General features: G+C 39.6%; 1 protein-coding gene and 2 pseudogenes across 1 annotated transcript; 2 read left to right on the forward strand and 1 right to left on the reverse strand.

Annotated features, from left to right (window-relative positions):
- The first annotated feature begins 45,825 nt into the window (after positions 1-45,825).
- Positions 45,826-46,212, forward strand: LOC149119413 (vesicle transport protein GOT1B pseudogene; annotated as a pseudogene).
- An 8,734-nt stretch (positions 46,213-54,946) lies between these two features.
- LOC149119414 (uncharacterized) lies at positions 54,947-223,070 on the forward strand. Its single transcript, XM_089325106.1, is given in 9 exon segments — positions 54,947-55,013; positions 93,393-93,677; positions 115,654-115,926; positions 185,168-185,324; positions 214,795-215,149; positions 221,787-221,991; positions 221,994-222,039; positions 222,041-222,255; positions 222,258-223,070. Coding segments are annotated over 9 exon segments (1,953 nt in total). The 3' UTR covers positions 222,608-223,070.
- Positions 223,071-267,606: 44,536 nt separating this feature from the next.
- On the reverse strand, positions 267,607-268,523 carry LOC149119415 (putative vomeronasal receptor-like protein 4; annotated as a pseudogene).
- Positions 268,524-288,358: the final 19,835 nt, after the last annotated feature.

A 288,358-nucleotide genomic window follows, 5' to 3' on the forward strand; every position in this document is an offset into this window, starting at 1 on the left:
TTTCTCCATTCCAATTTTGTGGCCTTTCTTTCTCCTCCCTATTTGATCCTCTTTATATTTCTAATATCATACAGAATAACAGTGTTGAAACTAATAACAGTGTTGAAACTAATAATGTTTTGTTCCAGACCTGAGAGGAAATGATTTCAGCATTTGATATGAATTTCTTTAACAATTTTCTCTGTGGTTCAAGTTATTAAACTAAAGCTACTCTATTTTCCAAATGTGTTCCAACAGAAATCCTTCATAACTTCTATCATGATATCTTATTAAAGAATAAAGTTATTCTCTTTAAAAAATCTGCTCTAAGTAGATTTTTCCCCTGTTTTTTTAAATTAAGGATCCCAGCAGTGGTATTCTGAAATATTATCTAGAATTTGTGCATTTAAATTTTATTGCCGTGATATAGATGAATTCCACTATTGGTATCCTTAAATTTTATTTCTACTCACCAAGGTTAATCATGATTGTCTGTATCTTTTTATAGTAATAATCACTTTTGAATTGTTTTCAGATATGCAGTTTCAGGTGTAATCATCAGGGCTGGTTAGTCAGGCATTCCAGATAGTGGTTCTTTTCGGAATCTTTTTTAAAGGGTTGGTTAACTATCACAGTAGCAGAAGATTTAACTATACCCTGGCTGTACTGTACATAGAAAAATCTTTGTAGATAAAAGCAAGGCTTGTTAAATATGATATGAGGGTAAGATTTTAATATACCAAATGTAGCATTCTTAGTTGCCTTTAGTTTCAGAGGCTTGTAAGACTTCCTCATGACCATGATAACAGGCCTTGCTTTTGTCATATTTTGTGGCTGAAAAAGCAGCCTTGCTTCTTCATACATTGTAGTTATTTGGATGTATAATAGTTTAGCAATATGTTACTTTTTTAAGACATCAGATGTTCAAAAAAAGTCCATCCAAACTTGTACTAAATACTGCAGTGTCCCTTTATAAAAAGTCAGACTAAAACTGACAATTGTACAGCAAAGCCTGACATTTGGATATTTTGAAGTTTTTTCATAAATCATAGAAATTAGTATATGGCTGTAGTTTAGCTTTTTAGGTAAAAGGTATGTTTCATTAGTGCATTTCTTACTGCTGCTCACTGTAAAAATGTGAATCAGCTTTCCATTTCCTATGCAGGTCATGGTAACTTGTAGAGTAGAGTACAATCATTTGTGCTATTTTTTTTAATTTTCTAAAGCACCTTGATGACAGTGAGTATTCAGTGGTGAAGCATCCTCTATTGAATCACCCTCAAAAATTTTTTTGCCAAGTCCTAAGTTGATAGCTTAAAGTCAAAAGTAAAATTATAGTTTAATTAGGACTTTGTGTAAATAAATCCCTTCTCCCCTTCCCGAAAGGGATACTGCAGTTATATCACACAAACCCAATAGGCACCATGATGAAGATCAGAGCTTATACTTAATTAAGGTTTCATACACACCAGTTCCCCAGTAAATGCAAATTTAACAAGAAAATTAGACATGTCATATGTTCAAAATGCTCATGGCAAACAAGCATTTTGCATTCCTGCAAATAAAATTGTTTTATACTGTAAGCTGGAGGCGAGTGTAACTTATTTTTGTAATAAAGTTTTTATTTTTTATGTGTATTAATATAAATGTGTGTTAGTGTAGAAATCTTCTGGTTTAAAAATTTAGAATTGCACACATTTCAGTATGTTTATTTGTACTTACATAATTTTAGAATAGTGGTTGCCAATAGCCTGTATGTTTTACATTAATTGTTTTTTGTTATCTTAATAAACCATTTTGGTATGTTGTATGTCAGTTACTGGGATAGCTGGGACATAGAGTGTAATTTAAAAATTTGTCAATAAGTATTCATTGGAATATATGTAAATGTGCCTTGCCGGTTGTTGAAACTTACCTACAAAATGAGTATGGGGTGACAAAATTAGTTCTTGGTGCTTAATGAAACTTTCTGCCACTGATTTTATATATTATTACCCCGTGCTTTTTAAAAGTACATCTCTCTTAAATCTTAGTGTGAGATTGAGGGCTACACAAAACATTTACATTTCATTCTACCATAATGAATATGCTAGGTTGTGGAAAGTGGGTAAACTAAATGTAGCCTTCAGTAAAATTGAATCTCAGTGTAATCCTTGGTACTGGTATTTTCCAGTTCCAAGGAGTTAAATGATCCCATCCAAGAGGTCATTGCCATGCCTATGGGCACTTTACTGTCGTACCATTTTTAAGGGACACTGTCAAGGTGTTTAAGTTAATTCTCAGATTTATTTGTTGGGATTTTAGAACAGGATTGTTTGACAAACTAAAAACTGCATTTTCAAAGTTGAAAGATGAACACTTTTGTGAGTTCACAAATGTGTTCTTTAAGAAAACATTAAAATACGAAGCTGTGGACTTCCAAGACTATTTGGCATTCTCAGTTTGGGGACTTGGGAAAGAAAACTGATGTAAAGAAATTGTGAAGAATTGATGGTTATACGTAAAGAAGGGTAATGTAAACATTGATGATGAAATATGTATACACTCAAGTGAAATTACTTGACAGTATTCATTTGAATAACTTTGAATTCAAGCCATTATAATTACTTTTAAAATTAAATATCATTTGCACTGTTCTGATAATGGGTGCAGTTTTTGAGCAATATAATCAGGGCTAAATATGCTTGTAGTGATTAGTGATGTGAACAATTAAGTTCTGACAAGAAATACTAACAGATATTTTCAACCTTAAATTTGTGTAGTAAAATGAGTATCAAACTGTTAACAGACATCAAGGAAAATAGGCAATGCATATAAACATACTTTTGAATGTTGTGTGGCCTATAAAGCAATAATGCAATTTTTATGGAATGTCATGGGATATAAGAAATGGAAATGCAAAATAATCCTTTAGTAAAAATGTCAACATGTTAAAGGGGGGATGTTAATTAATGTAGGTTATTGCTATTTGTGATTTGTTTATGGGTTCTTGGCTTTGACAGCTTCAAAGAATGGACACATGGCAAGTTAAAGAAATTTTGTACATATTGTCAAGGAAAGGGTCCTAAATCCAAGAGTCAGGTCCCTTTCTTGGGATCTAAAATGTTTCCTTAAAACATTCTGATTGTTAAAAAGAAAACTTGAGTTACCTAACCCAAACATACACAAGATTTTGTTTCTGCAGACTACTTGCAATCAAAAGTGTTCATAAATTTAGTTTTATCAGTTTTCAGAAAGTTACTTTGTGAGAAAACTGTGTTGTCTCTATTCTTCCAAGCATGCTTTTTGTGAAAGATTTTCAGCCTTTGCAACTTAATCAGATGTTTAAAAAGAAGGGAGAATTCACAAACAAGAGCTGTTGCACTCTCATGGTAACATGTGTAACATGACAAACTTTTCTGCTGATAACAAATCTTAACAAAAAACATAAAACATCTTCCTCATAAAATAGGAACAACATAGAAATGGATTAATGGGGTAATCTGGGGCATTCCGTTGTATAAGATATTTGAAAAGAATTAGGTTGAACTTCATGCTAGATGAGCAAAATTGACAAATCCATTACAAGTTTTTTCACGTAGCCAAAAGTTAATCAAAAATGTGGCAAAAGATCACCATGACATGTAGCCTTTATTTTAAGGGGAGAAACAGAAAAGTAGAACGGCTTCATGCATTTAGGAGAGGGAGCGAATCCTACAATAAATGATTGTTCCAGTCTCTAGAACTTTGAACAGTACCCACCATGACAGTTTTTTGTGCATACCATAAAATTTTTACCTGGCCATAGGAACTCAGTGGTGGGTATGAAGTTAATGAATAAGTAGCAATACATAAAAGAAACAGACTGGGATGGTGTTTAAGGTGTAGTTATTACTTACTAACCATACCACTCAATAGGGCATGCCACTAAATATGCTAGTTATAACCAATTCTTGCATTTTTTACCTGGGCAAATTAGTAGACTGACTTTAGAGTCTGTCACTTTAAAAAAAAAATACTTGAGACTTAAATTCTGTTAGCACCACAGTCTGCCTTCAGTGATATTAAAATATCTTTGAGGACCAGAAGCATTCAGTTGGAAAAACAATCTTTTTGCAAATGCAAATCAGTATTACTAACACTCTGGGTCAAAGATTAGGTTTTTAATGATATTAACAGTAGTCTGGTAAACATTTAGAGTCTGACATTGAGAAACAAAAGCTTGTTACCTGACTAGTATTTTTGTTTAAAAATATTAGTTCCGTTAGCTTATTTAAATTGTCTGACATTTATCCATAGAATTTATATTTATTTCATTCCTTTCATCTCACTGAAAACTGTCTGCAGGCTCTTTGATTTGGATTAGATGTGTGAAGTACTGTCTTTTGCCAAAAACCTCAAATTAACTGTTCTTTTAAACGTAGTGGATTTGTGTTTGTTTGGAGATCAGTTCAAAACTATCTGTACTATCTGTACTGCCTCTGATGTTAAGATTTTATGTATAGCATAAGGAAGCTAGCTCTGACTATTTTCCTAAGAATAAATACCTATATTTGTAGCATGTCTTAGGATCTCCAGGAGTCCAAGAATTTTTGTGAGTGTCCTCCATTTCATTTTTCACTTAATAGCTTTTAAATAGACATTTGGGAGTCATTAGAGACCTGTCTTGCTTTTGGATTATCTTATACATTCAAAGAATCTAGTCATTGGTAAAAAAAAAAAAAAAAATCCCCAAAATATCCTCAATTGCAAGCACATGAATGGGAGGTGTATAGAATAAATATTGGTCTGGTCTTCACTTAATTTTAATTGTTGATGGAAATATCCTGTGGTCATGTACATGTCTTTGTATTTGAAGTTAATGGTAATTTAATTTTGGTTTTCTGGGAACATGGCCCACTGTGCAGTGTTCTTTTCTACCACTGGCAAATGAAATTTCTCTGAAGATTTGGAAAGAAACAAAAAAAAGAGTGTCCATTGTTAAATAAACAACAGCAGTCACCGTGCACTTACTCCCCATGTAGGATATCTGTCCCTCATGTGTTGTAGAAAAAAATACACTAGAGAAAGAGAATTATAGATAAATATTCCAGATGGACATAGATACAAAAATCCCCATCCAAATATTAGCCAATCTAATCCAAAACACATCAGAAAGATCACTCACCTAGACAAATTGGGATTTATCCCTGGTATGCAAGGATGAATCAACATTCTCAAGTAAAGAAATGTGATATATCACATTAACAAACTGATGAACAAAATAAACAAAGATGATCTTAATAGATGCAGAGAAAGCATTTTATAAAATACAACATTATTTTATGAAGAAAGCCTTATGCAAATTGTGTATAGAAAGAATATTCCTATATAAGAATGTTGTTCATATATTGATTGTGATTACATTGAATCTCTAGAATTATTTTGGTTGTATAGAATTTTGATAATATTGAATCTTCTAATCTTGAAAGATTTTCCCATTTTGTATATTCTTACTCTTTGTTTAGCATTTTGTAATTTTCTTAGAGATTTTTGGAATCCTTAGTTAAATTCAATCCAAGAATTTATTTTTTGTGTCTATCATGCATGAGATTAATCTTATGAGTAGTTTCTCATCCCTGGTATTGTGTTTATATTTTTAAGAAATGTTATCTTACTAACCACAAACATTATTTTTTAAGATTTATTTATTTTGCTTGAAAGTCACAGTTGCAGAGAGAGGAGAGGCAGGGAGAGAGAGAGAGAGAGGTCTTGCATCCACTGGTTCACTCCCCAGATGGCCACAATGGCCAGAGTTGCCTTGATCCAAAGGAAGGAGCCAGGAGCTTCTTCCAGGTATCCCACATGGGTGCAGGTCCCAAGGACTTGGACCATCTTCTACTGCTTTTTCAGGCCATATCAGAGAGCTGGATCAGAAATGGAACAGCAGGGTCTCAACTGGTGCCAATATGGGATGCCGGCACTGCAGAAAGTGGCTTTACCCGCTTTGCCACAGTACTGGCCCTAGTATTGTGGTTGAATGCAAAGGTTATTGAATTTTGTGTGTTGATTTTATATCCTGCCACTCTACCAAACTCTCAGTGAAGTCTTTTGGATCCTCTATATATAGAACCATGTCATCAAATAGGGGTAGTTTGGATTCCTCTTTGCTAATTTGTTTCAATTTGGTTTCTTTTTATTGCCTAGTGGCTGTGGCTAAAACTAGCAGGACTATGTTAAATAGCAATGGTGAGAGAGGGGATCACTGTATGGAGGAGAAAAAAAATTATTCTCCTCAAATCAGCTAATTTGGCCCCTTCTAAACAAGAACTAAAAGGTCGAGAACATGCAAGTCTTCTGGATTTAAATCATTTCAATTTAAATTTAGATAATTTAGATGATCGTACAAAGACCCAAGGAACCGCATTGTTTGGAAATATCATGAACATTAGCTATCACTTCGATGGAGCAAAACCAGAACATTTTCCTGAAGCCATATGGTTGTGGTTCAGTATGTTTTTTGAATGACCCAGTTATCTTATTATTAAGGGTCAAACTGATAGTTTTGAGACACAAACACAAAAGCTCTTGTAATTAAAGTGTGACAGTGAGAGAACACTCAATTATTAAGAAGGATTGGATAGGATAAGGTTGTATTTTTGAAAGTTTAACATTGATATCAAGAAACCAGAGTACTGATCTTTTTGAGGGTGGCCAATCCATTTGATGTAAACATGAAGAACTTCTAAAGTAAAACTTCTTGCACCTTTCATTAAGTGCATAAATTGGAAATAAGTCTGGGAAAGCTCTCCAGAAATACATAGGAGTCCCCTATCAGGAGGATGAGTGCCCTGCCAATAGTGTAAGAAAAATTCTGCCCTCATTAAGAAATTTTCTGATACTATATGTAACTTTATTGTTTTTAGTAGAATTAGTGTAAAACAGTGGCATGACTTTGTAGTACTAAGTAATTTTTGGGTTTGGCATTTGTAAAATTCAGGCTTTTTATGTATGATGTATCATAATAGAGCTAATTTATCCACTTGCTGATCTTTGCATGATCAAAATACCAGCTTTTTGCTGCTTTGAAATTAGAAGATTTTTTTAAATGTAACTATTGATATTGGCATTTGTGTATGAAAAGACTCCTTAATAGATCTTGTTTCTAAAAATTCAAATACAACTACAATAAATTCTAGTTAGTCAAGTGTTACTGCATAAATATTCTGTAATATGTGTATAAAAGTGATGCTTTTGACTTCATATGAAACACTCCATTTGACTTATTCATTGATGACTACTTAAATTAATAAACATCACATTAAATTTTCATAAAGGGTGAAGCTCTTTGGGAAACATTTGAGTGAACTTATAAGAGTACTAGAGACTCAACCAATTTTCTAGTTAACCATTATTATACATTGCATGCTCACTATCCAGACATTCAGGTAAGTGCCAGCTATATGGTGATTAATAATAATTATTATTAATAATAGCACAAAACTACATTAAATGTACTGGTGGCAGTTATATGACAATTGAATGTAAGATATTTATATAGGCAATAACAATAAGAAAATAATTATTATTCAGCTTTTGTATATTTTAAGAGAAGGTATGGAATATAATTCAAGCATCATTTCCAAGTAGTTCTACATTGAATTATTGTTTTTATTTATCATACTTAGATTAAAGGTGCACTGAATTAGCAGAATTCTCAGTCAGGTAATCATCTCATTCATACATTTCTTGACTTTTATATTCTCATGGATATTTCATTTCTCCATGTAGCATTTGAAGTAATTAAAAACACATGAAAAATCTTACGGACATTTCATTTTAAAGATGTTTATGTTGAGTGGCCCATGAGAGCGGGAGGAGGTGGCGGTGGCAGGAAGATTCTGCTCTTTGGCATAAATTGCAATCAATTAGGGATCATTTCTCAGAATTGAGTTAGAAGTGGAAGTTCAGAAAAGCGAGGCCACCATTGCTGCTTTGAGCACCTCAGAAGGGCAGAATGGATTTATCAGGAGTGAAAAAGAAGAGCTTGCTAGGAGTCAAAGGAAATAATAAAAAGACTGCTCTGATGAGAAGTCTAAGGACCGCTCTAAAGATAAAAGGGCCACCAAGGAGTCCAGTGAGAAGGACCCCAGCCAGGACCAGGCGCGAAAGCGGCGCAGCACTTCCAGCGGTAGCAACAGCACCAGGTCTCCTTCCAGCTGCAGCTCCAGCTTGGGCTCCAGCACCAGCAAGGCTCCAGCTCCTCCTCCTTGGCTTCAAGCCTCTCCTCAGCTCCAGCTCCAGCAGTTCCTCTGACTCCTGGAGTGCCTCCTGGTGCAGGCACAACAGAAGGCACTTGGGCTCCAAATCCAAACCACCTTAAAGAGATGGAAAGCAAAGGAAAAGATGGAACCCATCCCCTAAACCCACCAAAGTGCACATTGGGAGGCTCACCAGGAACATGACCAAGGACCACATCATGGAGATATTTTCCACCTACGGGAAGATTAAAATGATTGACATGCCTGTCATATATGTGATAACAAAGCAGTGGATGTAGAGAGTGTTCAAGTGATACAAAAGCAGTTGTGGATGGCCCATGTTCTTGAGCCCCTGTGCACACGAGAGACCTGGAAGAAGCTCCTGGCTCCTGGCTTCAGATCAGTGCAGCTCCAATCCGTTATAGCCAATTGGGGAATGGATCAGTGGATGGAAGACCTCGCTCTCCCTCTCTGCCTCCCCTCTCCTTGTATCTCTGATTTTCAAATAAATAAATAAGTCTTTTAAAAAAGATGTCACAATGATGTAGCTCCAATAGAACACTGTATTGTTTTCCTTTCAGATCATTTCAGTCATTCCATCAGCAAAACAAATAGCTACTCTGAAAATTCTAGAATCTGAGGAGAAAAGGAGAAATCTAAGTGGGATTACATAGGGGAGTCATTACTTGTTAATATATTATCAAAATAACATTTTTAAATGAAAAAATATCCTTTGTCATTAGACTTTGTGATGCTTCAGATTAATCCCTGCTAAGGATACTTTGGGAAATAGATGTTGACAGTGTAAGTGAAGAGAACTTAGTCCCCACTGTTGTAAGTGTGCCTGGCAGAACACATGTCTGTCACCTAGCAAGAGGGCAGGATAAAAGGCCATCATCACGGTATAGCAGGTTAAACCACCATCCATAATGCCAACATCATGAGTGCCAGTTTGACTTCTAGCTGCCCCGGCAGCATTTCCTTAAAGGGCCAGGTGTCTGTGCCCCTGTTGAGGCTGAGCAGAGCCGGCTGCGGGGCTGTGGTCATGGGGGGCCGCCATCCAGAGCATCCTGAGCCAAGGAGAGAGAGGCCAGCTGCTGGGCCCTGGCCACATCGGCTCCAGCCCCATGCCCGCCTGAGTGCCAAGGAAGCCAATCCCTGCACAACACCACTGGCGCTGCCCTCCCCCGAGAAGCCCTCAGCTGGAGGCTGGGTGGGGAGGAACCCCCTGCTCCCGCTCACTGCCCACCTGCCCCCGCCCCGCCCCTGCCCAGTCCTGTCCAGCCGTGGTCACCCCCGACCTCCCTTCAGGCTCCCGGTCTGGGTGGGGCCCTGGTTGGGAGGGAGCTGGGGTCCCGGGACAGCCCCCTCCCCCCACTAAGTGCACCCCACGGCCTCTCCACTTCCCCCAGAAGTTTCTCTCCGGCCTCTGCTGTCCGCGTTTCCACGGCTTATGGAGTCTGTGGCTGGGAATTTTTGGCCATAATCTGACATTTTAAAGAGTTTTTTATTTATTTGACAGGCAGAGTGGACAGTGAGAGAGAGAGACAGAGAGAAAGGTCTTCCTTTGCCATTGGTTCACCCTCCAATGGCCGCTGCGGCCGGTGCGCTGTGGCCGGCACACCGCGCTGACATGATCTGACTTTTTAAAGAGTGATTGATTTGAAAGTGGGAATTGAGAGAAAGAGAGAAACAGAGACAGAGAGAGAGGTCTTCCACCCTCTGGGTCACTCCCCAGATGGCCGCGCAGATCAGGAGCCAGGAGCTCCATCCGGTCTCCCACGCAGGCATAGGGGCCCAAGGACCCGTGCCATCCTACACTACTCTCCCAGGCCACAGCAGAGCTGGATCGGAAATGGAGCGGCCGGGACTCGAACCCGCAACCACGTGGGATGCAGCCCAGCAGGCGTCCCAAGCCATTGCCTCTTTAATCAAACCTCCGCTCGCCCTGAGCTCTGCTCAGGGCCTGCGTTCGGTCCGGAGGCTGTTCAAACCCCGGTCCCTGAGTGAGGCCTGGAGGCTCCGCCCCTGGTTCATGGATTCTGCTCCTTGAGGGCTTCAGGCAGCTGAGTGGGGGGCCGCCCGCCTCCCCCGCCAGGAGACGCTCGCGGTCTCCCCGGCCACTGTGCAGCGCAGCGCCAGCGAGGCCCTGGGCCGGGGTCCTCGCCCTGCCCGGCCCTGCCACTGGGCCGCGGCCTCCACAGGAGGAAAACGTGCCAAGGGGGAGGTGGGCCGCAGCCTCCACCTTTCTCCCCTTCCTCTCCCACCCACCGCGTCCACTTCTCGCCCAGGCCCTGCCTCCCCTGGCCTTCAAAGCCCTGGGGTCATCATGCAGCGACAATGAGGCTCAGAGGCAAATGATGGCGAGGGGCCGGGCCTCCTCAATGGGTCCCGCACGCGCCGCGTCCTGCTGTCGCAGCCACCAGCGCCACGCCCACAGCTTTACTTCAGGGGCCAGGTACAGGGCCAGGTGCGGGGCTAGGTGCTGGCCAGGTGCCTCCTCCCTCTCCAGCCTCCGCTGCCTGCTGGGCCCCCGGGCGGGCTCTGGAGTCCCGGCCCGAGAGGGAGGAGGTGCCCGTCCTGGGGGAGACACCTCGCGGGGTGGGCATTGGAGCAGGGGGTGCCCTCCGGCCCCTAGCCCCACCCCAAGCCTCGTGGTCCCCCCAGAGCCTCCGGGGTCCCCCGAGGTCCTGCCCTGCAGGCTGGGCGCACCCTTGGCGCCCCATGCATGCACAGCCATCCCAGCGCCCGCAGCCCAGGACCCTTGGACCCACCTCCCTGCACGGAGGGCGCCCCCTCCCCCAGCCGCGGCCCCAGCCCTGGGGCTCCAGGAAGGGGCCCTGGGAGGTGGTGGGAGGGGTCCCGCTGCTCCGTGGGCCCTACGCGCCAGGCCTGGCACAGGAGCTGTGGAGTGGGCGGCGGGGCTGGGAGCAGCTGCTCCTCCCAGGGGCGGGCGCGGGGGGCTGCTCCCAATCAGAGCTGCAGCCGCCCCTGCAGCACAGTGCCATGGGTGGCCACTCGCCTGAGCTCCCATCACAGCTGCCCTTTCCATCTCTCTTCCTCTCCCCCTCCAGCTCCAATGGTCCCAGGCCATGGGAGTCACTTGAGCTGAGCCTGTGGTGGGGCGGGGGTAGGGTCAGCGGCGCCCCGCGCCAGCATGGAGGTGCCGGGCGCCCAGGTGCCCAGCAGGGCCGGCGAGGACACGGGCTCCGAAGCTTCCGGAGTGGCAGCTGGGCTAGGACAAGACAGCCAAGATGTGGATGGTGAGTGGGCGCCGGGCCCACGTGGGCCAGCGTCGTGGCCCCGGGGCTGTGTGGCCGGCTCGGCCGGGCCCCTGTGGCACGGGGGGGGCTGTGGGCAGGTGGCCCCGGGGGCTCCAGGCAGGGCCGGGGGTTGCCGCGTAGGGCGGGGCTGGGGCAGCTCCGCTAAGCTTCGGAGCCCTTCTGGAAGCTTCTAGGGGGCCAGGACGCAGCCCTTGGGGCTGTGACCCCTGCCTTGGGGGAGGGAGAGATTCCAGGCCTGACTTGGGGCCAGAAGCCTGGGCCTCTACCTGGGGATTCAGAGCCTGAAGCCCAGGGCCAGGTCTCCTCCCACTCTGGGAAGTGGCCTGGGTCTCATGGCCGTGGCACCAGGGCCCTGTCCCCTGCAGCTGCCGGGTGGGGGTGGTGGTCCCCAGTCTCTGGTGCCGAGTTCATGGTCAGCTTCAGCTCTCAGTCTCCCCTTGGCCAGCATTTATCATACACCTACTGTATCCTGGCCCCATCTCAGGTGCTCAAGAGAAGGGCAGGTGGTGGTGGCCTGGGTCAGGTGCCCGCGTGGGCCTGCGTAGCCTCAGAGTTGAGACCGGACAGTTGACAAAATGGGCAAAGAGAAAAGCGGGCTGAGGACAGGGCCTGGGTAAAGGCCCTGGGCCAGCACGGAGCCAGGAGGCCGGTGCGGCTGGAGCAGGGGGGTGGAGGGGTGCCCACAGTAGAGGCCCAGGCCTCCCATTCAGGGGGTTATGCCTCCCCCAGGGAGCCCAGGATGCACATTGTCAGCGGGGGGCATTTCCTGCAGAGGTGTGGCCTGGGGGCACCTGTGTGCCTGCCCCTCCCCAGCCCTCAGCAGGAGCCTGGAGCTGCATCACCCTGCCACCAGACGCCCAGCATAGTGTGGTCGGGTGGCCACCCTGGCACCTGGGAAGGACCCACATGCCCGCCAGGGCCGCGCTGGCCTCGCTGTGCAGGGCTGAGGTCCCTGTCTCCGGAAGCTTCGGAGCCCAGTGGGGCTGAGGCCTCTACAGGAGCAGTGTCTACACTGGGCTGGATGGGTCCAGGCGGGAAAACTGGAACTGCAGGCGGTGTGGCCATGAGAATCGCTTCCGTGGCTTTGTCTCTTCCGTGGGGGGGTGTCTCATGAAGGAGGTAAGAGCGAGGATGTGCGGGGCCAGGACAGGCGCCAGCCGCCGCCAGCCTCAGTCTCCCCTGCCCGCTGCCAGGCCACTGCCCAGGCCGGAACTGTGGACCGGGCACACGGGCAGCCATGTTCGGACCCCGGGAGGCTCTGCTGTGAACTGGCAGTCAGGTGGGGGGGCTCGTGGGCACCGGGCTGGCGCTGAGGAAGGGGTGCTGGCTGAGGGTCTGGGGTCCGGGGGACGAGGTCACGGCTATGCAAAGGCCCTGGGGCAGGATGGAGCTGTGGATGGGTGGGCGGGGCCCTAGGGAGCCACGGCGGGGTTTAGGCAGGCAGTCGCCCCCCATGCCCATCTGAGTGCCACCCACCACCTCCCCTGCTGTGTCCTGGCACTGGGGTGGGGGTCGGGGCACTCCATTTCCTGGCTCTCGGGCACTGCACACTGTGCCCACATCTGAGGCTCCAAGGAGCCGACCAGTCTGCTGCAAACTACAGAATGTGTCCCGGGGCCAGGCCGGACAGGGGCCACAGGGCCATGGGCACCTCCTCACCCCCGCCCTTACACTGCGCAGATGGGGGCTGGGCCCCTGGGGCGGGTGAGTGAGTGAGTGAGTGAATGAATGAATGAGTGGCCTGCCCAAGTGAGGCCCCTCCATCTCCCAGGTCAGTGGCCCAGTATCTGGCCGTCCCCCAGTGCTCAGAGAGGGGCAGGGGCTCCCGGGGGCTCTGAGCTCAGCCGGGCAGGCTTGGCCACCTGCACAGGGTGGACGTGACTTGGGACCAGGTGAGGCTGTGGCGGGGCTGTGACCAGGTGGGAGGAAGTGAGGGAGCCATGCGAGGCCGCAGATGCCGCAAAAATGAACACGAAAACACAAATTTTCGCCAGAATACAGAATAGCAGTATATCTTATTCATTACTGGTGAGAATGCATAGTGGGACAGAAATTTTACCAGACATCTTGATGTGTTATTAGAAATCCAACCACAGTATAACCATATCATACAGCACACTGGTTCCAATATATTTAAAACAAGAGTAGATAAAAAACTGATGTGAAATATATATAGCAATATATATTGGATATATTGGAGATATATATATATATATATATATATATATATATATATATATGGCTATATCTATATATGGATAGACCACGGGAGGAAAACAGGAGATGCATAAACAGGAGGTGCATAGGGTATGGGTATTGGGCATGGGGACGTAGAGAAACACCTGGTTGCAGTCAGAGGCATTCTAGAAACTTAAGTATGACAGTGGGTTCCAGCAAGAGCAGAGAGGTATATAAAGGTTGCCATGAGCTGGAAGCACAGACAGTGAAGTTACTGCAGGGTAGCAGAAAGATCACTCTGGGGAAGGGAAGCAGACAGTTGAGGGAAGATCTTGGCTTCATGTAAGAGGGGCTGGAGGACATGATGATTGACATGGTGCAGGGAGACACTCAGGAAAATGTGCTGGAGACACAAGGGATGGAGACTCATGCAGCTGGCATGTGCTGCAGGCACAAGGAATAGGGAATGTTGAAAGCTGACATGAATGTCAGAGATGTTATAAATGACAAAAAATCAAGGGTGAACAGGCATCACAGTTAAATGAGATAGACCCTGGAGAAAATACATGGGTTTCAGACATAGGAATGGAGAGACATGAAGCCTGATATGGCTGTGGGCACATGGGGATGGAGATACTGGGGCAGACAGGACCTGCACACACAGGGTTTGCAAACATGTAAGAAAATTAAGGGATTGCAGAAAAACCAGTGCTGAGAGAAAATCTGCATCCTTAAGTGAATATGTTAGGACAGCACAAACCAATCATCCCAGCTTCCTTCTTAAGAATTAAAAAAGAAAATGCATGAAAAATATTTAAATAAAGTCAGGAAAAGGGTAATAGCAAGCATCAATAAAATGCTGGTTTCACAAAAGTACTACAGATACATATAAGCAAGGAAGAACATTTTTTAAAATATTAGCAAAATTTATAAGCCAGTAGCCAAGTTTAAGAAATGAAAACAGTGCTATTCTTTTCAGGGCTCATAGAACTCTCCAAGATATTAAGGTTCTGTGAAATTCTTATGAATAAAAGTTTGACTCCAAAGAGGCAACTAACAGAATGGGAGAAAATATTCCCAAGCTATGTAACTGTTAAAGAAATGCAACAACAACAACAAAATAAGCAATCCACTTAAGAAATGGTTCAAGGCTGGCACCGTGCTCAATAGGCTAATCCTCCACCTGCGGCACCGGCACACCGGGTTCTAGTCCTGGTCAGGGTGCCAGATTCTGTCCCTGTCACTTCTCTTCCAGGCCAGCTCTTTGCTGTGGCCTGGGAGTACAGTGGAGGATGGCCCAAGTCCTTGGGCCCTGCACTCACATGGGAGACCAGAAGAAGCACCCGGCTCCTGGCTTCGGATCATCGCAGTGCACCGGCCGCAGCGGCCATTGGGGGGGTGAACCAACAATAAATGACAACCTTTCTATCTGTCTCCCTCTCTCTCACTGTCCACTCTGCCTGTCAAATAAATAAATAAATAGAAATGGTTCAAAGGACTCAAACAGATTTTTTATCAAAAGATGAAATTCAAATTGCCAACAAACACATGAAAAAGGATTATGTTCCCTAGCCATCAGGGAACTGAAAATAAATACCACACTGAGGTTTTTACCTCACCCCAGTTAGAACAGCTTCATAGAGCAACCAAAAAACAATAAATTCTGGTGGAGATTGTGGGGGGTGTACCCTAATACACTGTTTGTGGGAATGTAAACTAGGACAGCTGTTGTGGAAAACAGTATGGAGATTCCTCATACGACAGGAAGCAGGAGGGAGGATGGCAGCATGAGTGGGAGAGTAGGGTGGGAAGTAGCACTATGCTCCTAAATCTGTATTTATGAAATACATGAAATTATTTACCTTATATAACTAGAAAATTACTTAAAAATTGACTCCAGAGTTAAAATTCTGCTATATTTTTTTGAAGTCCAATTTTCAAAAACACAAATATAAGATGAAATAGGAAAATTCCTATATAATTTAATAAGTTGAACAAATTTTTGGAAATCCAAACCAACCGATCAAGAAAAATGTTCCACAAGGAAAAATCTGGGTCCAGACTTATGGAACATTATACAATTCTAAGAGAAAAATAAATAAATAAATAAATAAATAAATAAATAAATAAATAAATAAATAAATAAATAAATAAATAAAAAACCACTGAATTTCCCTGACTTGTTCCAAGTGGACATACACAGAAGGTATTTGAATCTGTTTTGGGAAGCTAGTGTTACACATATGATGCAAACGAGATCAGGGTATACAATGAAAATGAAATCAAAAAGCATGTCTTTCATAAACTGAGGTACATATATGTAAGCAAAATATGATTATATGAGTTCAGTCATCTAGGAAAGCATACCAGATCAAGAACAAATGAGCTACACTAAAAATTAAAGATTTTTAGCATTCTCAAATAAATCCTATCAATCATCCAGAAAGGTGAAAAATATGAGAAATTACATGACCACTTAAATACTAAAAAGCATTTAATAAAATTCAATATCTGACCAGAAAATGAATCTACTTGTAGCAGAACAGGAAAACACAGACTTCCTTAATGTGATCAAGATAGTCTAAAATGGAGTACAGCACACTACTTTTTTTTTTTTTCTGTATCACTCTTTTTTTTCTTTTCTTTTTTTTTTTAAACTTTTATTTAATGCATATAAATTTCCAAAGTACGACTTATGGATTACAATGGCTTCCCCCCCATACCGTCCCTCCCACCCACAACCCTCCCCTTTCCCACTCCCTCTCCCCTTCCATTCACATCAAGATTCATTTTCGATTATCTTAATATACAGAAGATCAGCTTAGTATATATCAAGTATGGATTTCAACAGTTTGCTCCCACACAGAAACATAAAGTGAAAAATAATAGATGATTTTTTTTAAATGATGATGAAATCAGAGCAGACCTATTGTCATGTTTAATCCCAGTGAGAGTCAAGTTGGGAATTGATAATTTCTTTTTCTTTTTTTTTTTTTTTTTTTTTTTTTACAGAGGATCAGTTTAGTATGCATTAAGTAAAGATTTCAACAGTTTGCACCCCCATAGAAACACAAAGTGAAATATATTGTTTGAGTACTCGTTATAGCATTAAATCTCAATGTCCAGCACATTAAGGATACAGATCCTACATGAGGAGTAAGTGCACAGTGACTCCTGTTGTTGACTTTACCAATTGACACTCCTGTCGATGGCATCAGTAATCTCCCTATGCTCCAGTCATGAGTTTCCAAGGCTATGGAAGCCCTCTGAGTTCTCCGACTCTTATCTTGTTTAGACAAGGTCATAGTCAAAGTGGAGGTTCTCTCCTCCCTTCAGAGAAAGGTACCTCCTTCTTTGAAGACCTGTTCTTTCCACTGGCATCTCACTCACAGAGATCTTTTGCCAGAGTGTCTTGGCTTTCCATGACTGAAATACTCTCATGGGCTTTTCACCCAGCTCCGAATGCCTTTAGGGCTGATTCTGAGGCCAGAGTGCTATTTAGGACATCTGCCATTCTATGAGTCTGCTGAGTATCTCACTTCCCATGTTGGATCACTCTCCCCTTTATTTACTCCATCGGTGAGCGTTAGCAGGTACTAGACTTGTCTATGTGCTCCCTTTGACTCCCAGTCCCTCCACCATGACCAACTGTGAGCTGAAACTGATCACCTGGAACAGTGAGATGGCATTGGTACATGCCACCTCGATGGGATTGAATTGGAATCCCCTGGTATGCTTCCAACTCCACCACTTGGGGCAAGTCAGCCTGAGCACGTCCCAAATTATACATCTCTTCCCTCTCCCATTCCCACCACCATGTTCAACAGGGATCACATTTCAGTTAATTTTCAACACTTAAGAATAACTGTGCATCAATTACAGATCTAAACCAGTCATATTAAGTAGAACAGATAAAAAAACTACTAAGAGGGATAATGTATTAAGTTGTTCATTAACAGTCAGGGCTATGCTGATCAAGCCACCATTTCCCATAGTGTCCACCTCATTCCAACAGGTTTCTCTCTTGGTGTTCAGTCAGTCATCACCGATCAGGGAGAACATATGGTATTTGTCCCTTTGGGACTGGCTTATTTCACTCAGCATGATGTGTTCCAGATTCCTCCATTTTGTTGAAAATGACTGGATTTCGTTGTTTCTTACTGCGGTATAGTATTCTAAAGAGTACATATCCCATAATTTCTTTATCCACTCTACCGTTGATGGGCATTTAGGTTGGTTCCAGGTCTTAGCTATTGTGAATTGAGCTGCAATAAACATTAGGGTGCAGACCTCTTTTTTGTTTGCCAATTTAAATTCCTTTGGGTAAATTCCAAGGAGTGGGATGGCTGGGTCGAATGGTAGGGTTATCTTCAGGTTTCTGAGGAATCTCCAGACTGACTTCCATAGTGGCTTGACCAGTTTGCATTCCCAACAGTGGGTTAGTGTCCCTTTTTCCCCACATCCTCGCCAGCATCTGTTGTTGGTAGATTTCTGCATGTGAGCCATTCTAACCGGGGTGAGGTGAAACCTCATTGTGCTTTTGATTTGCATTTCCCTGATTGCTAATGACCTTGAACATTTTTTCATGTGCCTGTTGGCCATTTGGATTTCCTCTTTTGAAAAATGTCTATTGAGGTCCTTGGCCCATCTCTTAAGTGGGTTGTTGGTTTTGTTTTTGTGGAGTTTCTTGATCTCTTTGTAGATTCTGGTTATTAACCCTTTGTCTGTTGCATAGTTTGCAAATATTTTTTCCCATTCTGTCGGTTGTCTTTTCACTCTCCTGACTGTTTCTTTTGCAGTACAGAAACTTCTCAATTTGATGCAATCCCAATAGTTGATTTTGGCTTTGACTGCCTGTGCCTCCCGGGTCTTTTCCAGAAATTCTTTGCCTGTGCCAATATCTTGAAGGGTTTCTCCAATGTTCTCTAGTAACTTGATGGTGTCAGGTCGTAGATTTAGGTCTTTAATCCATGTTGAGTGGATTTTTGTGTAAGGTGTAAGGTAGGGGTCTTGCTTCATGATTCTGCACGTGGAAATCCAATTTTCCCAGCACCATTTATTGAATAGACTGTCCTTGCTCCAGGAATTAGTTTTAGATCCTTGATCAAATATAAGTTGGCTGTAGATGTTTGGGTTGATTTCTGGTGTTTCAATTCTGTTCCATTGGTCTATCCATCTGTTTCTGTACCAGTACCATGCTGTTTTAATTACAACTGCCCTGTAGTATGTCCTGAAATCTGGTATTGTGATGCCTCCGGCTTTGTTTTTGTTGTACAAGATTGCTTTAGCTATTCGAGGTCTCTTGTGCCTCCATATAAATTTCAGCACCATTTTTTCCAGATCTGAGAAGAAGGTCTTCGGTATCTTGATTGGTATTGCATTGAATCTGAAAATTGCTTTTGGGAGAATGGACATTTTGATGATATTGATTCTTCCATTCCATGAGCATGGAAGATTTTTCCATTTCTTGGTATCCTCTTCTATTTCTTTCTTTAAGGTTTTGTAATTTTCATCGTAGAGATCTTTAACATCCTTGGTTAAGTTTATTCCAAGGTATTTGATTGTTTTTGTAGCTATTGTGAATGGGATTGATCTTAGAAGTTCTTCCTCAGCCATGGCATTGTCTGTGTATACAAAGGCTGTTGATTTTTGTGCATTGATTTTATACCCTGCTACTTTGCCAAACTCTTCTATGAGTTCCAATAGTCTCTTAGTAGAGTTCTTTGGGTCCCCTAAATAAAGAATCATGTCATCTGCAAAGAGGGATAGTTTGAGTTCTTCCTTCCCAATTTGTATCCCTTTAATTTCTTTTTCTTACCTAATAGCTCTGGCTAGAACCTCCAGAACTATATTGAATAGCAGTGGTGAGAGTGGGCATCCCTTTCTGGTTCCAGATCTCAGTGGAAATGCTTCCAACTTTTCCCCATTCAATAGGATGTTGGCTGTGGGTTTTTCATAGATTGCTTTGATTGTATTGAGGAATGTTCCTTCCAAACCCAGTTTGCTTAGAGTTTTCATCATGAACGGGTGTTGTATTTTTATCAAATGCTTTCTCGGCATCTATTGAGATAATCATATGGTTTTTCTTCTGCAGTCTGTTAATGTGGTGTATCACATTGATTGTCTTGCGCACATTAAACCATCCCTGCATACCAGGGATAAATCCCACTTGGTCTGAGTGGATGATCTTTCTGATGTGTTGTTGCATTGTATTGGCGAGAATTTTATTGAGGATTTTTGCATCTATGTGCATCAGGGATATTGGTCTCTAATTCTCTTTCAGTCCTGCATCTTTTTCCGGCCTAGGAATTAAGGTGATGCTGGCTTCATAGAAAGAATTTGGGAGGACTCCCTCTTCTTCGATTGTTCTGAATAGTTTGAGAAGAATTGGAGTTAGTTCTTCTTTAAACGTCTGGTAGAATTCATCAGTGAATCCATCTGGTCCTGGGCTTTTCTTTGTTGGGAGGGCCTTTATTACTGTTTCAATTTCTGTCTCAGTTATGGGTCTGTTTAGGTTTTTGATGTCTTCCTGGTTCAATTTAGGCAGGTTGCATGTGTCCAGGAATCTATCCATTTCTGATAGGTTTCCCTGTTTGCTGGCATACAAGTCCTTGTAGTAATTTCTGATGATTCTTTTTATTTCTGTGGTGTCTGTTGTTACATTTCCTTTTTCATCTCTGATTTTATTGATTTGGGTCTTTTCTCTTCTTTTTTTAGTTAGTTGGGCCAATGGGGTGTCAATTTTGTTTATTTTTTCAAAAAACCAGCTCTTCGTTTGGCTGATTTTTTGTAATGTTTTTCTTGATTCAATCCTGTTGATTTCTTCTCTGATTTTAATGATTTCTTTTCTCCTACTAGATTTGGGTCTGGTTTGCTGTAGGTTTTCTAGATCCTTGAGGTGAATTGAAAGCTCATCTATTTGGTGTCTTTCCAATTTTTTGATGTAGGCACCTATTGATATAAACTTTCCTCTTAACACTGCTTTTGCTGTGTCCCATAAGTTTTGGTATGTTGTGCTGTTATCCTCATTTACTTCCAGAAAGTTTTTGATTTCTCTTTTGATTTCTTCTATGACCCATTGTTCATTCAGGAGCATGTTGTTCAATCTCCATGTGTTTGCGTATGCTCTAGGGATTCCTGAGTTGCTAATTTCCAACTTCATTCCTTTATGGTCTGAGAAGCTGCATGGTATGATTCTAATTCTTTTGAATTTGCTGAGACTTGCTTTATGGCCTAGTATGTGGTCAATCCTAGAGAAGGTTCTATGTACTGCTGAGAAGAATGTAAAATCTTTAGCTGTAGGATTGAAAGTTCTGCATATATCTGTTAGATCCATTTGGGCTATAGTGTCGTTTAAATCTACTGTATCCTTGTTGATCTTCTGACCGGATGATCTGTCTATTTCTGAGAGTGGAGTATTGAAGTCCCCCAGTACTACTGTATTGGGGTCTAAGTCTCCCTTTAAGTCCGTTAATAAATCTTTTAGATAAACTGGTGCCCTGTAGTTAGGTGCATATACATTGATAATTGTTATATCTTCCTATTGAATTGATCCCTTAATCATGATATAGTGTCCCTCTTTGTCTCTCTTAACAGTTTTTGTGGTAAAGTTTATGTTGTCTGATATTAAGATGGCTACGCCCGCTCTTTTTTCATTTCTGTTGGCATGGTATATCTTTTTCCAGCCTTTCACTTTCAGTCTGTATGGATCTTTGTTGGAAAGATGTGTTTCTTGTAAGCAGCAAATAGATGGGTTTTGTTCCTTAACCCAATCAGCCAATCGGTGTCTTTTAACTGGACAATTCAGGCCATTCACGTTCAAAGTGACTAATGATAAGTGGTAACTTTGCCCTGCCATTTGCCAAAGATAAGTTCTAATATATGCTTTGAATTCCCTGTGATCTTTTCTGTGAGGTTTCCTTCCTTGGTTTCCTTCCTTTACCTTCTTTCATATTGATGACCCTGTTTCTGTGTTTCTGTGTTTAACACATCTTTAAGCATCTTTTGCAGGGCTGGACGAGTGGCAACAAATTCTTTCAATTTCTGTGTGCAATGAAAAGTCTTTATTTCACCTTCATTCACAAATGATAGCTTTGCAGGATATAATATTCTGGGCTGGCAGTTGTTCTTTCTTAGTACCTGGGCCCTCAGAGTGGGCTCAAATTCTCCTTCAGCCTCCCACTGGGTTGCCAAAGTTACGGAATTGTAGCGTCTCTGGAGAGTGCTCACGTGAATTCTGTGAGTTCTCTCCCCCACCGTCTCTTTTTTCACAATCTCAGTTCAGTAGCACCACAGATTTACTAGCTCCTAATCTCCTGTTAATTCGCCCCGCCCAGAGTCAGGTTTTTCTGCTAGGCTCAGGGCCGGTGCAGACCTGAGGTCGCTCTGCTTATGACGTATGTCCAAGATGGCGCCTGCTCTTTGTCTTGCTCGCCCTTGAGAGGTGAGCGGAGAGAGAGAAACCCGTGTCCGTACTAGTCACCCTTTTTTTTTTTCTTTCTCTCTCTCTCTCTCTTCCAGTTAGCCTTGTGAACTTCCCCCCCCCGGGGGTCGTTCCCTCTAGTCTCCTCTCTCCGCTTGCCTGCCGGTGTCTCGGGCTATTGAGGTTCGACTCACCTCGCGTTCCAGCGCTGGTGTGTTGAGTCTACTGCTGGTGTCCCGAACTGTGGGCTCCCACGCTCTCCACGCAGGTCCGCTGTGAGTCACGTGTTCCGGAAGAGTTTCTTCTGCTGTTTCCTCCCCTACTCTTCCTTGAACCTGCAGTATCTCCACTTTTATTAAACTATCTCTCCCCAGACTATCAGTGTGCTCCCTTCCTATTCCGCCATCTTGCCAGAAATCAGTACAGCACACTACTTAATACAGGGCCAGTGAAAGCTTTATCCTGGGAAGAGACACGGATGTGACTGTCTTCTCTCCCCATCCCTTCAACTCTGTACTGGAGGAGTGGTCATGAAATCAACAAAAAGAAACATAAACTTTAAATATCAACTTTTAAGCAATAAAACTCAATATACATGGATGACGCCATTATAAGAAGAGAGAATGCACTCTAACCCCAAGCCAAATACAACCAGTAAGTGAATTTAGCAAGACTACCAGGTAGACAATCATTATAAGTCACAGCAAGAAACAGAAAACATTAAAGGACAAAAGGCAAACTTGCAAACATGTATCTACAAGAGGAATTTAAATTATGTAATATCTTCAACATTATTCAAATGCATATTAAACACACATGCACACACACAAAGGACACAACAGAGAAATGACTCCACAACATGGAGAAAGCAAAGACCCAGATGTCAATGAAGTGCCAGTAGGTCAGGAAATTCTATCTCACCTGAGTATGGCTTCAGATCACCAGGGCTGTGCAGGAACATGGAGGTGACCCTGCCACTGGGGAATCTGGCAGTAGAGGAGGTGGCTTCAAACCCCAGCCCAGCTCCTAACTCCCCTCACCTGGCAACACTCCCCTACACCCCCTGTGCCAGGGAGCCTACTGATTGGCTACTGCTTTATGACATCATCCATGCCCACCCGCTTTGCAAACTGTCCAACCAGGCACCCCTTGGGGGAGAGGCAAACATGTACTCTCGTGAGATTGTCATGTCACAGTCTCTTCCAGGCTGCACTGGGCAAAGTGTCCCTGTGGTGGCTCAGCTTTCTCCCCTCTGCAAAGAGGGAGCTGGAGACTTGAGAAGCAGGAAATGTGGAGAGCTTAGGGCCCGGTGTCTGAGAAGGGGGAGGTGGAATGGGTGGATCCTGCTAGGACTGACTGTCCTGGTCCCTCAACATGGACTTGCCCATGGGGAGCTCCTGAATTCTGCAGACTCCACAAGGTGAGGGCTGGGCTGGCTCCAGAATATGGGTGACATACCCTATCCCTGCACAGTGACTTAATCCACCAGGGAGGCAACAGGTGATGGCACAAGTATGCGGGTTCCTATCACTCATGTGGGAGACCAGCATGGAGTTCCTACCCTCAACTTGGCTGAGCCCTGGCTTTGCAGACATTTGGGGAATGACCCAGTAAATGGACGATCTCTCCTTGTTCTCTGTCACTCTGCCTTTCAAATAAATAAATCTTTAAAAAGTTTAGGAAGAATTTTCTCACCAACCATCTCTTGTCCAATAGCAATGGCTGGAAGTATGTTCTGAAGTGAGACATTAACAGACAAATGGCCATCAAGGCCATGGGTACCTGGCGGGGCTGCTTGTAGCAGGCAGTTCTATAATGTTTTAGGAGGAATGCTCCCTCTGGACTAAACACTCAGAGATATGCTCTGCACCCTTCCCTCCCTGCCCTTTCAGTAACCTTCAGTAATGGCTAAATGTCCCTGCCCCAGGATACTGCTTTCAAAACTGTCTGTGGCCACAGAGAAGAGGTGGCCTGGACAGTGGTCACTGAGGAGAGAGGAAAGGCTGGGAACCTCAGGGACTCCCTTCCCTGGCCTGGAGTCCCTGCTCCTATGTCACAGGTCTGCAGCAGAGCATGCCTGTCACCTCCCTCAGCCTGCAGCACCTCTATTAACATTGCCCATGACTATGTTAGACTTGGGGAGCACAATGTACTGTCCACTATCTCAAGTCAAACTCCTAGGTTTGCTACAAAGTCATCTTCTCAGTGCATCCCTCCCAGGCCATGAGGTTGGGAAGAAATCTCCCAGCTGGTCAGAGGCTTCTGACCTGACCTGTGTTTGGTGGAGGGTGGCCTGTCCCCATCTGTGAGTGGGACCTGTTGTCTCAGCTGCAGCTCTACCGGCCCAATCCTTGGTGTCTAGAAGGATTCACCAATGAAGCCTCGGCAGTGTGTGTGTGGTGGGGAAGAGTGGTCAGGTGGCTGATGTCCCCATTAAAATGCAGTAGTGGAAACACTGTCCCCAGGCACTTCTGGGTGAGCTCTGTGCTTGCTCTGCCCTCTTCTCCAAGGACTCATCCAGGAGGTACCACTTCTCCATGGGCCCCTCCGACTTTTTCTTTTTTAAAAGATTTTAATCATTTTTTGAGAGATAGAGCCACAGACAGAGAGAGGGAGAGACAGAGAAGGAGATCTTCCATCTGCTGGTTCACTCTCCAGATGGCTGCAATGGCTGGAGCTGTGCCCATCCATAGCCAGGAACCAGGAGCTTCATCCAGGCCTCTCATGCGGGTGCTGGGGCCCAAGCACTTGGGCCATCTTCCACTGTTTTCCCAGGCTATAGCAGAGAGCCACATAGGAAGAGGGGCAGCTGGGACTTGGACTGGCACCCATATGCAATGCTGGTGCCACAGATGGAGAATTAGCCTGCTATGCCACAGTGCCAGCCCCCTGACTTTTTCTTTAAGGGGGGTGAGGGTATGGGTAGCATAAGGCTTCAGGCTCTGCCTGTGTGCTAAGGGAAGGTAACCATAGAGGGCCAAAGGAGCTGTACCCTAGAATCCCCAGGTTCTATGCCTGTTCCTATCTCTCTGCATCTTCTCAGGTAGTTTTCTTTTCTTTCTGGTTGTGAAACATGCGTCTGTCATCTAAAGATTGTGAGTCCTGCATTAGCTGCACACACACTTTTATCTAGGGCTGACTGGTTCTGGTGTTTTGCATTCTTCCCCTGCAGTCTCTTTGCTGCCTCAGGGAGTGCTGGCCTGTGGTCATTACAAATTTTGACTACTGGGGTCTCACCCACAGTATTAGATAAGTACATCTCTAAAGCCATTTAAAACAATTTCTGTGTTTGGAAATGAAGAAGTTGCCATTACTGATTTGACTACATGCCTGTTTAAATGACTAACTCTGGGGCCAGCGCTGTGCCGCAGTGTGTTAAAGCCCCAGCCTGCAGTGCTGGCATCCCACAGGGGTGTCAGTTCCAGTCTCAGCTGCTCCTCTTCTGATCCAGCTCTCTGCTATGTCCTGAGAAGGCAGTAGAAGATGGCCCAACTTCTTGGTCCCCTGCACCCACATGGGAGACCCAGAAGAAGCTCCTGGCTCCTGACTTCAGATGGCTGTTGCAGTCATTTGGGGAGTGAACCAGCAGAATGGAAGACTTCTCTCTCTCTCCCTCTCTCTGTAACTGTCTTTCAGCTAAGTAAAATAAATCCTTAAAAAAATTAACTCCACCTTGACTTAATTATTGATTTCCCAGTTGGAAGTTAATAGAGTGTTTAGAAAGCTTTTAATAAATATAAATTTCATAGGTACAACTTCTATAATTTAACAATTCTTACCCCCAATCCCACCTTCCCAATCCCAAACTGTCCCACCTCCTACTCCCTCTCCCATCCCATTCTTCATTAAGATTCATTTTTAATTATCTTTATATACAAAAGGTCAACTCTATACTAAGACTTCAACTGTTTGCACCTACATAAACACAGAGTATAAAGTACTGTTTGAAGACAAGTTTTACCGTTAATTAAAGTAGGTTAAGCATGTGATGTTGGCATTCCACATCAGAATACGGTTGGAGTCCCAGCTGCTCCACTTCTAATCCAACTTCCTGTTAGTGTACCTGAGAAGGCAGAGGAAGAAGTTTCAACTGCTAGAGCCATTACCACTCATGTGGGACACTCAGATGGAATTCTGATCCGCAGCTTCATCCTGACGACCTGGCTATTCTGGCCATTTTGGGAGTGAAACATTAAATGGAATATCTGTATCTTCTCCCTCCCAACCCTCAGTATAATTGCCATTCAAATAGACTTTAAAATTTTTTTTTATATTCATGTACCATTTTTGCATAATATGCATTTTCCATGAAGTTTTTGAAGACTGTTACATGTATGGATTTCAAAATTGGTTGCACAAAGAAAAGGTCTTTTAATTCAATTCTGCACAAGTTTTTGAAAACCTCTCATTTTTTTCTATTTTCTATAAATAATATATATTTGCATTTCTTGCAAAACACTGATTGTATTTCCTTCCTCATTTTGTCCCCAATGATATCATTCTAGTTTGATTTTCATTTTTTTATCTGCACAACTGTATTCTGTCTTGCAATTTCTTCTTATTTCAGTCTATCCTATGTGAAGTGATTAGATCAAACTTCTTGGAGAACAGTTTTTATGTTGTTACTCTCCTGTACAAAAGTGGTTAAGAAAACAAAAAGAAATATTCATATTTCATTAAGAATAAAATACAAAATCTTTAGTCAGATGATTATGGATATCATAAATCCAATGGCCTGTTAACTTATTTTTTTAAAAAAAGGCTTATTTATTTGAAAGGCAGAGTGACAGGGAGGGAGATAAAGAAAAGCAAGGAGGAAGGAAAGGAAGGGGAGGGGGAGAGGGAAGAAAAGGGAGAGAGAGAGTGCGCATGCAACCAGGGGTTGGGGGTGTTAATCTGATGATTCACTCACCAAATGCCCAGAACAGGTGGGGTTGGGCCAGGCTGAAGCAAGGAGCCAGGAATTCCATTCAGATCTCCCACAAGGGTGTTAGAGACCTAAGTACTTGGGCCATCATCTGGTGCCACCCATGCACATTAATAGGAAGCTGGGTCAGAAGCAGAAGCAGAGTTCAGTCCCAGGCATTCTGATATGTGTTGTAGGCATCCCAAGTGGGAGTTTAACCCACTGCACCATAATGCCATCACTTGAAGTTTATTTGACATTTTTTTGATATTTTATGTTTCTCTGGCATTTTGAATTGCTCTACCCACTGGTACTGTGATACAGCAGGTTACTCTCTCACCAGTGATGCTGGCATCCCATATGAGCACCCTCTTGAGTCTCGGGTGCTACATTTCCCATCCAGCTTCCTGCTAATGCATCTGGAAAGAAGCAGATGATCCAAGTCATTGAGTCCCTGCCATCCACATGGGAAACCTGGATGGAGTTCCAGCTCCTAGGTTTGGCCTGACCCAACCCCAGCCAATGTGACCATTTGGGGAATAAGCCAGCAGATGGGAGATGGATCTCTCTCCCTCACTCTGCATTTCAAATAAGTAAATCCTTAAAAAATAAATTTATTTTTCAATATGTTTCTCCTTAGCTTCTAGAATAGCATTCTCCCTTGGTGCTACTGCTATCTGTTGACTTGTCTTTCTCAGTCTCTTAATGGAGCACAACACATCTCCCAAATGTTGATATCCTGTCACAGATGTTTGGACTCTTCTGTTCTCTAAGTTACAGACTCTTGAGCACCTAAAAAACTCTCATGCATAACCTTGCCTATACATGCCTGAGGACTCCAAAATCTCAGATTTCAGGTCTGACTTAACTTTCATTTTCAAATGACTGATGAAAAAACATGTCTGGAAGACAGCATTTAGCCTTGTGGTTAAGATGCTTGTGTCACACACTGGAGTTAATGGGTGTGATTCCCAGTTCCAGCCTCTGGGAGGCAACAGTGTGATGGCTCAAATGATTGGATCCCCTGCTCCTCGACCACCTCTGGACATTTTGGGTATTTGAGCAGTGAACCAGAGGGTGAATACCCCTTCTCTTCCTGTCTTTTTACCTCTCAAATTAAAACACAAAACAAAACAAAAAACCCATGTCTATGTCTTCCAATAAAATGACTGACTTAATGGCTAAAAGCAGTTTCATTGTTAAATTCAGCAAAAATAATTCTTGGTTGTAAATGATATTTGAATAATGAATAATTGTAAATCAAACTTACATAATGGATTGGGAAGAGAGAAAGATGCGGACAATGATTTTTACATTTCACTTTGATACTTCTTTGTCACGCAACCTTAAAAAATCCATGTGAATTCATTGTGCCTAAGTTTGATGTCCTTAAAATTATAGGCTCATCTAGTTGAGGCAGTAGTATAAAGGGAAGTGGTCAGAATCTTAGAAATCATCTTATTTTTGCCCCCAAACAGTTAAGAGACATCGGCAAGTAATTTTATCTCTCTAATTCTTTCTCCCTTGTAACATAAGAAGGCCATCTTTCTATTTAAAGAATTTATTCTACACATTCCTATCTTAAGGTAAGGTTCACATGACTGTGACACATTTTCAATTCTACTGCATTGTTAGCAGTGTAATATCAAGCTGGCACTGAAGATGAAGTGCTAAACAACATAGGACTGCCAGGCTTATTAGGAGCTACAAAGAATCATTTGAGTTCATGAAAATGTTTAAATTTAAAAATAGAATCACTCTATTATTGTTCAGAATCAGTATAGCTACCAATTTTTTTGTTTATAATAATTGAGTGTCAGTAGCTTCATTTCTGATAGTATATCCCTGGTATTGTATATTGTAATATTGTACAAAAGTATATATTATATATTGTAGTTATACAATATTTATAGACTAACTAAAATTATAGGTAGCAATATTTATTGCTTTTTTTTCTTTTATTGGATTTTATCATAGCATATGTCAATAAACCTTTCTATTTTAAATTAATGACTAATGAGATTATCCACTGTTCAGCCTCCTGCCTTTGGGCTGGCCCACTCTGCAATGCTGTAGATATATGAGAAGTAAACCAGAGGATGAAAGATCTCTTCCTTCTCACTCTCTCTTGCTGTAACTCTGCCTTCGAATAAATAACTAAATTTGTAAAACAAAAATATTATCCACTGCAAATTGAACATAATCAGAAGGAGAAATTCAAATTGGAAAGTATAACAATTTGGTGAAAGATAAAGGCATTTGTTATATAGTAAAGAGATTATTATGCAACCCAGAATTCTCCTAAATTGTATGGAGGAAAAGGAGCACTGGTCACTGACTCTCACCCTTTGAGGTTTACTTGGCATCTCTATCTATTTTCTGGGGTTTAAGGTACCAATATAATTGTAAATCCAAGTTTATATCTTTAGTTATTTAAAAGGTGGTTAATCATCTTGCCACCCACCTCCAGTCACACACACACACACACACACACACACACACACACACACACAGTCTGGTTAGGAATGCAATCAATCCATTGAGAAGTTTAATCTCTCTGGGCAACTTAATTTGATACTACAGCTATCAATTTTATGTAGCTTTGCTAATGCTACAGCAAAGCAGGACTGTTTTAAAATTTTATCAGTTACAACAGTCATGGTTTGTACACATTACATTTATAATTTATCTAAATATTTTTGTATTTTCAAGTCTTTGTATTTAAAAGTTGTTTTATTTTCATTGAGCTCACAAATACTTTTATTTAAGCACTGATATTAATCTATCTGTCTTTTTTTATTTATTTATTTTTTGACAGGCAGAGTGGACAGTGAGAGAGAGAGACAAAGGTCTTCCTTTGCCGTTGGTTCACCCTCCAATGGCCGCCGCGGCCGGCACGCTGCGGCCGGCGCACCGCGCTGATCCGATGGCAGGAGCCAGGAGCCAGGTGCTTTTCCTGGTCTCCCATGGGGTGCAGGGCCCAAGCACCTGGGCCATCCTCCACTGCACTCCCTGGCCACAGCAGAGGGCTGGCCTGGAAGAGGGGCAACCGGGACAGAATCCGGCGCCCCGACCAGGACTAGAACCCGGTGTGCCAGCGCCGCTAGGCAGAGGATTAGCCTAGTGAGCCGCGGCGCCGGCCAATCTATCTGTCTTTAAACATTCTCTTTCCTTGTCTGTCTGGGTTGTGCAGACAGTATCACCTCTGAGACCTCAATCTCTTAGTTCCTCAGTGGTTCCTGAATCTTTGATGATGCATTACAGTGGGTTACTCATTCATTATTGTCATCAGCAGCCTCACTGACAGAATCAGCTATCTGATTCACTGTGGACCTTCTTTGCCACAGGCTGGAGGAAGACAAGTGCAGTTTTATCTTATATGACTGTCTATAGGCTATCCTGCAAGCCCTGCACTGAGAGGAGATATGGAATGTCTTTGTTCCAAGCTGGCATACCTGGTGCTATGAACTATTTCCCAATTCTTAGTTATTTCATTTCAATCTCTGGGTAATACTCATTTCATTATTTTAATTCTAATTAGTAACTAGTGAACACATAGGTAATTTTTTAAAAAAGTACTGTTAATTGTTTTCAGGAAGAGTTTGCTGTTGATGAGGGTTACATGGGTTAAAGATTGATGTGACTGATTAAGATTTCTGTCTTTTTTCTGTTTCTAAAATCAGTCATTGCAGGATGACTAAATCAATCTTGTTTTAGTATGCTACTATGCACACTGTTCCAGGATGTACTTCCTTGACTCAGGGTTGAGTTGAGAAGTGGAGCAGGGGAGTAGCATTGTTATTATTTGACTTGGAAGCCTCATGTCGTTCATTAGAGCAGTAGGGAGGTAGCAGCATGCATGTCATCTTTGCCAGCTAATGTGTGAAATGGGGAAAGTGTGCATACATTTTGTTGCCTAAGCTTAGGTTAGTATTCATGGATAAATTAGAAAAAATTGGTAATGAAAGCCAGGAAGTGATTAATAGTGTTTTAGTAATCCAAGAATATTTTCCTAATCAAAATAGAAATATGCAGATAATCTTTGGTAAGTCCTAATATATACCATTTCTCCATGGGTTAGATTCTACATTTGTTCATTTACAGAACTCTATTGGTCATCAAACTTGTGCTTCTTATTGTGCTTAACATTGGGCATGAAAAAAAATTAAGGTCAAGTTTATATTTGTTGAGGAATTCACAGCCTGTGAAAGTATAGATGTAAACTGGAATGTAACATGGCAGTGGGTGGATTTTTCCTTCCGCCTCACCACTTTATATCAAGGTGACAAAGACCCACATCCTTGTGGAGTGCAAGGCTTGCCTTCCTGGGCCATTGCAGAGATTTCTAGTGGAGCACATTGACCCAGAGCTATGCTGGACAACTGCAAGCCCATACACAAATGATGAGCTGAAGGGCTAACTTTCCTTCTCAATCAGAGTGATGGGTGGTATGTTCTGGAGTTGAAGGAAGGTCTGAGGACTGGGGTCCTCTGGGCAACAGCCTTGAATTGTGATGGACAGCTCCCATCCCTCTTAAAGGGATAACTCTGGGGGTCCAGCACTCCAGCATAGTGGGTTAAGGCATGGCCTGCTGTGCTGGCATTCCATAAGGGCACTGGTTTGAGTCTTGACTGCTCCACTGCCAATCCAACTTCCTGTTAATGAGCCTGGGAGGCAGCAGAGGATGGTGCCATTCCCTGAGTTCCTGCACTCATGTGGGAGACCTGGAAAAATCTCCTGGCCTCAGCCTAGCCTAGCCCTGGTCATTGCGGCCTTTTGGGGAGTGACCAAGTAGATGGAAGATCTCTCTTCTCTCTCTCTCCTATCTCTCTCTGTCTCCTTTTTTCTCTGTACTTATGCCTTCCCAATGAATAAATGAATCTTTACAAAAAGCCACCACCCTGTCTCTGGTTATAGTTTCCCTTCTCCAAGTTGCCTTGCTGAGGTTGGAAATTAGAAGAGCTAATGTGTGCTCTAAAGAAAGGGCTGAACCAATCATTTACTCTTGGATATAATTATGTGTTGCTTCCTTTGGATCTTCTTTAATTTTTTTTTCTCTTAGATAGTAGTCCTGAGCCATAGGCTACTATGACTATCTGATGATTCAGATACGCTGAAACACATAAACGAAAATGCAGGATTGAAAAAGAAACCAATTTGTTGAAATATGGTAATCAAAATATTAAAAAGAAAAAAAAATGGTAGAGAAGATGTTCACTTCCTTGGAGATAGAATACACACACTTTTCACTATTTCTTCCCTTTGAATATAACTAAAACGTTTGTACATTGTGGAGGAAACAAACATAGAAAGTCTGAAATGTAGGAGCCGGCATTGTGTTATAGTGGGTTAAGCTGTTGCCTGCAATGCCAGCATCCCATCTGGAAACTAGTTGGTGTTCCAGCTGCTTCTTATCCAGTTCCCTACCAATGTGCCTGGGAGAGCAGCAGAGGATGGCTAAAATGCTTGAGTCCCCACCACATACAAGGGAGACCTTGAAGATGCTTCCATCTCCTGGCTTCAGTCTGGCCCATCCCTGAGTGTTGTGGCCATTTGGAGAGTGACCGAATGGATGGAAGATCTCTCTCTTCCTCTTTCTGTAACCATTTTTCAAATTAAAAAATAAATCTTTAAAAAGAAAAAAAGATGAAATATAGAGAGATGTAGGACAAACAACTGGAGACTAGACCCAAGGAATGAGATGAGATGGTGGAAAGTTCTCTAGCTTGTCCTTTTGCCTAATATATGTCACACTTGGGCCCCAACAACTGGTAACCCAGAAATGCCAGGAGAAAGACAAAAAATGCCCCAACTAAAGCTCTATTTCCTAAACCAAATGATCAGGAAAGGAGCAGCCTCACAAGACAGATCTGTCTGGGGTTGTCTCTCCTTGTTGGGTTTCAACATAAGCCAGCACAGAACCTGGACTTACCTCCAATCTGAGAACAAAGCAGGACCACTTCTATAGAAAAAGCACATCCCAAACCAGCTGCAGCATGTTTGGCTAAATAGGATGTAGGTTCTCATCATAATTACTCACTCAGACTCAGAAAAGCACTTGTCATACCGAGAACCAGGCAAATCTCAACTTGCATGAACCCAATAAGTAGATACCAACAATGAGAAAGCAGAGATGTTAGAATTATCTGACAGGGTTTAAGATGACAATTATACATTCAGCTGCCTGTATTTGCAAAAGAAATGATTGTCTTCATAAAGCAAAACAAATTCAAGAATCAACAAAAATAAAATCCTGAAACCAATAAATCCATTGAGGTCTTAGAGTTCAAGATAAACAAGCAAATTCAGTAGTATTTGTATAAAATAGCAATGAATTACAGGCAACAAAATGAAAACTCTGATGCAACTGTAACCACTCAAATGAAGAAAAGGGGTCAACATTATGGCATAGTGGGTTAAGTTGCTGTGGATGGTACTGACATCTCATATGGTCAACGGTTTGGGTCCCAGCTGCTCTACTTCCAATCCACCTCCCTAATGTGTCTTGGAAAGCAGCAGAATATGGCCCAAGTCCCTGGGTCCTTGCACCCATGTGGGAGACCCAGATGAAGCTATTTTCTCCTAGTGTCCTTCAACCCAGCTCAGCCCTGGCAGATGTGACCATTTGGAATAAGGAAGAGGGAGATAGGGAAGAAAGGGAGGATGAGATGTATCACTATGTTCATAAGATTGTATATATGAAATACATCAAATCTGTTCCCATTACATATATAAATTCTAAAAAGTAAATAAACCAATGACTCCTAATTTTAAAATATCACATATTATATTTTGGTTATATTGTTTTTATAGGCAAAAATTGTTTTGGAACTAAGAGAAAGTTGTGACCTAGCTAAAATAACTTTCACATTTATCCTATTCAAAGAGGATTTGTTATTAAAAGGCAGAGCCTGTAGTTTATTCAGTCAATACAAATTCATGGAGCATATAGAATGTGCCTTCCCAGGCAATCAAGTCTCCCATTTGCCTCATCACTTAGTTTGTTTTTCTTGCAAGCATTTGTCATAATCTAGAACTACCTTGTTGCTTTATTTGGTAACTTGTTCTTGACATTTGAACCCACAAGATTGTACATTCCACATGGGTAGGAATTTCTTTTATTCCTCTGGGTGTCAGTAGGGCCTTGTTTGAGTAGGCAGTCGACGAGTATATTTTGCATGCGAGCTTAGGCCAGAGATTAATGAACTATTGTGCCTTAAGAAGATGAGCTGGATCTTGAAGAATGGATCAGATAAGGGAAGATTAAGGGAAAGGGGAACAATCCAGACAGAAGGTCATCAAGAGTAAAATCCCAATGGCTTTTATAGCAGTATTTGCTGCCCTCCCAATTAGAATAAACAGCAAAAACATTGAAGCTATGTTTTTATATTAGATACTTTTGGGGAAAAAATAAAGTTGTCAGGGTAGGGACAGACTTTAAGGAACATCCAAAGCCAGACAGGATTTTGGAGCTGGAAGTGTTTTTAGGGATCCAGCCAACTCCCTTAGAGTGAAGTAACTGAGGGGTGATGGTCACCTGGTTAACCAGAAAGTTAATTCTGTATCATCAGAATCTTATTCATTAACTTAAATCCAGTGCTCTAAGGTAATTCAGAAATATTTTAATAGAGAACAATATATGGTAAAATGGTGTTTATGGAAAGAAATCTGGGGCTGATGCTGGGGTGTAGTGGGGAAAGCTACCACCTGCAGTGCTGGAATCCCAAATGGGCACCAGTTTGAGTTCTAGTTGCTCCACTTCCAATACAGCTTTTTGCTATGGCCTGGGAAAGCAGTAGGAAATGGCTCAAGTGTTTGGGCCCCTGCACCTGTGTGTGAGACCTGGAAGAAGCTTCTGGCTCCTGGCTTCAGATAGGCTCAGCTCCAGCCATTGCAGCCAACTGGGGAGTGAACCAGCAGATGGAAGGCCTCTCTCTCTCTCTCTCCCTCTTTCTGCCTTTTTTCTCTGTGAACTCTGACCTTCAAATAAATAAATAAATCTTAAAAAAAAAGAAATCTGACTCCATATTTAAGGCATATTGGAAGAGAATCTAATTCAAGGGAATACACAAATACTAGGAAGTAAAACTGGCATGACACAAATGAAGCCTTGATGAGGTAGTGAATATATGAAGGGGAAAGAACAAATTCACATTGGAGCGTAAACAAGCAGAACAAAATCAATGCTACTGTTTCAATGGCTCTTCTGGAGAAAATAGCTTTTGGCCTGAGGATATTTTTGTTCAGTCCCACCTAGAATATTTACATGATTTGTTTTCAGTTACACATTTTTTAAAAGATTCATTTTGTTATATGAAAGGCAAAGTTACTGAGAGGCAGATTAAGAGAGACAGAGAACAATAAAGGACTTCTATCCAATGGTTCACTCCCAAAAATGGCCACAATGGCCAGAATTGGGCTGATCCAAATCCAGGAGCCAGGAGCTTCTTCCAGGTCTCCTTCCTTTGGAGCAGGGGCCCAAGGACTTGGGCCATCTTCTACTGCTTTCTCAGGCCATAGCAGAGAGCTGGATCAGAAGCAGAGCAGCTGGGTCTCAAACTGGTGCCCATATGGGATGCCAGCACTGCAGGTGGTGGCTTTTCTTGCTATGCCACAGCACCGGCAGTTACATTTTGAGAATACATTTTTTTTTCAGACAGGCAGAGTGGACAGTGAAAGAGAGAGAGACAGGGAGAAAGGTCTTCCTTTGCCATTGGTTCACCCTCCAATGGCCGCCATAGCCGGCGCGCTGTGGCTGGCGAACCACGCTGATCCAATGCAGGAGCCAGGTACTTACCCTGGTCTCCCATGGGGTGCAGGGCCCAAGCACTTAGGCCATCCTCCACTGCACTCCCTGGCCACAGCAGAGAGCTGGCCTGGAAGAGGAGCAACCGGGACAGAATCCGGCGTCCCGACCGGGACTAGAACCCGGTGTGCCGGTGCCGCAAAGTGGAGGATTAGCCTAGTGAGCTGCGGCAGCAGCCAGAGAATACATTTTTGATTGGATTATATATTTGAAATGCAGAAATACAGAGAGAGGAGAAAGAGAGACAGAAAGGGAGAGGGAGAGAGAGGTGTTCTATCTGCTGGTTCACTTCAAATAACCACACTGGCTGGGATTGGGCCAAGCCAAAGCCAGGAGCCAGAAGCTTCAAGGTTTCCTATGTGGGTGCAGGGGCCCAAGCACTTGGGTCATCCTCTACTGTTTTCCTAGGGATATTGGCAGGAAGCTAGATTGGAAGTGGGGTAGCGAGGACATGAACTTGTGCTCATATGGGATGCCAGTGCTGCAGGTGGTGGCTTAACCAGCTACTGCACAGTACTGGCCCCAAGGGCATGCAGTTTCAGTTAAGAGTTTTTGGGGGTTGGCACTGTGGCATAGCATGTAAAGCTGCCACCTGCAGTTCCAGCATCCAATATGTGCTCTGACTCCAGTCCCAGCTGTCCGCTTCCAATACATCTCTCTACTACAGTTACCTGGAAGAAACTCTAGGCTCTTGGTTTCAAATTGAGCCCAGCTCCAGCCATTGAGTGCACCAGCAGATGGAGGATCTCTCTCTGCCCCACCTCTGTATAACTCTTTCTTTCAAATAAATCTTAAAGAGTCCGTGCATCATTCAGCCAATCAATAAATTAATGATATCATCAGTGAGCAATGGGTCCTGACTATCTTGCAAGACATAATAATTATATTTTAATATTACATTATATAATTACATGTTATAAAAATAGTTCCATGAATTATTTTTGTAAACTTGCATTGAGATGGGTTATCTCCAAATATTGTCTGGTCTGGTCATGATGGATTATGAGCCAAAAATCAGACCTTTGCTTAATGCCATTTCCTCAGATTACAGTGCATTTCTTACTCCAGGTGATTCCTCTTTTTATCTGTAAGGCCAAGAAGAGGCTCTTTTGAGTTGTTACAGTCACCTTGAATGACTGCAAACTTCACCTTAACTAAGATGTTAAAAATCAGGTTAAATTTGTGTGGTTGGGCCAGCACTGCTGCACAGTGGATTAATTCTCTGCCTGTGGTGCCAACATCCCATATGGGCACAGCTTCTAGTCCTGGATGCTCCTCTTCCAATCCAGCTCACTGCTATGGCATGAGAGAGCAGTGGAATATGGACCAAGTGCTTGGGCCCTGCGAGACCCAGAAGATGCTCCTGGCTTCTGGCTTCTGGATTAGATCGGCTCAGCTCTGGCTGTTGTGGCCATTTAGAGAGTGAACCAGCAGATGGAGGACCTTTCTCTCTGGCTCTTCCTCTCACTGTCTGTAACTCTACCTCTTAAATAAATGGATAAAATCTTTTTTTAAAAAAAGGAAAAAAAATGTAGTCACCATGTAGTAAATTACTTTCTTATGCTGTCAAAATGCATCTAAGCCAGAATTGAGGAATCTGTACATGTCAAAGCTTACTGATTCAATGGCAGGGATGCTCTATAACATCAGGCTAACTCCTTTAGCTGCAATTTTGGGCTTACATTGGAAAACAAAGTTAGAAATACTGTGACACCTGGCACAGGGTAGGCACCTCCCTGTCCCACACCACCCAAATATATATTGTACACTTCCATCTATGATACCTGTCATGTCCCAGAAATTCACTACTGTTTCTCTTCTCTCCAACACAATGATAGAAATTTGAACCATGAATAGTAAAATATTGTGGTTGAATAACAGCACCTGTACAAGAGATATGCTCCAGTGAAAATTTTGGGGATTGTTTCAAGTGATGTCATGACAGACAACATAAACTGTTCTATTTGTATTTTCAGAGTGCCTGTATGAAATTACTCTATGTTAAAACATTTCTGTTTCAAACAGAGTGACAAAACATTACCAAAATGAAGAAATTGACAGGAACATTATGTAGTGTATACTTGCAGGGTTATGTGGTTTCTCATATTAAATCTATTTCAGCTTGTTCCATACTAGAGAACACTGGGAAATACTACGTGAGAAAATATGCTTTTAGCAGCCCTGAAAGTCCAAACTCTTGTTTCTGTTGTTATCATCTGACTTCTCATTCCATGAAAGCCCAGAAGTCATAATGTGACGAGCATGAGTGTTATTTTTTAACAAAAGGAAGATGTCTTGCAGATATTCTCAGACAATTGAGTCCATGGGGCTCTTAAAATCTTGTCCTTATTTCTCTGTGCATTAGTAGATATTGCTTGCTTGACCAAAGTCTGTCTGCAAGATCATTAAACACTCATACATTCAACAGTGATTTGCACTGCTTCCATTGTAGCAGGTACCATGCTCAGTGGTATGATGCAGCAGTGGGCAGGAAAAAGTACAAGTCCTGGCAGCCACAGTCTAGTGGGGACAGACATCAAATTATCAAATGATCATGGAAGTTAATGGGAACATGTGACTCCAGAGAACACGGTGCTGTGAGAACATCTGAAAGGGAATCTGTCTCAATAGATCAAGGATGCTGCCCCCGAGGGAGTGGCCACTGCAATGATTTGTGAGTGGTGAGAAAGAACTAAAACTGCACTGCATGCAGTGGAGCTAGCATATCAAGGGCCCTAAAGGTCAGTGAGCAGACAATGTCATGGCTGAGGAATAACTTTTAAGATCAATCCTATTTACAATGCTTACAAAAAAAATACCTTGGAATAAATTTAACCAAGGCAGTGAAAGCATTAATATGAAAATTACAAAACATTAAAGAAATAAGTAGAATAAGTAAAATGGAAAAGTCTTCCATTTTCATGGATTAGAAGAAAACATCATCAAAACACCTGTGCTACCAAAAGCAGTTCACAGATTCAATGCCATGCCAATCAAATTGCCAGTAAGATTCTTCTCAGCTCTAGAAAAAATGATTCCATAAAAATAAAAAAAAAAATGATTCCATAAAATAAAAAGTGATTCCATAAAAATAATTCCATAATAACACAGGAGACCTTGAATAGCTAAAGAGATATTATACAACAAAAACTAAGCTGGAGGCATCACAATACCTGATTTCAAGTCATGCTACAGGTCAGTTATAATCAAAACAGCCTGATATTGGCACAAAAACAGACGTGTAGACCAATGGAACAGAACATAAACTCCAAAAGTCAATCCACACACCTACAACCAACTTATCTTTGACAACAGAGCTACAATGAAAACCTAGAACAAAGACAGTCTCTTAAAAAATGTGCTGGATAATCTGGATCTCCACATGTAGAAGTATTAAAATAGACCCCTACTTTATACCTTACCCAAAAATCCACTCAAAATGGGTCAAAGACCTGAAGCTATGACCCAATACTGTCAAATTCTTAGAGAATATTGGGGAAACTCTGCTTGACATTGACACAGATAAAGATTCTTGGAAAGATCCCAGAAACACAGGCAATCAAATAAATATTGACAAGTGAGATTATATTAATCTGAGAAGCTTCCGCACTGCAAAAGAAACACTCAGCAAAGTGAAGGGGGCAACTGACAGAATGGGAAGAAATATGCAACTAATAAAGGGTTAATATCCAGAATCTATAAAGTGCTCAAGAAATTCAATAACAACAAAAAAATCCAGTTAAGAAATGAGCAAAGGACTTTTCAGGCATTTGTCCAGAGAGGAAATTCAAATGGTTCCAACAGACATTTGAAAACATGCTCAGGATCACTAACCATCAGGGAAATGCAAATCAAAACCACAGTGATATTTCACCTCAACAGGCTCTCATACAGAAATTAAACAACAAATGTTGGGAAGGATGTGGTGAGAAAGGTGCCCTATTCTACAGCTGGTGAGAATGTAAGCTGGTACAACCACTATGGAAGACAATATGGAGATACCTCAGAAATCTGAATATATACCAATCATATGATACACCATCCCACTTCTAGAATTTACCCAAACAAAAAGAAATCAGCCTATGAAAAACTTACCTGTTCTACCATGTTCACTGCAGCACAATTCATAAGAGCTAAGATATGGAATCAATCAAGTTCTCCATCAACTGGTGACTGGATAAAGAAATTATGGTATATATATATATATATATATATATATATATATATATATATATATATACACACTATGGATTACTAATAACCTGTAAAAAATATGTCTTTTGCAACAAAATGGATGCAACCAGAAACCATTATACTTAGTCAAATAAGTCAGTCTTAAAAACACAGATACTATGTTTTCCCTGATCTGAGGTAACTTATAGAGTACCTGAAATGTAATGCATTGGAGTGAAGTGAACATTTTGAGAATCAATAATTACTTACAGCATGTCTCTTTCATTGAGGAACAGTTTTTTTTTTTCCATACTATTTGTTGAACTCCTTTACTTAGTGTAGGATTAACTGAATGATCATTAAATAAACTGAAATTAGCTTTTTGTAAAAAATTAAGAAAGGGAATGGCGAAGGAAGAAGAATTGGAGAATGGGTGGGAGGGAGGATAGAGTGGGAAGTATCATGATGTTCCAAAACCTATACATATGAAATACATGAAAGTTACATAACTTACATAAAATTTTAACAAATCTTAAAGACAAAGATGCCAGTAGGCAAAATGCTTAAGTACAAAGACAAATACTTATGTTTGCTGTTGATGCAAAAAAAAAAAAAAAAAGTCCACAGGGGAATGACAAATTCTCTCAGAACTAAGCATCTTGTAAACATATGCAATGGAAAAGCAGACTCAAGCTCAACCAAGAACACAGCCACTGTGCTGTTTAAGGCTAATTTGTCTTCCCCACTTAGAGTCAATATGCTAAGAAATAAGGGGTTAAAAAGATGTTCTAGGCTCCTGTGACTGTTGAGTCTATTTCTCCTCTTGTGAGCTGCTCATTTGTTGTGGGGACACAACCTTTCTAGACTCTCGCAATATTTTCAGTAAATCAAATTCAAGGTTTACTCACATTTGCTGGCCTGCAGCTCCTCGAATCCTTCTGACCACAGCAGTGCTTCCTCTGGGGGAGGCCTGCAAGAGAAGTTCTGCAGTTAAGAGGGCACATATCAGGTCCCCTTTCCAGCTCAGCTGTTCAGGTTTGTGAGCACAGGATTCTCAATTTAATTAATGAAAGTTTATTGTTTGCTTTTCTTGCTGGTTTTGGGCTTCCCAGGAATGGAAGAATTTTTGCAAGAAATAACTCAATCATGTCTTCCAATCTTTTAATCTTAAAAAAAAAAATCACTAAGCAGACAGGTTTGAAAGCACAACTACAGCTGAATATATTTTTATCCAATAAAGCTGTCTAGTAGCTACAGACAAACCAAATGAGACAAAAACAAGTAGCAATCTTATCGACCTAATATTTAAGCTCAGCATTGAATTACTGAAGTTTCCTCAGTTCCTCAGACTGTAACTACTAATGTTAAGAGTAAAGGTCAGAACTACCTTAAAATCACAAAGATATCATTTTTTAAAGATGTATTTGTTTATTTGAAAGTCAGAAGTACACAGAGAGAGGAGAGGAAAAGAGAGAGGGAGAGATCTTCCATCCACTGGTTCACTCCCTATTGGCTGCAATAGGTGGAGCTGTGCTGATTCGAAGTAAGGAGCTTCTTCCAGGTTTCCTACATGGGTACAGGGACCCAAGGACTTGGGCCATCTACTACTGCTTTCCCAGGCCATAGCAGAGAGCTGGATTGGAAGAGGAGAAGCCAGGACTTGAACCCACACCATATGGGAATGCACCACTGCAGGCAGTGGCTTTACCTGTTACACCACAGCACCATCCCCATCACAAAGATATCTTAATATATTGTACAGTCCAAACAGCAGATGATGGGACCTGGCACCATGAATTAAGGCACCCACCCCATATTGGCAATGGTTTGAATCTAGGCTGCTCCACTTTCAATTCAGTTCCCTGCTAATGCAGCTGGGAAAGCAGTGGCGGATGCCCCAAGTCCTTGGACCCTTAAGCCCTAGTCCAAGATACAGAAGAAACTCCTGTCTCAGCCTCACCCAGCCCCTGGTCCTTGTGGCCATTTAGGGGAGTGAACCAGAGGTTGGAAGACTTCCCTTGTTCTGCCTCTCCCTCTCTGTAACTCTGACTTTCAAAAAACCTTAAAAAAAAAGATGCTATTTCTGGCCCACAAACAGTGGCAGTTTCTTTGCAAGGTTAATTGCTTTGCACCTTCAGTCCTGGATGCACCAGAGACCATGCATAGGGAGTGATGAGTGACGACTGGCCCCAGCCTCGCACCCCTCTGACCCACAACACTCCTTTGAGGAAGACACTGCAGAACTATGATTTGTTCCACAGTCATGACTGTGTGAGAACAGCTTTATCATGAAAAAGTGAGAAAGGACTCAAAAGGAAGTCTTCAGCCAGCAAAAGCACATCCCCTGATATGAGCAGGCATACAAGATTAAGTTAATCAGATTCATGAGCTGGAAAACTATGGCCCCAACCCCTATGTATTCCACCTGTATTCCCAACTTGCCAAGCAGACAACTAATCACGCCACTTTGGGGAGTGCATAGAAAGCATGGAGCCCTCTGGCCTGCCCTTGCCCTCACAAGCCTCCAGGCACACAGCTTTTTAGCAGCCCCTCCGCTGTCTGCCCACACCACGTGGTTTTGTGGTCATTCCCGCCTGCAGTTTTTCCTCTCCCCGTGGCTCTGGACTGTGAAGGCTTGTACATGGCCCTTGTTCACCCCACGTCTCTTGGTGTGGGGCCTTCTGGCTGCCTCTGGAGCCTCCTGGCTTGCCCCGCCACTGCTCTCCTGCCCACATGCTCTCTCTCCTTTGCAGCCTCTGGTCTACTCCCTGGAAAAGCCTGGTGTGCCACAGCCGCTTTCAATTTCTGACCCCCTTCCTCTTGGTAAATCCCTCACCTTCCTGTGTATTTCTCTCACACTCTAAATGCTAGACTGTACCATGTTTTCTCATTTACAGAAACCCAATATTTAGAATTCTTATCTAAATAGACAAGGACCCTCAATATATCAATCTTGATTTTAAAATAAACGATGTCCCGCCCACCCCTTCCCCCCAGCAGCAGCACAGGATGATTAAGAGCACAGCGTGGCCAGGGTTCCTGGGACGAAACGGTTCTCAGCCACACACAAGGCCACTCCACCTGCCTCCTTGCAAGCCCTCCCCGAGTGTCCACACTCACAAAGCGAGCACAGCCCTCGTAGATACAATTTCCCGGAGTAAATTCGTATTGTGCACTTGGCTTTTCTGCAGACGTTCAGGTTACAGGATATCCCAAAGTGCCGCGTGTGTAGCAAGCCGCATGTACTCACGAGGACCAGTTCATCTTCTCCAGCTTTTTCACACTCTTGGTGTCATGCGGTACCAGTCCCAGCACGCACACACAGACTACTAACCCGCAGCCCTCAGCGGGCCGCAGCCTTTACAGCCGGCTGGCATGGAGGCGGGTCTCTCGGGGCCAGCCCCGCCCTTCTAGAGCGATGATTGGCTGAAGGCCTACGGCAGGGGCAGAGCCTGAGCCGGTGCTGGGCACTGAAGCCCACTAACTGGCTGGAAGCCAGGGAGCTGTTGACGTCTGAGCTACTGCTTAGAGTGCCATCTGGCGAGATGCCACAACCTGCAGGCATGCAGAAGGCGATGAATTTTTCCAGGCCACAGAGCTATGGCGCAGGCTGGCTCAGGCCCTCCTTTCCCCCAGCCTGGGGAATCTCTGCCCCCTAGCTGAGCGGATTTCCAGAAAGCACAACTGTGCCTCTGCTTCCCTCCTTAGTGAGCGGGTGAACCAGGAACTCTGCAACACGGGGCCGGGTAGTCTTCAGCAGCAGGAGACAGTGACTGAAGGTAACACCTGAGGTGGGCCTGCTTTTGGGTGGGCTCTGGGTGGGCGTCTGTGCTCCTGGGCCTGTGGGGCTACTCATCGCCTCCTGGCAGCACTGGGAGCTGGCATCCTGGTGGCGAGGAAGGGTGAGTGAGGCGCAGTGAGCTCCGAACTTGGGCGCACCGAGGTCTTATGAGTCTAGCAGTGCAAAGAGACAAGCTCGCCTCCTGAGTCACTGCTGGCCAACTTAGAACTCACCAGAACCTTTAATTAACAAAAACAATGTATATAGTGGTGCGGTGGGGTGGGAGCACTTTACTTGAATGAGCTGCATTTGTGAATTTTTCAGAAACCACCACCCCCTCCCTACTCCTGAAGCCTTAAAATGATTGGTAAGTGGGGCATCACTGTGTCCTAGCGAGTAAAGCCGCTGCTTGCAGTGCTGACATCCCATTTGGGAACTGGTTCAAGTCCCGGTTGCTCCGCTTCCAATCCAGCACTCTGCTACAGCCTGGGGAAGCTGTAGAAGATGGCCCAAGTCCTTCAGCCCCTGCACCCGCATGGGAGGCCCAGAAGAAGATCCTGGCTCCTGGTTTCAGATGGGCACAGCTCCAGGCCTTGCAGCCATTTGGGAGTGAACTGGTGGCTAGAAGACCTTTCTGTCTGTCCCTCTCTCTATGTGTAACATTACTTTTCAAATAAATAAATCTTTTTTAAAAAGTTGTATCTAATGTTGTGAACTAACTGTGCATACACAATTAGTTAAGCAAGAAGAATAACAAAAAATAATAAGGAAGAGGAGAATGAGGAGGGGAACGCTGAGATAATGTGGTACAATAAGAGAATGAAAATGTTTCAGGGCTGGAGCCATGGGATATTGGCTAAAGCCACCTCCTGCAGTGCCAGCACCCCATATGGGCATCACTTCTAGTCCCGGCTGCTCTTCTTTCAATCAAGCTCCCTGTCATGTCCTGGGAAAGCAGTAGAAGGTGGCCCAGCTCCTAGGTCCCCTGCACCCGTGTGTGAGACCCAGAAGAAGCTCCTGGCTCCTGGCTTCAGATTTGCATAGCTCTGGGTGTTGTGGCCATTTGGGAAGTAAATCAGTGGATGGAAGATTCTCTCTGTCTCTGTCTCTGTCTCTGTCTCTGTCTCTGTCTCTGTCTCTGTCTCTGTCTCTCTCTCTCTCTCTCTCTCTCTCTGCCACTGCCTCTGCCTCTGCCTCTGCCTCTCTGTAACTCTGCCTTTCAGGTAAATAAAAAAAATCTTTAAAAAAAAGAAAAAGAAAGAAAATGGTCCAAGGAGAAGAAAGTAGCAAAACAGCTGAATGCTGTTGCGAGTTTAAGATAAAGGCAGGGAAGTGACATTGACTTAGACAAGATTGAAGTTGTTGGCGATATTGCTTAGCACAGCTTCTATGAAATGATGAGTATAAAGTCCAGTTAGAGCAGACTGATGAGAGGATAAAAAGTGAGGGAATGAAAGAATGACTGTAGAAAGCACTTTAGGGAAAGAAAGGAGAGAATTGAAGTTGTAACTCTAAAGGAGGTGTGATCAAGGAAACAGCTTTTTCTCTTCCCTCCCTCCTCCCCCTCTCCTTTTTCCTCCCTCCATTCCTCCCTTTTTTCCTTCTTTCCTTCCTTCTTTTCTGCATAAATACTTAATAGAGAGGGGAATTTTGTGCAGAAGTAGTTGAGGGTGTCATCCAAAACCCAAGTGAGAAGCCTATAGAATCAGGAACACATCATCTGTTGAAAGAGGAGAGAGAAGGTAGAATTTATATGTGGGGAAGGTGTCTTGCATGGTAGGAATATTAGAGTTCCCAACTCATTCATTATACTTGCTCAATGAAGTATAAGCCAGGTCATCAGTAGACATTAAGGGACAGTCAGGGGTGATACAAATTTGAGGAGGAAAAGGGTTTGGAAAAGTAACATGGATAGTGGAGAAACCAATGTCCTTGGGAAGTATAGTGTAATACTCACCAGTGTTGAGTGCCCATTTGAATCTGAGATTACAAATAATAATGGGTTCATTTCTCCTGACTCAGCTTCCTACCATTGGCATTCCGAGCTGCTGCCACTGCTGCCCTTACCACCACAGCCATGATCTCCTTAACAGACACCCAGAAAATTGGAATGGGATTACAGGATTTGGAGTGTTTTTCCTATTCTTTGGAATGGTTCTTTTTTGACAAAGTGTTACTTCCTATTGAAATGTTTTGTTTGTGGCTGGCTTGGCTTTTGTAATTGGTTTAGAAGGAACATTCAGATTCTTCTTTCAAACACATAAAATGAAAGCCACTGGATTTTTCCTGGGTTGACCTTTGGTAGGTGTGTTTTTCAAAACTTATGGATTCTTTCTCTTGTTCAGGGGCTTTTCCTGTGGTGGTTGGCTTTATTAGAAGAGTGCCAGTGCTTGGATACCTCTGAAATTTACCTGGAACTAGATAATTTGTAAACAAAGATGGAGAAAGCAACAATATGATATAACAAAAAGTGAATTTGAAGAATCATTTAAAATATTATTTATAAAATTCTTTGAAGAATATTCAGCACAAAATTAAATTTCATGAAGTAGCTTTTAATGTTCTTTACAGAAGTTTAAAATGTATAGCCTACAAAGTACCAGCAGCAGTTAGCAAAGGAGCAATGAAAAAACAGGCCTTCTAATCAAGTGACCGGAAGTCAGTAAGCAAACTGAGGGAGAGGAAATCATGTTGCAATGGGTATTGAGACTCCTGAAGGCTGTCTTCATTGTTTCCACCAAGTATGAAACACAGCCATCTTCGAGAACTGTGGTACCTGATTTTTTTTTTTTTCACAAGTTCAGAAGCACCCATAGGCATTTGGTTTGTAGAAATGTCCACTACAATGGCAAATATATTTCCAATGCAGTGTACCTTTGAAAGTGTTGCATGAGTTAGATTAGATTATGTCCTTTTGATGTATTAAAACCAAGGGAAACCCAGTTTTCATGTATGAATTGCTTTTTTTTTTTGTAAATATGTGGTTAAAATAAAACTTTTATGGTCTTTCTGAATCTTAGTTTTTTACAGCCAGATGTAAATCTGAACTTTGTAATAGTCTTTTTTTCTGGAATAGGCAGAGGTCTATTAGTTCTCTTGCTTCCTAAATTACAGCTGACTAAGCACTTTTCTGGTCAACCACACACTCTGGAAGTGTGGATGCTTCTTTGGAGTCTGGCCTCCTGAGTTTCTGTATCCTTCATTACATGTTAATATTTAATAGAAAGCATTTTTGACCATGAAGAGGTCTGTTATGAAACTTGTCTCATTAAATATTCTACTTAATGATACCAAATGATGCAAACCAAGTAGATTTTTCTACATCATGATGTGGTTTTTCTTCATTCTTTTATTTTTTTTTTAATTTTAGCAGTGGCTTTACTATTTTGTTTTTAATTAATTAAAATTTACTTTTAATAATGTTTATTTTAAGACATATAACATATTAAAATGTTAAACTTATAACTTATTAAAAGCAGTTCATTTAATCTGAATCTTCATTTATTTTCACCTTTTTCATAATGTACAAAAATGACTATATATGATGTATGCTTCATATGATCATTCTTTGGGTTAAGGAAATGGAAAAAATATTTTAAGTTCACATCCTAAGGTTATTTTATTAGAATTAAACTGGCCATGGTTACCTAAAAATATGACACTAAAAAAAAAAAGGTGAGAAGTTGCTGATTGACAGCAAGAAACAGCAGTTGTTTCTTTTATAATAGATGTGGAAACACATTTCAACAGGCACAGTACTATTTGTTTTATCATGAATGTTTGTGCTATTTATTTTTAAACACTTTCAAAGCTTTTTAACACATAAAATCCTAATTGAAATTTGTGGTATTATTTACAAACATGTCTACAAACTATATTACAACTTGTATTATCTTTAGTAAATCTTTTGATGCACGTAGAATTCCTAACCTTGTTCATCTAAAGAAAGAAAGACTTGGTACATAGTCTGATGGTTCAGTTTTGGAGATTTCTGTCTTTGGGGGAACTTTCATTTGACCTAAGATGTATCTGTGAAAATGGCGATATATGGAGACTCCTACCTCAATCGTTCATGGAATAAAAGACCTCAAGTTGTGTCTAATGTTCTTCAAAAATTAATATCCTCACTTGGGCAGTGTCAAATATATATACATTGAGTGTTGTCTTATATAGGTGCCCTGTAGGACTCTGTTAAACATATTTTTGACTGATTCATATCATTTACAGTGGGTCAATTATTTTCAGAGTAAGAAGAGTATCTGTTGATGTAAAGCACACCTATATTGTTTCAATTCTTTGTAGACATGTATTTCTTATAAAATGTTGCACTGTAACAGAGATACCTTTTCAACAAAAAAATAAGAATAGAAATAGTAGAGGGAGGAAGAAAGGTTGGAGTATGGGCAGGAGAGAGGATAGGGTGAAGGGAATCACTGTGCTCCCAAATTTGTATATATGAAATGTATGAAGTTTGTACACCCTAATTTTTTTTAAAGTAAGGAAAACACAATGAGCACCCATGCACTTTCACTAAGTTCAACACTTGCTACAGTTTTGTGGCTTTTTCTTCATCTATTTATGTGTACATTTTCTGTGAACCACTTCAGAGTTGCAGACATCATGACAGTGCATACTCAGAATGCCTGCCTCAGAAATAAAAGCCAACATTTATAGTCTCAATGATCACCATTTAGCCTCCTTGAAATGTGCCTGAGAAGTCAGCAGAAATTGCCCCAAATCGTTGGGTTGCTACTAACCACGTAGGAGACCAGAATAAAGTTCCTGGCTCCTGGCTTATGCTTGGCCCAGACCTAGTTATTTTGGGCATTTGGGCAGTGAACCAGCAGATGGAAGATATTTCCCTATCTCTCCTCTTTCCTCTTTTCTCTCTCTCTCTCGTGCTCTCACTCTCACTTTCTCTCCATGTGTGTTGCTATCCCTTTCAAATGAATGAATGAATAAATGAATGAATGAATATTTGAAAAGATACAGTTCAAAGAGTGGAAGACAAGTGCCATGTGAGGAAACAGTAGAGGAATTGTATTTAAAATTTATCAAAAACTTAATCAACAATAAGAAAATAAACTCTTCAATTTAAACAGTTGATAAAAATGTGAAAAGTCACTTTCTTTTAAAGATTTTATTTATTTATTTGAAAGGTAGAGTTACAGACAGTGAGAGGGAGAGTCAGAGAGAAAGGTCTTCCTTCCGTTGCTTCACTCCCAAATGGCCACAATGGCTGGAGCTGTGCCAATCTGAAGCCAGGATCCAGGTGCTTCTTCCTGGTCTCCCATGTGGGTGCAGGGGCCCAAGGACTTAGGTCATGTTCTGCTATCCCAGGCCATAGCAGAGAGCTGGATTGGTCACTTTCACATCAAATATACATATTAGAAATAAGTGAACAGATGCAGCGAACTGGAGCCACTCTTGAGCACTGATTTCCAGCTTTTTTTTTTTTTTTGACAGGCAGAGTGGACAGTGAGAGAGAGAGAGAGAGAGAGAGAGAGAGAGAGAAAGGTCTTCCTTTGCCATTGGTTCACCCTCCAATGGCCACCGCAGCTGGTGTGCTGCGGCCGGTGCACCACGCTGATCCGATGGCAGGAGCCAGGTACTTATCCTGGTTTCCCATGGGGTGCAGGGCCCAAGCACTTGGGCTATCCTTCACTGTACTCCCTGGCCACAGCAGAGAGCTGGCCTGGAAGAGGGGCAACCGGGACAGAATCCGGTGCCCTGACCAGGACTAGAACCTGGTCTGCCAGTGCTGCAAGGCAGAGAATTAGCCTAGTGAGCTGCAGTACTGGTCCTCCAGCTTTCTTATAGATTGTCCTCTAAGCATCTCATGAAGACAGAAGAAATGGACAGTCTCATTTGTCTCTACTTTGAACAAGGCTTATTCATACTTGCAGACCCTGGGAGGCAGTGGAAATGTCTCAAGTAAGTCTTATGCCTAAGTGTGAGACATGGATTGCATTCTTCACTTCTGGCTTCAGCCTGGTACAGTTCTGGAAATGCACACTTGACAGCAATCTCCTATTAGTTAAGATCCCCTCTGATAAATCTTGTCTAGCAGAATACCACCTAGCACTCCTAGAATACTAGCTTTTTTTTATAAAAAAATCTTCAGCAAATGTCCCAGAGAATATTCTGTTGAGACTGATTTTTATCACATGCTATAAATCCATTGTAAAATAATTGCTAAAGAAGTAAATGTTAATCATAACACATTTCAATCTTAAGCATAATGCTATTTTTAAAAATAATCTTTTCACTCTCATGTCCATCTGCAGATTACCTTTTCCAAAGTCTCATGTTATATGAAGTCAATTTTTTTCCAAAGAAACTTGAAAATTGTTTCTTTTTCAAATTGCTATCATTTTTTTTCTATGAGACTCAGGGGTTTAAAATTCTGCCTATGGGGTCCATTGATGTGTTGCAGTAAACTAAATCTCTGCCTGTGGTGCTGGTATCCTATATTGGTACAGGTTCATGTCCTGCCCCTCTTTTGATCCAGCTCTTTGCTATGGCAAAGAAAAGCAGTGGAAAGTGGCCCAAGTACTTGGGCCTCTGCACTTGTATGGGAAACCCCCAAAAAACTCCTGGCTCCTGGCTTCAGATCAGCCCAGCTCCAGCCATAGTGGCTGTTTGAGGAATGAACCAATGGATGGAAAACCTTTACCCCTGTGTCTTCCTATCTCTATCTGTAACTCTACCTCTCAAATAAATAAATAAAATCCTTAAAAATTCTTCATTTTGAAATATTGTGGTATCATAAGGAAGCCTTTTTGTTCTATGATAATAAATTCCAAGAAATTAAACAGCTCTGCCCCTTGAACACAAATAAAATACTTGAAATTCAACATATTTTAGGGTTAATTTCTAAATGTGACTCTTAATAATAGCGCAAAATACAGACTGCATACCATAAGAGGCAGTCAAAATTTATTTATCAAGTCACATTTAATACTGACTGTAGTTTGAATACTACAAATGTAAAAAATTGTGTATAACTTATAACCTCAAAGAAAAGTTACTCTGTTTTGATATAATCCATGTATTACCAAATTTATAAATGATCCAAAGCTCAGAACAACAATTGACAGGTAGATTAATTGTAGTGATAGAGCATAGGAGGACATGTCTATTGAAAAGGGAAGAGTCTCAGTACAAAGAGACTGCTGATGATCAGTGAGATGGTGAAGAAAGAACCAGGAAGATCAGCATGGCTTGGGACAATTACATAAAGAAATAAAGAGCTTGAACTAAAAGATTAAAAAGCCAGGGCGGGCACTGTGGTTTAGCAGGCAAAGCTGATGCTTGCAATGCCAGCATCCCATATGGGTGCTGGTTCAAATCCATCTGCCCATTTCTGATCCAGCTCTCTGGTGTGGCCTGGGAAAGCAGTAGAAGATGGCCCAAGTCCTTGGGCCCCTGCACCTGTGTGGGAGACCTGGAAGAAGTTCCTGGCTCCCTGCTTCAGATCCATGCAGCTCCAGCTGTTGTGGCCAATTAGGGAGTGAATCAGCAGATGGAAGACCTTTCTCTCTCTAACTCACTCTCTCTCTCTTTCTCTCTCTCTCTTCCTCTCCTTATCTCTCTGTGTGTAACTCTGACTTTCAAATAAATAAATAAATCCTTTTTTAAAAAAAGAGATTTAAAAGTCTATTTCAGAAGACTATCAAAGACCAAGACCTGGTGACAGAGAGGGAGTGCTGCAAAGAGCAAATTGCTAGAGGAGATCACAGAAATCAGCTCTACCCTCTTGGAATGAAAGGGCTGAAATTTTGTTGCATCATTCAAAAATGCTTTATATAAATCTCTGAAAGTCTTCTTCACAGGAGACTAGAGCTGAAAGTCCTTCCACTGAAAGAGGGAGAAGAGAGCAATTGCTATGTAATCTGCTATGCTAGCATTGGGAAACTTTGAAAGTATTGAAATGTCTGTTGTGCACATTACAGGGTAAAAGGGCACACAGGAATACATCCTATGTGAATAAACCCAATGCTAATCAAAATGGGGAAAAACTGTTCTGAGGTACAATCTCAAGGATGGATATAATCTGGTATAGAAAACTCTTGACATGGCAGATTCAGTACAAAAATTTAGCTGAATTTTGAAAGATTCTATATAATGTACAGTAACTTGTAATTTTGCTTTTCATGAGGTTGTGTGGCCCTCAGTGTGATGTTATAGCATAGATATGAGTCTACTACAGCTACTGAGTGAGGTGATCCCTGAATATTTATTTACATGTCACTGCAGTTTTGTGTTCTCTTCTCACATTAACAGTTTATAGAACTCCAGTGAAATGCTACAATACCATATTTCTCCATGAAAAATGAGTCTGTGAAGATTCATGATTCATTTGTCAGTGAAGATCCACTCAAAGTGTTAGTAGTTTTATCCATAAACTTACACTTGATAAATTAAAAATGGATTATCAAATTACACAGAGGCATGGAAATTTGAAGTTATCAAGTTCTATATGGAAACAATAAAAAGTGATTTGGGAACCCAACATAACAAATGTTCTAAATCACCTGAAATTTGCTCTTATTGTGAAAGATAAAACTTTAGCAAAATCTGAATAAAAGAAACAAATAAAATATGCTGACCATTAGGGAATTATAATGAGAAAGCATTAACTATACATTAAGTGAATGCAAGTTCACATATCAATAAAACAGTGGAAGTACACACCTATAAGGGTGTTAACAATATAAAACATCAATGACAATGACTATGGTTTACAAGTATACAAAACACCAGAAAGTCTTATTCATGGCAGGTGGGAATATATAGTGGTGCTTTACAAGATATCTTGACATGCTCTCATAAAGGCTACAATAGTATCAACATACCATGCAGCAACCATGTCCCTATTTATTTATCCAATTCTCATGAAAACAAACTTATGCCCACATATAACCATATTTACCATGACCTAACTTTTAAGACATAAAGATTCTTTCAGTAGGTTAACAGATAATCAAATTGTCACACTAGGTAAAGACTTGTGAGGCAGAAGATCCTTAATGTGCAGCCGCTTGGCATGGGGACCAATAGAAAAGGAAGAAACATAAAGTGGACACAGATAAATGGCACAGAGCAACCTGAAGGAATGCATGCCCTCTCAGACAAAGGACAGATGTCACCAAATGCTCATATGAGCTGAGACACAGGGAATGGAGAGACTGCAGGACAGAAACAAAGTCACCCTGTAGGTCAGAAAGGTTAGAGACACTGAAGTCCTGAAGTGGGCTATATGGACAAGGGAAGCAGTCATTCTTGTAAGTGGTAGACTCATTCAGCCAGCACATGCTGCAGGCACAATTGACAGTCTTCTAAGAGCTGGGCTGGAGACAAAGATTCTTCAATGACAAAAGCTAAAGGACTGACAGGGTTCACAGTCACATAAAATGGTATACTTCAGAGAATATACTGGTTTCAGGATCATGATTAGAGACACACAGAGTCTGGCATAGTTACAGGCACATGGGGTTGGGGCCATTGGGAGGCAGATGGGGTCTGCAGGTATAGGATGTAGAAGCAAAGGTAGGAGTACCTGGGATTCCATTTAAATCAGTTCTTGGAGAAAATTTATATGCTTCGGTGAATATGTTGGAATCAAAGGCAAAATCAATCATTTTGGGTTCATTCTTATAATTAAAATAAGAAACATAGAAAGAAACAGAGGGTAGACTGTGGCATAGCAGGTAAAGCCACTGCCTGTAGTGTCAGGATCCCATATGGGTGCCGGTTCAAGTCCTGGCTACTCTACTTCTGATCTAGATCTCTGTTATGTCCTGGGAAAACAGTAGAAGATGGCTGGGCTGAAGTGCTTGGGCTCCTGCACCCACATGGGAGACCTGGAGGAAGCTCCTGGCTCCTGGTTTCAGATCAGATCAGCAAAGCTCTGGCTGTTACTGCCATTTGGGGAGTGAACAAGCTGATGGAAGACCTCTCTCTCTCTGTCTTTCTCTCTCTCTCTTCTTCTCTCTCTCTGCATCTGCCTCTTTCTCTTTGTAACTCTGCCTTTCAAATAAATAAATAAATCTTTAGAAAAAGACTGTCTTGGGGCTGGCTCCGTGGCACAGTAGGTTAATCCTCTGTGGTGCCAGCATCCCATATGGGCACCAGTTCTAGTCCTGGCTACTCCTCTTCAAATCCAGCTCTCTGCGGTGGCCTAGAAAAGCAGTAGAAGATGGCCCAATTGCTTTCCCCTGCACCTGCATGGGAGACCAGGAAGAAGCACTTGGCTCCTGGCTTCAGATCAGTACAGTTCTGGCCATTGCAGCCACCTGGGGAGTGAACCAGTGGAAGGAAAGCCTTTCTCTCTCTCTCTCTCTAACTCTACCTGTAAGATAAATAAATAAAATCTTCTTTAAAACAAAAAACTAACAGCACAATAAACAAAGAACATTGAAACCTTTTCTATGGGCTAGAGCTCCTCTCACAGTCTCTCCTCAACAAATGTAGTGGAGATGTGGTCAGGAAAATAAAACATAAAGAAAATGTTAGATATAATGAAAAATTTTTAAGAAGTTAAATTGTCAATATATGAAGATGACACTATTATCTACAAAGATAATCCAAAATAGTCCAAACGTAAATCCAAACTGATAAGTGAATTAAGCAAAATTACTGGATTAGCAAGCAATATATGCAATCAAGTGGGTCATTATGTGCCAGCAAGAAACAAACAGGAAGCAATTGTAAGTGACCAAATACAGACCAGGAAAGAAATTCTTAAGGGAAATGAAACAAATGTAATATCTTTAAATATTCTTAATATATATTCAAGTGACCTAAGGGCAGAATAAAAGAAGACTATGAAGACAAAGAAAGGCCCTGGATCCAATAGACAGAAAGATCCAATAGGTCAGAAAGGTTAGAGACACTGAAGTCCAGAAGTTGCAACTCATGAGCACTTTGTTGTTGCAGTTTACATGACCCCCATGTGTGGGGTCACCAGGGAGGTGACCCAGCCCCCTGCTGTCTGCAGAGTAAGGCCATAGGAGGGTGAGATGGCTTCAAACTCTAGTCCAGGCTTCATCCCTCACTGTCCTCACTCTGCATGACCCCAGTGACTGCCCCCATGCCCAGGGCAATTCTGATTGGTTGCATCTCCTCTGATGTCATGTGCGCTTACTGGCTGTGAGAACTGTCTATTCAGCGCACCGGGACAACACTGCATAACCATGGTGATCTTCTTTGCTGGCTCGGTTATACTGGGCTTTCCAACTCTGCTGCTGAGAAAGGCCCCAGGTAGGTGAGGCTTGTCGTTCTGTGAACATCTCGCACAACTGCAGTCCTCCGAAATGCAGGGGGAGGCCTTGGAAGCCGGGCAGGGTGAGTGTGTGGGGCCATTCTACTTGACCTGCAGGCTGTGAGCTCAGCCTACAGCCTGGACACTGGCCATTTTGTCTCACTCGGCACTCAGAGACTTCAGCTCAGACCTAGAGCTCCTTCCATGCTGCTTGGGGTCCCCTCAATTTGTGTGGGGAGGACGGAACTGTCCTCAGGGAGAATTCAGAATGCATGTGTTGTGTTCCTGTGAGGAGAAACCATGATCTCTGGGATCCTCTGTCCCTTCTTTCTGAGGGACAGAGTTGGGGGAATCAGGATCTCAAGCCTTCAACCTGGTCCTCCCGGCATAGCTCTTCTAGGGATCTGGGCACACTTTCTGTTGCTAGTAACACAGTATCACAGACTGTGCAAGTTACAGAAAACAGTTTTATTTGTCTTACGGTTTTGGTCTAATTTGGAGGGGCAGCATCTGATGATGGCCTTCTTATTGACAGAGCCCTGAGGTGGCTCAGAGACCATGTGGCCAGTAGGGGAGAGGCCAATGTAAAAAGGTTTCTATAGCAGACACCCTGTTGAAAACCCATTAAACACTTTTTATAAAGTCCCACCTGGTACCACTCATTGATAGCTCATAATTGCATTTATTTTTCTGTGGGTTTCAGATGGGATAAACCATGTTAAGCCATACTGTAAAGCCTGGCAGTAAATCCCTAAATGTTCATCTCTCTTCCCCACCTTGCCAAATGCCAAGTTCCCTACTGAAATTTCAACACTACAAAATATTTTCCCCTTGTTATTTTTAATTAAGTTTAAGCTTCTGTATTTTAATTGATTTTTTCTATAGAATAATCAGTAAGTCTTTGAAAGGTTTATTTTCTGTTTGTATTTACTAGGAGAGAAAGTAGAAACTCCAGTGTAATATATATATATATATATAATATATATATATATATATATAATGTGTATAATGTGTATATTATACACATACATTATATTATGTATAATATGTATAATATGTATATTATGTATAATATGTATAATGTATGTATAATATGTATAATATATAATGTGTACATTATATATATATGTGTGTGTGTATATATATAGATATGTATATATATATGAAGTCCTGGAGTGGACATTTGAGCAGATGTTTGATTAAGAGGCTGCTTGGGATAGCCACATCCCATATCAGAGTGTCTGAGGTCTTCCCATGGTTCAAATCCAGTTTCCTGCTAATTCATTCTCTAACTGTAGGTGATGATGTCTCAAGTCCTTGGATCTTTGCTGCTTACAGGCAAACTGTAGATTTGGTTTTGGTTCCCTGTCTTCACTCTGGTCTAGTCTGGCCTTTTCAGGCATTTGGAGGAGTGAACCAGTAGATGGAAAATCTGTCTTTCTCTGCAATTCAAATTAAAATAAATAAATTTAAAAAAAAATCTGGGCACCTCTCCATTTCTCTGTCTATGTGCCGATGTCTTATCAGCATGACATAGAGTTGAGGCTTTCCTTGGAAAATTTAAAGTGATGTCTTCTCAATAAACCCTCTACTCTGCCATTGTCTGGGTTTTAAAACCATCTGTTGGTAATGACCCGAGATGCCCCCAATGATCAAAGCCCCTAGGAGTGTGGCGTGCATAGCAGCTTCTGTGTCAGTCTACTTGGAGAACAGCAGGAGGAAGAACTTGTCATGGGAGTAGCTGGGTCCCTGAGACTGGGGCCTCTGCTGTATACCCTCCACCTAGATAGCTTACACCTTGGGAAAGTAAAACTTTTTCCTCCTTACTGTGGTTCCTATTCCTCAGAGACACTGTCAGCTAATTTAAAGGCTCATATTCAAGAGACAAGATAGTAGTAATTCATGCACTCTGTATTCTCTCAGCTTTGTGAAGGGAAAAAATAAAACTGACAAAAGCAGAAGAAAACCATCATAGCTAAGTGATGTGAAACCTAGAAAGCAATGTGCTTTGGATGCACAGCAGTTTGATTTTACATTTACAGAGCTGATCTTATCAGAGCATGGTTTGTGTAAATGGAGAATAGGAAGATCAGATTCTGTTGGATGAGAAAAATTTGTGAATTTAAAGAGTTTATTTCAGTTCCTGGTATAATAAAATATTTGTTTGGACTTGCCTTAACTTTCTGGCACAGAGATCCAGATCCAGAGACACTGGAAATTTCCTGAGTGATAGGGGTGGCTTTTTTTTTAAAAAAATGTATTTACTTATTTGAAAGTCAGAGTTACACAAAGAGAGAAGGAATGGCAGAGAAATAGAGAGAGAGGTCTTCCATCCACTAATTCACCCCTCAGATGACCACAACAGCAGGTGGAGCTGTGCTCTGATCTGAAGGGGGTGGTTTTGATTCTGCATGACACATACTTTTAAGATAGTAGCTAAGTTTATGCTAATGAGGTGACTGGGCAGGATCCCTAGATAACATCACAATGGAGACCAGTAATCAGAAAAAGCAAACACTGGCTTTTCCACTGGCATCTGCGGGAGGACTGTTGTGGCACTGAGCACTTAGCCTTTGAGGCCTCTGCTGACTCTAGATGGTGGTACAACTGAATTGTTTGGCAATTAATAGGTATTGGAGAATTGGTTAGTGTTCAACAAACATCTCATGTTTGATGTTAAAACTAATGTCAAAGACACCCTGGGTCAGAACCTTAAACTCATTTTGGGTGAGTGTGTTGAGCTGCTACTCTAGTTTTGGATGATTCCACATTACTGAAAGTGTGCAGGCTCTGGTTGTTAATGTTTCATTCATTCTCCAGCTAGCATCACATCTCCACAGTCAGAGTGATTGTCAAGGCTTGGAAACCTGTTTAAGCTTCTGCATTTGGGTTCCTTTGTGAACTGTGGATTAAGCAGGCTGCTTCCCAGAGCTATTCTCCTTTATGTGCTTTGTAGAAGCTTGCTGCAATCTAATTATACTTTGCCCAATTATTTAGGAATTATGTACTGTCATTTGAGTGTTAGATTTTTATGTTCTTGCATGGAACCTGAGTTTATTCAATAAGGCATGAAAAGGGAAAGAGAATTTTTTAAAGATTTTTTTATGTATGTATTTATTTATTTATTTGAAATGCAAAGTTACAGAGAGAGAGGCAGAGATAGAGAAATCTCCCATCTACTTGGCTCATACCCCAATGGCTGGAAAGGCTAATGCTGTGTCAGTCCATAGCCAGGAGCCAGAAGCTTCTGGCCATCCCACATGGGAGCAGGGACCCAAGCATTTGGGCGATCTTATGCTGATTTCCAGGTGAATTAGAGAGCTGGATTGGAAATGGAGTGCCCATATGGGACACTAGTACTGCAGTAAGGGGTTTTACCTACTATGTCACAGCGCCAGCCCCAGGGAAAGAGAATGCTTGGCATCTTTCTTTTCTGCCAAGTTTCAAGAACATATAAACATCCATAGTGTTGTCCCCAGGATAAATGGGCCTTGGTCAGTTTAGGTGTCTTCCTGATCTTTTCTATTTCTCCCCCCAGAGATGATCAAATCTTGATTCTTTGGGATGTTCTTTGTAGCTTATTGTCAGTTTCTACCTTTTTTTAAAATATTTTTATTTATTTATTTGAAGGTCAGAGGTACACAGAGAGAGGAGAGGCAGAGAGAGAGAGAGAGAGGTCTTCCATTCACTGGTTCATTCCCCAGTTGGCTGCAATGTCTGGAGCTGAGCCAGTCCAAAGCCAAGAGCCAAGAGCTTCTTCTGGGTCTCCCACACAGGTGCAGGGGCCAAGACCTTGGGCCATCTTCTGCTTTCCCAGGCCATAGCAGAGAGCTGGATTGAAAGTGGAGCAGCCGGACTCAAACCAGTGCCCATATGGGATGCTGACACTGCATGTGGTGGCTTTACCTGCTATGCCATGACACCAGCTCCTCTGCCTTTTGTGAACTGTCCAATTTCATGTTAACCTATTGATACTAAAGTAATGCTGCTTCCCCCAAAATTTTTCACATGCAGCATGCTGCTGTTTGAGGCTGTGGTTCACCAAATTCTCTCATTGCTTCTGTATTTTATGGCATTTGGCTTGTTTTAAGTTTATATTTGATGATGACAGTGTTTGTTTTTTTTTTTTAATTCTTGAAGAACTAATGCATGGTAAAGCTTTGTACATAATGGGAAAATTTTGTTGTTTCATACATGGTGAATAAGTTCAAATTTAGTAGGAAGTGTTGATAGATTAATATATAACTTTTCATATATGCATTTATTTGTTTTGCAATTTGCCAAAACAGAGTGGACTTAATTATTGATTTTCCCATCTTGTGTTAACTAGCGTCTCTGAATGATTACACTAAATAATAGGAATCACTTGCTTGTTATGTGTACTGTTGTGTTTATACGTTTAACAATGTTGTGTCAATATTTTGCTTTGCAATTCTGTAAGTTTTTGCCTTAATTAGTATGATGCTCTGTTACATGTATAGTTATGAAGCATTGTAATTCCTTTTTAGACAACTGCCTGCTGTATCTTATGTAACCTTTGCAAATTTTTTCTGATCTAAATCCTGATTTGTCTGAAATGGATATAGATATTCCAAGTTCATTTGGACTGGTGTTATAATGCTCTATATTTCTGTATGTATTTAAATTTGTATCTTTATGCTTATATCTTTTTTAAAGATTGAGAGAGAGAGAGAGAGAGATTTTCCACATGCTGATTCACTCTCCAGATGGCTACAATGCCTGGGAATGGTTAGGCCCAAGACAGGAAATTCTTTGAGGTCTCCTATGCAGGTGGCATGGCCTAAGCACTTGGGCCATCCTCCTCTGCTTTTTCTAGTCCATTAGCAGAGAGCTGGATTGGAAGTGGAGTAGCTGGGACATGAACTAACACCCATATCATGATGCCACCATGCCAGCACCTATGCTTACCTTTTAAAATACATATTTATATAACTTAAGTTGACAAACATAAGTTTACCATATAAAATGAAGTTTGGAAATACTTATACATTGTAGAACAGATACATTAAGCTAATTATAATATGTATATTATCACATACTTATTTTTAAAGGTTTATTATTTATTTAAAAGGCAAAGTTACAGAGAGAGAAAGAAGCAGAGGAGGCAGAGAGAGAAATCTTTCTTCTGTTGGTTAACTCCCCAAAGGCCAAATGGGCAGGGCTGGACCAGGCCAAAGCCAGCAAACTGGAATTCCATCTGGGTCTCCCACGTGAGTGGCAGGGGTTCAGGGACTTGGGTCATCTTCGCTGCCTTCCCAGGTGAATTAGCAAGAAACCAGATCAGAAGCAGAGCAACTAGGACCTGAACCAGTCCTCATGGAATGTCAGTATGGCAGATGGTGGCTTAATCCACTATGTCAAAATGCTAGCCCCACATACCTATATTTCTTATGGTGAAAACACTTAAATTCTAATCTCTTAGTTAATTTCCATAATAGAGTATGTTGTTATTAATTATTGTCACTGTATTGTACATCAGATCTCTTGAACATATTCCTCTTACACAATGAAATTGATTCTCCTTGGACCAATGTGATCTCAAATTCCCTCTATATTTAATTTTTTTGTAGACAACATAATGTTGTACTTTTAATTTTCTTGTTACTTTTTTTAAGATTTATTTATTTTAAAGGTGGAGTTTACAGAGAGAGGCAAAGACAGAGAGAAAGAGATCTTCATCTGCTGGTCCACTCCTCAAATGGCCATAATGGCCAGGGCTGGGCCAGGATGAAACCAGGAGCCAGGAGCTTCCTCTCAGTCTCTCATTGTGGGTACAGGAAACACAAGTACCTGGTTTCATATTTTTCTGCTTTCCCAGGTGCATTAGCAGGGAACTGGATTGGAAGTAGAACAGCTGGACTTGAACCACTGCCCAAAGGGGATGTTGGCATTGACTTAACCACTGTGCCACAGTGCTGGCACCTGCTACTGTATTTTTTGATACATTTAGATAATATACATTTAAGGTTATTGATATAGTTGGATTAATATTTCCCATAATTATTTTTGTTCTAGTTCTTATTTTCCTAAAATCTTATTTTTTGTTTATATGAAAGACAGAGAAAGATCTTCCATATGCTATTTCACCCCCCATATCACTCCAACAGTCATGGCTAGGCCAGTAAAGTCAGGAGACAGGAACTCCATCTGGGTTCCTACCTGTATGGAATAACCCAAGTATTTGAGCCATTACCTGGTGCCTTCTAGGATGTGCATTAACAGGAAGTTGAATTAGAAACCATGTAACCAAACTCAATCCAGGAACTTCAATATAGGTTGTGATCATCACAAATGGGCATCTTAACATACCAAACACCCACTACAGTTTTTGTTTTAAAAAAAAATTCTGCCTTTATTTTTATTTTTAAAACACATTTCTGTTTCATTATTTATCATATTTGGAGCATAGAGAGATAGAGAGATGTACCATCTGCTGGGTCACTCCCCAAATGCCTGCAGTAGTTTGGGCTGGGCCTGGCCAATGCCTGGATCTTAGAGTAGACAGGGATCAAAGTATTTGAGCCATCTCTTGCTTCTCACAGAGTGTGTATTAGCAGGAAGCTGGAATTGGGAGTAGAACCTGGACTCAAACAGGCACTCTAATATGGGATGAGGGCATTTCAAGTAATTATGCTATGCCTACTCCTCTCTTCTCACTATTTTAAGGTTTATTTAATATATTTGAAAGGCAGAATTAGAGAGAGAAAGAGAGGCATTCCATTTGCTGGTTCACCCCCCAAATGACTGCAATGGCCGGGGGCTGGGCCAGGAGCTTCTTCTGGTTCCCCCATGTGGATGCAGGGGCCCAACCACTTGGCCTATCCTCTGTTGCTTTCCCAGGTCATTAGCAGAGAATAGGACCAGAAGTGGAACAGCCAAGAATTGGATTGATGCTCATGGGGTTATAAGATCTGGCATTGCAGGCAGGTAAAGCCACTGCCTGTGACACTGGCATCCCTTAGGGGCACCAGTTTGAGTCCCAGCTGCTCTGCTGCCAATCCAGTTCTCTGCTAATGTGCCTGGGAAAGAATTGAAATATGTCCCAAGTCCATGGGCCCGTACATCCACATGGGAGACCAGAAGAATTTCCTGGATCCTGGCATTTGACTGGCCCAGCTTTGACTGTTAAGGCCATTTGGAGAGTGAACCAGCAAATAGAAGATTTCTTTCTCCCTCTCTCTTTCTCTCTCTAAGTCTACCTTTCAAGTGAATGAATAAATCTTAAAAAAAACCTGCTTTATGTGATCTGACATCTAAGATTATGTTTCTCTTTTTCTGGAATTAATTCCTTTTCTGTTTATTTGTTTGAGAGACTTACAGAGACTTCCCATCCACAGAATTACTCCCCAGATGCTCACAACTGCCATGTTAGGGGAAAACAATACTGGGAGCTGGAAATTAAATCCATATTTTCCATGTGGGTTTCATGAGCTTAACCACTTGAGCCATCACCATGGCTTCTTAGGATCTGCATTAGGAGGAAGCTGGAATCATGGGCCATATCCGTATCCAGAAATTGAACCCAGGTACTCCAGTGAAGAACACAGGCTTCTGTACTGTTAGGCAAAATCCCACCCCCATTCTGTGTTTTAACTGTGAGCCACAGATGCAGAGTTGAACATCCTGCCAGTAATTTGACAACTGTATTAACAATGAGTTAAACAGTGTAAAGATCCTTCCATCTGGCTTAAAGGTTAGTTTTACATTACTGGCATTTTCAGACCACCTGACTACTTAGTTGTCAGTCATGTAAGGACTGATTAGAAAATCCAAGGGGGGAGCTGGCATTGTGGGATAGCAGGTCAGGCCACTACCTGCCATGCCAGTATTACATATTGTAATATCATACACCAGTTTGAATCCTGATTCTTCCACTCCTAATCCAGATCTTGCTAATATGCCTGAGAAAGCAGTAAAAGCAGTAGAAGATGGTCCAAGTACTTGGGATCTGGCTCTCATATGGAGACCCAGATGAAGCTGCTTGCTTTAACTTGGCCCAGCCCTTGCTGTTGCAGCCATCTGGGGGATGAACCAGTGGGTGGATGATCTCTCTCTTTTTCTGTCTCTACTTCTCTCTCTAGGGTAGCTTATTGCTTTAGTTTTAAATAATTTTCATCAATTTTAATAACATAAGGCCTGTCAAAGAAATAAGTGTATATTTCAAAAAAAAAAAAGAAAGAAAGAAAGAAACCACACATAAAATAAATGAGTGGCCTGCATTGTGGTACAGCAAGTTAAGCTACTGCTGAGACACTGGCATCCAATATGAGTTCTGGCTGTTCCACTTCCAATCTAGCTACTTCCAGTGTGCCTGGGAAAGCAAGAGAAGATGGCCTCAGTGCTTGGGCTCCTATACCCCACATGGAAGGACCAAGCCAGCCCCAGCTGTTGTGGCCATTTGAGAAATAAATGAGTGGATGGAAAGTATGCTTTCTCCCTCTTTCTGTAAGTCTGCCTTTCAAATAAGTAGATAAATCATTTAAAAAGAGAACATCTAAGGAGAAAGACCACCTTGACATTTTTGTTAAGATTGTATGTTTTATTAAGATTGTTAAGATTGTATGTTTTATTAATCCCTAAGAGTGCTGGAGGACACTGGCTCCTGTTTTTAATGATACTATATCTAGGATTGTTTCCTCATTTCTTTTTTAGATAGTTCATTGTTAGTGCATACAGATTTTTCCAATTTTTAACATTTTATTTAAATAATTTTTGATTATACATTACTGTAGTGTACAATGCATTTTTTAAGATTTTCTTTATTTGTTTGAAAGGCAGAGTTATACAAAGACAGGGAGAGACAGCAAGATAAATCTCTATCCACTGATTCACTCCCCAAATAGCCACAATGGACAGGCAGAAACCAAAACCCAGGAGCTCCATTTTGGTCTCCCACATGGACATCAGGGGCCAAAGAACTTGAGGCATCTTCTGTTGCTTTCTCAGGCACATTAGCATGAAGGTGAATCAGAAGTGGATCAGCCTGATCTTAAACTGGCACTCATATGGGATGCTGGTGTCACAGGCAGTTGTTTAACCCACAGTTAACAAGGCAATGCCTATTTTGGGATTTAAAATAAAAATTTTACATTATAATGGCATGGATAATAAACATCTGAATGGCCTTCAAAACACATAATTACATGAGTCATTTGTAAGAGACTCATATTCCATTGAATTTAATTCTTTTTAGCTAATTTGTCATTAATATGTGACAGTTGCCAACAGAATTAAGAATTCATGAAGCATACAAACATTAAAGTTGATTCCCAGAGAAAATTCAGAAATGACAGCGAGTAGTTGTATGTACCCTTATGTTATTAAAATTGATGAAAATTATTTAAAACCCAAACAAGAAACTTTCCTAGTAAAATCTCTGGAAATGTTCCAAAAGACATACTGAAGAGCCAAAGTGACTCCATTTTTAAACAATAAAAAAAGCAGCCTCCATTTCCCTTAGCAGACCCGAGTCCTTGTAAAGGCAGGCATTCAGGCATTCTGGAGACATCAAAGCTTGTCAGGGACAGCTAGCTCAGTAGACCAAGGAAAGCACAGTAGAGATTGCTGAACAAAGTAACTCCCTGTGCCCAAAGCTTCCATGCTGTAAGCCCCTGCTGTAACGCCCTGTACCCAAAGCTTCCATGCTGTATGTAACTCTTTTTTCCTGCTGATGTAGCCCTTTTTTCCTTTAAAAACTCTCCCAAACAAAGACTGGGGCCTCACTCCTTCCTCCTCTGTGCTGGTTGGTTGGATGGGGTCCCTGTCGCGGCTTGTACTCCCGAATAAACCTTGCTTTTGCAGTTCAGTGTGATCGACTCTCTGGGGGTCTCTGTGGGGATCTAACCATCTGGGCACAACATAAGACATACAATGAGTAAAGCAATACGTACTGAAGAAAATGCCTTGTATTGGGCATGAGAACACTTGGATCCTGTCTTCCATTACATGTGCTGTACACAGTAAGTACATCTATAGGAACAGCACATTTGTGTTGGCTTTGGTTTGGGAGAATTGAGGATAGGGAGGAGATAGAAAAAAAGTACTACATTTATTTTATTTGTTATTTATTTATTTGAGAAGCAAAAGGAGAAAGAGGAGAGAGCAAGAACGAGAGCAAGCCGGAGCTGCGGCTTACTAGGCTAATCCTCCCCCTGCGGTGCCGGCACACCAGGTTCTAGTCCCGGTCAGGGTGCCGGATTCTGTCCCGGTTGCCCCTCTTCCAGGCCAGCTCTCTGCTGTGGCCAGGGAGTGCAGTGGAGGATGGCCCAAGTCCTTGGGCCCTGAACCCCATGGGAGACCAGGAAAAAAACCTGGCTCCTGCCATTGGATCAGCGTGGTGTGCTGGCCGCAGCGTGCAGGCCATGGCAGCCATTGGAGGGTGAACCAATGGCAAAGGAAGACCTTTCTTTGTCTCTCTCTCTCTCACTGTCCACTCTGCCTGTCAAAAAAAAAAAAAAAAAAAAAAAACACGAGAGCAAGACCAAGTACTCCCATCTGCTGGTTCACTCATCAAACAGCTAAAACTGAACTATGTCAAAGCTGGGAGCATCAGGACAGTCATTGCAGTACAGCAAGTTAAACTATCAATTTGGATGGTCACATCCCCTTTCAGAGTGCTGAATCCGTTCCTGGATATTCCTTTTGATCCTTCTTCCTGCTGATACATATGGGAGGCAACAGATGATGACCCATGTACTTGGGTTCCTGCCCCTCACAGGGGAGAATCAGATGAATTTCTGGCTTTGGCCAGTCTGTTGCAGGCATTTGGATGAGTGAACTGGCAGATGAATGATCTCACTCACTATCTCTTTGTTTTTCAAATAAGTAAATTAATTAGTTAATTTTTTAAAGATCGATTTATTTATTTGAAAGGCAGAGTTACAGAGAGGCAGAGGCAGAGACAGAGACAGAGAGAGATCTTCCAACCACTGGTTCACTCCCCAAATGGCTGCAGTGTCTGAAGCTAGGCTGATCTGAAGCCAGGAACCAGGAGCTTCTTCCAGATCTCCCACGTGGGTGCAAGTGCAGGGGCCCAAGAACTTGGGCCATCCTCTACTGCTTTCTCAGGCCATAGCAGAGAGCTGGATTGGAAGTGAAGCAGCCGGGTCTCAAACTGGTGCCCAATATGTGATGCTGGCACTTCAGATGGCAGCTTTACCCACCACACCACAGCGCAGGCCCTGTAAATTCATTAATTTAAAAACAACTAAAATTAGCTCTATCCTGGTCTCCAGCATGGATCAAAGGCTCTCATCTACTTGAACTATTGCTTTCTGGGTGGTAGTCTCCCAGGGTGTGCATTAGCAGGGAACTGAAATTGAATCAGGCAGTCAAGCCCAGGCATTGTGAGATATGGGTGTCTCTAGCAGTATTTTAATAACTTAGCCAAACACGCACCCTCAACTCTTTTTAGGCTAATGAAAATGTCCTATAATTGAATGGTGGTGATGTTTACTTATAATTATAAAATAAGACTTGTATACTTTTAGTGGATGAATTAGGTTCATATCTCAATTACATTATTTGATTTCTGACATTTTTAAAAGAAATAATTCAATTTTTATAATATTTATAATTTTAGTGCTTCAAATTTAAATCCACATAAAATGCAAAACCCTTCTGTAGGCAACATAGCATCTTTATAAGTAGATATGGATAGAAATGCACGAGAAATTGATAACACTGTAGAAATGGGGTAATTAACATTGATTCAGGTTGGGATTCTTAGGAAAGGTGATGTTAATGTTACTTGTATATCCTTTATGAATATATTTATAAAATAAATTAATATAAACAAAACATAGTCGGACAGCATTGTAGCACAATAGTTTGGGTTGCCACCTGTGATGCCAGCATCCCATATGAGCACCAGTTTGAGTTCCAGCTGCTCCACTTCCAATGCAGCTTCTCATTAATGTGCCTGGGAAAACAGCAGAAGATGGCCCAAGTACTTGGAGTCCTACCACCCATGTTGGAGACCTGGATGGTGTTCCAGACTACTGACTTCAGCCTGGCCCAGCATCAACCATTGCAGCTATTTGAGGACTGAACCAGGAGATGGAGCATGTCTCTACCTATTTCCACCCCCTCCCACCAATTACTCTGCCTTTCAAATAAATAAATCTTAAAAAAATTACAAGCATGTTCAGATTCAACATGGACATGACTAATAATATTGTTAGTGATGAACCAGAAAAGAATGACCTCATGTCTTAGTGCTGCTTGGATCCTAAATTAGTCCCACTCTCTGTTTATTATTCCCTTTATCTTTACCACAGGGACAGTTAATTCTTCTGCATTCAGTACAACTTAAATATTAGAGGGACCAGAGCTGTGGTGTAGCTGGTTAATTTGTTGCCTGTGATGCCAGCATCCCATATGAGTGCTGATTTGAGTCTTGGCTGCTCCTATTCTGCTCCAAATCTGTGCTTATGTGACTGGGACAGTAGTGGAAAATGGCTCATGTACTTGGACCTCTGCAACCATGTGGGAGCTCCTAGCCCTGGCCATTGTGGCCATTTGGTGAGTGAACCAGCAGAGGGATGATATTAATTCTTTCTCTCTCTCTCTCTCTCTCTCTCTCTCTCTCTCTCTCTCTCTCTCCACATTTCTCTGTGACTTTGCCTTTCAAATAAATATTTTTTTAAAAAATCAAACATTAGAGGGGCTAGTGCTATGGGCTAAAGCCCTGGCCTGAAGTGCTGGCATCCCATATGAGCACAAGTTCTAGTCCCAGCTGCTCCTCTTCCAATCCAGCTCTCTGCTATGGCCTGGGATAGCAGTAGAAGATGGCCCAAGCCCTTGGGACCTTACACCTGCATGGGAGACCCAGAAGAAGCTCCTGGCTCCTGGCTTCAGATCAGCACAGCTCCAGCCATTGTGGCCATCTGGGGAGTGAGCCAGCAGATGGAAGACCTCTCTCTCTCTCTCTCTAGATCTACCTCTCTTTATAACTCTGTATTTCAAGTAAAGAAAATAAATTTTTAAAAAATCAAACATTAGAGTAACTTATGATCGCCAAGTATTACATGGAGCTAAGAGAGAAGTGGTTACTTAAAGTCAGCTAACCATAAGTGAGTATTGTGTTCCCACTTTTACAGCAATCCTCATGGAATCCACATCTCTAACCCTACTATGAACACCCCCTGCTAGTGGAAGTATGTGACCACCAGTATAGGAGCAATGACTCCTAAGAAAAAACAAAAGGATCAACTATTCCATGATGCCAAGCTAGTTCCTTAATCCCTGCACATTTATTTTCTATTTCAAGGAATGTGACTTTGAGACCTTTGTGTTCAGGATACAATTGTGTTCTGAGATGGAGGTACCTAGGCTTGAACGTTTGAGACTGGGATTCTTTGATTAGCAGAATAAACTCACTGAAGGACAATGTCAGGATCAGAGAAGACAGAGGAATTAGCACAGGGAAAATTGTATCTTAGACATAGAGAAAACTAGACATTGGTTGGGGCCCAATGCGTATCCCTATCACATCCCCACTCAAGCCCATACCAACACTGACCAATGCTTATCATTTGTAGAGGAGTAGTGATTGCAGTCATATCTCCATGAAACACTTGTGTTGACCTTGCTGGATTTGTGGCAAAAATCAACAAATGGAGGGAAAACTGAAGTCTAGCTTTCAGGACAATAAGTGAGGATTTGTTAGAAGTTTAAATGGACAGTCAATGGGTACACAAATGGATTTCAGGAGTTCCTAGGTAAGTAAATACCAGACATTGGAAGTTTTGCATTTGTACAATGAATTTAGGATGAACCCACATTAAGACTTGGTATGCCATTCCAATATATGCAGTAGAATATTTTCCCAATGGGGGAACAAGATCCATGCATGGTTCAGGCATTCTTTTAGTAGATGAGAGCAAGCATCTTATTAAAGGATTAGACATGAGTTGCTATAGCAATATTAGTTTTTTGTTTGAGGATATTAAAGTAAAATAGAGTCATTGTGGTTTTCCTCATGCTTTAAGCAAGCATCAGTAATAATTAGATGTGTGTTCTATATGTACAATATAATTATCAGAACTAAAAATGAAAATAAAACAGAATGACAGTTATCAACAAATACTCTACCTGTATTTGAATTTCTCAATTGCTTGTTTTGCTTGCTTGCTTGTTTCTTTTCCCTCTTCACCCACCCCCATTTCTTTTTTCTTTATTTTTACAGATGTATTTTTTTATTTGAAAGAGTTATAGAAAGAGCATTTTTAAAAGATTTACTTATTTGTTTGAAAGGCAGAGTTACAGAGAGGCAGAGGGAGAGAGAGTGAGAGGTCTTCCATCCGCTGGTTCACTCTCCAGATGGCCACAATGGCTGGAGCTGCATCAATCCATGCTAGGAGCCAGGAGGTTCTTCCAGGTCTCCCACATGGTTGCAGGGGTCCAAGGACTTGGGCCATCTTCTACTACTTTCCCAGGCTATAGCAGAGAGCTGGATCAAAAGTGGAGCAGCCGGGACTTAAACTGGGACTTAAACTGGGATGATGGCACTGCAAGTTGTGGCTTTACCTGCTACGCCACAGTGCCAGCCCCAGGAGATCTTTATCTGCTGGCTCAACCCCCAGATGGCAGCAATGGCAAGGGCTGGGCCAGGCTGAAGCCAGGTGCTTCATATGGGTCTCCAACATGGGTACAGAGGTTCAAACACTTGGGTCATCTTCTGTTTTTCCCAGACCATTAGCAGGGAGCTGGATTGAAAATGGGGCATCCAGGACTTGGAATGCCAGCATCAAACGCAGCAGCTTTACCTGCTATACCTCAACACTGACACCCCACCATTCCTTCAAATGTGAGTTTCACAAGCCAAGAATTAATCATCAGAATTCCTTATGGCTGGCACATGGATGAGGACCAACTCTGATGCATCATAGCTGGTCTCCAGGCAGCAGGGCTGAATACATGAGATATGCAAATCCTTCTACTTGTTTCCTAATGGAGAGGTACAGAAGCTTGTGTAGTTTCACCCTCCATGACATTTGTAGCACAGAACCATGGGAAGGGCCTTCTCTGATTGGATCTGAGCATGGACTGTTCTGCTTTCATCTCAGAAATTCTGGGCTCTTGTAGCTCTCCGATCCTGCTGCACAGGCTCTGAGTGGATTCTGTATCTTTGAAATTTGGTGTCAGGAAGAAAGATGGACCCAGCTGGCCATAGGGAGCCCTGCTGAGTGGAACATGTGTTCTCCACTTTTAGGGGTAGAAACAACAGTGTCTCAGGTGCGCAGTATTTGACATGGAGTTGTGATTCCCAGCCTGGGCCTTTGGGGGAAGTCAGTCTGTCATTGGATCCTCAGACCAGGAATGGGGCAGGGACACCATGTGCTGTACTTTCAGCAATTGCATTTTTTACAATTTTATTCTTATTTTTTCAGTGATTACATTTTAATAGGTGAGTATTCTGCCATAAGCTGATGTATTCTTTTAGAAATACCGAGCCTGGTTCCAGAAACTCCATAAATGGAGTGGTCAATCCAAGATGTCTTTTTATGGGACATATTATAGCCATACCATATTTCAAGTTCCATGTGTTTTTTGGCCTTTTCCAACCTATTGTTTAGCTTCAGTAGATTTTCATTTTAGTAACTATATTTTACACCTCTAGAATTTAATTATTTTTCTTTTTTGTTTACTTTTCTCCTAGTAAGCCCTATAATTTTTTCAAGTACTTTTATATAATCTTTTAAATACTAGAAGATATTTAGAGGCTTTTAACAATCTTGCCTGCTAATTGCAGCATTTGAATTAACTTGAGTTTTTCCTTTTAATAACTTTTCCCCTTGATCGTGACTGAGATTTTCTTTTTTCACATATATAGTGTTTCTGAATTTTGTCCTGGGTGTTGTAAATCATATGTTTGGGAACAGTGGATACTGTTGAACTCCTTAGAAAAATGATTTATATTTTACAAGGCAATTAATTAGCTGGATTCAGATTCCAAACTCTATTCCTTTCAGTGATCAATAAATGAACTTAGCTTCTGGTGGTTGTTTTTTATCCTTGCATCTGAAGTCTTCCATTATACATGTGCAGTGTAGTAGTCAACAATTTTGGTGAGTTTTTTTTTATGTCAATTTAAGCACTTATTTTGTTCTCTTTCTTGCAGGGCTTATCTTCCTCCATGCTTTTATCTTATCTTCTCTATGTTTTTAAAAACATATTTATTTATTTATTTATTTATTTATTTATTTATTTGAAAGAGTGACAGAGAGCAAGATCTTCCATTCAGTGGTTTCCTTTCCAAATAGGTAAGCCACACTGAAGACAGAAGCCAGGAACTTCATCAGATTCTCCCATGCAGGAGACAGTGGCCTGAATACAGTAGGCCATCTGCTGCTGCCTTCCCAGGCAGATCTGAAGGGAGCTGCTTTGGAAGCCAAGCAGTCAGAACCCAAACTGGCACTCTGCTAGGAGATGCCAGCACAGCTAGCAGCAGGTCAACCTGTTGCACCACAATGCCTGCCTTTCTTCCTCCATTGTTCACTTGTCTTCTTTGCCATAGACTTTCTGGTACAATATACCAAGTCATTAAAACTGCAGCTTTTCCTTTCTCATTTTCTATACAAGCAAATTTCCTGTGATAAAATGTCCCAAATATTTGACTTTTTTCCTTTTGTTTTGGTTCCTAGTCAAATCTCCATATAGCTGTGCATTAAATTTTGGTTGAATTGCATGTTTTTCTTTCTTTTCAAGGGTTCATCTTGTAAAATATGTTGTCATCAGCATGATAATTTTCAGGTGCTGATAATATAAAATCTGTCTTCTACAATCTAATCTCATAAGCCATTATTTCCACCCTGGATTATTGCTTTAGATATTGTCCTGTTTTATTTTTCTGTTCAAATCGTCTTCCTTGCATAATGACTTATACAAATAAATACACATGTCAGATTTCACTGAATTCATTTTTATACATGGACTATGTGCTCCTCTTTTGGTTTACTGATTGTAACATATTAAATAGTAGTTTTGTGTTTTTTAGTAGTCATTGTTTTTAATATTTATATGCGTATTTGAAAGGCAGTTAGTAAAAGGGACACACACATACACACAGATATCTGCTGTCTGCATGCTCACTCTCCAAATAGCCTAATGGCCAGTATTGGGCCAGGCTAAAACCAGGAACCAGGAACTCCATTTGGATCCCCTACATTGGTGACAGGGTCCCAAATACTTGGATCACCTCCACTGCCTTCCCTGGTACATTAGCAAGGAGCTGGATTGAAAGTGGAACAGCCAAGACTTGAACTGGTACCCATATGTTTTGTCAGCATCATACATAGTGGCTTAACCCACTGTGTCCCAATGCCAGCCCTGAGTCATCATCTTTTACTTGCAAATCATATTATACATCTTTGGGTATGGTATAATAACTGAATTACTATACATCCAGTTATCTTTGCCTGGTTTCTATATAATGCTTGTCCTACATTTTACCCCTACATGTTATAAGTCCTTCAATACTTTTTTTTGTCTTGCTTCAAAAGGTCAATGATTTCTTTTTTAATGGTTCATTTTATATATTTTAAAGGCAGGGTTACAGGGAGAGAGAGAGGAAGATAGAGAGAGATCTTTGATCTGATGGTTCACTCCCCCTGCAATGGGCAGGGCTGAGACAGACCAAAGCCAGGAGCCAGGAGCTCCTTCCAGTTCTCTCACGTTGGTGCAGGGGCCCAAGCACTTGGACCATCTTCCACTGCTTTCTCAGGCTATTAGATTGAATCAAAAGTGCAGCAGCCAGGACTTGAATCTGCACTGACATGGGATGCTGGCATTGCAGTTGGTGGCTTTACCTGCTACACCACAAGGCGAGCCCTGTCGATGAATTTTTAAAGAGTTTGAAAATAAAATGGAAATATATATATTTCTATGATTTGTATTTTATTTTTAATTAATTAATTTTAAGGGATACAAATTTCATAAGTACATCAGAAATGTAGTTATTCTTTCCACCACACCCGCCCTCCCTACCACACTCCCATCCCTCCCCCTCCTCCCTCTCCCATTCCCAGTTGCATTCTCCATTAAGATTCATTTCCAGTTTACTTTGTACATAGCATACCAACTCTGTACTAAGTAAAGATTTCAACAAGCACACACACACACAAAGCTGTTTGAGAACTGGTTTCACAGTTAACTCTCATAATACAACTCATTGAGGAGCGAGGTCTTGCCTCCTAGAAAAGGATTGAATGTGGGGAGAAGAGAGCTGACTCCTTAGAGAGAGAGGGATACCTAAGAAAGAGACATACACAGAGAGGCTACCTGAGAGACCTCTCCCTGACCACAGTGTAGGGTGAGAATCTGGGGGCACAGACAGAAAAGATCTGCTATGCCAAACTTCTCATCAGTGCCCAGCCCTATCAAGAGCCACATGTATTCACTGTGAAAAAAATATTCCAGGTGAGGTTAGCAGGACAAATGAAGAAGGAAAAGGAGGGAGATGTTTGGCCAAAGTTCAGTGTTTGACCCCAGGTTTGACTTACAGGGTGGCAACTAGGAACCTGGAGGGGCCTTAAAGCTCTCTTAACTCCAACTTAATTTGGATTTCATTCATTCCCTAACCAGGACCACACCTATTTTCCTTTGGTGGCCTGTTCTCTGATAGCCATAGCCCTTCTCACCCACTGCTGCACTAATGGCTGAGCCTGAGGATCCAAGAACCTCCATGGCCACTCAGACTGCTCTGCTGGCCCACTTACCACCCTCACGAGTGAAACTTGGGCTTTTGGCCTTAGCAACTCTGTCTTAGGCCTACCTCAGCCTCACTCTGCAACTCCTCCTACCCTGTGCCTAGACCTTCCCTGATCTATGTTACAAAGTCCAACTGTGAACTCAGCACAGCCCCTGCCTGTTGCCAGGGAAGGCAGACATGGACTTCCAGGCTAGTAACTCTCCACCTCTTTGTCTTTGCTCCTCCTTAGCCCCTCTCTCATCTTCTCCCTGTGCCTCAATGCAGTAGCCCCTGCATGGCCAGATTAATCCTGTGTCTTTCCTCCTAGCCCTCCCACAGATCCTCTTCCTGCCCAACCCCAGGAGGGCATAACCAGCTCCCAGCCATCTTTATGGGCTCCAGTCAGGAATCCCCCTGCCTTGAAGCCAAGGGGGACTAGAAGCTGGAATGGGGCACCCACAGGTCCACTGGTAGCAGCCACTGCATGGACTTGGCCACATTATGGGCCTGAGTATTTTGGCCCTGCCCAAAAGCTGAAAGATGTAGAGTACTGGGATTTCTGGTTTTCATCCCCTACCAGATGGCTGAGAGAATATGTGCTTATTGAGACTTTTGCCATAGAAGTTCTTAGAGAAACACAAAAGCCACTGGCTCTAATCCTCATCAACATGCTGGGCAACACAAACCTGATGTGGCACTCGAATTTCATACTCATAGCTTGACACTGGGCCAGGCCTGTGCTACTGTGCTCAGACCCTATGGAGCTCATTGCCTTTCTACCTGCCCTGTCAGCACCTTGTACCTTTTGGCTTCACACCTACTCCTACATTTTTTTTAAATTTTTGTTATCTTTTTTTATTTTTTTGACAGTCAGAGTGGACAGTGAGAGAGAGAGAGACAGAGAGAAAGATCTTCCTTTGCTGTTGGTTCACCCTCCAATGGCCACCGCGGCAGGCGTGCTGTGGCCAGCACACTGCGCTGATCCAATGGCAGGAGCCAGGTACTTATCCTGGTCTCCCATGGGGTGCAGGGCCCAAGCACTTGGGCCATCCTCCACTGCACTCCCTGGCCACAGCAGAGAGCTGGCCTGGAAGAGGGGCAACCGGGACAGAATCTGGCACCCTGACCAGGTCTAGAACCCTGTGTGCCGGCGCCACTAGGCAGAAGATTAGCATAGTGAGCCATGGTGCCAGTCACCTACTCCTACTTTTAATGTAGCAACTCTCTCTGCATGCATTGGCCACTCCCTGGAGTACCTGTTGTAGGAGTGCACTAATCTGGCTGTTCTGTGAAACTCATTGTGGTGAGCTGGCCACCTTTCCCACAAAGTTGGCCTTGCCAGCTCTTGTTCCCCCTTAGTCAGAGAACTTCACTCCCCTCTTTCTGAATCCCTCTGTACCCTGAAAGTGTCATTCTGTTTAGCCCAGGAAGTTGTTGCCCTCAGCATCTCTTCCCTGACTCCTTTTAGGTAATCAAGCATCTCAGCATGGGCAGTGAAGAAGGCTGGCCCTAGGTCTAGGGGTTGGTCTATGGTTACTCTGCTCCTGGAACTTGGAATTTACTATAGGAGTTGCTTTGATGCAGAAGAGCCATGTCTCTCTCTCTCTCTCTCTCTCTCTCTCTCTCTCTCTTTTACAATTTTATTTATTTTATTTGAGAGTTAAAGTTACAGTGAGAGAGAGAGAAACAGAGATAAAGGTCTTCTATCAGTTGTTCCACTCCCCAGATGGCTGCAAAGGCCAGAGCTGCACCGATCCAAAGCCAGAAGCCAGGAGCCAGGGATTTCTTCCTGGTCTCCCATGTGGGTGCAGGGGTCCAACGACTTGGGCCATCTTCCACTGCTTTACCAGGTCATAGCAGAGAGCTGGTCTGAAAGTGGAGCAGCCGGGACAAGAACCAGCGCCCACATGGAATGCTGATGCCACAGGCAGAGGACCAACCCCACTGTGCTACAGCACCAGCCCAAGCCATGCCTCTTGAAAGTGCTCATAGCCTCCCTTGCAGGTCAGTCATATCCCATTTACTTTTACTTCAATCTCATAAGAAACACCTGCCTATGAGATTGTGCCCTGGGCTTTCATGAGAGTGAAAGAGTTGGAGTGACAGACACCCAAGAGTGTCCAACTCCATGTGCTTGTGTGGAGGTTGGAGTTGGGGCATTGAGATATGGGTGTGAGCATTGACAAAAGAGACTAAGAATGGAGGTGTTCCTGCTAGCATGCTTACCTTGAAAGAGGGAAGTCATCCTGTCTGCATGCAAACTCCCTGATTTTAACCCAATGGGGCATTTAACCCTGGGGAAGAGCTGCTTACCACTCCCAAGGATGGCATTGACAATGAGCTGGAGCTTGGACATGCAGGAGGTTACATCCAGGGACTGACTGTTCACACAGGAGAAGGTCCAGTGAAGGACTTTAAGGCCCTGAGTGCAACAGTCATCAAAGACATTTACCTCTGTAGCAGCAGACCTCCATCTGTTTGTGGTGCAAGATGAGGTGGCTGGGCCTTGACTGTTAAGTCTCCTAGAGACAGACCCTACTAGTAAGCATGCAGGCATTGGACTTCGCTTGTTTCTTTAATCTGCTGGCTATGCTATTTATTTTATTTATTTATTATTTTTTTGACAGGCAGAGTTAGACAGAGAGAGAGACAGACAGAGATAAAGTTCTTCCTTTTCCATTGGTTCACCCCCCAAATGGCCGCTGTGGCCAGTGCACTGCAGCTGGCGCACTGTGCCATTCTGAAACCAGGAGCCAGGTGCTTCCTCTTGGTCTCCCATGCAGGTACAGGGCCCAAGCACTTGGGCCATCCTCCACTGCCTTCCCAGGCCACAGCAGAGAGCTGGACTGGAAGAGGAGCAACCAGGACAGAATCTGGTGCCCCGACTGGGACTAGAACCCAGGGTGTCTGCGCCACAGGCAGAGGATTAGCCTAGTGAGCCGTGGCCAGCTGGCTATGCTGTTTTGCACTATATTAGGCATGCTAAGAAAAAAACCTTTTGGAATTTGCAGTCTCTCTAAGAGTTTTACGTGTCCTGTGTTTTCCAGAGAAGAGTCTTGCAGGTCCCATGGGCCCAGAGCCCCCACAGGACTGAATGTGCAACAAACCAATGTCTGCCTGTGTGGATGACATGAATGTGCGGCACATGTGTGAGTGTGGGGAAGTATAGATGTGATTTAAAGGCCTATAGGAAGAACACTAAAGGAGGAGCCAGAGAAAGGCCCCTAAAGTTATCTCCTTTTCTGTGAAAGGCAGAGCTGACTCATCCCAGTCCTGGAAGGAGTTGCAGTGTGAGATCTCAGCTGGACTGGGCAAGAGACCTAACATTGACCCTGAGGTCCCAAAGACTCCTCTCTGCAGAGAAGACTCCATTTGTGGTGGGGATCTGAGTACAGATCCATAGCCAGGACGATCGTCACTCATCAACTGATTGGGCTTAGGGTAGCCGCTGGCTAATATGTTTTTGTGTACTGACAGCAGCAGCAAGTACACTAACCTCTAGACACCCTCCTTAAGCCCACAGCACCATAGACCCTAAACTTTCTAGTCCTCCAGATGGAATCAAAAATCCCACCCCAGGGACCTCTCATTTTGTTCCAGAAGCCTCAATAACTGTCTCTCCACAGCTGAACTTCCTGATACCATCTTGTAGCAACTTGTAGTTTCATATCTTTGGACCCAAGCTTTGATTCAAAAGTCCCCTGATTCTCTAGGGGCCCCTAGCCCAAGACCAAACCCCAGCCATAGCTATATCTATAGCCTAATGGAATGCTGCTTGTCCTAGCTGACTGTATTGGCTATGCTGTTAGGAAAGGATGCTATGGAATTACATATATGTCTGCTAAGGGGCTAAAAGCATCCTTGTCCTTGGGGCTTCAGGGGCTCCTAAAGTTGTCTCTCCCACCCCACTTCAGGACTTGTGAGTTTGTCCCCCAGCAGTACTAGGACTGTGCTAAATTTGCCCTGGGTCAGGAGCAACCTTATAACACTCCCTCCACCAGGGAGAGAGAACATCAGTCCACCTTTGTCCCCAAGTCCATGGGCAAGTGGTCCTCACTGTGGATACTGTAATCTTCAGAAGAACATGTCAGTTCACATCTCAATTTAAAAAGGGAAGTATAGCATATGGTGATGGCAGTTAATGTGCTGCTTGTGATGTAAGAATCCATATGGTTATGCCTGTTGGCTACTCTGCTTTAGATCCAGCTTCCTGATTGTGTGCTCCCTGGGAGGCTGCAGATAATGGCTGGAGTATTTGAGTAGCTGTCACCCATTTGTAAGATCTGGAGGGGTTCCAGGCTCCTGGCTTCATCCTGGCACAGCCCTTGCCATTGTGGTCATTTGTGGGAGCAAACCAGTGGGATTTGAGGTCATTCTCTATTTCTTTCTGATATCCAAATAAATAAAAGAAATGAGTCTATGAAATGTATTGAAAAATTAATCATTGGAATTTAATAAAGAACAGGACCATACTGCAGTGACTCTAAGGGAACATACAAATGTTTCACTATGAGTTAAGTTGGACTAAAATATGCTGTAGCAGCAAACATTTCCCACATCTTAGTGAATTCCAAAGGAACTTTCTGTTTGTGTACAATGCACATCTGGCACAAACAAGAAAGTAGCCACTCCATCTAGTCCCTCAGGCAAAAGTGGGCTCCATCACCTAGAAACCAGTTGCCTCAATAGTAACTAGTTTAGATTTTCATTGTCTTAACCTGGAAGGCATGAACATATTTTTGATTTCTTAAATGTCACAGATTTCATGGACTATTTTAGAATTTCAGATATAAGAAAAATAAAGCAAAATTTAAAAGTAGTCAACAAAGGGAGACTTAAAATTTTTTGAAAAGTACATGACTACAGGTAAATCTTAATATATACTAAATATGAATTAGGAAGTACATATTTAAACTCCTTGATGAAATAACAGCATGTAGAAATAAAAATGACACCTTTATAATTCAATAAGGTTTATCCAAAATTGTCAAGGAATATTGGGACATATGATAATACAATATTTGACTTTGAAAAGTCAGATAAAATAGTCAGATAAAATAGTTTACTAACCTGATTCTTGAATGGCCAAAATACATCTTACATTAGCCAAAATACATCTTACATTAGACAAAAACACAAGTAAATATCTTAGTGTGATAAAATATATTTACTAGAAACTACTTTTTTTTTTTTTTGATAGGCAGAGTTAGACAATGAGAGACAGAGAGAAAGGTCTTCCTTCCATTGGTTCATACTCCAAATGGCTGCTACAGCCGGAGCTATGCCAATCCAAAGCCAGGAGCCAGGTGCGGGGCCCAAGCACTTGGGCTATCCTCCACTGCCTTCCCAGGACACAGCAGAGAGCTGGACTGGAAGAGGAGCAACTGACACAGAATCTGGCACCCCAACCTGGATTAGAACCCAGGGTGCTGGCACCACAGGTGGAGGATTGGTCTAGTGAGCCATGGCACCTGCCTAGAAACTACTTTTCAATATTGTTATTAACAAATCAATGCATTCTATTTACATTATTATTGTATTTATTCACCTTTCACTAATTTATGAATGCTATGATTCTATTGGTGTTCTATTGTAGGTTAAAGTTTGTTTTCATCTCTAATAGCTACTGTTGTCATAGGTTTTTGCTTTATATTGGAGGGAGAAATATTAAAGTGCTTGAAGATGAAACCCAGTGATAGGAGAGAGTATACATTGGAAAAAGCAATCTCTAGAAGTGATAAGACAAGATATTAGATAATAAGAAATTGATAAAGTGTGCTTACAGCTGATATTTGGGAATAGATCAGGTCAAATTCAGATAACATTTTCAGAAAATAAATGAAAGAAACAATGACCTGTCAATTTGTAGTTTAGTGTTCATAAAAAAAAATCTGTGCCCAATGAAATTCTATTTGAAACAGAAGCATGGTCTCGATTTTGGAAACAAATAAGCAGGCAGAAAATGCCAAAATGCAATTTTCCAATATGAAAGAACAACTACAATGGAATAACTGAAAAAAATTCGTTCTAAAAAAACATCCCCAACCTTCCTCTTCAGAAGTAGGGTAACTGGACACTCAATCAGTAGTTGCAACTGGTTCCTTTACTTTTATAAAAGAACAGACATTTAGTCATTCACCCACATAAGTATATAAATTTTCTTTTATTAACATAGGACTGGACTAGAGACCATGGTGGTAAAATGTCTCATGTTCAACTTTTGTTAAAGTTCAGGCAGCAAGATATATCTATATATAACAGCTTACAAATTCTGAGTTACTCCATATCTGCTATTGTTTCCTTGAATTAGGCCAAATGATTAGAAACCTGGCTACCTTGGCTGCTTCATTTCTCTCTCTACACAACTGTCATAACACACCTATACTTTTGCACAATCATATTTTATAACATTGAAGGTTGTTGTAAAAGTGAAACAAAGAACTATCTTTTCACATCCTTAATTTTGTTTCAACTTTGAGCTCCATGTCTGAAATTTTTTTAACAAAGGCCCAGCAAATGATTTTTCTTCACTTCTGAGAAATTAGTGTATTTGGATCTATTAGTTAATGTGAATCCCACCTCTGAAAGTGAATCTATTTTGTTTCAGTAGAATCAGCAATTCATCTTTAACTCAGTAGGACTTTGGCTGATAAATCTAAATCTTCTGTTGCTCCTTCCTTTTGACTGTTTCTTCTCTTTGTATTTGTCATTTATTTTCTCCTACATTAGTTCATTCAAGACTCCTCATATCTTCTGTGAGGTCAGCTGGACTATAATTTAAAGAGATAAGGCAGAAAACTCTCCTAAATTCTTTCATATTTTCCTGGATTAAAGGTGAGTATGTAGATAAAATATTCAATGGGGAAATGTGAATAAACATTATAAAAATAACATTTCTAGTACCAAGGCTACTTTTGAGGGACCTGAGGTAATATTTAGGGTTCAATAATTACTTTGTGGAGTAGTCTTGAAATATCGTATACTTGTACATTAGGAAAGTGCCTTCTCCCAGATAGCTCAGTATTCAGCAATGTTTGTACAGAAAACTTTCCTTCCACTTGCAAGTTTTCACCATCCAGTCTCTTACAATTTGCATAATATGGAAAAGTATGTAACACGTGACAGCAAGAGTAAGCCTTAGGCTGTGAAATTTGCACCTCACTCACTAATATTCTTGCAGAACTCTCAGCCTGTATCAATATTTCAAAGTTATATCCAGGTGTCCACCTGCTACTTATGTCATACCTCAAAAATGTGATGACTCCTGAAATTCTGTAATTTCTTTGTATTGAAATATTTTCAGACATTGATTTACTTATTTTAAAAATAGGAAATAATGAGTTACATAGGTGTGCAGCAATATTTCTCTGGCTTGGAGCAAAATGGAGAAGAGATATTTATCAGGGTGATTTTGAAAATGAATTATTCCTGTTTAAGTGACAAGCCTACATTAGCTCCCCTAATTTGCACTGAAGTCACACATAAATAAATTTTAGCTGCTATTAATAAATGAACTTAATTCACTCTTTCTGTACATGACAGTTTGTTGTTTGTTTATTTGGAGTTTTACTGTTTTCAGGATTTTTAAAAATTTGTTTTCAAGGGTTCTTTGGGGAGGGGAATGTTTCTTTTATATTTTCAATTTAAATTTTTAATTAATTTTTAACAGATTCAATATAGTTTATAGATAAAATTATGAGAATAAAATGATATTCCCTTCTTCTCTCCCTGTCCACCTCCCTCCCCCTCTCCATCCCACCATCCTTCTCTCTCCCTTTCTTGCTTGCTTTCTCATTTTACACTTGGAGATAACATATTTTAAATTTACATAACAATAAAAGGCTTACTTATTCACCAAATGAGAAGCTTAACAAGTAAAAAGCAACCTAGTTTGGCAAGAATATAAGCAATGGCTATACACAGTAATTGAATGGAAAGAAGTGACCATTTCACTTATGTAAAGTGCATTTTAAAGCAATCACAGATCATGAAACTACAGTAGTATAATAGTCCTAACCACTGGTTTGGCAAAGCTAAAAAGCAACATTTTATAAAATTATATTTCCATCAATACTGATACACACAGGTATTTCTTGTTTTGTTTTTATTTTTTTGATGGGCTGATTTTTTTAGATAGAAACTTCTAGCAAATCCCTCCACCCCACTCCAATCAACCTTTTTGTTTCTGCTTTAAAACATAATGCAAAAAAATCCACAAACCCTGCTCTCTGTACCCAAGCCCTTCTATCAGGAAAGCTAGTCTACCTGTGAAGTCTCACACTGTCTTTGTAGTCAGATAACAGTAACAATGACAACAATAATAAATAGAACAAGACAACTGGAAAGTACTATTGGTGTTTACCAACTGATGTTTTTGTTTTGTGCAAGCTGCATGGAAAGGGCAGGAACCTGTGTATTTCAGGGCAGCACTTGAACCCCAGAACCCACTGTGGTCATGGAACCAGAGACACCTGGCCCCCCTTCAGAATTCCACTCCAGCCAAGACCTCCACTGCAGTTCACTGGCAATGCTGTGTCTCCTGGATGCTGCTGCCACATCTGTCACACCCACACTTCCCTGCCTCTCCAGACTCTCCTCCCTTAGTGCTCTGGAGTAGAGGAGGGGAGGCACCCCAGGCAGGATGGCTAAGAGTTGGGATATGGAAACTGTGGCCTCATTCTGGCCCCAGGAGCCTTGCCTCCTCATGATCCTGTGTAGGGGCAGGGTGAGCTGGTATTTGCCCTTCCTCTTTTCTTCATCTTTCTTTTGAAAGATGGGCTGTTGACCAGAATTGCTTGTCAATGCTTTCAATAGGATGGAAAAACTTGGTCTAGCCATGGAAGTGGAGGGAGACCAGCAACCAAACAGATGTGGTTTCTGCTCTTGTATATTATTTTTGAGTACTCACAAACTCCATGGTGGAGGCTGTCTCTTGCCAGAAAGTGCATGTTGGAGGCCCTCACCTGCCCTCACATTGAAGCCTCTGTGTCTCGGCCTCAAGACCCCCAGATTCCTTGTGTATTCATACTCGCTTCTCTGCCCTGCCTCATTGCTCCTTGTTTCATCGCCCCTTTCTGATCTGTGTTTACCATATTTTGTGAGCTGGCCTCTGCCTGAGAAAACACCCTGTGCATTGGAAAATACAGGGGAGAACAGAAAAACATATATTGCACTTCAATAAAATTAAAATTTTGTGTAACAAGTGATTCTATAAACAAACCAGAAACACAGTTCACAGAATGGAAGAGTACACAGGGATACTTAAGTTCATGGAGAGGATGTGTATTATAAGAATAATGTATGTGGATTTCAAAAAACATGTTTTGTACCAAAATAAATCCACCTTTTAATTCCATCTTCCACACATTTTAAAGTACTGTCTTACCTGGAAATTATATACTGATAAGGAATTAGTACCTAGTACATAAAAAGAACAATCACTACCCAACAACAACAAAAACCCTGAATTTAAAATGGAGAAAGGTTCAGAATAAACTTTTCTCCAAAAAACATTCACAGGTTGCAAACAAGTACTTGAAAAGATGCTCAGAATCATTCATCACAAGTCTACTTGTGAATTCACATCCATATAAATTACTATAATAAAAATTAAAAATCATTGGCAAAAATCATGGAGAAATCTGATGTTTGTATATTGCTGGTAGTAATGTACAATAGCACAGCCACTGTGGAAAATAATTTTTCAGATTGTTCTTCAAAATTCAAACACAGAATTAGATTGTTCTTCAAAATCCAAACAGAATTGTCATGCAATCATGTCATCCAACTCCTTAGTATATACTCAAAAGAATGACAAACATTTTTATATAGACATTCCTGGATGTGTGATTCTCAGGAGCCAAAAGTGGAAAACAAGCCAAATGTGAATCAGCTGATGAGCTGATGCAGTGGAAATTGGCAACAAAGAGCAAGTTAGTGCTCATCCATCACAAGCTGTTGAGTGATCCATCCATTGATGAAAGATCACATATTAGATGATTTAATTTATATACCATACCTTGGATAGACTAATATATTCAAATGCATGCATGGTTTCCAGGAGTTAGTGGGAGGGAGAAATAGAGAATGATGGATAGTTGGTATAGTTTGCCAATGATATTGTAAAATGCAGTAAAATAATAGAACGTTGTTCCCTTATTGTATTAGAGTGGTCCATTTAAGATTTTTTTAAATGAGATTATCTAAATAATGCAAATTTAGGTCATATTTATGAGTGGAAAATTTTCTGTCATTTGATTTCCAATTAGAAGTATTAACACTTGGCCAAGACCAAAATTTCTTCTTTTGTAAACACACACAGATTCTACTTTCCTCAACTCTCATTTTAAAAATGTTGTTAAATGCTTTGAGAATGATTTATCACCAACAATCTTGTCTTTATTTCCTTGATGATAAGATGATTTAATGAGAAAGATGAGTTGTCTTGCATAAAATAGAAAAGGCTTTCTTCATGCTTGCTACAAACTTGGAGGTTCTTGGTTTAGAGTCAGATGCTCACATTTACACCAGGTCTTCTGTATCTTTAAATACATGTGCAGATACTTCTTTTTTTATTTTTTGACAGGCAGAGTTAGTGAGACAGAGACAAAGGTCTTCCTTCCATTGGTTCACCCCTCAAATGGCCACTATGGCCAGTGTGCTGTGCTGATCCAAAACCAGAAGCCAGGTGCTTCCTCCTGGTCTCCCATGTGGGTGCAGGGACCAAGCACTTGGGCCATCCTCCACTGCATTTCCGGGCCACAGCAGAGAGCTGGACTGCAAGAGGAGCAACCGGGACAGAACCAGTGCCCCAACCAGGCCTAGAACCTGGGGTGCTGGAGCCACAGGTGGAGGATTAGCCTAGCGAGCCACAGCACCAGCCTGCAGATACTTCAATAAGTTATTCAGATACATATATACTGGAACTAATAATCCTGGACAAAGCATTTTTAAAATTTTATATATTTTGAGAGACACAGAGAACACACACACACACACACACACACAGATGAGAGGGAGGGAGGGAGGTGAGTGGAGAGAGAGAGAGGGAGAGAGAGGGAGAGAGAGAGAGAGAAAAGAGGAAGAGGAAAAAGCATGCAGATAGAGAGCACCCATCAACATGTTCACTACTCCAATGTCAACAGCAGCCAGGTTAGGCCAGGCTGAAGCTGGGAGCCATGAACAATTCCCAAATTAGTGGCAAGATCCACCTACATAAACCATCATCTGCTGAATCCCAAAGTGTGCATTTAGCAGGATGTTGGAATTGGAAGTGGTGCTTTACGTGGGTTATGCACATCTCAACAAACTTCTAAAAGTCTGCTTCCATGTAAATGGAATGACATTTTCAAAATTTTTAAATGTAAGACATTTTTAAAAACTTAAGACTCACAAAACATTGTTGAATTATTGATATTAATCCAAGAAGTTGCTAAGCTTTGACCTCATCATGTAACTTGCTTGTGGCCCAGTGATTTTTGCCAAAAAAAGAAAATATTTGTAGAACAACTTAAAAAATATTACTGTTACTAAAAAATGTTACTGTTGAGAATGATATTAATAAATCTTTTTATTTATTTGAAAGGCAGAGAGAGAGAGAGAGAGAGAGACTTCCATCTGCTGATTCACTTCCCAAATGGCCACAATGGCCAGGGCTGGGCTAAGTCAAAGCCAGGATCCAGGAGCTGCTTCTGGGTCTCCCATGTGTTTGCAGAGGCCCAAGCACTTGGGCCATCCTCCACTGTTCTCCTATGCTATTAGAAGGGAGCTGTATCAGAAGCAGAGCATCTGGGACTCAAAAAGGCACCTATTAAGGATGATGGTGCTGTAGGGAGAGGCTTAATCTGCTATGCCACAGTACTGACCATGAGAAATGATACTGGAAAATAGAAATTCTGGGGGCAGGCGTTTTGGCATAGCAATTTAAACCACTGCTTTTGGTGTCTGCATCCAATATATGGAATGCCTGCAATTTAGTTTCACCTCTGCTTCCAGTCAAGGTTCCTCTAAATGCACCTTGGGAAGCACCGAGTGATAACTCAAGTACTTGAAACCCTGCCACCCATGTGTGAGACCTAAATGGAGGTCCCAATGCCTGGCTTCAACCAGGGCCAGTCCTTTTGATGTTACAGACTGTTGAGGAGTGGACCAGGAGAAAGATCTCTCCTTCTTTCTATATTTTTTTTCTTTTGAAATGCAGTTTTAAATTTATGTAATATTTAACAGATTCAATATGATATACATGCAAATCTAACAACACAACAATATAACCTTCTTCCCTCTTTGTCACCCTCCTTCCTTCTTTTTTTTCAGTTTTTGAGACAACATATTTTAAATTTACATTACAGTAAAAAGGGTTAATACATCACTGAGTAAGAAGTTTAACAAGTAAAAAGCTAAATGTCCCTAGATTAATGGGAATATAAATAATGGCTATGAGCAATTATTGAATGGAAAAAAAATGGCCATTTCACTCCAATATAGTAAATGTTTAAGTGATCATAGATCATTCAAACTACAGTAGCACAACATTCTTAACCACTGGTTTTATAAATGTATAAAACAGTTTTACCAAATTATATTTGCAGTGATACTGATACACACAGACACTTCCTTCTTTTTCATTTGTTTTTAAAATTTTCACTCCCACATGTAAGGTAGAACCTGTGTATTTTTCTTTCCAGGTCCAGCTTATTTCCCTCAACATGATGTCTTCCAGGTGCATCCATTTTGTTGCAAATGGTAGAATTTCATTTTTTTATAGTTAATATTCCATTGTGTATACATACCACATTTTCTTTATCCAGTCATCTGATGATGGACAACTTGGTTGGTTCCAAATTTGGGTTACTGAGAACAGTCTTGCAGTTAACATGGTGGTTCAGGTATCTCTTTTATACATTGTGTTCAAGACTTTTGGGTGTATACCCAGTAGTTGGATTGCTGGATCGTTTGTCTAGTTTATTTCTAGTATTTCCACACTGTTTTCCTCAGTGGCTTCACTAATTTACATTCCCACCAACTGTGTTTAAGTATTCCCTTTTATCCACATCCTAACCAGCATTTATTAGTCTCTGTTTTTAGCCATTCTAAGAAGAGTGAGGTGATATATCATTGTGGTTTTGATTTGAAATTTCCTGATGGCTAGTGATGTTAAGCCTTTTTTATACATTTGTCGGCCATTGATATTTCTTATTTTGAGAACTGTCCATTGATGTCCTTTAACTACTTCTCAGCTAAATTGGTTTTCTTTTGTTGTTAAATTGCTGATATATTTGGGTTATATTTTGGGTTATTAATTAATTTGGGTTGTAAGTGAAGGACATTTATACATAGACTATGTTCATTATTTTAGCATGTATTTATATATTTAGATGATAACTCTAATTGATTTATCTACTTCACTGACTTTCTAGTTTGCCCTTACAGACACTATCTTGTCTTTCTGTCTTAAATTATTTTCTCCTAGTGCTTTTTCATTTTTGCGTAACTTTCTATTATCTTTTCCTAATTTTTAAAACTTTCTTTACTGGTTTTCTTGTTATTTGTGTTCTACTATATTTTTTCATTTCTTCCAGTTAATATTCTCCATTTTTCTATAGACAGAATAAGATCACATTGAATTGTAAGATTTTAATCAATCTTGGAGACTAATGAAACAGTATTTATTATTTCCATTTGCATTTAACATATGATTCAAGTGGTTGTTCAAATTAAGCACCTGAAATTTAAAGCCCATAATGATTTATCTGGATACAATAAGTGGCAGAAATTAGGTATAATCCCAAGTTTCTTCTTTCTAAGTCTGCTACTCCTCTTTGTAATTATACAGAAAAGAAATTTGTCTAGTGTTCTCACTAGATGAATAAAAATGGAAGAAGCAGTTGAACCCAATGGAAGGAAGTTTAAGAAGAAAAGGACAGATTTGAAGAGGAACATTATTGGAATGGATAGGAAAAATGCTTTAAAATGTTCTTTCTCCCTTTTTATTTATTGTTATTATTTTTTATTTCTTTTTTGTTGTTGTTCTTTACTTTCTGTGTTCCTTTCCCCTCTTTTCCTTTTATTTTTTCTATTTTCTCATTCTTTCATATCCTCTAAACTTTGTTTTTTATTTTCTCTTCATCTTTACTTTATAAATTTTTTTCTTTAATCTTATTTTCTTTCCTCCTTGTTTTCATTCTCCTTTTTCACCTCTCTCTCTCTCTCTCTCTCTCTCTCTCTCTCTCTCTCACACACACACACACACACACACACACACACACTTTCATTCACCTCTAGGTAATACAGTCTACTTCCTATGTATTGATCTTTAACTATATCAACCTCAGTAGACTTTCTGACTTTGATGCCGGAGGATATGACAGAATATAAAAAGATCAGAACCCTCAAACCTGATTTTTCTCCTTTGACTTGAATATGACTCAGGCTTACAATCCAAATGAAAGCTCACTTGGGTGGGAAAATGTGCTTTCCCTCTGGATCTCCCAGGACTAAACAAATGTCCCCAGGACCAAGTGCTATCTGCCTTCCCTCTTGCACACATTCCAGGCAGGGCCCTGGTACAAGAAGGAGGCAGAACTACATGAGACTCAGCTACACTGCCTTAGTTCACAGTCATGCTCAAGTTTAAATCCAGACTTCTAGGAATAGGACTTGAAGAAAAAATAATGTAAGCAGCCAGCATGAGATGGTCTCAGGGCTCCCCTCCCCCCTGCCCTTTCAAAAGATGTGAATGTTCCCAACTTCAAAGGAAGACCCTGAAGAAATACACAATCTCTTAGCCTGTGGTGCCTTTTCCAGTTCTCCCCTTGCAGCCCATGCCAGTAACCACCTTTGCAGGACCTGGATGTGTCTTCATGTAACACAGCAGCAGGCAGTGGGATGGCCTTTTTCTTGGTCAGAAACACAAGTCATAACATTTGGCCTATATGAGCAGAGGGATATGCTCTGGGATACACTGGTCAATGAACCTGTGTACCATCTGAGTGGAAACATAGTACCTGAGACACAATATTATGATTCTATTTGGGTTGTCATGTACACATCTATAAGCAGCAATTCAGGATGAGGAAAGGTAGCAACTCCTTAAGTCTAAGAAATCTGCTCTTCCACATTTCTTTCCAAATGTGTAACTAACTGTAAAGTAAATCATTAATTTATACATGTATTTATAAAAACATTGATACCACAAAGACAGTCATACTTTTTTTAAAAAATCACTTCTGCTGATTAAAACACTATTAAATCAAACCTTTATTGCTATTATCCCATATAATTATAATTCCTTTACTTTCCTTCATCCTGAATTATTTCCTATAGATGTATACTTGACAACCCAAATAGAATCATATTATTATGTCTCAGTTCCATGCTGTAAAAAATACAATTCAACATATTTTTCTTTAATCCTCATCAAGACATTTACATACATATATACATCCATTTATAATATAAAATAATATTTGGCCATATAGTGAATTGAAATAATCTTTGGGTTTTTAATTAGATTTTATTTCTTTGAAAGTCAGAGATACAGTGATGGAGGGAGCTTTAGAGAGAAAGATCTTTCACCAGCTGGTTCACTCTCTAGATGGTCACAATAGCCACAGGTAAGCCAGGCCTGAATCCAGGAGTCAGGAACTTCTTCCAGTTTCAAACATGGGTAGGAGGAGCTCAAACACTTAGCCATTTTCTGTTGCTTTCCTGGGCCATAGGCAGAGACATGGATTGGAAGTGGAGTAGCTGTGACATGAAACAGTGCCCCCATGGGCTGTTGGCATTGATGGTCACAGTGCCAGACCCAATCTTTGGGTTTTAGATACACTTAGTTTTAGAACCCCAAATGATGATTTCACTCTAAGCCTTAGGAAATATTTTATGCTACACTACACTGACTTAAATAAATGAATCATGCATATTAGTAAATTTTTACTATGCAGAAGCAATACAGTTAGCACATAATTACATTACTAATCATAGATTGATAATTGTAAATTTAAGAAAAGTCCTATGGCCATATATGGAGATGAATAAGTCAAGTCTAAGAATCATATTTGTGGGCATCTGGCTAATAGTTAAGAAACCAGTTAGAATGGCTTCATCCCAAATCAGAAAACCTGGATTTGATTCCTGCAAGGGGCTCCTGATGGCAAATTCTTGTTATTGTGCTCTCTGGGAGTGAGCAGGTGATTCTGAGGTGGCTGATTCCTTGCTGCACATATGGCAGACCAAGACTGGTCTACTGGCTCCTGGCTGTATCCTGGGACAGCATTGGCCAGTGAAGTCATTTTGTGAAATAACTATTAGATGGGATATCTCTCTTCCTTTATCTCACCAATCTAAAATAATTTTTAAAAAATGAAAGAAGTATGTTTCATGTTTTAACATCAGTAAAAACTATGCTGAAAGATGTAAGTAGCAATGGACAGTTCTCAGAATTCCCAGGTGATTATCTCCCTCTTCTCCTAATCCTAATGCAGATATCATGTCTATAAAATGTAGTTAATCATTCATGAAAAAATGTGAACTGTTTGTGTTAAATACATACACATTCATGAATTAAATACATGCTCACGAATATTCAACAACTAAAAGCAATAGCAAGAAAGAATTACAGATGTTTGAAGCAGTTAAAGAAGGATAAGTTGGGGCAGGCATTATGGTGCAGCAGGTTAATCCACCACTAGAGACAACTACTTCCCATCTCAGAGTGTCATTTTGAGTCCTAGAAATTCTGTTTCCAACCCAGCTTCTTGATAATGTAACTCGCAATGAAGTAGGTAATGATTTAAGTACTTGAGTTCCTGCCATCCATGTGGGAGACCTGGATAGAGTTTGAGGTTTTGACTTCAATGTGACTCAAACTCAGCTGTTGGAGGCATCTGGGAGTTAACCAGCAGATAGAAATGAGATCTCTTTCTCTCTCTCTCAATTCAAATAAATAACTGAGAAAAGAAGAACAAAAATTATAAAATAAGTCTTTCTAGGAATAGTATCAGAAATAAATGGATATCATATTTGGATCTACCCACTATAGTTTTTCTAATAGCCTTTAAGCATAAGGAAAAGTTTTGTATGAACTTTTATAAAGGCATAAGACACAAAATCAACATATGAAAGCAGAAGTATATTTATACACTAGTAATGATCTTAATGAAAGAAAAATCAAGAAAGAAATTGTATTCATAATAGCTACAAGAGTTATATACTCAGGAATAAACAACTAAATAATTGAAAGAGTTACACAATGGAAAATATGAATTATTGATGAAAGAAATCATCAAAATCACAAAATGAATTGGAAGAATTAATGTCATTAAAAGTCCATAGTCTCCAAAGCAATTTACAGGTTCAATGCAATTCCTGTCAAAATAACAATATTAGAATTAGAAGAATTAATTAGAAGAAACAGTGCTAAAATTCATATAGAACCATAGTCATAGGATAGCCAAAGTGATCCTGAGGAAAAAAGTCAATTAGGTGCTGAGGAGCTGCAGAGGGCAAGAAGCCCAGCATCCCAGGTTACTGCAGGCCCTGCAGCTTGTGAGTCCCAGAAAGCAAGCACTCTGATCAGCCCCAGCCTTCAGTGGCCCGCCCCTCACACCCAAATTTGTATCCCTGTTACCTGTTCTTGTCTCCAGCTGCTACACCACTTTCACCAAGCAAACAGGAGCGACTGCCCTTGGTTTGCTTCACCAGCCTTGGCACCTTTGTGGTAACCAGTGATTTAATCCTATTTGTTGGCCGATGCCTTGGCTCAATAGGCTAATCCTCCGCCTCTGGTGCCAGCACACCGGGTTCTTGTCCCGGTTGCCCCCCTTTTCCAGGCCAGCTCTCTGCTGTGGCCAGGGAGTGCAGTGGAGGATGGCCCAAGTGCTTGGGCCCTGCACCCCATGGGAGACCAGGAGAAGCACCTGGCTCCTGGCTTCAGATCAGCGTGAAGTGCCTGCTGCCGCGCGCCATTGGAGGGTGAACCAACGGCAAAAGGAAGACCTTTCTCTCTGTCTCTCTCTCACTGTCCACTCTGCCTGTCAAATAAATAAATAAATAAAATAAAAAATAAAATAATCCTATTTGTCATTTTCACACCTGATGGAGGAGCTGAAGAGAAACTCGCCCTTCTGAAATGGGAAGGTAAAATCTTCATTGCCGAGACTTCTGGCCACTCTCACCACCCCTCAAGCCTAAGGATAACCCTGTAGATGAACAACTGGTTTCCAGTCGACCTCCCAACAGGGCGTTTCCAACCTCTGAGTGCACAATCTCTGTAACCAAGCAACACTCCAGAACATAGGTGCACATGCACCCTCTAGCGGTCAATGGCTGAGCGTGCACACAGAAGTTTGGAGGCAATGGGTGCTCCATGTGCACTTGCAAGGTTTCTATCTCTCAAACAGGCTGGATTTTGTTGCTTGCAAATGTCAGTGGAATTTGACTGAGTGTTGAGGTCATTAGGAAAGTAACACTCGTGCCTGTGGGAAAGCAGTCTGTACTGGACCAGGACTACAGTGGAATGCAATTTCAGGATGCCAAAGGCCTAATCTAAGTAAACTTTTAAAATCCTTCTCTCTAAATCCCCTTATTGCTCTTTATTCCCCCTCCACGTCCCTTTGAGTCCTAGTTGGTTTCAATGGGACTTTAACAGATGGTAAAACAAAATCATTTTGCGTGATTTCAGAAACTGTGACCATATGTGTCAACAAGTGTGAACTTGGGACAAGAAATCAACACAGATTTTCCAGAAGTAATGAAACCACCGTTCTTTGTGCCTCTTACTCCTCTCATTTTGCCCATTTGAGTTTTTGCTATTATTTCCCTTAACTGAATCTTTAGTGAATCCACACTTGAATTTGGAGCATCATGTGGTGTTTACAAATTTTTGTAAAGTGGCTGTTCACTTATCCCAAACACTTCATGTTTTGATGGTATGTTACAATGCCACTTTTAACCTGAAATATCTAAGTATGCCTTTTTTGTTTCTGGCTTTTACAGTGTGTTCTATTAAGCGGTCTGCTTCTCTTTTTTTTTTCTTCTAATCCATGAACATTTTATTCCATCAGCAACCACTGTGCCCCATCTAAGCAACAGTCCATAAGTCATCAATCAATTACAACCCAGTTGTAGAATGATCTGAGGCATTTACAGTATTTTTAAGTTTGAGGAAACAGAAATCAAACCAAAGAATCTCCAAATCCTTTGTCCCAGTCAATACAAGTAATGCAGCAATTTTATGTGTATTACATGTCCGATACTCCAGAGGGACTCCACAGCTCAGGGACAAAACCCCTACATGACCAGGCTATGAAATAAGCTGATGACCTCCTCCTCCCTGCTGTGACTGACCCACAAGGGAGAAGGGAGTTCAGATAGCTTGTCAATGCTGGGGAATGCATAGAAGCAGGAAGTGTTTCTGGAATCTGGAAAAGCCTGCTGTAGACTGAACACTTGAGAGGAACAGAGGATGACCGCTGAGCACTGGTACCACCAGGCCAAGTCTACCATGGGCACAGTCCCAGTAGATAGACGCCCACACCGGATAAAGTTCTCAGGACCTGACCCAGTTCACAGAGCCTGCCACATTATGTCTGCATGGAGGCTCTTCTTGGAGGATTGTCCTGGGCTCAAGTTGTAGCCTGAGAATCCCTAGATGTACCTGGTGTACGAGACGGAGCCATCAGAAAAGCTGCACATCTGGCCCAGTTCCTCTGCATTACTGTTGGAGAACAGCTGGTAGAGGCTGCAGGGCACGCAGTGCATGGACATGCAACCCTGCCAGTTGTGCCTGGTCGAGAGCTGCTGGTACTGTCAGTCACACACTCGCTGATGTGCAGTTTGTGCAAGTACCAGGAGCCTGGCCTGGCCCTCAATGACTACTGGTGGCAGAGGCCAGGGCCACAGCAGCCTCCTGAGCAGGCACCCCGGGGCTTTGCTGCTAGGGAGCAAGCACCGTGTAGGTAGGCTCCGGCTTCAGGAAAGCTATTTTGGTGGTGCTGTGGTTCATCAGGGCAGACAGCAGAAGAGCCAGCACTGCTCTCCTAGTGAGAAATCCACTCATCTTGGACCTGGCTCTTGGTACCCAAGGCCACTGGCCAGGAAAGCAGAGCACAGGGCAAGTGGCCCATGGACAGCCTGAGAACATGCTCAAGGTGGTGCAGCCTGCTCAGCCTGCCCCGGAAAAGGTGACACCCAGATTATCAGTGCACCTTAACTCACTCACCTCTGAAGTATGCAGTATGTTGGTGTGAGTGTTTGGAACATTGCTTAGGATACCATGTGGGATGTCCACATCCCACATAGGACTGCCTCAGTGCTTGGATCAAGTCTAGGCTCCTATTTTTCCTGGCCCATTTCCAGTTGTTGCTGTCACTTTGGGAATGGGCCAGTGACAGGATGATCTGACTCTCTGTCTCTGTCACTCTCTGCAATTAAAATAACATGAAAGGAAATAAAATATTAACATTTTAAATGGACAGTATTTTAAAATCTGTTACAGTTAGAAAACTCCCACCTTTTTTTCCCTTTCAGGATTCTCTTGGCAATAATTATTATTATTTGAGGTGAATTTTTAAACCTGTACAATTTTTTAATCTATATAAATTTAAATAGAATATGCTTTGGGATTTTTATTGTGATTAGGTTAAGAACAGTATTTTAACTGTACACCCAAATGTTGCCTTCCCCCTACTTTTTGTCTTATTTGTTTCTTAAAACCTATTTGAGAGACAGAGTGGGTGTTCCTGCATTTTCAGGAAGCAAACCAGGGAATCTTGTACCTAAAAACAATTTCTCTAACTCCCTTCTCTGATGTATTTGTTGTCTAAATGTCCATAGTACATGATTTAGCACATTTAGCACATTACTCTGTGATCTTCTGATACAACATCCTTGGATAGAAGGGAGAACAATGTGAATTGGGCTTAGAAGAGTAGTATTTGAATTATAACTCTTTAAGTGCTAGTAGTGAGCTGCTGAAGCCTGTTTAATCATATATGAAATGGCTGTAGCATCCTTAACTCATGTAGTATGGGATTAACAGTGATTGTGTTTGTCCAAGGGAAATTGGATAATAAAATGATTTTTTTCATTAGTTGACATGAAGATTTGCCTTAATGGGGCCATCATTGTGGCTTAGTGGTTTTGTCACCAGCTATCATTTGGGTGCCATTTTGAGTCCTGATTGTTCCAGCTCCCTACTAGTAGTACTAAAGCCCATCAGTCTGGGTTTGGTTTTCTAGGAAGGTATTTCATTGATCTGATCAGATTTGTTTGCTTCTTGGAGAAATGGATTTCTAACACTCTAACACATATTCCTATGTTTTTTCTGCTCATCTAATGTTTTTATGTTTGTTTGTAAGAGGAAAATTCTGTTGGGCTTGGATAGGAATGGGTTCAATAACCTTCTCCCTGAGCTACCACCAGGGGATAGATAAGTTTATAAGGTCTACTAAGACCAGTGTCCTGACTTCTGAATTCTGTCCTTGTGTCCCTGAGACCTCTTTCTTTCACTTGATCTACCCAGACTCAGAGGGCTTTGGCTTACTCCTGGCCAGATGTTTTCCCTTGGTCAAACTGTGAAGATAGAAAGTTCACCATCTTTACAGATGTTTGACTTCCCATGGGTCTTTTTCAGGCTAGCAACACATGTTTTCCACCCTAAACACCTGCTTCCTTCATGTTTCTCACCACCATGGTAATGTGTGCATCTATCCTCTGGTGCAGTTTCACCAGGGACAACTTAAAATCGCAATGGCCATTTTGAGAGACCTTTGGACATCTCCAAAAGAGGTACTTTGAATCAATAAAGCACTGTGGCCTGGCAGGTAAGGTTGCCACCTGCAGTGCCAGCATCCTATATGGGCACCAGTTCAAGTCCCGGCTGCTCCACTTCTGATCCAGCTCTCTGCTATGGCCTGGGAAAGCAGTAAAAGATGACCCAAGTCTTTGAGACCCTGCACCCATGTGGGAGAGCTGAAAGAAGCCCTTGGCTCCTGGCTTAGGATCGGCGCATCTCCAGCCATTGTGGCCATCTGGGCAGTGAACCAGCAGATGGAAGACCTCTCTCTCTCTGCCTTTGCCTCTCTGTAACTCTTTCAAATAAATAAATCTTTTTTAAAAATTCAGAGGAAACTTCTTCAGCAGACTATCTTGTTTGTCTAAGAGAGATCATTTTGTTTAATGTAGAAGATATAACCTCTTCAGTTTACATATTTGGGGTTTAATAAATGCTAGCTAGCTATTTAATTATAACTTGATAGAGTTGACAAAGATTCATGTAATGTCAAAAGCAGCTATTTTCCACTCCCTTGTGGGTGCATATGTTTCAAAATCTGTATTTCTACATGTTAACATTCTTTTTTTTATTTAATTGGGTTGTTTGCTTTATAGTTGTTTCATGGTATTTTTTTTAACTTTTACTTAATGAATATAAATTTCCAAAGTACGGCTTATGGATTACAATGTCTTCCCCCCATAACGTCCCTCCCACCCTCAACCCTCCCCTTTCCCATTCCCTCTCCCCTTCCATTCACATGAGGATTCATTTTCAATTCTCTTTATATACAGAAGATCAGTTTAGCATACATTAAGTAAAGATTTCAACAGTTTTCTCCCACACAGAAACATAAAGTGAAAAATAACAGATGATTTTTAAATGATGATGAAATCAGATCAGACCTATTGTCATGTTTAATCCCAGTGAGAGTCAAGTTGAGAATTGCTAATTTCTTCTTCTTTTTTTTTTTAACAGAAGATCAGTTTAGTATGCATTAAGTAAATATTTCAACAGTTTGCACCCCCATAGAAACACAAAGTGAAATATACTGTTTGATGTTAACATTCTTTTTGTAAAAGAAACTTCAGTAGCCTTTTACAGTGATAACTGTAAATTTGATTGTAGCTGACTTCCTCTTAATTTTTTCTTCTGTCCACTTCTTTTCTTTTTCTTTCTCATGAACTTTTAAAGATCAATATGTGAAAAATGCATTTGTTGTCATGAATACACTTTGGGAATACAGTCCAGATAAATTTATCTAAAAGCAAAATTTAAAGTAAGTAACATTGAGGGTATGCTGTTTCCTAGGCATCATTGTAGCCATGAAAGAAACAGAAGTTAAAAAAAGAAAAGAAGGTGGAGGCCCTCAGTAAAGTGGTTAAGATGACACCTGAGATGTCTAAATCCCTTATCAGAATACCTGTGTTGGAGTATAACTCCTCTCCCACCTCCATCTTCCTGTTAATTCACACCTAGGGAGGGAGCCTATGATGTCTCCAGCCCCTGAGTCCCTGCCACCTGGATTGAGTGTCAACCTCCTGACTTCAGCCTGGGTCTTGTGGGAATTTGAAAAGTGAACCAGGAGGTGGACGATCGCTCTTTGTATCTCAAATACATTAATTAAATAAAAATTATTAAATGAAATTTAAAGCATATCTTTACAATTGTATTCAACTAATGGAATGATAATAATGGAGATCTTTCAAAGGCTGTAATTTCATGAAATGTAATGCTATGAATCATGACAACTCAGTGATAACCAAGTTGGAATTTCCAAATTCTCAGCTAATTTTAAGAACTTAGTTCTAAGTTAATTAAAAATAATCTTTGGGTGTTTTTACTGTTCCAAAGGAAAAGAAAGTAAATACACTCATTTACACTGACTTTTTAAATGACAGTATGATAAGAAAGCATGCAATTTTTTTGGAAAATATTATATAGGTGTGTATATATATTATATAGATATATATATACTTACATACATATTTATTTTATCATATATACATAATTAAGTGTTCAGAGGAGATATATATCTACTTCTTGCTTGTGAGATGAAGGGAGCTTTGCTTAACAACACTGTAGCTCTGTTTCCTCAATTGTAAATGGAGATACATAGCATCTGACTCCTAAAGCTGTTTTAAAGAATAAATAAATAATTACCTTCAGGGCACCCAGAATGCTGACACCAAGAAGGAGCTCAAAGAATATTTGCTGTTATCATAAGGAGTAGTACTGTGTTTCTGCATTTTCTTGCTGTTTTTCCAGTTATAATAGAAGATTGAATTTCAATTCATCTGGTGTGGTTCATTTAAGCAGGTTAGGAAGCCTCTGGGAATAAATAGGAAGAGATCAGTTCCCCTCGGGAAGTTGGAAAATAATCCTGGAACTTGTTAATTAAAATCTTGCTAATTAACCTGCTTATCCATGGTCTATTAAATAATCAATGAAGTTTGCCACACAAGTAAAGGCCTTGCCAAATGTCTCCTTTTCCCAATTCTCCTGACCCAGCTCTAACTTCTAATGGTCTCACCTAAGAGACACAACCTTCTAAATTCTTCCAAATCTGATATAGCCTCTTCATCTCATCATAGTGGTTGAGCACAGAGTACAGCTATGCTTTCATCCTAGAAAAGATCTCTAGCGCAGAAGATGGTCACATGTTGGTGTGATCAGCCTGTCACCTCCTTTCCTCCAAGCTGAGTAATGCCCAGGTGTTTGTCCCCAGTGTCTTCAACACTCATCTACACTTCTGGATGAACCACACAAATGATCTGCATAGTCCTCTCTGTGAGCATGATTCCTGCTACAGAGGTCTGCCCTGGCAACCAAAGAGTTCTGAGAGTGGGACTCTGCATCCAGAGCTTGCCCAGACCCAGGCTACACCTTGCCTCCTCCCAGGCAGTCACAGTGCTTTCACAGTCTCAGCACCCAGGGTTCCCATGTTCAAGGACTGCCAGAGGGTACACTCTGCCCCACTAGCCTGTTCTGCCCACACAGTGACTGAGGAGTTCCTGGAGCCACATGCCCTGTATTCTACCCTGGCAGATGGAGCCTCTCAGCCAGACTGTAAGTCAGTGGGGAATGTAAATTTTTCCCTCTGGCAAAATCCTTGGGTGACATGCATATGCAATACCTGCCAGCCACAGCCCCACTCCTTTCACAATTGTGCTGGGTGTGTACAAGTGTCCCAACTGGCAACATTTCCCTTTGGTTGCAATAGATTCTCCTCCAAGCCTATTGCAGGTTGAGCATGGAGGAGCTGGTGTTTACCTGATGACAAGGTGGAGACAGTAACCACCAATTTACTTAAAGTGCTGTGGTTGCCCCTGCCAACAGTTCTTACTAGTTCCTGTGAAACACAGAGTAGTAGAATTCACTAAACTGTACATTAAATTTCTATGAAGCTACAAATGTTTGAGAAGTCATAATATTGTAAGTTGAAAATGTTATTTAAATCTGAAAATCCTATTATTCTGTACACTTTTGAAAAAGTTTCAAGATTTGGAAATACTTTGAGCAAAAACTGAAAACTTGAAAGTAGTTTACGTAAGCGCTTTTTGTGATACTATTTTTGAAACTTATTTCATGTTTTGGTGAATTAAAAAGCAAATATATATTGGCCAGCACCACAGCATGGGAGACCAGGAGGAAACACCTGGCTCCTGGCTTCAGATCGGTGCAGTGCACCGGCCATAGTAACCATTTGGGGGGTGAACAAACAGAAGGAAGAGAAACATGAGAAATCCATAGAGGAATTTTTGTTGGTAATTGTCATGAGACACATATGATGAAAGACATTTAGTTTAAATTCTCATTTCTAATATTTCTAAGGAAGATCATAATAGAATATTACAAAAAATTGCAGCTTTATAAAGCCCTATTTAAAGCATATCAGACATAGACAGTTGTGATAGAGAAGTAGATGTATTTATAGCAAGCCAGGGTATTTTATGTTATTTGACTTTATATATATGTATATCAGAATATACATGAGAAGGGTGGCATTATCATGACATTTTAAAAACACATTTCCAGGAGAAGTCTTATAGATTTATATATATATTTTTAACTTTTATTTAGTAAATATAAATTTCCAAAGTACAGTTTATGGATTACAATGGCTTTTCCCCCCATAACTTCCCTCCCACCCACTCCCCTCCCATCTCCCACTCCCTCTCTCATTCCATTCACATCAAGATTCATTTTCAATTATCTTCATATACAGAAGATCAATTTATTAGATTTATAATTATTTAAAATACAAAGTGGTGAAATGAAGGGCTGGCATTATGGTGTCATGGGTAAGGCTGCTGCCTGAGATGCCAGCATTCCATATGGGCACCAGTTCTTGAACCAGCTTACTCAACATCCAATCTAACTCCCCACTAATGGCCTGGGAAGATCAGCAGAAGATGGCCCAAGTGCTTTGCCCCTGCTCTCCATGTGGCAGAGCTGGAAGAAGTTCCTGGCTCCTAGTTTTGGCCTGGACCATAGCTAGCAATAGCCATCTGGGGAGTGAATCAATGCATAGAAGATATCTTTCAATCTCTTCATCTGTCTTTCTGTCTCTCTCTCTGTCTCTCTCCCTCTTCTTTTTTCCCTATCTCCCTGTAACTCCTTCAAATAAATAATTATTTTTTAAAAATAAACACTAAAATGAAATATTCACCAGAACAATAAATTCAAGAAATACAAGAATGGCTTGGTTTCTTGTCTCAGAATTCATTAGTTCTATGCAATTTCCAACTAAGCACAAAAAATAAAAACAGAATAGAAATACAGAAAAATATAATCCATCTATATGACTCTTTAAATGATGCTTGAAGCTCTACATGCACTCTTTAAATACGCAAAAACCCAGTAACAATTATTTTTTTATTTCCTATATTTGGTTCTGCATTCAATTATGACTGCCACCAAAAACTTGGTGTAGACTGAAGGTATTAATAATTATCAATTATTTACCATTATTATTCATCACCATGTGCTTTTCACTTACCCTTATATCTGGATAGTGAGCAATCAATAAATAATGATTAAAAATTGAATGGAAAACTGGTTAATATTTCTAACTCTTTCAGAAGCTAACTAAAACCTTTCTTAAGGAATTTCTCTTGTGCTAGCAGATTCATATCAAAGATGTCAAAAGCCTGCTTTGAATATTATAGGCTTTATTCACTATTTGCTAAGTTGAGATGCAAGAAACCATAATTTAAAATTATATAATAAATTCAAAGGAATAATTCCTTTACCACTATTTTGCAGAGAAATAATTTCTTCAGTCTGTTGGGGGCTGAGAGTGTAGAGGAATCACTGAGCCATATATTTCAAATAATTATTTAACGTTAGTTTTATTATATTATCATATTTGAGACAAATTCCTATGCCATCATGTGTTCTGAACACAATAATAAAATGAACCACATATGTTCTTCAACACATGCTGGTTGTCATAACAGGAATATCATCACTTCATTACAGTGCAAGTATATGCTGCTTCCCTGAGCTTGCAGAGTGCATCTGTGAGTTACTGGCAGGGTGCCTTTCTCCCCATGGAGGCCCTATGCTGTGAGTAGGTCAGAGGCCAACAGGACACTGGAAGTTCAAGCTTGGACTGGTTGAAAAGTTTATCTGTGTGAATGATTGAAGTGCATCTTTTGCAGTAAACAAGAGAGCAGGGAGAGAAGGATTCATATTATATTTGAAACTAATCCTTGGAGCTTGACACATTATCTTACAATATCAACATCCATTTGCTTAAAAAATCCTGGAAGTAAACCTCATCAATTTTTAGAATGTAAATAGAGAGTAATATAGTATGGTTGGTTGTATTTCAATGGTAGAAACACTAGGAAATGCAGTAAGGAGGAGGTTTGATGTATTTGAAGGTTGTTGGGAGGAGTAACCATCAAAGTAGGATGATACAGGGAAATTTTGTTTATCACTTTCTATTTTCCCATTGTTTTTATCACCTAGACAAAGTTCTAGAAAAAAAGCATATGTAATAACAGAGAGGAGGGAACAGAGAAGGTTCTAGTGGTTTGATTCCTTAATTCTGATGCAGTCAGTTGCCAGAGACTTGTTTGGTTTTCAGCCATGCAGCAAAGCAGCTGCGTTGGGAGACCTGGCACTAAATGCATCATGTCATCAGATTTTAGGGCCTGCAGCATTAATCAGGCATTTCACCCAATGGTGAAGTTTAGGGAGCAGCCAGTTAGGACCTTATCCACAAGTTATGGTCCCAACTGATAAAAATAAGACAACAAATTTTATTTCAACTTTTGTTTCATGCATTCAAGAAAATATACAATAAAATTATTAAAAAGTATAAAATAGGCATGATTGAAATGTGAATTACAAACAATAAAGATGGTTGCTTATCTTTTGAATTTTTTTCAGTTTATGAGTTTACTCAGTTGGGAGTGCATCACTTCTAGATTATTATACAATTCTTGGTGATAGGTTTACTCATGTGGTGCCACTGCAAAGAAGGTAATAGTGAATGATTTTAGTCTGGAAAATGTCCTCTGACATTCTGTATTTTGAGTGAACTTGAGTTGGTTGCTTGCATTTACTGTCTAATACACATACATACAATGAAATGCATGTTCTTTGGAAGTTTTCTGTAAGTCTTATGTGGGTAAGTACCAATGTATCTGGGATCATGAAAAATTCCACTTCACCCCCATTTCTATTTCTCCAGACTTATCCTCTAGGGGAAAATAACCAAGGAGTAGAGGAGTGAAGAGAGATGAAAAATTCAATGTCTGTGACTTGAAAAATAAACTACAGATGAATATTTTCTTTAGAAATTCATATGTAATACTTGAAACACTATTTTAAAAATCAGGTTCTTTTTCTGTTAACAATTCCTTCAACAATTCACTTTGCAGACCTTTCAGTAATTTATCTAGAAGAAAAAATACATATAAAGCATCCTATTATTATATAAGGTACCATGTTTTGAACATCAAAGTTCACACACAGAAACATATGCATATAAAGCACATGTACACTATGAACTTCTGTATAAGCACATGACACCAAATTAATCAGCTATTTAAATTGCTGTGTCATTGTTGCCTTGTAATTAAACTGTAAGATATTTTTATACAATTTAACGTAATTTGTCTAAATACCATGGCTCACAAAGGAACAATATTGTATTTATATGGCTTAGTGTGATGTAGACATTAATGTTCTATTCATAATTTTATTATAAGCTTTAGTACAATTATACAAAGAATGTAGAAAAGCAAATCTGTTGTACATGCTACTCCATGACAACAATTTCATCACATTAAAAAATTTATTTATTTATTTATTTATTTATTTATTTATTTATTTATTTATTTATTTATTTATTTTAAAGATTTATTTATTTGAAAGTCAAAGTTATAGAGAGGTAGAGGCAGAGAGAGAGAGAGAAAGAAAGAGAGAGGGAGGTCTTCCATCCAATGGTTCACTCCCCAGATGGCCACGATGGCCATGTCTGTGCTGGTCCAAATCCAGGAATCAGGATTCTCTTCCAGCTCTCTCACATGGGTACAGGGGCCCAAGAACTGGGGCCATCTCCCACTGCTTTCCCAGGTCATAGCAGAGAGCTGGTTCAGAAACAGAACAATCAGGACTTGAACTGGTGCCCATATGGGATACCAGCACTGCAGGAGGAGGCTTTACACTCCATGCCCCAGTGCTCTCCCCACAGTGGAGACTTTCACTGAAAATATGGAGTCTTTCACTGAAAATATAACTGAGCAAATCAATTTGTTAATATTGTTAATATATTTGGCCATATTAGCATATTTTAGAAATTATGTTTAATTAAGATGTCACAGTGATGTGTTGCCAATAGAACAATGTATTTTTTGCTTTCAGATCATTTAGTTGTTCCATTAGCAAGGGTGATAGCAATGATGATACTTCCGGAATCTCAAGGAGAAATTTAAATGGAATTACAGAGGAGAGACATTGCTTGTTATTGTAATATTATCAATATAAAGATCCTTTCAAATGAAAGGAAAAAAAGTCCATTGCTGGCAGGCTTTGAGGCTCATCAGATTTATCAACACTAAACACAATTTGGAAAATAGATGTTGAAAGGGTAAGAACTGATTCCCACTGTGGTAAGGCTGCCTGGCATGGCCACAGTGGCTGTTGCTCAGCAGAATAGCAGGAGACAGGGCCAGCACCATGGTGTGATCATCCCCTATGAATAGTGGTTTGAGTTTCAGCTGCTCTATTTCTGATCCAGCTCTCTGAGATTGTACTTAGGAAAACAGCCAAATATGGCCCAAAATTAGGGGCCCTCCATCAATGTTGGAGACATAGATGGATTTCCAGGGTTCTGGCTTCATTCTGTTGCAACCCAGGCTATTGCAGCAACTTGGCCAGTAAACCAGTAGATGGAAATGTGTGCTCACTTGTGCTCTCTCTCTCTCTCCTCTCTCCTGTCCTCTCCATCTCCCTCTTCTTTCTGCTTACTCTATTTCTCTGATTTTCAAATAAATGAGATATTTTTAAAAAAACTTAAAAAAATATTTTTCTGATTCCTCCAGTTTTGACTAAATGTAGTAAAAAAAAAAGAGAGAGTGGAGACAGGTTGTTCATATCCATGTTTGACAAAGAGCACTGTCATGGAATTGTAGGGAGTTCACCAGTGTGTGGCAGTACATCAAAAATACCTCTGGATGATCAACAACAAGCAGCACAAAGAAGCACTTGAGGTTTGGGCTATAGGCTCTCTGACATGTCCCATGACATTCTAACTTGAATGATTAACCAGACATTGGCAGGGTCAGATAGCATTGTGACTTCATCCAATGCTGCATTGTCTTGAGATGTTGATGGATATATTCAGACACTGCCATATGGATCAGGATGGTAGGATTCAGGTGTATAATCAGCAGTACCTTCTCATGGTCCTCATAATTGTATAACATCAGCCTTCTGTGATTAACCACATAAATATGTAAGAAACACTGAAATGCCAAATATCTTACCTTTAATGAAACAGAACACAATACTAAATTTTATATAGTTAGTATCTGAGGACCTGTTAAATATGTGTATAGTTGATTCATGTTTCTGTAGTTCAGCAGTATTATGATAATGCAAATATTGCAGTTGTGATGGTATCATGATGAACACATTGGGTTCGGTAACTCTTTAATTCTGCCATTGTACATACTGCATTGTCAAACTGAAAAGATGTGTCAGGAATTATGCTTGGGCAAAATGATCATGTGATTTTTTAAACCTCTCCAGTCCTACAGTAAAAAACTTTTTCAACCAATAGGGATTTTAAAATAATACAGATGTTCCTGTGTCTTATTTTAAAAGAGGCATATTCATTGGAAAATACAGCAAAAGCAATAAAGCAATATTTACTTACTGAAAAAAATTACTTGAATTCTTCCTAAGACTTACATGGTCATCTAGATTCAAGCAGCTAAAAGACCCAATGTAGTCCACCCCACTGCAAGAAAAAAAAAATCCAGAACACACTTTAGTCAAGCTATGAAACATAAAGGAAAATGAGAGAATTCCAAATACAGTAACACACAGTGTCATGTTTGCCATGTTTAATATAAAGGAAAAGAAGCAAGTTTTTCAATAGAAACCATAGAGGCCAGAAGAGATTGGGGTGATATATTCAATATTTGAAAAGAAACCAAAAACACTGAACCATGAATATTATATCCAGCAAAACTATCCTTTAGAAATGGAGGCAAAATAAACTATTTCATAGACATAAAATAACAGAGAATTCTACACCACTAGATGAGGCTTACAAGATATTGGCACAGGCAAAGAATTTCTGGAAAAGACCCGGGAGGCACAGGCAGTCAAAGCCAAAATCAACTATTGGGATTGCATCAAATTGAGAAGTTTCTGTACTGCAAAAGAAACAGTCAGGAGAGTGAAGAGACAACCCAGAGAATGGGAAAAAATATTTGCAAACTATGCAACAGATAAAGGGCTAATAACCAGAATCTACAAAGAGATCAAGAAACTCCACAAAAACAAAACAAACAACCCACTTAAGAGATGGTCCAAGGACCTCAATAGACATTTTTCAAAAGAGGAAATCCAAATGGCCAACAGGCACATGAAAAAATGTTCAAGGTCATTAGCAATCAGGGAAATGCAAATCAAAACCACAATGAGGTTTCACCTCACCCCAGTTAGAATGACTCACATTCAGAAATCTACCAACAACAGATGCTGGCGAGGATGTGGGGGAAAAGGGACACTAACCCACTGTTGGTGGGAATGCAAACTGGTCAAGCCACTATGGAAGTCAGTCTGGAGATTCCTCAGAAACCTGAAGATAACCCTACCATTCGACCCAGCCATCCCACTCCTTGGAATTTACCCAAAGGAAATTAAATTGGCAAACAAAAAAGCTGTCTGCATATTAATGTTTATTGCTGCTCAATTCACAATAGCTAAGACCTGGAACCAACCTAAATGCCCATCAACGGTAGAGTGGATAAAGAAATTATGGGATATGTACTCTTTAGAATACTATACCGCAGTAAGAAACAACGAAATCCAGTCATTTGCAACAAAATGGAGGAATCTGGAACACATCATGCTGAGTGAAATAAGCCAGTCCCAAAGGGACAAATACCATATGTTCTCCCTGATTGGTGACAACTGACTGAACACCAAAAAGGAAACCTGTTGAAGTGAAATGGACACTATGGGAAATGGTGACTTGATCAGCATAGCCCTGACTGTTAATGAACAACTTAATACATTATCCCTCTTAGTAGTTTTTTTGTCTGTTTTACTTAATATGACTGGTTTAATTCTGTAATTAATACACAGTTATTCTTAAGTGTTGAAAATTAACTGAAATGTGATCCCTGTTAAACATAAGAGTGGGAACAAGAGAGGGAAGAGATGTATAATTTGGGACATGCTCAAGCTGACTTGCCCCAAATGGTAGAGTTAGAAACATACCAGGGGATTCCAATTCAATCCCATCAAGGTGGCATGTACCAATGCCATCTCACTATTCCAAGTGATCAATTTCAGTTCACAATTGATCATAATGAAAGGACTAAGAGTCAAAGGGAGCACATAAACAAGTCTAGTACCTGCTAACACTAACCGATAGAATAAATAAAGGGGAGAGTGATCCAACATGGGAAGTGAGATACTCAGCCGACTCATAGAATGGCAGATGTCCTAAATAGCACTCTGGCCTCAGAATCAGCCCTAAAGGCATTCTGATCTGGCTGAAAAGCCCATGAGAGTATTTCAGGCATGGAAAGCCAAGACACTCTGGCAAAAGATCTCTGTGAGTGAGATGCCAGTGGAAAGAACAGGTCTTCAAAGAAGGAGGTACCTTTCTCTGAAGGGAGGAGAGAACCTCCACTTTGACTATGACCTTGTCTAAACAAGATAAGAGTCAGAGAACTCAGAGGGCTTCCATAGCCTTGGAAACTCATGACTGGAGCATAGAGAGATTACTGATGCCATAGACAGGAGTGTCAATTGGTAAAGTCAACAACAGGAGTCACTGTGCACTTCTCCTCATGTAGGATCTCTGTCCTTAATGTGCTGTGCATTGAGATTTAATGCTATAACGAGTACTCAAACAATATATTTCACTTTGTGTTCCTATGGGGGTGCAAACTGTTGAAATCTTTACTTAATGCATACTAAACTGATCCTCTGTTAAAAAAAAAAAAGAAATTATCAACTCCCAACTTGACTCTCACTGGGATTAAACATGACAATAGGTCTGATCTGATTTCATCATGATTTAAAAAAATCATCTATTATTTTTCACTTTATGTTTCTGTGTGGGAGCAAACTGTTGAAATCCTTACTTAATGTATACTAAGCTGATCTTCTGTATATTAAGATAATCGAAAATGAATCTTGATGTGAATGGAAGGGGAGAGGGAGTGGGAAAGGGGAGGGTTGTGGGTGGGAGGGATGGTATGGGGGGGAAGCCATTGTAATCCATAAATCGTACTTTGGAAATTTATATTCATTAAATAAAAGTTAAAAAAAAAGAAATCCTGAAGGGAGGCCTATATTAGAAATAAATGATAAAGACACATAACATTACCAAAATCACCAACAGTGCTGATACCATCAGCAACCAATCAGCTTAATGGCAGGTGGTAGTTCTTATCAGAACATACTAAACTTGAATGTAAATGGATTCAATTCTCTTGTCAAATACATACTGGTTGGATGAATGGATTAAAATTAAAAAGACCCAACTCTACATTGACTACATGAAACTAACTTCACAAGTAAAGAAACAGATAAACTAAAACTGAAAGCCTGGAATTTGATAGACCAAGCAAATGGAAACCAAAAGTGAGTGAGAATAGCAATACCCATGTTAAATCAAAATAGCATATTAAATAAAAATAACATATCAAACCAAAAACTTATATTGTCACAAACTATAGAAAGAGACTAAGAAGCACATTTTATACTGATAAAAAGGTTTAAGTCCCAAGAGGGTATAGCAATCATTGATATCTATTCACCTAGCAAAACACCACCAAGAGATATACAATAAATATCATTAGACCTAAAAGGAGAGATGGACTCCAATGCAGTAACAGTGGGCAACTTCAATGCCACACTGTTACCAATGGATAGATAAACCAGACAGAAATTCAATAAAGATATATCAGAATTTAACCACACTGAGAAAATGGATCAGTTACAGATGTAGTTACAGAAGTAACTGGGTGTAGTTTCAGCCACCAGCTGCAGCATACACATTCTTTACATCAGTACAGGGAGGATATTTTTGTTTTACTATCAATTCACATTTTAAGACTCAAATCAAGTCTCACTAAAATTTAAAAGAGTGAAATAATTCCATGTAGCTTCTCAGACCACAAAGGACTAAAACTAGAAATCAATAAGAACAGTAGAATATTTACAAATTAACAGCATGCTACTGAATGGCCAGAGTCCTTGAATGAATTTAAAAAGAGATAAAATGCTCTTGAAATAAATAACAATGAAAACACATCATATCAAATCCTGTGGGATACTGCCAAGACAAAACTAAGAGGGAAGTTTGTAACAATAAGTGCTTACATTAAAGAGTTAGAAAGACTGCAAATAAATGACTGCAGCATGCATCCCTGAAACTTAGTAAAACAAGAAAGAGCCAATAGAGAGGTGAGGTGAGATGTAATAAAAGTCAGAACAGAGATAAATAAGATTGAAACTAGAAAAACACTGTAAAAAACATAAAATCAAAATCTGGTTTTTAAAGAAGATAAACTTAATACACAAGTTTTAGATAGATTAACAAAATAGAGAAAAATCATAAAATTACAAGTATAGAAGGAGATATTATAGCTGATACCAAGGAGTAAAAGGAAGACATAGAAAACCTAAACAGACCCATAACTGAGACAGAAATTTAAACAGTAATAAAGGCACTCCCAAGAAAGAAAAGCCTAGGATCAGATGGATTCACTGCTGAATTCTATCAGACATTTAAAGAAAATCTAATTCCAATTCTCTTCAAACTATTCAGAACAATTGAAAAAGAGGGAATCCTCCCAAATTCATTCTATGCAGCCAGCATCACCTTAATTCCTAAGCCGGAAAAAGATGCAGCGTTGAAAGAGAATTACAGACCAATATCCCTGATGAACATAGGTGCAAAAATCCTCGACAAAATTCTGGCCAATAGAATACAACAACACATCAGAAAGATCATCCACCAAACCAAGTGGGATTTATCCCTGATATGCAGGGATGGTTCAATGTTCACAAAACAATCAATGTGATACACCACATGAACAGACTTCAGAAGAAAAACCTTATGATTATCTCAATAGATGCAGAGAAAGCATTTGATAAAATACAACACCCTTTCATGATTAAAACTCTAAGCAAACTGGGTTTGGAAGGAACATTCCTGAATACAATCAAAGCAATCTATGAAAAACCCACGGCCAACATCCTATTGAATGGGGAAAAGTTGGAAGCATTTCCACTGAGATCTGGTACCAGACAGGGATGCCCACTCTCACCACTGCTATTCAATATAGTTCTGGAAGTTCTAGCCAGAGCCATTAGGCAAGAAAAAGATATTAAAGGGATACAAATTGGGAAGGAAGAGCTCAAACAATCCCTCTTTGCAGATGATATGATTATTTAGGTGATCCCAAGAACTCCACTAAGAGACTATTGGAACTCATAGAAGATTTTGGCAAAGTAGCAGGATCTAAAATCAATGAACAAAAATCAATAGCCATTGTATACACAGGAAATGCCATGGCTGAGAAAGAACTTCTAAGATCAATCCAATTCATAATAGCTGCAAAAACAATCAAATACCTTGGAATAAACTTAACCAAGGACGTTAAAGATCTCTATGATGAAAATTACAAAGCCTTAAAGAAAGAAATAGAAGAGGATATCAAAAAATGGAAAAATCTTCCATGCTCATGGATTGGAAGAATCAACATCATCAAAATGTCCATTCTCCCAAAAGCAATTTATAGATTCAATGCAATAACAATCAAAATACCAAAGACATTCTTCTCAGATCTGGAAAAAATGATGCTGAAATTCATATGGAGACATAAGAGACATCGAATAGCTAAAGCAATCTTGTACAACAAAAACAAAGCTGGAGGCATCACAATACCAGATTTCAGGACATACTACAGGGCAGTTGTAATCAAAACAGCATGGTACTGGTACAGAAAGAGATGGATAGACCAATGGAACAGAATTGAAACACCAGAAATCAATCCAAACATCTACAGCCAACTCATATTTGATCAAGGACCAAAACCAATCCCTGGAATAAGGACAGTCTATTCCATAAATGGTGCTGGGAAAATTGGATTTCCATGTGCAGAAGCATGAAGCAAGACCCCTACCTTTCACCTTACACAAAAATTCACTCAACATGGATTAAAGACCTACATGTATGACCTGACACCATCAAATTATTAGAGAACATCAGAGAAACCCTGCAAGATATCGGCACAGGCAATGACTTCTTGGAAAACACCCAGAAGCACAGGCAGTCAAAGCCAAAATCAACTATTGGGATTGCATCAAATTGAGAAGTTTCTGTACTGCAAAAGAAACAGTCAGGAAAGTGAAGAGGCAACTGACAGAATGGGAAAAATATTTGCAAGCTATGCAACAGATAAAGGGTTGATAACCAGAATCTACAAAGAGATCAAGAAACTCCACAACAACAAAACAAACAACCCACTTAAGAGATGGGCCAAGGACCTCAATAGACATTTTTCAAAAGAGGAAATCCAAATGGCCAACAGGCACATGAAAAAATGTTCAAGGTCACTAGCCATCAAGGAAATGCAAATCAAAACCACAATGAGGTTTCACCTCATCCCAGTTAGAATGGCTCACATTCAGAAATGTACCAACAATAGATGCTGGCGAGGATGTGGGGAAAAAGGGACACTAACCCACTGTTGGTGGGAATGCAAACTGGTCAAGCCACTATGGAAGTCAGTCTGGAGATTCCTCAGAAACCTGAAGATAACCCTACCATTCGACCCAGCCATCCCACTCCTTGGAATTTACCCAAAGGAAATTAAATTGGCAAACAAAAAAGCTGTCTGCATATTAATGTTTATTGCTGCTCAATTCACAATAGCTAAGACCTGGAACCAAACCAAATGCCCATCAACAGTAGACTGGATAAAGAAATTATGGGACAGGTACTCTATAGAATACTATACAGCAGTCAAAAACAATGAAATCCTGTCATTTGCAACAAAATGGATGAATCTGGAGAAGATTGTGCTGAGTGAATTAAGCCAGTCCCAAAGGGACAAATATCATATGTTCTCTCTGATCGGCGACAACTAACTGAGCACCAAAGGGGAAACTTGTTGAAGTGAAATGGACACTATGAGAAACAGTGACTTGATCAGCTCTTGTCCAGACTGTTGATGTACAATTTAATACTTTATCCCTTTTGGTATTTTGTTGTTGTTTCAGTACTATTTGTTGAACTCTGTAATTAAAACACAATTATTCTTAGGTGTTTAAATTTAACTGAAAAGTGATCCCTGTTAAATATAAGAGTGGGAATAAGAGAGGGAGGAGATGTACAATTTGGGACATGCTCAATTAGACTTGCCCCAAATGGTGGAGTTAGAAATGTGCCAGGGGATTCCAATACAATCCCATCAAGGTGGCATGTACCAATGCCATCTCACTAGTCCAATTGATCAATTTCAATTCACAATTGATCACACTGATAAGTCTAAGAGTCAAAGGGATCACACAAACAAGACTAGTGTCTGCTAATACTAGCTGATAGAATAAAAAAGGGAGAGAATGATCCATCATGGGAAGTGGGATACACAGCAGACTCATAGAATGGCAGATGGTCTAAACAGCACTCTGGCCTCAGAATCAGCCCTTAAGGCATTTGGATCTGGCTGAAGAGCCCATGAGAGTATTTTAGGCATGGAAAGCCAAGGCACCCTGGCAAAAAAAACAAAAACAAAAACAAAAACAAAAACAAAAACAAAAACAAACAAACAAAAAAATAAATTAAAGATCTCTGCGAGTGAGATCCCAGTGGAAAGAATGGGGCATCAAAGAAGGAGGTACCTTTCTCTGAAAGGAGGAGAGAACTTCCACTTTGACTATGACCCTGTCTAAATAAGATCGAAGTCGGTGAACTCGAAAGGCTTCCATAGCCTTGGCAACTCATGACTAGAGCTTAGGGAGATTACTGAAGCTATAAACAAGAGTGTCAAATTGTTAAGTCAACAACAGGAGTCACTGTGCACTTACTCCTCATGTGGGATCTGTCCTTAATGTGTTGTCCAAAGTGAAGTAATGCTATAACTAGTATTGAAACAGTATTTTACACTTTGTGTTTCTTGTGTGTGCAAACTGATGAAATATTTACTTACTACATACTAAATCGATCTTCTGTATATAAAGATAATTGAAAATGAATCTTGATGTGAATGGAATGGGAGAGGGAGCAGGAGATGGGAGGGGTGCGAGTGGGAGGGAAATTATGGGGAGGGGGAAGCCATTGCAATCCATAAACTGTGTTTTGGAAATTTATATTCACTAAATAAAAGTTAAAAAATAGAAAAAAATCATAAAATTACAAGTATAGAAGGATATATTATACCTGATACCACAGAAATAAAAGAATCATAAAATTACTATGAATATTGCATGGTAACAAATTTTAAAATATGAAATAAAGTGATAAATTCCTAGTTACATATATTATAGCAATGACAAGGTTTTTTAAAGCTTTTTAATTTTATTTTTTGGAAGGTAGAATGACAAAGCGAGGTAGAGACAACAAAGTGATCATCAGTCTGCTTGTTCATTCCCCAAAGGACCTCAATTGTCAGGGCTGAGATCGTCAAAAGCCATTAGCCTGGGAATCCATCTGAGTGTCCTGCATGGATGGCAGGGGCCTAGCTACTTGGTCCATCATTCTCTGCCTTTTCAGGTACATAAGCAGGGAGCTGTGTTGGAAGCAGAATAATGGTGACCTAAACAGGCACTCTCGTATGAAGTGTCAGCATCACAAGCAGTAGCTTAGTCTACTGAGCCACATGCTGGCCCTCACAGTTGGTTTTTAACCCAGGGGGTAACATCATTAGGTCTAAATTTTTTAAAATATAAAAAAAATCTGAAAGTCTGAACAAAGTTTCAGGAGGCAGGGTTGAAAGGAACACAGTTCAAAGATTACTGCAGTAATCCTCGGGTACATAGTAGTAACCCGAACTTAGGTAAAGACATGGGAGAAGCAGAATCAACAAAGACTAGGAATGACACTCTCACTGAGGAAAGTACCCTGGGAATTATATTAACTCCTTGGCTGAGAGTTACCTTATACAACATTTTTATTCAATTTAAATACAAAGAATATTTCTGAGCTAGACAGCACTATGACATATCAGTGCTTGATGTGCAGTGCTAAGCAGTGTATGTGCATATTCTTAGAATTACAGCATATGTAAAAATTTATTTTTAAAGTATTTTTAAAAAAATTCCTTTATTTATTTGACAGCTAGATTTGCAGTGAGAGAGAGAGAGAGAGAAAGAGAGAGAGAGAGAGAAAAAGGTCTTCCTTCCATTGATTCACTCCCCAAATGGCTGCAATGGCCAGATTTGCACTGATCCTAAGCCAGGAGCCAGGTGCTTCCTCCCATTCCCCCATGCAGGTGCAGGGGCCCAAGCATTTGGGCCATCCTCCACTGCTATCCCAGGCCACAGCAGGGAGCTGGACTGGAATTGGAGCAACTGGGACTAGAACCCAGTGCCCATATGGTATGCCAGCACCACAGGCAGAGGATTAAACTAGTGTGCCACAGTGCTGGCCCCATAAAAATTTCTTATATTCTTGCACTGGTCTTATGTTTACAATGAATTCCATGTTGTTCAACTAGCAATATTGAAGTTTTAGAATAAAGCCACTCAAAATCCTCTCATGTTGTTTCAGGTGACAGTGATAGCCTGGCCATCTGTAAAAATTATATTAGTTGTAATTTTAAAAATACTTGTACCATATTCTTAAATGTACAGAAGTACTAATTATTTTTATGGGGAAAGTCGTAAGTACTTGTTAATAGAACCTATTGATTGTCAAGTGATGTTTTAATCACACTTTCACACTAAATCCATTTGCAAGACAATTTTTTTCATCTTTCCTTTTATATTTTAAATATGTATTTTTGTTGTTTTGAAAACAAAATACTTGTTTTTTTTTTCCATCTACTTGAAAAGCAGAGCAAGAAAAAGAAAAGAAATAGACAAATCTTGCTGCTGTTATACTCTCTAAATTACAAGAACTGTCAGGGCTGGACAAACTACAGCCAAGAACAAGGACCCATGAGCTAGAAGCTCCATCTGTGACTCATGTGGGTAGGCAGAAACCCAAATGATCCATTACCTACTGCTTTTCAGGGTGTGCTGTCCAAAAGTCGGATTGGAAGGAAGGTTGCCAGGACACACGTCAGCACTCAAATACTATCATGGGAATCACAAGTGGTGGCTTACTTCACTGTGCCACACTCACCCCTACCTTACTCTCTGCAATATATCACTTTGACTTTATAATGTGTTTGTCTAGGGAAGTCAGTTGGCCATCCTTTATAAGATACAAAATATGTTATGCGAGTCATAGAATTTTGTTATTGTAATTAAAGTGAATTTAACAAATTCATACTGCTTAATAATAATCATTTCATGGGATGTCCTGCAATGAAATTAAATATTTTACAAATAGTTTTCAGTACCCATAAAAGCTTGTTTGAATTGAAAATATGGGGGCACCTGGGTTCAAGTCCTGGGTCCACTTCTGTTTTCTGTTTCCTGAATGACAGATTGTGGTCCAAGTACTTGAATCCCTGCAACTGCTGTGGGGAACTCAGATTGAGCTCTTGGGTTCTGACATTGGCCTAGTTCATAACCGGATGTTGCAGGCATTTGGGTAGTGCACAAGTGGGTGGATGATATATTTTGGTCTCTCTTTCTCTGCCTTATGAATAGAAAATGAATTTAAAAAATATTAAACTTGGTTTATTTCTATCAAACACAATGGGTAACTTTCTTTTTCCTTTTGCTTTGACAGAAAGCTTAAAGTAAATTTGATTATATATTGAGTTAGTATGAGAGGCGTGATTTTCTTTGTCCCTTAATATTATTCATTCTGTTTTCAATTTAATTCCCATTGTATAATATTATTGCCCTTTAAGTTACATAGAAACTATCACTAGGAAAAAATCAAATTACAATTTGCATTACAAACACAGATAGTCTATGTAAGAGAATATTTTACCCATTTTAATATTTAACTTTACCCTACCCATTTTAAATTTTATTTTCACGTTTTTAATTTTTAATTTTATTTAAACATTTTAATTTTTGTCTGTTCGTCCCTGAATCTTTACTCAGAAACAAGTCCTGGAGCCTAAGTTGTGGACACTTTAGTCTGAACCATAAGTTACTTCTCTCCACATGAATTCCCCACAATGCATCAGTGTATAAAATGAAACGTGTACATTAAAAATCAACTATGGAAACAATCAATTTTGTTCAATCACTTATCACCTGCCAGTGAAGTGTACTATAGAGGGCATTATGATTAACTTGGACATCGACTGAGGTGTAGGCTTTGCTTCTGCTGCTCTGAAAGGCGGCCTGGGTGCTTCTCCCTCTCAGGGGAGGAGAGCCTGTGGGACCTGGGCGCCCAGTGTTCCTGGTCACAGGAGGGCGGCCTCGGCCACTGTTCCTGAGCAGCGGAGCTGCTTCCCTCAGACTTCCTCACTCACGCTGGCAGCCTTATCCTTGTCGGGAAGAGGTAGCTGGGCTGTGATTTTATCCCGTTCGCCATCTCTCACCCAGCGGAGGAGCTCAAGAGACACGCACACCCTTCAATGGGGAGGTAAGACCTCCTTCATGGCTGATCCTTCTAGCGGCTTTTCCCAGCATGGGAATCCTGAGGCAAGCCCAGGATAGGTGCAAGCCCTGGCCTCAATGTCCCAGCACACAGGCTTCCTCTTCCCACAGTCTTAACTCACAGCGACTGTAGCCAAGCAACGAGGTTAAAGGGAAGTGCATGCGCACCTGCAGAGGGCAGTCACTGCACATGCGCACGGAAGACCAGTGGCCGCCAATAATCAGTGCCAATGTTGGGTCCTTGCTTCTGAGCGATGGCCCTCCTTGCTTTCAAAATGGGTGGGCCCTGGTGACAGCAGGCAACATTTTGAGAAAGAAAGATTCAGATCTGGAACTTCAGGAGGTTGAAAGCCTTGTACCTAGTAAATTTCCCTAAATTCTCTGCCTCTCTTTATCACTAAAGTAGACATCCTCGACAGTTTCTTTGGAAACTTACTAGCTGCAGCAAAATTGTGTTTTCATGACGTTAGAAACCGGCCATATGCATTACCAGTTGCAAACTTAGCAACAGAAGTCAGTGCATGTTTGTAGTATTTCAATTTATATATTTTTTTGTTTATAGGAACAACCAAATAAAAACTAGTTTTATGCTATAGATCATGTAAAACATGATAAACATAGATATTTAGGAATATAGAATAAATTTTAAAACTCTCCAAGGAAGCTTCAAAAACAGTATTTTAAAAATGACTTATTTGTATTCAGGCAATTTTTCCAAATATGTTTCTCTCTTTTTTTGTATTTTGATGCTACTCTGATTAATAAATATTTGTTGATATTTCTGATTAGTTTTTGTGCTCTGAAATTGTACAGACTGTACTGAGAGAAGATCTGTCTTGTACAGTACCCTATGTAATAATGGGAATGGATTTTATTTAATTATCATTTTATTGAGCACAATATTGTGATTGCAGTATTGATAATATATTATGGAGGAAAATAAAAGAAAAAACTGCTAGCATATATATGTATTTTATATATGGAAAGGAAAATTTTATAGTACTTTCTGATTTTAAATCTATTTTTTCTGATCTAGAAAACAAAGTGGATAAGCTAATTACTGAATGAAAAAGAAAAGGAATTTTTACCAAAGTCTCAATGCAGAAATGAATAAGCTTAGGATGGTAACAGAGGGTATAAATTATAGTAAGAGTATGTTGGCTTCTCAAATGTTGTAATTTCAGTCTGGAAAAAAGTTTGATTCAAAGCCTGAAGTACATTATAGAGCTCGAAATAGAATGTTTTGGCAGCTCCTCCTTACAACTCTTTCACAAGTCAGAAAAATAAGTTTAGTTTTCATCTGAAATCATTAAATTTAGAGAAAATTTCTAATATGGGACATCAAGATAAGAAAAATCATTTAGGGAAACTGTTTAAAAAACTGTCCAGTAAGAAAGGTAGTAGGTAGGAAAGAGACATTTCATTACAAAACTTGATATTGAAGACCTACAAATTAGATAAATGTAGTTTGAAAATGTTTTCTGCCACCATTTAGAAAACAGCAAGCCTATTGAGAATAACACAATGACAGGAACTTTCTTTGAAAAACAGTAAAGATGAAATGAAGTAGATGAATTAAGATTTGTTTAAAATATTCTCTCAAGTGCTTTATAGGTCTCCGTGAAGAAATGGAGTTGAAATGTTTTTAGTGCAATTTTGAATGTTGGCATTCTGGGTAAAAAGATACTACAACATTTTCTTGCCAAATATACATCTTTTTGAAAGACCAACCTGCTTTGATAATTAATTAGAAAATTCATTAGAGTTCTCTGAAAGAATAGAAAATACACTAACATTTCATAATGCAATATTTAATCATAATGGTAGAAATGATGTTATAACTAACTTCTATTCAGATAAATGACTATCAAAATGTATGCTAGAATATCATTTTATATACTTAAAATATAGACATATAAAGAGGTATTTACAAAAAATGCAATTCAAATATGAATTTAATAAATTAGTAATTTTATAAATTGTAATATAAATGCTTGTGTTTTGAGTTAAAGTTTGATGTTTTATGACTATAAAGGCACACAGTATTTCTGCTTTATTTTTATTGAGATACTATATAAGACACTGGGATTTCATAAATTTATTTGGTGTGAACATTAAATTCAGCTGGGATTTTCATTAAAATTTTAATAATTTTTTAAAAAATGAAGTCACATTTAAAAATGACATCAGATCTGTATATAAGTTTAACAAATGAATAATTACAAAGTAACAAAAGATGAGCTTATTTTGTTTCTCATTATAGTTCTCTGTATTTTCACCTTATCTGAACTGTAAATTCTCTTCTTCAGCCCTTCTGCTCACTCCGCTGTGGCATGACATGACTCTGTCTTCATGAGACTGAGCTGGCTCATTCTCACTTCTAGCATAGCTCCTCCTGTCAGCTATGTCATCCCACTACAAGATGGAAACTAGCATGAGAGGGATGGTGGCCTAAACTAATATCTAAAGATAGCTCTGAACCCATGGCCTCCTGAGCCCATAACCTCTGTAAGTATGGACTGAACATGAGAATATCTTATTGTTAAAATTGTCTCTTACCACGGGGCCATCAAAGAAGGAGGTACCTTTCTCTGAAGGGAGGAGAGAACTTCCATTTTGACTATGACCCTGTCTAAATAAGATTGAAGTTGGCGAACTCGAAAGGCTTCCATAGCCTTGGCAACTCATGACTAAAGCCTTGGGAGATTACTGACGCCATAAACAAGAGTGTCAAATTGTTAAGTCAACAACAGGAGTCACTGTGTACTTACTTCTCATATGGGATCTGTCCTTACTGTGTTGTCCAAAGTGAAGTAATGCTATAACTAGTACTGAAACAGTATTTTACACTTTGTGTTTCTGTGTGAGTGCAAACTGATGAAATATTTACTTAATACATACTAAATCTTCTGTATATAAAGATAATTGAAAATGAATCTTGATGTGAATGGAATGGGAGAGGGAGTGGGAGATGGGAGGGGTGTGAGTGGGAGGGAAAATAAAAAAATACACAATTACTCTTAAGTGTTTAATTAATGCTATAACTAGTACTCAAATACTATTTTACACTTTGTGTTTCTGTGTTGGTGCAAACTGGAAATCTTTAATTAATATATGCTAAATTGATCTTCTGTATATAAAGATAATTGAAAACTAATCTTGATGTGAATGGAAGGGGAGAAGAAGTGGGAGAGGGGAGTGTTGTGGGTGGGAGGGAAGTTATGGGGGGGGAAGCTATTGTAATCCATAAGCTGTACTTTGGAAATTTATGTTCATTAAATAAAAAAAATTGTCTCTGACCAAGTTAGCTGAATGGTGATTTTCACTCTATCACTAAGGTAATGATGTCACATTTACTTCCTTACCTGATCCCTCTCCTCCAATAGGAAAATTCCAAAATCATCCTCCACTTATTTTCCAGAAAAATTAGCAGGGAGTTGGATTGGAAGTGGAGCAGCTAGGACTTGAATTGGTGCCCATAAGGGATGCCAGAACTACAGGCTGGGACTTTAACCCACTGTGCAACAGTGCTGGCCCCTAATGGTTACTTTTGACTTTTCTATTTTTCATGTTTGCATTAAAATGGTTATATTAGTCTACACAAAAGCAGAATATTAAAACAATAACATTCTACCACTACCTGTATTATAAACATGTAGCTAAAATTTCTTTTAAAATTATGTATAAAATGCAAAACCTAAACCACATCCCCATGAATCATTCATTCATTAATTAATTTAAAATTTTAAACTATAGTTTGAATACCTCTTTTCTTTCTCATGCTAACAGTTCCTACTTAATAATTGACTCATATAGACTCATTTCATTTACTCTACAGTTAGATTTATTTTAATCGCAGTATTGTGAGAATGTAGCAAGTTAATATATAGGTAGCAAGTAGGTAATCACTTTGGAAATCTTCAAAATGAACCCCAATAAAATGAAAACCCATTAACCATATGAACAAAATATAATTGGCTAAGCATCTGGACTTCAATATCAGATATACCTATATTCAAATTTTAGTTTTCTTCATAACATCTTGAGTGCTTCCAGGCAATATAATGACACCTTCTAATCTTTATCATCTTCATCAGAAATTCGGATAATGGAAACATATAGAGTGTTAGTGAAAATTCAATGAGATAAGTACCATTTGCCAGCCACAGTGCCTGACACAAATTCATGCCTCATTCATTGAAGATTTTCAGGTGTAAGACATTTGAGATTACTTCTGAACTTAATACAGAAGAATGGGAGGTCCAAGATGGCTGAATAGGGATAAGATATGCTGATTCTGACCACAGGAAGATAATAGAAAGAAGGTGAAGTAACTGCATTTCTAGGACAGATTTTAAGAGAAGTTTACAGTGGAAATCCTACAGAAAGTAGGAAGACTCTGGAGCAGCATGGACAGTACAAATACATAGCAGTGAGTGGGAACACCACAGGGGACTCCCACAGCTGGATCTGGAGGAGACACCATCTTCTTGGAGTCGGGTGAGCTCTATCTGTGACATCCTGTGTCACCTGTGATATTACCTGAGGGAGAACCATTTGGACAGCTTTGACTTTGAGTGAAGCCTGGTGGACAGTAAGGGATAGTTTTCCCACCTTACCCTGTGACAGAAGAGCATACTGATTTCTCTCTATTCCCCCACAAAGGTGACTGGTGACTAGCAGGAAGAAAGTGCCATCTTAATAAGGCAAGTAAAGGCATCTGCAGCTCACATGTGCTTCTTGACTAGTTTATTTATTTATTTATTTATTTATTTATTTATTTATTTATTTATTTTTGTTTAAGGAATACAACTTTATGAATTTAATATATATGGATTTGGGGACATGATGCTTCTTCTCCCCCTCCCTCCCCCCCATCCAAACTCCTGCCTTTCTTCCGCCTCCCTCTACTTTTCCCATAATTATTTTAATGATTTAGTTATTTATTTGAAAGTCAGAGTTATACAGAGTGAGAAGGAAATGTAGAGAGAAAGAGAGAGGTCTTCCATCCACAGGCTCAATCCTCAATTGGCCACAACAACCCGAGCTGCACCAATCACTTCATCCTTAGCCCCTGGAAATCCACAATATATTCTGTGCTTATGATTGACTTTCTTAGATTCCACAAATAAGTGACATTTATTTTCTCTGTGTTATGTTAAACAGCATAAGGTCCACATTCATACTTTGGGATTCATGTTGTGACAAAACATCAGAATTTCTTTTTTAAGGTTGAATTTGATTCCATCTTGTGTATGTGTCTTCTTCTCTCTTTTCATCTATTGATAGACAATGTGGTTATTTCCATATCTTATACTTGTGAATAATGTTTACATGAATATGGATGTGCAGGTGTATCCTAGATATAGTGATTTTATTTCTTTTGTATACACATCCATTAAAGGGATTGTTTTGTCATTCATTCCATTTTTAGAGGCACCTCCATAGTGTTTTCCATAGTGGATGTACCAAGTTACATTCCTCCAATTTATGTGTTCCCTTCTCTCTTGTCCAAAACTTATCTTTTTTTCTTACTTTTTGATAATATCCATTTTTACATATGTGAGGTGATAACCAGTGTAGTCTTGATGAGCAATGCTGAGCCCCCTCCATTTTAAAGATTTATCTATTTATTTAAAATACAGTGTTATACAGTGTGAGAAGGAGAGGCAGAGCAAGAGAGAGACAGAGAGAGAGAGAGAGAGAGAGAGAGAGAGAGATTGAGAGATACTTTCCATCTACTGTTCACTCTCCAGATGGCCACAACAGCCAGAGCTGAGCATTTTTATGTCTACATTCATCAGGAATATTAGTCTATACTTCTCTTTCTCTGTCATATCTTTATCTGGCTTAGGAATTAAGTTGATGCAGGCTTCATAGAAGGATTTTGGGAGGATTACCACCCTTTCAATTGTTTTGAATAGCTTGATAAGAATGGGAGTTCATTCTTTAAATGTCCGGTAGAATTCTGCCATGAAGCCTTCAGGACCTGGGCTTCTCTTTGTTGGAATGGTCTTTATTACTGATTCGATCTCTGTTTTGATAATTAGTCTGTTTTGATGATTTATGTCTTCATGGCTCAATTTAGGTAGGTTGTATGTGCCATTTCTCCTAGGTGTCCTATTCTATTAGCAAACAGCTCTTTGTAGTATTTCCTGGTGCTTCTTTTTATTTATTGTTGTTATATTTACTTTTTCATCTCTGATTTTGTTGATTTGCATCTTCTTCCTTTTTATTTTTTGTTAGTTGCACCATTGATGTGTCAATTTTATTTTTTTCAAAAAAAACAGCTCTTCATTACATTGATATTTTATATTGTATTTTGGTTTCAATTGTATTTCTTCCTTAATTTTAATTATTTCCTTTCTCCTACTAATTTGGGGTTTGACTTGTTGTTTTTCTTTTTTCTAGGTCATTGAGATGCATTGACAGCTCATCTATTTTGTTACTTTCCAATAGCTTGATGTAGCACATATCACTATAAAGTTCCCTCTTAACACTATTTCTGTTGTATTTCATACATTTTGATATGAGGCATTGTCATCTTGAATCATTTCCAGAAATTTTTTAATTTCTCTTTTTATTTCTTTCATAATCCACTGTTCATTTAGGAGCATTTTAATCATTCTTCATGTGTTTGCATATGTTCTTGACATTCTTGAGTTTTGTTTTTTTTTTTTCAAGATTCAATCCATTGTGGTACATGGTATGATTTTGATTGATTTAAACTTGTTGAGACTTGTTTTATGGCCTAGTATATGGTCTATCCTAAAGAAAGTTCTGTGCACCGTGGAGAAGACTGTATATTCTGCAACTCTAGGGTGAAAAGCTCTATAGTTATCAGTTAGGTCCATTTGGTCTATGATGTCAATTAACTCTGTTGTTTCTTTGTTAATTTTCGTTCTAGTTGATCTGCCTATTGATGAAAATGGGATATTGAAGTACCTGTTACTATTGTATTTCGGTCTATATCTTCCTTTAAATCCATCAACAGATTTTTTTAAATAGCCAGGCATCCTGTAATTGGGTACATATACATTAATTATAATCACATCTTGCTGTTGTATTGATGCCTTAATCATTGCATAGTATACTTCTCTGTCTCTTTTAATAGTTTTTGTGTTAAAGTCTATTTTGTCTGATATTATGATGGCTACACCTGCCTTTTTTTCTGTTCACGTGAAATATCTTTTTTTCATCTTCTCAATTGCAGTCTATGTGTATCTTTCTGAGTTGTGTTTCTTTTAAGCAGCAAATAGATGGGTCTGTTTTTAATCCGTTTAGCAGTCAGTATCTTTTAACTGAAGAGTTGAGGTCATTTAAATTCAAGGTAATTATTTTTAAAGGTTTACTTTATTTATTTGGAAGAAAGAGTTAGGGAGGTAGATATATAAAGACAGAGAGGTCTTCCATCTGCTGGCTCTCCCCCAAATGACTGCAATGACCAGAGATGAGGTTATCTGAAGCCAGGGGCCAGGAGTTTCTTCCAAGTCTCCCATGTGGTGCAAGGGTCCAAGGACTTGGGCCATTTTCTACTGCTTTCCCAGGTTATTGCAGAGATCTTGATCAGAAGTGGAGCAGCTGGGACATGGACTGGCTCCCATATGGGATGCTAATGTTTCAGGCTGGGGCTTTAACCTGCTGTGCCACACCACTGGCCTCTCAAGGTAACTATTGATAAGTAACCACTTGACCATGCCATTTTTCAATATTGCTATCAATCACTTTGGGTTTCTTTTGTACTTTTAGTGGGGGTTATCTTTGCATTCTGTCATCATGGTGGGTTTCATTCTGTATTTCTGTGTGTGGCAAGTCCTTCAGCATCTTTTGTAAAGCTGGATGTGTGGTGACAAATTCTTTTAATTTCCATTTATTATGGAATGTCTTTATTTCACTCCAGTGAATGACCTTGCTGACTGGGTGAGGGTGACTTCAAGAATTTCTGGGTGTGCACACACAATCTGGGGCAGCCACTATGTCCCGAAGTCCAAAAGTGGTGCTAGCCTTTCCACAACTGACTGCAGGTCATTGTTGCAGGAGGGAAGAGGTAGATACAGACACTCTGCTTTTTTACTTTCCTCTTGCATTCTGGATAAGAAGTGGCCCTGCTTTTCTGAGAGATCCTGGCTAAACTCAAAAAGGCACAGATCACGAAGCTTTCCCTCTCACAGTATCAACAATGGTACAGGCCCTGCAGTCTTGTCTCACCTGGTTTGCCAGGGTGGGTAGGTGGGGTGACTAGGGATTTTATCACAGCAATAAATCTGAAGTCCCCAATGATTTGAAGTCTGGCCTGCAGGGTTGACATGGGCTGGAGCTTCAACTTAGTCCCATAAGGCACTCCTCTCATCTCATTCCATCATGGACATTGAGACACAAACTTCATTAGTGAAGCACTGACAGACAGCTGATTCTGGGAACACCTTAGCTTTCTGCATGGATGACCACACTCATGGAGGCTGAGTAGAATTCTTGTTCGCTGTGAGAGTGGGAGGCCTGTGTTCTATGACTGTGGGAATTCTGTGACTTCATGATAGGGCATGATGTATAGCTACATCTATGAGCAATCACTGCATCTGGATTAAGAGACTCAGAGCTTCCTGTGTGCTTGGGGTGTGTCATTGAAGAGGGATCTGTGCTCACACCGAGGACTGCACAGATCCTTTGTGTGGTTCATATATATGCATGGGAAAGGTATGTACCAACTGTGGGTTCATCTTGGTCATCAGTCACATAAGCAGAGTGAAGGTGAGGCTATCATACCAGCTGAGGGGATCACATCACCCCCTGCTGACAGCAGAGGAATTCTATCAAACCCAACTTGCATTCTCACCCCATGTTCAAGCACTGATCACTGATCACCCAGCTCCCATGCAGCCCATGTATCTGTATATCCACTGCAGAAGCTGATGCTCTACTAAGACACAGATGCATATTTCAATGACAGATGCCACCAGATGGAAAAAAGTGCTCCCACAAATGCCTAAATATAAACATAGAAATACAAGATATGTCAGCAAATAAAGAAATATGACTTCACAAAAGGAATAAAACACTTCAATATTAGAATGTAAAGATGGAGGGAATGTTAAAATGCATGAAAAGAAATTAAAAAATGATTGTAAGATTACTCAAAATCATAGAAAAGCAAATATATGACTTAAAGACATCCATGCATGACATAGTGAACATTTTTCTGGGAGACAGAGATACTAAAGAGAAATCAAATGGAAATTTCAGAAATGAATGATTCAATAGATGAAATAAAAATACATAGATATCATTAACAGCAGACTTGTTGAGGCAGAACAAAGAATACAGAATATCTGAGCTAGAAGACAAATATTTGGAAGTATCTCAGACCAAGGAAAAAAAGAAGAAAAATAGAAAAACTGAAAACAGTGTTCACAATTTAGGTGATACTATCAATTGACCAAATATATGTGCCTTAGGACTTTCTGAAGATGTGGAAAGAGAATAGATTTCTAAGGTGTATTTAAATAATTAATAACAGAAATTTTCCATAATTTGCACCAAGCTAGGGACACACAAGTACAGAAAGCACATAAAACTCTGAATAGACAAGATCAGAAAAGATTTTAACCATGACACATCATAGTGAAATGTTTAAAAGTTAAACCTAGGAGCTGGCACTGTGGTACACTTGGTTAATCCTCTAACTGTGGCACTGGCATCCCATATGGGTGCCAGGTTCTAGTCCCGGTTGCTCCTCTTCCAGTCCAGCTATCTGCTGTGGCCTGGGAAGGCAGTGGAGCATGGCCCAAGTGCTTGGGCCCCTGCACCCACATGGGAGACCAGGAAGAAGCATCTGGCTCCTGGCTTTGGTTTGGTGCAGTGCCAGCCATGACAGCCATTTTGGGGGTGAACCAAAAGAAGGAAGGCCTTTCTCTCTGTCTCTCTCTATCTGACTGTCTTACTCTGCCAAATAAATTTTTTTTTAAAAAAAGTAAAATCTGAAGATTCTAAAATATGCATGAGAGAAATGTCAGATTACCTTCATAGATATCCAATTCCACTGAGACTAATTTCTCATTAAAAACTCTATAAACTATGAGTGAATGGAAAGACATAGCCTAAGTCCTATAAGAAAAAAAGAAAACTGTCAGCCTAGCATAGTATACTCAGAAAACCTTTAATTTATATAATATAATTGAAAGAATTTGTTACCACTCATCCAATATTACAAAGATATTTACAGGTGTGCTACACACAGAAACAGAGAAACATAATCATCATTATGAAAGAACATGAACTCAGAATTTTCCTAGAAAAAGTAAAAAAGAATTCCAAAGCAAACAAGAAAATTTATGGAAAATGCCAGGTCAGGTCATTATGTATAAATGAAAGCCTAAATTTAAATGGCCTAAATACTCCAATTAAAAGGTACAGACTGGATGAATGGGAAAAAAACAAGACTCATCTATTTTCTGCATAAAAATCAAACTTCATCAACAAAGCAAGAAACAGAATGAAAGAATAAGGATGGAAATGATATTCCATTCAATGCGAAGCAAAAACAAGCAGGAGTAGTGATCCTAATATCAGAGAAAATAGACATTCTATTATTATGTAATGATTAAGGAATTGACTCAACAGAAAGATGTGATTTGAGTGAACGTACCAGCACCCAGTGGCAGGGTGCCTGGTTATTTAAAATTAATATTAATGGATCTACAGGGAAACATAGACTCTAAAATAATGGAGGACATTTTAAACAACATGAAAAAACAAAGCTAGGTATATCACAGATTTCTGGACATGATGTAGGGCAGGCATAATCACAACTTCCTACTATTGGCACAAAAATAGAAAGGTAGGTCGAGGGAATTGAATTGGAGACCCAGAAATTATTTCATGCCATTATAACCAGACAATCTTTGACAATAAACTAAGATGAATATCTGGATAAATGAGATTCTCTTCAATAAATAATATTGGAGAAATTGATTCTACATGTGCAAAATATGAAAAAAACCAACTTACACATTCTACAAAAATCAACTTACAGTGGATAAAGATCTAAATCTACAACCTGATGCCATCAAATTACTTGAGGAAAACAGACAAAGTCTGCAATACATTGGTTTAGGCAGACTTCTTGCACAGGCAAGTAAACCAGAAATAGATATGAAGGCAAGAAGTGTCTCCACTATAAAGCAAACACTCATCAAAGTAAAGATGTAACTGACAGAATGGATGAAAACATTTGCAAACAATGAATCTTATAAAAGGATTAATATTCCAGATCCACAAAGAGCTCATGGAACTGAACAACAAAACAAACACTCCAATTAAGAAATGGGCATGTGACATGTATAGGCATTTTTCAAATGATGGAATACAAATGACCATCAGACATGAAAACATGTTCAGGATCTATAGCCATCAGGGAAATGCAAATAAAAACCAAAATCAGGTTTCACCTTGCCCCAGTTAGATTGACTGTCATACCAAATTCAAAGAAATAATAAATACAGGTGAGGATGTGGAGTAAAAGTTACCCTAATCCATATTTGGTGATAATGTATACCAGTACAACCATTATGGAGACAGTGTGGAGAATCCTCAGAAATATGAAAACACATTTACCACATAACTAAGCCATGCCACTCCTAGGAATTTACCAAATGGAAATGAAACTGACTTATGAAATAATTTTCTGTATTCCCCCATGTTTATTGCAGCTCAACTCAAAATAGTTAGGTTATAAACCCAGATGTCCATCAAATGATGAATAGAACACACACACACACACACACACACACACACACATACACACACACACACAGAGATTTTGGAAAACTACTCAGCCTTGAAAAATGATGAACCAGATGAACCCCTGTCTTTGTAACAAAATGGATGCAATTGGAAAACATTATTATTACTGAAATAAGCTAGTCCCCCCCAAAAATGCCATGGTTTCTCTGATTTGTTTTCTTTTTCTTTTCTAATATCTTTTTTTTTCTTTTCTTTTTTTAAACTTTTATTTAACGAATATAAATTTCCAAAGCACAGCTTATGGATTACAAAGGCTTCCCCACCATAACGTCCCTCCCACCCACAACCCTCCCCTTTCCCACTCCCTGTCCCCTTCCATTCACATCAAGATTCATTTTTGATTCTCTTTATATACAGATGATCAGTTTAGCATATATTAAGTAAAGATTTCAACAATTTGCTCCCATACAGAAACATAAAGTGAAAAATACTGTTTGAGTACTAGTTATAGCATTAAATCTCAATGTACAGCACACTAAGGACAAAGATCCTACATGAGGAGTAAGTGCACAGTGGCTCCTGCTGTTGACTTAACAAATTGACACTCTTGTTTATGGCCTCAGTAATCACCCTAGGCTCTTGTCATGAGCTGCCAAGGCTATGGAAGCCCCCTGGGTTCACTGACTCTGATCATTTTTAGACAAGGCCATGGTCAAAGTGGAAGTTCTCTCCTCCCTTCAGAGAAAGGTACCTCCTTCTTTGATGACCCATTCTTTCCACTGGGATCCCACTCGTGGAGATCTTTCACTTAGTTTTTTTTTTTTTTTTTTTTTTTTTTTACCCCAGAGTGTCTTAGCTTTCCATGCCTGAAATAGTCTCATGGGCATTTCAGGCAGATCCGCATGCCTTAAGGGCTGATTCTGAGGCCAGAGTGCTGTTAGGACATCTGCCATTCTATGGGTCTGCTGTGTATCTCACTTCCCATGTTGGATCATTCTCTCCCTTTTTGATTCTATCAGCTAGTATTAGCAGACACTTGTCTTGTTTATGTGATCCCTTTGGTTCTTAGTCCTATCATTATGATTAATTGTGAACAGAAATTGATCACTGGGACTAGTGAGATGGCATTGGTACATGCCACCTTGATGGGATTGAATTGGAATCCCCTGGTATGTTTCTAACTCTACCGTTTGAGGTAAGTCAGCTTGAGCATGTCCTGAATTGCACATCTCTTCCCTCTCTTATTCCCACTCTTATATTTAACAGTGATCACTTTTCAGTTAAGTTTCAGCACTTAAGAAGAATTGTGTATTGATTACAGTACTCAACCAAAAGTATTAAGTAGAACAAACAAAAAAAATACTAAGAGGGATAACATATCAAGTTGCTCATCAACAGTCAGGGTGAGGGCTGATCAAGTCACCGTTTCTCATAGTGTTCATTTCACTTTAACAGGTTTCCTTTTTGGTGCTCAGTTAGTTGTCACCTATCAAGGAGAACAAGTGGTATTTGTCCCTTTGGGATTGGCTTATTTCACTCAACATAATGTTTTCCAAATTCCTAACAGGGATCACTTTTCAGTTAAAATTTAAACACCTAAGAATAATTGTGTGTTAATTACAGAGTTCAACCAATGGTACTAGAACAAAAAAAATACTAAAATGGATAAAGCATTACATTGTACATCAACCGTCAGGACAAGAGCTGATCAAGTCACTGTTTCTCATAGTGTCCATTTCATTTCAACAAGTTTCCCCTTTGGTGTTCAGTTAGTTGTCGCCAATCAAGGAGAACATATGATATTTGTCCCTTTGGGACTGGCTTAATTCACTCAGCATGATGTTTTCCAGATTCATCCATCTTGTAGCAAATGACCGGATTTCATTGTTTTTGACTGCTGTATAGTATTCCATAAAGTACATGTCCCATAATTTCTTTATCCAGTCTACTGTTGATGGACATTTGGGTTGGTTGCAGGTCTTAGCTATTGTCAATTGATCTGCAATAAACATTAATGTGCAGACAGCTTTTTTGTTTGCCAATTTAATTTCCTTTGGGTAAATTCCAAGGAGTGGGATGGCTGGGTCAAACGGTAGGGTTATATTCAGGATTCTGAGGAATCTCCAGACTGACTTCCATAGTGGCTTGACCAGTTTGCATTCCCACCAACAATGGGTTAGTGTCCCTTTTTCCCCACATCCTCACCAGCATCTATTGTTGGTAGATTTCTGAATGTGAGCCATTCTAACTGGGGTGAGGTGGAACCTCATTGTGGTTTCAATTTGCATTTCCCTGATTGCTAGTGATCTTGAACATTTTTTCATGTGTCTGTTGGCCATTTGGGTTTCCTCTTTTGAAAAATGTCTATTGAGGTCCTTGGACCATCTCTTAAGTGGGTTGTTTTGATGTTGTGGAGTTTCTTGATCTCTTTGTAGATTCTGTTGATCAACCCTTCATCAGTTGCAAGTTTGCAAATATTTTTTCCCATTCTGTCAGTTGCCTCTTCACTTTCCTGACTGTTTCTTTTGCAGTACAGAAACTTCTCAATTTGATGCAATCCCAAATGTTAATTTTGGCTTTGACTGCCTGTGCTTCTGGGGTGTTTTCCAAGAAGTCATTGCCTGTGCCGATATCTTGCAGGGTTTCTCTGATGTTCTCTAATAATTTGATGGTGTCAGGTCATATATGTAGGTCTTTAATCCATGTTGAGTGAATTTTTGTGTAAGGTGAAAGGTAGGGGTCTTGCTTCATGATTCTGCATGTGGAAATCCAATTTTCCCAGCACCATTTATTGAATAGACTGTCTTTACTCCAGGGATTGGTTTTGGATCCTTGATCAAATATGAGTTGGCTGTAGATGTTTGGATTGATTTCTGGTGTTTCAATTCTGTTCCATTTGTCTATCCATCTGTTTCTGTACCAGTACCATGCTGTTTTGATTACAACTGCCCTGTAGTATGTCCTGAAATGGGGCAGTTGTAATCAAAACAGCATGGTTTCTCTGATTTGTAATAGTTAATACAGAACACAAATATATATATATATATATATATATATATATATATATATATATAAATATATATATATATATATATATATAAATATGTATATATTTATGAATGAAGCTATTTTAGGCCCTGTGTATAATACTGTGGAACTATGGAACTTATATTCTTACATATTGAATATTATTGTTAGTGGCACATTAAACCTGTGATTATAGAGTAGAGTGAAATTATGTATTTGCAAAACTTAAAGAAAGCAAGAAAGGAAGGATAGAAGAGGACTGACGGAGGCAGATAGTGAGCAAGAGCTTTATGGTTATCTTCTTGGATTTGTACCTATGAAATACATGAGATATGTTCTATTATATTCATAAAAATTTGAAAAATAAATGTTTAAATTAAAGTATGTCATGTTTAGTGCTGAAATTTAAAGATGTTTCATTCTGATCCATACAACTGTTATAAGAGGGAGGAATAGTTTAATAGAAGGTCACAAATTAGATAAAATGACAATACATTTGTTGGGAAAAGGACAAGATCACTAACCTAAAACTCCATTCACTGAATTTCTATAGATTAAAATCATGGTTGTCATTGCAAAAATCGAAGATGGCACTGTTTTACACTTATACAGTTACATATAATTCATAATAAATATTTTTGTGCACCTTTTTATTATTGGTATTGAGATCAATTTTTAAAAAAACTCTCAAAAATATATCAACACACAGTGTGTAGTTCCCCAAAAGGAGCAATTGTTAGGATCCACTGTTGTGGCATAGCAGGTTAAGCTGCAGCCTGCAGTGCCATTTTACTATATGGGTGCTATTTCAAGACCCAGCTGCTCCATTTCAAATCCAGCTCTCTGCTATGGCCTGGGAAAATAAAAGTTGGCTCAAGTGCTTGGGCCCCTGCAATTTCATGAGAGACCTGGAAGAAGCTGCTGGCTCCTGGAGTCAGATCGGCCAAGCTTTGACCATTTCTGTCATTTTGGGGAGTGAACCAGTAGATGGAATACCTCACTCTCTCTCCCTGCTGTTACCTCTACTTCTCTGTAACTCTGCCTTTCAAATAAATAAATAAATTTATTTTTAAGACCAATGGTTAAACACTTGTTACTATGGTTTATTTTTTATGAGTGAAACTATTTTATTATAGCTTTTATGAACAAATTAAATAAATAATAGATTCTATAATTTTAAAATAATAGCCTATTGGAATATTATGAGCTTTAGCTTGGAACATTACATTTTTCTGATTGATGGGAAAGTATCACCAGAGTGTCCCTTAAGATGATTGTTTTATGAATTTTGAGGTAGAGAAGGAGATGTAATGCTATTTGCATCATTTATAAAATGCACCAGAAAAGCCTTGTTTTGTACATAATCCTGTTTAATACACCATAATCCAGCAAGGTAGACATTTTTGAATTTTGAAACATAGGTGAATGGTGAGATCAGTAGTTTGCCAAAACAAGGTCCAGATTCAGGCAACAGTGAAATGATGCTTTCTTACTCTTTATCTGACCTTACCTAAACAGGCACAGATGAGAGCATTGTCATACACACACACACACACACACACACACACACACACATATGTATATATCAGGTATATCCATATATATATATCAGAATTTCTGTGAATTAAATTAAAATGAGAAATGTCTTTGCAGACTCGATGTTCATGAACACCTGATCTATCACCATAGGAACCCACTTAGTCCATCAGACAGGTGCTGGCAAGTTTGAAATTAGAGAAAAATTTGAGATGTTTTGATTTTAGTGTATAAGAGTTTTGTGCTCAAATAAGCTAATAGCCATTCCAACAGCAGGATGAATTTGGTCCTAGTGTATGATGTTCAGCTTATCTGGTGGAATTTTTAAGGTTTGATGATGATGAGGATGTTTCATCATGGCTTCCTTTGTGACTGTGTTGTGATAATTTACCTTTTCTTTCCTTATAGCGATGCTTTCAATCTTGCTTCCTTGGTTATCCAAGAGTAAATGTGTTAAAATATATTTTTCTCTCAAAAAGCAATATGAGCACACTAATTTCAAATTTCTTTATGTTGGGAAGCATACTGTTTCTGCTATACACTAAAGGTACAACTTCTTCCTTTGCTCTGTATCCTCCTTAGAGACTTAGAAACAAAGATATATATATATATATATATATATATATATATATATATATGTATATGTATATGTATATGTATATATATTATGTATATAAAACAAAGGTATATATAGAAACAAAGGGGATATATGTATACTTATGTTTGTGGTGACTGTAGTGAACCATCAGTTGAAAGTAGCTGGAAGTATTGGACAAGAACTCGCACAGATTGCTTGTATATGAAGTGCTGGTGTCTTTGGCATTGTTTCTGTAATACGTATACTTTTTATTCACCCTTTTTCATAATTTACAGCTTTTAGGCTATTATTGATGAAAAAAGAAAATTAATGACTTTTTTCATATTACTATGCTCTTGGGTATTTTCTTAAAGTTTGGAGGTTGGCTTTTAGATATTCAAGTTGAAGTTACTATGATAGTTCTGGGAATTCCAAGAAGGTATCGATTAACTTGAAGACAGTGAATCTGATAATCATTAGGTGAAGAAAAGAGATGGTGAATGCTTTAAAAATTTTATTGCCTTTAAAGTATGCATGTAACCCCTTAACATCATCTATTTAATTTCATATATGGATACACATGTGTATAAATTTATAAATATTCTTGTACTGCCCCCCAACTCACTCATATACACACATTAGAAGAATTACAGTTCAAAAATGTATCTTTCTGTAAATTGGTTTTTAAGGAAAGGCTAAAATTTTAACATTTACAGATACAAATTTTTATAAATAAATTTCATATACTCTAAATATAATTTTCAGCAGGCCAATGATTTTTAATTTGCTGATGTGAAGAAAGTATAACTTTGGGTTGTTAGAATTGTGATTATGTATAAGGACATCTACAGAATTCCTGTGGAATTTCTGCTTTTCCCAGGAAACAAAGAACATAATTATTTATATTTCATTATCATCTTAGAGGATAGTCTTAACAGAGAAGTATGTGGAGGTTTTAAGAATAGTGGATTATGTAACATCACCTAGAATCTAAACTTGATTTGGAGTTGAGTTTTAGATTACTGAAATAAGGCCATCAGATATCCAGAGCAGTGACTTCATTCAAAAGATTTGGAGGCAGATAAAAAAGTTAGAATTGTGAAATTGAAGATTATGTGATGATCTTCTGAATTATTTGGATCAACATGAAGCTAAAACAATATTGGAAGAGAATCCTTGGGATTGTGGTGAGCCCTAATCCATTCTAACTGGTGTCCATTTAAGAAGAGACACACAAAAAGACCCCAGAGGTGTGTGTAGGCAGAGGTACAACCAGGCTGGGATATAGGAAGAAAGCTACTATTCTGGACTGAATGTGTCCCCCTAAAAGTTCATGTTGAAACCTAACCCCTAATGTGACAGCATTAGGAGATGGGTCCTAATTGTGCCAAAGGGTGGTGCCCTTGTGCATGAGATTAGTGCCCTGGTGAAAGGGACCCAGAGGGCTCTATCATGGTCTTTCTGGCATATGAAGACACAGGAGAAGGCAGGTGTCTGAAACAGCATAGAGGTCACCACCTGACCACAGTGCAGTCATGCTGGTATTCTTGATCTTGGACACCCCATCTCCAGAACTGTGGGAAATGTACTTCTGCTGTTTATAAAAGCCTGGTCTGTGCTACTTTGTTGTATCAGTGCCATACCAAGACAGTGGTCATCTGCAAGTCAAGGAGAGAGGACTTAGATGACACCAGTCCAGTCTGTGACCATGTCACATTCAACATACCTGTTCTTGTCTGGTCTCAGGAGCCAAGCAAAGTTGTGCCTGGTTCATACATGGAGGGGAGAAGAAACCAAACTTGAAGACACCTTGTTCTTGAGTTTTCAGCTTCCAGTACTGTGAAGAATGAGTCCCTTTTGTTTAAGCCACCAGACTGTGGTATTTTGTTATGTTAAATGAAATGAAAATCAGATCTTTCTTTCTCACTAGACTCTGAAGGAATGGCTCAATGATCATTCAACCTCATGGCTCCTGGCATGTCCTAGACATTTGGTGGATGTTTATTCAGTAAGTGGATGTGCAAGTGATTGAGTTGCTTGGAGAGGGCCCTCAAGATCATCTGGTTCAATTTAAGTCACCTATTTCCCAGACTCATGCCCTTTCTGCCACTCAGATGGAGGGCTTGCACGTTCTCTGCAAGTTCAGATGTTCTCATGTGTTGTTTACAGTGCCATTAAATAATTTAAACAGGTGAGTCCCTGCCACTAAACTTTTCTAACATTTTGTTCTTGCTTGACCTCCACTCCCATTTCCAGAAAAAAGCCACAGAATATTAAAGCCAAAGGGAATTTTTGTGATTTCACAGCTGAATCCCTTAACTGATACTTTTCTCCTTCCTAAATATAATCTCAGAATATTGGAGAAAATTTTGAAAACACAAGGAAAAAATTATTCTTACTAACTATTGGTATTTTGCATATTTGTTACCTGCATATTTTTCTCTATATGGTGGTTACTATAGTATGTGAACAGATTATTTTTTAAAAACAAAAAATTATTGATTGATTTGCAAGGCAGAGTTACAGAGAGAGAGGGAGGGAGGGAGAGAACATCTTCCATTTGCTGGTTCACTTTCCAAATGTAATGTTCACTTTCCAGCTGTAATGGCTGGAACTGGGCCAATCTGAAGCCAGGAGCCAGGAGGTGCTCCCGGGTCTCCCATATGGGTGCATGGGCCCAAAGTCTTGGGTCATCTTCTACTGCTTTCCCTGGCTTCAGCAGAGAGCTGGATCAGAAGTAGGGCAGATGGAACTTGAACAGTTCCCATATGGATGAAGGCACTTCAGAAGGTGGTTTTAACACCATATACTACATAGAATATATTCCATCCTACAGTAATCTATATATAATCTAATATATATAGGAATATTTATAAAACTAATATACTTTATATTGCTAATATACTATGTATAGTAATATACTATATAATTATATAGTATATTAGTATATAGTTATATATATTACATATTATATACTACGTATTATATATTACATATTACTATATATATTACTATAGTAATATACTATATATTATTATAGCATATAATTATATATAGTATATTAGTATATAGCTATATATATTACATATTTAGTAATCAGCATATAGAGAAAAACATGCAAGTAACAAATATGCCAAAATACCAATAGTTGGTAAGAATAATTATTTCCAGAGCTGGCCCATGAACAGATCTCTTTTATTTCCCCACTTCATGAGTATGTTGCTGTCATTTCATAGAATTAAAAATTTTTAGTTTCTTAATTTATTTTCATTTTTTTGAAAGAGAGATATAGAGATAGATCCTCCATCTGCTTGTTCCTTCCCCAAATGCTTGCAATAGCCAGGGCTGAGCCCAGCAAAAAAGAGCAACCCAAAACTCAATCACCATCTGCTATCTGGGTGTCAGGGACTCAAGTATTTAAGGTATCATTGGCTTCTTCTTTGGGAGTACATTAGCAGGAAGTTATAGTAGAAGTAGAGGAGTTGAGACTCTAGCTGACACTCCAATTTGGGATGCAGGTATCTAGTGGTGACTTAACTGATGCACCAAATGTCCACCTCCATAGCATTTTTAGTGATTGCATAACACTCCTTCCAAGTATATGTGTTCCATCTTCTTTATGTTCTCCTTTGAATATTTAGATTGTTTTATTTTGAGGCACAATATTCATGAATATCTTTGTTCTTATAAATAAATGTTTTCCATTTTCTTGGGAGAGAGCTCCTAAAGTAGAATTACCAATCAAAGAACAGTTTTGTGGGGCCAGCATTGCGGTATAGTGGGCTAAGCAGCCACCTGGGATATCAGAATACCACATGGGTGCCAGTTTTAGTCTGAGCTGCTCCACTTACAATCCAGTTTCCTGCTAATGTGCCTGGGAAAGCAGTGGATGAAACAGGTCTTCTGGCTTCATCCTGGATCAGCTCTGGTTTTTATGGCCATTTGGGAAGTGAAACAGCAGATGGATGATCTCTCTCTATTTCTCTCTCACACTCTGCCTTTCAAATAAACAAAATAAATAAAAATAAACAAATAAAAAGCGGTACAGTTTTGTGTTTCTTGAAACCATTATCAAATTGTTTTCAAAAGAGCTGTCTTAATTAAATTGCTCTGTTTCTCTCTACTTTATTTCAGAAATGGAAGCCAAAAGAGATCAAATGAAATATCCTAAGTTATAAAGGTAATAATGACATATGTAGAGTTAAAACCCATCTAGGTCCAACATCCTTATTCTGTTGTTTTTTCTGCAGCCATAGGTGACTCTAATTTCCTGGGCATGCCTGAGAAGGAATCTGCACAATCCTAGAGTATTACATCTCCTAATCCTCAAACACTCATGGGCTGTTTTTATGAATTTTTTCTACTTCTATTATTATATACTTCATACTTTTTTAACTTTTATTTAATGAATATAAATTTCCAAAGTACGACTTATGGATTACAATGGCTTCCCCCCCATACCGTCCCTCCCACCCACAACCCTCCCCTTTCCCACTCCCTCTCCCCTTCCATTCACATCAAGATTCATTTTCGATTATCTTAATATACAGAAGATCAGCTTAGTATACATTAAGTAAGGATTTCAACAGTTTGCTCCCACACAGAAACATAAAGTGAAAAATAATAGATGATTTTTTTTAAATGATGATGAAATCAGATCAGACCTATTGTCATGTTTAATCCCATTGAGAGTCAAGTTGGGAGTTGATAATTTCTTTCTTTTTTTTTTAACAGAGGATCAGTTTAGTATGCATTAAGTAAAGATTTCAACAGTTTGCACCCCCATAGAAACACAAAGTGAAATATATTGTTTGAGTACTCGTTATAGCATTAAATCTCAATGTACAGCACATTAAGGACAGAGATCCTACATGAGGAGTAAGTGCACAGTGACTCCTGTTGTTGACTTTACCAATTGACACTCCTGTCTATAGCATCAGTAATCTCCCTATGCTCCAGTCATGAGTTTCCAAGGCTATGGAAGCCCTCTGAGTTCTCCGACTCTTATCTTGTTTAGACAAGGTCATAGTCAAAGTGGAGGTTCTCTCCTCCCTTCAGAGAAAGGTACCTCCTTCTTTGAAGACCTGTTCTTTCCACTGGCATCTCACTCACAGAGATCTTTTGCCAGAGTGTCTTGGCTTTCCATGCCTGAAATACTCTCATGGGCTTTTCAGCCAGATCAGAATGCCTTTAGGGCTGATTCTGAGGCCAGAGTGCTATTTAGGACATCTGCCATTCTATGAGTCTGCTGAGTATCTCACTTCCCATGCTGGATCACTCTCCCCTTTATTCTATCTGTTAGTGTCAGCAGGTACTAGACTTGTTTATGTGCTCCAATTGACTCTTAGTCCTTTCATTATGATCAATTGTGAACAGAAATTGATCACTTGGAATAGTGAGATGGCATTGGTACATGCCACCTTGATGGGATTGAATTGGAATCCCCTGGTATGTTTCTAACTCTACCATTTGGGGCAAGTCAGCTTGAGCATGTCCCAAATTATACATCTCTTCCCTCTCTTATTCCCACTCTTATGTTTAACAGGGAAAAAAAAGACTTAAATAAGTGATAAAAGAAGGGTGATGATATACCAATACAAGAGCAAGGTCCGCACCTTTAATATAGTGTCAGAACAGATATAAATATTAAGACATCATAGAGTAACTGCCTTGAACAAACAAAGGTAAACTTAGATTAATTTCTAAGTAGATCTAGGGATTAGGTACCAAAGGTAGTTTCATAGAGCACACCACAAAAAGAAATGCAAATGTTCTCTTGCATTAAATTAAGAAAGAACAAGATGAAGAAACTTCAAATAAATGCAGAACATTGAATTAACAGAGGCAGTGTCCAAGAGAAAAAACATTTAGAGGCTGGTGATGTGGCATAGCAGGTAAAGCTGTTACCTGCAGTACCAGCATTTCATATGTGTGCTAGTTTAATTCCTGACTGCTCCACTTCTGATCCAACTCTCTGGTATGACATAAGAAAGCAGTAGAAGATGACCCAAGTCCTTGGGCCCCTACACTCCTGTGGGAGACATTGAAAAAGCTCCTGGCTCCAGCTTTGGATTGCCCCAGCTCAGGCCTTTGCTGCCATCTGGGGATTGAACCGGCAGATGGAAGACCTCTCTCTATGTCTTTGTCTCTGTCTCTTTGTAGCTCTGCCTTTCCAATAAATATATACATCTTTAAAATATTTAGATACAAAGTTAAAAATACAAGTTTTTCATGTTTAAATTAGAATTAAAATTCTGGACTTTTAAATATTGTACTTGATAGAATTTATGTTTTCAGGTGTGTTTTATCAGCTTGTTAAAATTGATGTCATATCACTCATGTTTTGAAGAATTCCAACTATTCATTTATTAGCCCTAATAAGCACCAAGGACTGACAGTGGCATAGATATTTCCCACAAGTTTCTGGGCATGCAGAACAACTGGATCATATTTCCACAATATAGTTGAGAAGGATGACATTATGATATCCACACAGTATACATGATCATAAAGAAACTCACCAACAGCAGGACAGTATGGGTGGCTCTTTTTGCTGGGGAGGTCCTTGGGAAATCCCTCATGCTTTGAAGGTACTCAGACCTCCTTTGATGGCTAGATAAGAAGATCAACATATAAGCACTGGAGAAAAGCATGATTTCTACAAAGATTTTCTGGGACAATGTGAGTGTGAAATATATTTCCATGATGATGGAGTTCATTGAAGAAATTCAGCAGTACTTACTAATATGGAATAGATTGGTTATGTTAGATAGAGCTGCACTGTAGATGATCATTGGATGACAGGTTGAAGGACCAAAAACAGAAGAAAGAATGGATAATATAATTTGTGAGCTTGTGTTTAAATCTTGACAAAGAGAAGGTGTTGGGGCTGATGGTGATGACCTGGATGATGCTAAGGTGGCAGGTGATACCGACGGAGAGACCCCTTCATCACTCTACTCAAGTAGAACAAAGCCTTACATTTTAAGTCACTTGGCAAATTCAATGACTTGAACATGTCTGGAAATAAAATATACAGTGTAGTGAGTAGCATCATTATGTGGAAAAAGTCAGGTGACAGATGGTCACATTAGTGGGCGTAGGCCTAAGATCTTGGTGGATTGTGAAGATATTGAAGAGAAAGATAAATACATTGGCTAAGATTCAAATGGCAGCTTGGAAAAAATACATAATTTTTAATGACAACATAAGTGGGAATTTTGTTCATATTAAAAGCATACAAGAAGCTTTTTTGGATACCTGTGAAACAAACAAATAAACAGATCTCACATCACCAGTGGCCTTTCTTTTTGTCATGAAAATTACTACAAGTAATTATTTATATTGTACACACTTATTTTTAAGGAACCCTGATATTGCAAAGATTCTTTTTTCCATTTATGACTTAAGGTATACAAACTTACTACATTTCATAGGTATAAATTTAGGATGAAGATTCTTTTTTAAACTTTTATTTAATGAATATAAATTTCCAAAGTACAGCTTATGGATTACAATGGCTTCCCCCCCATAACTTCCCTCCCACCTGCAACCCTCCCCTTTCCCGCTCCCTCTCCCCTTCCATTCACATCGATTCATTTTCAATTCTCTTTATATACAGAAGATCAGTTTAGCGTATATTAAGTAAAGATTTCAACAGTTTGCACCCACATAGAAACACAAAGTGAAAAATACTGTTTGAGTACTAGTTATAGCATTAAATCACAATGTACAGCACATTAGACTTCTGCACTACTCTCTACAACAAATTAAGTTTTTTCATTATATCCATTTTCTGACCCCTTTGAAGATTGCTCTATTTGGGGGTTTCAACAATTTCAGAAAATAAAATTATCTTAAATTTAATTTTTCTTTAAACTCTTTGAAGTACTCTTTACACACACACACACACACACACACACACACACACACATAATGCAAAAATGACTCATATTCAGGAATGAATGTCTGAAGTGGAAAACTCCAGAACCACATGACTTGCAGGAGTTAAATGAAAAATAGCATAGTTGATTGAATGGTGGCCTAACTTTCTTCGAAGACTTACTATAGTAAAATGAAAACACACTTGTATATTGAAACTGAATAACTGATTACCCAAAAACATATATGTCTTCCCTTAGCATTTCCTGTAGCCAGGGAAAGCACCAGGATTACACTGGCTAGAACATTAATTTAATTAACTTAATTCTAATTTAAATATGCAGAACTTGCAATGTCAGATTATATCTAATTTTTTTTTACTTTTACACTGATGATATTCTACATGTACTGAAATTTCTTCATCTTGTACTTTCTTAATTTCATGCAGAAAATCATTTTTTTCCTTTCTGGAGTGTGCATCTATGAAGCTACTTTGATACGTAATCTCTAGATCTTACTTCAGAAATTAATCTAAATTTACCTTTGTTTATTGAATCAGTTTCTGTATATTGTCTTAATATTTATTTCTGTTCTGACACTAATATGTGGTGAATTTTCTCTTGTCTTTGTAGATCATTATCCTTCATTGTATGAATTATTTAAGTCGCTTGTTCCTCTTTGATGTTACAAAATATGGATATTATTTATGCTGTCTGACATTTAGAGGATCTAAACCAATTCAATTTCAATAATATATTTAAGCATGAAGTAATATTTCTGGAATACTTTTGGTATATATGCATATATTCAATTTGGGATACTCCGTACATTATGAGACATTCAGCAAAGGAGATAAAATATAATTACATGAAAAAGAGTAGGTAAGAATTTCAATATTTCCTTCTCTCACAACAGGAATAATTAACTGCTTCTCCCTAACCCATGCCCCTCTTTCTATAAATGCCCACCATGCACTGAAACAGACTTGATCTTACTGATCATGAATTGATGTTTTTCCATTGAGTCTCTTGATAATGTAGAGTTGGCGAGAGAAAAATGAGTATAATAGTTGAAGTGCTATCATTTACATAATTTCTTTTGAATCTTTGCCTTAATTTTTACAATTTAACAATTGATAGTTGTAGACAACATATACATGGACCACAGTATGTAATTCATTGCTTATTTTAATTTTAATGTTAATTTTGTATCCTGTGATTTTATGTGAGTCATCTGACAATCCCATCATGGAAGCATCACTGATCTGCAATAATATCTGGTGACATGGCAGAAATGGAACATAAGAAAGCTTGAGCATGGTCACCTATAATTTGGACAGAATGTAAAGGAGAATCGAGTCCTTTTTTAACAAAGTAAATACTTAAAATTCTGAATGTACAGCTCAGTTCTCACTGTAAAATGTGACGATCTGGGGTTTCTGGGCTGATGGTGCAGCCTCTGAGCACTCTCAGGAGACAGAAAGTGTGGACAACATTCACCCTCTTTATTCTGGCTTTCATGTTAATCTCCAAAGTGTTTATGTGATCTTGTATCATGGTGAGGGAAATATCACAGTTAAATGGACCAAGAGTAAAAAGACTGATGATGAAATCCCTGGGCTTAGATTAGACATGGACATAAAATAGAAGCAGTGTAATGACAGGGAGAAGCCATCTGCACAAACTCAAGGGCTACTTGATACACAAAGTATGGTGTTAAAAATTATTACTCAAAAGGTGGAAAGGCAGGCATGTATACATAGAATGAAATATCTTGCATTCATTGGTTCATCCCCTAGATGCCCTCAAAAGCTGGGGCCAGGCCTGTTCAAAGGCACTGCTGAAGAGCTCTGCTTCAGCCTCCCATATGTACATCAAAGATCCTCGTGCTTGAGCTGGGCCATCATCTGCTGTTTTCTAGGTGCTTTAGCAGCAGGAGGAAGATGCATCAGAAGCATGTGGTAACCAGGACTTGAAGCAACACCCTGAATTGGGATGTAGGTGTCCCATGTGGCAGCTTATCCCACTGCACCAAATGGTTTCCTCAAGAAAAATAATTTTGATAAATTCTCTTTTGTCACCTCTTTTGTAGTATCAAGTGTTAGTGAACTGGTAAATTAGTGCTAAAATATAGTATTGTTTTATGAATGAATGCACAATGATGTTTGCATTATATGCAAATTAAAGAAAATGAGAATATATGACAGAATATACTGTGTTATTATTATGTTAATCTCCCATGTTATTTCCATTATAAGTTTTACCATATTTATTGATCAGCATTTAAAGAACTATGCCATCATTTACAACATTAAAATGGTTATGAGAATTTTAGATGAATTGATATGCAGAAGTAGATTGATAGATTCAATGATGGAATTAATTCAGTTGTCAGATTCAGGTGGATAAACATCTTCTCCACCATGATTAGCTCAATAAAAGGATTTTTTATAAAATCCCCCAATCCCAGAAGAATAAATAGGGAAAGCATCCAATTTCAATGAGTGACTGCAATGTGTCACCCATTCTTTGGAAACTGAATTTAAAGCAAATTCATGTGAAAGCACAGTGTTGATGAGAAGCACAGTCATAATCTGACACATGGAACTCCCAGGACCCTGAGAAAAAGCATGGGTTTTATAGTGTCACCACAGAAGTAGAAGACAGAAACTTTAGCAGGAAAATATAATAAGAATCTTATGCTGTGGATTTGGATACACCTAAAATTGCTCCCTAAAATTGTGTTTATTAAACTACCAGAGTCAAATAGACACCAGGAAGGGATAAATCTATGTTTTTTAGAGCTAATAACATGCTTCCTAGTGCATCACTCTTCTAAGGAGGTGATAGCCATTGCAACCCTGTCAAAAGGCAAATTTAGAAAAAAAAATGACAAATACATCCTGGGCTCCCAGTTCCCTGATCAGGGCCAGGTGGTGCCAGGACACCTGAATATTATCCCTCAGGAGGCATGAATGCAAAGTTTTAAAATAAAGACTTTAAGACCTAACACTGCAATTTTTGAACATATCAATAGAGGCATTTTGTCAGTCAGATTTCTTGAAGGGTCAATACCTGTACAGCCACAAATGGAGAATCCCTGTCATTTTATTCCACTATATTCACAACAATATCATGATTACATCCTCCCTTTCTTCCAAGAGTACTAGATATTAGCACTAGAATATAGTACACTATATTCAAGGTACTACATCAAGTGCCTTACTAGATCAAATTTAATTGAGATAAAAATCGTAAGTTAAACTGAGAAATATAATGAGGAAATCAAGTACAAATCCAATTCAAGTGCATCATAAATCACAAATATAATTTTGCAAACCTATTTTGTATGGCCTTACACAATTCACAAAGTTTATCATTTCATGTCTAGAAATATTTGTTGCATTAATTGTGGAGTAATAGCTAAGAGTGATATCATGAGCAGAGAATTCTGCTAATATATCATAGGAAAGAATTCTTTTTTACCTCAGAACCCAGTTGCTCTTGGAGATCACTCTGTACATGAAACAGAAAGACACTCACCCAGCTAAGTCCCTGATATGAATCCATTATTAGATGAATCCCTAAGGTGTTTTTATAGGGAAAGTATGGCATCAGCTCATCTCCCTTCAGGCCCATAACTGTCATTTCACTTGTGGAAGCAAGACAGCCTGAGACTTGGCATCATGAAAAATAGGAGCCACCTCAGGGATAAATGAACTTCCTGGTTTCTGGAGACAGCAGAGGAGAACAGCTGGGTTTCACTCTTCTCACCTGTGGACTCATTTCTCCAAGGTAGGCCTGCCTGGGCAGGTTGTATGCTCTCAGCCATTGACAACCAATAAAAGTAGAACAGTAGTCTTTACTTCAGAACAAGTACAAGCTACCTCTGATTTGTCAAGCTATCCCCATTGCTCCAGAAGCCACCTGGTGGCATCCCCATAAGTTCTCCTGTGGTTTCAGGTTCTCAGCAAAATAGTAAAGCACCTGTAAATCAGGAAACTGTGCCTGATGAATTCTGAGGAATAGTGATTTTTTTTTTCCCCAGGGAACACATGCGTGAGTCAGGGAATCTGCACTGGTAGCAGAATTCAGGCTAAATTTCCTCTATTTAACTCTACTCCAGGCTAAGTGCATTTCTGGAGGACAGAAAGGATACCTGCATTTCACCTACACAGGTCATGGTCTGCACTATCCCCCAGATAACTTATACACATGTGGACCTCCAGTCCCCTTTGCCCTGTCACTTAACCATCAGTCTCCTCCGTCAATTTTACTCACAGGGCTTTACACACTCTGAAGTAGAGGAACTAGATTTTATCAACTAACAAACTTTCTATTTCTCTGAAACCTAACAGCCATCTCTTTGCTATGACTTATCCATATGTGAACCTTTAAGCTAAGCAGAACTGTTACATCTGTGGTCCCATTTATGAATCCAGTACCATCTGATTTTGATGTTGTGACATTTTTCTTCTCAACAAGTAGATATGCATGTGGATAAAAACCCTGAGTCTTGCATACATTCTGGTGGGCCTTTATCCTCTTCTATTTACTCTGGAACAGTTATCCATCTGCTCTGTGTAAGGCCCACCCGTCACCCCAGAGATGAAGACTACTGAGGAACCAGATCAGTGAGGTCTTCACCATCAGGTTCACTGAATAGAGCTGTTGGCTCTCCTTCATTTATACTTGTTCTCACTTGTCCTGGTGCAGTTGTCTTGATCACAGGAAAACTAAGACTGATATAGTGGGAAACAAGTGGGAAATGTTACCTTGATTGAAATACAACACTAATCTCTTCTTTATAGTCATTATTTTTCCATTTACTGAGAAAAACTTTCCCTATTCAATGTCATGAAATTAATGTATGTTCTAAATGTCCATTTTAAGAATATTCCATTTAATGTTATATACTTTCTGGACTTCAAGGACGATAGGGTATGTATCTCATGAGTTACCTTAATATTTAAGGCTATCCAGGGGCTTTTCACTCTTAACATTTTATTTTTTAATTTCATTTTAATTGACAAATAATAATTGTGTATTTATGGAACATGATGTGATGTTTTGACTCATAGGTGCATTATATAAAAATGCAGTCAAGATGATTACCACATCCCTCACTATCCAATTTACTAATTTTAGATAAAATGTGTTTCTCTAAAAATGTATGTCTGCATGCATGTGTGTATGTATGAATGCATGTATGTATCTGAGAGACAGAGAAAGAAAGTTACAGAGGTTTTACTTCCTTCTTCACTCCCCAAATATACACAATGGCTGGGGCTGAAGCTGGATGAAGCTGTGATCCAGGAACTCATTACAGGTGTCAGGCATACTCTAACCCAGGCACTTTGATATGAGATGTAGTTATCTCAACCAGGATCTGAACTACCATATCAAATGCCTTACCTTAAATATCAATCATTTTAGCAAATGAGAAATACATCGTACATTATTTTCACATTTATTTTTCTTTATTTAAGACAGGATTACAGAGAAAGGGACTGAGGGAGGGGGAGAAAGAGGGAGAAAAGAAAGGAGGGAGGGAGGGGAGACAGAGAGAGAGAGAGAGAGAGAGAGAGAGAGAGAGAGAGAGAGAGAATCTTCCATTCATTTGTTCACTCCCCAAATGGAAACAGTTGTGGCTGGGCCAGGCTGAACCCTGGAGCCTGGAGCTTCTTCTGGGTCACCCACCTGCATACAGGGCCCCAAACACTTGTGGCATCTTCCACTATTTTCCAAGGGCATTAGCAAAGATCTGGGTTGGAAGTGGAGTAGCTGGGACTTGAACTGGCACCCATATAGGATGTCAGTGTTTGCAGCAGAGGCTTAACCTGCCAGGCTACAAAACTGACTATGAAAATATATAATATATTACCAATGGTGGTCAACTTGCAGTGTAATAACTCATTAAAATGTTTTCTTTTATACTCAGTTGAACTTTGCATCCTTCAATAAACATCTTTCCTTTCCTCATCCCAACCTCATTCCCCTTGACAACCTGTGGTAGTCTCCATCCTTTTTTATTAATATCTCCAATGTGTATGTGACACATTTTTCAGGCTGCATGGGGGTATCTACACAGTTTTGCCCTTTCATAGAATCATTGCAAGCAAGAACTTTACTTTGTGAATTTGTTTTCAGTAGCTCAAGAAGCCCAAATAGAATTGCTTCTCAGATCTTATCATCCCTGAGATTATAGTTGGGGATAAAATCACCTCAAGTATTAAAGTTATTTATTTTTTAATATTTTATTTTTTAACTTTTATTTAGTAAATACAAATTTCAAAAGTATAGTTTATGGATTACAATGGCTTCCCCCCCTATAACTTCCCTCCCACTTGCAACCCTCCCATCTCCCACTCCCTCTCCCATTCTATTTGCATCAAGATTCATTTACAATCATCTTTATATACAGAAGATCAATTTAGTATATATTAAGTAAAGATTTAATCAGTTTGCACCCACACAGAGCATAAAGTGTAAAATATCATTTGAGTACTAGTTATAGCATTAACTCAGATTGAACAACACATTAAGGACAGAGAACCTACATGAGGAGTAAGTGCACAGTGACTCCTATTGTTGACTTAATGAATGGACACTCTTGTTTATGGCATCAGTAATCTCCCTAGGTTCTAGTCATGAGTTGCCAAGGCTATGGAAGCCTTTTGAGTTCACTGCCTTTGATCTTATTTAGACAAGGTCATAGTCAAAGTGGAAGTTCTCTCCTCCCTTCAGAGAAAGGTACATTATTAGTCACATTGGAAGAGGACATGAAGATGGTGAGAAAGTTTGAGAAGGGGTAACAGAGGAAAGGCTGCTCAAGCAGCAGTGATTTACTAAAACCTACTAAGTCTGTTTATATTTTCTGTAGCAGATGTTATTATCAAGTATACCATATATTTTTGTATTTATTTATAAACTGTTTGTCTTCCTCACTCATAAACTAAAGTGAGAACTCCCTGAATGCATAGATATGTGTCTATTTTTTTCATTGCTGATTCTCTACCACCTACCATTCACAGAGTAGGAAAGCTGTCATATATGCGAAGCCATTGAATGAAAGTACTATGTTAATCAGTCATGACAGCAGTTACTGTGTAGCAACATGCACTAATCTCTGCCTAAGAAAGTTACATGCATTCTATTCTCTGAAAGCAATTTGCATGCATTTTTCTTTCTTAGTTTCAAAGCATCACCAAGTTACCCCATTATGAGAGCTCCCATAACTATATTGCAGGTTGGCAGAAAAAAGGGAAAGGAAGTGGTCATGTGGAGAAGAGGCTATGCCTGTGGGTCACTTTACTTTATAATGGTATCGTCTTGTGAGAATTAACTCATTCTAGGACACAGGCATGAATCTTTCCAATAGTAGTGCTCCCCAATATGCTAACACCAGAATCCGTCTGAAAAATATTCAACATGGCACTATTGCCCTCTTGGACAAAACATCCACCTCATGAACCCTCAGGGGCATTCTCAGACCAAATTCAAACCATAGTGTCACATGATCCAGTAATCCAATTTCGGGGTATATATACTAGGTATTGAAATCAATATTTTATGTTTATTGTAGAATTATTAACAACATCCAAAAGATGAACTCAAGTGTCCATTAATAATAGAATGAATAAGAAAATATGGTATATCGATAAAAGGGAATGCCACATGGCCTTTAAATAAAGAAGCTCTGTCGTTCAGTACATTAATAGAACTATGAAATGTTATAGAAGTTGAAATAAGTCAAATACAGAAAGAAATATAATGTGAATTCTACTATGTGTAGAAATAAATCAAGTTAATAATCAAGACAAAATAATTTTTAATTTATATTCTAAAGTCAAAATAAAAGGATGGAATTAATGAGAAAAAAATATCAAAATTTTGTGTGAAAGTAGAACCAGTAAAAAAATGGGGTGAGGGCTTACACAGGTGTATGAGGTTTCAAATGTATAGAATACAAACAAATGTTTGTTGAAAATATAAATATGCAAGTATAAAATTAAATAAAACAAAGAATACTAATTTGGAAAACAAACACACATAACAAGTACAAATTTTAAAATGTTGACATTTACCACAAAGATAGATATACAACAAAACTAATTTTGAATTATTTCTCAAGACTCCCTTATAATGTATTTTACATGGAAACTTTATATTAAGGTTTGTAAGACACTAAATTTTCCTTTTGTAACAACTATAAAAGAGATGTTGTCTGAGGTTTGTGGCTACTCGCATAGTATTCATATTTTACTTTTATATGTTCTTTTTAAAAATTTATATAAAGGGAAATAATTTCATCTATTTTACACACACAGTTTTTTTTATTTGAAAGACAGAGTTACAGAGAGAGTTAGAGAAAGAAAGAGAGGTCTTCCATCCACTGGTTCACTCTCCAGATGGCCGCAATGGCTGGAGCTGCGCATATCTGAAGCCAGGAGCCAGGAGATTCCTCCAAGTCTCCCATGTGGGTGCAGAGGCACAAAGACTTGGTCAATCTTCTACTGCTTTGCCATGACATAGAAGAGAGCTGGATCTGAAGTGGAGCAGCCGGGACACAAACCAGCACCCATATAGGATGCCAGCACTGCAGGCGATGCCTTTACCCACTAAGCCACAGTGCCAGCCCCACCAAATCCATTTCTTCCACTCACAAATTCCTTTCATACCCAATTTGCAGTTCATCCCATTAACAACTTCAACACTAGGAAACTACAAATATGCTTTCTGCATTTATAGAATATATATTTTTAAAAAAGACATGTAGATTCTGTGTCTAGCTTCTTTCACCTAGCATAATGTTACAAAAATCCATTTTTGTTTTACATTTTGTTTGAGTAATAATTTCACTGAACAGATGCACCATAGTTTATCTATTTGCTCATTGAAAACATTCAGGTTTTTCAGTTTTATTTGAGTATTAATAAAGCTGTTATGTATATTCAGATTCAGATTCTTTGTGTGAATGTTAAGTTTTCATTCCCCTAAGATAAATAGCTGGGAACGCAACTTTTAAATTATACTCATATGGTGATGTGTGTTTATAAAACACAGCCATGATTTTTTTTTTTACAGGCAGAGTGGACAGAGAGAGAGAGAGAGATAGAGAGAAAGGTCTTCCTTTTGCCATTGGTTCACTCTCCAATGGCCGCCGCTGCCAGTGCGCTGCGGCGGGCAAACCGCGATGATCCGATGGCAGGAGCCAGGTACTTATCCTGGTCTCCCATGTGGGTGCAGGGCCCAAGCACTTGGGCCATCCTCCACTGCACTCCCTGGCCACAGCAGAGAGCTGGCCTGGAAGAGGGGCAACCAGGACAGAATCTGGCACCCCGACAGGGACTAGAACCCTGTGTGCCGGCGCCGTAAGGTGGAGGATTAGCCTAGTGAGCCGTGGATGAATTTTTTCAAGAGCTGATAGTCCAGCTTACATTCCAACCTGTAATTTGAGAGAGGTCTTGTCACTCCAAATCCTTGCTACCACTTTATATCATCAGCATAAACTTCAGTCAGTACAATAGATTGTGGCAGTATCTGATTCTGTCCTTAATTTGTATTTCCACAAAGGCTAATGAACTTGTTTATTTTTCATGTACTTACTTCCTATATGTATATACCTACCCCTTTATGAAATGTATGTTCATGTATTTATCCATTTCTAATTGGACTTCCTATTTTCCTACAAATGAGTTGAGTATATATATATACTATATATATATATATATATATATATATATATATATATATATATATATATATATGGTGTATATAGTGTGTATATGTATAATAGTATCTATATACACACACATACATACTAGATACATGTACTTTTTGAGACATGTGATTTGCAAATGTTTTCACCCAGTTAGTAGGTAGTATTCCTTTTTTTGTAACACTGTAAATGCATACTGAAACATTCAGCTATCATTTACGTACACAATTGTTTCTTACCTCAGTCAGCCGTTTTTATATGTACAAATTTTGAATCTCTGTCATTTTGTAGATATATAATGATATATTCCTTGTCAATTGGTCTTTTTGTCATTATGAAATGTTATTTTTTATCCCTAGCAATATGCCATGTCCTGAAATCTATGTTGCTTCTTATCAATATAATCAGTCTAGCTTACTAAGATTAGTGTTTGCAAGGTATTCTATTTTTTAATTTGTCTGTGTACTGATATTTAATTTAATTTTCATTTATTTTAGAAATATAAATTCTTTAGCATATAGTTGGAATGGCTTTTTTTCTTCAGTATGAAAACTGAGTTAATTGGAATGTTTACAGCCTTTATAGTTAACGTAATCACCAGTAAGACTTTTAGTTTTGATTGTACTGTATATTTGTTGTTTTTGTTATTGCTTACTAAGTTTTCTTTCTTGATTCAGCTAATTGAGTTTATTTATTCACTGAGGATATGTTTTGTCCTAGCTATTTGTTTATGTGCTTTAGCCCTTTATTCTTTTTAAAATATGATTTTCTATGCATTAATATAACCACATTTACCTTATCTCAGTCTATTTGTTAAGCATTTTTATTTATTTATGGGCATGCAGGGATGGAGATGAGGGTGAGAGCTAGAATGAGAGCAAGAAAATCAGAAAGAGTGTGTGTGTGAGGGAGAGAGAGGGAGAGAGAGAGAGAGACATCTCCCATCAGCAGGCTTCTCTCTCAAATACCAAAAATGCTCATGATTGGGCTAATTCCAAAGTGGCAACTAGACTGAAATCCAGATCTCCCACATTGGTGGCAAGGACCCATCAATTTGAGTCATCAGTTGTTGCTGCCCAACTGTGTACATCAGATGGAAACTGGAATCAGAAATCAAAGTAAGATTCAAACCATTATGTTAAAGGGAGGGAGAGAGAGAGAGAGAGAAGGACAGGGGAAGGGAGGGGAAGGGAGGGGAGGGGAGGGGAGGGAAACAAAGGGAAGGGAAGGGAGGGGAGAGAAGGGGAGGAGAGGGGAGTGGAGCAGAGGGGAGAGGAGGGAAGGGAAGGGAAGGAAAGAGAAGGGAAGGGGAGGGAAGGGAAGGGGAGGGAAGGGAAGGGAAGGGAAGGGGAGGGAAGGGAAGGGGAGGGAAGGGAAGGGAAGAGAAAGGAAGGGGAAGGGAGGGGAGGGGAGGGGAAGGGAGGGGGGGAATACAAGGAGACAGACATTCTATAGGCTAGCTCACTCCACAGATGCTGGATGATGACAATACACAGAGCTGGTCCAGGCCAGAAGATGGCAAATCAATCCAAGCCACCTCTGTGGGTGACAGAGAATCAACTATTTGAGCCATCACCTGCTGCCTCCCAGAGTTTGCACCAGCAGGAAACTGCAATCAGGAGTGGAACTGGGACTCCAATCCAGGCCCTCCCATAAGGGATGCAGCTGTCTCAAGCGGTATCTTAATCGCTGTGACAAAGGCCTGCCCCATATGTATTTTATTAATTCCAAAACTCATTGTTACTATTGTTACATTAAATGGATAAATGTGTATTGAAAGAATTTAAAAAATAAGAGAAACACATTTTATATTTACCTATGTATTTACCATTTCTGGGCTCTTTTTTTTTTTTTTTTTTTTTTTTGTGGATCTGGATTTCCATTTGGCACAAATTTCCTTCAATTTACAATAAATATTTGTACAATAAAATTTTGTCAAATTATTGTGCAATTTGTAGCAGATAATTTTTTCATATTTGTATACCTGAAAAAGCATTTCATCATATATATGAAAAATATATATGTGTGTGTACACAAATATATTTATCTATAAAATACATATATATGTTTCATACATATGTTTCTACTTTTAAACTAAATATAGATGTTATGGTGAGTCTTTCACTCTCATTGTTGGAACTTGGAAACCTCCCAGTTTGGGGAATGGTTTTATCTTGGGCTTCCTAGTTTCACCTGACTCACACACACCTTAATATCCACCAATGCAGAGACCCTTATGCAGATTTATGTAGATCTTTCTCTGGATAGCTTCCTTCTTCCTGATCCACGTCTCCCAAATCACACCTGCTTCAGCCTCTGACAACACAAGGTCTACTCAGCCCAGAAGAACCACCTTAGTTTCCATCCTCCTGAGCTACCTTCTTCTAACAGAAATAGTTTATAGGGGTCTCTTGTTTTCTTGCTCAAGGATTATGGCTCAACACTGCTGTTGCCCAGTATCTGTATGCATTGGTCTCATTTTTCTGTGCTCTTACTGTTTACAGTGGGAAGAAAAATCTGGTACCAATTACTTCAACAAGGCTCAAAATGAAAAAAGGCAGGTTGGAACCATGGCTCACTTGGCTAATCCTCTGCCTGTGATGCCGGCACCCCGGGTTCTAGTTCTGGTTGGGGCACAAGATTCTGTCCTGGTTGCTCCTCTTCCAGTCCAGCTCTCCACTGTGGCCCAGGAAGGCAATGGAGGATAGCCCAAATGCTTGGGCCCTGTGTCTGCATGAGAGACCGGGAGGGGACACCTAGCTCCTTGCTTTGGATTGGTGCTGTTCATGGGCCACAGCAGCCATTTGGGGGGGTGTGAAGCAATAGAAAAGGAAGATCTTTCTCTCTGCTTCTCTTTCTCTGTCTAAATACCACTTGTTCTCCTTGATAGGTGACAACTAACTGAGCACCAAAAGGGAAACCTGTTAAAGTGAAATGAACACTAGGAGAAACGGTGACTTGATCAGCCCTCACCCTGACTGTTGATGAGCAACTTGATATGTTATCCCTCTTAGTATTTTTTTGTTTGTTCTACTTGATACTTTTGGTTGAATACTGTAATCAATACACAATTCTTCTTAAGTGCTGAAACTTAACTGAAAAGTGATCACTGTTAAATATAAAAGTGGGAATAAGAGAGGGAAGAGATGTGCAATTTGGGACATGCTCAAGCTGACTTACCTCAAACAGTAGAGTTAGAAACATACCAGGGGATGTTATGGGGGGAAGCCATTGTAATCAATATTCTGTACTTTGGAAATTTATATTCATTAAATAAAAGTTAAAAAAAATCAACACACACACACACAAAAAAAACAAAAAATAAATAAATAAAAAACAGAACGTAATGTCACTTTCCATCTTCCTTTCCCTTCCCTCTATCCTTACTCACTGCCACTTTCCCTTGTGTTTCCTTTATTAGTTGTCTTTTGATTTTTATAATGACATACTTTCAATTTACTTTATAAACACAAGTTCAGCCCTCTACTAAGCAAACAAATTGAGAAGAAGTAGAGGTCATTAGGTTGAGAAAGTTCTAGCACCCTGGGCACCTCTATAGACAATGTAAAATCTAATGTTAACAGCGAAACAAAACCTAAGCTCAAAAGTGGGACTTTCTACTGGATCACATACACATAAGCCAAAGCCTTATTGCCTCTTATCAAGTAATATCTTTTTTAAAGATTTTTATTTATTTGACAGGTAGAGTTACAGACAGTGAGAGACACAGAGAGAAAGGTCTTCCTTCCATTGGTCACTCCCCAAATGGCTGCAACAGCACAAGCTACTCCGATCTGAAGCCAGGAGCCAGGTGCTTCCCCCCTGTCTCTCATGTGGGTGCAGAGGCCCAAGCACTTGGGCCATCCTCCACTGCCTTCCTAGGCCACAGCAGAGAGCTGGATGGGAAGAGGAGCAACCTAGGACTAGAACCTGGCACCCATATGTGATGCCGGCTTGACAGCAGAGGATTAACCTAGTGCACCACCGCACTGGCCCCTCAAGTAATATCTTTATTTTGCATCCATATTCCACCTGCCAAATGGAGTTCTCTGAATGTCTTCTGGTTTTGAGTTTTGTCTGATTCATGAATCTCTTAAATGCTTAAATAAATAAACTCTATTAAATTTATTTTCCTGAATAAGTTTATTTTCACAACAAGATTTGAGAAATTTTATTTCTCATGACCACCCCAGCACTATTCTGCAGAAGGAAGCCCCTGCTCAACTCAGAGGATTTTACACAGAGTGTGTAAATCAGGAGACCACGTCCTTTAAAGACCTGTCAGAGTTTCTTGCCATGGTGCGATAGAACCAATTTCACATGGCACTGTGCATGCTGGTCTTTCATCCTCCTCATGTTGTTGGTTGAGCAGACATAGTCAGTCATGCGAGCATCCTGGATGTCATTCCAGAACAACCAGAAAACATACTAGATCCTTAGAAACACATACCAAGTGACTGGAGACCACCCAAACACTACTAAATTCATAGAAGACACACCCCCCCCCTTTTTTTCCCAGTGTCTGGATTGTGAATATTCCACTGGACACTCCAACACCACATCACACAAGTGCCCTTAACTGAATGTTCTTTATACTATAACAAAATTATGACTATGTGGGCATTATCAGAACAAGTCAAAGATGTATTATGTTTCAAGCAAATTTTCTGTAAACTTCTGAGCAGGAGTCATTATTTTTGACCAAGAAGAGGAAAATGCCACAAAGGATGTAAAATTTAGAACTAACTTGAAGACTAGTTTTTCCTGCAACAATTATAGGCCATGAAAAATCACTGTGCCTTAAACTTCAGAAAGCTATAGAGGAGTTTAGGGCATGTTTTCAAAGATGCTTTAGCTCTTAGTATTTAGAAACATCATATAGAGTGTCATGTTATGCTTTACCATAAAACAAATGTAATTGTATTCAGGCACTAATATCATCATTAGAAAAAATTATGCCTTAATTTTGAAGCACAGTCCCAAATACAGTTTTCTGCAGCTCAAAACTGCATTTGGTGGAAAGTTTGATCAACTCTATTATCCTTCTCAGGCCTTAGCATCAATATCTGACAAACAGCACACTTTAAGTCCTTTCTAACTTCAAGATGCATGCATAGGGAAGTGTCAAACAGTCCCCCAAAGCCCTGCTCAGCTTTCACATGAACAAATAATGATACAGTTACTCTGAGAGAGTGGTTAAAATTTTTGTGCAAATATGTAATGTGTAAATTGCTTATTGATGTATAAACTACCTAATGAAACACACAAACTATTTACATAAAGTTTCAGGAATTATTACAAAACGAATATTCTAAGGCAACCAAGAAATAGAATCAATGTTGCTCATGATTCCAAAAGTCATTTTATTCTTTTGTCATTCTCAAGGCAAATCAGGATATGTAGCCAATGTTATAGATCACTTTTTTCTATTTATAACAGGAAAATATTTAAAGAAAAATTTAAACACATAAAATAAAAACATATATCCAAAATTTATCAAAAATCTAAGTTACTTCTAATCATGTGCCCTTTTTTTTTAAATACATTTAAATGCACTGTCTCTATTATTTAAATATTTTTAGGTTTTCTTTTTCTTTAATTTATTTCTTAGCATTTTATTTATATAAGGTGAACAAATTTCATGTATTTCATATATACAGATTTGGAAGCCCAGTGATATTTCCCAAACTATCCTCCCTCATGCCCATACTCATACTTTCCCTTTATTATTCTTTTTATGTTTATAATGACATACTTTCAGTTTATTTATAATCATAAAATGAGCCGTCCTCTAAGCAAAGAACTCAAGAAAAAGCAAGAGAAAAACACAGTTTCACAACAGTAGAGAGAAGTGCTATGAACAATAACAAATTCTCGAAATGACACTTTTGCTAACACTCATTGCATTTTTTGTACTCTATTTGTTACTACAGAACATACAAAACAAGATATTTGTTTTTGGTACTTGCTTATTTCGCTAAATGTAATTGTTTCTAGTTGCATTCATTTTGTTGTGAAAAACAAGACTTCATTCTTTTATATGGCTGAGTAATATTCCATAGTGTATCTATACCACATTTTCTTTATCCATTCATCAGACAATAGGCATCTGGGTTGATTCATTATTGTTTTTACACTCAGTTACTGTTTATAGCTTTTGTCTATATTCTTACTACACTACGGTCTTTTTGATTTTTACTTCTTAAACTTCTTCCTGGGTGAAGTATTAACCCTTTTTACTGTAAAGTATTTGAAATATGTTGTCTCAAATACTGAAACTAAAAAAGACAAAAAAAGGAGGATAAAAGAGCGTGAGAGAGAAGTGGAGGGATGGAGGAAGGGGTAGCATCACATTTTAAAATTGTATCTACAAATTATATTGAATCTGTTAAAAAACTATCAATAATTAAAATTAAAATTATTCAAAACACTTCAAAATTTAAAAAATGCTTTGAACTTGCTTTATAATCACAGGCTTTGTGGTTCACTAAATACTGAGTTCAGCCAGGAAAAAGTAGAAAGACTCTGATGGATATCTGGGCTGATTCAATATCTTAGCTATATTGAATTGAGCTGTGAGAGAAATGGCAGTGCAGATAATCCTGTCATATGAAGATTCCATTTCCTTTAGGCATATTCTCAGGAATGGGAAGGCCACGTCATATGGTAGATATGTTTCAGATTTCTGAAAAATCTCCATACTGCCTTGCATAAAGTTGTACTAGTTTGCATTTCCCTAATAGTGTATTAGGGTAATTGTTTTACTTATCTTCACCAGAAATTGTTTTTTGGATGATATTCATGTTGATGTGAGGTGATACACTGTGGTTTTTATTTGCTTGCCTCATGTCTAGGCATCCTGAGCATCTTTTCTGTTGTTGTTCATGTGATTGATGACAGTATTTCATTCTTTGAAAAACACCTCTTTGTTTCCACAAAAAAAGTGAAGATACAACTGGCAGAATGAAAGAAAAGATTTTCAAACTACTCAATGGTAAAGAATTAATATCCAGGGGCTGGTGCTGTGGCATAGCAGGTTAATGCCCTGGCCTGAAGCGCCGGCATCCCATATGGGCACCGGTTCTAGTCCTGGGTGCTCCTCTCCTGATCCAGCTCTCTGCTAAGGCCTGGGAGAGCAATGGAGGATGGGCCAAGTCCTTGGGCCCCTGCATCCATGTGGGAGACCCGGGGGAAGCTCCTGGCTCCTGGCTTCAGATCAGTGCAGCTCCAGCCATTGCAGCCATCTGGGGAGTGAATCAGTGGATGGAAGACTTCCCTTTTTCTACCTCTCCTCTCTCTGTGTAACTTTGATTTTCAAATAAATAAATAAATCTTAAAAAAGAATTAATATCCAGAATTTATAAAGACCTAAAGAAATTCAATAAAACAAAATTAGCAATCCAGTTAAGAAATGGGCAAAGGCCATGAATAGCCCTGACTCAATTTTTTTTTATTTTTTATGTTTCTCCTTCATTTGTGTTGCAGTTAATTTATACATTTATCAATTAAAACTTATGTGTTCAAAAGAGATGTGAATTTATTGTTCTTAATAAAGAGATACAGCTGGTGAATATGTAAATGAAATGTAACATTGGAGCTTTATTTTTAATTTTAGATTTTTACTTTTATTAATAAAAATAAAATATTTAAAGTATTTCATAGATACATTTCTTTTTTATGCATGAATTTTATTTATTTATTTATTGTTAAAATATTTTTTAACTTTTATTTGGTAAATATAAATTTCCAAAGTACAGCTTATGGATTACAATGGCTTCCCCCCCCATAACTTCCCTCCTACCCACAACCCTCCCATCTCCCACTCCCTCTCCCATTCCATTCGCATCAAGATTAATTTTCATTATCTTTATATACAGAAGATCACTTTAGTATATATTAAGTAAAGATTTCATCAGTTTGCACCCACACAGAACATAAAGTGTAAAATACTGTTTGAGTACTAGTTATAGCATTAATTCACATTGAACAACACATTAAGGACAGAGAGCTTACATGAGGAGTAAGTGTACAGTGACTCCTATTGTTGACTTAACAAATTGACATTCTTGTTTATGGCGTCAGTTTATGGCATGGAAAGCCAAGACACTCTGGGGAAAAAAAAGAAGACCTAAATGAAAGATCTCTGCGAGTGAGATCCCAGTAGAAAGAATGGGCCATCAAAGAAGGAGTTACCTTTCTCTGAAGGGAGGAGAGAACTTCCACTTTGACTATGATCTTGTCTAAATAAGATCGAAGTCGGTAAACTCAAAAGGCTTCCACAGCCTTGGCAACTCATGACAAGAACCTAGGGTGACTACTGATGCCATACATACACTTCTAAGAATATAGCCATATTCCATTTCCCCCTTCCCTCAGTCTCCCCTCCTTCCTTCCTATTTTCCTCTAATTTGTGCAAAATTATCTTTATGATCACAGGCTTAATGTACCACTAACCACAATCTTCAACAAGTTACTCAGTAGAAAGATCAGTGTTCCCTAGGAATATACACAAGTTCTGTAAGCAATAGTCACATCAAAATACATCAGTTTCATTCTTATATTTTTTGTATTCTGTGTTAACTAGTGTATTTCAGAGAAAGCATATATATTATTCATCATTTGGGGGTTGGATTATTTCACTAAGCATTACAGTCTCCAGTTGTATCCCTTTTGTTGCAAAATACATGATTTATTTCTCTTTCATGGCTGAATAGTATTCCACTGTGTATAAATACTACCTTTTCTTTATCCAGTCATCCATGGACATCTACAAAGCATTAATATCTTAGTTACTGTGAAATGAACTGCTATAAACATGGGGATACAAATAACTCTTTCATATGATGACTTCATTTCCTTTGGGCAAATTCCCAGGAATGGTTGCTCTACCATTGGGTTGGTTTCCAGATTTCTGAGGAATCTACATTTTTGTCTTCCATAATGGTTGCACTAGTTTATATTCCCACCAAAAGTCTACTATGATACTTGCTTCTACACATCTTTGCAGGCATTTGTGATTTTTATTGTTAGGTGATAGTCATTATAATTGGGTGAGCTGATTTCTCATTGTGGTTTTATTTGTATTGCACTAATGATTCATGATTCAGAACATTTTTCATTTGTCTGTCAACCATTTGTATTTCATCCTTTGAAAAATACTTGTTCATGTCCCTTGCCCATTTATTTTTTTTAAAAGTATATTTAATTTAAGTTACAAGTTTCATATGTTTCATAAATTTCTTTATACCACTGAAGAAACATAGTGGACATACCTCACCTTCCCTCCCACTCATGCTCCAATCCTTCCTCTCCTTCCCTCTTGAATTCCCACTCTTAATTTTTACAATGATCTTTTTTAGTACACTTATTACTCATATAGTTAAAGCTACCCTAAGTAAAAGAGCTCAACAAGTAGTATGAAGAGAAAACAAAGTAAAACAGAATACTGTTCCTCAATGAAAGAGCCTAGGACTATAAATCATCACTGATTCTCAAAATGTCTATTACATTTCAATAAACACAGCTTTCAAAAAAAATGAAATCCTATCTTTTGCAACAAGATGGTTGCAACTGGAAACCATTATGCTTACTGAATTAAGCCAGTCCAAAAAGGCAGATTTCATGTTTTCCCTGATCAAACATAATGAATAGAGTACCATGTCCATTTCTTAACTTGATTGTTGTTGAGTTTCTTGAAGTCTTTATATTTTTTAGATATCAATACTTTTATCAGATGCATTGTTTATCATTTTTCTATTCTGTCAGTTGCCTCTTTTATATTTAACCTCACCCTCCACAATAAAGTTTCTTCTGTGTCTCACAAAAAAAAGTTTCTTAGATGTTTTATCACTATTTTTCATAACTTTCTCTTTTTTTTACCCCTTTCTATGTAAGTAGCCTGCATTGGATATTTTCATATATTTAACTGGTTCAATATCCACAAAAATTAAATGAAAAAAATGCTAAATGCCACTAGCCATCAGGGAAATTCAAATCAAACCTGTAGTGAGTTTTCACTTTACTCCTGTCAGAATGGCTGTTATTCAAGAGACAGTGTAACATGCCTGTGAGGATGTGGAGAAAGGGATACATTTACACACTGTTTGTGAACATGTAAATTAGTGCAGTCCCTGTAAAAAATAGTATGGAGATTCCTTTAAAAATCTAAAAATAGATTTGCCATATGATCCAATAATTTCACTCCTGGATATATGCAGAATGGACACAAAAATATTATGGAGATTCCTTTAAAAATCTAAAAAATAGATTTGCCATATGATTAAAAAATTTCATTCCTGGATATATGCAGAATAGACACAAAAATATTGGCTTAAATATACCTGCTCTACCATGTGAATAGCATCACTGTTCATAATGCAAAAATGTAGAATCAACTAATCAAATGAAGGGCTAAAGATATTTGTATACACACATCACACACACAAAGCACACACAAATAAAATGTTAATGTAAGACAAAAGGAAGAAAATCCAACAAATGCAGGAAATTGATTGGAATTGGAGGACAAATGTTTAGTGTAATAAATCAGACACAGAATGAATGATACCATATGTTATCTGTTAGGTGGGATATACATTTAAAAAAGTATGTCTGAATATGTCAATTGTGCTGCACATACTGTATTTTTCAACCATTTTTAAAGCACGCATCTAACAAATTGATAGAAATTATTTAATAGTAGTTTTAATTACTTTATGACTACTTTAAATTTACTTCACATCAGTAGAGTTGAACATTTCTTTTATTTTTCTTTCATGATTATGTGATTTTTTTACTCATTTTTTGTGTTGTTTTTCCTTGGTAGTGTCAATTTGTATTTCTCATTTTTGTATATTTTGAATATATTTTACCTTTATATATATATATAGGTTTTTTTTACATTTACTTTAGTAATTTTAATATTCAAGATGATTTGTAGTTACAAACCTAAGAAGATAAGTATATTCTCTAGTTCCCGCCCTCCCTCACTCTCTCCAACACTCCTTCCTTCTACCTTTCATTTTCTTCTTAATGGTTTTTGAGATAACATATTTTAAATTTACATTACAGAAAATATGTCACAGAATAAGTAGTTTAATGAATAAAAAAAAGCCCTCACTTTAGTGGGAATATAGGCAGCAGATATCAATAGTTGAATGTACAATTGACCATCTCACCCACGCACAGTTTTTTTTCCAATTAGTCATTCAAAATTTCAATGAAATAGAACAAATGCCAATATAACAATTAAATATTTCCACTGTGTTTAAAAATAATAATTAAGTTCATTTAGATGTTAAAGTGTTATCTTGCAGCAGTTTATGCACAAAATAATTTTATGGAATTTGAAATGCAAATAATTATGCATCGCAGATTTTTGTACTCTCTTAGTTACCACAGATTAGAATAAAACTTATGACATTTGTCTATTAAGGACTGGGTTATTTAACTATGTATAATGTTTTCTAGTAGCATTCATTTTGTTAAGATAGGGTTACATTCTTTTTAAGGCTGAATAATATTCCATCGTGTATATGCACCACATTTTCTCTCTCTAGTCATGAATTGATGAGCATCTGGGTTGATTCCATATCTTAGCTATTGTGAATTAAGCTGCAATAAACTTAGAGGTAGAGATAATTCTTTCATGTGCTGTTTTCATTTTTGGGGGGTAAATGCTCAGGAGTAGGCAGGCCAGATCATTTAGTGGATCTACTTTCAGTTTTCTGCAGAATTATCACAGCATTTTCCACAATGGCTGTTCTAGTCTACATTCCCCTGAACAGTGGATTACAGATTCTTTTCCTCACATCCTTACCACCATTTTTTTTTTCATTTTTGTATAAGAGACATTCTAACTGGGGTGAAGTTAAGCCTCATTGGGGTTTTTCTTTGTATTTTCCTGTTGGTTACCGATCTTGAGCATTGTTTTCTGTATCTTTTGACCAATGGAATTTTCTTTTTAAAGAAATGTTTGTTCAAATCCCTTGAATACTTACTTGATTGTTTTTTGTTGAGTTTCTTGAACTCTTTATAGATTCTGGGCATTAATCCTTAGCAATTTCATAGTTTCCAAATATGTTTTCCCATACTATCAATTGACTCTTCAATTTGTTAAATGTTTCCTTTGCAGTGAGTCTTAGCTTGATGTAATCCCATTTGTCTATTTTTGCTTTGATTTTTCTGTGCTTCTGGTGTCTTTTACAATAATTAATTTTATATTCCAATGCTTTGCAAAGTTTCCCAAGAATTCTCCTCTAGTTATTTGATGGTATCAGGTCATAGATTTATATTCTTGATCCATTTTGAGTTGATTTTTGCTTAAGGTCTAGGTACAAGTCTTTTTTTTCATATTTCAGAAGGTGGAGGTTAAATTTCCTCAACAGCATTGGTTCTATAGACTGTCCTTTCTTCAGGGATTGATTTTAGCCCTTATCAAAGAATAATGTCTACAGATGTGTGAATTGATTTCTGGGAGTTATATTCAGTTCCATTGGTCTGCAAATATATTTTATTGCCATTAGCAGGCTCTTTTGAATATAACTGCCCTGTAGGGTGTCTTAAAATCTGGTGTTATGATGCCTCTGTCTTTATTTTCTTTTTGGATAAGATTGTGTTATCTATTCAGGATCTCTTTTGTTTATATTTGAAATTTAGCACCATTTTTTTTTCTAGGATCACATTGAATCTATAAACTGCTGTCAGTAGTATTTCATTATGATTGTATTAATTCAACCAATCCACAGACAAGGAAATTGTGTTTCATTATTTGTTTCCTGTTATTACTTCATACAAGTTTTGAAATTTTTATATTAGGACTCTTTCACCTGCTGCTTCCTAAGGTGTCAGAAAGCTGAACTCAACACCTGAGCTTAAACTTGAATGAAGGCACCCTAATAAGAGATACAGAAATTCAAAAAGGCATCTTAACAACTATGGCGAATGCTTATGCTCCAATGACTTATCTCTTTATTAAAACTTTTTAAAATTATTTTTCTTTCTTTGAAAAGTATACTTACAGAGAGGGAAAGACAGAGAGAGAGAAAAAGTGAGAAAGAGTGAGAAAGAGAGAATGAGCAAGAGAGAGGTCTTCTATTTGCTGGTTCACTCCCCAAATGGCTGCAATGGCCAGGACTGGGCTCAAATAAAGCCCAGTAGCTTTTACTGGGCCTTCCACATGTGTTCAGTGGCCCAAGTACTTGGCTCATCTTTAGCTGTTTTCCCAGGCTCATTACCATGTAGCTAAATGAAAGTGCACAGTCAAGACTCAAACTAGTGCCCACAAAAATTCCAGCATCACAGGCAGCAGCCTTACCCACTAAACCACATTAGTTCAAGTGTCATTACTTTTGTACCAATTGTTTTCATGCTGTTTAGAAATATTTTGTAGCATAGTATTGATTTAATTAAATAATATTTCCATTAATTGCCATAGTGTTTATTTAGTAATGTGAATATATGACATTCTTGTTAATCCTATCAATGTGGATAAATGCATTAGCATATTTTCTACTTTGATTCCTTGTGTAAAGTATAAAAACATTATTCATTTCAAATTTAGAACCAGTAATCTTCTTACCCCCTAAACAGATCAATAAGCTAAATGGAGAGTGAATCAATAATAAAAACCCTCCCAATAAAGAAAGTCCAGAAAGGACAGCCTCACTTCTGAATTGCATCTAACAATTAAAGAACTAATTCAAATTCTTCTCAAGCTATTCAAAATAACTGAAATAGAGGGATTCCTCCCTAACTTCTTCATTGAAGCCAATTTCACCTTAGTTCCTAAACAAGAAAAAAAGTTGCAATAGAGAAAGATAATTATAGGGGCTGGTACCATGGTGTATTGGGTAAACTGCCATCTGCAGTGCCGGCTTCCCACTTGGGCACTGGTTTGAGTCCAGTCTACTCCACTTCTGACCTGCTCTCTTCTGTGGCCTGGGAAGGGAGTAGAAGATGGCCCAAGTCCTTGGGCCTCTGCAACTGCATGGGAGAACCAGAAGAATATCCTGTCCCCTGGCTTCGGATCAGTGCAGCTGTGGCCATTACAGCCAATGTGGGGAGTGAATCAGGGAATGCAAGACCTCACTCTTTTTCTTTCTTTCTATAACACCAACTTTCAAGTAAACAAATAAAAGCTTTTTATTTATAGAGAAAGGGAATTATAGACCAATTTGCCTGATGAACATAGACACAAATATCCTCAACACAATACTAGTGAATCAAATCTAACAACACATTAGAAAGATCATTCATCCCTGGTATTCAGGGATGGTTCAACATTCCTAAGTCAATAAATGTGATGCATCCCATTAACAAATTGACCTACATAAACCATATGATTATCTCAATAGATACAGGAAAGCTTTTGATAAAATACACATCCTTCCTTGATGAAACCCCTAAGGAAATTGGGTATAAAATGAATCACATCATTTTACCTTGGAAAGTGTGGAAAAGGTAAAGTTTCTGAAAAATTTGATACAGAGAGGTGAACAAGCACTTCTATTGAGCATGTCTAGGCACAGGCATGGTCAGTGACAAGTGGACACCAATAAAGTCCTTAAGTCTATATTATCACAAAGGTTGCTTAGTAAACAATTAAGGCCTGACTACAGAGACACACTGTGGAACTGAGATAGCTAGAATCTTCAGGAATCAGGCCAGCTGATGAGTCAAGTAAAGCTCACAAATTCCAATAACTAGAAAAATGAGACATTGGATTTCCTATAGCAGCTCACAGCTGTGGCTAGGAGCTTCCTATGGGTCTCCTACTTGGATTCAGGGGCCCAAGATTTTGGGTCTTCTTGTGCTTCTTTCCCATGGAAAATTAACAGGGAGCTGAATTGGAAGTGGAGCAAAAACTAATCAAACTGGTGCTCTTATGGAATTACAGAACTGCAGACTATGACTACTAGGTCACAGTGCCAACCACAGATATTGTCCTGACTTCTCTGATTCTCCATTATTTTGATGGAGGTGTCTGAGACACTGCAGAGAAACAATCCCACAGGTGACTGTGGCAAGAGATTGTTGCACCAGCATGAGGATGTGAGCCTGATTCACATAGAAGTCTTTGCTCATAGTCTTTACCCTAGGCTTTGGGCCCACCTGTAAAAGTTTTCCAGAACTCTAGCCCCAGCTAGTACACACCTCTGGATTTGTTGGAAGATACAGGCATCCCACCATACCTAGGGGCAGATTCCTAAGTACAGAGACTTTAGAGGAGATATCAACAAGTGTTTTCTACATACACATGAAATTAAGCATAAAAATACAAGGAACATCAATGAGGGAGACAATATGACTGCAAAAGGAACACAATGATATTTCAGTGTTAGACTGTGCAGATGAGATTGATGAAATGCCTGAAGAGGAAATTTAAAAATGTAAGGCTCCTCAGAAACACACAGAAGGAATCACAAGAGTTAAAGAAACCTGTGAATGATATGGGTAAGAAATTAGGCTAAGAAAAAAATTAAAGAAAAATCAAACTGAAATATTATGAATAAAAAATTTAATAAGTAAAAAGAAACAGTGGAAAACTTGAAAAACAGACTCAGTAAGGTAGAATAAACAATGTCTGAGCTGGAAGAAAAAGGTTTTGAAATTGATAAAAAGAAAGGACATTTTAAAATTTAGAAAAATAAAAAAATGCCCCAGGATCTACAGGATACCATTAAAGACAAAATATACTGGTCCTATGCATTCCTGTAGGAGTGGAATAGCAGAATGACTTTGAGAACTTATTTGGTGATAGAATAACAGGAAATTTTCCTAATTTTGTTAAATATATGGATATCCAAGTACAAGAACACATGGGACTGCAAAGAGTCACATTCAGAGAAGATCTTTACCATGACACATTATATTCAAATTTTCAAATGTAAAAACACAAAGAAAACATCCTAAAATGTACAAGGGAAGTATCAGCTATCTTGTAACAGATCTCCAATTAGATTGAAAATAAGACTCTCATCAGAAAACCAACAGGTTAGGAGAGATGGAGAGATATAGTCTACATCTTACACAAAATAAAACCTCAAAAGCCCAAAACACTGCATTGAGTTCTTATTTATACAAGAAGATAAAATAAGCATCTTCTTAAAAAACTAGAAATTTGCCACCATTTGTCCAGCCTCACAAGTGATACTTAAGTATTTATTACACAGAAAAACAAAGAAAGATGATCAGCATCCTGAAAGAATGGAAAGGCATAAATTTAATAATCCAAATGTGATCCAAAGGAAACAATAGGAATATTTATGGAAAAGTGTCAGGACTAAGACATTACTTAGTAACAATGACAAAGCATGTAAGTAGACTAAACACTCCAATTTAATGTTACAGAGTGGCTGAATGGATTAAAAAGCAAGTCCAATTTATATGCTGTCTACAAGAAAAACATCTCACAAAGAGAAAAACAGATCAAAAGTGAAAGGATTGAAAAAGTTAATACATGCAAATGGGAATAGAAAATGAGGCATACCTATGTTTTAGGAGTTATTAATTTGAAAGGTGGAGTTACAGAGAGAGGTAGAGAGAGAGATAGAGGGGTCTTCCATCCAATGGTTCACTCCCCAAATGGCCACAATGACCAGAGTTGGGCCAGGAAAAGCCAGGAGCCAAGAGCTTCTTCCAGATCTCCCATATGGGTGTAGGGCCCCAAGGACTTGGGTCATATTCTGCTGCTTTCCCAGACACAGTATCAGGGAGCTGGATCAGAAATGGAGGAGCCAGGGCTGCAAATGGTACCTAAATGAGATACCAGCCCTGCAGGCCAGGGCTTTAACTCTCAGTGCCACAGTGCTGCCCCATACCTATCTGAATATTAGACATAATATACTTTAAGACAAATCTGTTAAAATAGACAAAGAAGATTATTATGTAATGATTGAGGGATCAATTCAACTGGAAGATTTGACTATAGTAAATGTATATGAACAAAATATTAGACCCCCCCAGTTAGTTAAAACAAAAATTAATGGATCTAAAGGGAGACATATATTCCAAAGCAATCATAATTAGTGATTTCAATACCCCACTTTCATCAATAGACACATCACCAGACAATATAACCAAGAAAGCAATGAGGTTAATCTACACATTGCTCCAAATGGATCTAATTCATATCTACAGAAGAATCCATTTCACAGAAGAAGAATACACAATCAGGGCATGGGACATTATCTGGAATAGACCACATGTTTGGGAAAATTTTTCAACAGATTAAAAAATTATACTATATATATTTTCTGACCACAGTTGAAATAAGCTGGTAATTAATTGTGATGGAATGAGGTGAAAAGGTCATGCCAAGATGGCCACTGACAACAGAAACTGCCTGGCAACAGGCCATGATTGGATGGCTTTGGAAACCACATGAGAACAGAGGAAACCACATGACAACAGGGCCTGACTGATGGCAGGCCATGATTGGATGGTTTCAGAAACTACCTGGTGACAAGAGCCTGACTGGCAACAGGCTGTGATTGGATGGCTTTGGAAACTGCCTGGCAACAGGCTGTGATTGGTTGGGGCATAGACTGCCCCTTGACTAGATTGGCTGGTCTTTGCTATATAAGCTGTTGTACTAACTCAAATAAACTAGTTTGCAGGCTGCTCGCCTCAGGCCTGCTTTCACCCAACTCCTGGAGTCTGTGTGGTGACTCCACACCTCTTGCCCCCACCACGCTCCTCTCAGAAATAAATCCACTGCAACATTGTTGAGAAATCAACTGCAACAATTAATAACACAAAAATTCTAGAAAATATACAAAAATATGGAGTCTGAACAACATGGTTCTAACTGAACATTGTATCATAGAACTCAAAAGGAAATAAAAAAAATTCCATGAACTAAACAAAGATGTCAGCACATCATATCAACGTTTATGGGATATGGCAAAAACCATGTTATGAAGAAAGATTAAATAGCAACTAGTGCCTACATCATGAAATTGGCAATACATCTCCAAGACCTAGATGAACAAGAATAAACCAAACCCATATTAAGAAATAATAAAAATTAGAGAAGAAATATATAAAATTGAAGTCAAAAAAGATACAAAAGAGCAGTGAAATGAAGAGCTGACTTTTTAAAACAACAATAAAGTTGATTAACAGTTAGCCTAAATCACCAAAAAGAGAAGATCCAAATTAATAAAATCAGAGATGGAAAGGCAGATGTTACAACTAATGCCACTGAAGTGAAAATAATCATTAGAAATTATTTTATTTAGATTTATGCCAACAAATTGGAAAATATATAAGAAATGGATAGATTTATGGACACATAAGCTATACCAAAATTGAGTATGATGACATTGAAATTCTAAATAGACCAATAGCCAAGATGGAAATTGAACCACTAATAAAGACATTCCCCCCAAAAAAGTGAAAGATTTAATGGCTTCATAGCTGAATTCTAATCAACTTTTAATTAAACAATTTCAATGTTTCTAGAACTATTCAAAATAGTTGAAAGGGTGTGATTTATGTTTAACCCCTTTTACGAAGCCAGTATCACCTTTATACTAAATCCCTAAAAAAGATACAACAAAGAGAACTACAAACTGATATTCCTGAAGAACATTGATGCAAAGATCCTAAACAAGGTACTAGCTAAAGAAATCCAACAACACACCAAAAAGATTACACCAAGACCTGGTGGGATTTATCTCAGGAATGCAGAGATGGTGCACCATATGCAACTAATAAACGTTATACATAACATTAACAAATTGATGAGTGAAATCCAAAAGATTATCTCAATAAATACAGAGAAAACATTCTGTCATGATAAAAACATTAAGCAAAATCAGTATAGAAAGACATAATCAAGTCAATATGTGAAAAACTCACAGGCAGCATCATATTGAATAAGGAAAAATTGGGAAGCGTTTACACTAAGATGTTGAAGTAGAAATAAGCACACTTTCATCATTGCTATTCAATACAGTTCTCAAAGATTTATCAAGAGTCATTCGGCAAGAAAAAGAAATTTAAAATGGTACAAATTAGAAAGAAGAAACTCAAATTATCTGTTTGCAGATGACATCATCTTATATTTATGGGAACCAAAAGACTTCATTAAGAAAGTCTTGGAACTCACAAGAGAGTTTGTCAAAGTTGCAACTTATAAAAATCAACACAAATAGTATTTGTATATACAAACAATGCCGTGGCTTAGAAATAACACTAACCGAAACTCTTCAATGTCTTAAAATAAGTTTACGAAGGATGTGAATGATATTTAAAATAAAATTTACAAAACATTAAGTAAATAAATTGAGTAAAACACACAAAAAGTAGTACATTTTTGTGGTTTGGAAAAATCAATATAATCACAATGTCCATACTATGAAAAGCGATCAAAGTTATTCCAATCAAAATACCATCCTCCTCAGATCTAGATAAAAGCAATGTTAAAATTGATATGGAAACATGAATGATCCCAAATAGCAAAGAAAGGCCTTGTTTCATTATCGGTGTGAAAATATCCAATTTTCCCATCCCTTTTTGTTGAGAAGGATGTCCTTTCTACAGACAGTGATTTTAGCTCATCCATCAAAAATTCATTGTAGATGCATGTACTAATTTTTGGGATTTCTATTCTGTTTAATTGGTCTTCATGTATATTTTTGTGCTGTGCTAGTAGTAGGCTGTTTTGATTATAACAGCCATGTGGTGTTCTTGAAATCTGATATGGTGATGCCTCCAGCTTTGTTTTTGCTGTTTAAGAATCCCTTAAAATCAAGACTTTTCTTTTACATCTTATACAAAAATTAATTCACAATAAATCAAGGATGTAAATCTGTAACCTGATACCATCACATTACAGTATACTTAAATTATTTATGGTAAATTTTAATATCTGATATATGATATATCATGGTTTCTTGTATATTAGAATTTTTGTTTAATATTCCCTACATTGCCTATTTTGATATTTGTTTTTATAAGTAATGACAATAAATACAGCCAAGCAATCAAGGTAATTCAAATATTTCAATTTGTAGTTATTTATACCATTGATAAAGTACAGACTTTATTAAAACTAATACTGACAAAAATAACACACATATAGTTAAAGGGTGCTCATTCCCTCTACACAATAAGGTAAAAATATAGAAGGAGAAAAACAGAATGATTGGTCTATATTGGGGCAGATTTTGTCTTAGCAGTTAAGATGCCCATATCCCATGTCAGAGTATCTGAGTTGCATACTGGATTAAGCCTGTCAGTCCAGCTTCCTTGTCATGCAACCCTGCGAGAAAGTCTTGGAGATTCATATGGTTTGGTTCATGCCACCTTGATTCAGCGTTTCAGTTGGCCCTAGCCTGAAGCTGTTATAGAAATCTGGGGAGAGACCTAAGGGATGTGAGGACTCTCTCTGTCTCATGGGATCTCATCAATTAATTAAATCATTATTTAAAATGAACAGCCTTACTATGAATAAAAGTTTATAAATATAATGTAAAATTAAAATTCACTGGGCAAGAGGTGGATTACTCTGTATATTCAGTTGAGAAAATTGGATGGGCATTTGACAATCATTCAACTCTGGTTCACATATAATATTATATTTGAATTTTGATGTGAACAGTCATAATTGTTCCCAAGTGGCAGCTGCTAAGGATTATCAAACTGCCATGTTAATTGAGGATGGGTTTGCTTATACCTTTGGCCTGAATTTTTTTTTTTATCCATTAAGAATTATTCTTCCACTTTTCAAGATTTATGTACCCAAATACATAAATTTCCATTTTAAAACAATAAGATGACTATTTTATATAAACCTATATGAACAAAAAAGTTGCAATGTTGAGAAGGCAACTTATTTTAGCCATTTAACCTTTAGTTAATTTTGGCTTTGACTGCCTGCACTTCCAGGGTATTTTCCAGGAAGTCTTTGTCGGTGCCAATATCTTGCACAAAATACACTGAACGTAGATTAAAGACCTAAATCTACAACCCAACACCATCAAATTATTAGAGAACATTCCTGAAACCCTAAAATTATTTTTTAAAGTATATAAGTGTATAATGTAGAAAACTACATGTAAATCAATGATTATTATGCTATAGCAAATAATTATGATTTGTTTAATTCTTTGAATTGAAAGAATAAAATATAAAATGAACAAAAAACATAGATCATACTTAACCACATGAAAAATAGAGTAAATCTTCATTTAGTGAATCTTTACTTACAGATGAACACCAAAGGACAAAACTCCTGAATTTGCACCCATTCAGCTTTTTCCACTTGACATGTACAGAGTGCAGAGCAGAAAAGTGACATTCAGGTATTTTCTAAACAAGAGAAACATTATTAAAATCATGTTTTTCATAAAAAATTGCATACTAATGGCCACCTTTTCCACTGATAGACCATAAGTAATCTTATTATGGTAGTGCAGCTAATTGGCCCCTTGCATCAACTTGCAGCAACCAAAGACAGAGTAATGTCCATTGGATAAAGAGCAAAGACCAGATAAAGAGCAGTTACACACTTTTCTCCATTAGGATCTAGAAATTAGTTTTCAACACACAAAAATAAATATCTCTTTCAAGAACCTAATTTACCTTTTACACATAGTAATGAATGATTTCTTTCTCAGTTGCCCACCATTTATCACTGTAGTGTAAAGTTTTTCTCATCCCCGTTTCTGGCTCTTCCCTTGCATTGCCCATTTTGTATTGATACATTTTATTCTTCTTAAAGATTACCTTAAAACTTTCAATTTCAAAATTCCCAAATCTGGCTCTCTCCCTCCTTTATAATTGATTAGATGTTGAGTGGTTTGGTGGCTAATTTCTCAACTGCCTAATTTCATATGTGCCTTCCATTTTACTCCTAACTATTGGTAATTTGCATTATGCTTAATTTATCCTGTGAAAAATAACACACACACACACACACACACACACACACACACACAACATTGAAGGTAAGGTTAAATGGATAAAATAAGTTGCCTTGTCAACACTGCAACATTTTGTTCATATAGGTTTTATATAAAACTATTTATATAAAATAGTCATCTTATTGTTTTAAAAGGGAAATTTATGTATTTGGGTACATAAATCTTGAAAAGTGGAAGAATAATTCTCAATTGATAAAAAACATTCAGGCCAAAGGTATAAGCAAGCCCATCCTCAATTAATATGGCAGTTTGATATCAGTTTGCATCAAATTGAGAAGGGTCTGTACTGCAAAAGAAACAGTCAGGAGAGTGAAGAGAAAACTGACAGAATGGGAAAATATTTGCAAGCTATGCTACAGAAAAAAGATTAATAACCAGAATCTACAAAGAGATCAAGAAACTCCACAACAACACAACAAACAACCCACTTAAGAGATGGACCAAGGACCTCAATGGACATTTTTCAAAAGAGGAAATCCAAATGGCCAACAGACACATGAAAAAATGATCACTAGCAATCAGGAAAATACAACTCAAAACTACAATGAGGTTCCACCACACCCCGGTTAGAATGGCTTACATTCAGAAATCTACCAACAACAGATGGGACACTAACCCACTGTTGGTGGGAATGCAAACTGGTCAAGCCACTATGGAAGTCAGTCTGGAGATTCCTCAGAAACCTGAAGATAACCCTACCATTCAACCCAGCCATCATACTCCTTGGAATTTACCCAAAGGAAATTAAATTGGCAAACAAAAAAGCTGTCTGCACCTTAATGTTTATTGCTGCTCAATTCACAATAGCTAAGACTTGGAATCAACCTAAAGTAGACTGGATAAAAAATTATGGGATATGTACTCTATAGAATGCTATACAGCAGTCAAAAACAATGAAATCCGGTCATTTGCAATAAAATGGAGGAATGTGGAAAACATTATGCTGAGTGAAATAAGCCAGTCCCAAAGGGACAAATATCATATGTTCTCCCTGATCAGTGACAACTAACCGAGCACCAAAAAGGAAACCTGTTAAAATGAAATGAACACTATGAGAAACGGTGACTTGATCAGCCCTTGCCCTGACTGTTGATGAACAACTTAATAGGTTATCCCTCTTAGAATCAGCCCGTAAGGCATGTGGATCCGGCTGAAAAGCCCATGAGAGTATTTCAGGCATGAAAAGCCAAGACACTCTGTCAAAAAAAACAAAATGACCTAAATGAAAGATCTCCGTGAGTGAGATCCCAGTGGAAAGAACAGGTCATCAAAGCAGGAGGTACCTTTCTCTGAAGGGAGGAGAAAACTTCCACTCTGACTACGACCTTGTCTAAATATAACTAGAATCAGTGAACTCAAAAGGCTTCCACAGCCTTGGCAACTCATGACAAGAGCCTAGGGTGATTACTGATGCCATAAACAAGAGTGTCAATTTGTTAACTCAACAACAGGAGTCACTGTGCACTTACTCCTCATGTAGGATCTCTGTCCTTAATGTGCTGTACATTGTGAATTAATGCTATAACTAGTACTCAAACAGTATTTTTCACTTTGTGTTGCTATGTGGGTGCAAACTGTTGAAATCTTTACTTAATATATGCTAAACTGATCTTCTGTTTATAAAGAGAATTGAAAATGAATCTTGATGTGAATGGAAGGGGAGAGGGAGCGGGAAAGGGGAGGGTTGTGGGTGGGAGGGAAGTTAAGGGGGAGGGAAGCCATTGTAATCCATAAGCTGTACTTTGGAAATTTATATTCATTAAATAAATGTTAAAAATATAATTTTAGACATGAACTCTCTATACAGGCTTACTGTTTATATATAACTGGCATATTTAAGCTTGCATTTGTGTAGTCTCTTATCTGAAAGCAAGTTATAGTACCATGCAGTAAACTAAACTAGAATTTGGTTGACTCAACAAAATTTCAAATCAGATATAATATGGTTTCATTTTGAAATATTTAAATAGAAAATACTTGAAAGTGATTAATGAGTAATTTGCATATATTCTACATTTTATACTTTTTCAAAATATTTTATTTGAATATTACATATCTGGTTTGACAGTTTTGACACTCATATTCACAGTTGTTCCCAAATGTTCAATTTTTAGAGAAAACATTTTCTTTGCAGACTAATATTTTATTAGTATAGATAGTAGTTTAATATTTAATAATTAAAATATATTCAGATACAGATATATGTCTTCACACAAATAAAACTGATACCTGGATGAATATAGCTCTTATTATAAGTGGTCATAGACATTAATTCTATAGAGTACCTATCCCATAATTTTTTATCCAGTCTACTTTAGGTTGATTCCAAGTCTTAGCTATTGTGAATTGAGCAGCAATAAACATTAAGGTGCAGACAGCTTTTTTGTTTGCCAATTTAATTTCCTTTGGGTAAATTCTAAGGAGTATGATGGCTGGGTTGAATGGTAGGGTTATCTTCAGGTTTCTGAGGAATCCCCAGACTGACTTCCATAGTGGCTTAGCCAGTTTGCATTCCCACCAACAGTGGGTTAGTGTCCCAGCTGTTGAGGATTCAAAATTAACTGCAACAAAAAGTGCTTTTGCCAATGTAAAAGAGATGATAACCTCTTGAGTATATCCATCCTTAAAGTAGTTGGCAATGTCAAACATCAATTTGCCTCATCCTATCTTCCATGTATAACAATTAGCAAGTTATTTTTTACATCACTTGTAGGTCATATTTCAGTATCCCTGAAATTGTAAACATATATGTTATCTTAGAATTGATTTTTTTTTCCTGAGCATGAGGTGATTTGTAACATAGTAGGTTGTACTTTTAGTTAACATTTAGTTTATTTGCCATTATAATACCAACTCACATAAATGTGCTATATTTAAGATTTTGCTAACAATATTTGAAGTTATATAATGTTATAAATCTATCTGAAAGGGAGGTCAATCATTGAAGAAGCAGCAGGCCACTTTCTCACAATGCTATGCATATTAGATAAACACATGTAATGAAATGGAAGGCTAATGGATTAGTTACTAAATATTAGAATACTTAATTGCAATTGAAATTAAATAAAAAATAAAGTAAGCTATTTCTTTCTCTTGGGCTACAAGATTATTGAGGAACTATTATAGGAGATAATTTATGATAAGAAATACACTTATTTGTTGAATTTTTGATTTTTTTTGACTTTTATTTAGTAAATATAAATTTCTAAAGTACAGTTTATGGATTACAATGGCTTTCCCCCGACCATAACTTCCTTCCCACTTGCACCCCTTGCATCTTCTGCTCTCTCTCCCATTCCATGCACATCAAAATTCATTTTCAATTATCTTTATATACAGAAGATCATTTTAGCATATATTAAGTAAAGATTTCATCAGTTTGCACCCACACAGAACCTAAAGTGTAAAATACTATTTCAGTACTAGTTATAGCATTACTTCACATTGGACAACACATTAAGGACAGATCCCACATGAGGAGTAAGTACACAGTGACTCCTGTTGTTGACTTAACAAGTTGACACTCTTGTTTATGGCGTCAGTAATCTCCCTAGGCTCTAGTCATGAGTTGCCAAGGCTGTGGAAGACTTTTGGGATTGCTGACTTTGATCTTATTCTGACAGGGTCATAACCAAAGTGGAAGTTCTCTCCTCCCTTCAGAGAAAGGTACCTCCTTCTTTGATGGCCCCGTTCTTTCCACTGGGATCTCACTCACGGAGATCTTTCATTTAGGTCTTCTTTTTTTTCCCCAGAGTGTCTTGGCTTTCCATGCCTAAAATACTCTTATGGGCTCTTTAGCCAGATCCGAATGCCTTAAAGGGCTGATTCTGAGGCCAGAGTGCTGTTTAGGACATCCGCCATTCTATGAGTCTGCTGTGTATCTCGCTTCCCATGTTGGATCGTTCTCTCCCTTTTGATTCTATCAGTTAGTACTAGCAGACACTAGTCTTATTTGTGTGATCTCTTTGATTCTTAGACCTATCAGTGTGATCAATTGTGAACTGAAATTGATCACTTGGACTAGTGAGATGGCATTGGTACATGCCATTGATGGGAATGTATTGGAATCTCCTGGCACGTTTCTAACTCCACCATTTGGGGCAAGTCAGCTTGAGCATGTCCCAAATTGTACATCTCCTCCCTCTCTTATTCACACTCTCATATTTAACGGAGATTAGTTTTCAGTTAAATTTAAACACCTAAGAATAATTGTGTGTTAATTACAGAGTTCAACCAATAGTACTAGAACAAAAGATACTAATAGGGATAAAGAATTACATTGTACAACAACAGTCAGGACAAGGGCTGATCAAGTCACTGTTTCTCATAGTGTCCATTTCAACAGGTTTCCCCTTTGGTGCTAATTTCCCTGCAGGTGCCATCTTTGAATTGCCTCCTGGGACTAATTTCTCCACAGATTCCCTTTTTTGTTTTATATAAAAGAGAGAAAAAGAGGAACTGAGCAGAGAGTGTGCCTGTCTTAGGTTGTCCCCTCTGACTGGGATCAGCCCTTTAGGGAGCATGTCTGTCTTAGGTTGTCCCCCTCTGGGGACCTTACCTGCCTTTGACTACTACTCCAGCTGTTAAGGGCTGTCCCGAGGATCTTACCTGTCATTGGCTACCACCTCAGCAACTCAGTGTATGATGTGTTATATCTCTACATCTTGGCAGTGGCCGTGGGCAGATGTATAGAGTTCCCAATCTGGCACTTAAAGAGCGGCATATTGTTGTCTGACCACCATTAACTGGACCACAGCAATGCAATCTTAGACAAATTTACAAGGACAATGGAGACAAAGGGTCCACAAAGGGGAGGAGATAAGGAAGCCATCCCCCAAAGCTTCAAGTTCTTCTTGGAGGGTCTTGATCTTTTCCCTGATGATGCTGGAACAATTAGCATAAAAGCAGCACTCCTGATGTACCATGATGATCCAGTCTGTGGGGAGCAACTCGGACTAGACTAAGTTACTGGAATTAAGACTTATTCTATGCATCTGCTCTCCCACAATATGGTGCTGAGAAGGGAGTAGCAGCTTCTACACAGCTGCCTCTCGCCAATTTGATTGACTGAGCTGCAGGAGCTGATCTTGCTCCTGATTGGAGGAGAGCAGCGTACTCGGCATGTGGGTAGCAGAGTTGGGATTGGTGGAAGAGGACTATAAAGGAGGAGAGAGACAACATGCACCAGGAACATCTAAGAGGAACATCTATCTGAAGGAACACCTGTGCAGCCCCCAAGAGAGCCGGCTGTGTGTGTGCCGCTCCCCCGCGGAAGTGGGGAAAGTGGCTAGGGGGAACTGCCCTTCCACGGAGGTGGAAGGGACGGTAGCCAACCCGGGAAGAACCAGCAGCAAACCCGGGGAGGGCCGAGCAGACAAAAGAACAGCGCAGGGTCCTGTGTCGTTCCTCCACGAAGATGGGGAGTGACACAGTCACAATAAGGCAGGGAGTTCAATATGGTCTTTTTATCCCTATAAAAGAAAAATCACTCCTCAGGAGGGTGTCCTCCTGGGTGACATTCTTTGGCAAAGGGGGGGGTATTTAAGTTTTCTCACACGTACCCATAAGGGATTGGAATTCCCCTGAGGGAAGACACAACCAAATCCACTACCAGCCCTTATCAGTGGGTCTGGTCCTTGCCAGCATCCCTTTAGTGGGTTTTTCCATTTTCTCATTCACATAAGACCACTTTATCTGGAAAGCAAAAACATGAGTACAACATAGGTCTGACATCATTTACAGCATTTTAATACACTTTGCATAATCTGAATTGACTCAAACAGTTGTACTTTAACACATTTAGAGTCTCATCCTTTGAGTATTCCAGGGAAGCCCCAAAGTTGGAAGACTCATTTTAGAATTTAAAACTGTTAGACAGTCAAACCGCTTAGCCAAAAATTTAACCAAGGCTGTGGGCTAGATCTGATTAGATTTAAGGTAATCACTTAAATGTTAAAAACAGGCAAATAGACATAATATAGACCAAGCTTGATCATTGTTACAAGGTGATTATTTAAATGTTTGGAAATAAGCACATATTTAAATAACCCATAGCTCTTAATAAAAACTCAGCTGTTTTCAAACAATTAGAATTTAACAGGCATTAAGACAACATAATATAGGCCGGCGCCGTGGCTCACTAGGCTAATCCTCCGCCTAGCGGCACTGGCACACCGGGTTCTAGTCCCGGTCTGGGCGCCGGATTCTGTCCCGGTTGCCCCTCTTCCAGGCCAGCCCTCTGCTGTGGCCAGGGAGTGCAGTGGAGGATGGCCCAGGTGCTTGGGCCCTGCACCCCATGGGAGACCAGGAAAAGCACCTGGCTCCTGGCTCCTGCCACCGGATCAGCGCGGTGCGCCGGCCACAGCGCGCCGGCCGCGGCGGCCATTGGAGGGTGAACCAACGGCAAAGGAAGACCTTTCTCTCTGTCTCTCTCTCTCACTGTCCACTCTGCCTGTCAAAAAAAAAAAAAAAAAAAAACAAAACAACAACAACAAAAAAAAGACAACATAATATATTACTTTAACTCATTGCTTTAACAGAGAATCAAATTTTAATTCTATGTCAAAGAGGAATGGAGAGAACATAATAGATTAACATTACTTTAACAGAGGATCAGATTTTAAGTTTATGTCAAAGAGAAATACATTAGTATACTTGTGATGTTTTCCATCTGCCAATATCCTTGATTTACATTTTGAAATAACCTGCTAAGAATCTCCAAATTAACATAACATTTTTAAATAAGGTAACACAAATTTTGACCTGAGTTATTTTAAAGAGTGTTGAACTATTTTCATAACATGCTGAGTATATAAAAGTTTACATTTGGATGCATTTATCTCATCTGCCTTTATGCAATTTAAATTAGCAGTTACACCTAAATGACTTAGCATGCTGATTTAATATCATCTGTAAAAATTAAAATTGCATTTATCTAACACAAGTACTAATTACCCATTGTTGTTTCATTGAGCATTGATTACCCAGAAACCTGTTAAAATAAATTGCAAAATAAGTTCAGCAAGTCACAAAGCAATATTTTTAAGGCTAGTGAACATCCTAGATTCAAAGAAAAATTAGTTGCCCTCCCTCTTTTTTTTTTAAAGAATATCTCAGGCCCCATGACATCATAGTCTATCAGCCATGTGGGGCTGCTTTTGAAACAAAGGTTTAGGCAGCTGTCACAGTTCCCACTCCTGATTTTCCTGTCTGCCTTGCTCAAGATAAAACAAAAGAGCCATCAGAAGGGTGGGATACCTAATTTGTTTCTCAATAAGCAGGGAGCCCAAGGATGGGATTACCACTCCCTTGCTATTCTTATGGTAAAACTGAAATAAGAGAGGGACAAAAGACCAATTGGAAATCATGGAGACAGCCATTAAGACAAGGAGAGTAGACTTTGGACCAGGCCTGGTTCTGAGATAAAGTCTGAATTCCTAGGCAGGAGGGGGACGTATAGTGAGCTGAGATAGTGAAGTTGGGGCCACACATGTGGAAGGCAGAGGTTTAGGTAATGCCAGTAGTAGCCAGAGGCACTTTCCCTCCCAGTGAGGAGAGGTTAGGGTTGTCAATGGAGAGAAAAAAAACAGCCCTAGGGAGTACTCTCCCTAGAGATATCTGGCCATGCCTGCATGGGTGCGTCAGGCCATGTTGACTGGAAGAGTGTGCAGAGAAAGGCCATGGTCACCCATTTACAGGGAAGACTGTGCACACCAGGGCCTAGCAGGACTGGCCACGGGGTTGGGTAAGCACACTGTTTACAAGATGGTGACAGGGAATCTAAGAGAGGGGAATAACCATAAAGGGGTGGCCACTTGGGCAGAATTGGAGTCTCGGTGGGTTGAGGCAGTGCTATAGTATTCCACACCTGAAGACTCAACCTTCATTTTAACTGCCTCTGGGGATTTATGAGCCTCCCTCAGGCCAGCACAGGCTGTCTTATGATCAACATTCATTTCTTCCCAAACAAGCATCTTAACAAACTGATCCAGAAGGTGCCCAGCTGGGAACTTTTTTTTTTAACTTTTATTTAATGAATATAAATTTCCAAAGTACAGCTTATGGATTACAATGGCTTCCCTCCCCCTTAACTTCCCTCCCACCCACAACCCTCCCCTTTCCCGCTCCCTCTCCCCTTCCATTCACATCAAGATTCATTTTCAATTCTCTTTATAAACAGAAGATCAGTTTAGCATATATTAAGTAAAGATTTCAACAGTTTGCACCCACATAGCAACACAAAGTGAAAAATACTGTTTGAGTACTAGTTATAGCATTAATTCACAATGTACAGCACATTAAGGACAGAGATCCTACATGAGGAGTAAGTGCACAGTGACTCCTGTTGTTGAGTTAACAAATTGACACTCTTGTTTATGGCATCAGTAATCACCCTAGGCTCTTGTCATGAGTTGCCAAGGCTATGGAAGCCTTTTGAGTTCACTGATTCTAGTTATATTTAGACAAGGTCGTAGTCAGAGTGGAAGTTCTCTCCTCCCTTCAGAGAAAGGTACCTCCTTCTTTGATGACCTGTTCTTTCCACTGGGATCTCACTCACGGAGATCTTTCATTTAGGTCATTTTGTTTTTGACAGAGTGTCTTGGCTTTTCATGCCTGAAATACTCTTATGGTCTTTTCAGCCAGATCCACATGCCTTAAGGGCTGATTCTGAGGCCAGAGTGCTGTTTAGGACATCCGCCATTCTATGAGTCGGCTGTGTATCTCACTTCCCATGTTGAAGATTCCTCCATCTTGTTGCAAATGACCGGGTTTCATTGTTTTTGACTGCTGTATAGTATTCCATAAAGTACATGTCCCATAATTTCTTTATCCAGTCTACTGTTGATGGGCATTTGGGTTGGTTCCAGGTCTTAGCTATTGTGAATTGAGCAGCAATAAACATTAATGTGCAGACAGCTTTTTTGTTTGCCAATTTCATTTCCTTTGGGTAAATTCCAAGGAGTGGGATGGCTGGGTTGAATGGTAGGGTTATATTCAGGTTTCTGAGGAATATCCTGATTTACTTCCATAGTGGCTTAACAAGTTTGCATTCCCACCAACAGTGGGTTAGTGTCCCTTTTTCCCCACATCCTCTCCAGCATCTATTGTTGGTTGATTTCTGAATGCGAGCCATTCTAACCGGGGTGCGGTGAAACCTCATTGTGGTTTTGATTTGCATTTCCCTGATGGCTAGTGATCTTAATAAAAGCTAAAATATATACAGTATATAGTCACATATTACATACAATGAGTATTTCAAAATATTTGAGGAGGATGAAATTCAAAGACAAGTGTACTTTTGTGCAAGAAAATTTGTAATCCATTCATATAAAGGATCTTTAAAAACACATTGAAAATTTGCATTATACCTGTCTATAAATCTATTTTGTTTTTCTTAATATAAATCATTTAATTCCACTTTATGTGAAATTTTACAGTATCATTATACATATTGTTTTGAAATATGTATGTATTGTGTAATGGCTTAATAAAGAGAATTATCATACATATAAACTTGCACATTTTTCAGAGGTAGAACATTTTCAATCTATTTTCTCAGTAATTTTGGAGATTAAATTACTTTGCATTGACTATAATCACCATAATTCACTTTTGTCTTTAGCTTCCAGGTCAATACTTCCATATTTTTCTTTCCCTCATAAAGATCATTAAATATGTTTTTGCTTCAACTTAAAGGCAATCTTTCTACCTTTCATACTGAAAGTTACTCTCTGTCATTATGTTTTATAAAATATTTATTTATTTGTTTGAAAGTCAGGGTTACACAAAGGGAGAAGGAGAGGCAGAAATAGAGAAAGAGGTCTTCCATCTGCTGGTTCACTCCCCAGATGGCCACAATGGCCATTGCTGCACAGATCGAAGCCAGGTACCAGGAGCTTCTTCCAGGTCTCCCATGTAGGTGCAGGGGCCCAAAGACTTGGGCCATCTTCCACTGATTTTTCAGGCCATAGAAGAGAGCTGGATCAGAAGTGGAACACCTGGGACTTGAACTGATGCCCATATGAGATGCCAGCACTGCAGGCAGTGGCTGTACCTGTTATGTCATAGTGCCTGCCCCTGTCATTATGTGTTAAACTCAAATAATTGCCCGTAGTTGAGATTTTCAAAGTGATAGAGCTGAAGTAATCTTTGTTCTCTGCATTAGGACCTATCAATTATTTTATTTTTTCTCCAGAGCACTTTAAAAACTTAACTATTTTTACATATATAATTTGTAAAACCATCTTCATATATGCTCTGTGAGGGTGGAGTTTTGCCATTCAGGACACTCCAGTAAATAGAAAAATCAGTTATATGAATCTCATTAGCATCAATAAAATTTGGCAATTACATAACATCCCCATAAAGAAAAAAAATAAAAACAGATGATGAGTACAGATCAGATGATTCAGATGTTGTCAGTAGTAAATAAGGGAATGTCTACCTAAGATATCTGGGAAATTTTAGTTGCTTCTCTAAAAGAAATCAGGAGAGACATGGCTCTATGAGGATGTGATAGGTTTTGAGGGCTCATAGTTCTTTTCCAGACATGGAAATGGTAGTTGATGTGCTGAGATTACTAGGCATACAACAGTAAAGAAAAGGAGTGCAATGATTCTGTTACCAATCAGAACATATGGGTTGCAGACATTGAGACACATTTAGCCTGTGATGGCTTCAGGCCCATGGGGGTCGAAACACTGATAGACAGGGCCTGCATATACAGGGTTTGGAAACACAAAGGAGAATAAAGAGAATGCAGATAAATCAGTGCCTGGAGATAATGTACAGCTTTAAATTATAATGTTAAAATAAAACACTGAAAATCAAAGATTACATCTTCTTTGTCAAGAATCAAAAATATTGAGAGAATATTTAATAAAAGCAAGAGAAAAAGATAACGACAGACATCTATGAAATACCATATAAAGTACCACAAAAAAACAAGGATATAATGTTTTTTTTTCAATAAAAAATGTTAACAATGTTAACAAACCATTAAAAAAGCATTTAAGGAAACAAATGGAACAGTAACACAAGCAACTGTCTCCATAAGTTAAACAAGATCATTATTTTCTAGAGATTATAAGCCTTTTCCAAGATATAAGGAGAAAGCTGTTAAAGCTTTAGGGGTAAAAATATGACTACAGAGTTCAAAATTCATTGTATTTTGAAAATCAGTTTCTAAAACAAAAATACAAATTACAAAAAACTCATATAAACCAAGTAAGTTGAATCACATTTAAAAAATTCCAACAAATCAATAATGAAAAAAGTCTCACAAATCTAGATTTCAGATACAGATTTAAAGAATACCTCAGACTTTCAAAGAGGAAAATGCAAATCTACATTTCCCATACATACTCAAAGTGGAAATAAGCAGAGAAAAATTTTTAAAATTTCTTTTGGAAAATCAACATTACATTAAAGATGATGCAATTGGACCAGAACTTACTTTTTTTAAAGTACCCCTTCAATAAACACAGCTACAAGTATCTTAAACAAAATATCAATATAATAAATGAACTCACTTCATAAAACATAACATATCCATAGCAAGCAAGTAGTAATGAAAAATGCAATAGTGGTTACGATTTTCAGACCAGGCATCCAGGAAGTAAACAGTAAAGGGAGATAGATTATGTGTTGAAAAGCATTGGATAAAGTTCAGCATCTAGTACAAAATAAAACTGCTAGGAGAACAAGAGAAAAGTCAGTGATCTCCTTATATGATCAAGAGCAAAAGGAACCTATAAAAAACTACACAGCTAATACAGGATCATTGAAAGTATTTTCCCTGGAAGTAAACTTAGACAATGCCTGCACTTTCTCTCTCCAACTTTCTACTGCAAGAGTGGTCAGGGAAATCAGCAGCAAAAAACAAACAAGTTGTAAAGCTCAATTCCCATGTAATACAATGTGAATGCGTCGGATTATGCTTATATACAGATAATTGATGAAAATCTTTAAAAAAAACTGATAAATGAGATTACTAGAAAGATCATAAAATCCAGTCATTACTAAGAAGCAGTATGAAACAAATAAAAATAATACTAAAGGACAATAGGCAGACTAGAAAAAATCTGCAAGAGAAATGGAAACAAAAGGATTAAATTACCTGTCTCTAAACGTTCTTTAAAGCAATATGAAAACAACTGTAAAGTGTGTCACACATACGATGAAAAATGCTCAGGAGCTAATAAACAGCCTTTAATTTTTTTTTCTTCTTTTTCTTTCTTTTTGACAGGCAGAGTGGACAGTGAGAGAGAGAGACAGAGAGAAAGGTCTTCCTTTTCCATTGGTTCACTCCGCAATGGCTGCTGTGGCCGGCGCGCTGCGCTGATCTGAAGCCAGGAGCCAGGTGCTTCTCCTGGTCTCCCATGTGGGTGCAGGGCCCAAGCACTTGGGCCACCCTCCACTGCACTCCTGGGCCTCAGCAGAGAGCTGGCCTGGAAGAGGGGCAACCGGGACAGAACCCGGTGTGCCAGCGCCGCAAGGTGGAGGATTAGCCTAGTGAGCCAAGGCGCTGGCCTAACAGCCTTTAAATTGTTACTGATCTGAAGCAGGTTACTGTGAACCCAGGTAGGCTCCCCGCAGGAAAGACCCTGGAGGCAGGAGTGGGCTAGCAGGTGGTGGACCAGGGAGGTGAAAACCCCCCTGGCGGCAGGACACAATCTCAGAATGGAACACAGGGCTCACCTCTTATTTTTCCTTCCCGCAACATCTGAAGTTATCTGTCCGCACTATGGAGGATGCTGATTGATGCGACTTTGGTAAGGTGTGCATGCTCATGGATATCCTCGCTGTCCAATCAGGCGTGGGGCGTGAATGCTACGTAATCACGCGAGATCTTGACTCCATAATAGTCTTCCAGCGTCACAGTGGAGAGAGGTCCAGGGCGGGGCCTCTGGTGTTTACTGAATTCCGGTGTAACTCAGCGTCAGGACAGCGCTCCCCTCAGAACCTGTCATGGTGAGTGTGAGAGTCCTGGCATGCAGATGTGGGGAAGGAGGAGTTGGGGAAAGTTGTGGAGAAGGCTGGTCTGAGGCGGGCCTCCCCAGGGTCCTCTCTGGGAATCTGTGGGCTGCATCTCCCTGCTGACACGGCCCTTCCCTCGGCCCACTCTGGTCTGCGGTGTCGGGGCTGGGCTGGCAGCTGGGACTCCTGGAGTCCTGTCTCCTCACAGCCAGTTGTCGGCTGGACCAGTTTCTGAGAACCAGTGTTGGTGGCATCCCCGGCCTCCCAGATTGTGCGGTGAGCACGCGATGGACACCAGGGAGAACCCAGACCCTGTGTGTGGGGTTCATGCAGGGGAGGAGTTGTTCTTCATGGAGTCCTCGCTTACTTTTTTCAGGGCTGACCTCGTTCCCCTTGTTTTCTGATTATGTCAGAAGCAGGGTTCTCAGCACAGCTCTTTCTGAGTCTTGCCCCTGCTTTCTGTTGACAATAACAGTGTCCTAGACTAGGTAAATTAAAAACAAAGTTTTATTTGACTCAGGTTTTTGTCGAGGTTATGGGAGGCCAGGAGGACACTGTACATTGATGTTTGGATGTCATCTTAGCCATCTTACATGGGCAGGCGGTCATCTGTCTCTGAACTTTCAAAATACAAATTTTAGCTGGTCATATTTCTGACTCTTTTAAAAACTGTTTATGTTCCTTGATTATCTTTCCACCTCAAGATATAAACCCGGATTCCTAAGTTAGTTTATTTTTAATTTTTAATTTCATAGAGGTGATTTTTTAAAGATTATTTAAGTATAATTGACAGACAAAATTTGTATACACTCAAGGCCTGCAACATGTTTTGCAATGTGGGGGACTTTTGCAAGCTTATGGAATAATCATACTATATTTTAAGCCCTTTATCAGAAACCTTTTAGTGTCCCCTTATACATATATTTTGTGAAGTGATTAGGACAATTAACTAACATATCTATCACCTTACATAGTTTTTAAAAGATATTTCAGATGTTAACCTGTTATATCTAATACTGTATTCATATCATTACTGTACTCTATTTTACAACTCAACGTTAATTTATTTGCTAACTGCAAATGTGTCATTCAACTAGAATCTTCCAGTTTCTTTCACACTTAGCCCCTCATAACCCTCGTTATATTCTGTGCTTATGATTGACTTTCTTAGATTCCACAAATGAGTAGCATTTATTTTTGTGTGTGTGTGAGTATCATGCTCTATCTTTTGATCTATTGACAGACAATGTGGTTATTTCAATATCTTATTCTTGTAAATAATGCTTCCATGAACATGGATGTGCAGGTGTACCTTTGCGATAGTGATTTTATTTCTTATGGATGCACATAAATTAATGAAATTGCTTTGTCATTTGTTCCATTTTTTAGAGGTATCTCCATAGTGTTTTTCATGGTGGATGTACCAATTTACATTCCTACAACCAATTTATATGTTCCCATTTCTCCACACCTGGTTCAATACTTGTTACCTTTTTTGTACTTTTTGATAATATCCATTTTTACATATATGAGATGATAACCATTTTAGTCTTGATGATCCATACTGAGCCCCTATTAGCTGTTTGTGTGTTTTCACTGGAAAAACAGATCAGATCATTTGTCCAAACTGATTAGGTCATTTATCAGTTTTTATTATATTTGCTTTTGATTTCTGTATGTCTTATGTATTCTTTCTTTAATCATACTGTTTGCTAATATTTTCTCCCCTTCTTTGCTTTCTGTTTTTATCTTTTCCTTTAGCATGTAGTTTTTTGTTGTTGTTTTTTACAGTCCTATTTCCTTATTTTCAATTTTGTCACCTGTGTTTGGTGTTATATCTAAGTCATTGTTGAATTTTTAAGCATTTGTGAAGTGACAAGTTGAAGAGAGTATTTTTTTCTTTCTTTCTCTTTGTGTGTCTCTTTTTTAAGACTAATTAATTTCACCCCCTCAATGAAACCTTTTATTTGAGGAATGCAAACTTTATGCATTTCATAAGTACAAGTTTAGTAACATAGCTATTCTTCCCATCATACCTGCCCTAACACCCACTCTCTCACTCCTCCTCCTCCCTTTCCCATCCCCAGTTCCATTCACCATGAAGACCTATTATTGACTAACGTTATACACAGAAAACCAACTCTATACTAACCAAAGAGTTCAACAATTTGGACATCAATAAAAAAACTGTTCCTCAACAGTCGAGACAAAGGCTGTTCAAAATCATTGCATCTACAAGTTAATTTCACTTTTTTGTTAGAACCTTAATTTTTAAGAAGCACCCAATAATGATATGCCTTTTGGGAGCACTTTGACATGTTTATAATAGAACTCTTTGAGGACAGAGGTCCTCCATGGTAAGTTAATGCACAATGAATCTTTTGGTTAATTTAACAATTAACACTCTTATGTATGACATCAGTGACCACCTGAAGTTCTTGGCATGAGCTGCCTAGGCTATGGAAGCATTTTGAACCCACAAACTCCATCAGTATTTAGACAAAGCCATAAACAAAGTGGAAGTTCCCTCCTCCCTCATTCTTTGATGACCACTTCTTTCCTCTGAGGTTTCACCCACCGAGTTCCTTCATGTAAGACATTTATTGCCACAATATTTTGGCTTTCCATTCCTGAAATGCTCTCATGGGTATTTCAGCCAGACTAGAATACCTTAAGGGCTGATTCTGAGGTCATAGTGCTATTTAAAGTGATTGTTATTTTGTGAGTCTGCTGTGTGGAATGCTTCCCATGTTGGAGCATTCACTTCTTTTAATTTCTATTATTATTACCAGAACCTCAATCCTATTCATATGATAACTTTAGCACTTAAGATGGTATTTTTACCCCCAGCTTAAGGGATATGGGACCTCATGGAAAGTTTTTAACCTGTACCCTTAGAAGTAAGACTGTAGGAATGTATGCGGAGCTATAAAGCTTTACAGCCAGAAACTTCATACACTTCATAATTACAACTTTAAGTATATGGTGATCCTTCCCATCATACCCATCCTCTCACCCATACTTCCAAACTACTCTTCCTCCTCCATCTCTTATTTCCACTCTTTTTACTGAGATCTGTTTTCAATTGACTTTATATACAAGAGTTCAAAAAATAGTATAAAAAATGCTCTTCCACTATCAAGACAAGAGCTGTTCAAGTCACTGCTTCTCAAAGTGTCAATTTCACTTCTACAGATAAGCTTTTAGGTGCTCTACTAGTTATCACAGGTTAGGGAGAATATGTGGTATTTGTCTTTTGGGGACTGGCTCATTGCACTAAGTATAATGTTTTCCAGATTCTTCCATTTTGTTGGAAATGACTAGATTTCATTTTTAGCACTATGTAGTATTCCATAGTGTACATATCCCATAATTTATTTTCCCAGTCTTCAGTTGATGGGCATTTGGGATGATTCAATGTATCAGTTATTGTGAATTGAGCTGCAATGAACATGGGTGTGCAGATAATTCTTTCATATGATGGTTTCATTTTCCTTGGGTACCTTCCAAGAAGTAGAATAACTGGGTCATATGGTAGGCCTATATTTAGATTTCTGAGGTATCTTCATTCTGTTTTTCATAGTGGCTGTGCCAGTTTACATTCCCAGCAACAGCAGATTAGGGTACCTTTTTTCTCACATCCTGCCAGCATTTATTGTTTGTTGATTTCTGTTGAAAGGCATTCTAACAGGGGTGAGGTGAAACCTCCTGGTGGTTTTGATTTGCCTTTCTCTAATGACTAGTGATTGAGCATTTTTTTCCTGTGTCTGTTGGCCATTTGCATTTCCTCTTTAGAAAATGTCTGGGTAAGCCTTTTGCTCATTTCTTCACTGGATTGTTTGTTTTGTTGTTGTTAAGTTTATTGATCTCTTTATATAGTCTAGTTATTAATCCTTTTTCCATTGCATAGCTTGCAAATAATCTCTCCCATTCTGTTAGTTGTCTCATCAGTTTCCTGAGTGTTTCTTTTGCAGTACAGGAACTTTTCAACTTGATGAAATCCCACTTATGAATTTTTGCTTTGATTGCTTGTGCCTCTGGGTTTTTTTTTTTTTTCAAGAAGTCTTTGCTTATGCCAATGTCTTGCAGAGTTTCCCCAATATTCTCTAATAAGTTGATGTTATCAGGTCATAGATTTAGGTTTTAATCCATTTTGAGTGGATTTTTGTATAAGGTGCAAGATGAGGGTCCTGCTTCATACTTTTGCATGTGGAAATCCAGTTTTCTAAGCACCATTTGTTGAAGAGGCTGTATTTGATCCAGGGATTGATTTTAGTTCCTTTGTCAAATTTAAGTTGGTTATAGATGTTTGGATTGACTTCTGGCATGCCTATTGTGTTCCATTAGTCTATACATCTGTTTTTGTTTAAGTACCGGAATGTTTTGATTATAACCCCCGTGTAGTGTGTCTTGAAATGTGGTATGTAAAAGCTATTTAGATAATTGACACCAAATCTGAGTTAGATTAGGGCTGTTAGTTCCTAGTCTTACATAGAATGCTGGGGTGACTGTAGTACACTGTAAAGTATTCTATACTTTATAAGCAAACAGAACAGTGTTCCAAGGCTTAATTATGAAGTGCGATTCCAAGGAAGAGATTATGTTGCTTACTCTGATTTGATCAGTAGCCACTGTTTTCAGTGATTAAAATTTCACATTGTAGCCTATATATATATGTATAACTATAGACAAAAAAACTCAAAAAGCATCTCACTCAGTGTTTAAAATTAAGGAGTGTTAAAATATTTAAATTAGTATCACAGCTAAAATTATGATGTTTGCAAGCAGCTTATTAAGAGAAACAATCTGGAAATAACTGAATTGCTATTTTGTCATGGTACATGGTTTGGTTAGGAATCAAAAATTTCCTTAAATTGGTGATTAATACATCTTTTACATTGTTTCACATAAGAAAAATGAGATATTTCTCAAGCATAAGTGGAATTAATTTCAATTAGAGCAATTGAACAATCTCAAGCAATAAATGAGGAATTAAATGGTGTAAGAATTTCTAGAATCATATGCATAGTTCTTTCATACAAAAAACATTGTCCATGAATTGTAAGTTCCCTCATATTATAGTTTTATATATTTTTAACCAAATTGAGGGTGTTTTAATTTCATGCTCTACAAAGCATGTGAAACTCTCTCATATTTGTTTTTTTAAGATTTATTTTATTTATTTGAAAGAGCTACATAGAGAGGCAGAGAGAGAGAGAGAGAGAGAGAGAGAGAGAGAGAGGCCTTCCATCTGCTGGTTCATTCCCCAGATGTCTGCAACAGCCGGGGGTGTGCCAATTCAAACCAGGAGCAAGGAGCTTCTTCCAGGTCTCCCACTCAGGTGCAGAGGCACAGGATTTGAGCCATCTTCTACTGCTATCCCAGGCCACAGCAGAGAGCTGGATAGGAAGTAGAGCAGCTGGGACTAGAACCAGCTCCCATAGGGGATGCTGCCACTTCAGGCCAGGGCTTTAACCTGCTGTGCCACAGTGCCAGCTCCAACTCCCTCATATTTGTTCATTTTCACTTTATTCTGTGAAGACCAAACTCAGGATGCTATCTGCCTAGACCTAACTGCCCCATGTTTTAAGTGAGTATTCCATGCTTTCTAAAATTTTGGGAATTACATAATGATTACCAGTATTATATAAGCACATTTTGTTAATTCCAAATAATCAGTATTATTCACAATAAATCCTCATTCACCATCAGCAACAGAGAGGCACTATTTTAAAATCTGTTTTCAGAGATTGAACTTTTTTGGATGTGTCCTAAAATTGGAATCATAGAGTCTTACAGTATTTGGGGTTTTACTTTTGATTTCTTTTTTCTTGTGAATTTCACTAGATCTGTAGTCTGTCATTTCATAATTAATTTTGATTGCCAAATAGCATACCATTATGAAAGATGTACTTCATAACATATTTTCTTATACTTTGGTATTTGTGTTGCTTTTGCAATGCTTATCATTATTAGTAGTAGCATGTTAATTTGAGTGGCAGAGAAGGACACAGCTCCTAACTGCTGGTTCACTTGCCAGATGCCTGTAATGTCCAGATCTGCACACTGTAACTGGAACCAGAACCAGAAGCCATACTTATAATCCTAGCCTCCTAAGTAAGTAGCAGAGATCCAATTATTTGTCACATCATGACTTGTCATATTTAACATTGACAGGAAACTTGAGTCAGGAGCCAGAATTGAACCCAAATACTGTAATATGAGATGTGGACATCTTTTTTTTTTTTTAAGTTTTTTGACAGGCAGAGTGGACAGTGAGAGACAGAGAGAAAGGTCTTCCTTTTTCCATTGGTTCACTCCGCAATGGCTGCTGTGACTGGCACGCTGCTGCAGCCAGCGCACCACACTGATCCAAAGCCAGGAGCCAGGTGCTTCCTCCTGGTCTCCCATGAGGGTGCAGGGCCCAAGGACTTGGGCCATCCTCCACTGCACTCTCAGGTCATAGCAGAGAGCTGGACTGGAAGAGGAGCAATCAGGACAGAATCTGGCACCCTGACCGGGACTAGAACCCAGTATGCTGGAGTCACAGGCAGAGGATTAGCCTAGTGAGCCACAGCACTGGCAGGGATGCAGGCATCTTAAACAGCATTTTTACTGAGAGACCAAATGCCCACCCTTAGCTTCTCTATTCTATTACTTTGATCTTTGCATCTGTGTTCATGCTACTTCCACAATTTTTGATTACTTTTCCTTTTGAATTAAGGGATTGTGAAACTTCCATCATTAATATTATTTTCAAGAATATGTTGGGCATTTGGATCCTTTTTCATTCCATATGGATTTTCTGTTTTTTTTTTTATTTTATTTTTAAGTATAACTATTGGAGTATTATAAGGAATCATTTGAATCTATAAATCAATGAGATCATTTTTATTATTTTTATTTTCAATTATTTACATAAGGTGAACAAATTTGATGTTTCTGATATACAGATTTAGGAGCATTGTGATACATCCTGCCCTAGCCTCTCTCCTACCCATGCTACCAACTTTCCTTTCTTATTTTTTCTTTTAATAGTTACATTGACATACTTTCAGTTTATGTTACTTAGCCTTCCACTGAGCAAACAATTCAACAAGTAGTAAGTACAAAAAAAAAAAAAAAACTATTCCTCAATAGTATAGACAAGGGTTATAAACAATAGTTAAATCTCAAAATGTCAATTTCATTCATATAATATACAGTTTTGTACTCTGTATCATAGTTACTACAAATCAGGGAAAATATAGGATATTTGTCATTTTGGGGGACTGACTTATTTTATTAATCATAATGGCTTCTAAGTCCGTTTGTTTTATTACAAAAGGCAGGAATTCATTATTTTAATGCTGAGTACTATTCCATAGTGTGTGTGTGTATCACATTTTCTTTATCAAGTCATCAGTTGATTGCCATCTGAGATGATTTCACATTTTAGCTATTGTGAATTGTGCTGCAATAAACATGGGGGTACAGATCACTCTTTCATATGCCAATTTTATATCTTGTGGGTACATCCCCAGGAGTGGGTTGTCTGGGTCATATGGTGAATATATTGTCATATTACAGAGAAATTATGGTACTGTCACCAATAATGGTTGTACTACTTTATGTCATAGCAAAAGTGTACTAGGGTACCTTTTATCCCTCATCCTCACCAATATCTATTTATTTATTTATCTATCTATTTACTTATTTATTTTTGGATGATAGGTATTCTAACTGGAATGTGGTGAAACCTCACTGTAATTTTTTAAGCTTTATTTATTTATTTGAAAGAATTACAGAGAAAGAGAGGCACAGGCAGAGAGAATGTTCCATCTACTAGTTCACTTCCCAAGCAGCTGTAATGATCAGTTCTGGGCCAGATCAAAAGCATGAGCTAGGGGCTTCATTTGGATCTCCCACATGGTATAGGGGCCCAAGGACATGGGCCATCTTCCACAACTTTCTAAGGTGAATTAGCAAGAAGCTGGATCAGAAGTGGAACAACTGGGACTCAAATTGCTGCTCACAACGATGCTGCAGGAGATACCTTCACATGCTACAAGGACAGTCTGGCCTTTCATTGTGTTATATATTTGCATTTCCCTGGTGGCTAGTGATTCTGAGAACTTTTTTATTGTTGTCCATTTGAATTTCATCCTTTGAAAAATGTTTGTTCGTGTCCTTTGCCCATTTATTAACTGGATTGTTTGTTTTGTTTATGTTCAGCTTCTTGAACTCTTAATACATTCTGGATATTAATCCTTTATTTCATAATTTGGAAATAATTTAACCAATTCCATTAATTACCTCTTCACTTTGCTGAGTGTTTCCCATGCAGTCTAGCGTCCTTTTAGCTTAAGTTAATTCCATTTGTGTATTTGCTTCTATTACCTGTAATTCTGTGGTCTTTTCCAAGAACACATTTCCAATGCCAATGCCTTGCAATTTCCTTAATGTCTTCTTCTAGTAATTTGATTGTATCAGGACATAGATTTAGATAGACATAGATTTGGATTAGGACATAGATTTTGACTTGATTGTTGTATGAGATGTAATGTAGGGGTCTTGTTTCATGCTTCTGTATGCGTAGATATAATTTTCTGACATAATTTGTTGAAAAGACTCTTTTTTTACAAGAGATTAATTTTAGCTCATTTGTGAAAGATGAGTTGGTTGTAGATGGGTATTTCAATATATTAATTCTTCCAATCCAATCCACAGACATGGAAGAGTCTTCCATTTTTTTGTGTGTCTTCTTCTATTTCTTTTTTTAATGTTTTTAATTTTTATTATAGAGATTTTTCACATCCTGGGTTAAATTTATTCAAAGTATTTAAATTTTTAGTAAATATTGGGAATGATACTGATCTTACAAGTTCATTCTAAGCCATGGAATTTTCTTTGTATACAAATGTTATTAATTTTTGTGTGTTGATTTTATTTTCTGCAACTTTACCAAACACTGTTATGAGTTCCAATACTCTCTTGGTGGAGTCTTTTGGTTTCATCTGCAAACAAGGATAATTATTCTACTTTCTCCTTTCCTTTAATTTCTTTTTCTTACCTAATGGCTCTGGATAAATCTTTGAAAACTATATTGAATACTAATGATGAGAGTGGACATCCATGTCTGGTTCTGGATCTTAGTGGAAAAGCTGCAAACTTCTCCACATTCAGTATAAGGCTTGCTATGAGTTTGTAATATATTGCCTTGATTGTGTTGAAGAATACTTTTATCATTAGATGATATATTTTATCAAATGATTTCTCAGCATCTATTAAGATAATCTTATGAATTTTATTGTTCCATTTGTTAATGTGATGTGTAATATTTATTTATTTCCATATGTTGAACCATTCTTGCATACCAGAGATAAATTCAACTTGTCCAGGTGAATGCTCTTGCTGACGTGTCATTGGATTCAGTTAACTGTTATTTTGTTGGGGTCTTTATATCTGTTCATCAGGAATATTCATCTATGAGTATCTTTCTTATATCTTTTTCTGCTTTAGGAATTTAGGTGATGCTGGCCTCATAGATGTAGTTTGGGAGGATTACTTCCTTTTCAAATATTTTGAATAGTTTGAGAATTGGAATTAGTTCCTCTTTACAAATTTGCTAGAATTCAGCAGTGAAGCCACCTGATGCTGGGCTTTCCTTTATCTGGAGGTTTATTTCTTAGTTAAACTCCCTGTTGGTTATTGGTCTGTTTAAGAGTTCTATACCTTCAGGAACCAATTATGCCAATTAAAACAACAGAGTGACTATTCTCAGGCAATAAGTAAATGCTTGTGAGGATGCATAGAAACAGGAGCACTTACAATTTGTTAATGAGAATGAACTTCACTACAGCCACTGTGGAGACCAGTATAGATGTTCCCCACAAAATTTAAAAAAAAATGATCTGCTTTATGATGCAGCTATCCCACATCTAGTCATATGTTTGAATGAAATGAAATTAACACATAAAAGAGAACCTGTGCTCTCATGCCTGGCTTTATACACAGTAACAAGGTATGGAATCAATGTAGATGTCAATTGATTCATGAATAGGAGAAGAAAATTCAATACATAGAGACAATAGAATATTTTTGAGCCATGAATAGAATGAAATTCTAACATTACCCAAATATGGATCCAACTGGAAATTATTATATTAAGTGAAATCAGCCAATATTTCCCAAAAGAAAGTTGAAAACAATGTATTATCACACTCATATGAAAGTTTAATAAAAAAAGATCTGAAATTGTTTTTTTTAAACTTTTATTTAATGAATATAAATTTCCAAAGTACGACTTATGGATTACAGTGGCTTCCCCCCCATACCATCCCTCCCACCCACAACCCTCCCCTTTCCCACTCCCTCTCCCCTTCCATTCACATCAAGATTCATTTTCGATTATCTTAATATACAGAAGATCAGCTTAGTATACATCAAGTATGGATTTCAACAGTTTGCTCCCACACAGAAACATAAAGTGAAAAATAATAGATGATTTTTTTTTAAATGATGATGAAATCAGATCAGACCTATTGTCATGTTTAATCCCAGCGAGAGTCAAGTTGGGAATTGATAATTTCTTTTTTTTTTTTTTACAGAGGATCAGTTTAGTATGCATTAAGAAAGGATTTCAACAGTTTGCACCCCCATAGAAACACAAAGTGAAATATATTGTTTGAGTACTCATTATAGCATTAAATCTCAATGTACAGCACATTAAGGATAGAGATCCTACATGAGGAGTAAGTGCACAGTGACTCCTGTTGTTGACTTTACCAATTGACACTCCTGTCTATGGCATCAGTAATCTCCCTATGCTCCAGTCATGAGTTTCCAAGGCTATGGAAGCCCTCTGAGTTCTCCGACTCTTATCTTGTTTAGACAAGGTCATAGTCAAAGTGGAGGTTCTCTCCTCCCTTCAGAGAAAGGTACCTCCTTCTTTGATGACCTGTTCTTTCCACTGGGATCTCACTCGCAGAGATCTTTTGCCAGAGTGTCTTGGCTTTCCATGCCTGAAATACTCTCATGAGCTTTTCAGCCAGCTCCGAATGCCTTTAGGGCTGATTCTGAGGCCAGAGTGCTATTTAGGACATCTGCACCTGGCTCCTGGCTTCAGAGTGAGATACTCAGCAGACTCATAGAAAAGATCTGAAATTGTAATAATAACTACTGAAGACTAGGCATTATGGGGTCAGGGTAGAGAAAGGTTGGATAAAGAGTGTCAAAACATAGAATTAATAAATCTTAAGATTCCATAGTACAGTAGGATAACTATAGCTTATAATAATAAAGTTGATGTTTACTTTTTTGAAAACAAGTCCATTAATATCACAAAATGGATTTATTGCAATAATCATAGCATGGGAAAAGTGATATATTCTCATATACATGGCATAATTCAATAAAGAATTATATCTATATAAAAATAATATATCCATGCAATTTTTATAATTTTCTATATAATGTCCACAAATAACAGAAGCATAATAATCTCCAGTTGCATCTATTTTGATGCAAATGCCAGGATTTCATTGTGTTTTGTGGCTGTCATATTCCATCACATATGTGTGTGTGTGTGTGTGTGTGTGTGTGTGTGTGTGTGTATATATATATATATATATATATATATATATATATATATATTCTATATCCAACCTTCAGTTTATGGACAACTAATCTCATTCCATATCATTTCTATTGTGCATTTGGCTGCCATAAACAGGTTTTATATGTTGATTTTATTTCTTTGGATATATCCCACTGTGTCAAATAATTGGATCATAAAGTAAATCCACCTTGAGTTTTTATGTCCCTCTATACTGTTTTTTCTTCTTCTTTCTCTTATTTTTTAACTTTTATGTAATAAATATAAATTTCCAAAATACAACTTTTGGATTATAGCAACGTTCCCCCCCTTAACCTCCCTCCACCCGCAACCATCGCATCTCCCACTCCCTCGCCCATCCCATTCTTCATCAAGATTAATTTTCACCAGCACCGTGGCTCAATAGGCTAATCCTCCACCTCCGGCACTGGCACCCTGGGTTTTAGTCCCAGTTGCCCCTCTTCCAGTCCAGCTCTCTGCTATGACCTGGGAGTACAGTGGAGGATGGCCCAAGTGCTTTGGCCCTGCACCTACATGGGAGACCAGGAGAAGCACCTGGCTCCTGGCTTCAGATCAGCATGGTGTGCCTGCCTCAGCAGCCATTGTGGGGTGAACCAATGTCAAAAAAGAAGATCTTTCTCTCTATCGTTCACTGTCCACTCTGCCTGTCAGAAAAAATGATTCATTTTTGATTATCTTTATATACAGAAGATCAACTTATTATATACTAAGTAAAGATTTCAACAGTTTGCACCCACACAGATACAAAATCTATACTGTTTTCTATAACAGTTACAGTAATTCTTTTTCCCACCAATAGTATATTAGTGCATTCTTTCCTCTACAATGTTTTCAGTATTTTTTACATTTTGATCTTGGCATTGTAATCATTCTAACTGGGATAGATTGATATACAACTGAGGTTTTAATTTGCATTTTCCTGATGGTTCGTGATATTAAGTTTTTTTGCATGTGTCTGTTGGTCATTTGTGTTTCTTTTGAAAAATATACATTGATATCCTTTGTCCGTTTTTTAACCATATTGTCTTGTTGATTTCTTGAGCTACTTTATATGTTCTGGATATTAATCATTTATCAGATACATAGTTTGCTGATTCTTTCACTCTCATTTTTCTTTTCATGTTTTTTTCTTTGCAGCGCAGAAGCATCTTAAGCTTGATATAATCCCATTTTTCTATTTTTTTTCTTTATTGCCTGTGCTTCTGGAATGTTACATATAAAAAAAAAAAATCTTTATTTAGGCCAATGTACTGCAACATTTCCCCTATGCTTTCTTCTAATAATTTGATAGTTTTATATCCTAAAATTAGATTCTTGATTCATTTAAAGGCATTTTTGCATAGAGTATAATGTAATGGTCACATTTAAAACTTCTGCTTGTATAAATCCAATTTTCACAATATTTGAATTTTTTAGCACATTTATCGCATATTAATTGATTGTAGATGTACAGCTATTTCTGCTTTTTGTATTCTGTTCCTTTGGGTTACATGTCTATTTTTATGCAGTGCCATACTTTTTTAATATTAATCATCCTGCAGTGTGTACTGTAATCTGATATTTGATGCCTATATCGTTATTTTTTATTGTTTAAGACAGATTTGGCCATTTAATGACATTTACATTTCTGTATAAATTTTAAGATTTTTTTTTCTGTAAGGAATGTCCTTGAAATTTTGATGGGGATTGTACTAAATCTGTAAATTTAGGAGATAATGACATTTGGAATAATATTAATTCTTACAATATTTGAAGCATTAATTTTTTTCATTGTTTGTACCTTCTGTTTCTTTCATTAATGTTTTTTAATTTTCATGGTAGAAATCTTTTACATACTTTGTTAAAATATTCCATTATTTAATTTTTGGTAGCTTTTGTGAATGGAAGAGTTCTTATAAGTCCTTCTTCAGCAAGATAATTGTTGATAAGTATGAGTGATATGGATCTTTGTGTGTTCACGTTGCATCCTGAAACTGCTGAATTCTCATATAAATCCTAATAGTCTGTTGGTGGGGTCTTTTTGTTTCCCAATATAAAGAATCATATGAATATAGTGTTACTTTAATTTCCACCTTTCCAATTTTATCCTTTTTGTTTCTTATTTCTTGCATTATAGCTCTAAATAAAACTTTCAGAACCATATTGAATAAAAGTGGTGATAGTGGAGATCCTTGTCTAGTTGCAGATCTTAGTCCAAATTCAACCAGTTTTTCCCCATTCTATATGATATTTGCTGTGGGCTTGACATATATTTCCTTTATTTTGTTGAGGTACATTCTTTCTATACCCAATTTTTATGACTTTTATCATAAAAAGGATATTGTATTTTATCGAAAGCGTTTTCTGCATCTACTGAAGAACTTGTATGGATTTAATCCTTATATTATTGATGTTATGTATCACATTTATTGATCTGGGTATGCTATATATAACAGCCCTGAATCCCTGGTATAAATTCATTTGGTCAGTATGGATGTGTCATTGAATTCAGTTTGCTTTTATTTTCTCAAATGTTTTTGCAGCTACATTCATCAAGGATAATGGTTCCTAGTTCTCTTTTGTATTATATCCTTGTTTGGTTTTATCTTTAAGTTAATTTCAGCCTCATAGAGTAAGTTTTGAGTGGTTCCCTCCCTATCCATTGTTTTGAATAGTTTAAGAAAAATTAATGTTAGTTTATCCTTGAAAGTTTGGTAGAATGCATCAATGAAGCCACCAATTTCTGAGCTTAGTTTTGTAGGAAGGCTTTACATTTCAATCTCAACCTTGCTTATTGGTCTATCCAAATTTTCTATGTCTTCATGCATAAATATTGTTGTATGTTTCATAAGGAACTGAAGGAGAGGACTAAGTTACTAAATAAAAGTGGTGGAGAGGTAGAGAGGTTGATTGCTTTCTTCAATCAGTTCTCACTGTGTTTATGCATTGAAATATTTAATTGTGACCTATAAAAGTGTATAATTTGGCCAGCGCTGTGGCTCAACAGGCTAATCCTCCACCTGCGGTGCTGGCACACTGGGTTCTAGTCCCAGTTGGGGCTTGGATTCTGTCCCAGTTGCCCCTCTTCCAGGGCAGCTCTCTGCTATGGCCTGGGAGTGCAGTGGAGGATGGCCCAAGTGCTTGGGTCCTGAACCCACATGGGAGACCAGGAGAAGCACCTGGCTCCTGCCTTCAGATCAGCATGATGCACTGGCTGTGGTAGCCATTGGAGGGTGAAGCAATGGCAAAAGGAAGACCTTTCTCTCTGCCTCTCTCTCACTATCCACTCTGCCTGTCAAAAAAAAGTGTACAATTCAATAAAATTTTAAAACGAATAGTTTTTATTGTGCTTTTAATGAGAATCAGTGAGAATGCCCAGGGTAAAGAGGCTTGGGATTAGCTTCTTTGTAACTCTAGAGTGTAGTAGCTAGGGATCTCTGATTTTCTGTCACTTGGCTTTGGAGTGATTTAGCAGAGGAATGCCAGACTAAAATGTGAAAACCTTATACAAAAGGCAGTTGGTGCTGTGTGATGAATTGTGGAGTTTGCCTAGAAAGCTGCATTCACAAGCCAGTCCTTTACCATCTCAAAGAATCAACTAACCCTGAGAACAGTTTGTCCCTGGGCAGCCTTCAGTTTATCTATCTCATGTAAATTCTCATTTTTGCAGAAACGTGTTATCATATTACTTTATATTGTTCATCTACCCATTTTATGGATGTTATCTCTTTCAATTCCTGTTATTGTTAAATTATGTCAATTGTCTATTCTCCTCATAAGTGTTGCTGTACTGTATTGATCATCTTTAAAGCATATTTTCATATCATTCATTTTTCTATGCCATGCTTCTGTTTTCTGTTTCATTGGTTTATATGATTCATATTTTTTCCTTCTATTTACATTGTGCTTCATTCATTTTACTCTGTATAGTTTAAGATTGAAGGACACAATTCCATTTTTAAAGACATTTATTTCTTTGAAAGGCAGAGTTACAGAAATGCAAAGGCAGAGAGAGAGTAAAGGAAGAAGAGAAAGAGAGAAAAATAGATATAATGAGAGAGAGAAAGAGAGAGAGAGGTGTTTTCCACTTTCAGGTTCACATTGAAAATGGACACAGTGGTTGGAGCTGGGCCAATCTGAAACAAGAGCCTGGAGCTTCTTCCAGGTTTCCCACTTGGCTGCAGTGGCCCAAATACTTGGGCTATCTGCTGCTGGTTTCCCAGGCACACCATCAGTGAGCCAGGAAGTAGGACAGCTGAGGTTCAAATTGGTACCCACATGGGATGCCAGCACCACAGGCCATGGCTTTAACTGCTGTGCCATAGAGCCAGCACCATATTTTCAATTTCAAAACATTCATTTTTTGCAGATGATTGAATTGCAAATTTGATCTTCAATAAAAATCCTTTCACTGATAGTAAAGTATCACATGCTCAGAGATTTAACTTTACAATACAGAATTCCTCAGAATAAAGTTTAGTTTGTTTGTTTTTTTTTTTTTTTTGATAGCATTCTTGTTGTTAGTGGCAAAGATTCAATTAAGCCAGTCTGGTAATTTAATTATGGCAGTATTTTTCTTGTTCTCTTTCAGATTTTTAAGGAATCTTTTTATCACAGCCACCAAATGGTCAAGTTTTACTTAAGGAAGTAAATACAATATTTTTGAAAACATCATTCTCTTCTTTGCATATTAAAAGTTGCATCAATTTTTTGTTATGGAAGTGTTCTTATGCTTTAGGAAATATAATGTGCCTTATAGCAACGCCATTTCAATACATTTGGTTTTGGTTCTGAAGACTACATGTCATTTTAGGTGAGTATAGATGTCTCTAATTTCTGTTTGTATTGTGCTTTCATTCCCTTCATTCCCAGTACCATTTTGCGAGGTACTCTCTGCATTTTTCAGTATGGCACCTGACCTCAATCAAAGGAATCAACTTGTGATATTTTAGATACAAGTATGAACAGCAACTATTTGGAGGAGGATGTACATTCATATTTGAAAAATGTGATTAGTATCCTTCTTAACTCTTCAGTGGTGTTTTATCTTCAACCTGTGCCTCTGTGGCTGAGTGGAGTGATTGCTCCCTCACTGAATACAGAGGTGCTTCATAAGGCAAGTCAGCTCTGGTCAGGGCTCAAGTGTGGGACAAGAATCCAAGGTGACACCCACATTGGGTCTGGTGAATATGTATTGTCAGTAAGGTGGAGGGTAGGAGCATGCCTGTTGCTATAATCACAACCTAACTCCTCTCTTCCATGTTGATCAATGCTCAGGATTAGCCCCTGATGGGTATAAACCTCACCCATGCTGAAGCATGAACTGCAAAACAGGATCTGTGCAGTCCTCAGGGTGAGCATGGGACCCTCTGTAGTGACCTATCTCAGGCAGTTAGGGTGATCTGAGATTCTGATGCCAGACACAGTGATTGCCCAGAAACCCAGTTAGGCCCCATGCCATATCTTGCAGTCACAGATTTCCAACAGTCATGGGGTGAAGAAGATACCCTATGCCCCATGAGCCTGCCTCATCCATGTAGAAAGCAGAGTTGTTTTCAGAGCCAGCTGCTTAGGGGTGATCTGCCTTGGCAATTTGAGCCCCAGAGCCTGTGATATGTTGTGAGGTTGGGGGTGCCTCTAAATCCTAAATAGGAGCACAGCTCCCTCTCAGCCCTTCCAACCAGACTCAAAGTCGTGGAGAACACAGCATTTTTCTTCTAGGAATCTCCCCCAGTCACACACAGGACAGCCACCGCAGCTTCTGCTGGTGTCAAGATGGTACCTTCTCCCTGTTGTGAGCACCCTTGTGTGGGGATGAGGAGAAAGAAATGTGCTTTTCCTTCACTGGATGAGGTGCTTATCCTCCCTCTCCCTTGGGTTCCAGATGGATTCAAACTCAGTGTAGTCTGAGAGGTTCTCCCTCATGCCATATCACCAGTGGTACAGGCTGCCACAGTGTGCCCTCATCTTGATATTAGAACCTTTTGTCTCCTTGAGGACTGTGGGATTCACGTGTAGTGTGACACTTGCTGCTGTGTATCTGCACTCTCTGTGCTGCTCCACAGCATTCCTATTCTTTCTGTAGAATTTCCCTGCAAGCTTCTCTCCAACTTTCCCCTGAGAATTTACTTTCTATTTTTTTCTAGTACTTCCTCTTGTCAGAATCAGCACCTCTCTTTCCTCATCAACCATCTTTGAATCCCCTCCAACTTGTACTTTTATAAACAATTTTTGTCAAGAGAAATTCTGCATAAAGCAATTTTAGATGGCCTTGTCCATTCACAACTTGCATTCTTACATGTGTTGAAGAAACTTTATATGACAGAATGATTAGAGATATTTAAAATATATATTAAGGAATGTATAACACAATAGTGAGAAATACAATTGTGAAGTATATGGAAATAGCCAAAATAAATACAGTGAGTAGTTGTAAGAAACGCCTTGGAAAATTTATGTAAGTAAGAAAAAAATTGGGGCAAAGACAGAACCCACTATGTCACAATAATATTTATCTCTATAGCAGAGCAAACTACAAAAGATATAGCTCAGTTTTTCTCTCCATAATTTTGATTGAAAAACATACAACTTATTTTCTGAACAAAAAGTACAATTTCTACAAGTTTAAACTACTAATATAGCCCTTGTAGAAATTATGTAGTTCATTTTTATTTCCTTAAGAATACCTACGCCACTAAATCATCAATCTAGAATGTACATTATAAGCATAAAGCTGGTGATTTATCCAAAATCAAAAGAAAAAAAAAAGGAAAGCATCTTATCTCGGTAGGGCTTTAAGGAAGAGAGCTACTGTAGATTATGTCTATATTGGTATGGAATCCAAACCCAGACAGTGAGTAGTCCCTGCTGATGCTTCTGTCAGTATAAAATCTGATGCAGGAAGTTAGACCCACATCAGAACAGAATTTGGTGTCATCTGGTTTACCAAGGATATATACCATATTTTCTAAGACACTTAATCATCCCCATTCCATCCATATGCACATCTTTATATGGACACCTCCTCTTCTTTTTTAAGATTTATTTATTTATTTGAGAGTCAGAATTACAGAGAGTGAGAGAGGCAGAGAGAATTGTTTTCTATCTACTTGTTCACTCTTGAAATGCCTGCAACAACCAGAGCTGGGCCAATCATAATCCAGGAGCATGGACTTTATTCTAGGTCTCCAACATGGATGCAGGTGGTACTTGGGCCATCTTACACTGGTTTCCCAGGCCATTAGCAGAGAACTGGATTGGAAATGGGTCAGGCAGGCCTCAAACCGGAACCCATATGTGATGCCAACACCGCAGGTAGAGACTTAGCATACTAAACCAAAATTCCAGCCCATGCACCTCCTTTTCTTGAGTTTGATCCTTTAGGTCCAATTAATTTCATGGTGGAAGAATTCCTAAATCAACAATTCGGATATCAGATCTTAGAGACTGACCATTCCTCCCACTATGGGGCCAACCAGCCCAATGTTGGTAAGCAGAGTAACTCCACCTGATGGTGACATGGACCATAATCTTAATCATTCCTTCCATAAATTGTATCCTCAGTATCTGATGGGTCCCTGCAGCCCATTAAGAGGGTCTCAAGGCATGCAGATCCTTGAGCACCATCTCCCAGATATGGCCCTACTTGGAGAGCAAGTCCAGGGGATTGGTCTCACACATCTAACTTTGAAGACTGCCCATGAAGATTCAGATTTCTTCCATGCCACCACACTCCTCCACCCAGAAAAACATCCATACTGCCAGGTGATGTGTCTCTTCACAGCCCATGAGGATATCACCACTACTATGCCCAGGTCTGCCTATACGATCCACATAGGCTCCAAAGCACTCTGCACACACCAATGCACATGTTAATCACTTCTAACTTTCAGCTTGTATAGTAATTGGATGATTATTGAAGAATTTCAAGTTATCTGTGTTATAATTCAGATTAATAAACATGAATGCTTCTCTATAAAAATATATGTGCTCATGCATATATACATAAAGATATCTTCCTTCTCAGTTTGAATGTGTTTTCATTCTTGCCTAATTAGTCTCATTAAGTCTCCTAGGGCTATGTAGATTACAAATGGTGAAAGTTTTCTTTCATTATTTATTATGTTGAGATAGTTTTCTAGTACTAATTTTTTGAGTCTCTTTATCATGAAAAGGTGTTGTGACTTTTTTTCTGTATCAGTTTAAATGGTCATATTTTCCCCTTCATTCTGATAATGTGGCATTATGACAATGATTCATTTTCATAAGTTGAACTAACCTTGCTTTCTAAGAATAAATCTATTGTGTAAAATCTTTTAAACAAGCAGTTGCAATTATTTTGGAATTGTTTTGTACAGATTTATTGTATCAAGATGCATAATAGGTATGAATTTTTGGGATCCCTCTTTTTCTTTTTCTTTTTTTTTTTTTGACAGGCAGAATGTATAATGAGAGAGAGAGAGACAAAGAGAAAGGTCTTCCTTTTCTGTTGGTTCACCCCCCAATGGCTGCTGCAGCCAGCACACTGCGGCTGGTACACAATGCTGATCTGAAGCCAGGAGCCAGGTGCTTCTCCTGGTCTCCCATGCAGGTGCAGGGCCCAAGGAGTTGGGCCATCCTCCACTGCACTCCCAGGCCACAGAGGAGAGCTGAACTGGAAGAGGAGAAACTGGGGCAGAATCTGGCACCCCGACCAGGACTACAACCTGGGGTGCCAGCGCCGCAGGCAGAGGATTAGCCTATTGAGCCACAGCACCAGCTTGGGCTCCCTCTTTTGCTAGCAGCTTTGCCTGCCATTCTTATTAGGGTATTGTTTTCTTCTTAAAATAAATTAGAAATCTTTCCTTCCTTAATTTTCTGTTTGGAAAGAATTGTTATTAATTATTTTGTATTTTTTTTTAAATTCATCCATGAATGCATTCATCCTCAGCTTTATCTCCATTCTGGGGTTTCATTATTAATTCATGTCTATCTCTTATTAATTTTCTCATTAATTATAATTAGCTTTAAAATTTTTATAACTTTTTAAAATCTCAAGATATCTATTTCACTCCATTACATTATATTTTAGATACTATGTTAGTTATCCCAGATCCAGGAACACATATGGTATCTATCATCTCAGTATTGTCTTATCTCACTCAGTATAATGGCTTTCAGTTGTGACCATCTCGTTACAAAAGACAGGATTTCATCTTTTTCTCAGCTGAGTAGTATTGCATAGTGTAAATATAACAAAATTTCTTTAGCCAGTCATCAGTTGATGGGCATCAGCATTGATTCTGTCTTAGCTATTGTCAATTGTGTTGTAATAAACATGGAGGTTCAGGTAACTCATCTACTGTTTTCTTTTGTTTTGTGTAAATTCCCAGGATCGTGATGGTGTGATGGCTACACTGTATGGTAGGTCTATATTCAGATCTCTGAGATCTCTGTCTTCCACGGTGGTTGCACCAGTTTACATTTCCACCAACAGAGTACCAGGGTACTATTTTACCTACATGCTCTTCAGCATTTGTTGATTTCTGTATGTGGACTGTTCTAACTGGAGTGAGGCAAAACCTCATTGTGGTTTTGATTTGCATTTCCCTAATAGTTAGTGACCCTGAACATTTTCTAAGTGTCTGTTGACCACTTGAATTTACTTTCTTGAAAAATGCCTGTTCAACTACTTTTTCCATTTCTTAACTTAGTTTGTTGTTATTGTCACTGTTGTTGTTGAGTTTCTTGAACTCTTTATAGATTCTGGATGTTAACCCTGTATCAGTTTTGTAGTTTGCAAATAATTTCTTCCATTCTGTCCATTACCTCTTACTTATGCTGACTGGTTCTTTTACAGTGAAGAAGATTCTCAGCTCTATGTAATCCCATTTGTCTTATTTGGATTTGATTGCCTGTGCTTCTGGAGTCTTTTCCAAGAACTCTTTTCCTATGCCATGCTATTCATGGTATCAGGTCATAGATTTTTGTCTTTGATACACTTTGAGTGGATTTTTGTGTGAAGTGTGAGTAGGAGTCTAATCTCATACTTCTGCACATGGAGATCTAGTTTCCCCAGAGCCATTTGTTAAAGAGACTCATTTCTCCAGTGGTAGATTTTAGCTTCTTGAACAAAGATAAATTGGTTGTATGCATGGATTCACTCCTGGAATTTCTATTCTGTTTCATTGGTCTACCAGTCTATTTTTCAGCCAGTACCAGGCTGTTTTGATTATAACTTCCTTGTAGTATGTCTTGAAATTAGGTATTGTGATGCCTCTGCCTTTGTTCTTATTACATAAGATTGTTTTAGATATTCGGGGTCTCTTTTGTTTCCATATGAATTTTAGCATCATTTTGTTCTGGACAGGTGAAGAATGTCTTTAATATTTTCATTAGAAATACATTGAATCTTCAAATTCCTTTTACTAATATGGGCATTTTGATTATATTGATTCTTTCAATCCATGAACATGGATAATTTTTCAATTTATTATGTCTTTTTCTATTTCGTTGGCATTTTGTAATTTTCACCTTAGATATCTTTGACATCCTTGGTTAAATTTACTCCAAGATATTTGATTATTTTGGAACTATTGTGAATGGAACTGATCTTTCTCAACCATTACCTTGTCTGTGTATACAAAGACTATTCATTTTTCTGTGTTGGTTTTATGAAACTCAGAGTCAGTGCTGAATGCTAATTTTCCCCATGGTAAAAATCCATATATCACAAGAGTTCACATTACCCACCAGCCACAGCCCTACTCTTCACAATTGTACTGGGCAGGTACAAGAGTTCCCATGGGTGGCACTTTCCTTCTGTGGTGCTGACTCCCATTCCACACCCATTGCAGGGTAAGCAGAGTGGAAGGTTGCTGTCCCAGTGTCTGTATGGGGGCAGACCCCAGCAGTGCTCTCAAACTGCTCTATTTGCCCCTGCTGACAGTTCCTTCTAGCTTCTGTGTGTGCACAGAAGAGCTGGAGCAGCTGGTACTGTTTATGTCTGAAATGGCACAACCTTTTCACAGTTAGCCACAGGGCATTGGCGTGGAGGAGGAAGAAATGGAGACAGAGATGCACCACTTACCCCACTCCCCATTTAAGCAGTATTCTATCTCTCCTGAGGGTTCTGGGCCAGACTCAAGCATGGTGTTGTCTACTAGGCTGCCCTCCAGCCATATCAACAGTGGAACGGGCCAGTGCAGTCTTACCTCAACTTGCTAGCCAGTGTGGGCTGCTGGGTTCTTTGTTGTGTTCATGCTGTGTGCTCCATGCTGCATGCCTGTATCTTCCACTCAGGTCAAGACCATTTCCACTACTTTCACATCACCTCCAACTGCAGTTGTCCCTGCAACTTTTTTTTTCACAAATTTCATAGAACCTAGAGCAGACCTACCTGCTACTATTCCATCATCTTGCATCCCCCATAACATACTGTTGATAGACCGTGCTTTTAGAAACTTTTAGGCATGGAAATATTTGTGAATGTGCCTTATAATAGTTATAGCTATTTAAGGAGTCACTATTTTGTCATGTTTTGTCTTTCTTTGTGTCTTGTAGTATGTTTGTCTAATTCTACTTATTTATAACAATACAGCCTCTTCTCTCTTTTGATTGCCGTTTTCATGAAAAAACTTGTCCATCCTTTCATTTTCTTTCTTTTTTTTTTTTTTGACAGGCAGAATGGGCAGTGAGAGAGACAGAGAGAAAGGTCTTCCTTTGCCATTGGTTCACCCTCCAATGGCCGCCGCGGCCGGTGCACCACGCTGATCCGATGGCAGGAGCCAGGAGCCAGGTGCTTTTCCTGGTCTCCCATGGGGTGCAGGGCCCAAGCACCTGGGCCATCCTCCACTGCACTCCCTGGCCACAGCAGAGAGCTGGCCTGGAAGATGGGCAAATGGGACAGAATCTGGCGCCCCAACAGGGACTAGAACCTGGTGTGCCAGCGCAGCAAGGCGGAGGATTAGCCTAGTGAGCCGCGGCACCGGCCCCTTTCAGTTTCAAAATAAGAATCTGTTTATATCTGATTTGAATCTCTTATAGGCACTATATAGTTTAACTTCTGTTTGTTTTTATCCATTCAAGCTATATCTGATTTTCATTGGGAAATATTATCCATATTCTATGTTCTCATTGGGAAATATTAAATATGGACTAGATTACTTAGTTTTGCCATGATGTTCCATGTTGTCTCTAGGTCTTATATTTTCTTTTTCAGTGACCCCTACTTTTGTTGGCTTCCTTTCTTTTTTTGACAGGCAGAATTAGACAGTGAGAGAAAGAGAGACAGAGAGAAAGGTCTCCTTCCATTGGTTCACCCCCCAAATGGCTGTCACAGCTGGTGCACTGCTCCAATCCGAAGCCAGGATCCAGGTGCTTCCTCCTGGTCTCCCATGTGGGTACAGGGCCCAAGCACTTGGGCCATCCACTGCCTTCCCAGGCCACAGCAGAGAGCTGGACTGTAAGAGGAGCAACCAGGACAGAATCAGACACCCCAAATGGGACTAGAACCCGGAGTGCTGGTGCCACAGGCAGAGGATTAGCCAAGTGAGCTGTGGCACCGGCCTTTGTTGGCTTCCTTTATGTTCAGTTTTTGACACATTCTGAACACCTTCTCATTCCTTTTTTATACATAAAATGTCTTTGTGGGATTATAGTATTATTTTATATATGGGGATTATAAATGTTGTTCTAAAGTTGTAATGATTCATGTCAAGTTGATTCTGACCTAAGTGTATATGCATAAATAATTTTTCCCTGATCTGTGGTAACTAATAAATTACTTGAAATTTAATATGTTGGAGTGAAATTGACATTTTGAGATTCAATGATTGTTTATTGCCCTTGTCTTTTCTGTTGAGGAACAGTGTTTTCTTATTCATACTATTTGTTGAACTGCTTTCTTAGTGTAGGGTTAATATAATTAGTATAAAGTAAACTGAAAATAGATCTTTGTAAAAATTAAGAGTGAAAATAGGGGAGAAAGGAGGATGAGATGTGGGAGCATGGGCCATAGGAATGATGAGGTGGGAAGTATAACCATGTTACTAAATCTGTGTATATGAAATATATACCTTAAGTAAAATTTTAAAATATATTTCTCATTGGGAAATTTTATTCCTGGACTGATGAATTAATTTTGGCAACAAAGTACATAGTTTTGCCATGTTCTGTGTTGTCTTTAGGTCTTATATTTTCTTTTTTAATGTTTCCTACATCATTGGCTTCCTTTGTGTTTAACTGATTTTTTTGTAGTGACTCATCCTGATTACTTTCTCATTTCCTTTTATATATAAAAATGGCTCTGTGGTTATTATGGGGATCGCGCATATTGTTCTAAAGTTACAATGACTCATGTTAAATTGATACTACATTAAATGTATATGCATACAAAAATTTTAATTCTTTGTAGAATTCATTTATAATAATTAATATTAAGTCTTTAAAGTTTATATTATTGATGACACAAATTATATCTTTGTATATTACAAACCATCAGAAGTGATTCATTTGGAAAATTATTTTATGATTCATTCATTTATTTGAAAGCCAGAGTTACAGAGAGAGAGGGAGACACAGAGGGATGCCTTCCATCCACTATTGACTCCCCAGATGGCCACAACATCCAAAGCTGGGCCAAGACAAAGCCAGGAGGAAGGAACTTCATGTGGTCTCCCACATGAATAGCAGGGACTCCACAGCTCCAGCTCCTCCTCAGTGACCAGCCACTTGGCAGCTCCAGCTCCTCCTCAGTGACCAGCCGCTCCAGCTCCAGCTCCTCATCAGCGTCCAGCCAATCCAGTTCCAGCTCCTCCTCGGTGTCCAGCTGCTCCATAGCTCCAGCTGCTGCTCGGCATCCAGCCGCTCCAGCTCCAGGCCCTCCTCAGCCCTCAGACGCTCCAGCTCCAGCTCTTCCTCAGCATCCAGCTGCTCCACAGCTTGAGATCTTCCTCAGCCCCTGGCCACTCCGCAGCTCCAGCTCCACCTCAGCCCCTGCGCTCCACAGCTCCAGTTCCTTCTTGGCATCCAGCTGCTCCATTTCCAGCTCCTCCTCGGTGTCCAGCCACTCCACAGCTCCAGCACCTCCTCGGGTCCAGGAACACCAGCTCCAGCTTCTCCTCAGCATCCAGCTATTCCAATTCCAGCTCCTGTTTGGCGTCCAGCTGCACCACAGCTCCAGCTCCTCCTTGGCATCCAGATGCTCCATCTCCAGCTCCTCCTCAATATCCAGCCACTCCACAGCTCCAGCTCCTCCCTGGTGTTCAGCCTCTCCAGCTCCAGCTCCTCCTCGGTGTCCAGGCATTACAGCTCCAGCTCCTCCTCAGAATCCAGCTACTCCAGTTCCAACTGCTGTTCGGTGTCCAGCTGCTCCATAGCTCCAGATCCTCCTCGGCATCTAGCTGCTCCAGATTCAGCTCTTCCTTATCATCTAGCTGCTCCAGGTTCCGCTCCTCCTCATTGTCCCATTGCTCCAAAACTCCAGCTCCTCCTCAGGTCCTGGCAGTGTGGCAGCTCCAGCTCGTCCTTGGTGTCCAGCCACTCCAGCTCCAGCTCGTCCTTGGTGTCCAGCTTCTCTGCATCTCCAGCTCCTCCCCGGTGTCCAGCTGCTTCAGCTCTAGCTCCTCCTTTGCCACCAGTCACTCAGCAGCTCCAGCCCCTCTAGGCCCACAGCCACTCCAGTTCCAGCTCCTCCTCTGCATCCAGCCACTCCGCTGCTCCAGCCATTCCTCAGCCACTGGCTGCTCTTCATTTCCAGCTCCACCTCAGCCCCCGCCACTCCACAGCTCTAGTTCCTCCTCGGCATCCAGCCTCTCCAGCTCCAGCTAATCCTCAGCGTCCAGCCACTCAGCAGCCCCAGCACCTCCTTGATGTCCAGGTGCTCCACAGCTCCAGCTCTTCCTCAGTGTCCAACCACTCCAGCTCCAGCTCTTCCTCAGTGTCCAGCCACTCCAATTCCAGCTCCTCCTTGGCTCCCAGCCACACGACAGCTCCATCTCCTCCTCAGTGTCCAGCTGCTCTGCAGCTCCAGCTCCCCTCCACATCCTGGCAGCTTGGCAGCTCTAGCTCCTCCTTGGCCCCTGTCACTTGGAAGCTCCAGCTCCTACTCGGCTCCCAGCCACTCCAGCTCCAGCTCCTCCTCAGTGTCCAGTGGCACCAGCTGTAGCTCGTCCTAGGAGTCCAGCTGCTCTGCAGCTCCAGCTCCTCCTCAGCCCCTGGTTGCTCCATACCCCCAGCTCCTCCTTGGCATCCAACTGAACAGCTCCAGCTTCTCTTGGCATCCAGCCATTCCATAGCTCCAGCTCTTCTCAGCCTCCAGCTGCTCTGCAGTTCCAGCTCCTCCTCGGCATCCAGCAGCTCCAGCTCCAGCTCCTCCTCAGCTTCCAGTCAATAAAGCTCCAGCTCCTCCTTGATGTCCAGCTGCTCCGCAGCTCCAGTTCCTCCTCAGCATCCAGCTGCTTAGCGGCTCCAGCTTCACCTTGGCATCCAGCCGCTCTGCAGCTCCATCTCCTCCTCAGTGTCCAGCTGCTCTGCAGCTCCAGCTCCTCCTCAGTGTCCAGCTGCTCAAGCTCCAGCTCTTGCTCAGCATCCAGCCACTCTGCAGCTCCAGCTCCGCCCCGCATCCTGGCAGCTAGGCAGCACCAGCTCCTCCTTGGTGTCCAGCAGCTCCAACTCTAGCTCCTCCTTGGCCCCCAGTCACTCGGAAACTCCAGCACCTCGTCGGCTCCCAGCTGCTCCAGCTCCAGCTCCTCCTCAGTGTCCAGTGGCTCCAGCTCTAGCTCGTCCTAGGAGTCCAGATGCTCTGCAGCTCCAGCTACTCCTCAGCCCCTGGTCGCTCCATACCCCCAGCTCCTCCTTGGCATCCAGCTGACCAGCTCCAGCTTCTCAGCGTCCAGCCACTCCGCAGCTCCAGCTCCACCTTGGCTCCCAGTCACACCAGCTCCAGCTCCTCCTCAGCCCCCAGGAGCTGCAGATCCAGCTTCTTCTCAGCATCAAGTTGTTCCAGATTCAGCTACTCCTCAGCTCCCAGCCGCTCCTCCTTGGCATCCAGCTGCTCCAGCTCCAGCCCCTCCTCAGTGTCCAGCCACTCGGCAGCCCCAGCTCCTCCTCGATGTCCAGCCACTCTGCAGCTCCGGCACCTCCCAGGCTCCTGGCCACAAGGCATCTCGGGCACATCCTAGGCATCCAGCTGCTCCAGCACCAGTTCATCCTTGGTGTCCAGCTGCTCTGGAGCTCCAGCATCTCCTCGTCCAGCCCTTCCAGCTCAAGCTGTTAACCAGCATCCACCCACGCTGCAGCTCCAGCTTCTCCTCGGCTCCCGGCTGCTCAGCAGCTCCAGCTCCTCCTCAGTTCCCGGCCGCTCAGGAGCTCCAGATCCTCCTCAGCTCCCAGCTGCACCAGCTCCAGCTCCTCCTCAACCCCAAGGAGCTCCAGCTCCAGCTCCTCCTCAGCATCCAGCTGCAGCAGCTCCAGCTCCTCCTCAGCATCCAGCCCGCTCCAGCTCCAGCTCCTCCTTGGCATCCAGCCACTCGGCAGCTCCAGTTCCTCCTTAGTGTCCAGGCACTCCATGGCTCCAGATTCTTGGCATCCAGCTGCTCAGAAGTTCCAGCTCCTCAGCCCCTGGCTGCTCTGCAGCTCCAGCTCCTCCTCAGCCCTCAGATGCTCCAGCTCCAGCTCCTCTTCAGCATCTAGCCGCTCAGCTGCTTCAGCTCTTCCTCAGCCTCTGGCTGCTCTGCAGCTCCAGCTCCACTTCAGCCCTCAGCCGCTCCAAAGCTGTAGCTCCTCCACAGCATCCAGCCACTCCTTCCCTGTTCCAGCTCCTCCTCAGCATCCAGTTGCTCGGCAGCTCCAGCTCCTCCTAGGCCCCCAGCCTCTCTCTCCAGCTCCAGCTCCTCCTTGGTATCTAGGCACTACAGCTCCAGCTTCTCCTCAGCGTCCAGCTACTCCAGTTCCAGCTCCTGTTTGGTGTTCAGCTGCTCCACAGCTCCAGCTCCTCTTCAACATCCAGCCACTCCAGCTCCAGCTCTTCCTCGTTGTCCAGTTGCTTGGAAACTCCAGCTCCTCCTCAGCTCTGGGCAGTGCAGCAGCTCCAGCTCCTCCTTGGTGTCCAGCTTCTTGGAAGCTCCAGCTCCTCCCTGGTGTCCAGCTGTTCCAGCTCTAGCTTCTTCTTTGCCCCGTCTCTCGGCAGCTCCAGCCCCTCTAGGCCCTCAGTTGCTGGCTGCTCCGCAGCTCCACCTCAGCCCCTGCCACTCCACAGCTCCAGCTCCTCCTCAACGTCCAGCCACTCAGCAGCCCCAGCACCTCCTCGATGTCCAGCCGCTCCACAGCTCCAGTTCCTCCTCAGCTCCCGGCCACTCGACATCTCCAGCTCCTCCTTGGCATCCAACTGCTCCAGCTCCAGCTCCTCCTCAGCTCCCGGCCACTCGACATCTCCAGCTCCTCCTTGGCATCCAACTGCTCCAGCTCCAGCTCCTCCTAGTGTCCAGTTTCTCCAGCTCCAGCTCCTCCTCAGCCCCCACTGCTACACAGCTCCAGCTCCTCCTCAGCCCCCACCACTCTGCAGCTCCAGCTCTTCCTCAGCGTCCAGCCATTCCACAGTTCCAGCTCTGCCTCAGCCCCTGGGCACTACACAGTTCCAGTTCCTCTCTGGCATCCATCAGCCCCAGCTCCAGCTACCCTTTGGCATCCAGCCACTCCGCAGCTCCAGCTCCTCCTCAGATCCTGGCCACTTGGCAGCTCCAGCTCCTCCTCAGTGACCAGCTTCTCCAGCTCCAGCTCATCGTCAGCATCCAGCCACTCCAGCTCCAGCTCTTCCTTGGCATCCAGACACTCCACAGCTCCAGCTCCTCCTCAGAACCCTGCTGCTCAGCAGCTCCAGCTCCTCCTCAGTGAGCAGCTGCTCCAGCTGAAGCTCTTCATCAGCATCAAGCCACTCCAGCTCCAGCTCCTCCTTGGTGTCCAGTCACTCCAGCTCCAGGTCCTCCTCATCATCCAGCCCGTCCAGCTCCAGCTCCTCCTCAGAGTCCAGCTGCTCCAGCTTCAGTTCCTGCTCGGCGTCCAGCCACTCCAGCTCCTCCTCAGCATCCAGCCACTCTGCAGCTCCAGCTCATCCTCGGCATCCAGCCGCTCCAGCTCCAGCTCCTTCTCGGAGTCCAGCGGCTCCAGCTCTAGCTCCTCATTGTCCAGCTGCTCCAGCTCTAGCTCCTCCTCGGCCCCCACCCACTCCCGCTCCAGCTCCTCCTTGGTGTCCTGATGTTCCACAGCTCCAGCTCTACCTCAGTCCCCACCACTCCACAGCTCCAGCTCCTCCCCAGCGTTCAGCATCTCCAGCTCGTCCTTGGTTTCCAGGCACTCCAGCTCCAGGTCCTCCTCAGTGTTCAGTCACTCAGCAGCCCCAGGTCCTCCTCGGTGTCCAACTGCTCCTGCTGTAGCTCCACCTCAGTGTCTAGGCACTCCAGCTCCAGCTCCTCCTCAGCATCCAGCTGCTCCACAGCTCCAGTTCCTCCTAAGCCCCTGGTTGCTACTCAGTTCCAGCTCCTCCTTGATGTTCAGCCTCTCCAGCTCTATCTCCTCCTAGGCCCCCTGCTGCTTTAGTCTAGCTCCTCCTTGGCCCCAGTCACTCGGTATCTCCAGCTCTTCCTCAGCCCCCAGCCGCTCCAGCTCCAGCTCCTCCTCAATGTCCAGCCGCACAAGTTTCAGCTCCTGCTTGGCATCCAGGTGCTCCACAGCTCCAGCTCCTCCTCAGCCCCCATCTGCTTGGCACTTCCAGCTTCTCCTAGGCATCCAGCCACTCCAGCTCCAGCTGCTCCTGTGTCCAGCTGCTCTGTAGCTCCAGCTCCTCCGCAGCCCCTGCTGCTATGAAGCTCCAACTCCTCTTCAGATCCCTGCTGCTTGGCAGCTCCAGCTCCTCCTCAGTGACCAACCGCTCCAGCTCAAGCTCTTTATCAGCATCCAGCCACTCCAGTTCCAGCTCCTCCTTGGTGTCCAGCCACTCCAGCTCCAAGTCCTCCTCGGTGTCCAGCCACTTCAGCTCCAGTTCCTAATCGGCGTAAAGCCACTATGCAGCTCCAGCTCCTCCTCAGCTCCCATCCACTAGGCAGCTCCAGCTCCTCTTTGGTTCCAGGGCTGCTTGGCAGCTCCAGCTCCTCCTCGGTGTCCAGCTGCTCCAGCTCTAGCTCCTCCTCAGTGTCCAGCAGCTATAGCTCCAGCTCGTCCTTGGTGTCCAGCCACTCTGCAGCTCCAGCTCCTTGGCTCCCAGCCACTCAGCAGCTCCAGCTCCTCCTTGATGTCCAGATTCTCCAGCTCTAGCTCCTCCTCAGCATCCAGCTGCTCCAGCTGCAGCTCCTCCTGTGTCCAGCTGCTCCAGCTCTAGCTCCTCCTTGGCCCAAGCTACTTCACACCCCCAACTCCTCCTTGGCTTCAAGGCACTTGGCAGCTCCAGCTCCTCCTTGGTGACCAGCTTCTCTGTGGCTCCAACTCCTCTTCAGACCCCGCTGCTATGCAGCTCCAGCTCCTCCTTGGCATCCAGCCACTCCACCTCCAGCTCCTCCTTGGCATCCAGCCACTCTGAAGCTCCAGCTACTCCTCAGATCCTGGATGCTCGGCAGCTCCAGCTCCTCCTCAGAGTCCAGCCACTACAGCTGCAGCTCCTCCTTGGAATCCAGCCACTTCAGCTCTAGCTCCTCAACCTCCACCTGCTCCAGCTCTAGCTGCACCTCAGCATACAGCCACTCCACCTCCAGCTTCTCCTCAGTGCCAGCTGCTCCACCTCTCCAGCTCTTCCTCAACCCCCAGCTTCTCCGCAGCTCCAGCTCCTCCTCGGTGTCCAACCACTCAATCTCCAGTTCCTCCTCAGAGTCCAGCCGCTCCAGCTCCAGCTCCTGCTCAGGTCCAGGTCCTCCTCGGCCCTCAGACACTCCAGCTCCAGCTCTTCCTCAGGGTCCAGCCGCTCTGCTGCTCCAGCTCTTCCTCAGCCCCTGGCCTCTCTGCAGCTCCCGCTCCACCTTGGCGTCCAGCTGCTCCAGCTCCAGCTTCTAATCGGCGTAAAGCCACTATGCAGCTCCAGCTCCTCCTCGGCTCCCGTCCACTCTGCAGCTCCAGCTCCTCCTTGGTTCCAGGGCTGCTCGGCAGCTCCAGCTACTCTAGGTGTCCAGCTTCTCCAGCTCTAGCTCCTCCTCAGATCCTGGATGCTTGGCAGCTCCAGCTCCTCCTTGGCATCCAGCCCCTTCAGCTCTACCTCCTCCTAGACCTCCAGCCACTCCAGCTCCAGTTCCACCTCAGCATCCAGCCACTCAGCAGCTCCAGCTTGTCTTCAACTTCAGCTGCCCTGCGGCTCCAGCACCTCCTCGGCTCCCAGTTGCTCGGCATCTCCAGCACCTACTCGGCATCCAGCCACTCCAGCTCCAGCTCATCTTTGGTGTCCAGCTGCTCTGCAGCTCCAGCACCTCCTCAGTATCCAGGCGCCCGGCAGCTCCAGCTCCTCCTTGACGTCCATCCACTCCATCTCCAGCTCCTAATCGGCTTCAAGCCACTATGCAGCTCCAGCTCCTCCTTGGCTCCCATCCACTTGGCAGCTCCAGCTCCTCCTCAGTTCATGGCCACTCCTTAGCTCCAGCTCCTTTTCGGTGTCCAGGTGCTCTGCAGCTCCAGCTCCTCCTCAGCATCCAGCCTCTCAAGCTCCAGCTCCTCCTTGCCTCCCAGAAGCTCAGCAGCTCCAGCTCCTCCTCAGTGTCCAGCTGCTCCAACTCCAGCTCCTCCTTGGCTCCCTACAGCTCGGCAGCTCCAGCTCCTCCTTGGTGTCCAACCACTCCAGCTCCAGCTCCTCCTCGGCATCCAGCTGCTCCGCAGATCCAGCTCCTCCTCACATCCTGGACACTCTGCAGCTCCAGCTCCTCATCAGAGTCCAGCTGCCCCAGCTCCAGCTCCTCCTCAGTGCCCTGCTGTTCCGCTGCTCGAGCTCTTCCTCAGCCCCTGACCACTCTGTAGCTCCAGCTGCACTTCAGCCCCCACTGCTCCACAGTTCCAGCACCTACTCGGCGTCCAGCCGCTCCACCTCCAGCTCCTCCTGGGCGTCCAGCCGCTCAGCAGCCCCAGCTCCTCTTTGGCGTCCATCTGCCCCATGGTTCCAGCACCTCCTCAGCTCCCAGTCGCTCAGCATCTCCAGCACCTACTCGGCGTCCAGCTGCTCCAGCTCCAGCTCCTCCTTGGCGTCCAACTGCTCCAGCTCCAGCTCATCCTTTGTGCCAAGCTGCTCTGCAGCTACAGCACCTCTTCAGCATCCAGGTGCCCAGCAGCTCCAGTTCCTCCTCAGCTCCTGGCTGCTCGGCATCTGCAGCTCCTCCTCGGCATCCAACCCCTCCAGCTTCAGCTCCTCCTCAGCATCCAGCCACTCGGCAGCTCCAGGTCCTCCTCGACATCCACCCCTTCTGCAGCTCCAGCATCTTCTTGGCTCCCGGCAGCTTGGCATCTCCAGCACCTCCTAAGCGTCCAGCCGCTCTAGCTCTAGCTCATCGTCGGTGTCCAGCCACTCCAGCTCCAGCTCCTCCTTGGTGTCCAGCTGCTCTGCAGCTCCAGCTCCTCCCCAGCCCCTGGCCACTCCTCAGCTCCAGCTCCACCTCAGTGTCCAGCCACTTGGCAGCCCCAGCTCCTCCTCGATGTCCAGCTGCTTCAGCTGAAGCTCCACCTCAGTGTCCAGGCACTCCAGCTCCAGTTCCTCTTCAACCCCCAGCTGCTCGAGTTCTAGCTCCTCCTCAACACCCAGCTGCTACAGCTACAGCTCCTCCTTAGTGTCCAGCCACTCCACTTCCAGCTTCTCCTCAGTGTCAGCTGCTCCACAGATCCAGCTCCTCCTCTGCATCCAGCCACTGCAGCTCAGCTCATCCTCAGCATCCAGCCACTTGGCAGCCCCAGCTCCTCCTTGAAGTCCAGCCGCTTGGAATCTCCAGCTTCTCCTAGGCATCCAGCCACTCCAGCTGCAGCTCCTCCTTGGCTCCTGGCAGCTTGGCAACTCCAGCTCCTCCTCGCCATTCAGCCACTCCAGCTCCAACTCCTCCTGAACATCCAGCTGCTCCAGTTTCAGCTCTGCTTGGCTTCCAGTTGCTCCACAGCTCCAGCTCCTCCTCAGCATCCAGCCGCTCCAGCTCCAGCTCCTCCTTGGCCTCCAGTCGCTCGGCATCTCCAGCTCTTGTTCGGCCCCCAGCCGCTCCAGCCCCAGCTCCTCCTTGGCTTCCAGCCATTCCAACTCCAGTTCCTTTTTGGCTCCCAGCCACTTGGCAAGTCCAGCTCCTCCTCAGTGTCCAGCCACTCCAGCTCTAGTTCCTCCTTGGCACCAGTTGCTCCCCAGTTCCAGCTCCTCCTTGGCGTCCATCCACTCCACAACTCCTGCTCTCTTCAACCCATGGCCACTCTGCAGCTCCAGCTCCTCCTCAGCTCCCAGCCACTCCAGCTCCAGCTCCTCCTCAGCCTCCAGCTGCTTGGCAATTCCAGCTCCACCTTGGCATCCAGCTGCTCCACACCTCCACTCCTCCTTAGCTACCGGCCACTCCAGCTCCAGCTCCTCCTTGGCGTCCAGCCGCTTCAGCTCTAGCTCCTCCATGACCTCCAGTTGCTCCAGCTCCAGTTCCACCTCAGCATCCAGCTGCTGCAGCTCCAGCTCCTCCTCAGTGTCCAGCTTCTCTGTGGCTGTATCTCCTCCTCAGCCCCTGGTGCTCTGCAGCTCCAGCTAATCCTCAGCACCCACTGCTCTGCTGCTCCATCTCTTCCTCAGCTCCCGGCTGCTCTGCAGCTCCAGCTTCTCCTTGGCATCCAGCTGCTACAGCTGCAGCTCCTCCTTGGCATCCAGCCACTCTAACTCCAGCTCCTCCTTGGCTCCCAGCTGCTTGGCAGCTCCAGCTCCTCCTCAGTGTCCAGTCACTCCAACTCTAGCTCCTCCTTGGCCACCAGTTGATCCTCAGCTCCACCTGCTCCTTGGCATCCAGATACTCACAGCTCCAGCTCCTCCTCGGCTCCCGGCTGCTCCAGCTCTGGCTCCTCCTTGGCCTCCAGCTGCTCAGCAGCTCCATCTCTTCCTTGGCATCCAGGTGCTCCAGCTCCAGCTCCTACTCGGCGTCCAGCTGCTCCAGCTCCAACTCCTCCTTGGCTCCCAGCCACTCAGCAGCTCCAGCTCTTCAGTGTCCAGCCACTCCAGCTCTAGCACCTCCTTGGCCACCAGTCACTCGGCAGCCACAGCTCCTCCTTGGCATCCAGCTGCTCCAGCTCTAGCTCCTTCTCAGCCCTCAGCCCCTCCAGCTCCAGCCCCTCATTATCCAGCCATTCCAGTTCCAGCTGCTCCTCAGCATCCTGCTGCTCTGCATCTCCAGCTCTCCCTCATCTCCTGGCCACTCGGCAGCTCCAGCTCCTCTTCGGCATCCAGCTGCTTCAGCTCTAGCTCCTCCATGACCTCTAGCCACTCCAGGTCCAGCTCCACCTCCACATTCAGCTGCTCCAGCCCCAGCTCCTCCTCAGTGTCCAGCTGCTCTGCATCTCCATCTCTTCCTCAGCCCCCGACAACTCCACAGCTCCAGCTCCTCCTCGGCATCCAGCCAATCTGCAGCTCCAGCTCCTCCTCAGATCCTGGATGCTCAGCAGCTCTAGCTCCTCCTCATAGTCCAGCTGGTCCAGTTCTAGCACCTCCTTGGCACCAGTCGCTCGGCAGCTGCAGCTCATCCTCGGCCCCCAGCCTCTCCAGCTTCAGCACCTCCTCGGTGTCCAGCTGTTCCAGCTCTATCTCCTCTTTGGAACCAGTTGCTCTGCAGCTCTAGCTCCCATTTGGCCCTAGCCACTCCACTTCTAGCACCTCCTCAGCGTCCAGCCATTCCACAGATCCAGCTCCTCCTCAGTGTCCAGCTATTCCAGCTCCAGCTCCTCTTCAGCAACTAGCTGCTCCAGCTCCAGCACCTCCTTGGCTCTTGGCTGCTCAGCAGCTCCAGCTCCTCCTCAGAGTCCAGCTGCTCATCTCCAGCTCCTCATTGGCCCCCAGCCACTCCAGCTCCAGTTCCTCCTTGGCCCTCAGCTGCTCCAGCTCCAGCTCCTCCTCAGCATCCAGCCATTGCAAATCCAGCTCCTCCTCGGCATCCAGCTGCTCAAGCTCCATCTCTTTCTTGGCATTCTGCCACTCCACAGGTCAGGCTCCTCAGCCCCCAGCTGCTCCACAGCTCCAGCTCCTCCTCAGCCCCCAGCCGCTCCATCTCCATTTCCTCCTCAGTATCCCGCCGCTCTGAAGCTCCAGCTCCTCCTCGGCTCCCATCCGCTCAGCAGCTCCACCTCTTCTTTGGTGTCCAGCCACTCCAGCTGCAGCTCCTCCTCGGCCCCAAGCTGCTCCACAGTTCCAGCTCCTCCTTGGCTCCTAGCCACTCAGTATCTTCAGCTCCTCCTCGGTGTCCAGCCCCTCCAGAGCTCCAGCTCCTCCTTGGTGTCTAGCAGCTCCTCAGCTCCAGCTCTTCCTTGGCATCCAGCTGCTCCACAGCTCCAACTCCTTGGAGTCCAGCCACTCCAGCTCTAGCTCCTCCTCAGCCCCCAGCTGCTCCCCAGCTCCAACTTCTCCTCAGTGTCCAGGCACATAGCATCTCCATCTTCTCCTCAGCATCCAGCTGCTCCAGCTCCAGCTCCTTGGCCCCCAGCCACTCAGCAGCTCCAGCTCCTCCTCAGTGTCCAGCTGTTCCAGCTCTAGTTCCTCAGCATCCAGCCACTCAAGCTGCAGCTCCTCCTAAGCATCCAGCCACTTCAGCTCCAGCTCTTCCTCAGCCCCCAGCTGCTCCACAGCTTCAGCTTCTCCTCGGTCTCCAGCTGCTCCAGCTCCAGCTCCTCCTCAGTGTCCAGCTGCTCAGCTCCTCTTTGGTGTCCAGTTGCTCCACAGCTCCAGCTCCAGTAGCTCCTCTGGCTCCCCGAATGCCTCCTGTCACAGGCAGGACAACAAACGGTGCCTGTGCTCCAAATCCAAACCACCTAAAATGGAGAGGAAAAGATGGAGCACATCTCCTAAACCCACCAAAGTGCACATTTGGAGGCTCACCAGGAACGTGACCAAGGACCACATCATGGAGATATTTTCCACTATGGGAAGATTAAAATGATTGACATGCCTGTCGACAGGATGCACCCATCTGTCTAAAGGCTATGCCTGTGTGGGGTTTGAGGAGGCCAAGAAGGCACTGAAGCACATGGATGAAGCACAAATTGATGGCCAGGAAATCACTGCTACTGCTGTGCTGGCCTTCTGGCCCAGGCCACCCCCTTGGGGATTCAGTCCTCCCAGGAGAATGCTTCTGCCACCTCCTATGTGGCGCAGGTCACCCCCCATGGATGAGAAGATCTCCTCCCTGAGGTCAGGTCTCCCGTGCACTGGCAATCTCGCTCTCCTGGCTGCCGCCACCACAGGAGCCCCTCCAGCTCCAACTCTTCCCACCGAAACTTGTTCCCCTGTAACTTATATCCCAGCCACCTCAGTTCTGTTGCTTTTCTGGCTGGAAAAGAATCAGTAGGAAAGGGAATTCCTCATGCAGGCAGGCTTCAGTGTCCACAGTGGAGTCATTTTCTCTGCAGGTCGAGTTCTGGCTGCAGAGACTTGAGGGTGTGGGGTTGTGCCTGGGAAGATGCCCTCCAGTTTCAGAGCCATAAAGCTCACCCATTCCTGGTTCCCAAGAGTCCCTTCAGCAGGGACAAGTGAGGCTTCTGGTACAACGAAGCTCTGTCTGGCAGTGCAGTGACCCTTCCACAGGTGGCCTGGGCCAGGCTGTAGCCTTCTCACACCCTTGCTGGGCACTGCTGTCCTACAACCAGCTGCTGTTGGCCCAGAGGGGTGGCCATGAATGGCTCTGTCTCTCCACATACTCCTCACACCCCTCTCCAGTTCCCATCACTCATTGATGTTGAGTGAGCTGAGAGCCCGCTCTGCAGGGTCATCATGGAAACCCCCCATTGGCACCTGCCACTCACGGTGGGCTTGCTGGTTACCTTGGTATTGCTCTTGTTGGCTTTTATTGTACAGTCAGTACTATCAAATTCTTGTTTTGAGTTTTGTAACTTTACAACATTTTAGATAACTGTTGTGTTTGTTCTTTGTTGTGTATAGCGAAATAATTGTGTTGAATAAACCTAGGGTTAGAATGCAAAAAAAAGGATGTTTATGTTAATACTATATTTTTTAATTTAATTGTGACACCAACATTTAGAAATTTCAATTACGTAAAAATGGTTTGTTACAAATTCATTACTCTTCTACCACATTGGAGCACATAATAAAAGAAAGATTGTTTCCTTAAATTTTTCTTCTGAATTTTCTTCTTATGCCTTGACCTAATTGATTTGGATTTGAGCAAGCTGACTTATGCTTATATCCTTGTTTTATTCCCAAGCTATTGACTGGAACACAACTGGTACTTAAATTTGTAAAAATGTCACCAACTCAATAACTGGAATTGATCTGTGTCTTAGTTAAGGCATACTTCCATATCTAATTTTTCTCTCTGCTAATTTTGACCACTCAGATATAATTTAACAGATTTTTCTTCAATTTTTTGCTAAAATATATGTACCTGAAATTTTGTTGGAAAAATGTGTATAAAGCAATTTCTATTCTTATTAGTGATTCACAGTGTCTTGATTTATGATGGAACTGAAAAATTTGGCAGCACTTAGAACTGAAATGACATTTTGAGGTTAGAACTTGGATCCAATGGATTTCACATTTTGAGCATTAAATACCTTTGTGTCCTTGGAAGAAAACTCTGAGACATTTGTATCCTGTTTGTAAAATTCATCAAAACGTGGCCGGCACCGCGGCTCACTAGGCTAATCCTCCACCTAGCAGCGCTGGCACACCGGGTTCTAGTCCCGGTCGGGGCGCCGGATTCTGTCCCGGTTGCTCCTCTTCCAGGCCAGCTCTCTGCTGTGGCCAGGGAGTGCAGTGGAGGATGGCCCAGGTGCTTGGGCCCTGCACCCCATGGGAGACCAGGAAAAGCACCTGGCTCCTGGCTCCTGCCATCGGATCAGTGCAGTGTGCTGGCCACAGTGCGCCGGCCATGGTGGCCATTGGAGGGTGAACCAACGGCAAAGGAAGACCTTTCTCTCTGTCTCTCTCTCTCACTGTCCACTCTGCCTGTCAAAAAAATAAAAAAAAATTAAAAGAAGAAAAAAAAATCATCAAAATGTGAAAGAAATTTCAAAACTAACCTCACAGAAAGTGCTTATGTAAACTACTCTCAAATTTAAAGTTGGTGCTCAAAATATTTACAAATCTTGAAACTTTTTCAACAGTTCATGAAAATGACACTACAGTAGCATTTTCAACTTTAAATAGTATTTTCCATTTCCAATCATATGTGACTTCATAGAACTTTGATCTGTAGCTGAATTTAAAAACATACAAATGAAACAGAGATCTATAAAGTTTATTTAGGTGTAAAATATAAATTATCCCAGAGTTCATATATACATACATATTTATGAAGGCCATCATTTAATTCAATCATCCACAAAGAACAGATATTCAAATAAATTAAATTGCACTGTTAATAACATGTAATATTTAGTTAGGCTTACAATGGTTACATCTGTTTTGAATAGGTACAGAAGTTTTTCGTCTTGTCAGTATGCCATGAACAATACAGTTTAAAAAGTATTTACAAAGAATGTACTTGGTATCCCATACCATAATATATTTAGAGATTAAAGTAAGTAAAAGAATGTGCATAGATTATTTGCAAAAACTCTGATATTTTATGTTGGGTACTTGAGCATGCATGTAATTTGGCATGTATACCAAGTGGAAATGTATTTCATAACTAGTATGGTAACAATCATTCTAACCAGAAACTCAGCTACTCAAAAGAGAGGCTAGTCAATGGGTACTGACTGAATATCAGTTTTTCTCTAAGATAGACAGAAGATACCAACAAATATATATGTGTACACAATGTAAAATAATTCCATATTAATCATCTTGAATCATACAGAAGGCAATTTATTGTCTCCTAAGCTTGGTTTAACTGGGGCCTTCCTGTAACCTATTGTATCCTGTCAGGGAGTCTACTATGCCGTGCTTGCCTATTTTCTTAACTGTGTAGCTTACTAAACTGAAGCTTTGGGTCAGAGATTCTCCTCACTCAGCAATGGATTTTCTTTGATAGCACACTATCCTTTACATATTGCTTTATAAAATCAAACATAATTCAAAGGAAGTATAAAATAGCATCTGACTTCAAGAGCCACAGATGACTACTGAAACCACAGTAAGTTAAAGGTATCTCCCAAGTGAATTGTATAGATTTTGAAGGTATTGCCCTCCAGACCTTATTAAGTAAACCGTAGTATCTCAAAGGGTTATGAAAGATGGAACTTACTGACTCTTTATGCCTGGAAGAACAGGAGCCCTATGAAAGCCTGGAGCCCCTAGGGTCAAATAGATAAGGCATCTGAGTGACCAACATCAGCAGAGATGGAAATTAGAGATGGAAATATGACTTAACTAAGTCACACATTAATGACAGCTTTTGATTTGATGACATTATCAAAAGCTTAGCTGATACCCCTATGTTACAGTTTGTAGCCAGGGGAACAAAGCAAGAACATAAGCAAAAGTCAAGTTCTTCAGTAGTCAATTCAATGAGGTCAAGGTATAAGAAGAAAATCCAAGAGAGGGTTTTATGGGAAAGCATGCTGTCCACCCTTTATCTTGTGCTTCAATTGTAATAGAAGAGTAATTATATTTATTCATTTCTAAATACTGGTATCAGAATGTAAGTGGGAAGCATGATTTTACCATGGTATTTTAAAAAAGAAATGTCCAGGAGAAATATTGTAAATTTATAATAGTTTAAAATACTAAATGGTGAAATTAAATATGCACCCAAATAAAAAGTTCAAGAAATGTAAGAATGGCTTGGTTTCTTGACCAACAAATCAGCTAATTCTATGCAACTTTCAGCTAACCACAATAAAAAAGTACAAAATAAATACAGCAAAATTTTATTCAATGGTATGATTTGGCACTTACACTTATGTCTAGGTAGTGAGCATTCAATGAATGATGATAAAACAATTGACCGCAAGACTAGTTAAGTATTTCCAAGTCTCTCAAAATCCCATTAAAACCTTTCTAAAATGTTTCTTAATAAATTCTATAGTCTGAGTACAATCATATCAAGTATGTCAAAATCCTGCTATACACATCTCAGACTTTATTCTCTATTTGGTAAATGATTGAGCAGAAAACTTCATAAATGAAACATAAAATTAATACAAATACATAGTTTCCTTGCAAATATTCACAGCGGAATCACTTCTCCAGTGTATTGGGAATGAAATTATAGACTGAACACTGAGTATGTCATTTGAAATAATTAGTTAACATCAATTTTATCACATGTGAGGTAAATCCCTATGTCATTGTGTGTCTCCAACACAATGAGAAAATTAGCCATGTATGCTTTTCAAGAATTTTTTTTGACAGGCAGAGTGTACAGTGAGAGAGAGAGACAGAGAGAAAGGTCTTCCTTTGCCATTGGTTCACCCTTCAATGGCCACCATGGCCAGTGCTCTGTGGCTGGTGCATCGCACTGATCTGAAGCCAGGAGCCAGGTGCCTCTCCTGGTCTCCCATGGGGTGCAAGACCCAAGGACTTTGGCCATCCTCCACTGCACTCCCGGGCCATAGCAGAAAGCTGGCCAGGAAGAGGGGCAACCAGGACAGAATCTGGCACCCCAACCGGGACTAGAACCCGGTGTGCCGGCACCGCAGGTGGAGGATTAGCTTACTGAGCTGCGGTGCCAGCCTCTTCAAGAAATTTTGATAGTGCTGAATAGCATCACATCACCACAGAGCAACTATGTGCTGTCACCTTGAGCTTGCAGAGTGCACCTGTGAGGTGCTGGTAGGATGACTTTCTTCCTTCCCCATTGTGGACATATACTATGAGTATGTCAGAGTCCAGTTGTACACTGGAGGTTCAAGTTTGGATTGAATGAAAAGGCATCTTTGCAAATGACTTAAAGACACTTTTGTATTTACCTCCTAGGATGATGGAGGAGCAAAGAAAAGAGAACAACTAATTGTTGGACCCAATAAATCATCTCATAGTATAAACAAATAATTGATTAAAAAAATCCTGGCAGTTACCATCATCAATTTTCAGAATCTAAACAGTAAAACAGTGTGGTTGGTTTTATTTAATGCTAGGAACCTTAGGAAATACAGGAAGTGGAACACTAGGTTGGTTTGGATACTGCAGGGCAGCAGTGCCTATCAGAGTTGTAATGGTAAAGGAAAATTTTTGCTTATCACTCATATTCTCATTTTCTCCCCTGCCTCAGTATCATCCAGTAGAGAAAGTTCTAGCAAAGCCATATATGTGATAACAAAGCAGTGGATGTAGCAAGTGTTCAAGTGACACAAATCCTAAATTCTTATGGAATCTGTTACTAGGAACTTGTTCATTTTTGAACCAAGGAGTGAGGAAAGCAGTTTTAGTATAATTGGCCTTAGTGTATCATGTTATTAGATTTTAGGGCCTGGACTATTAATCAGGAAGTTCAGCAAATGGTAGAATTTGGGGTGCAGCCAAAAAGGACACTATCTGTAAGTCATTGTCACAGGTCATTAAAATAAGACAATTACCTCTATTTCAACTACTGTTCAAACATGCAAGAAAATGAAGAAAAAATTAAAAGGTTTAAAATCAAGATGGCAATGTTAATTATAAGCAATGGGTGTGGTTACTTATTATTTCTGATTTTTCTTCTCAGTTTGAAAGTTTGATTCTCAGTTGGGAGGAAATCTCTGTTAGGCTATAATAGAATTCTCTGGTGCTATGAGGGTTACCCATGTGTTGCCACTAGAAAGAAGGTGATAGCAACTAGCTTTCACCTGGAAAATGTCCTCTGACATTTAAGATTTTCATAGAAAGGAACATGAGTTGATTGCCTATATTGAGAACCTAATACACATGCATACAATGAAATGCATGTTCTTTATTTTTGGAAAATTTTCTGTATGCCTATGTGTATAATACCCATATACATGAGATCCTCAAAATCCCACTTCACCAATATCTCTGTTTCTCCAGGTTCATCCTCAAAGGGGAGAAAAATATGTAGAGAAGTGAAAAGAGATGAAAACTTTAATGAATGAGACTTGATGAAAATAAGATACAGATGAATGACTTCTCTCAACTGATCATATGTAAAATCACAAACATTTTTAAAACTAGATTCTGTCTCTGGTGCTGTGTTATAGTGGGTAAAGGCACTATCCATAGTGCTGACATCAAGTCCTGGCTGATCAAATTCTGAGCAGGGACTTGATAATGTGCCTGGGAAAGCAGCAGATGTCCTAAGTCCATGGGACCCTACACCATGAGGGAGACTTGAATGAGGCTCCTGGCTTTGACCTAGCCCAGCCCTGAATGTTGCAGCTGTCTGGGGGTGTCCCAGCAGTTGGAAGCTTGCTCTCTCTCTCTCTCTCTCCCCTCCTTCTGCCTTTGACTTTCTCTGTGATTTTGTCTCTAAAATCAGTAAATAAACCTTTAATAAATAGTCTCTGTAAATGCAATTCCTTTTACATGTAGAGCTTTTGATAATTTATCCAGAAGAGAAAAATGCATATTAATCATCTTAGTATTATCTAGGGTACCATATTATGAATATTAAAATTTACACACAGAAACCCACCCATGTATATAGAGAAATACTATGAAATCTTGTATGATTACATGACACTGAATTAAGTAACTGCTGCTTAAAATGCTATGTACCATTGTTTCATTGTGATTGAAAAAATGAAACATGACTCACAAAGGAACAATAGTGTATTTACATGGCTTAGTGTAACATACACATTCATGGTCTATCTATAATTTTATCATAAACTTTGGTACAACTACACAAAGACAGAAGGAAGGCAAATATATTGTTAACCTTATTCTGATTCATATACTTAACATTAAAATCTACAGTTGAGCTTTTGATTAGAAATATCATTAAAATTACATTTTCTGTGATGTTAAACAATATCAGCTATATTGGCATCATACTACCAGTTTTTTTCTTTCAATATTACATTTAATTAAGTTGTCAGAGGGGCCAGCCCTGTGGCATAGCAAGTAAAGCCACCTCCTGGAGTGCTGGCATCCCATATGGGTGCCTGTTCAAGTCCCAGCTGCTCTATTTCTGATCCAGCTCTCTACTATGGCCTGGGAAAGCAATAGAGGATGGCCCAAGTCCTTGGGCCCCTGCGCCCACATGAGAGACCTGGAGGAAGCTCCTGGGTTTGGATCAGAGCCAATCTGTTGGGGCCAATTGTGGAATGAATCAGTGGATGGAAGACCTTTCTCTCTCTTACTCTCTCTTTCTGCCTCCCCTCTCTCTGTGTAACTCTGATTTTTGAATAAATAAATAAATCTTTTAAAAAATATGTCACAATGATGTAGATCCAATAGAACAATGTATTGTTTTTCTTTCTTTCTTTTTTTATTTGACAGGCAGAGTGGACAATGAGAGAGAGAGAGAGAAAGGTGTTCCTTTGCCGTTGGTTCACCCTCCAATGGCCGCCGTGGCCAGCGCGCTGCGGCCGGTGCACCGCGCTGATCCGATGGCAGAAGCCAGGAGCCAGGTGCTTTTTCCTGGTCTCCCATGGGGTGCAGGGCCCAAGCACCTGGGCCATCCTCCACTGCACTCCCTGGCCACAGCAGAGAGCTGGCCTGGAAGAGGGGCAACCGGGACAGAATCTGGTGCCCCAACTGGGACTAGAACCTGGTGTGCCGGCGCCGCTAGGCGGAGGATTAGCCTAGTGAGCTGCGGCGCTGGGCACAATGTATTGTTTTTTTTTTTTTTTTTTCAGATCATTTCAGCCATTCTATCAGCAAAACTAATATCTACTCCAAAAATTCTAGAATATGAGAAGAAATCTAAGTGGGATTGCATATCGGAGTCATTACTTGTTAATATATTATCAAAATAACATTTTTAAATGAAAAAAAATCTTTTGCCATTAGGCTTTGTGATGCTTCAGGTTAATCCCTGTTAAGGATACTTTGAGAAATAGATGTTGACAGTGTAAGTAAAGAGAACTGAGTTCCCACTGTTGTAAGTGTGCCTGGCAGAACCACAATATCTGTCACCTAGTAAGAGGGCAGGATAAAGGGCCAACATCGTGGTGTAGCAGGTTAAGCCACCACCCATGATGCAAACATCATAATGAGTGCCAGTTTGACTTCTAGTTGGTCTACTTTGGATGCAGCTCCCTGTGAATGTGTTGAGGAAAGCAGAAGAAGACTGGCCAGTATTTGGGCCTTAGACATACAAATAGGAGACCTAGATGGATACTGAGGGCTGGCTAGTCCTTGAACCAACCCAAGACATTACAGCCATATGGGAAGCAAACCAGTAGATGGAAGATTCTTTCTCTTCCTTTCTTCCTTCCTTCCTTCCTTCCTTCCTTCCTTCCTTCCTTCCTTCCTTCCTCCCTCCCTCCCTCCTTCCCTCCCTCCCTCCCTCTCTCTCTTTCTTTCTCTTTCTCCCTCTCTCTCTCTTTCTCTCTTTCTCTCTCTTTCTCTTTCTTTCCTTCTCTCTCTCTCCCTTTCCCTCTCACTCTCTCACTTTCTCCCTCCCTCCCTCCCTCCCTATTTCCTTCCCTCTCCCTGTCATTTCCACAATCTCAGTAACCCTGAGGTTATAAGGGTGGACAAAATGAAGTGTGGATTAAGGCATAAACTTTTTTTCTTGACATTTTGAGTCCTTATTAAAAACCAAAACTTCAAAGCAAGATGAAGAATGAGATCTTACATTTTTACCAGGATTTCCAGAAGGACACTCTGAACCACATGTACCAATACAATTCCAATAACAACAACAAAAAAAGAAAAAGATGCTCATATCTGCTAACATAATACATTTATTGAAATAAATGAAAAAATGTCACAGATAATTATGTCAATACTCTGTGATAGTATGAAGTATCCCTCACATCCTGTGTTCAGCAAGAAAATAAAATTATCTGCACAAGTACAAATATCTAAGAACCATAGACCAAGTACATTCAGAGTATTTTAATTCAGATACTCTACCATAAGGAACATATTGCTTAAGCCACTCAATAGGACAGAACTCCCAAACTAGATTGTCATTTCTTGTTACATTAGGACAGACCTAGAAAAATAAATAATGGGAGAATCCTGTATAACTGAGTCTCCATGCTTCCTTGACATGTCCAATTGGTACAAGTTCACAAGGAATCCCTGTAGGTCTACTACAGCCATCATCTTGTTGTTCATCACTGACATCAATTACATTTTTTAATCATTTTTATTGGCAGTCAAATTCCATGAACATACTGATGATAGTGTGGCAACTTTATTAAAGTTTTTCTAAAAAATTTTCCTAATGTTTATTAAATGACTATAAACATAAAATACCCCTGTGCCAATATTTTATTGGTATTCAATAGGCACAGTGGAATAAGTTGTTCTATTTTGTTTTTAAAAAGATTGCATTGATCTATAATCCTGACCATTATTTCTGGTAATATCATAAGTTAATGACTATTTGTGAGGCAATTTCATATCCTCACAGTTGGCATAGAGTCCATTATGTGAGTTTTCAATATGGCATGAAATAAAGATCTCTTATTTTAGAAGTCAGGGCACATAATCCATGGTATTGGAAGGCAAGTCACATAAATGATAACTATTTAGGCACTGAAGAAAGTTTGAAAAAATATTGCATGGATTTCTGTGATTAAAAATTACTTAATATAACCAGTGGACATTATAATGTGCAATGTAAAGGACAGCCAAAAGGAATCATGTGACATTCATTTTGCTTTCCTTTGTCTATACTATAAAATTCAATCATAAGGTCTTACTTGCTGCCACATAAATCTTGAAGTTTCCTTACACCAAACTAGAATCTTTTTTTCAACTTTTATTTAATGAATATAAATTTCTGAAGTACGATTTATGGATTACAATGGCTTCCCCCCCATACCATCCCTCCCACCCACAACCCTCCCCTTTCCCACTCCCTCTCCCCTTCCATTCACATCAAGATTCATTTTCGATTATCTTAATATACAGAAGATCAGCTTAGTATACATTAAGTAAGGATTTCAACAGTTTGCTCCCACACAGAAACATAAAGTGAAAAATAATAGATGATTTTTTTTAAATGATGATGAAATCAGATCAGACCTATTGTCATGTTTAATCCCAGTGAGAGTCAAGTTAGGAGTTGATAATTTCTTTCTATTTTTTTTTTTTACAGAGGATCAGTTTAGTATACATTAAGTAAAGATTTCAACAGTTTGCACCCCCATAGGAACACAAAGTGAAATATATTGCTTGAGTGCTCATTATAGCATTAAATCTCAATGCACAGCACATTAAGGACAGAGATCCTACATGAGGAGTAAGTGCACAGTGACTCCTGTTGTTGACTTTACCAATTGACACTCCTGTCTATGGCATCAGTAATCTCCCTATGCTCCAGTCATGAGTTTCCAAGGCTATGGAAGCCCTCTGAGTTCTCCGATTCTTATCTTGTTTAGACAAGGTCATAGTCAAAGTGGAGGTTCTCTCCTCCCTTCAGAGAAAGGTACCTCCTTCTTTGAAGACCTGTTCTTTCCACTGGCATCTCACTCACAGAGATCTTTTGCCAGAGTGTCTTGGCTTTCCATGCCTGAAATACTCTCATGGGATTTTCAGCCAGATCCAAGTGCCTTTAGTGCTGATTCTGAGGCCAGAGTGCTATTTAGGACATCTGCCATTCTATGAGTCTGCTGAGTATCTCACTTCCCATGTTGGATCACTCTCCCCCTTTATTCTATCGGTTAGTGTTAGCAGGTACTAGACTTGTTTATGTGCTCCCTTTGACTTTTAGTCCTTTCATTATGATCAATTGTGAACTGAAATTGATCACTTGGAATAGTGAGATGGCATTGGTACATGCCACCTTGATGGGATTGAATTGGAATCCCCTGGTATGTTTCTAACTCTACCATTTGGGGCAAGTCAGCTTGAGCATGTCCCAAATTATACATCTCTTCCCTCTCTTGTTCCCACTCTTATGTTTAACAGGGATCACATTTCAGTTAATTTTCAACACTTAAGAATAACTGTGTATTAATTACAGAATTAAACCAGTCATATTAAGTAGAACAGAGAAAATAATAATAATAATAATAATAATAATAATAATAATAATAATAAATAATAATTATTACTCCATGCTCACAACATTTAGTTCTCATTCTAAAGCTGGCTTAAGTTTAGAATCTGTAAAGTGAAGCTTTGGCAAAGGGACTGAGGATATTCTCTTTCTGTATTCACTTGGAGGGCAGCTAACCTCTGCAATCACCAGGAGGGCAGCTAACCTCAAGGCCAGGAAAGCTCAGACAAAATTTGGGATTATGAGGGCTGGCGCTGTAGCGTAGTGGGTAAGGCCAATGCCTGCAGTGCTGGCAACCCCTATAGGCACTGGTTGAAGTCCCAGCTGCCCCACTTCCAATCCATCTATTTGCTATGGTCTGGGAAAACAGAAGATGACCCAAGTCCTTGTGCCCCTGCAGCCATGTGGGATACCTGGAGGAAGCTCCTGGCTCCTGGCTTCAGATCAGCACAGCTCTGGCCATTATAGCCATCTGGGCAGAGAACCAGCAGATGGAACTCCCTCTCTCTCTGCCACTCCTCTGTCTGTGTAACTCTGACTTTCAAAATAAATAAACCTTAAAAAAATTTGGATTATGTAATGCTATCTGTGATATAAAGGAAAGTAAAAAAAAAACAATGCCCAGACTCACCCAAAGTCTTTAGTACAAATGTGTTGTTTAAGTTGTTTCCAAGATAGCAAAATAGCAACAAGATGATCTGAATCATGTAGGACAATATTAATATTTAAAAAAGAGCGAAGATATACAGCTGAGATAAAGCTGTGGGAAATTTGAAGTGGGAAACCCAGTGAGAACAGCAGAAATGCTCCAGGTCTGGACTGAAAGCAAATAAGGAAAACAAAAAGCAGAATCTCAAACCTGGGGATGTGAGTGCTGGCCCCTGGCAGACCATGTGAGAAGTGAATCCACAGGTCCACAGAGCTGTGGATAGCAGCAGGAAGGAGAGCTTGGCAAACTGTCTTTGAAGATCCATGCAGGAAAAAGAAATATAAAGGAACAAATAGGGAGGTTGGGCATCTCCCTCCTCACTTCCTCCACCCTACAGGGACTAGAAGCTGGCCAGGAAAAAGCATTTTGCTCCTTTGTACTTTAGGAGGCAAGCAGATGGCTGCCACCCTTGCCTTCTGTGCTTGTGCCCAGCAACAGCAAGGATCACCTCACTTCATGTCCCCATCCAAATATGAAGACCTCAACAATTCAGAAGGATTTCATCCCCTACCATGCAAGCTGTATGACAAGGAGAAGCCACACTTATTGGAAGCTCACAACACTGAGAATGAGCCAGTTTCCAGTAGGTGGATCTCCAAGCACCAGCTTGCAAAGCATAGACCTATAGCAGCTCATAACAGAGGGAAACATGCTCACAGTAAGTCTTCACAGATAAAAAGATGCTGTTCATTAAACAGTGCAAGCTAATGCTGAACACAGCAGGGAATAGCACTGGGGAGTCCTGCTACTATGAGGATAAAGGCAGGTCACACCAACAAAAGTGAACACCCTCTTCCAACCAGATAACATGAGGAAAGCTACAAAGCCCTATGGGGCCTTACCTTTGGTAATTGCTTTATCCTGGAATACTTAAGAGAGAACATAGGTCACATCCAGCACATGCCTCTTGGTATTCACAGAAAGTATAGATGTCCCACTAAACCACAAGAAACAAATCAAAGAGAAAAGGAGCCAGCCTGAGTGGTCTGAACATAGACCTACCATGTGACTCAGCCATCCCTCTCCTGAGAATTTACCCAAGGGGAATGAAATCAGCATATGAAAAAAACTATCTGTACCTCCATGTTTATCTCAGCTCAATTCACAATAGCAAAGATATGTAACCAACCCAAATGCATTCTTTCAACAGAAGACTGGATAAAGAAATTATGGGATATGTACACCATGGAATACTACACATCAGTAAAGAAAATGAAGTCTAGTCATTTGCAACAAAATGGATGAAAATGCAGAGCATCATACTTAGAGACATAAGACAGTCTCGAAGGGACATCTTCTATATGTTCTCCCTGAGCTGTGATGACTAATACAGCACCTAAACGGCAACATGTAGAAATGAAAATCATTGAGAAGCAATGATTTTGACTTCCTTTCCTTTGACTGTTGAGAAACCACTTTTTATTCTAAATTTTTTATTTATTTTTTCTTTATAATATTTTTCTTATCTTTTTTCTTTCATAGAAATCATTGAACTCTATAACTTACTTAGAGTTAAGCATATATCTATAAAGTTAATTTAAAAAGATCTTAGTAAAGAATAATAGTGAAAATCAGGGAAGAGGAAAGGGTTGATTATGTGGGTGGGAGGGCAAGCACAGTGGGAATAATTCTCAAGATCCTAAAGCTGTAATTGTGAAATGTATGAAGTTTTTAACTGCAAAGCATTATAGTACTACCTACTTTCCAGTGGACTTACTTCTAAGGGTACAGCTTAACAGCTTGCCATAGGACTCCCAAATCTCTTAACCTGGCTCATGAAAACAGCAGTTTAAGTATTATAAAGATCAACTGAATAGGATTAAGTGGAAAAGAGACCATAAATATAGGACCAAGTGATAAAGCAATCTTATAAGTAGGACTAAGTGTTTGGAAACAATAATAGATAGAATTAAAAAGGAGTGAAGGCTACAACATGAGAAGCAGTCCATAAAGCAGACTCATAGCATGACAATCACTTTAAGAAGCACTCCAACCTCAGAATCAGCCCTTATGTCATTCTGGTCTGGCTGGAAAGCTGGGGTGGGGGGTATTTTCAGTCATGGGAAGCCATGGAACTCTCATAAAAAATGTCTTGCATAAAGGGCCCTTCTGAGTGAGACCCCAGTGGAAAGAATAGCTACCAAAGGAGGAGGTACTTTTCTCTGAGAGGAGGAGATAACTTCCACTTTTCTATGGCCTTGTTGAGATAGTGAATTCAAAATGCTTCCATAGCCAAGGCAAGAGCCTTGTGTTATCACTGATGTCATTTATATGAGTATTATTTGTTAAATAAACAAGAGTTACTGTGCACTAACTTCTCATGCATGACCTCTATTCCCAATGAGTTGTACCATGAGACTTGTTCTCAAGGGTCACTTCCTCTTAGTGCATTAAATGGAGGATATTAAGCTATATTTATGTCTGAGAGTTCATAAGCTATAGTTATGTCTAAGAGCTCACAACAGATGTATCATCCTTGGGTTCTTTAAAGACAATTAATTTTCCAACAGCAAAGAAGTGGGAGGAAGGGAGGGAAAAAGGGAAGGGTGAAATAAAAAAGCAAAGTCACCTTAGAGATGAAATAACATAGAACAGTCCTTGTATAGACTGTTGAGGAACAGTCCTTATTCTTTTTTTCTTTCTTTTTCTTTTCCATTCTCAGACAAAACAGGAGAGTGAAGAAGAAGTGGGGGGAGTATGGGTGGTAGGGTGGGTATGGTGGAAAAATTACTATGTTCATAATGTTGAATTTATGAAATACATAGAAATAAAAATAAAATTAAAAAAATGCTTTGTTTAAAGGATGATTAGTGGCATCATCCTGGATGCTTCAGCACAGTCTCTCTTCAGCCTATGCCTCCTTCTCCTAGAACCCTTGTCTCTGTCATTTTTCTGATCCATAAGAAGATCCTTTGGAAGTCTTCCAGAGCTCTTGTAGATAAACACAGATAGAGGGAGATAGCCCACAGTGAGTCTCATTCAGGGGTGTCCAGTGGCATATGGACTTCATTTAACCCAGTGACTATCAGGTAGATCATACTATGTTTGACAAGAGACTGGTGAACTTCAGAGAATTCACCAGTGTGTTGAAGTACATCACAAGCTGACAAAATAGCTTCTGTTTGAGACAACATTAGGATGATTGACAATAAGAATCATAAGCAAGTACTCTTAGCTTTGAGCTAAAGGCTTTCTGATCCATTCTATGATATCCTCACTTGAATTGTTAACAATGGTGGGACAGAAAGCACTTGCTACTTCATCTAGAGCAGCATAGTCCTGCAGTGATTGATGAATATATTTCAATGCTGCTATATGGATTAGGATGGGAAGGATTAGGTGTCTTATGGACAGTACCTTCCATTATATTCAAAATCATATAACACCATTATTTTTTGAATAGCAACACAAGAGACAGTAAAAATTCTAAGTGTCTTCCAGATTCTAGGTACTATATTTTATATAATTAATAACTGGTTCCTGTTTGTAAATATATGGATAGCTGATTTTAACAGTATCATTATTATGTAAAAGCTGCAATAATAAAGAAATTGTTATGCAAATATTGGGTCTAGAAACTCTTTAATTGCACCACTACATATATTTTATTGTTAAAATCAATAATGTGTCAGGAATTCTGCTTAGAAAAACAGATTATGTATTTTTCTAAGTATTTCCAGTTCTACAGTAAAAATATGTGTATCCATCAATGGTACTTTACTACAGAATTTGCATGGATAGATTTTGTGTGCCTTAGTTTTAAAAGAGGTGTGTTCATTGGAATATGTGTGGAGAGCAACTGGGAGCAACTTGGACTAGACTAAGTTACTGGAATTAAGACTTATTCTATGCATCTGCTCTCCCACAATATGGCGCTGGGAGAGGAGGAAACAGCTTCTACACAGCTGCCTCCAGTTCAACCAATAAACTGTAGGACCTGCTCCTGATTGGAGGAGAGCAGCGTACTCAGCATGTGGGTAGCAGAGTTGGGATTGGCGGAAGAGGACTATAAAGGAGGAGAGAGACAACATGCACCAGGAACATCTATCTGAAGGAACACCTGTGCAGCCCCCGAGAGAGCCGGCCAGTGGTGTGCCGCTCCCCCGCGGAAGTGGGGAAAGTGGCTAGGGGGAACTGCCCTTCCACGGAGGTGGAAGGGTCAGTAGCCAACCCGGGAAGAACCAGCAGCAAACCAGGAAGGGCCAAGCAGATGAAAGAACAGCGCAGGGTTTAGTGTCGCTCCTCCACGAAGAGGTGGAGTGACATAATGGTGCCGTGACTCAGATAGGAAGCCTAGGCAGGGTCCTGTGTCATCCTCCACGAAGACGGGGAGCGACATAATGGTGCCGTGACCCGGATAAGAAACCTAGGAGGGAAGAAAGGGGAAGAAGTGGAAAAATACTGGAGAGAGAGACTAGCAAAGAGCCTAGGGAAAAGCCGGACGGAAAAGGTGCCAGAAGAAGCTATCGAAAGCCTAGGCATAGACTCGGATACGGACTGTGGGAAAGAAGTTAGGAGAAATCTCTAAGATTGAAAGTGAAAGTGAAAGCTAGAACAAACAGACTCAGACATGGACTGTGGGGAGAAGCCAGGAGAAATGAGGGGGAAATATTATTGGAAGAAAACTTAGGGAAACACACCGGGTAGAGAAAAATATGTTAGGGAGGATGTAGCCGCGGGGGCAGGCCGAGGTGGAGACGTAAGCTAGCTTGGAATTCTTCAAGTCAGCCCGGGGAGCAAAAGGTGAAAATCTGGAACCAGAGGCAGAGATGTGGGCCGCCAGGTTGGAATCCGTCAGATTAGCCTGGGGAGCAAAAGATGGGAATCCAAACCGAAAGGCGCAGATGTGAGCCAGGTTGAATTCGCCAGGTTAGCCCGAGGAACTTAGACTGAATACCGGTGGCGGAAACGTGAGCTAGGCTGTGTGACTCGCGGAAGCTGCAGTGTGCAGAGAGAGCACCGGGCGTGAATAGATAGGGAACATGGGGCTAGCGCGAAGGCCGTGGTGCAGGCGCGAAGGGGCATGGAGACCACGGAGGGCGCGTGAAGCCGGTAAGCTGCGCGTGCGAAGCGGGGAAGCTGCTGCAGAGCGGGCGCCGGGAAGCCGTGCAAATGGGAGAAGCGCGGGCTGAAGTGGCTCAGAGCCAGGAAGCCGCCACGGGGCGAGGCACCGAGAAGCAGCCTCAGGGCGGGCACCGGGAAACCGCGGGGATAAGAGAAACAGAAGTTTAGAAGTAAAATGAGAGAAATAGGAATGCTGGCAGATAGAAGTAAAATAGGAGAAATAGGAATGCCCGGAGATAGAGAAATAGAGAAAAATAAGGCCTCCCCACACCACAGCAATGAGAGAGCTTGGATTCGGTCTGCCTGATTAGTAAGACGATAAGCACCTGTGGGCAGCTAGCAGCTTATGCGCCGCAGGTCACCAAAGACAGGCACGTTATCAACACCAATAAGTCTGCCCACAAGACGGCAATGAGAAGGCTTGGATTCGGTTTGCCTGATTGGTAGGGCTTGTAAGCACCTGCAGGCAGTTCTAGCAGAGCAGAGCATGCGCTGCAGGGCACCGAACACAGGCACGCATCAGCGCCTAAAAACCACCTCACAACATGGCAAAGAGAAGACCCAGATTCGGTTTGCCTGATTGATAGGGCTTGTAAGCACCTGTGGGCAACTCTAGTAAGCAGAGCAGAGTGTGTGCCATGGGGCACCGAAGACAGGCGCATATCAATGCCAAAAATAAAAAGAAAGGGGGATCTGTGGGGAGCAACTGGGAGCAACTCAGACTAGACTAAGTTACTGGAATTAAGACTTATTCTATGCATCTGCTCTCCCACAATATGGCACTGGGAGAGGAGTAAACAACTTCTACACAGCTGCCTCCAGTTCAACCAATAAACTGTAGGACCTGCTCCTGATTGGAGGAGAGCAGCGTACTCGGCGTGTGGGTAGCAGAGTTGGGATTGGCAGAAGAGGACTATAAAGGAGAGAGACAACATGCACCAGGAACATCTATCTGAAGGAACACCTGTGCAGCCCCCAAGAGAGCCGGCCGGCGGTGTGCCGCTCCCCTGCGGAAGTGGGGAAAGTGGCTAGGGGGAACTGCCCTTCCATGGAGGTGGAAGGGTTGGTAGCCAACCCGGGAAGAACCAGCAGCAAACCGGGAAGGGCCGAGCAGACGAAAGAACAGCGCAGGGTTTAGTGTCGCTCCTCCACGAAGAGGTGGAGCGACATAATGGTGCCGTGACTCAGATAGGAAGCCTAGGCAGGGTCCTGTGTCATCCTCCATGAAGACGGGGAGCGACAAATATGTACTGTAAGCAATAAAGTAATACCTATTAAGTGAAATAATACTTTAAATCTTTCCAAGTATTGCATGGACATCTAGATTCAGAAGGCTCAAGAACCCAAAGCAGACTTTCAAAATACAAACATCCTCCAACAAGTATTTTAGTCTGTCTCTCCCTCCCTCTGTGGCTCTGTCTTTCAAATAAAAAAAAACTTTAAACAGAGGAAGTTAATAATTATTTTAAAATCACCCAACTATATGCTGCCTACAGTAAATTCACAACAGTACAGAAACACATAAACTGAAAGTGAAGGGCTGGAAAATGATATACCAGGAAAAGGAAACCAAAAATAAATGGCAATAGCTATACTGGTATTAAATAAAAAATCATATTATATAAATGCAATATAAATAAAAGTCAAATTATTCAAATACTGTAGAAACAGACAAAAGGGTCATTATGTATTGCTAAAAAGATTCACTCCACATGAGGGAATAGCAAGCATAAATATATATTCTCCAAACACAACACCATATATTTAATATATTCATAATGCATATTTTTAGACTTAAAGGGACACATACACTCCAATAAATTAATAGTGGGTAAATTCAATGCCACATTATGATCAATGAACAGATTACCCAGACAGAAAAGGAACATAAGAGTTGAGGCTGGCGCTGTGGCACAGCGGGTTAATGCCATGGCCTGAAGTGCTGGCATCCCATATGGGTGCTGGTTTGAGAGGTGGCTGCTCCATTTATTATTCAGCTATCTGCTATGGCCTGGGAAAGCAGTAGAAGATGGACCAAGTATTGGGTCCCTGCACCCACATGGGAGACCCAGAAGCTCCTGGCTTCTGGCTTTGGATCGGTGCAGCTCTGGCCATTGCAGCCAATTGGGGAGTGAGCCATCAGATGCAATATTCTCTCTCTCTCTCTCTCTCTCTCTCTCTCTCTCTCTCTCTCCTCTCTATGTAACTCTGACTTTCAAATAAATAAATAAATATTAAAAATAAAAAAGAAACATAAGTTTTGAACCATACTATTGAATGAATGGACCTAATGCACATTTTAAATACTCTATCCAATAGTACATGGAAGATTTTCTACTATTCATACATTAGGCAGAAAATCAGGACTTAGCAAACTTTAAAAGATTGCACTATATAAGTTCTCAGGCTGCAAAGGATTAAAAGTAGAAATTATGAAGAATAATAGAACATTTGAAATACATGGCAATTAATCTAACTGCTACTGCATGACTGGAATCATTGGAGGAATTGCGGAGGAAGTAAAGACAAAAGTTCTTAGGAAAATGACAATAACATATTAAACTGGTAGGGAATAGCAAAATCCACATAAGAGGAGATTCTATCACAATATGTTTTTACAGTTAAAATCAGAAAGAGCTCACATACCAGGGGACTCCAATTTAATCCCATCAAGGTGGCATGTACCAATGCCATCTCACCAGTCCAAGTGATCAATTTCAGTTCACAATTGATCATAATGAAAGGACTAAGAGTCAAAGGAAGCACATAAACAAGTCTAGTACCTGCTAATACTAACTGATAGAATAAATAAAGGGGAGAGTGATCCAACATGGGAAGTGAGATAGTAGACTTATAGAATGGTGGATGTCCTAAACAGCACTCTGGTATCAGAATCAGCCCTAAAGGCATTCTGATCTGGCTGAAAAGCCCATGAGAGTATTTCAGGCATGGAAAGCCAAGACACTCTGGCAAAAACAAAAACAAAACCCTAAATGAAAGATCTCTGTGAATGAGATCCCAGTGGAAAGAACAGGTCTTCAAAGAAGGAGGTACCTTTCTCTGAAGGGAGGAAAGAACCTCCACTTTGACTATGACCTTGTCTAAACAAGATAAAAGTTGGTCAACTCAAAAGGCTTCCATAGCCTTGAAAACTCATGACTGGTGCATAGGGAGATTACTGATGTCATAAACAGGAGTGCCAATTTGTAAAGTCAACAACAGGAGTCACTGTGCACTTACTCCTCATGTGGGATCTCTGTCCTTAATGTGTGTACATTGAGACTTAATGCTATAATGAGTACTCAAACAGTATATTTCGCTTTGTGTTTCTATGGGGGTGCAAACTGTTGAAATCTTTACTTAATGTATACTAAACTGATCTTCTGTAAAAAAAAAAAATAGAAGAAATTATCAATTCCCAACTTGACTCTCACTGGGATTAAACATGACAATAGGTCTGATCTGACTTCATCATCATTTAAAAAATCATCTATTATTTTTCACTTTATGTTTGTGTGGGAACAAACTGTTGAAATCTTTACTTAATGTATGCTAAACTGATCTGTATATAAAGAGAATCGAAAATGAATCCTCATGTGAATGGAAGGGGAGAGGGAGTCAGAAAGGGGAGGGATGCGGGTGGGAGACACGATATGGGGGGGCAGCCATTTTAATCCATAAGCTGTACTTTGGAAATTTATATTCATTAAATAAAAGTTTAAAAAAATAAAATAAAATAAAAAAGAGGCTTCCATAGCCTTGGCAGGTCATAAGAAGAGCCTTGGGTGATTACTGATGTCATCAATAAGGGTTTCCCAGTTGTCAAATCAACAACAGGAGTCACTGTGCACTTGCTCCCCATGTAGTACCTCTGTCCCTAATGAGTTGTATGAGAATTATTATTAAAATTAGTCTTCCAACAGAAAAAAAATCAGAAAGAGCTCAATAAATGATTTATGCATCTCAAGGATTTAGTAAAACAAAAATCAATGCAAAATTAGCAGGAATTGAGAAATAATAACATCAGGGTGTAAATAAATGGACTTCAAACTAGAAAAATGATACAAAAGATGAACAAAATTACAATCTGATTTGTAGAGAAGATAATAAACTTTTATACAAAGAAAATAGAGAAAATTCAATTAAATAAAATTAGAGATGCAAAGTTGATACCTTATATATCAGATATTCAAAGGATTATAAGAAACTACTATAAAACTGCCTGCTAACAAGTCTTAAAATCTCAAAGAAACAGATAAATCCCTGAACACATATGTTATAGGAATAACAAATGATTGTTGGATTTCTAAAAGATATTTTTAAAATTTTTTTGAAAAGCAGAATGACAGAGTGAGGGAGAGACAATAGAGAAGGAGTTCATTGATCTGCTCTTTCACTCCCCCAATGACCTCAGTGGCTTGTGCTGACCTGGAACATAGGCAGAAGACTGGAACTCCTTTGGGTCTCCCACATAGGTCACACAGCCTCAACTACTTGGGTCATATCCATTGCATTTCCATATGCATAAAGCAGGGAGCTGGATTTGGAGCAGAAAAACTGTGACTTGAAAAGGTACTCTGACATGTAATGAAATCATCACAAGCAGTGACTTAATCTGTTGTGCCATAGTGCTTGCCCCTATGGTTTGGTTTTAAGCAAGCAAATAACATCATCAGATACAATTTTTGAAAAAAAATTTTAAGAAAAGCTGCAGATATGGCCAAGGTTTCATTAGGCAACACAGCAAAGAAAACAATTAAAACAATTAAATTAAAACAATTAAAATGTTACTACACGGATTCCTGAGTAGTGCATGGTAGTAATTCTGACATTGGGTAAAAACATAGGAGAGGAGAAGGAGGCAAGATGGTGGAATAGGAAGGGAGCACACTGATAGTCCGGGGAGAGATAGTTTAATAAAAGTGGAGATACTGAACGTTCAAGGAAGAGTAGGGGAGGAAACAGCAGAAGAAACTATTCCGGAACGCGTGATTCACAGCAGACCTTCGTGGAGAGCATGGGAGCCCACAGTTCGGGACACCAGCGGCAGACTCAACACACCAGCGCTGGAACGCGAGGTGAGCCGAACCTCAATAGCCCAAGACACCGGCAGACAAGCACAGAGAGGAGACTAGAGGGAACAACCCCTGGGGGGGGAAGTTCACCAGGCTAACTGGAAGAGAGAGAGAGAGAAAAAAAAAGGTGACTGGTACGGACATGGGTTTCTCTCTCTGTGCTCACCTCTCAAGGGTGAGCAAGACAAAGAGCAGGCACCATCTTGGACATACATCATAAGCAGAGCGACCTCAGGTCTGCACCGGCCCTGAGCCTAGCAGAAAAACCTGACTCTGGGCAGGGCAAATTAACAGGAGATTAGGACCTAGTAAATTTGTGGTGCTACTGAACTGAGACTGTGAAAAAAGAGATGGTGGGGGAGAGAACTCACAGTATTCACATGAGCACTCTCCAGAGATGCTACAATTCTGTAACTTTGGCAACACAGTGGGAGACTGAAGGAGAATTTGAGCCCACTCTGAGGGCAGAACAAATTCCCTGTGTGGTCCTTGGGAAAGAGCTTCCGATCTCTGGCTCCTGTGGGTATATCATTTGCCTGTAACTACCTACAACTTCGTTCAGCTGTGCAGAATTATTCCCTTTTGAATCAAAAAAAAAAAAAAAGAAACACAGAGAGAGAGAGAGATTTACCATGCCTAACCTGGGAGTGTCACCTTTGGCACACCAAACAGAGCTCTCAGGCCACACCCATCTCAAGCACTAAGGCTCCATCAAAAACAGATAGTCCACTTAATCTAGAGTCATAGTATAACAAGAAAAAGCACCACAGTGAAGAAACCAAATATCGCCAATATGCCAAATAACAAACACAAAAACCGAGGTAATAAAAACAAGGAAGTCACCATGACGCCCTCAAATGAAAAAGACACCCAATCCAAGATTATGAAGATGATGAGTTAGAAGAAATGCAAGAAGCAGATCTCAAAAAATTGATAAGAACATTAAGAAGTTCTCAAAAACAAATTCTTGAACTACAGAAATCCTTAATGGACAAGATAGAAAATCTCTCTCGTGAAAATGAAATATTAAGGAGGAATCAAAATGAAATGAAACAACTAGTACAACAGGAAACTGTGATAGTGACTGAAGTGAAGAATTCAATAGATCAAATGAAAAACACAATAGAGAGCCTTACAAACAGAATGGGTGAAGCAGAAGAGAGAATATCGGACTTAGAAGACAGAGAACAGGAAAGGATACAGTCAGACCAAAGAAAAGAAGAGGAAATTAGAAATCTAAAACATATTGTCGGGAATCTTCAGGATACTATTAAAAAACCCAACATTCGGATTCTAGGAGTTCCTGAAGGCATGGAGAGGGAGAAAGGATTAGAAGGCCTTTTTAGTGAGACATTAGCAGAAAATTTCCCAGGTTTGGAGAAGGACAGAGAAATCCTAGTACAGGAAGCTCACAGAACCCCTAATAAACACGACCAAAAGAGATCCTCACCACGACACGTTGTAATTAAACTCTCCACAGTGAAACATAAAGAAAAGATCCTAAAATGTGCAAGAGAGAAATGTCAGATTACCCTCAGAGGATCTTCAGTCAGACTCACAGCTGACTTCTCATCAGAAACTCTACAAGCTAGGAGGGAATGGCGAGATATAGCCCTGGTACTAAGAGAGAACAACTGCCAGCCCAGAATATTATATCCTGCAAAGCTATCATTTGTGAATGAAGGTGAAATAAAGACTTTTCATAGCAAACAGAAATTGAAAGAATTTGTTGCCTCTCGTCCAGCCCTGCAAAAGATGCTTAAAGATGTGTTACACACAGAAACACAGAAACACGGTCATCAATATGAAAGAAGGTAAAGGAAGGAAACCTCACAGCAAAAGATCAGGGAATTCAAAGCATATATTAGAACTTTTCTTTGGCAAATGGCAGGGCAAAGTTACCACTTATCATTAGTCACATTGAATGTTAATGGCCTGAACTGTCCAGTTAAAAGACACAGATTGGCTGATTGGGTTAAGGAACAAAACCCATCTATTTGCTGTTTACAAGAAACACATCTTTCCAACAAAGATCCATACAGACTGAAAGTGAAAGGCTGGAAATAGATATACCATGCCAACAGAAATGAAAAAAGAGCAGGCGTAGCCATCTTAATATCAGACAACATAAACTTTACCACAAAAACTGTTAAGAGAGACAAAGAGGGGCACTATATAATGATTAAGGGATCAATTCAACAGGAAGATATAACAATTATCAATGTATATGCACCTAACTACAGGGCACCGGTTTATCTAAAAGATTTATTAATGGACTTAAAGGGAGACTTAGACCCCAATACAATAGTACTGGGGGATTTCAATACTCCACTCTCAGAAATAGACAGATCAATAGGACATAAGATCAACAAGGATACAGTAGATTTAAACGACACTATAGCCCAAATGGATCTAACAGATATATACAGAACTTTCAATCCTACAGCTAAAGATTTTACATTCTTCTCAGCAGTACATGGAACCTTCTCTAGGATTGATCACATACTAGGCCATAAAGCAAGTCTCAGCAAATTCAAAAGAATTAGAATCATACCATGCAGCTTCTCAGACCATAAAGGAATGAAGTTGGAAATTAGCAACTCAGGAATCCCTAGAGCATATGCAAACACATGGAGATTGAACAACATGCTCCTGAATGAACAATGGGTCATAGAAGAAATCAAAAGAGAAATCAGAAACTTTCTGGAAGTAAATGAGGATAACAGCACAACATACCAAAACTTATGGGACGCAGCAAAAACATTGTTAAGAGGAAAGTTTATATCAATAGGTGCCTACATCAAGAAATTGGAAAGGCACCAAATAGATGAGCTTTCAATTCACCTCAAGGATCTAGAAAACCTACAGCAAACCAGACCCAAATCTAGTAGCAGAAGAGAAATAATTAAAATCAGAGAAGAAATCAACAGGATTGAATCAAAAAAAAACATTACAAAAAATCAGCCAAACGAGGAGCTGGTTTTTTGAAAAAATAAACAAAATTGACACCCCATTGGCCCAACTAACTAAAAAAAGAAAAGACCCAAATCAATAAAATCAGAGATGAAAAAGGAAACGTAACAACAGACACCACAGAAATAAAAAGAATCATCAGAAATTACTACAAGGACTTGTATGCCAGCAAACAGGGAAACCTATCAGAAATGGATAGATTCCTGGACACATGCAACCTACCTAAATTGAACCAGGAAGACATCAAAAACCTAAACAGACCCATAACTGAGACAGAAATTGAAACAGTAATAAAGGCCCTCCCAACAAAGAAAAGCCCAGGACCAGATGGATTCACTGATGAATTCTACCACACATTTAAAGAAGAACTAACTCCAATTCTTCTCAAACTATTCAGAACAATCAAAGAAGTGGGAATCCTCCCAAATTCATTCTACAAAGCCAGCATCACCTTAATTCCTAAGCAGGAAAAAGATGCAGCACTGAAAGAGAATTGCAGACCAATATCCCTGATGAACATAGATGCAAAAATCCTCAATAAAATTCTCACCAAGAGAATGCAACAACACATCAGAAAGATCATCCACCCAGACCAAGTGGAATTTATCCCTGGTATGCAGGGATGGTTTAATGTGCACAAGACAATCAATGTGATACACCACATATACAGACTGCAGAAGAAAAACCATATGATTATCTCAATAGATGCCGAGAAAGCATTTGATAAAATACAACACCTGTTCATGATGAAAACTCTAAGCAAACTGGGTATGGAAGGAACATTCCTCAATACAATCAAAGCAAACTAAAAAACCCACAGCCAACATCCTATTGAATGGGGAAAAGTTGGAAGCATTTCCAATGAGATCTGGTACCAGACAGGGATGCCCACTCTCACCACTGCTATTCAATATAGTTCTGGAGGTTCTAGCCAGAGCTATTAGGCAAGAAAAAGAAATCAAAGGGATACAAATCAAGAAGGAAGAACTCAAACTATCCCTCTTTGCAGATGACATGATTCTTTATTTAGGGGACCCAAAGAACTCTACTAAGTGACTATTGGAACTCATAGAAGAGTTTGGCAAAGTAGCAGGGTATAAAATCAATGCACAAAAATCAACAGCCTTTGTATACACAGACAATGCCATGGCTGAGGAAGAACTTCTAAGATCAATCCCATTCACAATAGCTACTAAAACAATCAAATACCTTGGAATAAACTTAACCAAGGACGTTAAAGATCTCTATGATGAAAATTACAAAACCTTAAAGAAAGAAATAGAAGAGGATACCAAGAAATGGAAAAATCTTCCATGCTCATGGATTGGAAGAATCAACATCATCAAAATGTCCATTCTCCCAAAAGCAATTTATAGATTCAATGCAATACCAATCAAGATACCAAAGACATTCTTCGCAGATCTGGAAAAAATGGTGCTGAAATTTATATGGAGGCACAAGAGACCTCGAATAGCTAAAGCAATCTTGTACAACAAAAACAAAGCTGGAAGCATCACAATACCAGATTTCAGGACATACTACAGGGCAGTTGTAATCAAAACAGCATGGTACTGGTACAGAAACAGATGGATAGACCAATGGAACAGAATTGAAACACCAGAAATCAATCCAAACATCTACAGCCAACTTATATTTGATCAAGGATCTAAAACTAATTCCTGGAGCAAGGACAGTCTATTCAATAAACGGTGCTGGGAAAATTGAATTTCCACGTGCAGAATCATGAAGTAAGACCCCTACCTTACACCTTACACAAAAATCCACTCAACATGGATTAAAGACCTAAATCTATGACCTGACACCATCAAGTTACTAGAGAACATTGGAGAAACCCTTCACGATATTGGCACAGGCAAAGAATTTCTGGAAAAGACCCAGGAGGCACAGGCAGTCAAAGCCAAAATCAACTATTGGGATTGCATCAAATTGAGAAGTTTCTGTACTGCAAAACAAACAGGAGAGTGAAGAGACAACCGACAGAATGGGAAAAAATATTTGCAAACTATGCAACAGATAAAGGGTTAATAACCAGAATCTACAAAGAGATCAAGAAACTCCACAAAAACAAAACCAACAACCCACTTAAGAGATGGGCCAAGGACCTCAATAAACATTTTTTAAAAGAGGAAATCCAAATGGCCAACAGGCACATGAAAAAATGTTCAAGATCACTAGCAATCAGGGAAATGCAAATCAAAAGCACAATGAGGTTTCACCTCACCCCAGTTAGAATGACTCACATGCAGAAATCTACCAACAACAGATGCTGGCGAGGATGTGGGGAAAAAGGGACACTAACCCACTGTTGGTAGCAATGCAAACTATGGAAGTCAGTTTGGAGATTCCTCAGAAACCTGAAGATAACCCTACCGTTCGACCCAGCCATCCCACTCCTTCGAATTTACCCAAAAGAAATTAAATTGGCAAACAAAAAAGCTGTCTGCACCCTAATGTTTATTGCAGCTCAATTCACAATAGCCAAGACCTGGAACCAACCTAAATGCCCATCAATGGTAGACTGGATAAAGAAATTTTGGGATATGTACTCTTTAGAATACTATACCGCAGTAAGAAACAACGAAATCAGTCATTTGCAACAAAATGGAGGAATCTGGAACACATCATGCTGAGTGAAGTAAGCCAGTCCCAAAGGGACAAATACCATATGTTCTCCCTGATCGGTGACAACTGACTGAACACCAAAAAGGAAACCTGTTGAAGTGAAATGGACACTATTGGAAACAGTGACTTGATCAGCATAGCCCTGACTGTTAATGAACAACTTAATACATTATCCCTCTTAGTAGTTTTTTAGTCTGTTCTACTTAATATGACTGGTTTAATTCTGTAATTAATACACAGTTATTCTTAAGTGTTGAAAATTAACTGAAATGTGATCCCTGTTAAACATAAGAGTGGGAATAAGAGAGGGAAGAGATGTATAATTTGGGACATGCTCAAGCTGACTTGCCCCAAATGGTAGAGTTAGAAACATACCAGGGGATTCCAATTCAATCCCATCAAGGTGGCATGTACCAATGCCATCTCACTATTCCAAGTGATCAATTTCAGTTCACAATTGATCATAATGAAAGGACTAAGAGTCAAAGGGAGCACATAAACAAGTCTAGTACCTGCTAACACTAACTGATAGAATAAATAAAGGGGAGAGTGATCCAACATGGGAAGTGAGATACTCAGCAGACTCATAGAATGGCAGATGTCCTAAATAGCACTCTGGCCTCAGAATCAGCCCTAAAGCCATTCGGATCTGGCTGAAAATCCCATGAGAGTATTTCAGGCATGGAAAGCCAAGACACTCTGGCAAAAGATCTCTGTGAGTGAGATCCCAGTGGAAAGAACAGGTCTTCAAAGAAGGAGGTTCCTTTCTCTGAAGGGAGGAGAGAACCTCCACTTTGACTATGACCTTGTCTAAACAAGATAAGAGTCAGAGAACTCAGAGGGCTTCCATAGCCTTGGAAACTCATGACTGGTGCATAGGGAGATTACTGATGCCATAGACAGGAGTGTCAATTGGTAAAGTCAACAACAGGAGTCACTGTGCACTTACTCCTCATGTAGGATCTCTGTCCTTAATGTGCTGTGCATTGAGATTTAATGCTATAACGAGTACTCAAACAATATATTTCACTTTGTGTTTCTATGGGGGTGCAAACTGTTGAAATCTTTACTTATTGAATACTAAACTGATCTTCTGTAAAAAAAAAATTATCAACTCCTAACTTGACTCTCACTGGGATTAAACATGACAATTGGTCTGATCTGATTTCATCATCATTTAAAAAAAATCATCTATTATTTTTCACTTTATGTTTCTGTGTGGGAGCAAACTGTTGAAATCCTTACTTAATGTATATTAAGCTGATCTTCTGTATATTAAGATAATCGAAAATGAATCTTGATGTGAATGGAAGGGGAGAGGGAGTGGGAAAGGGGAGGGTTGTGGGTGGGAGGGATGGTATGGGGGGGAAGCCATTGTAATCTATAAGTCGTACTTTGGAAATTTATATTCATTAAATAAAAGGTAAAAAAAAAACTATAAAACAATCAACATCCAGCACTGAGAGATGAGATGACAGGGCATTGAAAATTCCTGTGGCTGTCTGTGAATTCTGTATGCTGTCTGTGAATTCTCTATGATTTCTGTGAATTCTGTATGCTGGCTGACCATTGTTGAAGGTGTGTCAATCAGCAAAGTTATGTATAATGCAGCCTTGGTTTCTGAGGTCTTAACTCAGACTATGGCTTCATTGATGTCTCATGAGAAGCTTTGGAAAACATTCTATGTTTTAAACAATGTTTATATGTGGACTTCTGTTGTCACTCACTTTGGTCCTTATATTTTCATAGAGGCTTTATGGAAAAATGGAATTCATTTTCCACTCTTGTAGCTGCAGCTGTTGTGCGTTTCCACCCTGATTTGTTTGTATCCCTACCCATGAATTGTTATAGAAATTGAATCTGATGTTCTGAAACCAAGCATTGTGATTTTAGGTTAGAATTACACATTGGAAGCATTAAGGCTATGTCTCTGGATCATAACACTTTAGTGTAAAATCTACTTTGAAGACATATTTTTCAGCAGTCTGGATCTTTTTTTTTAATTTTTGACAGGCAGAGTGGACAGTGAGAGAGAGAGAGACAGAGAGAAAGGTCTTCCTTTTGCCGTTGGTTCACCCTCCAATGGCCGCCGTGGCCAGCGCACTGCGGCTGGCGCACCGCACTGATCCGATGGCAGGAGCCAGGAGCCAGGTGCTTTTCCTGGTCTCCCATGGGGTGCAGGGCCCAAGCACCTGGGCCATCCTCCACTGCACTCCCTGGCCACAGCAGAGGGCTGGCCTGGAAGAAGGGCAACTGGGATAGAATCCGGGGCCCCGACCGGGACTAGAACCTGGTGTGCCGGCGCCGCTAGGCAGAGGATTAGCCTAGTGAGCCGTGGCACCGGCCTAGCAGTCTGGATCTTAAATTTATTGGGAGGAACTGAGGAAGAAAAAGTGAGTTTCTTTCAAAGCATTTCTTAAGTCATTGATTCTTTTAATATCTCAAATGTTAATTAAAATAATTGGAATCAAAAAAAATAAAATATACATAGAAAAATACCACAGATGAACAATTTTAATCTAGTTCAGAAAATAAGCAATCTAGGGGCAACCAAATCATAAAATCAACATGTGAAATGTCTATTCTTGTTTCAGTTGAAAATTGTAATATAATAGCAATGTATTTTGGATATTTGTTTGTGAATATCCATTCTATAGGCAAATGCCTAATGATATTTAACTTCATGGAAATGTGTGAGTCTTAGAAGAGTCAAAATCAAAATTTATGTCCCTGATTATACCTCTTATCAATGTTGTTTGTCTTGGTATTACTAATTTTCCATGCTGTTTTAGGGTACAAACAAAAACTAATCATAAAATGTTATTGGAGACATTTCTTTACCATTCAGTGGAAGATTACTTTGACCACCTAGTTTAACTACTGGAAAGATCTGAATGCCTATTTCATTGTTTATTACCATAATTGTTGGTAATGTATTTTCTTTCAGTCCCCAAAATTGATCATTTGGCAAATTTGAAGAGTGTGACATCATTAAAGTCTACTTTGTAAATGTTTAAATAAGATTGTTCAGCGTATAATAGAAAATGTGTAAACATGAATTTCGTGAGTATTTATTGGGCTATTGAGAGAAGAAACTGGTTAGAACTTTAGGAGATAAGAAGTAAATGAGTTGTGGCTGGCATTGTGGCATAGCGAGTAAAGCCGCTGCCTGCAGAGCCGGCATCCCATATGGGCGCCAGTTCATGTCCCAGCTGATCCAGCTCTCTGCTGTGGCCTGGGAAAGCAATGGAAGATGGCCCAAGTCCTTGTACCCCTGCACCTGTGTGGGAGACTAGGAAGAAGCTCCTGGCTCCTGGCTTCGGATCCGTGCAGCTCAGGCCTTTGCAACGAATTGTGGAATGAACCAGCAGATGGAAGACCTCTCTCTCTGCCTCTCCTTCTCTCTCTGTATAACTCTGACTTTCAAATAAATTAATAAATCTTTTATTTAAAAAAGTAAAAAAAAAATAGGAGAATCAGAATCAACACAAAAGACCAGGAATGCCGTTCACACTGAAAAAACTACACTGGTAAGTATATGAATTCCTTGGCTGAGAATTCCATTATACAACAGTTCTTATTCAATTTAAATATCCAGGACATTTCTAGATAGCACTATAATGTATCAGGTATTGATATGTAGATATTATTGCAGAAATATCTTAGAAAAGTATTATATTCATGCAATGATCTTATCTGTACAATGCATTTCAAGTTTTTCTTTTTTTTTTTTACATTATCCCTCTTAGTAGTTTTTTTTTTTTTTGTCTGTTCTACTTAATATGACTGGTTTAATTCTGTAATTAATACACAGTTATTCTTAAGTGTTGAAAATTAACTGAAATGTGATCCCTGTTAAACATAAGAGTGGGAACAAGAGAGGGAAGAGATGTATAATTTGGGACATGCTCAAGCTGACTTGCCCCAAATGGTAGAGTTAGAAACATACCAGGGGATTCCAATTCAATCCCATCAAGGTGGCATGTACCAATGCCATCTCACTAGTCCAAGTGATCAATTTGTAAGTAAAAGGCAAAAGCCAAAGTTCTTAATTTTTAGGTTAATACAGCTAACAACATATTGTTGACCATGAATGTCTAGACATTTGTTTCAAAAGTGGCAGCATGGTAAGTGGTTTGCAATATCTGTCTTAGCATAGTGTGGTTTCTTTTTCTTTTTCTTTTTTTTTTTTTGACAGGCAGAGTGGACAGTGAGAGAGAAGAGAGAAAGGTCTTCCTTTTTCATTGGTTCACCCCTCAATGGCCGCTGTGGCCAGCGTAATCCGGCCGGCACACCACACTGATCCAAAGCCAGGAGCCAGGTACTTCTGATCTCCCATGTGGGTGCAGGGCCCAAGGACTTGGGCCATCATCCACTGCACTCCCAGGCCACAGCAGAGGAAGAGGAGCAACCGGGACAGAATGCAGCACCCTGACTGGGACTAGGTCATCAAAGAAGGAGGTACCTTTCTCTGAAGGGAGGAGAGAACTTCCACTTTGACCATGGCCTTGTCTAAATATGATCAGAGTCAGTGAACTCAGGGGGCTTCCATAGCCTTGGCAGCTCATGACAAGAGCCTAGGGTGATTACTGAGGCCATAAACAAGAGTGTCAATTTGTTAAGTCAACAACAGGAGTCACTGTGCACTTACTCCTCATGTAGGATCTCTGTCCTTAGTGTGCTGTACATTGAGATTTAATGCTGTAACTAGTACTCAAACAGTATTTTTCACTTTATGTTTCTGTGTGGGAGCAAACTGTTGAAATCTTTACTTAATGTATGCTAAACTGATCTTCTGTATATAAAGAGAATTGAAAATGAATCTTGATGTGAATGGAAGGGGAGAGGGAGTGGGAAAGGGGAGGGTTGCGGGTTGGAGGGACATTATGGGGGGGGAGCCATTGTAATCCATAAGCTGTACTTTGAAAATTTATATTCATTAAATAAAAGTTACAAAAAATGTTACAGATGCTAGTAGAAGGTGGACTTTAGAATATAGGGTTATACTCTCAATGCCCTCAATGGAAAATTATTAAGGAAATATATGACTCAACCCATCAGAGGAGAGGAGCTTTGGTGTGCATAGTCTCTCGAGTGGTTAGATGGAAAGGAGCGAGTGTTGTCATAAGGGAAGTAACTCATTCTTGTCCACTTTGTTTTTTTTTTTTTTTAAGATTTAATTTATTTGAACGTCAGAGTTACAAAGAGGGAGAAGGAGAGGCAGAGAGAGGAGAGGCAGAGAGAGAGAGAGAGGTCTTCCATCTGCTGGTTCAATACCCAATTGGCCACAACGTCCAAAGCTGTGACGATCCAAAACCAGGAACCAGGCACTTCTTCCTGGTCTCCCATGTGGGTGCTGAGGCCCAAGGACTTGGACCATCATCTACTGCTTTTCCAGGCCATAGCAGAGAGCTGGATCAGAAGTGGAGCAGCTGGATCTTGAACTGGTGCCCATATGGGATGCCGGCACTGCAGGTGGCAGCTTAATCTGCTGTGCTATAGCACTGGCCCCTGTCCACTTTGTTTAAGAATAACCCTGGTGATCATGTGAGGCCACCTTCTTTACTGACTCCTGTGAAAGAAGAGAAACATATGTTTCAGGTGAAGATTGGCAGGTTGACTTTATTAATATGCCTCCAATAAATAATTATAAATATCTTCTACTTTTTGGTTGATACTTTTACAGGATGGATAGAAGCTTTTCCAACTTGAACAGAAAAGTCATGAAAGGTATCCAAAGCCATTCTGAAGGATATTGTGCCATGCTTTGGACCCCCACCATCACTCTAGAGTGACAATGGACCTTAGTTTGCATCTAAAATAACTGAAGAGTTAGCTGCTGCTCTAGGAATTTTTTATCATGTCGATGCCTCTTAGAGATCTCAGTTGTTGGGTAAAATTGAAAAAGCTAATCATAATCTTAAGAAAATTGTAAGATCTGCCAATGCACCTCAGAAAATTGGAAGAAACTATTGCCTATTGCCCTTCTCAGAATGATAATACCATTCAAGACTGTCTTCAAGTTTAGTCCATATGAGATGCTGTTTCAAAGGCCATTCTTCACTTCTGACACCCTCTTTGATTAAGAAATTCAGGATAAGATAGCATATAGTATCAATTTAGGCAAGGTACAGAAGGCTTTGATAGGGTGATAAAGTTCTCCCAGTGCCGGATTCTAAGTCACATGAGTAGCCTATTTCCTCAGGAAATTTAGTTTTGTTGAAAACTTTGAAACAAGGATCACATTCAGACCGTTTGCAGCCTAAATGGAAGGGACCCTGCCAGGTACCACTGAGCACACCCACATCAGTGAAATTATAGGGCATCCAAAGCTGGGTGCATTTGTCAGGATTAAACTTCTACATCCTAAGTCTTTTCCAGATGCACTTGAAAGATATTATGGCCTTCTACTATGAGCCAATGGAATGTCTCCAATAAGTGAAGCATTTCTTTTTGAAACATCAAGACTGCTGCACTTTATATCAGACAAGCTGTACCTCTCTCTTCTTTTGATTCTTCCTTGGAGCTGTTATTGGCAGAAGAAATCCTTAGTATTTTTTTCTATTATAATATTCGATGATCACACTGAGCCAAATGAATCTGATTTTAAAAACCTGGCCACTGATTTAGGCAATCTGGCTTACACTTCAAGCCAACCTTTACAGCAAGTACTTATGTCTGTTGGCATTCTATTGAAGGTAGTTATGGACAGTTGACAGGCCTTGTAAAATATGTTAAAAAAAAAAAGAGGGGCATGCACAGTGATTAGTGGGATCTACCACCTCTACTTTAACAGTACTATGAAAGATATTAAAAAACTGCTACACTCAGGCAATCTGCATAAAGATAGCCTGTCACCACTCACTATCCGGGGGTCTATAAAATATATTATTTCCATCTTAAAGGACATTCCACTTCCAATTTGTTTTGTTCCAGTTTTGCTCATGCAGATTGATAAATTTGTATGTTTCAGAATTCAACAACTTCTGAGAGTAATGATGACCATGTTGGGGACACAGGCATCAGCCATGACTGAATATACTCCAGCTCATTAAATGAATTCATTAGATTACTTGGGAAGAGACTCCAGACTCAGGAAATGCAGGGCCTGTGTCCACAATGAGCTGGAAGTAGATACAGAAAATATGATGAGCCTATGCCCTTCAGTGAAGATGAGGGGCTCTTTTTCCAGTATTTGCTCTCTAACTTTCTCAGTTCTATAGCTTGCTCCCACTCTCTCCTGCTGAACCCTTGGAATGAGTGGTATAAAGATCCCCATTTACCCTTCTGAGCCCACTCTCACTTAATAAAGCCCTAATGTCCCTGTGTATTCTTCTCACACTCTAGACAAATCTTACAATGCTGCATGCCATGTTTGAGCCTGTGCTTAGACTTCTTTTCTAAGTAAAAGATAAGAGTCTGAGATACTAATTTTTAGGTTAACCTAGCCCATAATATCACTTTGCCTTTGTAATGTGTTGGTTTAGTAATGGAAAATGGTCTTTCTGATAAGATACATAGTATGTTACATTTGTCACAGAAATTTGTTGTTAGGTCTAGCATGAATTTTACACATACTGCTTCCATCATATTTAGTAATTGCAGTATATGGAAAGCACATGAAAATCATCATTCATGGGGTTTTCTGCAAAGAACTTAAATAGTATTTTACAAATAAGTTTCAGTACTCACAACAGCTTTTTTTATTGAAAATATCTTTAAGGGTGAGCATTTGGTTTAGTGATTGAGATGCCAGTTGTATCCCATATCAGAGTGCCTGGGTTTAATTGATGGATCTCCTTCCAATTTTAGCTTCCTGCTGTGTATCATGCATGATGAATTTTGGTCCAAGTATTTAAAGCCTTGTCACTGATTGGGGGGGGGGGGGGACCAGATTGAGTTTCTTGCTTCTGACTTTAGCTGAGTTTATCCAAGGATGTTGTAAGCATCTGGGGAGTATGCCAGTGTGTGAACAATCATTGTCTGCTCTTTTCTGCCTTTAAAATATGTATTTGAAAATATGTTAAACTTGGCTCATTTGCTTATATCAAACACTATGAGTAATATTCCCCCCACCCTCCCACCTTTGGTTTTGACAATCATAAACCTTGATCTAAACTTGATTATGCATTGTGTCATTATGAGTCACATACTTTTTTGTCCTTTAATGTTACTTTTTCTAGTTTAATCACCATTGCATAAAATTATTGTACCTTAAATTATCTGTAAACTGTAACAACTGGAAAATGGATTACCGGTGGGTTTTTTTTTTTTTTTTTTTTTTAGGCTCAAAGTTAATTATGTTTTCTTTGTAAATAAGCTCTGAGAAAACTTGTAGGAAAGAATTAGGTATCATTTCTGTTGCTCTTTTTTTTTTTTTTTTTTTTGACAGGCAGAGTGGACAGTGAGAGAAAGAGAGAGAGAGAGAAAGGTCTTCCTTTGCTGTTGGTCCACCCTCCAATGACCGCCATACTGCGACCGGTGCACTGTGATGATCCAAAGGCAGGAGCCAGGTGCTTATCCTGGTTTCTCATGGGGTGCAGGGCCCAAGGACTTGGGCTATCCTCCACCACACTCCCAGGCCACAGCAGAGAGCTGGCTTGGAAGAGGAGCAACCGGGACAGAATCCAGCACCCCGACTGGGACTAGAACCTGGTGTGCCGGTGCTGCAGGCAGGGGATTAGCCTCTTGAGCCCTGGCGCCGACCTACCAGTTTGTATATTATTTTTTTTAAGATTTATTTTTATTTATTTCAAAGAGTTATAGAGAGGGTAGAGACAGAGAGAGAGGTCTTCCATCTGCTGATTCAATCCCCAAATGGCTGAAATGGCTGAAGCTGTGCCAATCTAAAGCCAGGAGCCAGGGGTTTCCTCCAGGTCTCTGGATGCAGGGGCCCAAGGACTTAGGCCATCTTCTACTGCTATCCTGGGCCACAGCAGAGAGCTAGATCGGAAGAGGAGCAGCCAGGACTAGAACTGGTGCTCATATGGGGTGCCAGCATTTCAGGCCAGGGTGTTAACACACTGCACCACAGCACTGGCCCCCACTTTGTATATTCTATGTAAAGATACATATATTTATATTTTTGGTGAGATTTATCCATGTTTTATTTTTGTCTGTCCTTCCCTAAAATTTTACCCAAGCAACTTAAATCCTGGATCATAAGCTACGGACACTAAAGTCTGAACCATAAGTTATTTCTCACCCAATGAATTCTCCATAATATATATATAGTATATTAAGTAAAATGTGTATATTAAAAATAAACTGTACAGTTAATTGTGTTCATCAAATCACTTTTTATGTCACTAAAGTGCTCTATAAGAGGCATAATAATTAACTCAGAAAACCGACTCAAGTTTTGACTTTGCTTCTGCTGCTGCTAAAGGCAGCCTGGAGGAGCCTGCATGGGACTGGGAACCCAGTGTTCTGGTTACAGGAGGGCCGAGCCCTGTCACCATTGAGTCTGTAAAGGCCAGTGTTTTGCTGGGTCCTCCAGACCCTGGCTCCTGGCTCATGGTCCCTATTACCTGTTTCTGACACTTTTCCTGAACAGCAGGAGCTGCCTCCCTCAGACTTGTTCACCTGTGTTGACAGCTTTATCCTCATCAGGGAAGTGGTACCCAGACTGTGATTTTATCCCATATGACATTCTCACTCTGATGGAGGAGATCAAGGGGCAATTGGCCCTTCTTATATGAGGTAAAACCTTCTTCATGGCTGAGATTTCGGCGATTTTTTCCAGCATGAGAAACCTAAGGCAATCCTGGAGAAGAGCAACCTCTCATCTGGAAGTCTCCACAGAAAGACCCTGCGTTCTGTAGTCTCAGCTTACAGTAACTGTGACCAAGCCACGCCATTAAATGAAAATGCACCTGAGTGCCTCCTAAGGACCAACCACTGCACACACACATGCACAAGGAAGCCAGTGTCCACCAACAAACTGCCTATGGCGAGTCCTCCATACTGAGCGATGGCCTTGCTTTCAAAAGCGCCTGGGTCCTGGGTAACAGTTGGAGACATTCTGGGAAAGAAAGATTCCTATATGGAACTTCAGGAGATAGAGGCTTTACCCAGATTAAGCTCCTCTAAATTCTAAATAATGCTGTTTATCTCTGAGGTCCAAGTGCTTCTGAGTCCTAGCCAGTTTCCTGGAGAATTTAACAGCAGCACTAAAATTATGTTGTTGAGATCTTAACAACTTTGTCATCAGTTACGAATTTAGAAGGAGAAATCAGTACACGTTTGTGTATTTCAGTGTTTATTAGAATACTATTTTGTTTACAGGGACAAAGCAAAAAGATGCATCTTTTATGTGTATATCATGTAAAATATTGTAAACATAGATTCTTGTGGATACAGATTAGATTTAAAAATTCTTTGAGGAAGCACCATTATTTTTAAATCTGACTTATTTGTAATTAGCTAATTTTTCCAAAAAAGTTTTTGTCTTTCAGGGCTGGAGCTGTGGCAAAGCAGGTAAAGCTGCTAACTGCAGTGCCAGCATCCTATATGAGATCTGGTTCGAGTCCCGTATGCTCCATTTCTGATTCAGCTCTCTACTATGGCCTGGAAAAACAGTAGAAGATGACCCAAGTCCTTGGTCCCCTGCACCCATGTTGGAGACCCAGAAGAAGCTCATGGCTCCAGGCTTTACATTGGTGTAGGTCTTGCTGTTGCAGCCAATTGGGCAGCGAACAAGTGGATGGAAGAACACACACACACACTCTCTCTCTCTCTCTCTCACTCTCGCTCTCTCTCTTTCCTTGTGTGCGTGTGTGTGTAACTCTGACTTTCAAATAAATAATTATTCAAATAAGTTTTTGTCTTTCTATTTTTATTCTACTCTGATTAGTAAATAGTTGTCAAAATGTTTGGACAAAACTTTTATGCTCTGAAACAATAGAAATCATGTTTCTAAATGATGATCGGCATTATAAAATATCTAATAAATAGATTAGATTTTTGCTAATGTTCACTTAATGGTATATAACTGAATTATTATGAATGCAGTAGTATTAAAATATTATGGGGAAAATAAAAAATGTTATTAAGTTCATGTCTTTTATATATGGAAAGGTACATTTATTTGGTGTTAGTACTACTCACTGACTGAAAATTTAGTGTTTTCCTGATCTTCAAAAAAAGATAAATAACCTAATTAATGAATGAAAAACAAATTCAATTTTTATCAAAGCTGCAATGCAAAGGTGAATGATCTGAGAATGCGAACAGAGGATATAAATTTTAGTAAGGCTAATTTTGGCTTCTCAACTGTTAGAATTTCAATTTGCACATAAACAAGTCTAGTACCTGCTAACACTAACCGATAGAATAAATAAGGGGGAGAGTGATCCAACATGGGAAGTGAGATACTCAGCAGACTCATAGAATGGCAGATGTCCTAAATAGCACTCTGGCCTCAGAATCAGCCCTAAAGGCATTCGGATCTGGCTGAAAAGCCCATGAGAGTATTTCAGGCATGGAAAGCCAAGACACTCTGGCAAAAGATCTCTGCGAGTGAGATCCCAGTGGAAAGAACAGGTCTTCAAAGAAGGAGGTACCTTTCTCTGAAGGGAGGAGAGAACCTCCACTTTGACTATGACCTTGTCTAAACAAGATAAGAGTCGGAGAACTCAGAGGGCTTCCATAGCCTTGGAAACTCATGACTGGAGCATAGGGAGATTACTGATGCCATAGACAGGAGGGTCAATTTGTAAAGTCAACAACAGGAGTCACTGTGCACTTACTCCTCATGTAGGATCTCTGTCCTTAATGTGCTGTGCATTGAGATTTAATGCTATAATGAGTACTCAAACAATATATTTCACTTTGTGTTCCTATGGGTGTGCAAACTGTTGAAATCTTTACTTAATGCATACTAAACTGATCCTCTGTTTAAAAAAAAAGAAAGAAATTATCAACTCCCAACTTGACTCTCACTGGGATTAAACATGACAATAGGTCTGATCTGATTTCATCATCATTTAAAAAAAATCATCTATTATTTTTCACTTTATGTTTCTGTGTGGGAGCAAACTGTTGAAATCCTTACTTAATGTATACTAAGCTGATCTTCTGTATATTAAGTTAATCAAAAATGAATCTTGATGTGAATGGAAGGGGAGAGGGAGTGGGAAAGGGGAGGGTTGTGAGTGGGAGGGACGGTATGGGGGGGAAGCCATTGTAATCCATAAGTTGTACTTTGGAAATTTATATTTATTAAATAAAAGTTAAAAAAATTAAAAAAATAAGAGGTAGAAAAGTTGCATTTCATTTAAAAATTTAATATTTAAGGATTATAAAGATGAAAAATGCAGTTTGAAAATGTCACCATTAAGAAAATAGTAAGCCTATTGAGAATAAAAACAAAGAAAATGATTTTTTTAATCAGCAAAGTTTAAATGGAGCAGCTGAGTGTAGATTTGTTTAAACCATTCTCTCATGTTCAAGAAAATCCTCAGCTTTATAAGTGTTCACAAAGAAGTGGAGGTAAATCATTTACAAGGAATTTTTGAACAGAAGCATTCTAGGTGAAAGGATAATCTGAAGTTTTCCTGCCAAAAATATATCCTTTTGAATGACTGCTGTACCCTGATAATTGAGTATAGTTATCTGAAAGAGCAGAGAAGTTGCCAGTGTATTTTTTTTTGACAGGCCGAGTTAGACAGTTCACCCCTCAAATGGCTGCTACAGCCAGAACTATGCTGATCCAAAGCCAGGAGCCAGGTGCTTCCTCCTGGTCTCCAATGCAGGTGCAGGGCTCAAGCACTTGGGACATCCTCCACTGCCTTCCCAGGCCACAGCAGAGAGCTGGACTGGAAGAAGAGCAACCAGGACAGGACCAGCACTCCAACCGGGACTAGAACCCAGGGTGCCAGTGCCACAGGTGGAGGATTAGCCTACTGAGCCAAGGCGCAGGCTGCCAATGTATTAAAATGTAAAATAATTAGTTATAATAGTACAAATATTTTATAGTTAGCTTCAAGATAAATGACTAATACCAAATACATCTGAGAGCATTGTTTATTTTATAGCTATAGTATATAGACACATAAACAATATTTCTAAAATACACTTGTAATTCAACTATGAACTTAAGAAATTAGTGTCTATAATACAAATTTTATGTTTTGAATTATGTTTGAAAATTGAGGTTTTATGATGAAGGCACACAGAATTTAAGCTTGTCTTTATTGAAATATTATATGAGACTCTACACATTTTGAAGTATATTTGGAATGAATATCATCTTGAGCAAAATGATTTTAAACTTGATATTGATATTAATCTTAATTTCCCACAATACAAGTACATGTTTAATAAATAAATAACAATTTTGGTAGGCTACAAAGCAATTTCTCACCAGAAGTTTCTCAAGAATTTAACATTAATTGAAGCTCTATGTTTTATCCATTAAGTGACCTAGGCCAACAATGCCTGCTCAATGTCAGCTATTTGGGGTTGACTATGAGACAAGGAAGTTTTCAGACAGTTTGCAGACATCTCCCAAGAGTAACTGTGTGCTAGGAATGGAATCTGGTAGTATAATGGTGATGGAAGAACTTTAGCCCCAGATTCCTGCAGGGAGACAGTTAATTGAGGTGGTCTTTTATTGAGTAAAGATAGTATCATTGTTTTTAGCTGCTTCCCAAAAGGGAGGCAGAAGAGATCAAGATGTTGTTGCTCATTTGGAAAACCTAGAATGAGAAAAAAAGAAAACCCAGTACAAATTCTTCTCTGAATATCTTCAGATGAATGAAGCTGACTCAGGTTGGCTGAAAAGCATCCATTTGTGGTCTACATTATTATCCTGGTCAGACATCTCTGACCAACAGTAACCATTGGCTGTTAGCTTTTCTTTATACCTCATTTTTTTCCTAGGCTAGGCCTTTTTACTGTCTACCTTAGGGTTCACTCCTGGAGAGATTTCAAATGACCCATAGTGATACATGAGCTATGTTATCTTTATTTGCAGAGCAAAGCATTTACACTTTAACTCCAGTCAGGGATACTTTTTGAACAGCCATGGTTGTTTTGAACCCGATTGTTAACTGGAAGTGGAGGGACACTCTCAACTTTTGTATAAAATATAGTAGTACCCAGGATCAAAGGAGGGGAGAAAGACATGGAAAAGTAGGATCCTGATTCCTAAGGGTGATAGGCACTAGGGCTCTGAGTGCAAGAACAATCCAGTTCCCTTAGAGAGTTAAGAAAGAGTGAACAGGCCGGCGCCATGGCTCACTAGGCTAATCCTCCGCCTTGTGGCGCCAGCACACTGGGTTCTAGTCCCAGTCGGGGCACCGGATTCTGTCCCAGTTGCCCCTCTTCCAGGCCAGCTCTCTGCTGTGGCCAGAGAGTGCAGTGGAGGATGGCCCAGGTCCTTGGGCCCTGCACCCCATGGGAGACCAGGAGAAGCACCTGGATCCTGCCATTGGATCAGTGCAGTGCACTGGCCGCAGCATGCCAACCGTGGTGGCCATTGGAGGGTGAACCAATGGCAAAGGAAGACCTTTCTCTCTCTCTCTCACTGTCCACTCTGCCTGTTTAAAAAAAAAAAAAAGAAAGAGTGAGGAGACCAAAGGAAAAGAGATGACATCAACATTTTTCATTAAGTAAGACTCCACCATTAATTCACAAACTTGAAAGTGCAAATGATAAAATATCAGCAGTCGATCCAAATTTAGATAGGTATATCACGATTTAAATGAGATCAGGAAGAATTTGCTCCATGATAAATGTTATAACAAAAAAGAGACAATGCCTACCAATCATCATCACAGTTCTTCACTACTAGAAAAGCATCCACTAATTGCAGCAACATGATGTAGAGACATGGTCTCAACTGGGTAAGTTTGTCTTCCTGGAAATTTGTGAATTATCTGGAGACATTTCAAGCTTCACATAAGGGACTGCACTGTCTTTTAATTGGTAGATGTCACCCTTCATAATACAGTACTTTCCTGTGCTTCAACTAAGTTTGTACTGTTAAAGATGTGTAAGGTGTTCAGGTGGGAATTTAGACATAGGAAAAAATATATATTTGCTCCACTTTAGAGTCTTCACCTCTTAAAACACTTTTGCAAAAGTACAGGATGTTTTTGCATCATGAACAAAGTTTTCAGAGAAGAGTGGGCTTGGAAAGCAGAATATTAAGAAAACACTTGATATCTTTACCTTGTGTTATGGTCTGCATTTTCCTCTCCCTTAGATTGTGGCTAGCTCTAACTGACTGAGCATGCAAAAGCTAATAAACTGGCACTTGCATTGTTATGGTATTGTATATCAGGAACCACCTGGAAAATTTCAGGGCTTCCTTTTCTATCTGGCTTTTGGCTTTGGATCAGCATAGCTCTGGCCTCTGAGAATAATTGGGGAGTGAACCAGCAGATGGAAGATCTCTCACTTTCTCTTTCTCTGCCTCCCCTTCTCTCTCTTTAAAAGTATACAGTTTCAAATGTATCAAGAGAGAAAAATAACAGAAATTAGCCATTTCCATTGATTCATTAAAAGTCAATCAGTATGTAAACAACAAAGAACTACATGAACATAAATAATTTTCAGTAATTTATTTAAAAATGACTAATTAAGCAGAGAAATAAATGAGAAACATCATCCAGGGAACAAAGGATGAATTTCTATTTTAGAAATCAGATATGAGTATTAAAATAGAAAGATTACATATAAAATTTGTCATTAAGTCCCTCACAGCAGAAATGCACCAGAGAAAATTTTCTGGGCACTGTAATGACAATAGAAAACATAATGTAAAATGTAACCACAAAAGCTGAAATGTACCTACATGTACATTTAATGAAGACTGTTTAAGTTAACTTACAATTTAAACAAGAAATTCAGAAGGATTATTTTTGTAGATTAATGAGAAGGTTAATGAGGAAAAATGATGATAAAAGATGAAATCCTCACGTCCTGAATTGCACATCTCTTCCCTCTCTTATTCCCACTCATATTTAACAGTGATCACTTTTCAGTTAAGTTTCAACACTTGAGAATAACTGTGTATTGATTACAGTATTCAACCAAAAGTATTAAGTAGAACAAACAAAAAAAATACTAAGAGGGATAACGTATTAAGTTGTTCATCAACAGTCAGGGCTTTACTTAATATATGCTAAACTGATCTTCTGTATATAAAGAGAATTGAAAATGAATCTTGATGTGAATGGAAGAGGGGAGAGAGAGGGAAAGGGGAGGGTTTCAGGTGGGAGGGAAGTTATGGGGGGGAAGCCATTGTAATCCATAAACTGTACTTTGGAAATTTATATTCATTAAATAAAAGTTAAAAAAATAAAAACATCTTAAATACAAAAAAAGATGAAATCCTGAATTCAGAAAATAAGCCCACCAATATTAATTTAAAGCTATAGCAAAACTAATTCTGAACTTGTATATAGGTACCATTCTTGACAAGGAGTGTAATATTTCATAGGTTTGTGAAGAATATGAAATCAGTTTTATAGTGTTAAAGTTATATTCTATCAATAATCATTACCCTGTAGTGCATTGGTGAGGAGGAGTGTGTTCCAAATAATAGGAAAAGGGGATTTCTCGTGAAATATTGTTGTCTAATTCAGAAAATCTATGTGAAATGCCATTCTCTATACTATTGATAATTGCACTTTTGGAGAAAAATGTTAGCAACCTAGATTGGAAAAAGGTAAAGTATTCAATGCTATTACATTCATTTGTCTAATAAAATTGGCATAAAATTTTGGGGACTCCCAACGACAAGGAAAATGGTCTAGGGAAAATAGCAAACGAATAAGCAAATATCCCATTCATAGAAGATTCACCACAAATATGACAAATTAATTTGCATAGTTCATATTGGAGGGATCAAAAGGCATTAAAAATAACTAACTTCAAAATTTCCAAGATTATTTCTTACTTATATGAGAATCAATCTTTACATTATTTTTCATATGAGAAATAATGTACCAAAATGAAATTCCACATTACCTAAGCTTCAAACACATGGATTATATTTTTAACATGTAAGTCAATATAATGGGGATCAGGAATCACAAAAATAGCATTAACGTGAAAATGACAAGAAACTATATGCATAAAAAGGCATGTTTGGAAAAAGAAAGTAAATAACTAAAAGTATAGTGAATCTACTTAATATAAAACATGTTGAACATTATACAGTTAGTGCAGTCAAATACAATGAAGTTAGATTCATACAATTTTTAATATAAATTTACATAGACAAAGGTTAGAATGAAAAGGAATTAAATAACCTAATTGTTTCTCTGAACTATGGAAACAAAATAAAAGACAATATTCTAATGATTTATATTGTGTAAGTTTCAAAACTTGACTACAAGACAAAATCCATGAATTCACAAGTTGATTGTGTAAAAAGTGAAAATTTTATAAAAATGCTTAACTAATATTCACATTTTGTAACATCAAAGAGGAAAACAAGATTGACAGAAGTGAAAAAAGGAGGACTACAGTCTAGAAAGACAAGAGAAAAATTCCCATAGTTGTTTAGTGTGAAAACAGAAATAAATATTGACAGATCACAGAGAAACTGTCATTATTGTAGAATTTGATAGTGATTTCATATGCCTTCAACAAAGAAAGCTAAATTTAAACTACTTTCTGCAGTAAGAAGATCATTTCTTTACTTCTTAAAAGAAAAGAAGATCTTGGGATTAGGTACCAAAAGAAAATTCATAGGTGCACACACCAAAAAGAGAAAGATTTCTTTCTGCATTAAGTTAAGAAAGTACAAAGGATAAAGCTTCAATTCATGAAGACCATTGAACTAAGAGAGGCACATGGTCTTTGGTGTGTCAAAGTAAAAAAAAAATTAGATACAAGTAAAAAATACAAGTAAAAATCCACATGTATAGATTATACTTTAAAATCTTGAATTTTTAACTTTAATTTTTTTTAATTTTTTAATTTTTAATTTTAATTTTTTAATTTTTAAAATAATTAAAATTTAAAAATATTTAAAATATTACTATTTTAAAATATTTAATGGATGTTATGATTTGTTTTCAGATTTGTTTCATTGACTTGATAAAATGGATGTCATAACAATCATGTTTTGTAGAATACCAATTATTCTTTTATCAGCCCTAATAAGCACAAAAGGACTGACAGTGGTATAGACATTTCCCACAAGTCTCTGGACACCCAGGACAATTGTATCATATTTCCACAATATGGTTGAGAAGGATGACATTATAATATCCACACAGTACACAATCACAAAGAAACTCACCAACAGCAGGACAGTATGGGTGGCCCTTTTTGCTAGAGAGATTCTTGGTAAAATGCTCATGCTGTGAAGGTACTCAGATCTTCTCTGATGATTATTAGCTAGGAAAATCGCCATGTATGCACTGCAGAGAAGCATGATTCCTACAAAAAAGATATCCTGTGACAATGTGAGAATAAAAAAAATATTTCCCTGATGATAGAGTTTATTGAGGAAAGTGAACAGTACTTACTGACGTGGAGTAGATGGGTAATGTTTGAATGAGCTACAGTGTACATTATCATGCTACTCTTGGAGGACAAGTTCAAGGACCAAAAACAGAAGAAAGCATGGATAGTGTAATTTGTGAGTTTTTGCTTAAATCTTATCATGCAGGAGGTGCTGGGGCTGATGGAAATGACCTGAATGATCCTAAGGAGGCAGGTGGTACAGATGGAGAGACCCCTCATCAACCTGATCATATAGAACAAAGCCTTACATTTTAAATTATTTGGAAAATTCAGTGACTTGAACATGTCTGCAGATAAAATATTCAGTGTAGAGAGTAGCAACACTATGCGGACAAAAGCCAGGTGACAGATGGTCACATCAGTAGGCTTAGGCCTATGAGTGTGGTAGATTGTGAAGATGTGGAAGAAAAGAAGGAAGGCATTGGCTAAGATTCCAATTCCAGCTTGGAAAAAAACCATATTTCTTAATAACATAATTGGAAATTTCATTGATCTTAACAGCGTAGAAGAAACATGTTAGATACCTGAAAATCAAACAAAAAGGTGATCTATCATCAGTAGTTTTTCTGTCATGAAAATAATCAAAAATCATTTTTATTTTGCCCACTTACTTCTAACAAATACAGTTTATTTTATATAAATTCTTGGTAGTAAAATTCTAAACTATCCTCTACAATAAATGAAGTTTTGTCACAACATCCATTTTCTGAACCCTTTGAATATCCCTCTATTTGTAGATTTCAAAAACTTTTGCAACAAAATAAATGTGTTTTTAATTTGTTTTCCTGTAAACTTTTTGAAGCATTCTGTTTAAACACACACACACACACACACACACACACACACACACACACACACAGAGCAAACAAAATTTGTATTCAGCAAAGAATGGCTGAAGTAGAAAATTCCTCTACAACCATATCACCTGCATGAATAATGTGTCAAAGGACACATTTTCCAGGTGATTAAGCACTTGTTGAAATTTCTTCAAAGGCTAATATACCAAACATATTTATGTATCAGAGCTGAAGAACTTATTGTTCCATAAACATACATCTGCACCCTCTGAACAATATAGATCCAGGAAAAGCCCCAGGATCATATTGACTAAAGGACTATTTCCATGTTTGAAGGATCATAATCAATTCTATTCCATTAATTAATGTTAGCATGGAGTAATATCTATGCAATTCTTATAGCTGTATATGTATATAATTACATTGATCTACTCCTACTACTATTAGCAATTCAGTAAGAGACACAATAATTACATAAACAAGTAGATAAGTGTTTAAATATTTTATTCTTACTGCATAGCAATATTTGGATGTTTCTCTCTAACTTGTATCCTTCATTCTGTAATTGCCCACCATTCCCTGAAACAGATTTGATCTCACAGATCTTCAGTTGCTATCTTTTTAAAATGAGGCTCTTGGGTAACATGCAGCCAGAATGAGGGAAAATCATGGTTGATGTGGAAGGTCATTAACAGATGAAGTACAATCACTTACATAATTTATTTTGAAGAGTTGTCTAAATTCCCCAGATTAGGTGGTCTATACCATATGTAAGAATACAAAAATAATATTTATTGTATATTTACATTTTAAACTTAATTTAACATCATAAGTTTTTCTGTGAGTAGTCTGACAGTCTCATCATTTCATGATCACTGAATTTATAATAAAATTCTACTGATGTGTGAGAAATGGAATAGAAGAAAGTTTGAGCATGGTCACCTATAATTCTGTCAGAGTGTAAAGAATAATTGGATCCTTTATTGAACAAGGTAACTACTTAAAATCTGGATGTACAGCTCAGTTATCACTCTAAGAAGTGACAACCTGTGGATACTTGGTCTGAAGGTGAAGCCCATGAACAGTCTCAGGATACAGAAAGTGTGGACGACATTCATTTGCTTTATTCCGGCTTTCAACTTATACTCCAATGCACAAAGGTAATCCTGGATCACAGTGAGGATAATACCACAATTAAATGAACCAGAAATCAAAAGATTGATAAAATTTCAGGGCTTAGGTTAGACATTCACATAAAACAAAAGAACTGTAATGACAGACAGAAGCCACCTGCACAAACTCAAATGCTATTTTTAAATGCACAAACATACACACATAAAGTGTGTGTGTTTGTGTCTGTGAGAGAGAGAGAGAGAGAGAGAGAGAGAGAGAGAGAGAGAGAGAGAGAGAAATAGAGAGAGTTATCTTCCACCACTGGTTCACCCCTCTAGATGCTCACAAATAAAGAAAATTTACATACCTTAAATAAAAATTTTAAAAAATAAAATAATTTTAAAGAAAAAGTATCAAATTATGTTTTCTTTTACTTGTTTATTTAATAAACTTGAATTCTACAGCATGTCCATAATCATTTATTATTCCAAGAGCTTTCTGGTTCATTCTTTGAAGTTTTCCAAATAGAAATTGTGTCTTCTGTGAACATATTCTTATCTCTGTGCAGAAACTCCAGTAGCGATTACAGTGCTGTCTTGTGGTTCATGGTTTTCTGATGTTATTAGATAGTTTAGGATATCTTGGTCAAGATCTTGGATGAGGATGGATGAGTATAATACCTTCATTAGGAGGCTGGAAGGAGTCCTTATGTTGTTATTCCAGATTGCAAGTCATATCAAAAAATAAATGAGAATAAATTCAGGACAGGAAACCCAAGGATAAGCCTGGTATGATGATGAGAGTGCACTGAGCAGTTATGGGGCAATGGGAGCTGTGAGATATAGGGATAAGTTATGTGTGCTGTTAATGGACTCTCTCCAGGACCTTTGCATACACTCATCTAAGTTTGTTTCTCTTGACAATCAGGCTAGCGTCACATTTACCTGCTTTAGAAAATATTTAAGTATGCCAACTGCCATGATTTTAGACCTCTCAGGTACAGTTTCTCATTCCTTAATTGGCATCATCTTTTTCTTTTTGGGCTGTTAACTTCATTTGTGAAGAATCAGATAGTCCTAACCTTCATTGGGTAAATGACCTGGTCCTGCCCTGTTAAAGTGGGAATCTTTATCCCCAAGCTGTGGGGAGACTGAAGCTCACAGTAACCTCTTCAATTCAGCCCATCTCCAGCCCCCAGATGCCTGACCTGGAAGATCTAATGCTTCCCACGAGCATGTGTTTTGTCTTGTGAGCAGTGAACTCTCAAAACAGTGTGACAACAAGCATATTTCTGTTTTTCATACAATTTTGTGTTTTGCCTGGAGTCAATAATTATGTTAGCATAATTTTCTGTGTACTTATCAGGTAACTGCACATACCACAGCTACTATGCTGTATGATACACACAGTTTATGAGGTGTCTGTAAGTATTGCTAAAATTTTCTGAATCTAGGTACTCACATGTTGAATAAAATATTAGCACACTAGGCAGCATAACATTTTATTGCTTTAAAATCCCAAAATTTTCATTATCAATTTGAATGCAACTTTAAGAACTTTATATCTATATCTTTATATAGAATTGTTACTCCATTACTGATTTTATCAAGTTAGCTACTACATCCTATATTCAAAATCAAACATCTTCTATAAATGAGAAATTTTCTCATTTTACCTTAGACTTTATTATTCCTACCTGAATAGCTAGCTAAGAAAACCCTACTTTATGACCATCCTAACACAGATACCATGAGTTTCTTTATCATTATATGATCTTGCTCTAAGTGCTGCAAGTTGTCCTAACTCAGGTTAACAGGATTTAAGCATTGGAAGGCCAGCAGAATCATTATCAGTAGTGGATATATGTTTGTTTGTTTTTTATATTCTTGGATCTGTTAACTAACTTCCATTTTTTTAAATTTTCCAAAATGTATCATACCACATTTTTGCATTTCAGCAAATATGCATGCATATGTTTGTCTTTTAATTATGGTACACCCTAAAATATTCATTATTGGTAAGGGGAATCAAAGCAGAAAATTACTTTGTCATGTCCATCAGATTTATTTTTTTAATTTTTTCTTTTGTTTTATTATTTTTATCCCATATTATCAAAATTAATAAGCTCACCAATCTTTTCACTACAAATATACGATTGTTCTTTTGGGCCTTTACATTTTAACATGATAAATTCACTGAAAATTGTTTGACTTGTCCTAGCAACTTCCATCTTCATGGTCTATCAAATCATTTTAGGATGATATGTGCTTTTACACATTTGATGAAATACCTTTTCACATGTTTATTTTTTAGTCTCACCATTTGCCATTCACTTTAAAATGCCCATGCATTGGATTGAGACACTATTTCCACAGTTTCAAGATTATATGTGGGAATATGAGGGGAAGGAGGAAGAACAGTTGGAGGGTGGGAGGGAGGAGAGGGTCATATTGCCATGTTCCTAAATCAGTATGTATGAAACACAGGAAACCTGTATATATTAAATAAAATTTCAAAAAGAAAAAATATTATTGCAATAAACTGGGGCTGGAAATGTTGCATAGCAGGTAAAGCTGCCACCTGCAGTGCTAACATCCCATATAGGCACAAGCTCATGTCCCGGCTGCTACACTTATGATTCAGCTCTTTGCTATGGCCTGGGAAAGCAGTAGATGTTGGCCAAGTCCTTGATCCCCTGCACCTGTGTGGGAGACCTAGCGAAACCCCTGGATCCTGGCTTCAGATAGGTGCCGCTGAGGGGTGAACTAGCAGATGGAAGACCTGTCTCTTTATCGCCTTCTTTTTCTGTGTAATTCAAATAAATAAATCTTTAAACAACAATAAAAAAGAAATAAACTGCTTATGATTCCCTTGTTAAATGACTGCAACATTTCTGTATTTTAAATTAATTTTGACTATTTAATTTATATCCATTACATCTTCTTGTGAACCCATTCTGCTCCTATAACATTCCCCACTGGTATACCCAGTAGTCAAAATATAATACACATAGAAAAATGCACATTTATCTATTGTATTTGAATTTATATCTACCACCTGACTAAATACTCAACCTAATTTATGTCAAATCTAGCACAAGAAATTTCAGGGTACATTATTTTGCTTTGTCTCTGGTAAGGCATCATCTGTCTAAATTCTAGAAAATGCCTGAGCAAAGTTCATGTTCACACTATTTGAGAACAATCTAATGCCAGTTCCATCACTCTTACTAGCAGTCTTTTTAAGCCTTTATGTATTATCATGAAGCTTTAGCATTTCATGAAGGGCATTAGGCTATTTACTTGTTTGGTCTTTGAATTCATGGAGCTCACTTTTTTTGGAATGTTGAAGCAACCCAGCATAACAAGGATAAATATTATTTGGTCCAGATGGATGATCTTTCCGATACATTTTGGAGTTGATTAGCTAGTATCTTGTTGAAGGGTTTTGCATCTATGTTCAGTCTTGTTTTATTTTTTTCAAGTTTAATTATTCCTTTCATCCTACTAATTTGGGGATTGGGTTTTTTTTCTAGGTCCTTGTGATGCAATGTTAGACCTTTCTAACTTCTTGATGTAGATGCTAATTGCTGTAACATTTCCTTTTAACATTCCTTATGCTGGATCCCATAAATTTGGATATATTGTGTTGTTATCTTAATTTGTTCCTCAGATATTATTATTTCCATTTTTCATCCACTGTTCAAAATGGACATTTGTTCAATCTCCTTGTGTTTGTAAACTCCACAGTTGTAGGGTGAACCTGTACTATAGGTGTCAATTAGGTTCCTTTGGTCTGTTAGGAGATTAGTCATATTTCTTCATTTAATTTTGAATATTTCATATGTGCATTGACAAAAGGTAGGTGTTAAAGTCCCCCATTATTATTTTTAAGACTTATTTATTTGAAAGGCAGCATTACAGAGAGGCAGAGGTAGAGAGAGAGAGAGAGAGAGAGAGAGAGAGAGAGAGAGAAAGTCATCCATCCGATGGTTCAGTCCCCAGATGGCTGCAAAAGCAGGAGCTATACTGATCCAAAGTCAGAAACCAGGAGTCTCTTCCAGGTCTCCCATATATATATATGGCGGTGACCAAAACTTACAGAATCAAATCACTTCTCAGTAATTAACCAGATAACCAAGCCAACAAAGTAACTGGAGACCTTTGAAGGAGAACAGATCAACACATATGAGATGTTTAGAATGTAGTCACTGGGCATACAGACACAGGAGAAAACCCTGAGATGTGGTAATATTGGTTCCAGAAACATAAGGAGGACAATGGCTATAGGTAAATGGCATTGAGACATCTGATAAAGACAATTGCTTCAAACATTGGCGTAGAGATATCTAAAGTCTTGCATGATATGGAAGCTCAGGAAATAAAGTCACTCCATGGTAGGCTCAACACCATTCTGAACAAGGAATGTAGATAACTGATAGAAGATCAAGACTACATGCAGAGAGGCTGGAGCACACAAAGATCATCATTGAATGCAGAGTGGAGACAAGCAAAGAAAGTTCTGCTATAGACACAGGGGTGGAAACTCATATGACTGGCACATGGTGTAGGCACAAGCGATGGTAGGAACTTTTGAGAGCTGATATAGATGATAGATTTTAAAAATAACACAATAGCAGCTCTTTCTCCTGAGCATACCTGTGTTGCTTGTCAGTGTGCCTTCTGCTTTAAATAAGTCTTGCCTCTATTCATTTTCCTTAAATCTCTTCCTTGAGTCCTTCTGGATAGGGGTCAGTACAAAACCTAAGAGACCGTAGATTTTGAAATAGATGATGAATGGTGACTAATATTCTGATAAGGTAAATCCCAAGAAACAATAAACCATGCAGTTATCTGAGCCTTTCAGGAAGGAAGGAAGACCACATGCTGCTGAAAAGAAGAGGGTGAAGGGTCTCGGGAGGATGGGGTGACAGGTGGGGTTAGTGTTGAGGTCTGGGAAGGTGCCGAAGGTCGTGTAGAGCTTGCAGGCCCTACGAATGCTTCAGACTTTTACTCTCAAGTAAAGAAGGCACTGAAGGAATTTGACCTCACTTCAATTTCACAGAGATGTCTCTAGTTGCCTGCTCTGGGTTTCAGGAGGGAGGCAGCTGTGTCCAACCATAACCTGAAGGATTAGTCCAGATGAGAGGTGCAGGGGCTTGAGAGCAATTGTGGAAAGGGAGAGGAACTCCCGCGTGTCCACCATGATGCATCCTTTCCTCAGACTTCCATCAGTAGCCCCAACTCACTGCAGTATTGACATCTCTGATGTCCTCCTCCTTTCCTGTCCAAAACCTTCTTCATGTGTTATTTCCTATCCTCTTCATACAAGCACTTGCTGCCTAAATCCAACACCTCATCTGTGAAACCTTCTAAGAGGCAGTCGTAGCTTGTGCCTGACCCAGCTTCTCTAAGGAAGCTTCTAACTTATGCTTGGGGAGAACATACAAACCAAATCCAGACTTTTCTAGGGCTCTAAAAATAAAAAAATTAAATTAAAATAGGACAACAGACAACTCGAGTCACAGTGAAACAGAACTGTAGGTTTAGGACATCAAAATTGATTATGATGGTAACTATGACAGTACAATAGTTTCCATGTTGTCACAATTTATGTTGCCATAAAAAGTGTTTTATGACTTTACGATGATATGTTTATGTTTTTGCTAATCATACATCACATTTTATGGCATATACTTGATTAAGAATTCACAATGGATTTTAGGACATCACACTTATGACATAGCAATTGTTTATGACATCCAAACAGTGGTTTATGACATCACAATTATTACAAAACAATAGCATATTTATGATATCATGATCGTGGTTTTAAGAATAAGATATTGGTTTGTGATATCACAATCAACTTTTTTTTAGCATTTCTACTGGAAAGGACATTATAATGATGGATTTATACATCACAATAAATTTGGACATCACAATGTTTTTAGGACCTTAGAGTTGATTGCCCATCTCTTTGGTGATTTAAAACATCACAATTGCATATGAAAACACTGTTGGTTTATGATATCACCATTGATTTTGACATAAAAATTCTTCATTACAGCATGATGGCTTATAGCATCATAATTGATTATGCCATCAAAAAGTTCATTTTATTATGTCACAGTGGTTTTATCTCTTCAAAATCGATTATGATTTCATACCATCAGATTATGATGTAACAATAGTGGTTTATCATATCCAAATTTATAAATCAGAAACATTAGTATGAAATTATGATTACAAAGTAACAGTGATTATTTATAACACCACAATATTTATATGATGTCACATTTGATTTTGACAGCCCAATTATTTTTAAATTTTTACAGTGTTAGATGTATGGATATAAAATTGTTTAGGACAGTAGAATGTTTTTTATGGCATCACAATTGAATTTTATATCCTACTGAAGTTTATAACATCACAATTGATTATGAGAAGAAATTGGTTGATTCAAAAAACTGCCATGGTGGACTTACGGTGTAATGATATTAGTTTATGGTATCACAATTTATTTTGACATGACAACCATGACTTATGACATTACAATTTCATTCATTACATCACAAAAATTGGAATTTAACCTCCCAATGGTAGGGTTACTGTATGACAATGTGAGGTTTATGACCTCACATTGATTTCCTGACATTATAACTGATTTCTCACACAATTGTTTTATGACATTAGAATTTCGGATTTGTGACATCACAATTGTTGCTTATATATCACAATTCTATGGCATCAGAACAGATTATGGCATCCCAATGATTTTTAGAACATCATAATTGATTATTACATAATATTGGTGGCTTATGGCATCAAAAAGATGACATTGCAATGGTATTATGACATCACACTAAATGTCAACATCATATTGTATTTATGAAATCATAATGGCAATTTTATGACTTCAAAGGTTTATTATAGTACAATGTATTTATGACATCACAGTTATGGCAGTAAAGTATTAGTTTATGAAATCACCTTATATTTTGATGTCATCATTGTTTATGACATGATATTCTGTTTTATGACTTTACAATTGCCTATATCACAATGGTAGTTCTTAAATTTGAGAATTTATTTGTGCTTGTAGTATGATAAAAATGTGTTTAATATCTGTCCCCAATTTCTGGTGCGAATATATTAAGGGTTCAAACAAATTACATCCTAATACTGTGACTTTCATTTACTGAGAAGACAGAATATGCCTTTCTGTTTATGGATCCAATGAATTTTATATTCAATTATTTACTTTTGTTGAGAACTTCGATATTTGATAGTATTACTCTGTGTATCTAATATTAGCTCTTTCTTTCCTCCTATAAATTTTAATTTTCATGGTTATATAATCTGAATTTTTGTCATGAGTTCTTTCTTGTGATACACAAATAGCTTTCTGAATGTACATATTCCAAGGTCCACCAGGGTGACAGCTATTATGAAAAGAGCTATAAATATTTATAGCAAATATGCTGTGAAGTTCAAATGACTGTTGTGCATCAATAAGAAGATGTTCACAAGAATTTATTAATGAATTTGGGCTTATTTCACGTGTAATGATTATTATTCCAAGAAATAAGATGCTTCTCTGTATTGTATGTATTGAAGAAGTTTTCTCTGCCTAATAGTCCTTACCAGGAAGGTAGCAAGAATAGGTGCAGCTACAGATAATTTGGAATGAGCACCAGTCCGTGGTAGTAACAAGAGGGAAATAATGGGCATTTCCATGATTTTAAACGTGTCACATTCCATTTTTGACACTTGTTTACACAATGACATTTTATGTTTTTTTGAAAGATTTATTTTTTACTTGAGAGTCAGAATTACTCAGAGAGAGGAGAGGTAGAGGTAGAGGTAGAGGTAGAGGTAGAGGTAGAGAGAGAGAGAGAGAGAGAGAGAGAGGGCTTCCATCCATTGGTTCACTCCCCAGTTGTCTGCAGTGAGTGGAACTGCACCGATCCAAAGCCAGGAGCCAGGAGATTCTTCCGGGTCTCACACACAGGTACAGGGGCCCAAGGACTTGGGCCATTTCTACTGCTATCTCAGGCCATAGCAGAGAGCTGGATCAGAAGTGGAGCAGCCAGGACTAGAACCAGCACCCATATGGGATGCCGGCAGTTCAGGCCAGGGCATTAACCCACTGTGCCATAGCACCGGCCCCTTATGTTTTAATCCAAGGAAATCATGGGGAAATAGTTTATGATGCTGACAGTGTATGACATAATCATGAATGTCTTCAACAACCCAAGTCTTATTTTTGTTGAGGTGAAACCAGTCCTGGTCTTCATGACCTATTTTATTTTTGCCTGTGTAATTCAATAGCCAAACTTGGAAAGATCTCCTGCATTGTATGGTGCACTGTTTCCTATTAGGTACTCCACTTAAAATAAGGAAAACTATGTAACATATCATTGAAAATCAACTTTTTAATTCAAATGAGACCAAGTTGAGGAGGTTGACATAATTCAAGTCTACAAAAAAGATGAGATATTATAAAAATTTCAGTCAGGCTTTTTTTTGCTGTTTAGAAAATGAGTTCTTGATGCTAATTTTTCAATGTAAAGTTAGATACCAAAATATTATACTTGAATTGTAAAGAAATCATCACAAATAATCTGGAAACTAAAGGCATTGGATATAATTACACAAAATAAAATCTTAAAATTCAGTGCATCTGTTTTTGGAAAAAATAAAGGTAGGCAATATATAGTAGCCATTGTTTAATAAAGTGGAATAAAACACACTTTAATGAAATAACTGATGGCACCTGAGCCTTTCAGGAACCCTGGGTGTGTGTATATCTTCACTAAGTGGAAAGGGATGTCAGGGATGATGTCATCATTCGTTATGTATTTCTACTTCTAATACATATTCAGCATAGTTTTAAAAATGTCTCAGGCATGGATTGTATGTGGTTGAAAAATAGGTAGTCTTTCCTTCTTGATTCCCCATAATAAAAAGATATATTCATGGTTCATATTCATATGTACAAGCATTAAGTATTCCAATACTGTTTGTTCTTAATTTGTTTGATGAATCTCTGCTTCTCTTTAATGTCACTTGAAAGATTTCAAAAGTGTCTTTTACTTCCTTGGTTAAGTTTATTCCAAGGTATTTGATTGTTTTTGTAGCTATTGTGAATGGGATTGATCTTAGCAGTTCTTTCTCAGCCATGGCATTGCCTGTGTATACAAAGGCTGTTGATTTTTGTGCATTGATTTTATATCCTGCTACTTTTCCAAACTCTTCTATGAGTTCCAATAGTCTCTTAGTAGAGTTCTCTGTAACCCTTAAATAAAGAATCATATCATCTGCAAAGAGGGATGGTTTGACTTCTTCCTTCCCAATTTGTATCCCTTTAATTTCGTTTTCTTGCCTAATGGCTCTGGCTAAAACTTCCATACTATATTGAATAGCAGTGGTGAGAGTAGGCATCCCTGTCTGGTACCAGATCTCAGTGGAAATGCTTCCAACTTTTCCCCATTCAGTAGGATGCTGGCCATGGGTTTTTCATAAATTGCTTTGATTGTGTTAAGGAATGTTCCTTCTATACCCAATTTACTTAGAGTTTTCATCATGAAAGGGTGTTGTATTTTATCAAATGCTTTCTCGGCATCTATTGAGATAATCATATTTTTTTCTTCTGCAGTTTGCTAATGTGGTGTATCACGTTGATTGATTTGCAAACATTGAACTATCCTTGCATACCAGGGATAAATCCCACTTGGTCTGGGTGGATGATCTTTCTGATGTGTTGTTGCATTCTATTGGCCAGAATTTTATTGAGGATTTTTGCATCTATGTTCATCAGGGATATTGGTCTGTATACTTCTGGTATTAGAATTTGCCCCTATACACAGTGACTAATACAATTAGGTAAACCATGTAAATCCTTCTAGATTAAGAAATCATTTTGGCCATCTGCACAGCTCTTTTCCATGACAGGTTTTTCCTGTGACTAGAATGATATCAATGTCAAATTACTGTAATTGTCTCATTGAAAGATTAAAGGGAGGCTGGTGCCATGGCTCAATAGGGTAATCCTCTGCCTGTGGCACCAATACTCTGGATTCTAGTCCTGGTCGGAGTACTGGATTCTGTCATGGTTGCTCCTCTTCCAGTCCAGCTCTCTGCTGTGGTCCAGGAAAGCAGTGGAGGATTGCCCAAGTCCTTGGGCCCTGCACCCACATGGGAGACCAGGAGGAAGCACCCGGCTCCTGGTTTCAGATAAGCACAGTGCTCCAGGCACAATGCGCTAGCCATAGTGGGGGTGAACCAATGGAAAGGAAGATCTTTCTCTTTGTCTCTCTCTCACTGTCTAACTCTGCCTGTCCCTCCCAAAAAGATTAAAGAGAGATTTTGATATTTTGAATTCAGTTACCCCTAGAATCATTGAGGTTAATAGCACACAAAGTTTCTGACCTTGAGTATGTTCCTAATTTAATGGAGGTAAACCCAGTAGGCAAAGCACAAATATTCCAGTCATTGTTCTCCTCTTAAAGCAAAGTATTTAAATTTCCCATGTTTAGAATCTCAACTATACATTTGCCTCCACTAAATTTGAAACATACTCAAGGTCAGAAACTCTGTGTGCTATTAATCTCAATGATTCTTGGGATAACTGAATTCAAAATATCAAAATCTCTCTGTCCTTAATGTGTTGTCCAATGTGAATTAATGCTATAACTAGTACTCAAACAGTGTGTTGTCCATCACATTAGGTTATATATGAAATTTTCAATAATTACCTCATGTCAGCACATAAAATGTCTCAGAAATTAAAGCTTTTGGGATTTTGTGCTTAGGAATATGCAATCCAGAATGTTGAAGCATTTACATTGAACTATTTCATTTATGTCCAGAATTACCAAACGTGTTCCCTCTTTCAGTAGCAAAGGCCTTAGTCCCTAAATTTCTTCCCAGAAGCTTGAATCACAACTCTAGATTGAGTCTTTCATACTTATTCCTGGTCTCCATGTCTGGGTTCCTGAATCCAAGCATTTGTTCTTAGATTCAAATTGTTTCCTGAGTTCTGGGTACATCCCTTCAATCCCCAGTCCTAGTATCCAGGAATGACTCTACAACTTAAATTTATGATTTTGTCCCTGGGAGCATCCTCTAGATAGACAAGGCCCACATTTATAACTTGGATGTGACTCCACATCCTCAGCTTCCACTTTGAGGCTTAGTACACTGTCTCCTACACTAAAGTTCCTACATGCAGAATAGCCCTTGGCATTCACAGACTTCCATCATGCATTTCATGCACTGCAGTCTGGAGTGACAGAACTACAGTGGTTTTGCACCCTGCAGTCTGGAGTGACAGAACTACAGTGGTTTTGCACCCTGTGTTAACTCTTACAGGCAGATGATGGGGAAGGTGGACTGATCCTCTGTGCACCAAATGGGTTCAGCTGGGTAAGGGAAAAGGGTGCTTTCTCTGTGCTTATATTTGGTGCTTCTTCCTTTCTCCTTGGAATTACTCTCACGCACAAGTTCAAAGTTACATATCAGCTCAAATTGCAGTCAAACTTGCTGTCCCATGGAGAAACAGTCTCCCAAGAGAACTGTCAATGCCCTGGCACTAGTGGCCCGGTTGAACAGATTAATATAGAATAAGTCTCTCCAGGTGCAGCTGTGGGAACATCAGAAAAAGTTATGAAATGGGACTCAGCACGGGAATCTGATATGTGACTGAGCTGAGAAAAAAAACAGTACATGCGGAGGTGGATTGGATGAGCCAGAAGGAACAGAAGGCCTTTTCAGAGAAATGAAGTTGAACTCATTTCCTCCTACCCACAGGGAAAATCCCACCAATGCTACAGCACTTGCCATATGAACTGCTCACATTGTTTATGGCATCACATGAATGGTTTATGATATATGTTTAGAATATGACGACAAAATGGTGGATGATATCACAATGGTTTAGGACTTCATAATGGGTGCTTTATAACACCCATTGTCATATATTGTTGTTAACATGCCATGGGTTGATTTATGATGTCACCATATTTTATGACATTAAGATGATTATTTGAAAATATCACAATGGTGAATAATATCACAATGTTTTGTGGTACCACAATGGTTAGCTTATGATATCTCTGTCTGGTTTATGAAATCCCAACTGTGAATGGCATTGTGATGTTTTATGACATCAGAAGTTTTAATTTATTACACATGGTTTGTGACATCATGATGTGAGTGACATCACTGTAGTTCACAACATCACAATGCTTATTCTAGTGCAGCACAATTCTGAATGTTTATGATACCACGATATTTGGTATATGGCATCAAGGAATTGAATGACATCACAGTGTTTTGATTATGTCTCAGTGGTGAATGACACAAACTATTGTTTAGCTTTATCATCTCAATGTTTGTTTCATAACATCACATTGGTGAATGAACAATTTTAAATTCATGATGGTTTATGACATCAGAATGTGATTGACCTAATTTCACTCCATCAAATGGTTGGTTTATGATATCACAGAGTTGAAAGGGATCACAAATCTTCATGACATTGTAGTGTTTGTTTTATGACCTCACAATGGTACAAAATATTACAAATGTTTATGATATAACTGTTTTAGAGATTAAAATGGTAAGTTTATGGCATTACAGTGCTAAATTATATCAAACTTTATTATCACACCACAATGGTTTAAGACAACAAAATAATTCATTTATGATATCACAGTAGACTAACCACAAATATTTATGGTATCACAACATTCAGCCTAGGACATATCAAGTGATGGGAATGTACATAAAAATTATGAATGACATCATAATATTCCATGACAACACAATGATTGCCATATGGCATGTCAATGATTGACATCACAAAATTTATCACATCATGCAATTATAATAACTCACTAGTTTAGTGTGTCAATATGCTTTTTATGAATTCACAATTGATTGTATCAGTGATAAGTATATTAAAACAAAATGGAAGCTGGCACCACGGCTCACTAGGCTAATCTTCCACCTTGCAGTGCCAGCACACTGGGTTCTAGTCCTGGTCAGGATGCTGGATTCTGTCCTGGTTGCCCCTCTTCCAGGCAAGCTCTCTGCCGTGGCTAGGGAGTGCAGTGGAGCATGGCCCAAGTATTTGGGCCCTGCACCCGCATGGGAGACCAGGAGAAGCACCTGGCTCCCGGCTTCGGATCAGCGCGGTGTGCTGGCCACAGTGCGCCGGTCGCAGTGGCCATTGGAGGGTGAACCAATGGCAAATGAAGACCTTTCTCTCTGTCTCTCTCTCTCACTTTCCACTCTGCCTGTCAAAAAAAAAATTAAAATTAAAAAATGGAGGTATACAACATCCCAATTGATTGATGCATTGCAATTGTAGCTTTAGAATTCACAATTATTTCTATGAAATTTCAATGTTTAGTTTATGACATCAAGATGGACTTACATTACAATAAGTTTATGATATCACAGTGAATTTTATGACACATTTGATTATGATGTTACAACCTTTTTGATGCCACAATTGATTAAAACATCATAAATGCAGTTTGTGACATCACAATTGTCTGGTTGTGATATCACAGTGCCTTCATAGCACCTCAATAGTTGTTTATAACATCAAAATGTGTTATGATATTACAATTTTTTATGACAATCCAACTGGTTATGACTCAGCAATGCTAAGTTTATTACAACACAATTAGCTTTTTGATATCACACTTGAATAGGCATCACAGTGGCTTTTGTTGCATCATAATTGTAGATAACATCACAACACTCATTTTACAATATAAAAGTTGTACTTTAATGCATCACAATTCAATACAACAGTATTTCAGTGATGATATCACAAGAGTTTTACACGATCATAATTCCTAAGTGGTTTTTATGACTTCACAATTATAATGTAACAATCATAGCATCATGATATCACAGTGGTGGGTTATCACATGCCAACTGATTATTATATAAAAAGCAATTTTATTTCATAACAAATGATTGTTTCATCACTACATTAGCTCTATGATATCACTGTGATATTTTGATTTTACTGTAAATTTTGACATGGCAAATATTTTTCATGAAATCACAATGCCATTCTCATGACATTACAAATATTTCTAGCAACATAATTATGTTTGTCTTCACAGTGGATTATGACATAACAATTGTAAGTTTATGACTATATTTTTATTTAATCATAATTGATAATGACATCATAATGCAATATACAACATAATTTTATTATATCATAATTGGTTCTGACATTTCTAAGATATTTTATGGTATTATAATGGCTTACAATATCACAAATGTGGTTTATGACACCAAATTGTGGCTTATGACATCAAAGTGGTTATAACATCATATTTATTTTGATTATATCACAATGGTAGTTGTATGGAATAACAATATTAGTTTCTAACATTACAATTATATTTATGGCATCAGAATTGATTAGAGCAACAATGTTAGTTTTATGATTTCAAGACTCAAGTTTTTATGACTTCACAGTTTATTATAAAATCACATTTTTAGCATTACAACATCACAATATTTTATGACATTGCAGCAGATTTTCACATCCCTGCTTTTGATGACATCAGAATGCTGTTCAGAGCATTGTGATAGAATATGACATTGCAAATGAGGCTTATAATATCACAATTGTGGTTCATGGCATCACAACAGTGACTCAGGACATCCTAATTATAATATCACCGGGGTAGTTTTTGACATCACATTGATTATGATTTCATAGTTTTGGATTAAGACACCATAATTGATTATGATATTGCAATAGTATATTTATGCTTTCACAAAAGTTTTATCACATTGAAATCCATTACAACACCACAATGGTTCATTAAGACATCACAATGTTAGGTTTTATGACCAAAATTTATGGTGAACTCACAATGTAATATATTATGCAATTAGAGCTTATGATTTGCCAATTGACTTTGATATCATGGGTCACTTTATAGCGTCACAATTATGGCCTAATGATGGTACTTTTATAACATCATAATTTATTATGACTGTTCAATTATTGGTTTGTAACAACACAATTGAATGTTAATACATCTCATCAGTTGTTTATAACATTGTAGCTTTATTACATAATGATTATGTTGTCACACTATATTTCATGGCAACAAAACCACGTATAATCACAAAGTTAGTTTGTGACATCACAATTGATTACAACATATCATAATTATTTTATAATATCAAAACTGTTTATATCAACAATACATTTTAGGGTACCATAGGTTTGGGTAAATTAAATTGCTTTTGATTATGATAGCACAATTGTGGGTTTGATATCACAATTATAATGTCACAATGGCAAATTTCTGATATCACATCATACTTGTGTCATCACGATTATTTTATAACATCATAATTGATTATGAAATCATGCTACTTGCTTTATAACTTCACAATGGTAGTTTGATGGCAATCTAATGTTAGTTTATCACATCACAATGATTTTATGACATCAAAATGGATCATGACATTACAAAGAAGATGTATCATATCTAATTATGACAAGTGTTCTATGACGTAAAAATTGATTATGTAAAACATGGTAGGTTTTTCTTTACATGAAGGTGGATTATCACATTGAAATTGATTATGAAAATAATGGTTGATTTATGAGATCACAATGGTCTGCTTTATAATCACAATGTTGATCTATAATATCAAAATGCTTTTGTGACATTAAAATTGATAGACTCACAAAGGTGGTTTATGACATTATAAATGCTTATGACAAAACAATGGTTTAGACATCACAATGGTAGTTTGATGGCATACCGATGCTGGTTAGTTCACAGCGGTTTTTAGACTTGTACATGTCATTACAATGATTATGACATCACAATAGTGCTGTATGTTAAAATTCATTAAGAATAAATATTGGGGGGGCGGAGCCAAGATGGCGGAATAGTGAGGGCGCGCACCGATAGTCCGGGAAAATTTAGTTTAATAAAAGGGGAGTTACGGTAGCCGCAGAAAATAGAACCAAACAAAAAATTGCAGGGGAAACCCTTCTGAATGGAGCAGGCGTGAATCGGAGGCCCTACTGGGAGAACAAGGTCTCCCACCACGGAAGCCAAGTCGCAGGACCCAGCGACAGAAGCCCCAGGGTCTGCACGACAGTGCGCCAAGGAGAGTGCACGCCACACAGAAAACAGCGGGGAGACTTGGGATGCTCAGGGCTCCGAGTCCACACATCGGCGCTGGAAGGGGAGGTGAGCTCAATAACCCGAGACATTGGTGGGGAAACGGGGGTCAGAATCTAGAGGGGGACCGGAAAGTGCAGCAAACTCACTACCAGAAAGAAGGAAAAAAAAAAGCTTCAGGGTTTCTCTTCCCCCTAACCTTGCAAAGGTTACAAGGCCAGCTTGAAGAATTCACAAGAGACAAAGAGCAGGCCTCCTCTTTGGATTTACATATCAATGGGGGAGAGTTAAGGAACTGAGTCACTACAATTCAGTAGCCTAGGCAACCCAGTGGGAGTCCAGAGGAGCCAAAGACTGGAAGCTAAATACCATCAATTCTGCACAGCCCTGCCCTGCGGTGTTACTTACCCCCTGAATAAATAAAATAAATAAATAAATAAAAAGAGAGAGATTTACCACGCATAACCTGAGGGTGTCACCTTTGCACACCCTTAACCAGGAAGAACCAGGCAGAGCTCCCAGGCTCAAGCCTCCAAGGCTCCTCCAACAGCAGGCAGTCCACTTAACACAGACACAGTATAAAAAAAAAAAAAAAAAAAAGCACACAGTGACGCAAGAAGAATTAACTATGCCGAGTAACAAACACAGAAATAGAGGGAGCAAGATCAACGATGACACTATGATGCCTCCAAATAAGCAAAACACCCCAAGCCAAGAGTATGAAGATGATGAGATAGAAGAAATGCAAGATACGGATTTCAAAAAATTTATGATAAGAACATTTAGAAGTTTTCAAAAGCAAATCCTTGAACTACAGAAATCCTTAATGGACAAGATTGAAAATCTTTCTCGTGAAAATGAAATTTTAAGGAAGAGTCAAAATGAAACTCAGAAACTAGTAGAACAGGAAAGTGTAATAGTCAAGAGAAATCAAAATGAAATGAAGAGCTCAATAGATCAAATGACAAACGCATTAGAAAGCCGTAAAAACAGAATGGGTGAAGCAGAAGAGAGAATATCGGACTTAGAAGATAGAGCACAGGAAAACATACAGTCAAACCAAAGAAAAGAAGAGGAAATTAGAAACCTAAAAAATATTGTTGGGAATCTACAGGATACTATTAAAAAAACCAACATTCGAGTTCTAGGAGTTCCTGAAGGCATGGAGAGAGAGAAAGGATTGGAAGGCCTTTTTAGTGAGATACTAGCAGAGAACTTTCGAGGTTTGGAGAAGGACAGAGATATCCTAGTACAGGAAGCTCATAGAACCCCCAATAAACATGACCAAAAGAGATCCTCACCACGACACGTGGTAATTAAACTTACCACAGTGAAACATAAAGAAAAGATCCTAAAATGTGCAAGAGAGAAACGTCAGATTACTCTCAGAGGATCTCCAATCAGACTCACAGCTGACTTCTCATCAGAAACCCTACAAGCTAGGAGGGAATGGCGAGACATAGCACAGGTGCTAAGAGAGAAAAATTGCCAGCCCAGAATATTATATCCTGCCAAGCTCTCATTTGTGAATGAAGGTGAAATAAAGACCTTTCATAGCAAACAGAAATTGAAAGACTTTGTGGCCACTCGTCTGGCCCTGCAAAAGATACTTAAAGATGTGCTACACTCAGAAACACAGAAACACGGCCATCAATATGAAAGAAGGGAAAGGAAGAATACCTACCAGTAAAAGAGCATGGGAAGCTCAAAGCATATACTAGAAAATATTTCCGGGAAAATGGCAGGGCAAAGTCACTACGTATCAATAGTCACATTGAACATTAATGGTCTGAATTCTTCAGTTAAAAGACACCGTTTGGCTGACTGGCTCACAGAACACAACCCAACTATTTGTTGCCTACAAGAAACACATCTCTCTAACAAAGAGGCATGCAGACTGAAAGTGAAAGGTTGGAAAAAGATATTCCATGCCAACAGAAACCAAAAAAAAGCAGGTGTAGCCATATTAATATCAGACAAAATAAACTTTAATACAAAAGCTGTTAAGAGAGACAAAGAGGGACACTATATAATGATTAAGGGTTCAATTCAACAGGAAGATGTAACTATTATAAATGTATATGCACCTAATTACAGGGCACCGGTCTATTTAAAAGATATGTTAAGGGACTTAAAGGGAGATTTAGATTCCAATACAATAGTACTGGGGGACTTCAATACTCCACTCTCAGAAATAGACAGATCAT

This window comes from Oryctolagus cuniculus, chromosome Y (genome assembly GCF_051225735.1).
Source record: "Oryctolagus cuniculus isolate XC-2025 breed Fujian yellow rabbit chromosome Y, ASM5122573v1, whole genome shotgun sequence".
Lineage (NCBI taxonomy): Eukaryota > Metazoa > Chordata > Mammalia > Lagomorpha > Leporidae > Oryctolagus > Oryctolagus cuniculus.